Source organism: Sus scrofa, chromosome 15 (genome assembly GCF_054392235.1).
Source record: "Sus scrofa isolate SSC_HxYL_T2T_F1_AM1 chromosome 15, Sscrofa_HxYL_maternal_Yorkshire_Landrace_v2.0, whole genome shotgun sequence".
Taxonomy (NCBI): domain Eukaryota; kingdom Metazoa; phylum Chordata; class Mammalia; order Artiodactyla; family Suidae; genus Sus; species Sus scrofa.
The window spans coordinates 144,354,611-144,632,180 of NC_139397.1; the positions used below are offsets into that span (position 1 = coordinate 144,354,611).

The 277,570-nt window shown below is 40.5% G+C and overlaps 1 protein-coding gene and 3 long non-coding RNA genes across 4 annotated transcripts; 1 reads left to right on the forward strand and 3 right to left on the reverse strand.

Annotated features, from left to right (window-relative positions):
• Window positions 1–19,695: 19,695 nt before the first annotated feature.
• LOC146396179 (uncharacterized) lies at window positions 19,696–23,041 on the forward strand. The gene is made up of 2 exons (XR_014830399.1): window positions 19,696–19,932; window positions 22,847–23,041. It is a non-coding gene; the product is annotated as an uncharacterized LOC146396179 (long non-coding RNA).
• A 43,070-nt stretch (window positions 23,042–66,111) lies between these two features.
• Window positions 66,112–200,629, reverse strand: PID1 (phosphotyrosine interaction domain containing 1; the record flags this gene model as incomplete). Its single annotated transcript, NM_001173520.1, is given in 2 exon segments — window positions 66,112–66,588; window positions 200,477–200,629. Coding segments are annotated over 2 exon segments (630 nt in total), but the record flags the coding sequence as incomplete, so codon positions are not given.
• A 7,918-nt stretch (window positions 200,630–208,547) lies between these two features.
• LOC146396180 (uncharacterized) lies at window positions 208,548–214,511 on the reverse strand. The gene is made up of 2 exons (XR_014830225.1): window positions 211,268–214,511; window positions 208,548–210,958 (listed from the first exon to the last, which is right to left on the reverse strand). It is a non-coding gene; the product is annotated as an uncharacterized LOC146396180 (long non-coding RNA).
• Window positions 214,512–267,589: 53,078 nt separating this feature from the next.
• LOC146396181 (uncharacterized) lies at window positions 267,590–272,582 on the reverse strand. The gene is made up of 2 exons (XR_014830228.1): window positions 268,911–272,582; window positions 267,590–268,351 (listed from the first exon to the last, which is right to left on the reverse strand). It is a non-coding gene; the product is annotated as an uncharacterized LOC146396181 (long non-coding RNA).
• Window positions 272,583–277,570: the final 4,988 nt, after the last annotated feature.

Here is a 277,570-nt window from a genome sequence, read left to right on the forward strand (position 1 = left end):
AGAAGAATGTACTGAAATGCACAGCTGCTATAAAAGCACACAATCTGAGCATACCAGATACTCTGTCTGTAAGTCCATACAGATAGAGATACTGGCCAAATAAACAGCATTTTATTCTAAGTTCTAGTATTCATAACCAGCTTAGAAGTGCTGTCCTTCCCAATTCCACCTCCATTTTTTTGCCCTTACTAAAAAAATAGTCTCTAAGGAATATTTTAACTATATAAATAGAATGTTGCACTTCGAAGGTAAAAAAGATGGTTCAAGGTTATCAGCCTTGGTATGGTTTTAACAGAAAATGAAAAATTCTTATCCATCATAAACCATCACAGCATCAAGGCACAGGTACAAAGAGTTAAGAATACAAAAGAGAAACGTCCAGGCTCTTTTAAAAATTATTCTCGAGATGCTTATGTGTTCTAGATGTGTCCTTTGATAAGATGGTCCAGAGATATCAATTTAAAAAATGGACAATCCAAAAGAATGGCAAAGCTTCTGACACATTACCTATGAAAATGAGACAAAAGCAGTGGTTACCCCACTCAGTCTCCGTAACTATTGTCTTGTCTCTTCTGGCCTGATTTTCTCTCTACTCATTCATTTATTCTATAAACATTTATTGATTGTCTTCTATTTCTCAGACTTTTTCTAGGCACTTAGTATAATCAATGATCAAAGCAAAGATCCCCATTCTTGCTGAGTATTCACGATTGGGTCAGAGTGGAGTGAAGAAGTCATACAGTAAGCAAGAATATAATAGATAAGTCATGTGCTATTTGAGATGATCAGAAATGCTAGGTTAAAAAAAAGTGTTTGAAAAATGTAGGGGCTGGGAGCTAGTAGAAGTTTTTAATAGGATGCTTGTGATAGACTTTCTTGAGAAGGTGAAATCAGAACAAAGATTCCCAAGAGCCAGTAGGTATTCATGAAAAGATGTTCAACATTATTACTCATCAGGAAAATGAAAATCAAAACCAAGTAAGACACAGCTTCCTATTTACTAGGGTGGCTATAATAAAAGGACAGACAATTCCAAGTGTCAACAAAGATGGGAAGAAATCTGAAGCCTCATTTACTTCTGGTAGAAATGCTGCTTTCAAAAACAGTCTGTTAGTTCTTCAAAATTTAAACATGGATACCGTATGCCTCATCAATTTCATTCTTAGAGAAATGAAAACCCAAGATAAATGAAAACACATGTCCACCCAAAAACTTGTACATAAAGTGTTCATAGCCACATTATCCAAATAGCTAATAAATGGAAACAACACAAGTGTTTATCAACTGATAAGCAGATTAAAAAAAATGTGGTCTACAGTACAGTGGCATGTTATTCAGTAATGAGAAGTATTAACACTTCCTGTAACATGGATGAACCTTAAAAACACTACGCTGAGTGAAAGAAGCCACTCATAGAAAGCCATATATTACATGATTCTGCTCATATGAAATGCCCATAATAACAAATCCATAAAGATGTAAAGAATACTGGTAGTTCCCTAGGGTTAGGGGTAGGAGGGAATAAGGAGTGACTACTAGCAGTTATGAAATTTATTTTATTGTGATGGTTGCACAACTTTGTGAATATAAAACCAACGAACTATAGGCTGCAGATGAGTGGATTGTATGGTATGTGAATTACACATCTCAATAAAACTATATATATGCACACACATGAGCACACATATAAAAGAACATTTGTGATGACAAGAGTGCATTTCAGGCTGACAGAACATCTAGAGCAAAGATCTCAGTTAGACAGAAAAAAAGAAGTGGCCAGCATGCCTGGTGCAAAAGGAGTGGGAAAATAGAGGCCAGAGAGGGGGCAGGGAGCTGGGCCCTGTGCCCAGGTATGTTTTAGCAAACATATGGTTTTCACTCTGGATAAAATGGGAACATCGTACATTTTTGAGAAGTGGCGCACCATGATATAAATCATGTTTATAAAATGTTGTCCTTGATCTCCAAGAATAGGCTTTGGGAGAGCAAGGATAGGGTCAGAGAAACCTACTGGGAGGTTATGAAAAAGTCCAGATGAGAACATAGAGCCGGTAGGACCCACTGACGGGTTGTACATGAGGCCTGGCAGAGAGAAACCAAGGATGACTCCAAAGATTTTAGTCCAGGCAACTGGCAGGATGAAAGTACCAGCAACCTTACAAGGAAGGACATGGCTGGAGCAGGTGTGAGGGACATGAGTTTAGGGTATGTTGGGCTCCATTTGCTCATTAGGCATCCAAGCAGAGGCATGAAGTAAGCTGCTGTCGAATAAGGTTGAGCCTTAAATATGTCTTATCTTTTCAGTCACCTCAATGCCCAGAAATCCTAGTTCGAGATGTCTTTAATGATATTTAAACTTCCTCAGGAGTACAACCTAAATTGTGAGCGAAACAAAAACCCTGGGTAATCTGAAGGGAGGGGAAACATTTTCCTAGAGCCAGCATTGGTACCGACAATAAGAACAACCTTGATTTTTAAAGCACATGACATGTGCATTTCATTGACATCAGTCACGTCTAATTTATCCATCCCTCAGGAAAGTATTAAGATGCAGAAAACAAGTTCCTGATCTTGTCCAAAGACACAAAATTAAATGAGTGGTCAAGTCACGATGTTGAACACAAATCTGTGGAATGTTGTCCAAGGCCCCCAGCAGGACTGCAGTATAGCTTGAGAGGTCTGACTTCTAAGCCAGAATCTTCCAGCACTCACTTGAGAAGCCTTGGCCCCTTGAGTGATCTCTTAGGCTCTATAGTCTTTTTTTTTTTTTTGTATTTTTAGGGCCACACCTGAGGCATATGGAGGTTCCCAGGCTGGGGGTTGAATTGGAGCTGTAGCTGCCACAGCAACACAGGATCCGAGCCGCATCTGTGACTGACACCACAGGTCACAGCAATGCCAGATCCTTAACATGCTGAGCAAGGCCAGGGGTTGAACCTGCATCCTCATGGATGCTAGTGAGACTCATTTTGGCTGAGCCACGATAGGAACTCCTAGGCACTATAGTCTAAGCACTTTGTAATAGATTTAAAAACACTTTTTTAAATGGTTTTTCTGGAGACTCTATACATGAAAATGTAAGACAGTGCTTTGAGTTGCTTTTAGGGCTACACACATCCAAACTGCATTCGCTGAACTCATGGACCCACACAGTACTGCCCTGGGTGATGCCAGTGGCAAAATATTTCTCTAATGAAACACCTGCTCTGCTGCACAACAACTTTGTGTTGTAAAGAGCAGAAACTTGAGAATAGCCAGCTCCTTTTGCCTGATTGGCCAGAAAAGGGGATTTTTTTTTTTAAATATAGTGATTGATGAAGAATAAGAAATGGATAGAAACCAGGCAAAGTTTAGGGGAGAGGGAAAGCTTAACAGGAAGAACTGGCTGATTGAAGCATAAAATCAAGTGTAAAGTAATAACATATTTCAGGAAATACATATTTATCTTTCAAAGAAAATTTAAACCAAATTAGCCAAGGAAATGTTTATTCTACTAGCAATTCGAAAATTAAAGGAACTTGGAAACCCAGTGTAACATAATTGACATACTTTGTTCTACGACTTATGGTCAAGTATCCCGGAGCAAACTTAAATCCAGGAAACCAAGAAGCAGAAGGAAATTAAGAAAAGAAAAAGAGGGTTTTAGCTTTGAAAGGACCTTACAAAAATAGAAAAGAGAAAGGTGTTGAGTCAGGAAAGCATTTAAAAAAGACAAAATTAGAGCGGTAATTATGGGTATAAAAATGACTGCTCCCCAAAGCATGTGTGGTAGTTTAAAACACTACTTTAGGAGTTGCTATTGTGGCTCAGCAGGTTAGCAGCTAGGTACCATCTCCCTGAAGGTGCAGGTTGGATCTCTGGCCTCCCAGTGGATTAAGGATCCGGAACTGTGGTTAAGCTGAGGAGTAGGTCACAGATGTGGCTGAATCCAGTGTTGTCATGGCTGTGGCATAGGCCTGTAGCTGCAGCTCCAATTCACCCCTCCCCCAGGAATTTCTGTATATCCCAGGTGGGACCATGAATGGGAAAAGAATTACTTTAAATAATGATTTGGACAATTGCTTTTTAAAAAGCTCTTGGTGCTTGCTTATCTGGTGAGTCCCTTTGAAAGTACTCTGGGCAGACCCAGGGACCGTGGAAGACTGCCCTAGTTGCCAAATACATTTTCAGTGGGCCCTGGGCCTTTGGGTGTCTTTCAAAGAGGATTCACCTGACATTTTATTGTATGATCTTAACATTTATTCTTCACTAAGTAAAATGAAAACAAATCCTTTCTGGAGCATGACAGACCTCCTAGGATAAATTTAGTCCTTTTTCCACTTAATTGATTCAATTTGCCTTTGATTATTTGGCTGGCATTTTCACAGAAAACAAGTCTAATGCAGGGATGACCCAGTTCTAAAAAAAAAGCCTCATGGCATTTAATATAGAGCACGGTGACAGAAGCAATACTTATAAAACGCCCATATTATGGGAAAGTGGTAGCAAATCTAGAAAATCAGTTCTTGTTAGCTTCAAAAAATTATTTGATGATGATGGTGATCTTGCTTATATGTATTATGCCAAAACAACCCCTTCTGTCTCATCCAAAAATATGGTGTGCAACTGCTCTTTTCTGTTTACTCCTGGATGTAGTTAAATCTCAGTTATCTAGAGGCATCTCCATGAAACACAGGTTAAGTACAGCAGCCAATTAATTGTTTAACAATTCCATTGTTAAAAAAAAATAATAATAATAAAACAAAAAACAAAAAAACAGAAGTCAGCTCCGGTTAACATAGGCACAAAAATAAGTTATTGGAATCATCTCAGGGGTACTCCTTTAGTCAAATAGAAAGTTGTACCATTAGCTCTGGGAAAAACAGACCCCGCTGAGGGAGGCTCAGAAGGTCTACATTTCCAAGTCTGTTGGAAGAGGGTGTAAATGGCCAAAACTGGGTCATATGCACAAACCTGGGGGAGGGGAGATAGTCTTGAACGGTTGGTGGGAAAAACAACAGGGGGTGGTGCCCACTTCCGTTCCTGGAGCACTCGCATTTATCAATGACAAGGTCTGTTCTACCTCAACATCTTTATGATTTGTTGGTTTCTCTGTCTGGAATGCAGATGTTAGCTTGACTGATTGCATTGCATCATTTTAGGGTTCAGATAAATGTCTCCTGTACAGGGAGCTCTTCCCTAATTATCTGATCCCAAGTACCTCCACCCCTTTTATCCATTGCATTTATCAACACCAGACTCATTACATACTATTCTGGGATACCAGCTCCACAAGAGCAGGGATGGTCCTGAAAGTCTAGGGGGAATGAATGAACACATAAATGAACCCTCAAGGTCACTGGAATGTGTCATTACAGCTTTGTTGACTTCTCCACCTTTCCCCTGATGCTCCTACCCCTTCCCCAGAAAAGTTCTGAATCCCATTCTACATCTTCCTGCTCTGGAGACTGTTCAACATGGGCAAAGGTTGTGTCTGGAGGTCTTATGCCAAGAGTTCGATTCAGTGGAAATGGAGCTGATGCTGGGCCATGATGCGAAACCTGGGACCTGAGCTGTGGCTCTGCCTCCTGGTAAGTCCTCAAACTCTCCACAATACTTCTAAAAGGAAGCGCTCCAACTGGCCCAGTGGCTCTCAGCTAGGAAGCAGCAGAGGCCTCTGGGGAGCATTTTATGGCATATAATATCGCTTGCATCTGGAATCTAATATACAGCACAAATAAACCTTTCCACAGAAAAGAAACTCATGGACTTGGAGAACAGACTTATGGTTGCCAAGGGGGAGGAGGAGGGAGCGGGGAGGACTGGGAATCTGGGGTTAGTAGAAGCAAACCGTTGCCTTTGGAATGGATAAGCAATGAGATCCTTCTGCATAGCACTGGGAACTATATCTAGTCACTTATGATGGAGCAGGATGGAGGATACTGTGAGAAAAAGAAGGCATTTATGCATGTGTGACTGGGTCACCTTGCTGTACAATAGAAAATTGTCAGAACACTGTAACCAACTATAGTGGAAAAAATAAAAATCATTAAAAAAATAAATCTGTAGTATGTTTGTGTTTGGTTTGGTTTGGTTTTTGTTTTCTAATTGTTATGTATAGTTATTCCCAAGCAGTTATAGTTTGAAATATATAATACTGTGCATTAATTTCCAATGATAGCTACTTCAAAGTACAGTTAGAGTTGTGTATTCATGTTTGAAATTATGTTTGTATGCAGGTAGGTTACACTCTGTTATTTTAATTCAAGAGAGTAAGAGAATGTTCTCAAAACGTGTTTTTAAAATCAAGAGCTTTGGGACTAGTGGCGTCTCACCAGGTGACTTCCGTGCTGAAAACACACCTCCCCCTCCTCAAAGTCACCTCATTGTGGCTTCATGGCCTCATCAATTGTAAATTCTCAGAACAAACATACCCCATGTGCAAAAATAAATGCAAACACATCTTCCAAACACAGACACCGAGGGAACTTAACTTTAGGAATTGGTCCCAGCCTTTATGTAAGTTCCCAGGCAGCTCTGCAGAGACCCAGGGGCCATGGTTCCAGGAAAAAGAGGGGGAGGGTGACAGCAGGAAACGTTTGCCAGCTGGTTAGGAAATCCTAGGTGACATCATGACAGCCCTTCTCCAGTCTGGACCTCCATCACCCTTTCCCCAGCCCTCCTGGTCTACCACGGAAGTTTGCTCTGAACTTTAGCATCAGGATGCTTCCCGTCACCTTACATTTTCCGCTTTCAGACCCTTGGCTTATGCTCTAGATAGAGTCCAAGTTCTTGCTTCCCTCTGATGTATTCCTCACTCATGGCCAGAATGTTCTTTCTCAACTGAAAAATCTTATCTTACCACTTTTTCAAAACATTTTAAACACTCCCTGTAGCTGGGCTGAAGTCCATTTCCCTTAGACAGCAAAATCCGACCCCAACTACCTTTCTAGTCTTGACCCCCCACCCTCACCCCCCGGTGTAGAACTTGAAGTCAGGCAGAGTTTAAAGTCTGGAGTTGCTTATAGTCTGAAATATAGTCAACATGATTTTTTTTTTTTGGTGGGGAGGAGGTCAGGAAAAAGAGGTTGTTCTTATCTGCCTAGCTACCTTTTCTCTGATGGTAACATATCCTACAAAATCTCTGATCCAACTGAGACTTCACCCTCCTTGTGCTAACAAGCCAATGGTAATCACACAAACTAATCAGAGACTTGTTTTCCCTTTTGGCTCCCAGAGAGTGCTAATAAATAATGAAATCACCCAGGTGAAGGACCCTAAGAAAAGATAAAAACAAAGCACCTTAAGGATCTGCCTCACCTAAATGACCTGCCAAACTCTGATTACAAAGTCGACCCAGAACCTGGGACAGCTCTGAAATGGAATTATTGAATATCACTTGAAACAGTGTGCTTACAGCTGGGGCCTGGGCTTTGCTTGTCAGGTGGGATTTCCATTATCATTGTGTTAACTGTGCTATGATTTGATTTGTGCCATGTGTGAACAGGATTCTCAGGTAACGGGAATTGCTTGATAAAGCTCTGTTGGCTATTGACTGATGTGAAACAAATAAAGTGTCTCGTGCAGGATGATGCTCTTGCCCAAAGCATTCCCCAAGTGGGTGACACGCCCGAAACATCTTCAGTTACACCATTGATCACACATCGAATACCAAACTCACTTACAGAAAACAAAGAATAGGTGGAATAAGGCTCTTAGCCTTCATAAATGCCAAATATAGAGTTCAAGTGTATTAGTCTTTGCCTGGAATCTTTTCTTTGGGAGACTTGCCATCTCCCTGTTCCCATGGTCAGTCTCTTATCACAGGGTGGGTCCAAGACCCAGTCAGGCCTTTCCTATGATTTTGTTAGATAAATATGGAAAGATCTTCTCATTTTAATCTCAGACTACGTGTCAAAAATCTGACTGAGAATAAAGTGAACCAGGAGAAAAACAGAGTAGGAGAAAGAGAAATTGATGGCGTTATTTGACTTTTGCATGCTGGCCTTACTTGAAGCCAGTGGCCTTTTAAATTAGTTTGAGTTGAGCTTCTATCATTTGAGATGAGAAGTAAATATTAATTGATACATATGAATTAAATACTAATAATTACAGAGAAATAACATTTACCCTAAACCACTCTTATTTTCAGTCTTTCTTCTGTTGTGATAGGGAAATGTTCTTACCGTAAGAACAGGCACATAGCTACACATTTTTTTTTCTTTTTAGGGACACACCTGTGGCATATGGAAGTTCCCAGGGGAGGGGTCAAAGCAGAGCTGCAGCTGAGGCCTACGCCACAACCAGCGCAATACCAGATCCAAGCTGCTTCTGCAACCTATGCCACAGCTTGCTGTGACACCGAATCCTTAACTTGCTGAAGGAGGCTAGGGATCAAATCTGCAGCATCACGGACACTGTCTCAGGTGACCCACTGAGCCACAATGGGAACTCCCTCAGAGCTACGCATGTACTGTATCAGTTAATCTTGAACAGATGAAATGAATACTTCATCTCCCTTATTACCTGAGGCACAGAGATTTACCAAACTGCACAATCTCAGACCACTAGTCATTGTCAGAGCTGTGATTCCTTCTTGCTCTTCTTCATTATGCAAATTTGCCCTCCTGAAGGCTAACAAATGCTGACTTCAGTAGTCATTGCATCACTGTGCTGTGGTGGGAATTTTCCAACTCTTCTACGACCGTGTTCCACAAATGACTTCCTATAGTCATCACAAGAATGCACAACGAGGGCTTGCAATGTGGTCTCCAGAATTCATGAGATCGCATCAAGGATGAAATTCTAACTTGGCCTTCATTAACTGCATTTCTTGAACCCATGTTTCAAGTTCCTTTTCTGAAGCAAATGCTATGAGACTGCTACGTACCTCAAAGAGTGGTTGTGATATCTAAATGAGCTAAGACGTGTGAGGCATGTGCACCCAAGGACTGGCACACACTAGGTGAACAGCAAATACCACCATCAGGACAAGAGCATTTGGTCTCTTCAGTACAGTCCACCACACCTGCTCATATCTCTGATTCTGTTAGGAATTACTCTGGACCAGTGTAAAGCTACGCCTCCCTGAAGCTTGCTAGTCCGTTTTTCTCATCTCATTCATCCGTCACAAAAGCACTTCAGTCATTGTGATAGGATGGAGTAGGCACAGGTCGTTGTAGAAGTCCCAAGAAGGGACCATAGATAGAGAAGGAGACCTAGGGGACGCTGGGAGACCACTGTAAGCTAGTAACTGCTCAAGAAAGCCATCAGAACAAGGCTGGCTTGCTTGATTGGTGGAGGTGTGAGAATTGCCTCAGGTTATTGGGTGGCTGATGGGGCAGGGCCTGCATTCAGATTCAGACCAAGGGCAGGAGTTTGAAGGCTGCCCCTCTGCGGATTTGAATACACACCTTACCGGATACTAAGAAAGAGCCACTACTTGAAGAAAGAGGAAGAGGCGGTCTTTTCTGACCCCGCTCCCCTTGGATGATAAAACCGTAGCCCACCTAATCCTGGGGGAAGAGCCTCCTTGCCTGCCCACTTGCATCCCTCACATGCGTCCTATCTTCATAAACCTATTTCTTGCCTATCACTTTACCTCTTGCTGAATTCCCTCTGTGCAGAGGCATGAAGAACCTGAACCTCAGAAAGTCCAGATACTGGGTGAATGATTCTAAGTTAAAACTGTGGGTGTCGGCTGGGGTCAGGCTGTTAGTGCTGTCAGCTTCAATTGCATTGGCTAGAAGACTGCCCCAGAGCCTGCCCTCTGCATTCCTCAGCACCCATCCATGAATCCTCAGAGCTGCTAAAATGGAGGTTTCCCCTGGGGAGCCCATGTGGTTCCTCCCTCTGTGCTTATCATCAGAGACTCTTTCCATTTTGCCAACCACCTTATGTGATCCTATTTCAATAAGGATCATCTGACTCTGAAACATGCCAAAAGAGGTCCCAGAAACTAAATTCATGCAGCGAGTGGGATCTTACAAGGATTTCCCCAGCCTTCTCTCCATGCTGGCACAAAGTAAGGTAGGGCAGACCCCACCTGATCAGCCTTTCAAGTTTGGATTGTTGAAACTAGACCAGGCAATTTTTCTAATGCCACATAATGCCCTCATCTATGTTTGAAGTGCAGGACACTACAGTGGTAAGTTCCCAGGAGAAAGGAGTCAGACCCCCACCCCCCGAATGTGGCTGTTGACACTGGAGACCTGCTGTGGACATGGGACATGGGGACATCCCAGCACACGGTCTACACCCTCTCCCAGAATGTGGAGCAGCGATTAACCACCTACAAGGATTAACTGCCCTCTGTCACAGACTCCACCCCTTACCCCTCCCTTGACCTTCCCCTCCTCCTTCTTTGTCGTTCCTGCCACACGTTTCTGCCATGAACTCCAGCCACAGATTCCCACCACAGAGGTGTTATAAGCTTAGCACCTCCTCTCAGTCAGAGATGGTGCCCTCTTGAGCTCAGCCGTGCCCCTGGGATGCCTTCATAAATCTCTTTTGCTTTACCAACTAGGCCTTGTGCGTTTCTCCCTTGGCAAACCTAACAGAACGGAGAATTAAACCACAGACTAATTTACTCAGAATAAAAATAATACAACCTCAGCTGGATCTGTAACAGCATGCTAGACACACAAGGAAGGAACATCAGGTGTCAGCCTTCAATTTCCAGAGCTATAAGTCATTCTTGCCAACAACCGCCCACAGATCCCTCTTCCTCTCCTTCAGCCTGAGGTGTTTACAGTTCACTTAACTGTAAGCAGGGTCTTTGTTCACTTAACTCTCCTGTTCAATGCATCTTTGCAAAGGCATTAAATGACCGCTTCTGAGACCTCAGGGCACACCCGCTGTCAGAGCTCTAGCACCTCCAATGCTGTTACCGCAAATCTTGCCCCACCCACCCCCAGTGCCTTCTGGACCTGATGGCCCACCTCCCTTGCCTTCTGCTGTCTTCAATCCCTGGGACCATGCTGTGTGCTGAGGTTCAATAGACCGTATCCCACTCTGAGAGGTATTTATACTTTTTCCAATTCATGATAATACCTCTGTTGGGGAACCATTGATTGGAACTGCCCACCTTGGCCAGGCACAGTAATAGCGGTTTGCATGGGTTGTCTCACAGCAGAAGGCCCTGATAAGGAACACCAGTGCTGCCCCAAAGACTAACCAGGAGGATATAGGAGGGCCAATAGGAGGGAGGAGATGGCCAATCTCCCAGCACCAGATGGCCAATCTTCTGAGCCAGACCAAGTATGGGCAGAGCAAGATGACGGGCCAGAGACAACCCTGAAACTAACCCTATTCCCATAAAACCTGAGACTGTGGGCCACGTGGCAGAGCAGTTCTCCTAAGGTTCCCTTACCCTGCTGCTCTCCACCCAGGCCCCCCCTCCTAATAAAGACTTGTTTTATTTTCAGCACATGTGTCTCCTTGGGCAATTCATTTCCGAGTGTTAGGCAAGAGCCCGTGCTCAGGCCCTGAAAGTGGTACCTCTTCCGGCAACACCTCTAGAATCCGAAGACTATAATTTACATTAAATCTGTGAAGAATTCAGATTCAAACTAAAGGGACTGTGTTTCCAAAACATGATGTATCAATTTTATTATGTTAAAATATTGCATTAGATCATTACATATATTTACATAATGCATCTATATAATAATCATTGTATATGAATATAATAAAAATTAACATTATTATTTTATTATGTTTTATTTTTAAAATATATATTTTTCTCTTTTTTTCTTTCCTTTTTTTTTTTTAGGGCCGCACCTGAAGCAGATGGAAGTTCCTGGGCTAGGGGTCAAATCAGAGCCGTAGCTGCTCACCTACACCCCAGCCACAGCAAAGCTGGATCTGAGCTGCATTTTCAAGATACACTGAAGTTTGTGGCAATGCTGGATCCTTAACCCACTGAGGGAAGCCAAGAATCGAACCCACATCTTCATGGACACTATGTTGGGTTCTTAACCCACTGAGCCACAGCAAGAATTCCTAAAATATATTTTTCAAAGAACAGTTTTCTAAAATATACATGTGTATTGATATTTCTGAAAATACCTTACATCTTTTATTCCCTCCTTTCTATTACTTTCTATAATTGATACCAATGTCATTAACACATGTAAGAATTTTACTTCATTTTCCTCTGTACGTGCAAATGCTTTGAGTCCAGTCCAGCCACACACTTGGACACTATTGATGTTGATAATTTGAATAGTGTCAGTGTTGATTATGCTGACGAATTATTTATGTACTTGATGCTGAAAGATTTATGAATGTGAGTGCACGAGTTAACAAATGAACGGATGGTCAACTGAGTGGATAAGCAAATGAAAGAAGGTGGTCCCCTCTCAATGGCAGCCCAGGGGGTGTGTCAGTCCCTGCATCCATGACCTAACGTGGCTATGACCTCAATCCCTCCTCACATCAACTTTAGGAGGTGGGGAAATTTCACTGCGTCTCAATTTCAAACAAAAAGAAATGAGCCCGGCTCGTTTAAGTTCCTTGCAGAATGTCACAGCTAGAAAATGGACCTTATCCACAAGATTTATGTGACCGGAAAGTCCTTGTTTTTTCTACCACTTTAATGTCTTTCCTGGTATTGAACCACGATATAAATCCCCATGCCCTCACACACACACACACACAAACACACACACACACACACACACACACACACTCTAGTTCACACACCATGAGAGTGACAGTGTGTCTCAGAGGCACTAGGGCAACATCTTAGAGAAACCAATTTCAGGTTCAATTTCCTTTAAAACCTTATATCCGTGTAAATTTTTGCCTTGTATTTCAAAATGCAAACGCATTTCATTGTTATCAAGAGAATGCTGTTTCAGAGTTCCCTTTGTGGCTCAGCAGTTAACGAACCCAACTAGCATCCATGAGGACGTGGGTTCAACCCCTGGCCTTGCTCAGTGGGTTAAGGATCTGGCATTGCCATGAGCTGTGGAGTAGACTGTAGATGTGGCTCAGAGCTGGCGTTGCTGTGGCTGTGGTGTCAGCCAGCAGCTGTAGCTCCAGTCGACCCCTAGCCTGGTAATTTCCATACGCCACAGGTATGGCCCTAAAAAAACAAAAAGAGAGGGAGAGAATGCTGTTTTGCTGTTACTGTCATTATGTTTCCAGATATTCTAATAAAAATCATTGCCCGCACAGAAGAGCCACGTTTACACTGTGGTTCTACATAACCCTCTCTCACCAACCATACCAACCCAATACACTCCAGGTGAGAAGCACGCAGTGCACTTGACAGGCACATTTGGATAGGGAACCAAGGAATATGGTTTTTCAGGGATAACTGGCTCCTGGGGGCCACACTCAGGGGCTCTGTAGATCTAAGAAATAGGGCCCAATTGTCCTAAGATCCTAAAAAACATGAAAAAGCACAAAAACAGGTAGCGAACATAGCTAGTGTGAAGGGCAGGGTGAAAGGTGAAGGGCAGGGTTTTTTTGTTGTTTCTTTTTTTAGGGCCACACCAATGGCATAAGGAAGTTCCCAGGCTAGGAGTTGAATCAGCAGAGATGTAGCTGCCAGCCACAGCCACAGCCACAGCAACGCAGGATCCAAGCTGTCTGCAACCTTCACCACATCTCACGGCAGCACCAGGTCCCTAACCCATCGAGCGAGGCCAGGGATTGAACCCACATCAAGGGGGTAAGAGTGGGATGTATGAATGAAAAATGTTGCCAGCCACACCAGCAAACGAAGGATGCTGTGACCATCAAGCCATCAGGCACTCCCATGGCCCCCCCACAGCAAGCCTTGGGGAGCACGTGAGGACAGTTTGAATTCAGGAATCAGGAAATAACCATTCCCCAGCTGAAGCACATATGAGGTGATTGGACTCTTCCCGGGGAGGCAGACTGTCCTATGTCATAGAAAGAGAAGCCTAGGACCTAAGATGGTCACTACTGGGTTGAAATATGTTCCCCTAATATACACAGGTTGAAGTTCTAACCTCCAGTACCTCCTAATGGGACTTCACCTGGAAATAGGGTCTTTATATAAGTAATCGATTCAAATCGAGCCTTGTGAATGTCACTTCCATCATAGCAAATTTCTGAGCTTTGCAAGAAGGTAGCAATATTTCTAGTGTGCCCTGTGAGTATGTTTGTGTAAAGAGATGTCCGGCTAGACAAGATAAGTGCAGAGTGTCTAGAGTAACCTCCTGTTGAGAAAGTTCTCCCAATTCAGCTTAAGTTCACAGGTCCTCGAGCATGGCTGGTGACTGGCTTAAGCTAATAACAATTACAGAGAATCTAAAAACCAAGATTTTAGGTGCCTCGTTAGCGTACTATGTAGCACGTCGGTCTCATAAAAACCAAGATTTTGTCCTTTTACTCTCATGTTAGGTTTCAATTATTATTATTATTGTTATTAATATTTTTACTCTACCTGCAAGATGATTTAAGATTTCCACAGGAAATTAAGAACAAAAGAAAACATATTAAAGTTAGAGGCATCTAATATTGTCATTTTTAAATTGGGATATACTCTTTAAAAAATTTTAATATAGTTGATTTACAACATTCTGTCAATTTCTGCTATACAGCAAAGCAACCCAGTCATATACATATATATATACTTTCTTTTTCTCATATTATCTTCTATCATGTTCTATCACAAGTGATTGGATATAATTCCCTGTGCTATATGGTATGACCTCATTGCTTATCCATGTAATAGTTTGCATCTACCAACAGGAGCTCTTTGACAATCTCAGAGAGGCTGCACCCAGACATACTCTGGAATTAGGAATATAATGAGTGAAATTTTAGCCTTGGGTAGCAAAAGGCCTTAGGATTTGAGGTGCATAATACACTGGTCTCACCCATCCCCCAAATTTCCGGTGGTGGGTGAGGGGGGAATCTGCACCACCCCCAGAGTAACCAAACCAGGAATTGCTGTTGTAAAGGGGACTCCTGGACCAGCTCACTTTTCAGACCACACAGCACTAGGAGCAAGCCAGCCCTTCTAGATTGTGCAGAAGGCATTATTTGAAAAACCAGGAATGCATTCCATTAGAAGACTGCCTTGAGTGGCTCTCGTACTGGGTGACCATCTGATTAGACAGGCTTCTCTAACCCTCTCCACTAAACCATGACAACACTCTTTCCAGGAAGCCACATTGACTCTGTCACCCTCCTGCATGCACAGCAGCTGTTTAAATTCACTGCCCGTTTTTAAAGAAGAGTTATAAGACTCTCCAAGTTGCTTGTGATCGATAAAGGAGGAGATGAGCCACATCTCTGGAATGGATGTGCCCAGATTGAAACACACACCAAGAAACACATAAGAAATACCATTTAATGCAAAGTCAAGGGTCCCCACTACTCATTGAACACATTTTCCTCTGGTTACATGTGTTCGTCTCAAGGAGACATCCTGAAGTAACCTGGAGCTCTGCCTGCTAAAGACAAATGTTCTATTTGCCCTGGCTGACAAGGGGGAAAGTAACAAACCACCTTTTCACCTGAAGTGAAAAGGGACATAGAACTGTCCCTGGATCCAAATTTGGCTCAAACTGTTCAGCTGAGCTGCCAGGGACCCACATGAGATACTCATAAAAATTATTTGCCCCTGTACTGGCTCGCCCTCCATGGAAACGCCCAAAGCCAAATAGGTGTGCATTTCAACGAGCATTGCTCCCTATGCAGGTCAGAACAGACCTTGTGTCTCAAAAACACACAAAGTATGGATGTTTTTGTGTCTGAACAGTTGGCGGGGTTGAACATGGATGTAAGGAAAGATGGAAGAATACAAAGGGACCATTAGCTTTGAGCCAATTCAAACCCTTTAGCAGAATAAAGCAAATATATATGGAAATAAAAGTGGCCAAAGCAATTGCATTTCAAAAATGAGTCAGCAAAACCTGCAAGAATGAGGAAATTAAATATAACAATGTAAGAAAAAAAATAAATGGGGCAGGTAAATACACATTTGCTAGGAATTGTGATGGACATGCCAAGATGATTTTTCATCTGTGGTTCCAAAACCTGTCTGATCACCCAAAAAGAAACAAAATAATTATTTCATTGACCTTGAATCCTGGTCTGAATTTTCTTCCAATCAGTTTGATCATCTTACTGAGAGAAATCACTAAAAATTAAAAGGTTTGGTAAGTTGTCATTTTTCAAATATAATGAGAAAGATTAAAAAGCATTTAATCTGAATGTATTTTTGAATAAATTTTAATTAATAAATTAATAAAATTAATAAATTTTATAGTTGCACCCACAGCATATGGAAATTCCTGGGCCAGGAACTGAATCTGAGCCATAGCTGCAAACTATACAGCAGCTGCGGCAATGCTGGTTAATTTAACCCACTGTGCTGGGCCAAGGATTGAACCCACTACTCCGAATGAACAGTTTATTTTAAAAAAGAAATGCCTGGGATTTTTTAATTCAAGAAAGATAAATTTAGAAAATAAAAAAAGATTGAATAAAGTTATGGATATGTAAATAAACTATTTCAATATTCAACAATTAACATTGCCGTAAACTTCCATTTTTTCATGTGCATAGAAAAATCTATTATATATACTGTTAGCCGTAGAACATACATTATCATTTGAGTTTTTGCTTTTTACTTAGCATTACATCATTAGTATTTTTAATATCATCTTCCTAACCATTATTTTTAATAGCTACATAGCATCTTTTTCATAAATATGCTAAATTTCCCCCATGTCATACTCAATCGTTATTTTTCTTTCCTTATTGTTTTCCCACTAATACTAGTGCTACTCATAAGTTTAGTAATAGCAAACACATACTGTTAACCCTGAACAACATGGGTTTGAACTGCATGGGTCCACTTATACGTGAGTTTTTTTTTCGCCAAATACATACTATTGTACTACATAATCCACAGTTAGTTGAATCCACAGAGGGCCAACTGTGAAGTTATGTATGAATTTTCAACTGCCTGGAGAGTCATTCCCCCTCACCCCTAAGTTAGTTGTTCAAGGGTCAACTGCATACTGATTATTATGCAAGATGCACTTTACATGTATTAATTAATTTATTCCAAGAGAAGGGACCTTGTGAAGGAGGTGCTTTTTATCTCCACTTTACAGATGAAGAAACTGAGGTACAAGGCATTCACCCAGGTACTGTAGCAGAACAAGGTCGCTATTTATTATTGATTGATTGATTGACTGCTTTTTTTTTTTTTTTTTAACGGCCACACCTGAGGCATATGGACGTTCCCAGGCTAGGGGTTGAATCAGAGCTTCAGATGCCAGCCTATGCCACAGCCATATCAATGTGGGCTCTGAGCAGCATCTGCTCCCTACACCATAGCTCACAACAACCAGGTCCTTAACCCACTTAGCAAGGCCAGGGATGGAACCTATGGATACTGTCTGGGTTCTTAACCCACTGAGTCACAAGAGGAACTCCAAAACAAGGTTTCTAACTCAGATAATCTGGCCCTGGATCCATGCTCTTGATTGCTATTGTATACTGACTTTATAGAGATATATATATATATATATTTTTTTTTTTTTTTTTTTTTTTTTTTGCTATTTCTTGGGCCACTCCCGCGGCATATGGAGGTTCCCAGGCTAGGGGTCTAATCGGAGCTGTAGCCACCAGCCTATGCCAGAGCCACAGCAACGCAGGATCTGAGCCACGTCTGCAACCTACACCACAGCTCACGGCAACGCCGGATCGTTAACCCACTGAGCAAGGGCAGGGACCGAACCCGCAACCTCATGGTTCCTAGTCGGATTCGTTAACCACTGCGCCACTATGGGAACTCCGAGATATAATTTTTGTTTTCCTTTTATGTAGGATTGTTTTTCATAAGATAGATTTTTCTGAGAAGTAGAATAAGTAGACCAGAATGGATGAACATTTCAAAAGTTCTCAAAATACAATCGCTGAATTGCTTCCCCAACTTGAAAATATTGTACCGCTATTTTCTCCAAATCAACACATTTGTGAAACCATGTATTCAGCTCACAAAAATTCAAGACTATCCTATTATTCCTGTATTTTACTTCCATCAGTAGAAAATGATTCTCCAATTTTTCTATTAAACATTTTCCTAATAATTAACTATTCTCATCTAACTTTAATGCTATTAGGTTAGGGTTTTTTATCATTGTTGTTGTTATTTTGTGGGGGGTTTTTTTACAATTGCCTAGAGTATATTTGTCCAATCTTTTACTTTAATCCTCCATTGCCTTTTTATCTTTGATGCATCTCTTGTAAGCAATAAATTCAATTTTAAAATTCCAATTAATTCATATTGTTTTTCCACCACTTTCTATTACTATACCTCTGATGTCATTCAGGATATTTTGTGTATATATATATATATATATATATATATATATATAAAATACATATATAATTAACATTGATCTACAAATTGATTTATTTCTTTCTAATCTTGTCATTTTGGATTCCTGAGTCCCATGTACTTATTTTTTTTTTTGCTTTTAAAAAATTTATTAAAGTATAGTTGATTTAAAATGTGTCAATTTCTACTGTACAGCAAAGTGACTCAGTCATACATATGCATACATTTTTTTCATATTATTTCTCACTATGGTCTATGAACATTTCCTGCATTCTGGAAAAGTTTAAATGGCATGAAAGTGATCAACTCACTGAATATCTGAAAGAATTAAAAGTAAAACTTTCTAGACCCAGAGAAATTGAAGGAGAGAACACAGTTCTTTTTTATGACTTAATTTCTTTCAGTTACATTCAATTCAGATTTTAAAAATTCTTCTTGAAGCAACTTTACAAACATATATATATGTGTGTGTGTATGTATGTGTGTGTGTGTGTGTGTGTGTGTGTGTATATATATATATATATATATATATATATACTTTTTTTTTTTTATGGCAGTACCTGCAGCATTTGGAGGTTTCCAGGCTAGGGGTCAAATTGGAGCTGTAGCCACTGGCCTTCACCACAGTCACAGCAACATGGGATCTAAGCCATGTCTGCGACCTACACGACAGCTCATGGCAATGATGGATCCTTAACCCACTGATTGAGGCCAGGGATTGAACCCTTGTCCTTATGGATAGTAGTCAGATTTGTTTCATCTGAGTCATGACGGAAATTCCCTATAAACTTGTATTTTCAATAAATTATCCATTTAATTGAAATTCAAACATGCATTAAAATAAATGAATAATATTGAATAACCTCTACATTTCTGATTATATCTCTTTTTGAATTTCTAATGCAGTGTGTCTGTCTCTGGTTACTCATTTTACATCACAATTGTTAGCCCACTTTATTGGATTTTTCAGAGCACTGGGACTTGAAAAAGTTCATATATTTCAATATTCTTTGTCTTTTATTTATCTATACACTTAATTTGTTCTTTGATCTATGTTAATGCTTTTTTTTTCTTTCCCTAGGGAAATGTTACTGCTGCTTTTCTTAGCCTCTTGAATTGAAAACATTCTTTCCATTCCTTCCTTCTTTGTTCTTTCTGCTTAAATAATAAAGCTTTTGTTACATTCCACAAATATTGATGTGTGAGGTGATTATAATCATTGTTTTAAATAGTTTAACATGGTGATTTAAAATATGTTCACAAATTTTGTGACACTCTCTTCAAAAGGCAGAGCCTAATTTGCCTCCTGTTAGGTCTGGTCTTCTTCAGTGAGTCATTCAGAATTTCTAGGATAAAGTGGCAGAACAGGGGGTAACTTCTGAGATAGGTCATAAAAGCTTGCTTCTCTCTCTCAGATCACTCCCTCGGAGGGAAACCAGCAAGCCCAGTGGAGAAGCCCATGTGTCAAGAAACTAAGACCTCCTGCCAACAGCCATGTGGATGTGCCATCTTGGAAGTGAATTTTCCAGAAACAGTCAAGCCTCAGATGACAGCAACCTTGACACCCATCTTGATGGCAGCTTCATGAGAAACCTCCAACTGGAACCACCTAGGTAAGCTTCTTTTGAATTCTGACCCACAGAAACTTTGAAATAATAAGTGTTCATTGTTTTAAGTCTCTAAGTTTTGGACAAAATTTGTTAAATAGTATTAAGTAATATATCAAAAATCACAGTCTGTTGTTTCTTTTTTGACTCTAGATTTGAGTTTTTTGAACCATATGGCATTGGATATGTTTTTGTCATGGTCCTTGTTTTAAACCTTTGTCTAAGGCCTTTTTGATAAGAAAGTAAAGTTTATACGATTTTAGCCATTTACTATTCATTACCTTTTTTTGGTCATTTGCCTTTTAAAGCCATACCCTCAGCATATGGAGGTTCCCAGGCTCAGCGTTGATTCAGAGCTGTAGCTGCCAGCCTACACCACAGCCACAGCAACGCCAGATCCTTAACCTACTGCGTGAAGCTAGGGATCGAACCCATGTCTTCATGGATACTAGTCAGGTTTGTTAACCACTGAGCCATGACAGGAACTCTTCATTACATTTTTTATGGCTTATACATAATTGAATTTTGTAAATATTGCATGGATGCTGAAAAAAGTGGTGTGTATCTATGTTTATGGTATCAATCTGGTAAATTAATCTGAAAAGTATATTATTCAAACCCTATATTAACTCATTTATGTTTTGCTACATCAGCAACTGAGATTGCAGTGATAAAATCTCTTGTATGTATAATATTTCAGTCCATTCCATCTTGATTTTGAACAAATTTTTATCAAAGTAATGTTTTTTTAGAAAGTTTCTTAGTAGTTAAATCTTCATTTTAAATTGAATTAGTTAAAATTATAAGAGAAACTTTTGAAAATTTTCCTATTCCTTTTTATTATATTTACTGCCTTCTGTTTTTTTGGCCATGCCCATGACATACAGAAATTCCCGGGCCAGTGATCAAACCCACACCACAGCAGTGACCCAAGAACAGTGGTGATCCAAGCCATTGCAGTGACAACTTGCTGCATCACAGGAGAACTCCTGCATTCTTAAAATTAATAATATAGTACTGTATTTTACATTTTCCTGATATAACTTTCCTCATTTTTTTTTTCTTTTTTTTTTTTTTTTTTTCTTTTCAGGGCTGCACATGTAGCAAATGGAAGTTCCCAGGCTGGGGGTTGAATAGGAGCTGCAGCTGTCGGCTGGTGCCACAACCACACCACAACAACGTGAGATCCAAGCCTCGTCTGCGACCTTCACCACAGCTCACAGCAACACCAGATCCTTAACCCACTGAGCAAGGCCAGGGATAGAACCTTTGTCCTCATGGATACTAGTTGGATTTGTTTCCACTGAGCCACAACAGGAACTCCCACTTTCCTCATTTTTTATACTTAACTTTTCAGCCCCTGTTTTAAATAGTTTTCTTGTAAACAGCATTTAATTGCTATACTTTGATCTCAGAGCATTACTTTTCGTTGGATTTAATCAATTCACTTTTGTTTTTATCATCCTTTTGTTCTAAGCTTTCCTTGTTTCCTTTAATGGTTCATGGCTACCTCTTTTTTTTTTTCCTGTCTTTTAATATATGAATTATTTTTTGTTTTTGTTGTTAGTTGTTTTGCTTGAATTAATCAATGTTTTTGAAGGCCTATATGCTCGTAATAACCTGAAGAGTTCCTTTAAATTTTTCATAAGTACTCCTTAACTTACATTTATCTAAATATCAAAGACTGAAATGAAATGTTCACTTTTGGTCTCTTTCTGCGAGATCAATAGTGTAGTAGACTCTTCCTTTCCTTCATCTATTAATCTCTTTGAAGTTTTAGATCAAGAATATTATATTTGTTCCATGACATGGAATCTGACTGCACCATGAGATGAAGTTTTCAAGAGGGTTTTCTTCCATAATGAGTGTCGCTTCTTCTTACATTCTAACTTTTCATCTTAGACGTCTGAAAGTTGCTCCTTTTATTTCCCCCTATATCATCAGGAACAGTCTAAGAGAAATTAGGAAAATCAGCCTTAGAGACTGCTAGTGAGAGCCCATTTCCTGTTTTGAACTGGATATATCTGCTTATGACTCTTTCAGAACTCCTCTACTTTCTCTATCACATCTCCACTCATTTTTAGCAGATAAAACCTTCTATTGCATAAAGAAAGGTGAAATCATGAGACGGGAATGCTCACTATTTCCTGTGACCACATTAATCTTTTTGTTTCCTTACAGCTTTTTTTTTTAATTCTATCCTTGTAATAAAGTTATGTTTTGTTTGCCTTCATCTTCTGCCAAAAAAAAAAATTAAAAATGAATTCTTGTTATATATATATAAAACGTGTGTATATTACCTAGAACATAACTATGCATTTTAACATCCAGTCGCAAATAAAATAACTTTAATGTGCTTAGTACTTCGGACTTGGGTTTCTATAATCTCATTGTATTTAAAATGAAGAGTCAATCATTCCTCTCAAATGTGAACATTGCTTGGATATTAGATAAGGTTAAGGAAGGATAGTTTTTGGTAGGATTTTGATTTTGCATTTATGTTTGTCCTAAAAGTCTTTATCTTTTTAGGTGTGCATATGAAAGTACTTGTTAATAAAGTATATAGTCTTGGATTTTTTCCTAAATAACCTGGTACTGGGGGATGGGTGTTGGGGAGAGTGGGTTGGAATACAGGAAAAAACAAATTGGACTTACCCTGATAATTGCTGAAGTGAGTGATGGGCACATGTGAGTTCATTATGATATTTTTTCTTTATATATATATATATATACAGAAAATTTTCCATAATGAGGAGTTTAACATAATTACCTTAACAACCTATTAAACTATTATACCTCTACAATACATAAACGCATGTGAAATTGATATTGACAATCACTGCCAGTTCCTTGCTGTTACAAATTTTCTATTTTTTAACTATTTGGTGAACAAGTTCATCTCTTGGAAAATCTTTTTCAGGAATTACTTCAAGGAGTATGTTTTCAGAGAGGCTGAATATGAGCTGTTTATGAAAGCTAAATATGAAAACGTGTCTGTTGTTTTCACCATTCAAGCTGAATCTTCTTGAACCCAGGATCATTTTACACTGGCATCTGGCTTTTATTTATATAAAGTACTTGTGACTTAATAAAAAAATCTCCTTTTGATTTAGAAGTAATGTTTTTTCCCTGTGATGCCACTAAGACTTTTTTTTTTTCTGTTGACCCACACATCACAACACTTTAGTTGACTAATCCAACAGAAAACTTAGAACAGTATTGTAAGAAGCAGCATTACCAAACTAGACTTCATCTTATCCTATAAAATCTTAGACATGGTAAGGTGTTGATTTCCTCAATACCCTATATAAGTTTTGATTTTCTGAAGAATTACAGAGGTCCCAGCTGTGTGTGTATGTGTCTATTGTTGTTGGTGGCATTATAAGTTAATAAGAAAACACGTATTCAATCATACTGCATCCATACGTCCATTTATCCATTTATTTAATCAAACGAGGAGTTTACTGAGTGCTTATCTCATTCTAGGTAATGTGCTCAGCTTAATGGTAACCTCCATTCCTGTCTTTATGGAATCTCTATCCTAGTGCTAAAGGATCCTTCGAGGGAGGATAAGAGGAGAAACACCTGGACTGAGAGGTCAAGAAGAAGTTAGCATCTATTCCTCATATGTCCAGAGAGAGAAACCCAAGCTCTTCCCTCGCCACAGCTCCCTGCTTAGTAGGGCACATGCCTAAGACTAATCCTTTTTTTTTTTAGTTTTAGTTTTAGTTTTATTATAGTTGACTTATAATGTTGTGTTAGTTGCAGGTGCACAGCAAAGTAATTCAGTTTTCTATCTATCTATATAGATATAGATATAGATATAGATATAGATATAGATATAGATATAGATATATCCATTGTTTTCCAGGTTCTTTTCACATATAGGTCACTACAGAGTATTGAGTAGAGTTCCCTAGGGAATTCCTGGACCACTTATGAATCTTAGGAGGATCCATGTAGCCAGTTAGTGCCTTGAGTATTCTTGGGAGAAGATCTATTTGGTTTAGTAAGACAAGAATTTATAATCAGTCCTTCCTTAGCATGGCTCATTTTCTTCTGACATTTACAATTAGTTCTTAGAATTATTGATACTCACAGAATATGGAATTATGCTTATTTTTAAAAAAGCAAGAGGAGTTCCCTTGTGGTGCTGCAGGTTAAGGATTCAGCACTGTCAGTGCAGTAGCCCAGATCACTGCTGCGGTACAGGTTTGATCCCTGGCCTGGGAACTTTCACATGCTGCGGGCATGTTACTCCCCACCCTACCACCGCCCCCCAAGAAAAAGCATGAGAGAGTTCTTTTGTTAGAACTGTCCTGTCATAGTCTGAATTTAGTGCAAGGGTCCCAGATGATAACGGTTTAGGATTTTTCCCTTTTTAAGTTTAATACAGAATGTTTATTAGATACTTATTAAATTAATTAAATTTAGTTTCTTAAGCTTGGCTTGGCATCATACAAAGTATTCTTAATGTCATAGTGGAGGGAAAAAAAAGTTCCTTACGGGAGTTTCCGTCTTGGCTCAGCAGTTAATGAACCCAACTAGCATCCATGAGGATTCTGGTTCAATCCCTGGCCTCATTCAGTGGGTTAAGGATCTGGTGTTGCTGTGAGGTGTGTAGGTCGCAGACATGGCTCGGATGCCACGTTACTGTGGCTGTGGTGTAGGCTGGCGGCTACAGCTCTGATTTGACCCCTGGCCTGGGAATCTCCATATGCCTTGGGTGCAGCCCTAAAAAGACAGGGGAAAAAAAAAAAAGTCTTTACAAATTGAAATGTGATGCCCTAGTATTCAAATATTTGAATGGCCACAAATTTGCTTTTGAAGTAAACATTAAATTCATGTTTGATACTCTAAATTTTGCTTAATCTCAATACTACAAATAAGTAAACTATTTTATACAGATGTGGAAAAAGATCTAGTGAGTACAGAAATAATACTTTGCAACATACCAGCTTTATAATGTGAGACGCACATATTGATTTGGTAAACTTAGTTTTGAGTCCCCAAAGTACCTTTGACATATCATTGAATTACTACAAATAAAATCCTAGCATACAATTGAATTTTTTTGAAAATACCAGCTGCTTCGTGTTGGGTTATAACCAAACCATAAAATAAACATCCAGAAGTCCATACAGATGTAAATAAGTGTTGCATCAATAAATAAAAAAGGGGGAAGAGATAAATCTCCTATAGAGAAGAATTTCAAGTAATTTGTCTAGATACACTGCCATCGTGGAAGAGAGTATAACTCCCCACTCAGGTGTGGGCTCTGCATGGTGACTAGAGACTTCCCTCCAAAGACAGCTGTCTGCAAAAAGGGAAAACAAAAGAATGACTTTACAGTGGAGCAACCTGACCCTCCCCAAACCCCATAACCTCAGGCTAATCGTGAGAAAGTCATCAGACAAATCCCAGTTGAGTCAAAACCTGACCAGGACTCCTTAACACTATAAATGTCATCAAAATCAAGGCAAGTCTGAGAAATTTACAACCAAAAAAAAAATCTAAGGAAACATGACAACTAAAGGTAATGAGGTCTCCTGAATGGGATCCCATTTTACCCATGACACTGAGTAAAAACCAAGTGAATCTGAATAAAGTACAGATGGTTAAAACAATGCGTCAATTTCAATTCCTTCACTGTGACAATGGTACCATACCAATTTAATGTGTCAATAGGGGAAACTGGGTTCAGAGGATATGATATATTCTCAATTTTTCTATAAATTTAACACTGTTTAAAGTTTATTTTTTAAATGTCAAGCTGCCTAAATAATTTGGGTTAAAAATATAAAATAGAAAGTTGGATTATATACAAAACCAAGACATCCTCTTAGTCTCTAGCAGTACTTTCTGCAGAATCAACAAGGGCCTTTAATTTGCCAGCACTGTTACCTTCCCTCCAAATCTCTTCCAAAATATCAAACTGTTATTCCCCCAAAAAAGTTCATTTCAAATAAGATAAAAGGTTTTTTTATGACTATATAAAGACTTTATCTACCTTATATATAATTTCCTAAAATCTTTTAAAGCAGAGTCTAGACAGGAATTTCATAGCTGTGCTTACCAACCTCACATTGGATTTCGGGCACGGCTGCCAATCCAGCCAGCTCTGTTGGTGAGCCCCACTCTTCCACTTCCCAACCCCCGAACTGTTGACATTTATGTCAATGATGTGTCAGGTGTGTGTATCAAGTGATGAAACAGAGAAACATCCTGAAGAGCAACAAAACCCCTGCGTATAAATAATCATGGCACTGATATTAATAGCCACATTTCCAGATAGATTTTTCCAGAAAAAAACAGAGCAAGTAAGGAATTCTAATTGTTAACATCAAAAAGAACAAAAAAGAGGGGGGGAAATGAGTTCCCATTGTGGCGACCAGGTTAAGAACCTATTATCCGTGAGGATGCAGGTTCTATCCCTGACCTCACGCAGTGGGTTAAAGATCCTGCATTGTCACTAGCTGTGGGGTAGGTCACAGATGCATCTCCAGTTCGACCTCTAGCCCAGGAAATTCCATATGCCACAGGAGCAGCTCTAAAAAGAAAAGAATAAAAAAAAAAAAAAAAAAAAAGGCCCTAGGTGGAAGCAATCAAAATCCAAACCGAATACCATTACAAGACTTTCTGGACAGGGCCTTTACTAGTTCATTTAGAGGGGTTTGTTTTTTTTAAGAACATTTTATCCTTAGCTGGGCAACGACAGAGGGGGCAATGCTGTCATTCCTGAACGGCAACCTTCTAAGCGAAAAAATTCACTGCATTTTAGGATGCTTACAGATTTATATATGACTTCGTTTAAACCTAACTCTACTGCCTTCCTAATCTATGCTCAAATCTCATGGACGAGAACAGCTTTTGATACTCTTTCCACTCATTTGCTGGGAGATAGCAAATTCTTTTTAAAGAAACACAGAGGTCATTTTCATATGAGTTTGTTAGATCAGCATCCACTACTATTAATAACTTACTTCCTGTCACTTGCAAGCTTGGCTGTAGGAACTAGAGTTCTAATCTGAGTTTCTCTATTAGCAAATGTCGTGAAAGATCTGCTCACAAACATGATCAATTTGACCTCTTGTCACTCTAAGTCACTAAAGAGATGGTTATGTCATCTGTTGTTTATTTTACAAAAGTAACTTTAAAGATGCAATATTATTTCCTATTGAGAAAGGAATCTGCCTCTTCAACATATGGACTCATTAAGCGGAAATAAAATTTCATTTTCACAGGGAATGTGAGTTCTAGGAATCTATCAGGATATGAATTACTGGGTTCTCTGATTTACTTGGCTGAGCATCATTTCAAATTTCTTACCGTAAGAGAGAAAGAGACAGGGAAAAAGGAAGGAGTCAGAGGGAGGGAGAGAGGTGGGCAGGGGATCAGGAGGTAAATAAGAAAGTAAGGGAGGGGAAAAGGAGGATGATGCAGAGAGAAACAAGACAGGAGAAGCATAGAGTATGTATGGAAGGCAAGCTGATAGAGAGCCATCATTGTATAACCATTACAGGATAAACTTCTTTGCAAAGTTATTCAAACCAAAACCTGATGTCCTTGCTCATAGAATCAATGTATTTCAGGTTCATGAAGCAACATGGTAACCTTTATTCATATGGCATAAATAAGTTCATTAAAAATGATGAACTTGGGAGTTCCTGCTCTGGCACAGCAGGTTAAGAATCCAACTGCAGTGGCTTGGGTTACTGTGGAGGCACAGGTTCAAGTTGTGGCCTGGTGCTGTGGGTTTAAAAGATCCTTGGAGTTCCTGTCGTGGCTCAGGGGTTAGCGAATTCAACTAGCATCCATGAGGACTCAGGTTTGATCCCTGGCCTCACTCACTGGGTTAAGGATCCAGCATTGCCATGAGCTGTGGTGTAGGTCACAGACACGGCTCAGATCCCAGGTTGCTGTGGCTGTGGTGTAGGCCAGCAGCTACAGCTCCAGTTTGACTCCTAGCCTGGGAACCTCCATATGCCACGGGTGCGGCCCTTAAAAGACAAAAAGACCAAAAAAAAAAAAAAAAAATCCAACATTGCAGCAGCTGCAGTGCAGGTCACAGCTCTGGCTTGGATTCAATCCCTGGTCCAGGAACTTCCACATACCATGGGTGCAACTGTTAAAAAGAAAAAGAAAAAAAGAAAGATAAATTTGCCATAATCTGGACACAGACTTCAGATGTGATATTTTCAGATATCAAACACTCTAGCAGAGTCTGAATCCTTACTTAGTTTCTATTTGCAAATATATGGCTTCCACATCCTTTCTTAAAAAAATCACTACCCACTTCAACAGCATGAAATGTGGGTATGGTGCTGGTGATCCAGCTGCAAACATGAAGACTGGACCAACACCCTAGAGATGTAAACGTTAAGACAGAATCTAATTCCCTGGAAGAGGTTGGGGAGATGAGTTGCCTGATGGTACCGAGTTCCATTCATCTCAACTCTTACCTGACAGACAAATAACTTATTTGTGATAGTCTTTGCTACAATCGCTTAGTTTGCATTTTTACAATATTTTAACTTAGACACCGGATTTACTAGAATTATATGGGGCAGTTCATAAAATGATTAGAAATGTTCAAAAGTAAGCTTGGAAAAGAGTCAATGATCGAAAGATACAGGACGTGGCCAAAATCCTACCACAGGTAGCTGATGTCATCCCTTTCCGCTGAATGCCTGAGTCTGTGGCAGCTGACTGCAAGTGCTCCCTGAATATCCATAGCTTTTAAATCATTATTCTGTGATTCTAAGTCTAGATACAGGGCAGACGAACAAGGACAATATTCCCCACAGTCTGCCTTCGCACATGGCTACAGATCCTTTTCTTCATTCTTATGCTTAAAAAAAAAGTCTCCCAAGAAAATTTTGCTGATACTCATATAACTGAAAACATACTCATCTTCTTCCCAAGGAGAGGACCACACATCCTGCTCAAAGTCCAGCATCCTCTTCCCCTTCTTAGGTGATACCCATCCTCTTCTACTTATGAGACAATTTCATGATGATATCATGCAATATGAACAAAGCAGTAACATTATTCAAAAGTGAATCCAGGAGTTCCCATCGTGGCTCAGCAGGAAGAAATCTGACCAGTAAGTAACCTTGAGGACACAGGTTCCATCCCTAACCACGCTCAGTGGGTTAAGGATCCCGTGTTTCTGTGAGCTGTGGTGTAGGTCATAGATGTGGCTTGGATCTGGTGTTGCTGTGGCTGTGGTGTAGGCCAGAGGCTACAGCTCTATTCCACCCCTAGCCTGGGAACTTCCATATGCCAAGGGTACGGCCCAAAACAACAACAACAACAAAGTGAATCCAGTATTAACTGTAAGGAGGGAAGAGTCAAAATAAAAGGGAAATGAGTTGTAAATATCTATTCAACTAAGGAAGGAAATATGATTTGATGGTTCAGTCCTCATATCTGTAATAAGGCCACATTTGGTTATAAAAATTTCCAGTACCAGGATTTCCTGCTATGGCTCAGCAGGTTACAAACCCGACCTGTATCCATGAGGATGCAGGTTCAATCCCTGGCCTTGCTCAGTGGATTACAAATCTGGTGTTGCCATGAGCTGTGGAGTAATTTGCAGATGCAGCTTGGATCTAGAGTTGCTGTTGCTATGGATTAGGCTACCAGCTGCAGTTCTGATTTGACCCCTTGCCTGGGAATTTCCATAGGTTGCAAATGCAGCACTGAAAAGCAAAAAAAAAAAAAAAAAAAAATTCCAGTACCTATTCTATATTCCCATTCACCTGAAACACATTTCTAGCGGTCAAGATGCTTGCTTACCTGGGACAACACTCTGAGAGTTCTATAACCCCAAAGAAAGGTAGTCATCCCCACCGCTATCTCTGGATGCTGCTCTTTATCAACACAGAAAAAAAAAATCAATAGCTATATGCAGGTCCCAAGGGCTCTATTGATTTGTTCTAATAAGAAGACCACATATGGAGCAGTAGCTTTAATTGGTGTCATCCCCCTGATTGAATTTACAATTGCTAATGGGCTCTGCAAGACCAATCCATCTTCCCCACTGGTCCGGCTGGAAAGTTGAATGGACACATGGTTGCAATTACCACCCATGCGGCTTTCCGGTCTTGTGTCATGGGGCTTTTCCCTCTGCATTTTTCTCCTAAGACTTTTTCCCGTTGAAAATGTTTATTTTTCTTCCATGGTTGACATAATTTTGAATTTACATAAAGTTGCAAGAATAGGATTTCTCTCGTGGCTCAGTGGGTTAAGGATCTGGCATTGTCATTGCAGCAGCTCAAGTCACTGCTGTGGTTGAGAGTTCAATCCCTGGTCTGGGAATTTCCACATGTCATGGGAGCTGCCAAATAAAAAAAAATAAAATAAAAAAAAAAAGAATTGCAAAAATAGCACAAAAATCCTCTGCTGCTCTTCACTTAGGGTCATTTTATTCTTTTTTCTCCTTCTTTTCTTTCTCCATTTCCTTATTACTTTCTTTCGTTCTTATTTTTCTTAATTATTTCAGAGCAAATCACACACATGATGCCCACCTTACCCCTAAATACTGTGGCATATATCTTCTCAAAAGATGGAATTCCCTTAATTATCAAAATCAAGAAATTAACATGGATGATATATTATCTAATTCTATAGCCAACTCTACAATAACGTTCTTCATAGTAAAACACCACCACCAACAAAGCAGCAGAACAGATCAGGTATCTCATAGACTGTACCTCCATTTGTGTGAGTTTGATGGTTCTTTATGGTTAAATTCAAGTAAGACCTTATTGGCAGAAATGCAAGAGAAATGTGACTGTCTTCTTAGTGCCTACCAGCAAGAAACACCTGCTATTGATTAATCCAATTAACATTAATGTTAATTTTGACCCTTTGGTTATAACATATGATTTATCTTAGAGACTGTCCCATGTGTGCTTGGAAAGAATGTGTATTCTGCTGCTGTTGAATGAAATGTTCCTGTAAATATCAACTAAGGCGCCCACGTCTAATGTATAGTTTGTGACATCTGCTGGTTTGGTTAAGGTTTGTTTTGACTGTAAAGAAGGGCTTCCCCTTCCCCCACCATTTATTAGTTTGTCCCTGAAATTTTTTTTGTATTTATGATTCTTCATGTTTTGCACACATGACGACATTTACATTTTTAATGCCCTTAATCTGTATTTCCTTTTTTAATATTTACTCTTTTCTTTGTCATCATAATAATATCTTCAACTCCCACCTATTGATTGTAAAATAGTTGATGACTTCATTCAAGTTTTCTTTCCTTTAGTCTTGTCTTCCCAAATTTTAGTTGGTCTAATTCTATTTTGTTTCCCATATTTTATCTTAGGATTTACAGCATGTAACATATAGCACATATCATATAATGTAGTGTCATTTTCCCCTTTTCATCTTTATTCTAGTCTTATTTCAACAATTATTTACTTCAAGATCTACCATTTTTCAGAAGTTTTTAAAATCAGCTCTCTTAAAATTTGTGTGGCAGAAGTTGTAATTTCTCCTTTTTATTTCTAATTTTATTTATTTGAGTCCTCTTTTTTGTTTTGTTTTGTTTTGTTTTGTCTTTTTATCTTTTTATTTTTTTATTTTTTTTATTTATTTTTTTTATTTTCCCACTGTACTGCAAGGGGGTCAGGTTATCCTTACATGTATACATTACATTTTTCCCCCAGCCTTTCTTCTGTTGCAACATGAGTATCTAGACAAAGTTCTCAATGCTATTCAGCAGGATCTCCTTGTAAATCTATTCTAAGTTGTGTCTGATAAGCCCAAGCTCCCGATCCCTCCCACCCCCCACCCCCCATCAGGCAGCCACAAGTCTCTTCTCCAAGTCCATGATTTTCTTTTCTGAGGAGATGTTCATTTGTGCTGGATATTAGATTCCAGTTATAAGTGATATCATATGGTATTTGTCTTTGTCTTTCTGGCTCATTTCACTCAGGATGAGATTCTCTAGCTCCATCCACGTTGCTGCAAATGGCATTATGTCATTCTTTTTTATGGCTGAGTAGTATTCCATTGTGTATATATACCACCTCTTCCGAATCCAATCGTCTGCTAATGGACATTTGGGTTTTTTCCATGTCTTGGCTATTGTGAATAGTGCTGCAATGAACACGCGGGTGCACGTGTCTCTTTTAAGTAGAGTTTTGTCCGGAGAGATGCCCAAGAGTGGGATTGCAGGGTCATATGGAAGTTCTATGTATAGATTTCTAAGGTATCTCCAAACTGTTCTCCATAGTGGGTGTACCAGTTTACATTCCCACCAACAGTGCAGGAGGGTTCCCTTTTCTCCACAGCTTTTTGTCTTTTTAGGGCAGCACCTGCAGTATATGGAGAGTCCCAGGATAGGCATCAGGTTGGAGCTGTAGCCACCATCCTACGCCACAGCCACCATCCTATGCCACAGCCACAGTAATACCAGATCCAAGCCACATCTGCAGCCTACACCACAGATCACAGCAATGCCTGATCCTTAACCCACTAAGAGACACCAGGGATCAAACCCACAAGCTCGTGTTTCCTAGTCGGACTCATTTCTGCTGCGCTACAAAGAGAACTCCCTCTTTTTTTTTCTAAGTTTAGCTAGAAGTTTGTCAATTTATTTATCTTTTCAAAAAAAAAAAAAACCCAGCTTTTTGTTTCATTGATCTCTTCTATTGCCTTTTTAGTTTCTTTCCATTTCACTTATTTCTGCTCTGATCTTAGTATTTTCTTCCCTCTATGAACACTGGCCTTCATTTGCTTTTTTTCTAGTTCTTTAGTGTGTAGAGTTAGGTTGTTTACTTGAGCTCCTTCTTTTGTCTTAATGTAGATTATTGATTGCTAGAGAAATTTCCTCTGCTTTTCCTGCATCCTATAAGCTTTGATATGTTGTCTTTCCATTTTCATTGGGCTCAAGATTATTTTTCATTTCTTTTTTGATTTCTTCTTTGATCCATTGGTTATTCCAAAGCATCAGGTTTGTCTGTCTTTTTTGGGGGGAAGGGTTGATTTTGTTTTTTTTCTTTTTATGGTCACACCTGTGGCATGGAGCTTTTATGGAATTTCTCAGGCTAGGGATGGAATTGGAGCTACAGTTGTGGCCTACACCACAGCTATGGTAACATGGGACCCAAGATGCATTTGTGACCTATGCTGCAGCATGTGGCAATACTGGATCCTAAACTAACTGAGGGAAGCCAGGAATTGAACCCCCATCCTCACAGAGACTATATGAGGTCCTTAACACACTGGGCCAAAATGGCAACTCCAGTAGCATGTTCTTTAATCTCCATATGTTTCTGAATTTTCTAGTTTTATCCTTAAAATTGATTTCTAGTTTCATACCGTTGTGGTTAATAAAGATGCTTGATATGATTTCAATCTTGAATTTATTAAGACATGTTTTATAACCTAAAATATAATCTACCATGGAGAATTTCCCATATGCACTTGGGAAGAATGTATATTCTGTTGCCTTTAAATAGACTGTTCTTAAATGTCTGTTAAGTCTGTTCAATCTAATGTGTAAAGTCCAATGTTTTCTTATTGATTTTCTGTCTTAATGATCTGTCAATTGTTGAAAGTGGATATGGATGGCCCCTACTATTAATGCATTGTTTTCTATTTCTCCCTTGAGGTCTATTAATATCTGCTTTATAATTAGGTGCTTTTATGTTGAGTGCATAAATATTTACAAATATTAGATCCTCTTAGTGGGCTTATTTTTTTTAATGACTTCACCCATGGCATATGGAAGTCCCCAGACCAAGGACTGAATCTGAGCCACCTCACCAGGCTGGAGATCAAACCAGTGCCTCCACAGTGACCCAAGCCATTCCTGTCAGAGTCTTAACCCTCTGGGCCACAGCAGGAACTCTGACTCTTTTGTCATTTTATAATAAGCCTCTCTGCGCCATCATCATCTTTGGCTTGATTTCTATTTTGTCTGATGTTAGTAAAGCTATCCCTATTTTCTTCTGGTTATTTGTATGGAATATCTTTTTTCTATCCCTTTACTTTCTGTCTGTGTATTTCATTTAATTTATTGCAAATGAATGAAAGTGCATTATTTCTTTAAAATACTTACCTGGTAATTCTAAAATCTGGATCATCTCGAGTTTGGTCTCCACTGATTTTTTTGTTTTTCTCTTGAGAATAGATTTTATTTTCCTTGTTCTTTATATGTTAGATAATTATGGTTTGTATCCCGGATATTATTAATGTTAAGTTGAGGAGACTCTGGATTCATTTTTTTGGTAAGTATTAGATTTTATATTTTATTGATGTTTGCTTATTTATTAGCAAGTGTTTAACTTGGTGGGCCTTGAACTACAAATGCATTCCTGGGAAGTTAGTTCTAACCTTAAATAATAACTTTTGGGTTTTTTTTAGCTAAGCTATCTTGATATTGCTCTAATCATCCATGGTTCATAAATCATTTAGAGAGGGAGGAAGACATAAATCAAATATTTCCTCTCTGGCTTTTTCTTGTTTGGAAATACCTCTCCCTCCACTGGCTATGATTGTCCCAGTTTAAATCCTCCTCTGACTTCACCAGCCAAAAAGAATGTAGTTTTTCTACCACTACCTCTAACAATTGCATCTGCTCCAGGCTAAAAGAGAAAACAGACAAATCACACTATACACCTCCTACTTTCAAACTTGGACTCCGTAAAAACTTTCTGATTCTGTTCTCTCTCTAGTAACTGGCTTTTGTATGTTTTCAGAGATTGTCTGGTCGGAGCTTCCTTAAGCATTAATGAAAATGAAAATAACAAATTATACTTTTAAATTACTACTTCTATTCCACTGTTGTTGTTTTAAAATCTTCCTCAGAACTCCAATTATACATATGTTACATATTATTTGTTTGCCTTTCATTTCAACCATTTTCTTCCTGACACTTTTCACTGATTTCTCTAATTCCCATTGTTTTCTCTGTGTTTCTGTTTTCTTAAATGCCCCATACTATTTTAAATTTCAGTTATTCTTCCTATGGCAATTTAAACTTTAATGTTCTTCAATTTTCTAGTTCTGTAAACTCTTGCTTTATTGGAAGAATATTCATTAGTTGAATTATTCAGGTTTTAATTTTCCAGGCTTTTTAAGGTACTTATAGGTAGGTAGGTCAGTACGCAGACAGAGAGACTTTGTTTCTCTACAGTCTATGAGCAGGCTGGAGGTTGGGTGAGTTATGAGATTCCAGGTTCAAAAACATATCTTCAGTAGCAAAGAATAATTTCTGTACTGATTTGGGGAAAGGGGGATGTATGTGACAACAAAGTTATGAGAAGAAGTTTTGTATACCTGTTTATTTTGTTCTTTTTCAATCTTGAAAGATACCAAATTTTCTCACCTTGCTTATTTTGGCTTTTCTTCTCAGTTTCAAAAAGGCATCCTTCCATTCCATGTAAACCTTTTTTTGCTTGAAACAGTACTCTCCCAAGACTCACACTATGGGTCCGAATATACTTTTAAAATTTTCCCTGTGGGCAGTGCTCTGAAACAGTATACTATTTCAATATTTTTACATCTGTGGGGACTTTGTTTTGGGCATTGTTTTGGGCATTGTTTTTCAATCAATTTCAGGCTTTCCACAAACTCCCCTTCACTCTCTTTAATGCAGTTTTCCAGAACTGTCTTTGGGTTGCCCAAATTTTGTTCTAGGAAAAGTGGAAGACAGTTTGCTAGAATTTGGTATTTATTTTTCTGCTTACAAGTAATTTGAAGTTTGGATGTTCTCTGTTTTCCAGTTATAGTGTGGATATGGGTTTTACGTATTTTTTTCATTTGTCTGTTTATCTGAGAAGATGTTGTGTTTCTATGTGTCCACCACTGCTTCTACTACTCAGAGTTTTATATTTACTGTATTGGTAAGGACTGAGAGCCTTTGTTACAAATATCAGACTTACTCTCTGGATCAGTAAATGAGTGTGAGAATTCTCATTGTTGCTGACTATTGGTATATCTAGCAATTAAAAAATAACTTGAGGATGAGCTCAAAGGTAGATCTAATGTGAGTTAGACATGGGTTGAATTTCCATTTATCTCTTAACCCTTCAAATTCTGAATATGACAGAAGTTTCTTTCTGAGTCTCTCTGAGACTGTGATGAGAAACCCCAAACCTCTAACTATGACTTTGTTAAATGGCTGCAAGTCCCTTTTAAAAAGACCAAATAAAGATCCATAATATATGTGTGTGCTACAGTGAGGTCTCTCTTTATGGGACCTTAAGCATCCATTGTCCTAGGGCTTTGGATCCAGGAACTGGCTCATATCTAGGAATTGAATAAGGAGCTGTGACTTTCAAAGAGATCTCGATATTTTTCTTCATACATTGTTATGCAAACCAAGTACCTTCTTAGTAAGCCATCCTTAATTTCAGTCCCTGGGACTCCATGATCAAAAAGTTATCATCCAAACTCACTTTCAGAGTCAGGACATTTCATTCATGCCCTGACCAAAATGTATGAGTGCTTTTTCCACTGTGCTTCCAGCCACCAGGTGCTCGTTACTGATGTCAGGCAGTCTGTATACTTTCACAGCCTCGATATCAGAAAGCCCATTTCAACTGCATTGTCTTCCACTAGCATCAGAGAATACCATTAAAATATTTTTCAGAAATGTTAGTATTTCTCTTACACATGGCTTTTTTAAGGCCTTAGGAGGAGCACACCTTCTCTACCTTCCTAAGGATGAGAGAGAGAGAAGGTGAGTGGTGAAAAGATTACACACAATAAATCTACCCCAGCATGTTATACGGAGGAATTTATGATCTTCTCAAATTACAGCTAAAACCATTTCCACTGCTCTGGCATATTGAATCCAGAATTTCTTGTGCCTTCCAGATTTTAAAATGAATTAGTCTGAACACATTTATCCTCTTCCCTATTTGTTCTAGCATTCTTGGAATCCATTCCCATATACACAGCTTTTTTTTTTTTTTTTTTCTGATACAAATTAACAAAAAATTGCAACTTACTTTGTGTGAGAGACTCCCTCAAGCCCTTTAGACAGGCTGCAGTCTGACTCTACTTGTGGGCTTGGACAGAACAAGAGGTGAGAGAGAAGGGACTGGGGAAAATTTGAGGTCCTTGTCAAGCAGGCGAGGGAGATGAGGTGTCTTTCAGCCAATCTTAAACAGTCTCTTTAGACAAGGAAAATAAGTTTGTTTCAGGTGGCAGGGCAGCTCAGAAGCCTTAGGAGTCTTGAGGGGCTCCAGTTCTTCCAAATGCTAACATTCTGATTCCCAGGAGAACATTCTTTTTCAACCCAGGCCCTACAAGATTTGGAAAAATGGTGTTTTTAACCCATGTTGTAATTTGACCAAGCACAAAAATCTCCTCTGCATTTGCTTTCAGCTCATGGCCTCAGCACTGCAGGTATAAAATATATAAAACAGATTATTTTAGCAGTCATAGAAAGTTCTTGGTTTTAAGTTTGTGCCTTGAGGCAAGACTATAATTTGAGTTTATGCTTCTTTTTTAAAGTATCCAGTGCTGTTAGTGTAACCACCCCACCCTGCATTCTTTGGATAACACGTTTTTTATACTACCCTGTAGCAATGGCCACTTAGTGGCCTTTAGTGTATGCTCAATTCCAATTCGCAACAAGCAATAATCTAATAAATTATGTTATGACTCTATGTCATAGGCTGCAAGATCCCTGTCCTTTAATATACTGGAAAATACTCGATTTCCATTGTTTTCAGCTATACGTAAGCAAGGTAATAATCTGTAATGCCCCCAAACTCTATAAAGAAGTAAAATTCACTTTCTTCGTAATCTCTGCATTACAAATCTTTGCTTATATTTGTATACATGTATATATTCTTTATTGCAAAAAATAGAAGTAAACATTATTTAGGCAAAAAAAGACTTTGCCAAAAGTATACTAAGGAACTCATACGTAGTCAATTGCTTTAATGTCCTTAATTCTTCACCCTTCCTTGTTTACACACAGCCTTAGATTTTGCAGTACCTACTCTGTGACTTGGTATTTCCTTCCACAGAAAGCAGTGTATATTCTTCCACCTCACAGATGTTAGGCTTAACCATGTGACTTGTGTTGGCCAATGGGATTTTAGCAGGTATACTTTTTTTTTTTTTTAATTTTCCCACTGTACAGCAAGGGGGTCAGGTTATCCTTACATGTATACATTGCAATTACATTTTTCCCCCACCCTTTCTTCTGTTGCAACATGAGTATCTAGACAAAGTTCTCAATGCTACTCAGCAGGATCTCCTTGTAAATCTATTCTAAGTTGTGTCTGATAAGCCCAAGCTTCCGATCCCTCCCACTCCCTCCCCCTCCCATCAGGCAGCCACAAGTCTCTTCTCCAAGTCCATGATTTTCTTTTCTGAGGAGATGTTCATTTGTGCTGGATATTAGATTCCAGTTATAAGTGATATCATATGGTATTTGTCTTTGTCTTTCTGGCTCATTTCACTCAGGATGAGATTCTCTAGTTCCATCCATGTTGCTGCAAATGGCATTATGTCATTCTTTTTTATGGCTGAGTAGTATTCCATTATGTATATATACCACATCTTCCGAATCCAATCATCTGTCGATGGACATTTGGGTTGTTTCCATGTCCTGGCTATTGTGAATAGTGCTGCAATGAACATGCGGGTGCACGTGTCTCTTTTAAGTAGAGTTTTGTCCGGATAGATGCCCAAGAGTGGGATTGCGGGGTCATATGGAAGTTCTATGTATAGATTTCTAAGGTATCTCCAAACTGTTCTCCATAGTGGCTGTACCAGTTTACATTCCCACCAACAGTGCAGGAGGGTTCCCTTTTCTCCACAGCCCCTCCAGCACTTGTTATTTGTGGATTTATTAATGATGGCCATTCTGACTGGTGTGAGGTGGTATCTCATGGTAGTTTTGATTTGCATAGCAGGTATACTTTTGATGTGCTTGCTCAGTTGGGCCTGCTAGTTTGCATTCTTGCCCCTCACCATCAGGACATGCATCCCATAGCTACTGGTCAAGGGAAGATGAGGCAAATGTGAAGTAGACCAGCATTCAACCACAGCTTGGAGGCAAGTGCCTTTAAGCTCAGCCTATAAGGGCCAACCTCCTATCCATTTGCAATCATAGGAATTTGAAATAAATATTCATGTTAAATGCCACTGAGGTTTTTAAGGGTGGAGAATTGTCATGCAGAATTATTACAGATATAGCTGATAGATACATCACAGACCAATTAGAATGACTGGAGAACCAAACATGGGAATACAGACTAGAGCCAAAGGAAGCTAGGAATGACTAAGACTCCATTGCAAGAATGTATTCAGGTTCCATTACTACTGGAGACTGGTGACTTTCCTATCATATTCCACTTTCTTCAGGTACATACAGGAACTCCACTATACACATTCATTCATACTACAGCTCCAGAAAATTGTCTCTAGTGACCTCTGTTCTCATTCACCTCTCTCCCATATTAAAGACCCAATCTGGAGCATTTAGTCAGCCAGCCAAAGTTATATAGCTGCACTCTAATATCAAGAAATTGAGAGAAGAAATAGCTGCCTCCCTGTGGCTTGAACCAATCTTGTGATTCCTGCCAAATATTAAATACTGGTCAGCCAGGAAAAAAAAAAAAAAAAAGGACAAATATCTATTACATGTCTTTTTGCCCAAAGGGGAATGGAAACACAATGGAACCCAGAGTTCTATTTTCAAGCCAGACCATATATAAATACTACAGCAACAATAATAGCTAAGATGTATTAACTAGGTGCCAAATACAGTGCTAAAAGCATGATCCACACTTTTGCTATGGATAATGCATCTCGTCTATAGAAATGAGGAAAATGAGGTTTAAGAAGGTTTAAGAAGTCTAAGTAACTTGCTCAAATTCACACAGCTCATAAATATGGTAAAGCTAAGAGGAAAACCAGATTACAGAACCCTGACTCTTAAACTCTGCAGTGCTCTATTTCTCAAGTATTAAAGAATCATTTCCGAGACATAATGAGCTCTCTATTTTTTTAAGACCAAGAAAATCAGTGACTCCATTAGCATCATCAATATCCTAGGTCTTAATTCCACAGCTAATTATTAGTTTTTATTTGTATCCATGCTATGTTTTAAGCCAAGTTTTTTTTTTTCTTTCCTGCAGAGGAAATGGGAAGTAACTGGTTTTTCCCAAGTATCTGAAAACCTATTATTAAGCTTTCCATCTGCTTCTCTTATCCAGATTCTCACAACTTATCTGTCTTTAAATGAACATACTATTTTTCTTTATTTTACATGCTTTAATTAATTTTGAGGTGTTAGATCTACACAGTTTTTCTAAAGAGTAATTAACTTTCCATTTTCCCTAAATTTCTTGAGATTGGGTCTCGGTGTGTTTGTACTTATATACTTGTCTGCATGTCAATGGCATATACTATTGTTACTATTCCTTTTGTTATCTATAGAATTTCTGAGAGGTCTTATCATTAGTTAAAATGTTTTTTTTTTCTTTTCCTACTGCTGCATTAACAAACTACAAAAAAAGTGGCCATGATGGAGAGGAGGGTAAAGAAAACAGCCTAATGGACCAGATTATCATGGTTGAAATGCTTGTTTGGCCTTTAAGTAACTGTATCTCATTGGCAATGCATGCAAATTATCTGATCATTTATTCCATTGTTTGCATAGCAGGATAAAAAAGAAGTTATGCTATGTTTACAGCTCAAAGTCTAATGCAAGTGCATACTCAGTGGTAGAAACTATCATCAGGATTGCAGTTGTTTTGATATTATTGTTATTTTGAGTGTAATGGTGGTGAAAATAGCTATGGATCTTTCAAACGTACTCACTGGAACTCATTTCTAGAATTTCCTTTCCTGGACAAGAGCTAATAATAATACGAATAATAAAAAATAAGAATCACTTTTTTCTAGTAATGAAATTTTTACTGAAGAATTGCAGTAATACATATTCCTGAATTTTGAAACTCATTATCTTATCCTTCTCAGGAACACTTTAAGAATTAGATAGCTATTCATGTAAGCATTATTTGAGTTATTCATGCAGCAGTTCTGGTGTTACCATCAAATAACTAAATTGGTTATAACCGCTAGTAACCCTAACTGGGATCTAGGGAAAGCCAGGTCCAGGATTAACACATTTCTCACCATGCTCTCTCTACTTGCCTCATCTTACTTGTGATTCCTGCTCTTAAACTGGGAGTTCTATTTAGAAGAATGCTTTGTAATATAACCATTAAAATACAGCCCAGAAGAGGCAGACATGAGTTCAAAACATGGGCATTTGAAGGGAAGTCGGTGAGGAAACATGTGTGGACTGGAACTATTTTCACATGTATTATTTTCACTTTATTCAGCACCTGAAGCATAAAAAATATGCTGGTTTCAAGATTTGAGGCCAGTGTGTTTCCAACAACTCCATAAATTATCTTTCTGACACCCCATCGTACTAAATAATGGAATTACTGAGTAAATAAGGGTCCAGATGACTCAAAGTGTTTTATAGTTGGGGGACATCATGTCATATCATGGAGGTAGAGAAAGCTAACTTTATGTAAGTTTGGGATTTCTCCTCCTTAAGATATTACCTTACACTTCGACTGCCAAGTTGCAAAAAGGCAGGGAATTAGTGATGTCAGTTTGGAGAACTGGGGAATGATTTTCCTTTGAATTTCATGACCTCCTCATCAGCTGTATAAGCAGGAAATGAGATAATTTGTATTTGGAGACAGAATTCCACGTTATAGGCAAGGAGAAAAATGACTGTGGCCTGGTTTCACTAATAAAGCTGGAGCCCTTTTAGAAATAAGTAGGATACAGATCTTTAATATTTCAAGAAGCAAAGTGTTTTGGGTACCATAGCTAACAGACAAATCAGTAATAATACTAAAGTCATTGTGTGGGGTTGGGAGAAGGACAAAAATCCAATTTTATTATTGAATCAGAAATAAGTTAATAAGCTGAAGAACTTCAAGAGGGGCCTAGGGGATCTATGCTTAGGATCAAAAATAGTCAAGGAGAGAGAATAATAAATAAAAGTATTTTTCCTGGGTAACATTTTCACTTTGTATGTTACTATGTATCTTCTACTTTTATGTTTTGATAGAAAGTGATATACAGTAGAAAAGATGCTCTCAGATCCCATCTGTTTGTTTTCTTCTTCGATATAAGTAACAGAGCTGAATTTGTGCACCAAACAAAATAAAGTTGTTTTCTTCCAACACACATTCCATTAGGCATCTGGAAAACATTTGAGGTCACACTTCATGATCCTCAGATGAAAGAACTGATATGAATGAGAAATGATTGTGTTCCTCCAAGGAATGAAAAGATTTGAAAATGAGTTTTTATCTGCTTTCCTTGATGTCTTTTCCAGTCCTTATTGAAGGCCAACAAAATGGGCTCAGGACCCAAAAGCAGAGCCCACACATAAATGAGCTGGATTTGTGACTCTGCAGTCAATCAAATAACCATGCTTTACCAGATACTTCAAAAGACTATTATCAATTCTTACCTTACATCATTTTAATCCCAGTTCTTCTGTACAGCTTTGCCAGGAGGCAATTTTGGTACTTCCATCACCAGCTGGAATTAGAGGCCCAGCTGTCAAGGACCTAACAGCCCATTTGTTCTACTATGACGAGATATGTCAGTCAAGTTTTCCATCACATGTGGGGCAAGAGGAGACTGGAGTGGGATTGTCCAAGACTGCCCAAGGGGACTATTCCTTGCACACTCACTGATAAAGGATCCTCAACTCACAGTTGACCATGAATATAACTGACTTAATTTAAATGGCAAAAAAAAAATTGCCTCTATTATTTGCTAACTTCTATTTAAAACATAGCAATTCCTTCAATTTTATTTTCAACCTTCAAATATTGCTCTGGACATTTAAGAAAATGAACTGTTGTCTTCTACTCCATTGTGCTCTTATTCTCTCTTCTGCCTTCTCTTGTTTTCTCTTCATTTTTTAATCATATAGTTTCAGTCAAACTGAGCAAAGCCAGCCAGTTATGAATTCAGTTCTTTTTTTGCACTTTCCAAGACAATTGAAATTCCAAAGTTTCAGAGTCATGTTCATTTTTTAAAACTTTTGGTGTAAAGGGTCTTGTGGCTTAATTCAAATAAGAACATTATACCGTGGAATAGTCTTTGACTAAACTCTATCCAAATATTGATCAACACATAATTATAGACAGGAGGCACTGGAATGAATTGTAGGTCTTTACATCACCAATGTGATAACATGTGGCTGAACTGTTTCGTAGAAAAGGATGATTGAGCATAGAATTACCATACTTGGCTAGGTGCAGTGTACAAGAATCTGCAGAGAAAACTGATTATGCATTGTGGAGGAATGTATTTTAAAGACACTGCATAACATGTACGAATGTGCTAAAAATCTTTCTGAGAACAGATCAGTGGCCTTCTCTAGGCTCCCTAAAAGAATCCATGGAACAAAAATTAAGAATTTAATCTAAAATACTAAGAATTCCTGCTCTGAATCACACGTCGTGCTTTGTCCTGACATTTTCTCTAAGGAGATAATGGAAGTGCTGGGGAGGCCAATGAAAAATATACCCAAAGCAGGGCCAGCAGGGTAAGCACATGATCAGGGCATTCACAGGTGTATCCATCCATACCCCCAACCCGGTCCTGCTTTTTGAACACGAGGTACTACATTTAAAATAAATGTTTTACTTCAGAATAGTTTTATATTTGCAGAAAAATTATAAAGATGATACAGAAAGATCTCATATATTCATTGGCTAGTTAATGAGCAGTGGAGTTGGGATTTGAACCTGTGTGTATGAGGTCCCAAGACTCACAATTGTATAAATTAATGGAACCCTCATTTTCTTCCTGGCCAGGAGCATTGGGAGGGTATGGAATAGGCCCTCTAGTTGTCACTGAGTTTCCTATAACTCAGCTTCCTCTGCTACCTAAATCCCTTAATTCTGCCCTCTCTTCTTTCACTCACTCCTGCCTTTGTAGGTTTTATTTTGTGTTGTTTTCCATAGTTACCTTCATGGCAGCACAGGATTCCAGTATACACAGTGGCCAGGTCTCTAAAAATGTGATTAGCAGGTTTTGGATCTAAAGATGAGTGTTGACGTCTCTAATTCTACTTTTTGGAAATTCAGAAATGCCTCCAGTATGCCTCAGGGAAGGATTGTGGTAGGTCACTTGAAAGCAGGGACAGAGACTGTTCTAGCTCTAGGTGAACTCTTACAGAGAAATAATCCAGCAGATTCCTGCCAACATCTAACTCTCCCAATCAAACTGGTTTTCTCTGGCAGGACATCCTCCTTTTCCAGCCCTCCTAAGTGTTGAAACAAACATGTATTTTATTACCTATAGCAATGGTGTTGATCACTGTTCTCATTGTGACTAGTTGACATCTGTTCCAGATAAAAATTTAAATCCAAGAGTTTCCCATGGGCCTCAGTGGGTTAAGGATCCAGCATTGCCACAGCTGTGGGGCAGGCTGTAACTATGGCGTAGATTCCATCCCTGGCCAGGGAACTTTCATACGCTGCAGTTGCAGTCAAAAAAAAAAAAAAAAACTTAATTAAATCCAGTCTCATCTTAGTCAATAACCTCTCTTGATTGGGAGTAAGAAGCATGAACAAGCCTGTCCACAGAAGACTACCAACCCTGCCTGGCCTGTCCCCCTCAAGCTGGCAGGCCACCCCTCCCACTATGTGTCACTGCCACATGAAGAGAACAATAATTAAACATTATAATTGAAATACAGTTTGGCACTCATGTGCATCCAGGTTGGAAGGATAGGCATTAATCATGTTCTAGCTCTAGACTTGTTGGAGGAGAGTTTAAAAAGCAACCCTAAGTAGAGCAGTGGAAAATGTTCTGCTAGGTTAACTGTCCATTTTTCACCTGTTTCTATGGTTGAGTAAGGCTGACCTCTCTCACAGAAAAATAGCCGAGAGCTCAAGATGTGAATTTAAGCATTTCTTCTTGGGGGTTTGCTTTGAAGTTTTTCTAGCATTTCATTATCCTCCAGGGCTCTGAAATATCTTGTGTTTCTTGAAGCTGCGCTGAATCTGGAATCCATTACATATTCCTTTTTTTTTTTAAGTTTGGTGGAAAATCATTTAATAGCAGGTAGTATTCAAAATTAAAACCATGTTTTCTAAGTCTGAAACCCCAAAGAAAGGCAAAGGTGTATAATAGAGTGAAGCAATTTTGATTAAATACACTTCTCAAAAGCATCCAATTTTTCTTTTCCCTTTACAGGTTTCCAAATTATTTCTTTTCCATCTTCCATACATATCTGACTGGGAGAGACATAGCTGTGGTCAAATGAATGATGTGATTTCTTGGAAAGAAAAGGAGACACACAACATGGAACTTACACTTGGTAACCTTGGAGAATCCAGAGAAGTTCCCCAAAATGTGTTCTCCAGAAGAAAATCTTTGCTTTGAGGTGCTGTTTCCATAGGATACAAGTACCTTGTAGCTGAAAGTACCTAAGGTCATACAGTATCCTTAGTTCAGTTAGAAAATAGTATCCAGCCACAAGTAACATTTAATAATAAGGGAAAATCTTTATGTTACTCTTCCCCTATGGTTTCTGTCTTTTCAGAAGTTTAAACATATATTCAGAGCATTAAAAACAATCTAGTCCATGAGTTAACACAGAGTTTGTTAACATTAAAACATCATCGTAAACCCTAATCTTAGGGGTGGCGTAAAGATTTTTTTTGTTTGTTTGCTTCCAATTTTTTTCTTGAAAATGTCCCAAAAAAGGCAAGAAAAATGAGAGAATGAGTGATAATGTGAAAATTCAAAATCCATCCTTGATGAAGCTAGATAAAATTGGTAACTCTGAAACCTATTATGAGAAGTGTGGCCAGATTCAGTGCAGATCAAAGAGGACAAAGAGGTGTGGCTGGGTGAGGATCCTCATGGCACGAACCTTTGAGAAGCAGGAAAGGAGACATGAAGGAAGAATCACTTGTAAATCAAACAACTCCAAAGCCATCAACCAAGGAGGAAGGTGGAGGAGAGACAGGCCTTCACTGATGACAAGTTCTGCATCAGCTCATCTCAGCTGGCAAGGTGCAAAGGCTACAATAACTCAAATACATAACTTTGAACAAAGAGGAGAGTTCTCAATAGCTTATGGCAAGGGCTTTGCTCCTTTATTAATTAAATTTCAAGAGACAGCTGTTCAAGAATAATTGGGTCAAATTTTGTGATTATTAGTATTAGGAATCTCACAGTAACATACGTGGCTTATACTAGGTGCTAGGCATGCTACATGCATTCAATACCCACAACAATCCTATCATTAGGCACTCCTATGATCCTCATTTGACAGATAAAGAAACTGAAGCACAAAGAGGTTATGTAATCTAGTGGATTTAAGTCAGTTGCCCAGGGTCATATAACTAGAAAGAGATGGTCAGAATTTGGACACAGACAGCCCGGCCACAGAGTCTATGCTCTGAACCACTATACCCACTCATCTCCAATGTTTTGGTGTCAGGACCTCATCATGCTCTAAGAATTACTGAGGATCACAAAGAGCCTTGGTATTTTGTAATTCATTTAAAATTAGCAATAATAAACCCATTAGACATTAACTTGAATTTTAATGCAATATAACTATATTTTGCAAACCAAAAGAAAACAAATAGTGAGAAGAGTGGCATGGTTCTACATTCTTAAAAATTTTTAATGCCTGGCTTAATAGAAAAAAGCTGGATTTTAGTATCTGCTTCTGCACTTACTCTGATGAGACATTGTCGCTTCGGTTGACACATATGAAAAAATCTGGCTTTACACATTATGTAGTTGGAAAGGGAGCAGTATTTTAATATAAACCCTTTCAAATAATTATCAACATTCTTCTTTAACATTCCAAAACTTAAGAAGTTGTAGTTTCTTAAAGGGTAGTTTCACTGTGGAATATGAAACCATAACAATAAACTTTTCTTACTCTATTGCATTAAAATCCTTTGGTCTAACTTGCACTTTGAATGACTCTTACTCATGCATGATTTTGTAACATCAAGCTTTGATCATTTGGTTCATTGAGTAATGTAGCTCTTTTAAATATTGAATCATTTTATTGTGAAATATTGAGAAATCGCATTGTCAACATCACTACTAAACTCATCAAAAGTACTGGGATGCTGTCAAGCTCAGAATGGCGTGATAAGGCTTTTCCAAACTTCTTGTTTTAGCTTGAAAGTCTGATTTTGTTTTCCATTGGCAACAAGGATTATCTTCCTTGATGTGACAGTCTGACTTGATGTATTTTTGAAGGACATATCTGCCAAGTGCTCAAATCTGAATAATCTTGGTTTTTCTGTCAGTTATTCTTTCATGTAAAGACGGTAGTCCATGAAGAGGGAGCTCGTTTGCTTTGAGACAACCATCACACTTTCCTATTCCGCACAAGTGCTCTATGTGTAATTCACATTTCATTGCGCAAAATATTTTAAAGACATGTACTGAAAGGGCAAGATTTAATAGAATTAGCAATGATCTCTGCTTTGTTGAAAATACTCTCACAGAAAACTAAAACTGAGAATTATTTTTATTTTTTAAGGCCGCACCTGAAGGCACACGGAATTTCCTGGACTATGGGTCCAATAGGAACGGTAGGTGCTGGCCTACACCACAGTCACAGCAAGGTAGGATCCAAGCCACATCTGTGGCATACACCACAGCTCTTGGCAATGCCAGATCCTTAACCCACTGAGTGAGGCCAAGGATTGAACCCACATCCTCATGGACACTAGTCCAGTTCTTAACCACCGAGCCACAATGGAAACTCCTAAAACTGGGAATTTCTTTAAACTGTGAATTTATCACTGTGAAAACTACAGTGACTACCACTACATTTTGGTGCTGTTGCCTTAATTTATGCTAAGAACCAAGAGTTTCAGCCACCATTTCTTCACACCAGTGGTGCAAATGTCAAATAATGAAGAAAAAAAAAAAACACAAATGTTTTAGCATTGTTATCAAAATAGTTTGGACCTTGAAACAAACCTTAAAAATGTTTTCATGGACCACCAAGACTCCACAAATTACACTTTGAGAAATACTGAGATACATTATACTTCCTGTGAAGCTAAAAATGAGCGGGTACAGTATATATACAAAGATATTGCAAAAGAACATGTTATGAAATAAATGTTTAGGTCCTTTCAAACTGAGATGCTGAAGCCCTATTCCCCAAAGTGATGGTATTTGAAGATGGGTCCTTTGGTAGGCAATTAGTTTTAGAGGAGGGTGGAGCCTTCATGACAGGATCAGTGCCCTTATAAGAAAAGACACCAGAAAGCCATCTCTCTGTCTCTGTCTCTTTCTTTGCCATGTGAGGACACAGTGAGACATAGCTGTCTGCAAGCCATGCAGGGAGCTCTTACCAGAACTTGACCACATTAGCACCCTCATCTCAGATTCCCAGCCTCCAGAACTGTGAGAAAATACTTTTCTGTTGTTTAAGCCACCCAGTCTGTGGTATTTTATTATGACAATTTAGGCTGACCAATATAAAAAGCAACACAAAAAAAAATTGCAGATGAATATAGACTCACTAGAAGTATGTTGCTAAGCAGTAGATTAATATTAAAACTAAACATGTTATCATGAAATTAAAACAAAGAAAAACAAGCTATTGCCTCTATAGAACAGCATGTCAAAGCTGAGATAAAAGAGTTTAGGGAAAATGGGAAAATCAAACTGAAGAAAAAGAAGCAAAAGAAGAATGAAACTAACCCTAAGAAGAAGTCATTTCTAAAGCAATATAAGAGTTCCAGTTGTGGTTAAGTGGGTTAAGAATCTGATGAGTATCCATGTGGATACAGGTTCAGTGGCTGGACTCAGTGGGTTAAGGATCCAGCATTGTCATGAGCTGTGGAGACACAGCTTGAATCTGGCATTGTTGTGGCTGCAGCATTGGCTCCCAGCAGCTACAGCTCCGATTTAACCCCTAGCCTGGGAACTTCCATATGCCATTGGTGAAGCCCTAAAAAGTAAACAGAAAAAAAAAAAAAAAAGTAAATTAAATAAATAAATAAATAAATAAATAAAGGAAAACACAATAAAACAAAGACATAACTGAAAAAAAAGTAAACGAAATTAAGATGGAGACATATTTCCAAAGTTTAATTGATGCCATGAAAAGAAGAAAACCAAAAAGGTGAAAGAGAAGATAATGTTTAAAGATATATTCAAGGGAAATTTTCCCAAAATAAAAGAAATTATGTCTCCACATACACTATATCCTGGTAAACACTGGAATAGACAGTCAACATTTAGTTTAAGGATATTGAGTACAAATTATCTGTCTGCAATAAGAAACCTGAGGAAGAAAAAAAATCCAATGATCATTAGAGAAGAAATCGGGTTGGCCACCCTCCATCCTCTCATCTTACATCAGGTCTAGAAGAGAATCAGTGCAAGAAGCAGTTGAGTGCTCTCCACAAAGTCCTCAAGGAAAGAAAGCACTAAATGCAAATTTTGTACCAAGATATACTGCCATTCAAGAAGAAAGGTAGCAAAAATTCTGGACATGTTAGAACTCAGGAATAAAATTCTCTTACCTGCTCTTGAAGAAATTTCTTGATTAAAAATATCCTTGGGCAAATAATATATTTGAAGAGAAAAATAGTAGGAAAAAGTATTCAAAGTGAGCTTTGAATAAAGGACTTTGAATAAAGGACTTTGTCAAAAATAAATTGTGAGTGTATAAAACCTGTACACAATAAAGCTCAACAATACAGAATTAAAATGATTAGATAAAAGCCAAGAGAAGAAGTTGGAGAGAAGATGAGATGGAGGTTATATTAGTATGCTGCTACCTAATTAATTTATAGTGTGTGGTCAAAAAGAGCATTTTAAATCAAGAAGTCAAGTAATAGAGATAAAAGTGTATGTTTAAAGATATAAAAGTAAATCTGAGGAAAAATATATTCATTTAAAATTAGATAATTTTGAAGGGAAAGGAGGAAGAACCAAATTGACAAATTTCACTATCATTCAAATTATGGAATAAATCAATTATGTGTAATAAAATAGATGATTAAATGAGTTATTTAATATTATATGTAATAGAGCAAACAATAGAAAATAAACCTATCACAAAAAAAATGCAAAAAAAAAAAAAAAAAGAAATTGAACAAACTGGTATATCCGATAGCATTTCAAAACAGTAGGAAGGAACTAGATTTAGTGAGTCAACTAGTAGTCACATAGGAAAAAATTCAAACAAATCGCTACCTCATATCTTACACAAAAGTGAAATCTAATACCAAAAAAATTTATGTGTGAAAAATAATTGTCGTAAAAACAGAGTTTGGGGACTTCTTTCTTATTATTTTGGCTCAGGATGACCCTGCAGGGAAAAAAGCCAAGGGAATTAATACACTGAGATCACCCTCTCACATCCTCCAATCTTTGGCCAGTGTTCCCCATCAGCTAAAGCCAGATGCTGCCAGGGAGCAAGTGAGCAGATGCATGCAATCCTTCACTACAAACAAGGCTGGAGAGCAGGTCAGGAGGGGAAATGGTCTCAGACATAGTGCCAAGAATGCACAAGGGTCAAAGGATATTCTCTTCAACAGATGGTGTTGGTTAAACTCTATATCCTCATGCAAAAAGATGAAATTAAATCCTTATCTTATGCCATGCACTAAAATGGGCTCCAAGTAGATTAAAGACTTGAAGAACTGAAACTGTAAAACTCCTAGAAGAAAATCCAGGGGAAAATCTTCAACATTTCAGTCTTGTCAATGATTTCATGAATATTAAACTCAAAGTACAGACCACAGGTGGGACTACTAACTGGTACTACCAAACATCAAACTAAAAAAGAAAATAATCAACAGAGTAAAATTCAGCTTACAGACTGGCAGAAAATATTTTCAAACCATAAAACTGAAAAGGGCTTAATCTGAAAATATGCATAAGAAATTCCTATCATTCAATGGAGATACTTAAAAATAGTTCTTTCAATCCCTGTCTCAGATGGATGGAGGTTTCTAAGTGGTTTTTTTTAGTTGTTGTTTTTGTTGTTGTTGTTCTTCTTCCTCTTCTTCTCTTTTTTGTTTGTTTCTGGGGATTTTTTGCATTCACCACAAAGACTCCTAGAGCCAAGTATCAAGCTGATGTTTAGTCAAGTGTTTAAAAAAATTTTTGGCATTGAACTTATTCATCAATTTTCCTTTCCACTTATTATTCATATATTTTATATGTAGTATAGCATCTCCTCTATACGATACTTCAAAACCTTTTGGGAAAAGAGTAATATGTAAACAAAGAAATGTAAAAACTGAAATCTACTATGCACGTTTGTCTTTAAATTAAATCAGCACAAACCCTGCAGCTGGACTGCCCGGGTTCGAATCCTCACCCTTCCACTTAGGATCTGTGAGACCTTGGGTATGATAGGTAAGTTTTTTGGGTATCAGTCTCCCCATGTATAGACTAGGAGTAAATAAATATTAGTGTTTCCCCTTAGGTCAAGGTGGGAGTTAAATCACTGTATGTTACACAATTTAGCACGTACAGCATGCATAATAACAAATACAAGTACTACTTATGGTTAGTGTTGAATTTCCATATTATACTCTGCCATACAAGGCTTAGGTTTGGAAATGATATCCAAGGAATTGTAGTTTGGGAAGAGCAGAGGGTGGGTGTAGAAGAACCAATGATCTAACTTCAAACCTAGTTTATCTATTTTCTATCAAGTTCCATTCTTTTACATGTGGGCAATCAAAGCCTGATATCCCAAAAGGTTAAGTGCTTGCCAGGAGCACCCTTCTTCCAGGTGGCAGGGCAAGCCACCATATGTGTGGCGCGAGGCATATAAGCAACAGACTTGCTATCCTAAGAAGTGGGAATCTGGCCTGATGGAAAGAATGCTGGATTCCAGGCCTGGCCCAGAGATTGTGGGCAAATCACTAGACTTCTTTAGGTTCCCATCTGGGAGAAAAGCAATAAATTCTCTCCAAGGCCTTTCAGTGTCCGCACAAATGGCAATCCCCTCATTACGGTTCTCTTTAGGCACATGCCTGTAAGTAAACTGGAAATATTTGCAGTTTGGTAGAAACAGAACTTCAAAAAGTCAGAACAAAAGATTCAATGTTTCCTACATGCAGGCTTTGACCCTCCTCTGTGTTCTTGCCCAATCTTTCCCATGAAGAAATCTCTTTGAAGTTATTTTGACTGTTGATTAAGGAATCAGTTGTTCTAATCCCCAGATTTTGATCCCCACACAGCCCAGATAGTTTCAAACAGATGAAATCTCTGTCCCACAGTCACTGACCATGCTTGAATGTAGCCAGCAAAGCCTGCTGCCCTTCCAGCCAAGCCTCGTCTGCTTAATGAAACTTGCGGTGAACCTCAGCAAGGTAGTCCAAGGCCAAGTCATCCAACTCTATGGCCAAGTCACTAATTCATTCAGAAAGTATTTGTGGTTCTGCCTAAGTGGCAGGCATTGAGGTAGGTACTTAGGGAACTTACAATCTAGTGAGGAAGAGATAGCCATTATTCTGATTCAGGCCAATAAAACCATAGTTACAACCATGATGACTCCTAGGAAGAAAATGCACATGGCACTACACAAGTCTAGTGTAGTATGGGACTTTTAACCACTCCTTTGAAGGCTAAAGAAATACCTGTGTCCGAGGGGATGGGCTTACCTGGGGACTGAGGAGGTAGTGTTGCTACTCCAGGCAGCAGGAACTACCTGTGCAAAGGCTGTTGGTGTGGATGTATGAGGAACCAGGGCTGTGAGTCAGCTCGGTGTGGGTTTATTTAAGGATAACTCTATGAAACTGATTTCTCAGTTCTATTAATACTCAGAGCTCCCTCTGTCCCTCTTCCTGCATATTAACCAGCACATGGAGACAGCCACATGGTCTTGGTTCAGTCTCTCTTACTTTGAAATGCACGAAGCACTTGCCAGAAAAATTTAACCAAAGGCTATCCATAACAGTCCTTTACAAATGCTCTTCCATTTCCTACTAAAAAAAAAAAAAACAAAACACTACTTTGATGATGCAGTTACCATCATTGTTAACCTAGGATAACACAATCATACACACATTTCCACAAATTGTTTTATTCCAGATGGTATATTTTCCAGTAGAGATGATTTGTGTATTACCTGCTGTTAGTGAAATATCTCACACCATATTGTGCCTTCTGGGAAGAATTTTCACCAGGGAAACCAATAACTGTTATTTTTCCCCCAAAATCAGAGAATTAAAGAGCAACAGAAGTAATTCTTAAGTGAATCAGATATATGTATATATATAAATCATATATATGAAATATTTATATATAAATCATATGGATGAAATACATGTGTGTGTGTATATATATACATATACACATAAATATGTGTATGTATCCACACACATGAAGGGCATTACACGTTTACTAGCAAACAAGAGGAAAATTTTGGAAACAGCAATCATTCCCTAATCACATCAACATGAGAGATTTTTCCTTGACACAATGATATACTGAGTCTATTACTTCCTTTCTTCTCTGTTATAAGCAAGTCTTCTCAGATTATGAAGTGAAGTTATAGAAGAGAACACCACTAAATTAAGCCAGAACCCTAGTATCTCCCCTGGAAATAAAAATCTGGCCATAAATATCAGCATTCTCCTTGAAAATTGGGAAATCAAAGTTAAATCGAGAAGAGGAGATAATACTTAAAAATAAAAAACAGGAGGGCCTTCTCAGGCTGATTTGTACAAAAACACTGATGGCAGATTGAACTAATAGGTCATGAAAATTGTACAGTTTTAAAAACTGAGCAATACTTATGATACAATGACTCCCATTTTTAATGAGGTCATGAATATCAGTGTTCTACCATTCAGTATCATTGGAGTAAATGGTACGTTTGATTAAATGGTAGTGCGTGAAGAAACACATTTAAAATAGAGAGTGAGAAATAATCAAAAACCCAATCGTTAAGATCCAACTATACAATACAGATTCAGTACTTCTGATTATTTGGATCATAACACTGAATACTAGGGTCCTTAATTTACAATGGATTCTGCATTTCCCCTATTAAACTTCCTCAATGGGAAAAGAAATATTTTAAGGAAAAATTTTTTAAATGGTATGTATTATAGACAATCATAACCTCAACAATTTAGAGATAATCTTTTCCATCTTATAGAATATGCCCTCTGTACAAGGAATTGGAAAGTTGTCATCTGTACAAAAGGCTGAGTGTCAGTCTAGCTTTGTGTAAAGTAGGAGAAATCATTTACTCTCCCTAGGTCTGAAAAAAATTTAATACCAACTGGTATTAAAATAGGTGATATGTAAAGGTGACCAAGATATTGAAAAATCTTTCTTATCAATCTTCCATCCTTGAGGAATAAAACCTTTGAAGTGGGCTCGAAGGTATATATTACTTTACCAGGAAGAAAGTTGCTGGCCTGATAGAAGTGGCTGAGGAGAGAGCAAGCCTGAAGAAACATCTTTGTGACTTACTGAACTGAGGATCCCCTGTGGCAGGTCCTGAGCTAAGAGTTTTTGCTTCCCTGAGAGTCTGGATAAAACTCAGGAATCAGATCCCTTTCCCCAGAATGGTGACATTTAACAAATACCTCTGTAAACTTAACTTCCATCAACCGTAAAAAAAATAATAGTTCTCTCTGCATATGGGTATTGTGAGGCATAGCAATAGAAAATGACAGTAAAAAGTTAAATCTCAACATGTGGTAAGAAATCAATATATGTTCACTTCTGCTTTTATGTCATTTAAATCTCACGACTCAAATTTAAGGTTCAAATTCCCAATATGCTTAAAAGGAGAGGGGGGCTGAAATGTGTTTTCTAATTGGACCAGGAAAATACATGTGAGTGCCAGGGAGGGGATCAAAAAGAACCATTGGGTCACCCAGGGGAAATTAGGCATTTTGGTTTATGAAAAGTGGCCCTGTTGGTGACAAGCCATTGCAGAGGTTCACTGGTGGCACAGGTGTTCAAAGTCAGGAAGTGAGAAATCCCTGGGGACAGGAGCATCCATCAATAGCTGAAAAGCATTGATGATGCTCGTGGCACTCAGATCTGTTGGAAAAGTTTGTGGCTCAACCTGGGGGACCCAAAGTCCAGTTGGGTGGACTATTGCAGATGGAAGTGACTTGGCAGCATCCTTGGAGCATATAAGTAAATCATATATTTGAGAATCAGGGTGTCTTGAGCTCAGTCATAAATCTGCTTCCTAATAATGGGCTTTGGCCAAATTTATGAAGCATTTTCAAAATCAACTCTTCGTCCATAGGAAGGGAATGATAATTCTGACCACATGGGGTTCTATGAGGATTAAGACAGATGATATATTTAAAGTGTCTTATACCTTGTATATGCTCAAAAGTATTAGCTCCTATTATTTTAGTTCCTTCAAAACCCTCCTGTCTTTAAGATACACCCTCAGCCTTTGGTGGAGTCGTTGGAGCTACCAATGGACAGTGTTGAACCTGAATGAAATAACTCGTTAATCACCATCTCGCACCTAACTCTCCAGCAACATACTCAGAAAGAACCTGCAAACATACGTTTCTGTGTTTTCCTTTTCTAGGATATTCTGAGCCTAAAAGAGAAAGCCTGGAATATATTGCTTCAAATCCCATGTCCTCATGCTTAAATGTCTCCTAAGACAGCCACCAACTGAGACTAGCTTTATTATAGTGTCAGTTGGATCTGCTTAAAAGCAAAGAGAAACTTTAAGAGCTACTAAAACCATTAAGTTGAAAGGAATTGCAAGGCTCATTAATTTTTCAGAGAAAAGGAAAAAGAAAAATTTTCCCAAGTCCTCTGATGGTAGCCCATGGTGGAGAAAAAGGCAATGTCTAAAAAGGAAACTTTAATCATAACATAACAAAGTCTGACCTTTAAAAGAAAGAATTGAATAGTCAGTCTGGAAAATAAATTTTTAGTAACAAGTTACCCCAGTTGCACAGAAGTTCTTTGGTTGCTAGCCAGTGGAACACTGGTATGGGCTTATCTTAACGGAGTGGCATTGAAGCCACTTTTTAAATGCGAGGGAAAGATGTTCTACAATAAAGCTGAGGAATCTGATTTTTCTGGGTGGCCCAGAGCACACGCTTACAAGAAAAAGTAAGACACAACCACATGATCTGGAGCTGTAGACACAGAAACGCACCACAATTCCCGCATTATTGGCAAAGTCCAAATTCTGGCCTTCAAAGACTTCTTTTTTTGTGATGTGGGGATTTTAGTTGGATCATACTGAAGTGCCTGGAAAACACCAATTCCCAACTAAAAGTACAAGGGGCTCCATGAAAGCACTGCTTAGACCAAGTTGGCCTGGAAAACTTGGCCCTAAAAATTGGCTAATGTTGTCACACACAGAAAGGGCCATGCTGCCTGTTTCAAAGGCTTATTTTTTTTGTTGTTCTCAACCTGCCTTTCCCTCACAACCTCATTTCCCTGAGCATACAACTGAAACCAGTGATTACCAGTCACCAAAGCAATAATAGGAAACAATTACAATAGAGAAATAGAAGATGGGAAAGGGCAAATACAGGGAAATTTCATCTCCTGGAAAGGAATGTGTATTTAAGAACGATGTTAGCTTTATTTTATAAGGAAATTCAAAATATTTAAGTGAAAATATACGTCAAAGAACTTTCCACTCTAGCCTTGATAACCTAACCACAACTCTGGCAGGCCAAGAGAAACCAAGCCCAAGAGGGCGCCCCACAGGGGCAGGAGGAGAAAAACATTGCATTTAGCGCTCTTAGATGAAGCCCTGCTTTGGTCCTCTGAGCCGGGAACCCTGAGGCATGACTCAATGTTATAAACTGCCTTATCATTATGGGTTGATTTGCAAACTCCCTCCCCCCAAATTCATATGTTGAAATCATCATCCCTGGTATCTCAGAATGTGACCTTATTTGGAAATAGGGCCATTGCAGTTAAAGGGAAGCTGTAATCCAATATGACTGGTGTCCTTACAAAAGGGTGAAATTTGGAGACAGGCAGGTAGACACACACACACACGCGCACGCGCACACACACACACACACACACACACACACACACACAGGAAAAAGGCCATGTGAATATGAAGACACAGAGCAAGGCGATGCAGCAGTAGCCAAGAAATGCCAAAGATTGCCAGAAAACCACTGGAATTAGAGGAGATGCTTGGAACAGACTTTTTTTTTTTCCCTCATGGCCTCAGAAAAAGCCAACCCTGCCAACACCTTAATCCTGGCCTTCTAGCTTCCAGAACTATGAGGCCACAGTTGTTTAAGGTGCCCAGTTTGTGGTACTTTATAACAACAGCCTTTGCAAACAAATATACTAACATACCTGATGGAGTTGTCCATGTTCACCGTTTTGTTCACTAAACCAGCATTTGCAAGTCCCTCTATGTGTTAGCCACTGAGATGGGTTCTGTGGATACAAAGGGGATCAGGCCATCACCCTCACCCTCTCAGACTGTGTGGTCTCATACAGCAGCCCAGTCCTGTGTGGCTATTGAGCACTTGAGGTACTATTGAGTATAAAATATATATTAGATACCAAGGTTTTTATACAAGCATGTGAAATAGCTCATTCATGCATTTTATATTATGTGTTGAAATGATAATATTTTAGATATTGGGGTTAAGTAAATTATTTTATTAAAATTAATTTCTCCTGCTTATTTTCAATTTTTTAATTTGACTACTAAAACTTTTAACATTGCATACACTGCTGTCAGGATAGACCTATAGGACAGCAGTGTTCTAGGAGCTCCCAGATCAGGCAAAGTGAAGTTAGAAGCCCGTAATAACCTGTGTCAAGGCAGCTATGAAGGATCTTCACAAGTCTGTGGGAGTCTAAGGGAAGGAACAAAATCAGCAAAGAGCAAGGCATGCCAAGGCCCAGAAGCTGGCCCTTTGGGAGAATTTCAAAGAATTCTTGAGGCTAACAACGCCCCGTGGAAGAACAAGAGGTGAAAACGAAAACCCCCACACAGTAGTGTTAACTGAACACTCACAGGATGCCAGCACAGGGCTAAGGGCTTCACACCTAGTCACTAGTTTAACTCTCATTGCAGATCTATGAGTTAGGTACCTATAATTCCCATTTTACAGATGAAGAAACTGAGGCCTGAAAGGTTACTTTCTTTGTCCAGGGGAACGCAGAACAAAGATTTAAACATGAGCCTGGAATAGCAGGTAAGAGCCAGCTTATTTATCATACTAATCTATACAATTAAGAAAAGAGCACAGGAAGGAAAGAAGGCAGGGAAGATATTAATTAGTTTATCTTGGAGTCAGGGAGGAGGCCACAGAAAGATTTTATGCAAAAGGCTGGCATAATTGCATTCGAGTTTTCAAACAATAGAATGTCTGGAGACCGCAAAGCATGATGGGGCTGGAGATTCTGTGTTCAGGTAAGAAGCTGATTCTCTCTCCTTGCCCAGAAATAGAAGAGGAACCATAGAGCTTCCTGTTGCCATGGTCTTTGAGGGATGCAGTGGAGCACGTGGCAGACAGAAGGCAAGGTGATCTGAGAACGCAGAGCTGGTCTGACTGAAACCAAATTGCGGGTGACGAGGGGCTCTTTCCTCTTCTTCAGGAGCTTCGGTTCTTTGAAATCAGCCCACTCCCACCATGACACCTCGGGGTAGGCATGGGAACGGCTTGTGTCAAGGGTAGGATGGAGGTAACAGAAGAAACAAATAAGGTTTCTGTCTTAGAGCTCCACCACAGGATGAGAGTGATGCCAGGTTTTACCTTTCTCACATCCCTGGGGTCCCCCAGAATGTTTTTTTGGTTTTGTTTTGTTTTGTTTTTGCTTGTTTGTTTCCATCTTCCGAGGCTACCTAACATGTGGAATGAATCCCACCTTTCCTTCCAGATTAATAGAGAAGAAAGGGCTCCCAGGAAGCCACACGTTTAATTCTTTAAAACACAATTTTTTATCCAGTGGCACTTAGAATGTGATGACTCAACCTTCACCGCTGTTTTAATTCTGAGTTTAAAAGGTAAGCAACTTAGGTTGGATAGTCTTCTCTAAAACGGGATCTTGGAGTTTCTGTCATGGCTCAGTGGTTAACAGGTAAATAAACAAACAAATAAATAAAATGGGATCTTAAAAGTTATTGATGGTCCCTCAGGCTTGCATGCCCTCTTTTGTTTTGTGAAATAGGTGGTGTATGTGTCCAGTGTTTGGTATTTCATGTGTCTGAAAAAAATATGTTTAAGAACCAAGATCCAGGTGAAACTCAGAGCTGTTACTTTAAGGTGAACTGTGAAGAAAGTTTCCAACCTGATGGAAAAATCATCTACTTCTGAGAAGATGATTACACCAAGGCAAGTCTCTTGGCTGGTGGATTGTAAAAAGGTGCCTCTTGCTCTGAACTGACAGCACTCCCTGTGCCCAGGCAGACGCTCTGCTAGAGGGACATGGGCTGGTTTCCAGGGCTGCCTCTGGTTCTATCACACCTTCCACTCTGTGCTGCCACCCTCAGAAGCTCATACACATGGAGCATGATGATCAGAAACTTTGGTGGTGGACCACTCACTGCAAATCACAAACAGATCTGAAAAACTAAACATACCTGGTAATAACTGACTTTTTATATGATCTTGATGACTGAATGAGTTTCTTAAGGTGATTCACAAAGATTAACATCTTGATAATCTAAGAAAAAACCAGTAACGAAGAAAAAAATTACTAAAGCTGGGGATCAGAAAAGAACTTCAGTTGTTTGCATAGTAAAGTTTCTATAAGAAAGAACAGCTAGTCACTTTAGGGGTTTTGTTTTGTTTTTTGCTGTTTTTTAGGGAGGGTCATAGTTAATAAGACCAAATATTTATACTAACTGAAGGTAACAATGTATGTAAATGATGTGTCTTTATTGAAAAAGAGGGATTTTATTTCTGCCAAGGGCTCAGAATCTTAGAATTGCATTAACCATTTGTTGCTTTGTGGAGAACCCACTTTAATAAGTAGAAATGGATAGCTTGAAACTAGCATATCAAAAGCCTCACTATCAGTGGTACCAGCTTCTACTTATGCTGAAATTACACTGTGTCTAGTAAATTGTTATTTCAATGTGTGGGAGCAGTGTTTTCGCAAATAGGCAAACATTTCTATTAACAATGTTAATTTATCCTATTTATTTGCTTATTAAAAATAAGCATAAACTTGAGGTTCTCAAAGCCAAAACTACAAACTCCTAATTAGTTCTAGCTAAATTAATGATGTTTTACTATACTAACTTCTAAAAATGTGGTTCTAAATTCTAGGAAAAGCTATTACAATTAAAATAGAGAAAAGCAATAAGCTAATTTGGCAAAACGCTCAATTAAAGTTCTAATTCCATCCTAAGCGCCCAAATTAAAATGTTTTTATAAACATAATATCATCTACATGAAGGTATCCAATTATAAATATCATAAAACTTATTAGATTTTTTTTTTTTTGCTGTGCAAAATTGGTATCAGAATCATTACATTCAGATGTGTGATAAGCCTTGTTTTTAGTTGACTCCAAATTTACATTAAAAAGTGATCCTGGGGAGTTCCTGTGGTGGCTCCGCAGTTTAAGAACCCAACATAGTGTCCATGAGGAGGTGGGTTCAATCCCTGGCCTCACTCAGTGGGTTAAGGATCTGGCATTGCTGTGAGCTGCAGCATAGGTCACAGATGTGGCTCAGAACTAGTGTCACTGTGAATGTGGTGTAGACCAGCAGCTGCAGCTCCAATTAGATCCAGAACTTCCACATGCCACAGGTGCTGCCATAAAAAGAAAAAAAAAAAGTGACCCTGGAATGGAGTCAACTCTTGGCTCTTCCTTACAAGTAGATGTTTCCTTAAATTTTCTCTTCATTGTTACCCTCCAAGGACAGAGAACACAATGGCATGGAAACCAAACCACGTAATGACAGTTTGAAATCAGGCAGGTCCCGTGTAGTTCCAAGTCTTCTTTCACAAATATGATAATGTTTTCAAGTAACTCAACGCCGGTCTAATATGTACACTTAGATAACGGGATTAAACATTTTTATTAAGAAAATAGTTGTTAAATGAAGCTATAGGTATGAAAGTACACACAATTACTGGCAATTTTTATGGAGTTGAAAATATGCGTAATACTTCAGCGATTCCTCTTTCAGCCTGTATTAGCACCTTCTTGTAACAGCCTCTAAGCCAAGCTATTGAAAAGTAGGAATTTGAGAATGTTTTTAAGTGAAAGCCATTAAGTTTTCTAAGAAAAAAAAAAACTATTCTGATTCTGATTGAATGCCCAGTTTTGGGGTGTGTAAGCAAAACCCAATTTAATCGACTAGGACATTCCATAAGAAAATTTCCTGTATCTCTCAGTGAATGTCAGCTTAGAATGTCATGTCTTAGATTCATTTTCAACAAACAGAGTTTATTTGTAAATGTCCAAAATAAGACGGTTTAGCAATTCCTCTCAGCAATTTGCTTTACCCAACAGTTGTTTTTCTTTCTAAGCTTGGGTTTGTGCAACAAACACAGTTCTTTTCTGGTGACTATTATCTACTGGCACTTCCTCAGAAGGAGCAGCCAAAGTTCTTCAGTTGAACAATGCATCCCATAAAATCACTTGAAATCAGAATCTTGGCATTGAACCAAAAATTTTCTTGAAGCTCTATAAGAATGTGCCAGTTAAGGGAAACCTCCCCTTCGTATATTTAGTCTAGTGTATGTCTAGAAGACAGCATCTTTTAGGAATGCCTAAGAAACTGTAAGCTATGAAGAATTAAATTGTCATCATGTTCCACCCGACTGAAAAAATAAAATAAAATAAAGAAGCGCAATCTGGGATAATCTGCAGAGTTCAACGATCTTGTCATATTTTGCATCAATGGATCATGAACCAAAACATATTATCTCAGATTAAGAGCCTATATTCTCTGAAAATCAGAGATAGTCTGGGATGGTATTATGTGTACAAGGACATAGTTAAGGTCGAAAAGAAGGGAGGGGGAGGAGGAAACCAAAGCGGAAAATGCAGGAGAGAGGATAAGGGAAAAAGTGTTTCCTGTGGCATAAATTTGGGGGAAAAAATACAGTTAACTTCACATGCTTCACACTGTCATAAAATAAAAATGCCCTCCCCCATCTCTCTCTCTCTTTCTTTAGCAACAGAAATAAGCAATATCAAATGCATGGCAAGAATTTTGTAATATACTCAATGCAGGTGCCTTAAAATACATTAACTGTCTACTCCCTTGAGTTAACATTTGCTCTATTTCAGTCATACAGCTTACATAGAACATAATCCTCCTTTCTATAAGCAGCCACAAACTTGCTCTAGAATTAGGTAAGAAATGATATTTTCTGTCAGTAAAAGGCCATCCGCTCACCTTTGAATAAAGTAGGCAAGAGATTCTCTAGGATTTCAGGATTCCAAGATTCTGTGCTAGAACTTGCAAATCAAAGACTCACATAGTGATTTTTTTTCCCCTTCCATCTCTCTATCCCTCCCTCCATCCTGCTAACAGAAACCCACTGCATTCCTCCTTGGTGAAAGGTCCTGTGGCAGAAGCTGGAGATATAATGTGAACAAAACGGACAAAGTCTTCATCTTAAAACTTCCACCCCAGATGCTTAAAAAAGATACTCACATAATTATACAAATAAGTATGTAATTGAAAACTTCACTGAATGACATGAAGCAAAATGACAGGATGCTACAGAACCCTGTAATAGAAATATTTGATTCAAAGTTTTAGCAGGTCCTGAGAAAAACAAAACAAAACATGCATCTTGGTTCTCTAGGAGGAAAAAGAGCATTTTGTCCATTCACCACAGCCAATAAAATACTTAAGCAAATATCTCATATTATGTTATTTGTGCTCAAATAAACCATCCCAGGCCTTTGTTTGCTTTTTAAACTTTTTCAATTGCTATAAAAATACTTCAAAAATGAGTAGCAAAGGATGTTTATTTATAGTGGCTTAGTATGCTAATTTAAAATAAGCTAAAGAGATTTAAGAGGAAGGGAAATAAAATCTCCAAAACAGAGCAAGAGCCTTGGATCAGAAGTCAGAAGAGGTTAGTCCCCGTCAAGCAAATCCTAGCTGTGCTGCTTTGGCCAAGTTAGGCAGTGTCTCTGAACCTCAGTTTTCTCTGAAGTAAATGCTATACTCACCCGCTGGGCTTATCAGTTGATGTACACCAAATCACTTTGCAACCACAACCACCAGTATAGAAAGTATAGTATAGAAACGGAAAAAACCAAAACATTAGCAATAATAATAATAATGCAGTCTGGATCACTCCTCTGAGGGGAATTAGTATTGGCTGTCCCCAAAGACTTCATTAGCTCTTTAAAAGATGTCACTGTGTATTTATCTCTAAATTGCTTACTAATCACTAGGCAAAAGCTCATGACAATATTATCAGAGCCAATTACTTAGCAAGTCGCACGGAGACCCCTGAAAAAAATACCAGCAAGTGCTTTCTGCAATAAATAATCCTGTGTGCACCTGTGATCCAAACTGTACTGAGAGGGGAAAATGGCATCGTTTGGAAACATGCGCCGTCTGGGTTCTTTTTTTTTTTCTCCCCCTCTTCAGAGCATGTTCAAGGACAATGGAATGAACCTGAAAATGAGAGAAGTCAACGTGAAAGAAAATGCCATTTTCATTGGAGGAATGAGGTGGTAATTCTTACTTGAGTTTCTCTCTTAGCAGGCACCCGTATTTTTGCTTTTGAAGCCTTTCTATTTGTTACTGATTCCATGAAGGGCATGGCTCACCACACGCAGGCTCCACGGCCATCTGCCTTGCTTGATTAATGGGGCTGCTCTGAGAAATGATGGCCTGAAGGAGACATTTTTAACCCGTCTGTCAAAAGGAATCACTCCATGTTTACCTTCCTGATTTCAGTGCAGGTTCTCCAACGATGGACGTGAGACTTTATAAATAGCAATCATGTGCAAAATGTTCCAGAAGACTCTCCTTTGAAATAACTCCATCACACTAAATAACTGTTTCAATTGCTAACATGTTACCCTCTCAATTAAGAGGCAGCAATTCCATGTAAAAAGAGCATTAGAAAATGAAATGAGATTTTTTTTTCCTTGGCCGCACCCGAGGCATGCAGAATTTTCTGGGCCAGGGATAGAACCTGTGCCACAGCAGTGATCTGAGCCACAACAAAGACTATGCTGGATCTTTAACCCACGGAGCTGCTAGGGAATTCCTAAAAGAGGATTTTTAAAAAAAACACAATCGAAGAATTGGGTTACTGATGACCACGTTTTAATGTATTTCTAGTTAGATTTCCCTGTTTATTCAGTTTGATCAACTTAATCCTTCTCTTCACTTCAAAAAGGAATGACACGGGAGGCTGTGTGGCTCAACAGGTCAAGGATCCAGTGTTGTCACTGCTGTGGTTCCAGTTGCTGCTACGGCATGGGTTCCATCCCTGGCCTGGGAAATTCCACATGCTGCAGGTGTGGCCAAAACAAACAAACACAGGAATGACATATAAAATATGAAACACCTCAGCTTTATTAATGCAAACATATTTTTTATTAAAGAATGAATGCATTTATGCTAAAGAGTAGTTTACATTTGTTGTAAAGCAGCAAGCACATCTCCAAGAGGCGTGTTCCCCTCCTTATGACTCCATGCTTATTCTACATGCCTTAAGACTGGACCCGCACTTGGGGGCACACGTACACACACACAAAGGCATACACGGACACACAGGTAACACAGACCAAAAGGCTGACACCACTGCTCTCCGGATTCGGTAAATTCTCATTTAAGGCTTTTGTAAGGTGTCCCAGGGCCCCTAATATTATTACTGGGATTAAAAACAGACTTTCATAAAGGAGCAGCCTTGCCTGGAAAACGAGTATCTGCTTTTGGCCTTAAATGTATGTAATTTAACCAATACTTTCAATGTCCTTCCATGTTGACTCTTCACTTTTATGGTACTTAAAGATCCATAAAGAGAAAACTCAGGCTCTCTTAGTGAGACGCTCTCATTAGAAATAGTGAACAAATTGGCAACTCTGACCCTAAGATAACAACCCAACTGTAAGATAAAAAGGTCAGATTTCCCTTTAGATTCAAATGGACAGAGGTTCGCTAGATAAGTCTGCTTTCTAGGACTCATTCCCTGTTCAAGTGCAACGCTGAGTGACCAGGCAAGTCTTCCTTAGTGACACCAAATCGGATTTGAAGCTTGCCATGAAAGATGCATCAGGTAGGACCATCCAGTAAATAAGTTACCATAAATTGGGCTGGAAAAGAGGACAGCCTACGTGGAGCTTGTTCACCTGTTGATAACGCATTCCCTTTCTCCATTTTGGTGGTGGTGGTTTTAAATTCTGCTTTGTTTGCTTCTTTCCTCTGCTGGGTTCTTTTCTTCCCTTTTGGTGTCCTGCAGTGTAGGCCGAGTCCCCATCCCTGTAGAGATGGTGGAGCGGATTGGAAGGGCAAAGGGGGCGGATGGGGTGGGAGGAGGAAAGGTCCTATGAGTGGTTGCAGGTATTCTAGGAAAATAGATGAAGCAAATACAATACGAGAGACTACTGGATACGTGTATGCAATACAAAGCTTTATCTTTAACTGTGGATTAACTGCCAACTATCGGGTTGTTAGTTGTAAAGCTCAAGAAAGGCTGTGCTGACTTGCTTACTGAGGAGAGAATCTGAAACCAGGGGAGAGGAGCTCTCAGGATCAGCCTGAGGTGTCCCTTTATCCAGAGGGCACCTTCCCCCCACTCGCCAGCATCAGCACTCACCACCTCCCCCCACGGCTAGGGATCCTGTAGGTGCATTGAACATTCTCATTGGGTTTCATAAGGCAAGTTGGAACGGTCCATCGAATAACAGCCACGGAGCATTTGCCTGAGAGTGGTGAAAATCGGCATGGACATCTTCTACAGGGAGGCATTGGCAAATAAGGAAGAAAAAAGAAGAAGAGAATCTAGAACGTTCCTCCCCATCCACACCCCCACCCTCCTCATAGTCACAGCAGCAGATTTCAATGTAACATAATGACTTTAATAATAGATTTCTTTAGATTTAGATTTGCTCTTCTGAATTTAAAAAGCTGGGTCAGCCAATAATTTGGCAGTCTTGTCATCCCAAATTTGAATCATTGCTCATTCATTTATGGTCTTGAATTCCTTGACCCATGCTGCCTTTGCTGAAGCATCCCAAGTTCATTCAGCCATCATCAGATTCCAACTCCTGGGACACCTCTTCAGAGGAGCTGTTCCTGTGGATCCGGCCGTCACTCTTCATACTGTGGAAAGTCTTCTTGAAGGCCTCCATCATGGCGTGGGCCAGCTTCTTGGCCTCCAGCTTGCTCTCGCACTCAACAGCGTGGCAGTCCATCTGGTAGGACAGGTCATCATTAATCTCCCTGTAAACCCAGGCAAAGATGTTGGGGCTCACGTTGTGGTCAGCGGTGCAGTAGGCGATGCGAGCCACCTGGAAGGTATCCATGTGCACTGTGGCCTCACCTTTGTGGTCGAGGTGATGGAGCCACACTTGGAATGGCCGGATTTCCAGGAGGGCATTGGCTGGAAAGACATCTTCCCGGGCTAGTGTATGCTTCTTCCAGAGCTCAATGACTGGCTTTTCTGTGCAGCCTGACAAAAACTGCATGCCTGTAGTGGGGACTTTACCCAGATAGGTAACCTGCAGAAGGAAGAGAAGAAGAAAAAAGGGAGAAGTCAACACTAGGCTCTTGGTCCTAGTTGTTCACCGATGTTCTTAAACAGTCATGTATCATGCTGGAAGGATGGAGAGACATCATTCTGGCTCCCTAAAAGAATAACTATCATCTGGAGCTCCTGTTACGAGTCCGTTTGGGATCCATGAGGACATGGATTCAATCCCTGGCCTCGCTCAGTGCATTAAGGATCAGGTGTTGCCGTGAGCTGTGATGTAGGTTGCTGGCAAGGCTCAGCTCCTGCATTGCTGTGGCTGTGGTGTAGGCCGGCAGCTGCAGCTCCAATTCAACCCTAGCGTGGTAACTTCCATGTGCCGTGGGTACGGACCTAAGAAGATTTCTTAACAAAGAATAATTATCGTCAGAATTTATATTTTTTCTCCCTAACAAGGTGACCACTTGGCAAAGGTACTGCAGTTTTAAAAATAGGGTTAGAATTCAAAAATTTAATTTCTAGAGAACTGCTCTCCCTCTCCCACCCCCTTTTAAAATCAAATCAGAATAAATGCATACAATATTTTCCATAATTTGACATTTCCTTGAAATCATAAATCCACTTGAACCAAACACAGATAGAATTTAATGATAGGAAGGAGTCCAAAGGATGTTGCATCTGAAAAACCTTTATTAAACTTATCTCCTAGGAGTTCCTGTTGTGGTTCAGCAGTAATGAATCCAGCTAGTATCCATGAGGATGCAGCTTTGATCCTTCAGATTTGGCATGGCTGGGGCTGTGGTGTAGGCCAGCAGCTTGCAGCTCCAATTCAACCCCTAGCCTGGGAACCTCCCTATGCTCCTAGCACAGCCCTAAAAAGACAAAAAGGAAAAAAAAGAAAAGAAATCTGAGCTCCACACTTCGCCAGGTGGGTAGTTCTGGATAAACTACTAGCCCTTTGCACACGCACAGACACAATTGTGATGTGGAGCAGACATGAAAAGGGAAAACAAGGGTACCACCAAGGACCCGTAGCATTCCTGAAGAGAGTGATGGCAGCCCCCTTGTGAACACTTTCAGGAGGGGATTCAATGGATTTCAAGGTAGTGGGGCTTCCAAGTCCAGATAGAAACCCAGAAGGTCAGATGGTGAAGAAGAAGAAGGAGCAGGAAGGCAAGAGCTGCAGTGGGAAAAGATCTGCTTCCACACGAGGGGAACTTTGGCCTGAGCACGAGACAGCCCTAAAAAGAGACAGAAGTTCCATGACCACCAGGTAAATACAGGCTGAACTTTGAAAGCTGGCCTTACAGGCAGTCTGAGGAGCAGGGCCTTCTCTGCTCTTGGTAGAGGGCCCTTGAGGGTCTAGGGTGCAAAGGGTCCCTGAACCCAATGGAAGCTGTGGGTTTGGAAGATGTGACTGATGCCAGGGGAAAGCTGGATGAGCAGCTCTGCCTGGTGGCAGAAGGCTCAGGCAGGAAGTTGTCACAGCAGCACAACCAGGAGGCAAAGGTGGCCTGAATTCGGAGTGGAGGTGGTGGGAAAGCACAGGAGGAGACGGGTGGGAAGGATATTCAGAAATAAATCTGACCACACTCAGCAATACCCTCAAGAGGGGAATAACTCAGACAGACCCTGCAACTGCCTATACACTCCAAGGAGGCCTCTGGTTGAATAGCTCCTTGTCCACATAATAAGAATGGCTTCGTGAAGAAATGTACAAGATCAGGTTCTTGGCTTATAATACTTGCTAAAAATGTGCTTTTTTGCATATGGTACTTTCTGATATCTTAATTTTTTTAATAAACTGTTTTTAATTGAGGTGAAATTCACATCACATAATAGTAACCATTTCAAATGTACAATTCAGTGGCATTTGGTAGTCAAAATGTTACACAAGTACCAGCTCTGTCTAGCTCCAAAATATTTTCATCACCTGCAAAGGAGACCCAGAACCCATTAGGCAGATGCTCACCGCTGCTCCCATCCTCCAGCCCCTCCCCCCCACCCCAATCCAACCACCAATCTGCTTTCTGTCTCTATGGATTTATTATTCTGGATAGTTCATACAATTGGAATGACAAAATTTGTGACCCTTTCTGTCTGGCTTCTTTCACTTAGCATCATGTTTTCAAGGTTCATCCAAGATGTACCATGTATCAATACCTCATTCCTTTCTATGACATCTTTACTTTGGGAATTGGGAAAGCAGATGGAGGAAACCAGTTGCAGTGCTTGAAGGGAAAGTATTCTTTCTTACTGTCCCCTGAAACTAGAAATAACTATGTTTATATTGGTTACATTTGTTAGAAACATTCTTCAGAGGGAAGGAATCTCCTTTGATTTGCTTTAATCTCTTTCTCTCTCCTTCACACACACACACACACACACACACACACACACACACACACACACATGCTTGCCAAGAGGAAGGGAGTGGGATGGAGTGGGAGTTCAAGGTTAGTAGATGCAACCTATTCCATTTCAAATGGAAAGCAATGAGGTCCTGCTGTACAGCACAGGGAACTCTATCCATTCACTTGTGATAGAACATGATGGAAGATAATATGCGAAAAAGAATATACTGACTGGGTCACTTTGCTCTATAGCAGAAATTGATAGAACATTGTAAATCAACTAAATTAAAAAATTAAAAAATTTAAAAAAAGTATACAGTGACTTCCACCATGATATAATTAAAGAAGGAGTTTTTAAAACTTTATTAAAAATTTGAGGACTCCCTCCAACAGAAAACAATTTAATGATAGTAAAATTTTGACAACTAAGGCAGAAAATGTATTCCTCTCTTACAAATCTTTATTACTTAGAGATTATTTAAAACTAAAGACTTTAGGAGTTCCCATCGTGGTGCAGCAGAAACAAATCCAAGTAGGAACCATGAGGTTGGAGGTTCGATCTCTGGCCTTGCTCAGTGGGTTAAGGATCCGGTGATGCTGTGAGCTGTGGTGTAAGTCACAGATGCAGCTCAAATCTGGCATTGCTGTGGCCGTGGTATAGGCCAATCTAATAGCTCTGATTAGACCCCTAGCCTGGGAACCTCCATATGCCATGGGTGTGGCTCTAAAAAGACAAAAGACAAAAAAACATTAAAATAAAAATGAAGATTTTAAAGGAGATAAAGTTTAATATGGAAGTATGCTTGACAGAAAGATGGAGCAGAGACTAGTGGCTTCGTGAGGTTAATAAGTCAACAATGAAAGCTACTTAATAACATGCAGACATTTATAAAGCACAATTTTAACACACTAAGGTTCAATATAATGTGTAGATGTCATCTCTTGGTACTAAACTTGCTCTGAAAATAATCTTGACTGAGTGGCCCAGTTGCACTAGTATCACCTAAATAACACACTACACCCCACCGGTAAGGTCCCACATTGCCATTTATACATGTGCAGCCAACTCAAGTCACATACTAAACAGTAATAACTAATATTTGTATCTCACTTCAGGCAAAAAGCATTTTGTATCCACTAGATCCACTGACAACCCTGTAGGTGAGAACGGAATGTTATTATCACTAAGCTAAAGACAGGTGGCAGCACTAGGATATACGGTAGAAGCGACAAAAGGTTGGCATTTCAGCAACATTTTGATGATTTGTGAAGAAAACTGCCCAGAAAAGAGAGCCTAAAAAGACACCTGTTGAATTTCTGGTCACTTTGCTATTAGATGAGAGCCATTTCCATGGGGTTTCACTTTTGAAAAATTCATTTTTCCCATCTTTGGAGTGTAAGAGAAATTTTAGCTTTGTATGAGCATCTTAGATGCACGGAATCCTCCCCAAGAAAGAATGACATTCGACTGTCTGGCGTTTTTGGAAATGACACTCTTATCCGTGCCTAAGCATGTGTTCAAAATTTATTCTTGTTTTATAACTGTAGAAAGTAAGATTCAAGTCCTAAACTTCTCAGGTAAAATGGAACACAAAAAATAAGGTAATACATTCTATACTTAGATACTTTATAGAAATATATACTTTTCTACTTTATAGAAATATGTATTTCTATTTATATACTCAATAGAATACACATTTATATATTTTATATAAATGTATTTATGTACTTTATAGAAATATACATTTACATAGTAAAATATAAACATTTTTATGAAGTATGAATATGTAGATGGAAATGCTATAAAATTGGGATGTGATGATCTTTGTACGACTCTACATGTAATAAAATTCATTAAAAAATAAAAAATTCAGGGAGAAAAAATAAATATGTATTTACATATCCATATGCATTTATATGTATTTCCTATAAATATGTCTTTATAGACTTTGTAGAAATATATATTTATTATGTTTATAATAGGCATATTACCTGTTTTCTAAAATGAAAAAAAAAAGTATAACCTATGTACAATAAAATCAAAGAAAATAAAACTTCATCTAAAGAAATGCAGACTTTGGGCATTCTGTGAAAAGAGAGGCATGAACATGTTCTGCCAGCACTAATCCTGAATATTCCATTAGCTTCATCTTGCAAAGTGTCACTAAGCCTGCAGATGAAGGAGGGCTGAAAGAGTATTAGGCGATGATGCTTCTTGAATGCAATACTGACAAAGGCCAGTGGTGGCACTGACAGTCTGCTGGGCCACCACAACTTAGGTCTGCTCTCCATTGGGGTTTTCAATGGACAGACCTACCCCTGCTCTGAGCACAGACCCAGCATACATGTATGTGAAATACCAGAGAACCACTGCTTCTCCATTGGTGGCAGATCCAGCACTGCTGCTTGTTACTACCAATGTCTTGCCAAGGCTCTTGGTTGAGTCTTCTCTTTTACAAAAGAGTGCTAACCCCACCCAGACCTTCCTAAAGAGTCCTAGACATGACCTGCTCTCTGACCCCCATAATGTGTGGCCAACATGAAACATGAGGCTTGGGTCGAGTTTACCCCAATGGGTGGAGCTTGGGAAGTCAATGAATCTTTGGTCCGTTACCTTTGGGGAGTTGATAACCTGGTCTGAAATCCCATGAGGTTATATAAATACAAAAAAAAAAAAGTGTTAAGTTGGCACTTAAAGAAATAAAGGAAAAGAATGATCTGAACACAGAGTTTCCTTAGAAATGGAATAAGAAGAATTCTCTAAATAGAGTTTCCTGGTGTTCCCGTTGTGGCGCAGTGGTTAACGAATCTGACTAGGAACCATGAGGTTGCGGGTTCGATCCCTGGCCTTGCTCAGTGGGTTGGGGATCCGGTGTTGCCATGAGCTGTGGTGTAGGTCGCAGATGCGGTTCAGATCCCAAGTTGCTGTGGCTGTGGCACAGGCTGGCAGCTACAGCTCCGATTGGACCCCTAGCCTGGGAACCGCCATATGCCGTGGGAAGCAGCCTTAGAAAAGGCAAAAAGACAAAAAAAAAATTAAATAGAGTTTCCTTGAAAATGGAATGCAAAATCATAAAATGATGTACAAGACAGTGTCCCCTCAGAATGACCTATTTACATCAGCCCTGTTATCATCCTTTCTGGCTCGAGTTCTAGAATCTCCACTCTGGGTATTTTCCCTTAATAAGTCATTTATTTACAACCTGCCTGCAGATTTCCTCATTCTCCCATTAAGTTCTCCAGAGCCTGGCAATCACCCATAGTGTTGACTATAAGTCACTGAAAAAAACCATTCAGGCTTTACGAAAGTGAAATTCTCTCTTTAATTTTTTTATATATAGTTTAATAGCAATGTGCTTTAGGGAGAACTAGAGTACAAACTTTTTTTTGTTTTTATTAGCCATCTCAAAATACCAAAGATCCAGTTATGCTGCGCATGTAGCCATTCCTTCTGTGGATGTGGGACCACAGAGTATATGTATCTCAATAAATAGAAACCCTAAAGTACTGGGCATTTGCCATGTATCCTTTTATGACAACACTTGCAAGGATTTAACTCTAAATACATAGAGAGAGAGACGCTTTCTTGCCACCGTCTTCCTTGTGTGGGCAATTTTCCTTCACACTCCTCTGTGGGAACTTCCTCCCAGTGACTAAGAACACAGGACTCAGTGAGCAAGGCTGCCTGGGGGGGCTGGTTCCACCACCGACATGTGGACTCTGTGAATGAGAACCCTGTGATTTTGCCTGTCTGTGAAAGACGCACATGTTTTCTACATGAATAAGTCCCTTCTGAGCCTCATCCTTAAGAGCCGCAAAGGAGACGAGAAACAACGGAGTCCCAAAATTGTTCACTAAACGTCCACAACGATGCACAATTTTTTTTTTCAAGATGTCCCCTCCCAAGGTGCTGGAACAAAGGGACTTAGAAGATGACAAGAAGATGCTTCCGAAGGAGTAACAACCAGTTGGAAACATGCAATAAATACTGGCATCTTTTCCATGGTTGCAGAGACAGGCATGGGGCAAGAAACTTACTAGGAATGAATCACTCTGAGAGAAATAAACAAACAGAAAGAAAAAATGAAAAGTCTTTCCCCCTGTGTCATTCAATGGCATAAAACCGATGCCCAGACACAGAGGCTCATAATGCGTGTGAATGGGCTTTGCCCATTCCCAGCTGAAGAGGTATTTGCGAATATTCATGGCGTGTGAAAAGTACGGAAGCCAAGGAGCCAAGGGGCCCGCCAGAGTGTCTGCAGCATTCACAGCGTCAGATCAGGAGAGACCAGTGTCCTCAGAATCTCTCTTTCCCACCCTTCAGTTTTCCAACACCCCAGCCAGCTCTCCGTTCATGAATCACCATTCACTCTCAGCTGAGGCAACACAAACCCTAGTTGCCGGACAAGCATCCTTCTGGTCAAGCTGGCACTACTCGGCTCCTTCCTCTTGGTGGACAGTTCATCTTTCATTCTAGCCTGAAAAACCCTCACTGAGGACCCTGACCCATCTCACCTTAGACCGAAAGCCAGACGGAAAGGGTAACACAGGGGTCCCTAACGAAGGTGGGAGATGGAGTGGAGGATCACGTAAGAATCGTGGCACCGGTTTCCTGGGGTCTTTAACCTTCTGCAATGCATAAGCCCAGCCTTGCAACTTCAGAAGCCCAGCTGTGGCTCCGTTTAATGAGGCTTCTCTGGGATGACATGTCAAGAACAAAGATTCTCCAGAGGCCTTTCTGGGGATAGAAAAGATCTTGCCATTCCGTCATGGTCTGTAAGAAGACTTCCTTTCCCCAGGAGACATAAAATAACATGATATGAACACAGGATGGAGAAATCATAACTGGGAATCTTAATGGCCTTTGGTTTACAAGGCAGAAGATGAGAAAAAGAAGAGCTGCTCCTCTCCCCAGGCCAAAAAAACCAGAGTCACGTTCTTCTCCTCTCACATTAATCCCCATCTGTACATTTCAGAGAAAGGGGAAAGGACAAAATCCTGAGATTTATGTTCCTGGCTTGAGTCTACTCCTTCCTTGCTGGTCACACAGGAGCAAGAATTCACTAGGCACTTTGAAGAGTGGAGATGGATCCAACATGCCGGTGACCTAACTAACCATCGACTAACCAAAAACAGATGTAATGCACACCATGACCTTGAACCTGTATAACATGCTTTGAGCTATGAAGATGATATTAAAGAATAAATGCTGAGCGCAGTGAAATCTATGAAGTTGGGAAGCTTGAGCTTGGAAATTAAATTTCTTTACCTGTATGTTCATTTGGTCAATAGTCACGAGTATCTACTAGAAACCAGATTATTAGGGAACAAAACCAAGAACGACATTCCAACTACACAGAAGATGCTTACAACTGAGTTGACAGAACTCAGTGACATGTAGGCAAGGATGGCCTCAGGGAGAACAATATGCAAAGGGTTCTGAGAGTGATTCTGATGAATCGGAAGACATCTCTTGGGACCCAAACAGACCCCATTTAGAGTCTGTTCCTTGGATCAAGCTGTGTCCCATGAAGGCTTACTAGTCCTTACACTCATTGTGGTTTGGCTTCCTGAGGTGCTACGGAGGTAGAGGACCAGGCAGGCCAATGGCTATAGAAGAGTGTCGAGGAAGAGGGAACATGGGTGAGAGCTAGGAAGTCATAGAAATAAGAGACACAAGGCTGACCTTGCCTCCTAAACAACCTAGACCTTCAGCTAGAATGCCAGCAATAGACCACATTAGTCCTGATAACTGGACAGACAAGGTGTCTGGCCTCACTTGATACTTGTGTTTTCACTCTTCACATGTTCTGAGCACATCAAACTGACTTGCCTGCATTGACATCTCATAGTAAAATTATAAGCTTTTCGTCTGTTCAACATCTCTGCTGTGCCTTGGTCTTTTCCTTTATTTTGGAGATCCAAATAGTAGGTTTTCCCAGGGTTTAAACTCAAAGTACTGATCATTGTATTGTAATAAATTCCTAATGGTTCAAAGGAATATCATCAGCACTATGGACTTTTAAAGCTAAGTAGCAGCAGATGAAAGATCTGGTGTTGACACTGTTGTGGCTTGGGTCTCTGCTGTGGGGCAGGTTCAGTCCCTGGCCCAGAAACTTCCACACGCCACAAGCATGACCAAAGCTTGGGGGGGGGGGGACAAGAAAAAAAAAAACTAAATGGGGCTATTCAGACCAAGCTAACACCATGCCTTTGTTGTAGAGATGACAATTCTGATACTTGTCCTAAATCACATAGCTGGTCCCTGAAAGAGCAAGATGTGGGATGAAGGTCTCCATCTCAAGGCCAAGGTTCTTTCCACTGCTCCAATCCCTTCCCCTGAGGAGCATCTGGACCCCTTTTTAAATTCTTGTAGCATGTATTTCTCTATGGGCATTTCTTTAAGTGTCCACACTTAGACCAGTGTCTGGTCATGGACATGGAAAAGTGACAGACACGCCACCAGGGCTTGGTCAACATTCTAAAATGGGGTTGGAGTCAGAGTCAAACTGCCCTTAACCTGAGCTGTGCTTGCGTGGCTCACGAATTTAAATTAGGATGCTAGCATCCGTATTTGACAAAAGGAGACAAGAATGCACACCTAATATTCAGATAAAAGAACTTTGAAATGGTTCTTTACAAAGCAAACAATCACTATTTCAAAGAATAATTCTTTTTCATTATTTCAAAGAACAAATATTAAACATGTGTTAAGTTGGCCCCCACCCTGCTCTTTGTGGGTCATGTACCAACAGACCAGACATGTGATGCAGAATAGTTCTGGGAGCTAGACACCATGGTGAGCAGGACTTGGCACAGCCTTCAAACAAGGCAGTTGGGAGTTTCAAAAGGCCAGCCTGAGAGGCCTGGGCTCAGCTCAGGGCAGACCTGAGCATCCTTTTGGATTGCACCAGCCCCAAGGTCCTGCTCAGCCCTTCAGCCCTCTTTTAAGTCATCCTTAAGAAGCCTGGTTGATTGTGCATCAAAACTAGGGTTTTTCTGGAGTTCCTGCTGTGGCATAGGAGGTTAAGGATCCAGTGATGTCTCTGTGGCAGCACAGGTTCTATCCCAGCCCAGTACAGCAAGGATCCAGCATTGCCGCAGCTATGTCTTGGATCCCTGGCCCCGGAACTTCCATATTCTGCGGGCGTAGCCAAAAAAACAAACAGATAAAAAACCTAGGGTTTTCTTCCCCAGAGTAAGTCTTAGGCACCATTCTGGAGTCGATTTTTTGGCAGATCGACTGCAGCCTCACTAGGATAGGAGTGGACCTGTCCTATGGTGAGACAAGGATGAGGACCAATTGTTGCCATTCCCCATAAGGCCATCCTTCAAAACCTTTTGCCTTATGTCTGTTTGGCCAGGCTTGGTCAGCTGACCAAGAGGCAGAGGGTGAGCCTGGCTGCCTCGTATAAGCCTGCCTCTGACTATAACAGCACACTCTGGTTATCCCTAAAAGGGGTGGTGACCACCCAGACAGGCTTAGACTCACTCTCAATTTTTTTTTTCCATTAGTAGCAGCAATGCTGTCAGTAGAATGTATATTTTCTAAAATGCATATCCTCTGGAGCACATTTATGCATATGCCTTTTTTTAGCACTCTATTTATTTCGGTAACTTTACTAAGGTCATACATACTGAGAAATACTTTTTTATTGTTTAGTAGTCCTTCCCAAGTATGTACAGGGATTATGTTGATAGAATCTATAAAAATATTAATAAAAAAATTTACTGGGAGATATATTTCTTTTCTATTATTCAAATGTATATCATGAGGGAAAAGCAAATTTATTAAGACCTAATAACAAGAAATAAATATATGCTATTTTTGCACTCTACTAAAGAGAGGAACAGTGCTTCAGCTGTTAAATACAGGATGTGTCTCACAATTAGGTATTTAAGTGACAGATTTATTTCTGTTATTCATATTACAACTTAGTTCCAATGATGCAGAGTGATTTGAGATGCTCTGTCCCATCTTGCATTTATCAAGCAGTCCCAATGTGCAATTTGTCCTGTCAATTGCCTCTTGGATGTGTGAAGCTTGGAAATTTTGTCATTGTCACTGTCAAAGACAGAAGCAATTTATCTAGAAGGCACTGAAGTGTGCTTCAGAAGACAAAGTTACTTAATAAAAATGACACCACATTAAAACATATATCCCCTCATCTGGCCCCTTCTGGCGAGTTGGTCCAAGGCTGGTCAGAGCACTGTTCTTCTCAGTGGCACAAGAACAATTTATTTTGTGACACGTCTGATATCTCCCCTTCTGCTTTCTAATCAATTGAATGTACCAGAAAGGCAGAGAAATTCAAGAGCGTTCTCTAGGCCCTAAAATGTTCACAATGAGAAAATTCCTTAAGTGATAAATCAATATCAAAGTACACAGGCTGAGAATTATCCTGACAAATGGATTCAAAGGGCAAACACTGGTGGCAGGTGAAAAATGTCACCAATTTTTATCCTTGGAGCCCTTTATCAATTCATTTTCCTTAGCACACAACTTGTTAGGAATGGACCAGAAAAGCCACTAGACCTTTAGAAAGAATACTGTTGAGACAGTATTTGGTTGAAGGGAGTAAAATAAACACACCAAAAACTACTGGCTGCAAGTCAAGAGCTCTTAATAGAAGGCCAGTGGAGGTGCGAAGCAAGAGAGGTACCCTAAGGCTGGCTGAATAAGGAATTACCAAGTATTCCCAAAAAATGAAGACGTGCATGTTCAAACAAAAATCTTTATGTGAATGTTCACAGTAGCTTTATTTGAAATAGCCCCAAACTGGAATCAGTCCAGATGCCTTTCAACAGGTGAATGGCTGAGAAAACTGTGATACATCCACTCCATGGAAAAGCACTCCGTTAGAAAAAATAATGAACTATTGATACACAGAATAACTTGGATGAAGTGTCAGGGAATTCTGCTGAATGGGGAAAAAAATACCAAAAGGTTACCTGCTGTATGCTTCCATTTATGTACCATTTCTGAAATGATAGCAGTTTGGAAATAGAGAACAGATTAGTAGGAGTCCTCGCTGGGGCACAATGGGGTCAGTGGCATCTTGGGAGCACTGGGACGCAGGTTGGATCCCCAGCCCGGCACAGTGGGTTAAAGATCCAGTGTTGTTGCAGCTGCAGCTTGGGTCACAACTGTGACTTGGATCTGATCACTGGCCCGGGAGCTCCATGTGCTGCAGGGCAGCACCCCCCAAAAGAGAGAGAGAGCATATTAGAGGTTGGTGATAAGTGATGGAAGAAAGGGGGTGGGGTCATAAAAGGGAAGCATGAGTGGTTACTGTTGCGAGGGACTTGTTCAGTATCTTGACAGTGAGGATGGGTCCATGAAGCTACACATGATGGGTAATCACGTAGGACTAAATTCACATACATGAGTACAAGGAAGCCGGGGCCAATCTGAATAAGACTGGTGGATTGTATGAATGTGATATATTACAGTTCAATGTGTGATCACTGGGGAATATTGGGTAAAATGTGTATAGGACATCTCTGGATGATCTCTTACAGCTGCATGCAAATCCGTTCTCTCCATTTAGAAAGTCATCCATCATGCTGAGTTATTTTCCCAAGAAAACTAGGTTTTATTACATTTATCAAAATATGCACTATATTGATGATGTTCTCACCAATGGATAGGCATAACAATCGTAAGGATAACTCAATCCAGAGAAATATTTGAACTTAACCACATGTTACATTCAGAAAGTAAAATTTGAAAACGTCAATTGCGTATATGTATATGAATATTGCAGAGGCAATATGACAGAGAGGGAAATGAATAAACAGGAACTGAAATCCATTCTCTCCCTTTTTGGGAGAAAGGGAATTTGACCCTAGAAAAGAAAGAAATGGCCTGGTCTAATCTTGTCAACTTGTTAACAGCAGACCATCTGCTGTTTGCCGGCAGGCAAGTCCTTATCTATGGAATGCTTTTTGTAGGATGTACTTGCTTGTCTAGAATTGCTTGTGCTGGAGTCCAGGAAAATGTCTCCTAGGTCGTGCAACTAAGGATAAAATAGCAACATGTTGTGATTAAAAGGGCTCTCTACCATGTAAGTAAATATCACTACAAGTAGAATGAGGTATCGTCCATGTTAATTTGGGCTAGACCCTTTGTGAGGAAGTAAAAAAGGACTGAAAGAAACTCACAGATAGTCCCAGATCTCAGCTTGATTGGCTTGTGTCTTCTATTTTTCCCCTGAAATTACTGGTGAAGTTTGGTAAGGATGAGACTTCTGATTTGAATACCCAATTCTTTGTATAATCTCATAGGATAATATATAGATGATTTTCAAACATACACTTACTTATATTAGGATGACATTTTGTGGGAAATAGAAGGACTGGCTGTTAGAGACAGGAATGAAATGTTACAAAATTGATGACTGTTAAAGGAGAACTTCATGATATTTTTAAAAGAGGTGCTGGTTTGGTATTTAGATTATATTGACTACATTTACAAGCACCATGTGGCAATAGTATTTAAAATTAGAATATTTAAAATATGATGAAGATGAAATCTTTTGCAGCTACTTAAACGTATGGTAGAAGAATTTGCTATATGCTTGAAAATGTTTGGTTGAACAGAATACCTAAATATTTTGTAAAAAAACAAAAACAAAAACAAAAAAACCTATATGGAACTCTTAGGATGTATCTTCCATGTCTGATTATTATGTAAAAGATCTACCCATACTTAGAGACATGCAAACTAAAACTACACTGAGATGCCTTTCTCACCTACCAGAGTGGTGAAAATGAAAAAGCATGGCGCACATTATGCTGGCAAGTCTGTGAAGAAACAGACACTCTTATATATTTCTGTGTATGCAACAGACATTGATATTGATATAGAGGTGTGCTTGTGTGTAAATGCACACTCATACATTTGTTCATATTTCTCAGCAGTGACCACTGAGAATCTGCAAGCAGTGACATGCCAGTAGCAAGGCACACATCTGAAACCCAAATCCTGGCTTCTAAATACTGTTCTCCACTGAAGGCACCCAGCCTTCCTTAAAGAAATAGTTGACTTCAGAGCAGACACACCAAAAATATAAGATGATCTTGAAATATCATGCTGTTCTGGAAAGTACTCAAAGAATGACAGAAATATATCCAAAGGAAGGGGTGTCAGCTTTTAAAGGGGCTCCTGTTAGCCAAATCCAGGATCATTTGACCACCAAAATCAATAATGATATTAATGATGACAACCCACAAAATAAGAACCCATGAATCAATGCTGATATAAATAGGTAAATAAATAAGTTAGTGGGAAAAAAGATAAGTTCTTATAATACAAACCAATAAAGGTAGAGACGATGAGATTAGAAAACCCTCGCTTGGCAACCAGCATAGTAACAGATGTTTCAAGGAAGAAGTGTCAAAGAATGCTAAAACTAGGGCTTAAATGTTTGCTGAAATATTGGATATTTATATAGCTTCATTGTATCTCCCTACAAGTTACTTAGTTACTATAAACAGAGAGTCATCAATTTTCAGTAGAGAAACTTATATCTTATTACAGCCAAGTGACAAAATAATGTGCACTCTGAAGGTCACAGTATCATTTCTGACCCCCCCTACCAAACACCTAAGCCTCTTCATGTGGACATGTTGGACAAACCCAAATGGAGGGCACCACCTAGACTTTAAAAATAAACAGGCCAGAAAGACAGAGGAAAAAGGGGGACTCTACTCTAGATTCAAGGACACTAAAGAGACCAGTCATGTAATCCTGGATTAGATCCTGGATCATCATTTACTTTTCTTTTGATATAAAGTACTTTAGTTCACAATTGTCCACATAAGAAGAAGGTCTTTAAAGCACATAATAGTATTGCATAAATGTTAATTCTCTGATATGGGTAACTTATATGAGAGTAAACTTTTAAATAAATATATATGTATAGAAAGATATAAGGGCATATAAGAATGGTTATATAAGATCCTAATTTCTAGAAACTATACCCCCAAATATAGGGGTATCATATCTTATAATGAAGGAGAGGGAAGATGGGAAATGAATGACCAAGTAAATAAACATTTGAGAAAGGTACGTATAGAAATAATTTATGATAACTTTTCAACATTTTTGTGTCCATAATTATTTCATACTAATAAGTTAAAAAGGATATAAACGAGTACATTGGCCCTGGCTCAATGCTAATTGAAATGGGAGATAAAAAGACTTTTATGAGCATGTATTTGACGGAGTGATGTTCCAATCCTGCAGAGTAAATTTAGTTTTAAGATTCATCCATCCAAAGACCCATTTGCCATCAAAGTCCACCCCCTCGTGCTGACTGGATTAATCTATTTTAGTGCTATGTGACAATTTCTACTCTATTTGTTTTAGTGCACCTGAATCTGGGGATTTAAGTGGACGTATGATAGGTTAAATACCTTCCATAAGCAAGCAGCAGCTCTTATGAAATAATATCTTCGGCAATCAAATCTATAATGACTCAAGAACTTTAAATGTCATATTTGCCTTCTGTTTCCAAATAGAAACCAATGCATGATGTAAAGATAATTTTTAATCACTAGCATAATCACATTTTTTGATCCTTAGTTAAAAGTAATCTTGGAAACATAACTTTCCTGCTTTTTAACTCCTGAGCTCAGTCTAAGGAAATGCTGTGACCCTTTAATAATACTGTTGCTATTTTTCTCCACATCAAAATTATCACCTTAAAAAAATTCCTACAGGATTTTCCTACTGGATTTCTTTTTAAAGAGTGATACCAAATATTTACAACAAGAAAAACAAGTACTACTTGTAATATAGAGGCTTATATGTTGTAGCTTGGAAGGGTGTCTGGTTAAAGTTACTGCTGATAAGTACATGCTTGAGAGGAGAAAAAAAGAAGGAAATTTCTTTCTCTTTGGATGTTGGGAAAATAAGAATAAAGAATGAAGCAGACTTATAGGATCTTTTCTGAGATGAACGACCCCTTTGGCAAGTACATTTATTTTTAGTGAGAGTGCACTTGCAGCTGGACAAAGATTTCAAATCCTGATGGATTTAGGAAAAGCAAGAAGCTCTTCTGTTATTTTTCAAGAAGCACTGGCTCAGCGGTCAACTGAGTCTTATTTTCAGCCACAGTGGAGAAGTACTAGCAATGAAAAGGTGCAGTCATCACCCAGTAGACAGACCAAGGATCACTTCCCTCTGATTTGCTCAGCAGAAGCCAAGAGCCACGGAGGCCCGCAGCCCAGGTCAACAGAAAATCTCAGGTGGAGATGTCTGAAAAGCTTCAGAAGGGACATCTGTGCAGACAGCAAAAGAAGGCCAAGAACATCCTGTCTATAATTTTTGAAGCCCTTTGTAAGGTGATTGTCTGTCTCTCTAGACCCTGGAGACTTCATACACATAAAGCAAAGATACAGAAACCAGGACTTAAGGATTCAGTCCAGGAAAACAGGAAATGTTTTTTAAAAAGACCTTTCTTTGATTTTTTTCTTCTTATTTTTACGGCCGCACCTGTGACATATGGAAGCTCCTGGGCTAACGGTTGACTCATTGGAGCTGCTTCTGCAGGCCTACACCACAGCCACAACAACCCTGGATCCAAGCCATGTCTGCAACCTACACCACAGCTTTCGGCAACACGGGATCCTTAAGCCACTGAGTGAGGCCAGGGATTAAACCGCATGCTCATGGACACTATGTTGGGCTCTTAACCCCCTGACTCAAAACAGGAACTCCTGACTGTTTTAGTATCTCCTTATAAAGGTAAGTATTTTCCCTGTACATTCACTGGGTCTTACATGTGGGTCTTCGTATATTGACTTTTTCCAGCGGCTTCTGTGTACACTCATGTTCTCTCTCTCCATCACCAGCCTCACAGGGAGACTGAGATGCTTAATGTAAGATCTACAGGGACCTAATGGACAGTCCATGGACGTGCAGGAGTACAAAGCCATGCCACTGACGGAGCCGGTGCTGGTTCTGCCAGGAAGGTAGTGTGATGGATTATTTTCTACGCAACTGGGTCCTGGAGTGTCCAGGTTCTGGCTCAAAGGTTATTTTGGCTGTGTCTATGAGGGTGTTTCTGGAGGAGATTAACACTTGGATCCTTAGACTGAATAAAGTTGATTGTCTTCCCCCATGTCGTGGCTGCATAGAATAAAAGGTGGAATAAAGGAGAATTTTCTCTTTCTGGCTGACAGTCCTCAAGCTGGGACATCAGTCTTCTCCTGCCCTTGGACTTGAACTCAGGCTGGTACTACACCACAAGCTCTCCTGGGGCTCAGGTGCCAACTGCAATGCTTAGAAATTCTGAGCCTCCGGAGTTACAGAAGCCAATTCCTTAGACGAAATATTTTAATTATATGTACATAATACACAGAGGCTCCCCAACCTACGATGGTTCTGCTTACAATTTTTTTTTTGGCTTTATGATAGTGTGAAATCTATATACGTTCAGCAGAAACCATACTTTGAATTTTGAATTTTCCTCTTTTCCCAGATCACACAAAGTATGATCCTCTCTCGTAATATGGGGAGCAGCAGCCGCAGCTCCCAGTGGGCCACACAGTCACAGGGGTGAACAATCACACACACTTACAACCATTCTGGACACTGTCAGTACAGTATTCCATCAATTACAGGAAAGAGTCAACACTTCATCATAAAAGAGGCTTTGTGTTTAGATTTTGCCCAAGTGCAGGATTATGTCAATGCTCTGAGCATGGTTAAGGTAGGCTAAGCTATGATGTTTGGGTAGGTTAGGTGTATTAAATACTTTTTTTTACACAGATTATTCATGAAGTTTATTTCTGCTAAGTATTTATGCATATTTGATGAATATGAATTCATAAGGCCAAAGCCAAAAATTGCCCTGAATTATCTATATTTGTTATTCACAAACTGCTTTGTTTACACATTATCAAAAACTCTATTATAATATCCCTTTAAAATTTATCTTTTATTAAACTATAGTTGATTTACAAAGTTGTGCCAATTTCTGTTGTACAACAAAGTGACCCAGTCATATATATATATATGTATATATATACACATTCTTTTTCTCAGCCTATCTTCCATCATATTCTATCCCAAGAAATTAGATATAGTTCCCTGTTCTATACCTCATTGTTTATACACACTAAATGCATTTTTAACTTACAATATTTTCAATTTATGATGGATTTATCAGGATGTAACCCCACTATAAGTCAAGAAAGATCTGTATCTAAATAAGTCTATCTATTTATCTTTATCTGGTATGTTCCAGACAGAGACCAGCTGGGTCTTGGAGAGAAGACCAATATGACTGATTCTGGGGGACACTGGGAGGCACAGCGCAGTCTTCAGCTGCCACTGAGATAGACATTGTCATCAGAGCCTAGTCTACACACTCTTTCCATCCTTCCTGTGGATTCTTAGGTGGCAGTCCAAATCTTTCATGCCTTGAACAGTTTTGAAGAAGTAACTTGGATAGCAATAGGTAAATGTCTTATCCAAATGGAAAACAGTATGGAGATTCCTCAAAAAACTAAAAATAGAATTACCATTTGATCCAGCAATCCCACTCCTGGGCACCTATCCAGAGAACACCATGACTCGAAAAGATACATGTACTCCAATGTTCATGGCAGCACTATATACAATAGCCAAGACATGGAAGCAACACAAATGCACATTGACGGAAGAGTAGATAAAGAAGATGTGGTGTGTATGCACAATGGAATATTACTCAGCCATTAAAAAGAAAGAAATAATGGCATTTGCAGCACACAGATGAACGTAGAAATGATCATGCTAAGTGAAGTTTGTCAGACAGTGAGACACCAAGGTCATATGTTGTAACTTATACATGGAATCTAAAAAAAGGATACAATGAACTTCTTTGAAGAACATATACTGACTCACAGACTTTGAAAAACTTATGGTTTCCAAAGGAGACAGGTTGGGGGGGTGGGGGGATAAGCTGGGGATTTGGGATGGAAATGCTATAAAACTGGGTTGTGATGATCATTGCATAACTATAAATGTAATAAAATTCACCAAGTTAAAAAAAAAACAAAACAGATAAATATGCTCTCTCCAAGGGTCACATAAATAGAGACCATGTGATCTAGATTTAGATACATGTGTGCGCACACACACACGCAGAGTTTGGTCAGTGCTTTTCATGTGCTCAGAAGGTGATAAGTGAGCACAAGCACACCAGGGTGGGCTGTACAAGGAAACAAAAAGATGGAGACCAGAGTTTGGAGTGGAAGAGAGAGGGGCTGGGGAAGGCTTGCCTTTTTCTGAACACAGCTACGATGAAGAGTTTCAGGAAGTTGGCAGGAGGTTTCAAGTAAACCGCGAAGTCTCAAGTCCAAGCCAAGATGCCTGCCCTGTTCCCCAGCACATCAGTCCCAGTTTGAGAGTCTCACACCAAGAGCAGCAAACCGCGGCACTGTCACTTAACTTGCCCCGAATTTGTGCAATCACAGAATTGGCATTCAAGGCTCTTTCTGTGACAGGAAGCCCTCTACCACCCGCCTCAGGCGCCAGCAGCTTAAAACAAATGTCACGCATCTCTGTCCATAGCCATTTTGCTCGGCCCAGTGGCAACTCAATCTGGGGCTAAAGGGAAAAATTGGCTCTTGGAGCTTCTCACTGGTTCCATCAATGGACCTTCCCACCTCAACAGGAACTGCACTGCAGAAAGGCAATACTCCGCCCGCCTTTCTAAAATTAAAGTATAGTTGATTTACAATGCTGTGCCAATTTCTGCTGTACAGCAAAGTGACCCATCATACATATCTACACATTATGACTTTTCCTTCCACTGAACAAACAGCTTCAGTCAAAAAGTAAACAAGCTGGGAGTGGTGGTTTTCTCAACAGTCAAACCTTAGTTCTAATATGTAAACATACACCCTCCACCAACTTCCTAAAATTCTTTCCCTGCAAAGCTTTTTTTTTTTGAGCATGAATGAATGTGAAAAGAAACTTTATTGATTTTTATTTTTTAAATTGGCATACAGTTGATTTATGATATTATAAAAGTTTCAGGTATACAACAGAGCGATTCACATTATTTAAAGATTATACTCTGTTTATAGTTATTATAAAATGTTGGCTATATTCCCTGTGCTGTACAATACACCCTTAGAGCTTGTTTATTTTATACATAAGAATTTGTACCTCTTAATGCCTACCCCTAAGTTGTCCCTGTGGGCTCCTCTCTCCCCACTGGTAGCTGACAGTTTGTTCTCTGTATCCATAAGTCTGTTCCTTTTTTGTTATATTCACGACTTTGTTGTATTTCTTTTTAGATTGCACATCACGTCTATGTGGTAACATACAGTATTTGTCTGATTTATTTCACTTAGCTTAATGCCCTCAAGTCCACCCATGTTTTGCAAATGGCAAAATTTCATTTCTTTATGGCTGAGCAGTAAAAGAAACTTAGCATCACTTAATTAGAAACATGTAGGGTGTGTGCACATGTGTGTGCATAGGAAGGCACTTTGTGTGTGTGTGAGAGAGAGAGAGAAAGATAGAGAGGGAGAGACTGAGGAAATTCAGTTTGTGGCACAAGAAAACATGACTCAGTTTTTCTTCTTGTTGATGTATATAGTAGAAGAATTAGTAGGCCCGGCTAAATCGTATGGAGAGGAAATCTTAACTGCTTCTCCTTAATTTTTTTCAGAAAAAAAATGAGACAAAATATAATTTAAGTTCCAGATGATAAAAACTATCCCTAAACAAATTAATCCTACCACTACCCCCAATCATCCTCCCAAAGCTGAAGACAGAGGAGACTCTTATTTTCACCATCAAATGTATAATTCGATGGTGCCATCTTGCTTTCAAAACAGATAGGGAATCCACCAATTGAAACCTTCCATTTACAGTCCAATGTCTACAACCTCTCAGCTTCACATGAAACTTGAATCCCCCACGCCTCCCAAGCCCATGGTTGTACAAACACAAGCAGCTTCCTTACACCCCAATTAAAGTGGCAAGACCTCCTATTATCTTGATTGCTACAAAGTAGCTCCTAACAAAAGAATAGTCAGTACTTTGGGGGGGGGTCTCCCCAAGGAGAGGCTGCTTAAAGCTCCACGGTTCTGCAATCCACCACGTGGTCTCCCCACGTCCTTTCTCCCAATTCTGGCTTTCACCTGTTTCTATTTGCTGCCACCCAGGCCTTCAGAGCAGCTTCACGTCCACGAGGGGAACACCAATGTTCCCGCCAAGGGCATGGCCCAGCTTTCAACTGTGCAAGGTTAGAATCAGCCTGAGAAAAGGGCTCCCTTCCTACCTTGGGCCATTCTTGGTTGCTTAGACTGGCACCCAGAGTGATGCTGTTTTTCTTGGATCAATTGTTTTCTTTTTCACTTTTTTTGGCCACACCGAGGCTTTTCCAGCCAGGGATCAGATCCGAGCCACAACTGCCACCTATGCTGCAGCTGTGGTAACCCCAGATCCTTTAATCCACTGTGCTAGGCCAAGGATTGAACCAGGGACATTGCCAATTCCATTGTGCCACAGTGGGAACTCCAAGTCAGTCTTTTTATCTGGCCTTCACTCTTCTAGGAAAAGGAATTCAAACCCAGGCCAAAGGTGTCTGCTCTAGTTTGGCATCCACCATATGACTCTAGAAATGAAACGCAAATGTGATTGTACATCTACATTTTTCCAAGAGAGGAGTCATCACTTTAATGAGATTCTCAAAGGGATTAGCAACGCAAAAAAAGAAAAGACATACGGCCTATCATAAATTCCTAGAAGTAGAATGATGGCCGTGATGAATATGAATTTTTTTAAAGATTTTGATGTACATTTTTTAAATTGCCTCTCAGAAATATTGTGCCAACCTTTATTCCCAGTTGCCATGGATTAGACTCTTTCCACACACCAACTTTCAACAATGATGGCCATCATTTTTAGCATCTTTGCCAGTTTTACAGATGAAAAATGGTATCCTGTTATTTTTTGATTGTAAGATTAACTTTTTAGTATGTTTACTGGCAATCCTTATTTCTTTCTTGGTAAATGACACGTTCAATTTTTTTGCTCCTTCATGCTTCTACAGAGGGCGGCTTCAATATTTCTATCTCATCTTATTATACATCTCACTCCACTGGCCAAAACAATAGATAATACCAGTGACAATGGAAACCCTGGTTATTTATTTAAAATGTAAGTCAGGGAGTTCCCGTCATGGCTCAGTGGTTAACGAATCCAACTAGGAACCATGAGGTTGTGGGTTCGGTCCCTGGCTTTGCTCAGTGGGTTAAGGATCTGGTGTTGCCATGAGCTGTGGTGTAGGTTGCAGACATGGCTTGGATCCCACATTGCTGTGGCTCTGGCGTAGGCCGGCGGCTACAGCTCCGATTCGAACCCTAGCCTGGGAACCTCCACATGCCGCGGGAGCAGCCCAAGAAATGGCAAGAAGACCAAAAAAAAAAAAAAAAGAAGAAGTCAGAAGTCAGTTTCAGGATATCAGAAGTACACCCATGAACAAATATAAGCAGCCAAATGCATTTCAACAACTTCTGTCTTACCTAGTGAGTGATTATCAGTAGTTCAGATCCCTGATGACCAAGAGCTCACATAAGATGATACCAGAGGCATCCTCTGATGATTTCTTTCCCAAGTTTAACATCTCAGAAATCCTGAAATTAATTTTCTAGCACTAAAAAGACCATAAGAATCTCTCTGACTTTATGCATTCTGTTTTAAAATTCTATCAGAATAGGGGAAAACAGGAAAAGCCGCCTACAAAGAACACACATAACTCTGGGAACAATTTACTGTAGACAGGGACATGATGGGAAGAGCCTTTTCCCAGAAGCACCTAATTATCCAACAATCAATCTAACTTATCATAATCTTAGGAAACAATTGACACACTAAGATATATACATATGTACATATATAAGTATTTCTATATATATCTGTATCTACATGCACACATTATGTATCATTAAGCTTGTACGGCCAAAACCCTATCAGTGTTAATTATGGAAAAGGGGAAATATGAACAAATGCCAAAATGATCAGTCATTTGGCTACAGAACTTGGCCAAGATGACAGCTCCTGCTCCTTTAGGTTATTCCCCCTTTTGTTTTTTTCAATATAGGGTTTTATTTCATTTTTTCACTTAAAAATTTTATTACAGTTGATTTACAAGGTTCTGTCAATTTCTACTGCACAATGTTTGCAAATCTCAACAGAAGTGCCTTCCCTGAAGCAGGACAAGAGACTGTGGGGATCAGCCCCTCCCCACGGCCTCTGAAGGCTCTGCAGCCCCATTTGTGAAACCCCCCATTGGAGCACACAGCCACTACTGTCACATCTCCATCACATATTACCCTGAACACCGAGGGCCGTGACAGATGACAACCTCGGAGATTTCTCTAGCTGTCAAAAGTGCAGAGCCTCTCCAGCAGAGTTCTACAACGCATCGATCCTAACCTGGGAATGAAGAGCTCAGAACCGCTATGGCAGCAAATCCACTATTCTGAGGTGAGATGGACGGTATACATCTGGAGAATTTTTTAGGCTACGCTGCATCAAGTCATTGGTCCTCGATATTTACTTCCTAAAAAGTCAATCTTTCCAAATATTTCTGTGATAGGTATACTCTCAGGTGACAGCGTGGTAAGTACCAATAAGGGTAGGATTGGAAGAGTCCTGATAAGCCATGATCTTACTGCTGAAGTGCTGCGAGGATACTAGTGTGTGTACAGCATCCTTTTGCAGAGATGTACCTGTAGCATCATTACCCACCCAGCCCTTCAGTGTCCCATCTCAAACCACCAGTGAAGCTTCATATAAGTCACTGCAGGCTCTCTAGGAATAAGCCGTGACACCATGATAAGCTTGGCAGTGGTCTAAGGGTCATAACTAAAGACCCCCCCCCAAAAAAATCGCTTGTTTAAATGCCAGTCACTGCTCTTTAAATCATATTTTTTTTAACATCCCAATATTTTCTATGAAGAAACTAATCATCTGCTATGCATAACAGATTAAAAATCTGTCAGACCAGCAGTACTTACAATAGAAGAGAAAAGCTGGGACAGAAACTTGGCAGGTGCACCAACTGAAACAGAGGTCCAACTCCAGTGTCCCCGGGTTTCTAATATTCTTTTAGGGTTCTCTACAAACACTCTTATCAACACAATTCCTGGGCTCTGTAGGAACTCTAGTTCAATGTAATGACTATTTCTTGTGCAAACCCCTTTTCCTTTCCTTTTTCCTTCTGCTTGGGGGAAATAAGCTCAAATCATGTAAAATGTTATAAAAATAAAAGGAACAAAAAAGGAAACAAAGAAATCTAGATTCCATTTAAACAAAGCAACATGCCCCCAAAAAAGCAATAGTTTTTGCATCCTAAGATTTTTGAATCCTTTTTGCTTTCTGGATCCTGGATTGTACAGCTAGTAGTAGGGCTAATCAGCCGAGGCATGGGCTAAGGAAAGTGATCCAATCTTGGTTTCCTCATCTACAAAATGAGGATGTCTTTAGCAAATGTCTGCCTGTTTACACTTTGTCAGAGGCTGAGAACACAGCAATGAAAAATAAAGAGAAAAGTAAAGAGAATTGGAAATAATAGTCCTTTAGGTACTAAAAATAATAATACCACCAACAGTATAAGATGGTGACAGAGGGGAAGTTAAATTAGGTGGTGTGAATAAATGTGAAGTTTCACATTTAAAAAAAAAATTAAAAGAAAGCAAGGTGGGAGGAGGTTGGAGGTTGCCTCTGTGGTCATTACCGATGGATGCGGCTTAGCTTGCTGGTCCAGCCTGGACCCTCTCCAGTTCCCAAATCCTCTTTCTCGCTGCCTTTGAGGCCGTTTGGTAGGTTCTAGCTCCCTCCTGTAATATTGACCTAAATCCTCACCATGCTATCCACAGATAGACCTAGACTAAACAGCTTCCCTTAGAAACACTCGAGCTGGGGTTGTCTGGTGGCACAGCGGGTTAAGGATCTGGTGTTGTCACTGCAGTGGCTTGGGTCCCTGCTATGGTGCAGGTTAGATCCCTGGCCCAGGGAGCTTCTGCATGCAGGCAGCGTGACCAAAAAAAGAGCTCTAGCTGCCTAGTCACAGGGGCACCCCTTCCTCTCCAGCTGAATGGAAGGACAGAGGAATGAGTAGGTTCAGAGTCTCACAAAGTCTGGAATCTTCCTGGCTTGGGTTCCCATTGCTGACCACGTCTAGAGGACGCCGGTTAGTTCCTGCTCTGCACGGCCATTAGCAAAGGATACTTTTGCTAAAGCAAAGAAACAGTATTATGTCAAAATATTCAGTAACAAGAGTTAACCTAATGTATATGGGTTAATACTTGTGGCTCCAAAGGTCACAACGGCCCAGAAAAAGGTACAGACAGGAAATCATCTTCTGGAGGCTACTGGAAAAAAAATCACATAAACATACACATACATGTGTGTGCATTGTTCATGTATGAGCACTCCTGTCAAAGAAATTTTACATTTTCTTTTTTTTTAAAATAATGCTGGAGAGGGGGAGAAACTCTCCAGTGAAATGTTCTGTTTTAAAAAGAGTCCTGTTTTTAACTAACATGTTTGGCTGTAAGATTCCGTAATAAGTTGCTACGCCTCTGAAGAACTGATTGACCATTTCTCCTTGTTGCCAAGGGCCTCTTCGCCTAATTGCTGGGATCTGGCTTAGAGAGCCTCTTTTTCTCAACAAATGGCGATCAATAAAGCACTCGCTGCTTTGAAGACAGATTTATGTATTGAGCCATTTTCTCCTCCAGAAGCCCTCCTACATGAAATAAATTTACTAAGTTATCCATTGTCTAATTTGACCTGTGGGAAATGCTCATTTCAGCCAAGAAGAAAAAAAAAAAAAAATTGAACTGAAAACTACCTGGAGGTTACATGGCGTCTAGTTGACATGAGAGAAAAAGTCATCAATAATACTTCCAGGAGCTGGTACCGTAAAAATATGGATGGATAAGAAAAGGAGGAATAAGAAATTAGCAAAATTGTACCTTAAGTGATATGAAAGTGAAAGTTTTCTTTATAAGTAGGAATTGTATTTAACAAAGGGCCCCAAGACTAAAACACATCTTTGTCTCAAACAACTTTGACTCTAAGTGCCAAAAAATAATTATTGTGAAAACTGTCTTTAATAAATAAATCATTTTAAGTGAAATTTCAGTCAACTATGGTTTGGAGCAACAAAAACCTGTGCCCACCCCCACCCACACCAAATCTAATAGAACATTATAAACCTATGTGTAATATGACCATTTCTAAGAAGAAACAATTCCATCAATTAAAATACCTGTAAGTCATATAAATGTATAAAAATTGGTAATAGAAACATACCATATTTTAGCTCAAAGTGTATTACTTTCTCTTTTCTTTCTCGTAAAACTAGGATTTTTGTCTGAGTTTCTAAAGCTATTAAGGGGAAATGGTTTAATCTGAATATTACTAAAATAGGATTTTCAAAAACTGTAAATTCAGAAACTATAAATACATTACACTGATTTGAAAATGAAACACACGCATCTGTTCATTCAAAAACAAACATCTCTTGAGCATCTCAAATATGCCAGATGTAGGCATGTGGAGGCAGACATGAATAAGACAGACAAAACTCTCTGACTTCAGGAAGGAAGAGAAAAATCATCTGTTCTTCTCTGCTGTGGTCCAATCTAGAATCTGTCACTCCCCCATCAGCCCGAAAGGTAGGTCCTCCACTGAGCCTGGAGGGCATGACCTCAGGCACACCTGCTCATCATGCACAGGCTCCAGATGCACCTCATTTGATGCCAACCGAAGTCAACTTTGTACCTTCCAAATTAGACAACTGCTTTTGGACATTCCATAAAATATAATTTTGTGGTTGATAGTTACGGGAACAGTTGCTATAAACAGGCTTAATAATGAGTATTAAGTGACTGTCTGCTCCTAAGACATGTATTCTTTCTAAGATGAAATCAGTAGTGAAAACCTAAATAATCAGTCATGGGCAGACTCACGCCCAAGCTGTTGGGGGGAGGTTTTAGGAGTAAGACTCAGAAAAAGTCCATTGCATCTTAGGACAATTTCAAGAGATGAAAAATTCCTCCATCTCTCCCTACGCATTCAATTCTTGTTTTAATCATACACATGGCTGGTAATCAAGATCAGTCAGTATATAACTGTGGTTGTTAAACACTCATAAAAGCGCTAGGTCAAGGTGAGATGTGACCCCAAAAAAGTCTGCAATCAAGTTGGACTCCTCAAACACGAAGTGATCTCTGATAACACGAAACAACATACAATTAAGTGATGGATTGTTTGTTACAATCCATAGACTCAACATGGGTCATAAGAGACAAGGTTTAGCACAGATGATGTAAACTGGCCTTGAATAAAGAGTTGAAGAGGTTTAAGAGGATTGTACCAATTTACAATCCCACCAACAGTGTAACAGGGTTCCTTTTTCTCCACACCCTCTCCAGCAGTTATTGTTTCTAGACTTTTGGATGATGGCCATTCTGGCTGGTGTAAGGTGGTACCTCATAGTGGTTTTGATTTGCATTTCTCTAATAATGAGTGATGTTGGACATCTTTTCATGTGTTTTTTGGCCATCTGTATGTCTTCTTTGGAAAAAGGAGAGATTCTGCAGAAGGTTTGGCTGAGGAATTAAACACACACTTGTTTTTTTTGGTTTTTTTGGTTTTTGCCTTTTTTGTCTTTTCTAGGGCCACACTCATGGCATACAGAGGTTCCCAGGCTAGGGGTCGAGTAGGAGCTGTAGCCTGTGGCCTACACCATAGCCACAGCAACACGGGATCCTTAACCCACAGAGGCCAGGGATCGAACCGGCCACCTCATGGTTCCTAGTCGGATTCATTAACCACTGAGCCACAACTCCTAAACACGCACTTGTGAAGGGCAGAGGTTGTCTGACTAAAGTAAGGTTTCTGTTTTGGAAAAAAGCAGCACGCAATGCTGGAGATGTAAGAGATAATGAAAGGCCTTGATGACCAGTAAGAGTTCAGACTGTATGGAATCAATGGAAGCCAAGGAAAATTTGGCTAGGGCAAGTTAAAGGATGAAAGCAATGCTTATGGAAGTTTAATCTGATGGGGGGGCAGGGGCAAAGTCAACGGCAATGTGACCAGCCAGGCCTAGAGAAAAATGATGTGCCTCAGTGGAAAACTATGCTCAGTCTAGACTGGAGAGAACAGCCCAGCCCTCCGAGTTGCCAGATTCTGGTTCTCTGGAAGTATTTCACAACTCTATGTTGTAAGTAACCGATAGCAATGCAAAATAATTCTGTTTTTGTTGGGGTTTTTTGGGGATTTTTTTGCCTCGCCCAGGGAATGTGGACGTTCTGGGCCCAGGAATTGAACCTGCACCACAGCAGTGACCTGAGCTGCTGCAGTGACAATGCTGGATCCTTAACCGTTGGTGCCACAAGGGAACTCTTGAAAATAATTCATACGTAAAGATGTGAAAATTCTGTCCAGTCCAAACGTTGTTTGAGTAACTTCTATGCCCTCTGGGGGGTGGTGGTGGAGAAACAATTTTGTCTCCATTTGTACATTCATTTCAATATTCCCCATCTCTGGAGTTCCTGTCGTGGTGCAGTGGTTAAAAAATCCGACTAGGAACCATGAGGTTGCGGGTTCGGCCCCTGTCCTTGCCCAGTGGGTTAACCATCTGGCGTTGCTGTGAGCTGTGGTGTAGGTTGCAGACGCGGCTCAGATCCCGCGTTGCTGTGGCTCTGGCGTAGGCCGGTGGCTGCAGCTCTGATTCAACCTCTAGCCTGGGAACCTCCATATGCCGCGGGAGCAGCCCAAGAAATAGCAAAAAAAAAAAAAAAAAAAAAAAGACAAAAAAAAAAATATTCCCAATCTCTCAGTAAACCTGTGTTTCAAATTCTCCCTCAAGCTGGCTATAACTTCAGCCTGGTTCCTTCATTGATTGATGAGTATCACAAATTCTGAACACATTTACATTTTATGTCTGTATCAAAGTTAGGATTTTGCCTTTCTGGAAACTTATCTTGGAGGATAAAGTCATTGTGTAGGGCAGAGGCAAGTAGCAAAAGAGGAATGATGAGAATGAGAATGATAAAAATGAAGGAAACCAGACTCTTCAAAGAAAATGATGGACAAGACATGGCAACTGAATTGGTACCTTGAATAATTAATAACTCATCCTTATGGGTATTATTCATGATGGGTGCTCATGCCCACAAGATTTACAAAAGCTCCAGTAAATGGTGAGACCCTGCACAGGTGCCTGATGCTCAGAGAAGAGAGGCAAAACACTTCAAGCAACTTAGTTTCCTGACACACGCTACTTTTTGCAACCTCTCCCTGCTCTCATGAACAGCTGTCCTCCTGAGGTTGATTTCAAACACCAGGCCACCTCTGCTTCAACCTTCCCTGAGGAGGAAGAGGGAGAGATAAACAAGGGTAATTTAGGGAGTTTCTGTTATGGCTCAGTAGAAACGAACCCAATTAGTATCCACGAGGATGCAGGTTCAATCCCTGACCCCACTCACTGGGTTAAGGATCACGCATTGCCATGAGCTGTAGTGTAGGTCACAGACGCAGCTCAGATCTGGCATTGCTGTGGCTGTGGCATAGGCTGGCAGCTACAGCTTCAGATTCAACCCCTAGCCTGGGAATATGCTTCCATATGCTGTAGGTGTGACCCTAAAAAAAGCAAAAAAAAAAGAAAAAAGAAAAAAGGGGGGGAAAAGGTAATTTAACATGTTTAAAAGGCTCTCCTGTGTCCTGCAAAGCTAAAAATGAAAAGAGGGAATTGGAGTTCCTGTTGTGGCTCAGCAGAAATGAATTGACCAGCATCCATGAGGATGCAGTTTTGATCCCTGGCCTCCCTTGTGGGTTAAGGATCTGGCATTGCCGTGAGCTGTGGTGTAGGTCACAGACATGGCCCAGACCTGATGTTACTGTGGCATAGGCTGGCAGCCCAGCTCGGATTCGACCCTTAGCCTGGGAACATCCCTCCATATGCCAAGAGTGTGGCCATGATAAGAAAAAAACAATAGAGGGAATTAAAAAATAAGCAGGAGTTCCCATTGTGGCTCAGCAGAAATGAATCTGACTGGAATCCCTGAGGATGCAGGTTTGATCCCTGGCTTGCTCATTGGGTTAAGGATGCAGCACTGCCATGAGCTATGGTGTAGGCTGCAGATGCAGCTCAGATCCTGAATTGCTGTGGCTATGGTGTAGGCTGACAGCTACAGCTCCGATTTACCCCCTAGCTTGGGAACCTCCATATGCCACAGATGTGGCCCTAAAAAGACAAAAAATTAAAATTAGAAAATAAGCAGAGGAGGGTGGGAATAACATACACACTACTGTATAAACTAGATGTTAATGGATACTGTATAAAACAGTGTGTAGCACAGGAAAATCTACTTAATGGTTTGTAATGACCTATATGAGAATAAAGAATGGATATATTTAGATATATGACTGATTCACTCTGCTGCACACTTGAAACTAATACAACACTAAGTCAACTATACTCCAATAAAATTAAATTTAAAAAAATAAAATAAGCAGAGGAGAAAACATTGTCAGGAAAAAGAAAAAAAGGCAAACTTGCCTCAGAAATATCTCAATTTGATGAACCTAGGTGTGGATAATTAAAAATCCACTCTGACCATAACAATGGTTTCTCCTGCTCATAGAATCAAACCAGAAGAAAACCAAATGTTAGTGTCTTTTAAGTTATCTGTATACATAACTCATTAAGGACTGGAATTCAAACTGAGAAAAATCTCAAATTCCAGTGAACTCTTAATTAACCAGAAAAGGCAAGTTATCTGTGTTTTGCACACAATCTGGTTGTTTTGAGTGATGGAACATATGTGTTCATAAATACTTTTCCTCATTCTCAGTGAAATCTCAGTGGCTGCTTTTAGGAATTCTTTTCATAGTTCCTAAATCCAGATTAATCCAAGAATAAGAATATTATGGGAATATTATGGGACTATGAAAGTCACAGAGAAAGACCCATGCTTTGGGAGACTAACAGATTCATGCCCCCAACTAATAGCCAAACTCTTGGCTGTGTATGTCCACAATATTGCTGTTTAATCAGTCACTGAGTTTGGGGAAATTTGTTACACAGCAACATTGTGGCCATAGATAACTGATACATTCTGTCTTCTGTTACCTGTCTTTGACCTCTGAACATACCTCTCTTTTGGGGGTGGGGAGTAAATTGAATAATTAATTAACTTCTCTTTAGGAAACTGGATGCTGAAATATTAAGTGTAGCACATTAATAAGGCCTCAGCATAACACTGTATAAATGAATCTCCTTAAAAAAAAAAAAATCTTCTCTAACTAGAGCCCAGAATTAAATTCTTTTCACCTGATTTGCTTCTTCTTTTATTTTTTTCCTTCCCATCACAACCACCAAGCAATCTGATAGTCAAGACTCATGCACACCCTTCTTGCTCAAATCAACTTTCAAGGTAATAAATGGCACTGCTGGTGTGATTAAAATAAATTCACATCAAAGTGCATCCTCTTCTATACTTGAATATCAGAGACCATATTTCCTGCATGTTCATGACCTGAAGTGAAGGAAAAAGAAGCAGAAACACCTGCTTTCTAAATACAAAAAGAAAAGCTGCCTCTTCTTCTGTAGGAAAAAGAGGTAAACTTGTCTGTTTAGCCAAAGAATTGCCAACTTCACTGGTCCCAGTATTTTTCCAGGATGTTTCTTCCAAATGGAAAGTGGTACACACAACTTTAACATAACAGACAGAAATTATTATTTTTGCTGACCTCAAGATGTGCTGAATGCCACTGAGGCAGAACCAGAAACACACAAACAAAAACAACCCAGAAGAAGAGGAAAATTAATAAAAAGACGCATTTTTTAAATCTTCGGTTCTTCGGTCTAATGCTCACTCCTCCTGCAAAAAAGCCTTTGTTTTGTTTTGTTTTGCTTCATCAACATAAACACTGAAAACGGAATTAAGTCTAAGTGAGAAAATGTCCTACACCAGGATGACTAAAATTATCTACGAAAATATCAGGATTTGCCAAGTAAAATACCTAAACATGATGTTAGAAATACCATCGATGAATGAGAGTCTGATTAAAATGATTTTATAAACTCCCTTCGTTGGTAGAACTGGTCAGCCTTAAGAACTATCTGTGGGCTGAGAATTCACACACAGAAGAACACACCTTAAAAATACTGTTGCAAGAACAGACACAGAATTTTCTACCAGAATCCACTAAAAGATGAATAGGAGCAGAAGATATTTAAAAGCAGTAGTCAGTATGCATTGAAAATGGGACAGTGATATTTTGCTGACCTAAATGTTTACAAAAGAATTAAAAGGCAATTAGAAATGCGGGGCCTTTCTTCCTCTGAGGCAGGATGCAGTCTGCAAGGTCAGTTATGCCCTGATGACTGGCTGTGTGTCTCCTTAGTAAAAAAGTAACCAGAAAAACAAACAAAAACATACAATTCTCATGGGTTTGTAAGGGCTGCTTCTCTGCCTGGACACCTGAATACCAGAGAGATATTTCCCAGTCTTACTCCACATCTCATCATCTCGGGACAATTGCATGATAGATCATTGCTGGATATCTCCTTGGGAAAGCAATAAAAACCGATCCAGGAGTTCTCGTTGTGGTTCAAGTGGTAACGAACCTGACCACTATGCATGAGAATGTGGGTTCGATCCCTGGATTCGCTCAGTGGGTTAAGGATCCAGCATTCCCATGAGCTGTGGTGTAGGTTGCAGACGCGGCTCGGACCTAGTGTTACTGTGGCTGTGGCGTAAGCCGGCGGCTACAGCTCTGATTCAACCCCTAGCTTGGGAACATCCATATGCTACAGGTGTGGCCCTAAAAAAGGGAAAAAATAAAAATAAAAACCCATCCAGGATCTTTACCTACCCCCTTTAGATCGTTGCAATCCACTAATGAAAATACCACATTCTGAGAAAGAGGAAAAGGTGAGTTCACTGCAAGAACTCTTTATGGGCTTCCTCTGTTTGTTCATTTGTTTTGGTTCCTCGAAGTAGTTGTTCATTTTCCAGCAGAGAAGGGACCAAGCAGTATCACTAGTGATTGCAACACAGGTGAGGGCTGGTGGGAAGAAAAGGAAGACTCTTCTAATTCAGTGCACATTCATTTTTTTGGGGGGAGGGGGTCTTTTTAGGGCCGCACCTGCGGCATATGGAGGTTCCCAGGCTAGAGGTCCAGTCGGAGCTGTAGCCACCTGCCTACACCAGAGCCACAGCAATGTGGGATCCGAGCCTCCTCTTCAACCTACATCACAGCTCACCACAACGCCGGGTCCTTTACTCACTGAGTGAGGCCAGGGATGGAACCTGCATCCTCATGGATGCTAGTCAGGTTCATTAACCACTAAGTCACGATGGGAACTCCCAGTGAATGTTAAATTTATAAATTGGTGATCCCATGAAGAGGCCCAGATGTCAGACACCCCTGACACATATCCAGGAACTCTTCTGGTGGTCTTCCTGCATGCACCGTGTAGAACTACAGCTCTTTGCAAGCCACTCATTTTCATTCAACCTCAGTGTTGAATGAGAGACTGATAAAAACACCAAGTCGATAGATGTGCTTTTGATCACATTCATTAAGTTAATTAAATTAAGAGTACTTCTGGGGGTTTGTGGGGGTTTTTTGTGCTTTTTTATTTTTAGGGCTACTCCTGCAACACAGGGTGGTTCCCAGGCTAGGGGTAGAATCAGAGCTGTAGCCGCTGGCCTAGACCACAGCCACAGCAATGCAGGATCTGAGCTGCGATTGTGACCTATACCACAGCTCACGGCCACGCCAGATCCTTAACCCACTGAGCAAGGCCAGGGATCGAACCCACATCCTCATGGATACTAGTCGAATTTGTTTCTGCTGCACCACAATGGGAACTCCAAGAGTATGTTTTAAAATGGCATGAGAGGACCTCTGTGAGGGGAGAGGCTGAATCTGATTTTTTTCTGCCACTGATTGTATCACGTCCTTAAGATATATTTGTCAACCCTGACATATGCCTGTGGAGAAAAAAACTCCATTACCATAGCTTCAAAAATGCCTGAAAGTCCAAAGGACCAAAAAGTAATAACATTTCAAAAAGGGCCACATGTGAAATTGGCTGTAAGGACATAAAACACTAATGACTTTTGTCAGTATCAATATAATTTTTTAAATATAAATTTGAAGTTATTTCAAAATACCTTAGCCAAAAAAACAAAACAAAACAAAACCAACAGCACAAAGCTGACTTAGAAGCAGAGCTATTCCTTTTCTTGAGGCTAAACCCTGCATTTTCTATAGGATAAGATACAAAGGGAGAAATGAATGAGAAACAGTAGCATTGATGAAAAGAGCATGTGACGTGTGTGTGTGTGTGTGTTTGGTTAGGTTTGTTAAAGTTGTATTACTAGTTTTTAAAGTAAAAGGAGAACACTAAGACAGGAATGGACAACAATATCAAACACAATGACTTGAATTCATGCAATAAACACTGAAGTATCTTGACCAAAATGCACATCAGTATCTCTCAGCTCTCATTCATGATAATACATGAAACTAACATTTATTGAATGCCTACTATGTGCTGGGTGCCAAGTGCAGTTTCTTCACATAGGATCACACATGGAAACGTCAGGATCATTTCACCTCCAAGGAGGAACCTGAGCCTCAGCAAAGTCAGTTGATGTGTCCAGTCCCCCAGTCTCAGGGACACCACTGGGGCTTGAACCCGAGCACTTTCTGAATCCAGTTCAGTGTGCATTCACCCAAGCATGCTAAAGGATGTAAGAATCAAATCAAGTGATCTCAGTGAACAAGATTACTATGTAAGTGCCACGATCCCTTCAATTCACAGTAGGATACTAGCAAATACAATTTAATAAACCCATTGCAAGTTCTGCTGAACAACTTTCTTATTTCATCTTGTAACATCCCCCCAAAGTGGAACTTCCCTTCATTCAACAAATATTTACTGAGTGACTACCATGCACCAGGCATTTTCCTAGGTGCTGGGGATTTCAGAGGCAGTGGAATCCCTGGCTTCATGGAGCTTACAGTCAAGCGGATGATACAGAGACATAAACATACCCTTACAATCAGTGTGCTGGGGCTGTGTTTGGGGAAACCCTAGGTGCCATGAGGCTCAGAGGAGGACTCCACACCTAAACTCAGGGGAACAGGGAAGCACCCCAAAGGAAGAGATTTAAAGCTGAGACCAGAAGAACAGAAAGAGGCAGGAGGACATGTTGAGGCTGGAGAAGAAACGGGTATATAAGTGACATGAATAAGTTTGCACTGCATCTTGACCTCAAAGGCACGGCCATCCAAGAGTATCAAGCAGGCAGATGGCATTCACAGATCCTTTTATTTGAGAAGGATCATTTCAATTGCAAAGGGACAACTGGATTGGGGGACTGGTGGCAGGCAGGCAAGTGAAAAGGCTACTGCCATAGAGTAAAAGGCCATGGCATAAATTAGGGAGGTGGAGGTGAGAAGAAGTCAATGCAAAGTACAGTCAAGCTGATCATGGCTGACTCGATGCTGGTGATCACAGCAGCGATGATATTCAGTGAGTCATGCAGGGGGAGGGGTGCCACTCACAGAAGAAAAACAATTTGGGAAGAGAAATGACGAATCAAGTTCGGGATAAGTTGTGTTTGTATATCTACCAGGCAGTCCAGAGGAATGGGTATGGTCTGGGCTGCACATAAAGTATTATGCTTTTCAGGAAACTCTTTTGAATGACAGTTTACCTTGAACTTTCTTTCAGCTTCTTCAAAGCATAACTGTCTCAGGATTAATTCTCTAAATCTTTAAATGCTCCAATATTTGGACAAAGAAAAGTTGCCAGGCCAGAGAATGGGGGAAAAAAAGAGCTTACTGGTTTGGTGTTTCTAAAGAGCCATGCTGCACCACCCTACTACGCCTAATGGCTTAAAATTACTTAAACTGTGCCCATTCTCTGTGCCAAAGAGAAATTCTGGAAAGTCATGATCACAGGACACAATCTTATTAGAATCTTTTATACTCATCCTTTACTTCTGGGAGTAAAAACATAATTAAAGAGAAATAAAACCTACTTCACTCGGATGGTGATTCCAAAGAGAGCCTTATAATAATGTAAGCTTTCTAAAGCTGGCATCATGGAAAATGTGCGGGTGTCATGGAGTGGTGTGGCAATTCCGTGTAGTGAACAGATGGTGGCTATGAAAACTGTGAGATGTAATGAGCCTAGAGTAGCCTTTTAAGTGAGCCAGGCTCCAGAGAGCCATAACCAGATGCCAATCACTGGCCCCAGACTGATTGTTTGCATTTTACTTTTAACAGCCTGTGCAGATAAACAGCACATTCTCAAGTTGCTTAGAAAGAAAGACCTTGGCTGAGTGGCAAATAGCTAGAACTTTCAGAAACATTGCCTTCAATTTAAACTGCTCACTTGAGTACCTTGAGGAGAACTCGTCTGATCTCCAGCAAAACTCCAGGTTTTAGAGATGCCCTCTTTTGACAAATAGTGTTCTAGAACATTCTTCAGTGAAATAGGAAAAAAAGCCATTTTTTTTCCAAAGCAGAATAGATGCAATATACATGATAAGCAATGTTGGTGACTGTTTTTCCCACTTTTGGGTCCATTTAGGTCTTGCACAGACATTCTGTAAAAAGTAGAAATGGTTTGCTTTGCTGTGTCCTTGAGGTCTCTGCTATCATAAAGAACAGAACCTCCATTTGTGGAGTTTCCATTGTGGCTCAGTGGGTTATGAACCCAGCTAGTATCCACAAGGATGCAGGTTTAACCCCTGGCCTCGCTCAGTGGGTTAAGGATCTGGTGCTGTTATGAGCTGTGGTGTAGGATGCAGACTTGGCTCAGATTCTGCATGGCTGTGGCTGTGGCGCAGGCCAGCAGCTGCAGCCCCGATTCGACCCCTAGCCTGGGAACTCCCACATTTCCATATGGCAGCGCAGGTGAGGCCCTAAAAAAAAAGCTCCATTGGTGTTATAATGTCTTGAACCCCTCCTCACTTGACATCCCCTATGCAAGTAAAACACAAATACACACACACACACACACACACACACACACACACACACACATGCACACACACATGCACATCAATCCCTGAAAGAATTAAATCCATAAGGATACTTTTCCAAGGTTGATCAAGGTCATCGTCTCCTCTTGAGAAAAGATTATTTTTTTCATTGTCTGCCTTTTCAAACTAAAATTTCAAATGGGCCTTTAGTGGTTTAAAAAAACAAACAAACCAAAAAACCCAGAAGTTAGAAAAATCAGAGAATTTCGTGAAGCACTGACCTAGGTGACACATCCAGCAGACTGCAGCTACCGTCCTGGCCTCTCATAGCCTCTTCCAACACATTTCCAAGGATTCTGCTCCAGTGGTCACATGTATTCACTGGTGGTGGAGGAAAGTCATTTGTGTGCTTGACAGCAAGCTCTTAAGGTCAGCACTGGCCCCAACGAAAATAGTTCCTGAGTCCAGAATCAGCATCATTTGCACTTTTTCATGGAACCCAAGGAAATCGACCTGATGCACTGACCAACCTTACTGCCTCCAACTGCACTGCAGTTGAAGGGAACCAAGTGCATAGAACTAGGCTCTAAGCAGCACACACACACACGGAAAGGGAGGAAAAAAACACGCACAGAACTAAAATGTCCCAATGAGCGCATTCAGAGCTGGCATAGGGTAGAAACCAAGATTCCATGCCTTTACTCATTTACAGAATGCCAGGCACGAAGGGACGAGAGCACCAAACCTAAACAGCCCTGCCTTCAAAGACCTCATGGTCTATGGGGAAGACAGGGAAGTTCCACTTCCAATTTTCCAAGTGTTCTGTGATGTCTGCGAAGGATTTCAGTGGGACTAGAGGGGTCAAAGGAAGCCAATCAGAGGGCGTAACATCTGAGCCAGAATGTGAAGGATGCACAGAAGCCACCCAAGGACTCAGAACAGTCACTTCTCGTGTTGATATAAAAAAGAATGGACAAAAACAATGGCAAGATAACAGGGACCTTGGTAGCCTGGCTGAAGTCAGAGGCTGCTTCGTCATGCTGGGTCCATTTTCCCAAGTGTGAGGACACTTGGGCTGGATTTGAACATGGTCAGAATTTTCTGCCCTGGTCCTCTGGCCCTTCGGAGGCAGATGTTTCAAAAAGAACAAGTTTCTATTTGGGGGTCAACCACATGCATCCTGAAGACTCCTTTTTGAATATGAAACTATAATCCCCTCCCCATCAAGTAATCAAATGGCTACAGTTTTATCACGGCCAGCCCGTGGGAAAATCACTCTCTCAGTGCTCAGTGTGGTTGGCCTGACCCACCCACATAGGGCCCATTTATTCCCACTAATCTCTCCACAGGCTTTCTTCTGACTCCATGGGAACTGATTACAACAGAATTTTTAAATGTATGCCATAATTACCTTTACATAACTATTTTTTTAATTGGCTGCTCCCAAGGCATATGGATGTTCCCAGGCCAGGGATCAAATCTGAGCTGTAGCTGCCAGCCTATGCCATAGCTATGGCAATGCTGGATCCTTAACCCATTGCACTACAGCAGGAGCTCCTAAAGACGTCTTTTACCATTTTTGCTTTGTTTTGTTCAAAGTCACTGAGGGAATGTCGGGCTTGTAAAAGACCTGCAAGAGTTATAATTTGACGTGTCAGGTGGCAGGTGAGGCGGGATGGAGGGGAGGAATGTCAACTCATTTGTTCTTCATTTGTCAAGCTGAGGCCACCACCTTCCAGCTGCTGCAGCAGAAACAACTCTCTGAGCCCCCACTGCCCCACTCCAGGCCCTCAATGTCCCTCATAAAGAAGAGGGGCAATGGTTTGCTAACTGGTCACTAGTCCCTTTGCCTCCTTTCAACCCACCCACCTTCCCTCATCAATCCACCATGAAATCACCAGTGAGCGATTACAAATGCCTCCCTGTCTGGAGGATAAAATCTAAGCTCCCAGGCATGGTCAACCAGACCTTCCTTACCCATCCATGACCTGCATCCATCTCCTCTCCAAGTTGAGGTCTCTCCCTGGAAGCTGGGATGGTCCCCCACGCCTCCCATCCCCAGCCCGCTCACTGTACTGCATCCCATCCTCTGGGACTCGAATCACGCCGTTCCGTTTGCTGGAATGGCCTCCTCCACACTGTGCAACGGGCTCTCTCTAGTCACCCTTCTGAAACAAAGGTCAGCTCCAAAGCCTTCCCTGAAATCCCCAGTGGGACTCAGTTCTCTGTGCCCTGTAACTTCCCAGCTGGAACACTCCCTCCGCACGCAGCTCATTCTATGGACAGTCTCTGTTCAGAAGTGTTCCTCCTACATCTTCCTGGGAGCATTTAGATGTCAGGGTCCTGGGCCTTTGTCAACTGAGATGCTGCCCATCTCAGTGACCGTCATGTCTGGTGTGTTGATGGAGCCAAGCCGATTGCTGCCCCAGCATTGAGAAAGGGGGCAGTGCTGCAAAGGACTTCCAGGGAGCAATGTGTGACCAAGGGAGAGGGTGTGAAACATCAAGAGCCCTCCAGGTCTGGGTATGAGGCTTGTCTCCCCTCCCACTTTCACTCCCCAGAGCAGCATGCAGCAAAAACCAAGCATTTTACCAAACTATATCATCCAGCTGTAGGGACTACTCGGCACCTTGGCTTTGGCTCCATATGATTTCCTCTGAAAGACAGGCATCTTTTTAAAAAATTGACAATAATTTGGAAATTCCCTGTGTCTCAGTAGATTAAGGATGCAGTAATTTGGAAGTTCCCTGTGTCTCAGTAGATTAAGGATGCAGCATTGCTGCAACTGGGGCAAAAGTCGGAGCTGCAGCTCAGGGTCATTCCCTGGCTCAGGAACTTCCACATGCCACAGGTGCAGCCACAAAAAAAAAAAAAAAAAAAAATTGAGTAGTAATTAAATCAAGGTGTCAAGTTCCCCTTCTGCTATGCTCTTTTTTCAGTTTTAGGAATGTAGATACAATATGTGCTTTTGTTTTATCTTGTTTTTGGGGAAACTGATTAATAGAGCTTTCTGACTTGGTAGGTCAGAAGCATGTCTGGGTCTGAACGTGAGTCGTCACCCCATGAAGAGGTGAGAGCTGCTCTGTTCCCTGGACACAGGAACCTGCCTGGATGGAGGCATGTCTAACAGAAGGCTGAAAAGCAGGAGCTTTGAGGCACCATCCATTTTCCTCTTCACAGCATCCCTGCAGGTGGGATGGGTGTCTTGACTTTGCAGATGAAAAGAAAGAGACCTGCAGAGGCTGAGTCACCCGCCCACAGAAGGTCCTGCTGCCTTCAGGAAAACAAAGGCTGGGATTCTAACCCAGGCTTGACCATCTGGCTCCAAAACCTAAGCATCTTTTACGGTATGGGCAACCCTCTCAGAAATTCTACCTGGGGGAGTTCCCATCGCAGCTCAGTGATTAACAAAACCAACTAGTATCCATGAGGATGAAGGTTCAATCCCTGACTTCGCTCAGTGGGTTAAGGATCTGGTGCTGCCATGAGCTGTGGTGTAGGCTGGCAGCTGTAGCTCCAATTTGTCCCCTAGCCTGGGAACTTCCATATGCTGAGGGTGGGGCCCTCAAAAAAAAGAAAGAAAAGAGAAATTATACCTGGGAAGCCCACAGTATTCTGTCCTTTTTTCTCTTCAAGGGAAAACATCCATCCCCACCTCTAGTTTAAAAGTGTCTTTTTTGTTTGTTTGTTTTTAAAAATTGTTTATTTTGAATTAATTTCAGACAGAAAAGCAGCAAAAAACAGTATAAAGAGTTCCTGCATTTCTTCAGTTTCCCCAAATGTTAACATTTTATCATGTTTACTTTATTATTCTCTCTCTTTTAACTTGAATTATTTGAGATAAAGTTGCAGACACAAAGCCTGTTTCCAAAAAAACAGGACATTTTCTCACATAACCACAGAAGTATTATCAAAATCAGAATGTTAACATGAAAACAGTACTATTACCTAATTCACAGAGCATATTCAAATTTTGCCAATTGTCTGATTACTGTCCTTTGTAGAAAAGGAGACACCTCTTTATCTGGCCTAGGATCCAATCTGGCATCACACAGGGTATATTCTGCTGTCCTGTCCTGTCCCATCAGGCCCCTCTGAGGCCTGAGGCTTTCTAAAAATGTCTCTTAACTTTTACTCCCTCATAACCATAATCAATTTTCCTTGGGAGTTCCCTGGGGACCTAGTGGTTAAAGGTCTGCCATTGTCACTGCTGTGGCGCAGGTTCAATCCCTGACCCAGGAACTTCCACATGCCACGGTCACAGGGAAAAGCAAAATCTTTCCTTTCTGTAATGAGAGGGATTGAGATTTGGGAGCAGGAAACTAGGAGCAAGTAGAGAAATTACATTATCTTCTCCCCCGTTCCATCTTTTTAAAACCAAAGGATTTTCCAAGTAGGTTTACATAGAGTTCATTGAATGCACTTAAGGGATAGTAACTTTAGGGTTCCAATATCTCTTCTCTAAATAGTAAGGCAGAGTGGTGGCAGCATAGCAGAGGGTATGGCTATTGACGTGACCTTGAACTTACTACCTAAGAAATTCTAGGAAATGGAGAAAATAGTCCTACCTTACTGTCAGGACCTGAGTTGAGAGGCGTAAAGTCAATGGAACCTGAATCTATGCATTTAAGGTACAGTTTGACAGGTAATGGTAACAATTTAGCCAACATTACTGAGAACAATGCCCATGTATGAAGGTCCGCTAGTGCACTGGGTGATACAGAGTTCAATAAAAGATTGGCTTTGAATTCTTAGAACTCACACTCTGGTTGAGAAATCATACAGGTGTACAAAGAGGTGTATGTAATACAAGCTACCACGGAAGTGCCAAATGCGAAAATATCCTTACTTCTTCACCAGGCAAATGATATATTCCTTTAAGAATGTAATTTTTTCAAAAGTCTGCTCTATGATTCGACCTGATTTTTCTAAGAGCATTTCACCCACAAGCACAAATCAATGATTTGACAAGAGAAGTCGAGAGGAAAAAAAAAATACCCGAAGACAGAAAGCAATGAGATCTAAATGTTCGCAAATAATTCCACATCAAGCAACATTTGTGGGTGGTCTGCTAGGCTTAGGACTTGCATTTGCTTGAGGAGAAAAAAACCAATTAAGTCAGACCCTGCCCTCAGTGTAAGAGGATTTGCTTGAGATTACAATATGTACAGACTTTCAGATATGTGCTATTGTCTTTTTTTTGCCATTTTAAAATTTAATTTTATCAGAGTATAGTTGACGAACAATGTCGTATTAGTTTCAGAAGTATAAAAAGTGAACCAGTTATAAATATATACATATATACATATATATATATATATATATATATATATATCCATTCTCTTATCCCATACAGGTTATTATAAACTATTGAGTAGATTTTTCTGTGCTATGCAGTAGGTTCTCATTAATCTGTTTTATACAGTTTATATATGTTATTCCCACCCTCCCAATTCTTTCCTCCCCCCAAAGGGTTCATCAACAGAGGAATGGATAAAGAAGAATCAGTACATATATACAATGGAATATTATACAGCCATAAAAAGAATGAAATAATGCTCTTTGCAGCAACATGGATAAACCTAGAAGCTCTCATACTAAGTGAAGTAAGTCGCACAGAGAAAGACAAATATCATATGATATCACTTAGGTGTTGAATCTAATACAAAATGACATGAAAGAACTTGTTTATAAAATAGAAACAAACTCAAAGATTTCAAAACCAATCTTATGCTATTACCTTTTTAAATTATATGAGGACTAAAAACAGGAAGTGCAAGGATGGTTTTTCCAATAAAGTAATTTATAAAATTTGCACATTTGGTTTATCTGAAAGGGAAGACAACAGAGCTTCTGGTGCTGAACCCACTCTGTCTGGGTTCAAGTCACAGCTCATCCACTTAATAGTTAGGTGACACTGAGATTGTTATTTAATCTTCTTGTGCCTCAGTTTTGTCCCTGAAAATGGGATTAGGATCAAATGACTGTTACATGGATGAAAGGAGATAATTAGTCCTTATACAGACTTAAAATCTGTAGCAGAAGGAAATAACAGAATAATAATAAAGTCCTTCTGACAAGATTTAGAACCTACAAATCTCATAAAAAAATGCAGATAAGAATTTATATCCAAGATTGTTGTGGCCACTCTGCAGGGGGAGGATGGCTTCCACTCAAATTTGGTTAGTTTTTGGGATTGAAGATGTCACCCACACACCAAGAGGGAAGGAAAAGGCCTTGTGGAGAGGACAGAGCTGGCTTCAAAAGCAGCCCCAACGAAGGCTTGAGAAGGCAAGGAAAGGACCTTGGCTGGAGGTTTCTGTAGCCGTTGGGGGGTGAGTTCAGTGGGGAGGATTCTGAGTGTGGTTTCTCCCTGACACCAAAAGAGGGAGTACCTGAGCTTTCTTATCAGCTTACCCAGATGCAGAAGACTTTAAAGCTGTCAGCAGTCATGCAGCAAAAACTGGAGTCAGACACTTCATTACAGGTATATGCAAACCTTCTAGAGCACTCTATATATGGCCCCGTGAAAGGAATTCTTCACCCTGGGACATGCGCCAGACACTGTGATTTTCAGAAATTTACGTTTAGACTCATCTCTGCTATCAAGGGAAGTAAATAGATCTTAAGTTTTCATTTCCCTGGGTTCACTTCTTGGAAAACAAATAAATATTACTAACACTAAAGAACAGGAGAAAATTATGTTTTTGACATGCACCTTCATTAAGGTTAAAAGAAAAAAAAAAAAACTCACAGCAAGAGGTACCTCTGAATTAAAGAGTTTTATCCATGGGCTTCCAGATGGCTTGTCTCTGAACTGACAGGAAGGAAGTTACAATTCTCATCTGCAACAGCCTATTTTATCCCTTCAGAGTCTGTGAAGCGACATAACATTGAAACGGCAAAATCCCACTGGCTGCAAGTGAGTTGTTTCTCCTTGTTGAGGCTTTGTTGCTGTTTTTGGTGCTCTTATTGCAGATATAGTTCAGTGTTGCTTGAACACTTGTTCAATATCAGGCCCTCTGTTAATGACTTTGCATTCCTTAGTCATTTAATAACAATAGTGAGGTAGATGCTAGTATTATCCCATTTTACTGATGGGGAAAACTGAGAACAGATGGTGTCCAGCTGGCGATTCCTTTACAGCTTATATATAAAACCAGCGACATTTTATTTCATTTTTTTTTCGAACATCTTTCTGCCATACATGGATAGAAAGACATGTTAAGTTCTACTTCGTGTACTTAGTGTACAAAGTTAGTGTATAACTCTAACTTTGAAATAATAGAGCTAGAAAAGAAGAGGCTCTTGAGGAAAGGCCATGGTACAAGAAAACTCTTCAGCATCTCTTAATTTGTAACCATAGCCAATGTCTTTGAAACTATTAGAATCTATGGGTCAAAAGAAGTTACAGTGAAGAATAAGTAATGGTCCATTATAGCAAGTCCTTATTTTATTCCTAAACTTCATTTCTTCACAAGTGGAAACATTTTCCACACCATCCTTACAAAAGTAATATTTCTCTAACAGCCATAATGTAGACACACTTTATTTAATATTGTCCAACAGCTAGGATCACTCTTTATAGTTTCAAACACCCATGGCATCATATACAAATCTACATAAATAATAATCACCATCTTCTCCTGTCAGCGGAATGTCCATGTTCAAAGGCACAATCTGTCTGCGTCTATCACTCTAGCACTAGGAGTGTCAAGGAATCAAATAACTCATTATTTCATTATAAACCAAACGTCTTTCTAAACCTTTTATACATTTGTAAACAATAATAGGATAAGAGCAAATAATATATAATTGCAAATGGGAGTTTAAAAAATCTTATAAGTTGTACTATTATTATCTTAATATCCAGATGTCAACTAACTTTGTATAAAGCTACAAATGTTCAGCGCAAATCTAGGACGATGGATATTCAGGTTCACTGACATTTTAGCTGTAGCTTTAAAGGCACCACATTAAAAATATGTACTCTTATGGATTTGACAGTTGTGCTTCTGATGGTTTCAAGTCAATGCGCTCACCAAATTTGGTGTAGGTTTTGAAGATACCCTGGACACTGAGAAAAGAGTTTAACAGGGTGCAAAAAGATCTTCTGGGAAAACAAGGATCTTCTAAAAGGTATCAGAGTGCTGGCAAAACTGGAACCCAAGCTTAAAAGAGCTCTCCATCATGCCAGTGCTGTTATACAGACAGCATTACCCAGCAAGGCATTTAAACTAAATTGCAGGGCCTAAAATGGGGTTATCTTCGCAAATTGGAAAATTGGTGCCATCTTTAAGCTGGCATTTGACCAAATAACTATAGCTGGTTTAAAAGACAGTTCATTGCGAAACTAAGCTTTATCCAAAGATGAAAGGATTCGGTTGTGGTTTCACCCGCATTGCCCCGTCCTATATTGATGGGTTTGGAAGAAACCTGTCTTTTCACAAGGTCAATACCCTCCTGTCTTTAGTAAATTTAACACTGTTCCTTTATAGCAGGTACCTAACTTGCTCTGTCCTGACTTAATATTCAGTAGAAGTCTCGACATCACACAGTACAACAGAACTGGAATCACCTTTGAAAGAAATCCACACACAGTATCGCTGATCCAAACATGCTTCTGCTGGAATCAAGAGAAACTGAAGTTCACAGTAACTTCCCCCAAGTTGGTGAATAAGTTTTTATCATTTAAGGCACTTTTGATGAAAGCCAGAACATTTGGGTTCTTAAAGACTTTGCCTATTGGGACTAGAGTTGAAAGAATATAAAGTTTTATCAAAACAAGCCTTATTTTCTTGTTTTAGAGCCTGCAAAATAAGCCAGATGAATCAGTATGTGTCGGTTCATGTACACATGCACACCTATCATGGGGCTATATGTTCACCCTGCATCATGTAAATGAAATAAACTGTCCTTAAGTCTTCTCCAAAATGGACATCATTAAAGCACTAATCAATAGCTTATAGACTGACACACTAAGATTTACGTTTAGGTCTCATAGGGCTTGTAAATGGCACATTTGATGGGAAGACCTGTTCGTGAAAACTGTGTGAGGAACTTCAGCAAATGCTACAGTCTGTTCAGTCAGTGATGTTTAAGATACTTGATTTCTATCAAGAGCCACTCACTCCTCAAGGTCTTCTGGAACACAGCCCCATCTCTAAAAATCCAGTGCAAAGAGAAAAATATTACTTAAATAAAAAAGAAGGATGGGCGTTCCTGTTGTGGCTCAGTGGTTAATGAATCTGACTAGGAACCATGAGGTTGCGGGTTTGATCCCTGGCCTCACTGTGCTCAGTGGATTAAGGATCCGGCGTTGCCGTAAGCTGTGGTGTAGGTTGCAGACACGGCTTGGATCCCGTGCTGCTGTGGCTGTGGTATAGGCTGGCTATAGCTCCGATTAGACCCCTAGCTTGGGAACCTCCATATGCCATGGGTTTAGCCCTAGAAAAGACAAAAAAAAAAAAGGACCAAAAAAAAAAAAAAAAGAAGGATGGAGTGGCAGCAGTACAACAAATGTAGTATTGGAGACTAGTGGAAACCAGGAATGAGGAAGGTAGGGGAGGGAAAGAGAAAGAGAAGCATACAACACAAAATCAACATATGTAGGAGCTTTTCATAATATTTTTTTAGCATAGAATAGTTTATGAGTGAGAGTAACATGCAAAGAACTAATGAATTTAGGAGACAGTCATAATTTTCAACATTGAATACAATCTCATGTTGTTCATAATCCTTCAGTTAAGTGCCTAGATAGATATTAGGGGTTAGATGGCATTTACCTATTTTACATTATTCAGAATTTTATATATTCTACCCTATATCCTACGTTATTAGGGTAGAAGTGACTTGATTAGTCTGGTCTAAAATCTGCCCAAGTGGAGATCCCGTCATGGCTCAGTGGTTAACAAATCTGACTAGGAACTGTGAGGTTGCGGGTTCGATTCCTGGCCTCACTCAGTGGGTTAAGGATCCAGCGTTGCCATGAACTGTGGTGTAGGTGGCAGCAGTGGCTCAGATCTGGTGTTGCTGTGTCTGTGGTGTCGGCCAGCAGCTACAGCTCTGATTAGACCCCTAGCCTGGGAACCTCCATAAGCCACAGGTGCGGCCCTAGAAAAGACAAAAAAAAAAAAAAAAAAATACAAATAAAATCTGCCCAGGATATCAAATAGCTTTTAGAAATATGATTTGGAAGATAAACTGTGCTAATAAATTATGAAGAAAAAACCTAACAGCTACACTTTCTATAAATGACTTATAATATAGCCTGTAAGTAGATGTCAAAAGAAACAATGTGATTTCATGATAATATGAACTTGCTGTTGAGAAAATCTAAGACATGGACAAAACTAGTTCAATCACCACCATTTGTTATTTGATTTTTTTTCTCTCTGTGTAGCTAAAGGCATAGAATCTGTAATTACATTTTATATATACATATGTATATATATATATACACACACACATACATTGGGAGATTTTAGTCCATATAAGTATTCTAATAAAATATACTGGTATAATACTTAGTCACTTTCATATTTTTCATAAAAGCATGGCCCATTTGTCCTGCCACCACATATGAGTGAACACTGATGGATTTAGAGATGGAGGCTTTTATAAAAAAATAAATCCTATAATTTTAAATATTTGAATTTTAAAGCATAAGTGCAATGAAACACTTAAAAGCGACTTGAACCATGACAGCCAATGGCTGCGCAAAAAGTACAAAGAAAAAGTGTAAGTAAGTGTCTGCTACATAGAGATCAAGGTCACAAAAACAACAATCACAGGGAAGTAGGCCACCATTCACTGCACTTCCTTCATGCTCTTCTCCATTCACTGTCACTCAACTGGGCACCCAACCCTCACTAAAATCAGCTCAACTCCTAAGTCCTTCCTCTTTTCCCAAGACATAGCTTAAGGACATTGGTCTCATGCATGTCCCCGTCCCCCCTGGTATCTTCTTCCACCACTGATCCCTGCCTCTTGGTTTAAATCTAAATCCCTCCCCCAAGATTGTAGCTGCATCACCTTGCTGTTCCTTCTTCCCACCGTTTCATTTCCAAGAGCAGTGGGATACACTGGGGGCCCCTGCTGTAGTATTTCTCAGCAAGTGGTCTGCAGACCACCTACAATTCAGAATCAGGAGGGATGCTTAGGTAAAAATGCAGCTCTTGTAACCATACCAGACCTCCTGAATCAAAAGATAATTCCCAGGAACCTATACTTTAAACAAGCTTCCTAGACGTCTTAAGTAAAATTTCAGAACCACTGCTCTCTTTCCTTAGTAGCCCATCTGTCCTCGATCCTCCTAGGTATGTTTGGCTTCTATGCCTGAAATTCCTTTGGCTCTTTTCCTTAGTCCTCAATAACTTCTCCACAATCAAATTCCAAGGTTTGTTTGTTTGCTTGTTTGTTTTTTCCCATTCATTCTCCTGGGCCACCCTACTGCCCTTCATAAAATTCTTTCTTGTTCTCATTTTTGCAGATGACACCATCCCTGTTTCACTTCCCACCTCTCAGGACGTCCTCTTCTTGTTCTGCCTTTGGTTCCTCCCACAGTGGGTGGTCTTGGTGGCAGAATCCTGCTTTTTCTTCATCTCTCTCCCTTTATTCTTTGTCATCTAATCCTTCTCTCTGAAAGAATTCCTCCTCTCATGTCTTCCAAAATTTTCACATTGTCAACTCACAAATGTACATCTCTAAAACATGCATATCCTTCCCTTCAACCTAACCCAGATGCTGAATATCTATTTGACCTTTGTTTGTCCTTGTGTATCTGCTAGCCTCTCTGTACGATTAAAATATATTATAATTCCCTTCTTGTCCAAGCTACTTCCTCCTCCCTTGTAACTGAGAAATCTACATATGCAACTAATTCTAGGAAAACACATTTGTGAATTCCTCAAAGCAGGATCTCTGAATATCTGCTCCACACAGTACCTTGGCTGAGGGTACCAGTTACACAAAAAGCCTTAGCTCTTGCTCTTGAAGACCTAAGGTTAGAGAAGATAAGCTACAGATGGTGGTACCTATTCTAAGACTAGTACCCACATTATCCTAGGAGTTTCAGAGGCAAAGTAGATACAGAGCCAATCAAACCCATTCATGCAGTATAATATAAAACGTGTCAATACTGAACTTAAGCTTTTCCAGGGGTGTAAAGCTCAAAACTCCTTCTTATTAGGTGATTAACAAATTAAATGTGCACTGATATCACATTCAATAAAGAATTTTTACTCTTGTCCCCCAACTTTTTTTGCAAAGAACAAAACATCACTCAGCAGAGAATAATGAGGAAAACTGGGGTAAAATGCTGAGGTAAATGTAGTCTAAATAAAAATGCTTTTATAACATCGATTAGACAAAATAAGCAGCATTCAGTTTCCAAGACAGAATTGCTTGCAATATCAATTACCTGTGGGAACATCAATTTAAAATACAAAAGGGGAAACTAAATAGAAAATGACCAAGAGGAGTTTATTTTAAAAACCTATTTCTGTTTTTGTTTTTAAGTGACTGTAAATCAGAAACCAAATTTATAAATCAAAGCCCAAGATGAGCATGGGCCCAACTGACAGGGCAGGGGGGTAGGGTGGGTATGGGGGAGGTGGTGATAGGATTGGCTCTGGAATTATTTTTGCTCCTGAAAAGCCTTGTGGGGATATTTCTCATTTGCCATGATTGTTATAAGGTTTGTTTTATGCAAAATATTTATGCATTGTTTTTATTTTGCCTTATATAATAAGACTCTTCAAGAATGTGAGTGTATTTTTCTTTTCAATAAAAAAATATGTATTAAATAGTTTTCCAACTTGCCAAGAATATATCTTCCAAGGAACACAAAAATGAGGAAGTGCTAAAAAGCTTTCATGAAACCACTTCCTTTTAAGTCTCTTTCCTTCTGTTTCTGCGCTACCCATTGTTTTATCATCTCTAGTTCTAGTTTGGTTTTTATAATTTGTTCTCCCAAGTTCTCCATTCAAGCATCAGAACTTACTGAGAGCCTATGGAACACAAGACATGGGAAAGAAGGTTAAGTTTCAAATGCATCTTGTCCTTCTCTTGAGTTTAAGAGCTGGATTTTTAGCATTTCTAGTTGTTCCATTTGAGGAGATAAAGACTGGCATGTAAAAAATAGGGTGAGACAAACCTTTCTCTATGTTCTTTCAAGAATCAGTAAATCCAGAAGTGGAAAGAATGGAGCCCTGGACCAAGTGATTGGATCTATCAATATTCACTGTTCCCCAAATGTACTTGGGTGGGGAGAGGATTTTCTTGTGTGTGTCTTTTAGAGCCAAACCCACTGCATATAGAAGTTTCCAGGCTAGGGGTTGAATTGGAGCTGCAGCTGCTGGCCTACACCACAGCCACAGCAATACCCGATCCAAGCCACATCTATGACCAACACCACAGCTCATGGCAAACACCAGATCCTTTATCCCACTGAGCAAGAACAGGGATCAAACCCACATCCTCATGGATACGAGTTGGATTTGTTACCTCTGAGCCACAACGGGAATTCTGATTTTTAAGTGGAAACTGTATTAAATATTCCAGAACAGGACAGTGAGACTGAAGCCACAGGGAGGCAGGGAGGAAGGAGATGAGTAAGGAGCAGTCAGCATGGAAGCTGTGATGTGGAGAGCCAGCAGGCAGGATGCTGGCCTAGGATTCTACCAGCCACAGGGAGTGAGGGGCTGAGATCCAGGCAACTGCGCAGCCCAGCAACAGAGGAGGGCAAAGCAGGACCAGTCTTCTCCTGTCTCCACCTTGACCAGTCCATGCTGCATGGGGCACATGGCAGGGGCTCCACGGAGCACAAATGCCTCCAGGGGGCTGCCTGGCTGGTAGTAGACTCTAGAACATTCCCATCTTCCCACAGCTCATAAGAAAGAATAAAGAAAAGAAAGTGGAATACGAGTCTCATCATGTTACTTCCTGAAAACCCTTTCAAGGTTGCTCGTTGTCTACTGGGCAAAGTTCACAGCGTTTGAGGCTTTTTCAAATCTGGCTTCTGCCTACAATTTCAGCCTTATTTTCACCCCAGCTCTCAGGCCCTAACAAATTAGGCACGTGACACGACAGCACCACATGCTTTTACACACACCTCGAGGCTTTCATGCCTCCTGTGTTCCCATCTTGGAATGGCTCTCCCTAGTCCTATCTGTGGGGCTTGCTCTGTGAAAGCCCTCTCCTCCTAAGACACATTCAAAGACCACCTCCTCCAAGGGGCTTACCCAGCCTGCCCCTATCCCACCAGGAAGCATAAGGTGCTTTGACCTCTGTGGTCCTACTTCACACACTTCTCAACTAGAGCTCTCATCACTGAATTATCTAATCCACATCTTTCTCCAGGAACCCAGGGTCTTCTCAAGGCAAAAAGGCACATCTATTCATCTCGCATCTTGCAGTCATTAGCACAGTGCAGAAACATAGTAGGACTCAATAAGTACATTCTAAATAAATGGTTGATCAGTACATTCAAATCAGTTTAGCCAGTGTTTTCTGAGTATGTACCACATGGCAGATCTACGCAAACCCTGAAATTATAAAAGGAGGTAGGATGGGATTGCTATGCTTAAGAATCTTCCAGTCTTGCAGGGAAGACAAATATGTAAAGTGTAATTAAAATGCAACATAAGATGTACAGCACTAAGGTATATAATGGAGTCAGAAGTAGTACATGAGGAGTTCCTGTCGTGGCTCAATGGTTAACAAAACCGACTAGTATCCATGAGGATGCAGGTTCGATCCCTGGCCTTGCTCAGAGGGTTAAGGATCTGGCGTTGCCATGAGCTGTACTGTAGATCACAGACGCAGCTCGGATCCCGTGTTGCTGTGGCTGTGGTGTAGGCCGGTGGCTACAGCTCTGATTCAACCCCTAGCCTAGAAACCTCCATATGCTCTAGGTGTGGCCCTAAAAAAGACAAAAATAAAAAATAAAAAAAGGAGCAGTACATGAAAGAAAATATTGAAATATACCCTGAGTACAGCAGAGGCTTTAATCTGGAAAACTGGGAAAAATAAATGTGGTCAGGTGGTGCTGAGCTGATTTAGCAGCCAGTGGAGAGCCACTGAAGAGCCTGGGAGAGGAACGGCATGCTGATGAAAATGGTATTTCAAGAAGAACCATTTGGCAGCAGCATGATGAAATCACTTGAGCAGGGAGAGGGTGCAATATGAGATCCCCTAAGCTTCCTCGTCCTGAATTACAAAATAAGACTTTCTACCTTATAAAGCCACCTCAGCCCCTGCCATGTCGGGTGTTCATTTCATCAAAGGAAGTCAAGAAATGCTGCACAGAGCTAAAGGCTGGACAAACAGAAGGCGTGGTGTATGCAGAAGACGGCGTATGTTGGCATTTACTGGGCCGTGTAGCTAAAAGCACAAAACTGTGCCAAGCAGCTCGGGAAAAATACCATAGAATTCTCAAAGCCAGGAGTGTTTGGTGGGAGCGAAGTGGTTCAAGAAACACTTTCGGTCTGGTACTTCCAGCTGGTTGTGCAGAGAAATTATTTAATCTCAGCAATACTCAAGTCAAATGAGGAAAACACAAAATTATAAGCTCAACCTAACAAAAAATGCACGTGAAACCTCAGTATTCTTTACTACACCTCGAAATTATATTTCCAAGTCAAGGGCTGCCTGAGTCAAGACCAGGAGTTCCAAAAAGGTTGCCATGACACTCTGAGTAACTGCTTACATTTGTAAGAGATTCAGAGGCTCTTTTAGACTCTGGAAGCCAAGAGGATGAGGCTGCAATGGGGACTATGATGCTGAAAAGAAGGAATGCTATTGTGTATAAGAATGCACACTGCTGCCAAGGCATTAAAAAGAAAAAACCTTTCTCTGCAGTGAATCTGGTTTTTAAACCCCGCCCCCATCCCATGTGGTTAGCAGGATGCTAATTATAAGAAGAACCCACTGATTTCATTCCTTGGTGCAACTCCACAGATTATGTTATATTATAGGGCAGATGGGACTTTGCCAGTGTCATTAAGGTTATTTTTCAGTTGACCTTAAGAAAGAGAAATTATCCAGGTGGGTCTAATCACATGAACCCTTTAGCAGAGAATTTTCTCCCACTGCAGCAGAGGGGAAGTCAGAGAGATCTGAAGCTTGAAGAGGTTTCAACCCTGCTGCTGGTTTGAAGGTGGAGAGGGCGCCATGAAAAGGGATATAGGTGGCCTCTAGGAGCAGAGTGACCCCTGGATGATAGCCAGAATGGCAACAAGGACCTCAGTCCTACAACCACAAGGAACTGATTTTTTTTTTTTCTGCATCTGTGGCATGTGGATGTTCCTGAGTCAGGGATCAAACCCATGCCACAGCAGCGATCCAAGCTGCTACAGTGATAACCCCAGATCCTTAACCTGCTGTGCACAAGGGAACTCCAGGAACTGAATTTTCAATGGAATGACCTTGAAGTAGATTCTTCAAGTTTTCTGATGAAAATGCAGCTCAGTCGATATTTTGACTTCAGGTTGCTAGACCCTAAGCAGAAGGCCTAGCCAAGCCCACCAGAACTTCTAACCAACAGACTGTGAGATAACAAATGGGCATTGTTGGAAGTCACAAAGTCTGCAATGCTTTGTTACAGAAGCAGTAGAAAACTCACAGGTCCTGCCATCATTATCCTTCAATTGATACATATTAGTTGATGGACATGAAGGTCTTGAAACTGAATAGACACTTCATCTTAATGAGATTTCATAAAGCAGTGGTACAGAAAGCAAAAACCAGAAGGTAACAGAGGAGAAGAGCATTGAGGACAGCAAATTTGGAAAAGACACCCTGGAGGAAACATGGCCCCAATCTTGGTCCTGCGGTTTGGGGAACCCATTTCTTTCCGTCATCCAATTTGACACCTTATTTTCTGAAAACGTGGGCCCCATCCATTCAATCATTCATCCAGCCAGCATGCACCTGGCCAAATGATGGCGTGACCTCCATACCCATACCAGGAGTGCAAGGTCAAGGAAAGCTACTGGGAAACTATTCATCACCTCCTCTGCTGCGTCCAGAAAAAAGAGAGCCGATGTTCCCAGCAAACAGAAAGTTAAATTAGGTAAGGGAAAGGAATCTCACCATCTCTGTGGCAAAGGGAACCAACGTTTACAGAAAACACTAGTACAAAGGCAGAGAACTTGAGACAATCAAAATGAAAATGAAGAATGAAAGGTTTATTATTTTAAATGTAAGTGGAAAGCATGACATGAGCAAACAAACTTGGCTGATTCAGAGACTCCATCTCGCTAAGCAATCAAAACATGTGGTGTTTTTTTTTTTTTTTTGTCTTCATCCCTTGGTGATTGTCAGGAATAGTTCTCCTAGGAAAAGATCTCTCTTTCACCATGCAAGTGAAATTGACCCAGGGAAACTAATGGAACCTGAAGGCTATCTGTCCAGAGCTGACATGTTCATTTCAAGGACAACCACTGTTTAAGAACCCAAGCAGGCAGTCGGAGGTAATTCAGATTGCCACACGATTGGTCACGGGCATTAACTCAAAGAAGCTAGGGCCACATGCAACCCTCATGGCAGGAAAATGTGAGTGAAAGGTTGGCTGCATATTGAAGAAGTAGCCAACGAATTCAAGAGTGCCAGATTTTTACATTCTTTGTGTTACTTTAGCCAGACAGTGAAGTTCAGTATCCTATAACATGCTATCTGTATCATAGGAACCATTTACTTCACTGAAGGATTATAAACAGAAGGCTCTTGAAACAGCTCACAGCCAGTCGGACCCTTTAAATATTTACATTCTGCTGGCTGACACAGTCCCAGTGTTTATTACAGTGGTAGCTCCAAGCCAGCTCCAAACAAGATCTACATACAATAAGGGTAGCTGGCTTTCCTGGTTGTGCCACTGGCCATCTGGGGGTTAACAGGGCACAAGGCCAGACTTGAAGCCAAAGAATCCTTGTCTTCCTGCTGTTCGCCACCTACTGGGTTATTTCCTATCATTATTATTTATTCGCTGTCTACGTGGGCATCGCTGCATACAAAGTGGAAATATTTTCTTGGCATATCTCTATGGGACATTTTCACTGTTCCCCATGCCAATAAGTGGGGGAAAAAAATAAACCCTTTTCTTTCTAACTGGTAATGGTGTTGACAGTTCTCCATTTTGCCTCCAGGTTAACCTAAAATGATTGAGCTGGCAATAACGATTTGACTCAGCTGCTAGGTTTACAACCCTGTGAATTGGGACTGTCTCATCTTGGCCTGCCATGATAAATGATTTATTTTCCTTGCTCCGCACATAATTATGTTCCTGATTAATAACAAATGTGGAGACTCAGACTCAAGCCAGGCTAAGGCGATCGATGCCCAACCACCACCGCATTTGTTTTAGACCCGTTCAACAAAAGGTTCAGCAAAGTCAGAGCAAGAGACGGCAAACGTCTCGGGAACAGGGAGCGAGATGGGGGCTTTTCGGCAAACTCTAATATAACATTGCACGTTAGATGAAAGGCAGGGCATTAACTCTCAAGTCGCTTGAGAAAAACACATTCCCTCTCTAGTGCATTAAAACTGCATAATTCACAGCGAGCAAGCAGTTCATTTCAGCCCAAGAAAAATATTGCTTTATTTTCCTTAGTAGTTCAAAGGAGATGGTTGATGCCAGTAGGAAATCAAGTCACCTCTTTTTAAAAAGATGTTTTCATCTTCCACTTTCCTCTTTCCTTCCAGTTTCTGCATTCTGAATCTCTCCTTAAAGACCATAAAGCTCTCTACCTAATTAAAATGAAAAAAAGGTACCAAATATTCTCTATAAATAAACTATGATGATCTATTTCATTGTGATGACTTTAAGGATGCAGATAGCTAAGAAACACCATAATAATCCTACTGTAACCACATCTCTTTTGTCCTCATCCTATGACTCTCTCTGAAAAACAAAAAGCAAGGGCTGTCTTCATTCAAATGAGGGACACTTAACCATGTCATTTGGATGTGGCTTTCCTACTTCTTCAGGATGTTCCTGGACGTTCTCACAGATTGCTTCTGGATGTCTCTGACGGCCACGACAGCACAAGTCTTTAAAGTCAGCAAAGCTATCTCGTTCATCTTTGTATCCTTGCCATCAACCCATGCCTTGTGCTTCAAAGAGGTGTTTCATATAGGTGTGTGAGATTGAACTGAACAAAGAGAGACCTGACTGGCCAACTAGTAAGACATTCAGGTTATGGAACATTTGCAGGTTTGAGGAGGACGTGAATAACTATTGTGGAAACCTCAGCCAAAGGGTAGTTAGAAGACACCCGTGAAGAAACGCTGCTTACAAAAATGTGTGTTTGTGCCATCTTGATAACGCAAGGAACCAGTGACATAAACGGAAAAGCAAACCCCACCAATCAAGCAGGCTCCTGTGTCCTTCAGTTAGTCAATTAGATGCGCGGTTCATCAGACCAGAAAATTCATTTTAATTCCAGTTGATCTCCATTACACCAAATCCTGCTAATCCTCATGATAATTGTGAATCCAGCAAACTTGAAATTACTAGATGCATGGGGAGGCCTTCAAAAGAGAACCGATTAGAACTTCTGAAAAATCAATTTAGGAAAAAAAAATGCCTTTTATTTAAAAAATCATACAATTTTATTCAGATCAACAGTAAAAGTGAGTCCATATTCTACAGACTCTATAATCTACATAATTTTTTGAGCTGCTTAATTATATTTAAATGCTGGTCCTATTCAAAAATAGAGTGAAGGAGTTTCCATTATGGCTCAGTGGGTTAAGAACCTGACTTAGTGTATGTGATGATGCAGGTTTGATGCCTGGCCTCACTCAGTGCTTAAGGATCCAGCGTTGCTGCAAGCTTCAGTGTAGGTCACAGATGTGTCTTGGATCTAGTATTGCTGTGGCTATGGTGTAGGTAGCTCCAATTGGGCCTCTAGCCCGGAAACTTCCATATGCTGAAGGTACAGCTTTAAAAATAAAATTAAATTAAAAATTCAATTAATGATTTGGTATTTTAGGTTTCTGCATCTTAAGACCAAGGTGGAAGAAAAACACTTGACAGAAAGAAATAAAGCTTTCAATTCTCTAACAGTAAAATTCAAAGTATCACTGAGGTTTCCATGTCATAGTAGGTAAGCCTCTCTCAAATTAAAAATTAAAAAAAAAAGAGTGAACATGAAAAAAAATATATCTTTATTTGTAAAAGATAATTCATTTTGGATGATTTCTTTGTATTTTCCATAAGCTGACGTTTTTACCTTTTTAGTTTTGCAAAAGTAAAACAAGAGAATTTTTGTTGTTGTTGAAGTTTTTTGTTTTTTTTGTCTTTTTGCTATTTCTTGGGCCGCTCCCATGGCATATGGAGGTTCCCAGGCTAGGGGTCCAATCGGAGCTGTAGCCACCAGCCTACGCCAGAGCCACAGCAACGCGGGATCCGAGCCACGTCTGCAACCTACACCACAGCTCACGGCAATGCCAGATCCTTAACCCACTGAGCAAGGGCAGGGATCGAACCCACAACATCATGGTTCCTTGTCGGATTCGTTAACCACTGTACCACGACGGGAACTTCAAAACGAGAGAATTTAAATGACATAAATGCTAATGCAGCAGAAACTCAGATTTCACTTTTGTAACAAGCTTAGCTGAGGCCTTACTAGGAGAGAGACAGAAGTCTAGGTAACAGCTAGAGAAGATGCACTTGCTAAGACAGCAATTAAAGTCTCCTGGCCTGAGTGGTGAGACCAAGCCAGTGATTTATACATAATCCTTGTAAAAGTTTATTCTTTTAAACAGAAAAAGCATCTTTCAGGGCAGCAGAGATCACATGTGCAGAGCATATGTGTACATGCGATATTCTTTCCATCACAGCATCCTTACACTTGCACACACGTGTGTACTCACACACAAGCGCACACAGAGAAGGCAGCCAATGACTCTCACACAATTTCCAGCCACCAAGGGCTCTCTGTATGTTTATTCCATGTTAGCTTTTCAAATAACTAGAAGTAATACCAGATGACGTAAAACAGACAGCGGATGCATTTAAGGTTTCACAGACTGAGGCATCACATTGCACTCAGTGTTGATCCAATTCACTGAATAACTGCTTAGCAAATTATACTACGTGTTTTCTACCTTAGGAAACATCTAGTTATCACCCCAGATATTTGACACCAAAAAAAAAAAATCTATCACCATCTAGAGAACAAATGCACTCTTCAGAACTGGTGCAGGAGAACCCAGCATGATTTCAAGTCACCGTTAAGGATGCGATGCTAAATAAAGGAAACCAGACCTGAAAGCGGACTTGCTGTGTGGTTCCATGTACACGTAGTTCAAAACCAGGAACACCCACCCATGCTGTTAGAAATCAGGATTATGGAGTTCCCTCCATGGTCAGTGGTTAAAGAACCTAACTAGTATCCATGAGGATGCAGGATTGATCCCTGGCCTCGCTCAGCAGGTTAAGCATCCAGCATTGGCGTGAGCTGTGGTTTAGGTCTCAGACACAGCTCAGATCCCGCACTGCTGTGGCTGTGGTGTAGGCTGGTGGCTGCACCTCCAATTCAACCCCCAGGCTGGGAACCTCCCTATGCTGTGGGCTCAGCCCTAAAAAGCAAAAAAAGAAAAGAAAAGAAATCAGGATCATGCCCACCCTTGGGAGGTAGGGACCGGTAGTGACAAGAAAGAACACAAGATGGCAAAGGTTGTAACAGTCTGTTTCTTGAGCTCAGTGCTGGTTGCCTAGAGGTGTACCTTTTGTGAAAATCCATCAGGCTGAACACTTGAGATTTCCACACTTTTCAGTATGTATGTATGTATCAATACAACAATCCCAGAAAATAGTCACCTCCGCGAAATGAACTGTATTATCTCTCAAGTTTCCCTCTCTCCTTAAAGTACATACACACACACACACGGGGATGTCCTAGCTGAGCAAAGACTAGAGAAAGTGAACAGAAAGGAGTTTTGTCCTTTACACCCTGATTCTCAATTGGTCATGACCTTAAACCTTGGCAATGAAAACACATTCAAAAGCCAAGTGTTCCCTCCATATTTAAATTTTAAAAATACCCTAAGAGGCTAGGAACGTGGCCAAGGGGAGATGAAGTTGAGGGTCTCAGATATTCCTGACCTCAACGCCAGCCACCTGCTGTAGCATTTTCCCTAACAGCCCAGTGGAAGCATAGGATGAAGTCAACTCTTGCCCTGCAGGAGAGCTGCGGAGTTCTAAAGCTGTCAGTCTATTTTTCTCTGTACAGAAACCCCACAGTAGAAGCTACTGAGGGGTCCATGAGAACAGCCAAGAGCAGGAACAAACCGCCAGCTTCTTAACACAGTCCTGGGAGTTTCTAAACATCAGCTTTTCTGACGGCTATCAAGATTCTTAAGCAAACAGGTAGCTGGGTCGGCATGAGAGAAAAGGCAGCTGGGGAAAGCTGGCAATGATTTTTTCTCTTAAACACACCTTCATTTTGAAATGTTTCTTGAGCAACTACTCTGTGTTCGGCCCTGAGGGTCTGATGCAGGAGGCAATGCCCTGGCTGCAAGGAATTGTCCCTGGTAGGTGGAGTAAAGGAATGGGAGGGAATAAGACAACAGAGTATCAGGGATCAAATAACGAAGTGGGCAGAGTACATCCTCCTAGGAGAAATGGGAGCCCTAGAACGGGAAGAAGTGATCTTTGCTTCTCAACTCATTAGAGAAAGAAATGTGCTACCAGGAACCCAAAGTGGAGCCTGAATACATATAGCATCAGTAGATGAATTCACAGGAAGTTTTTTTTTTTTTTTTTGTCTTTTTAGGGCTGCACCTGAGGTATATGGAGGTTCCCAGGCTAGGAGTCGATCAGAGCTGCAGCTACCAGCCTACACCACAGCTACAGCAGCGCCAGATCTGAGCCTCGTCTGCGACCTACAGCATAACCCATGAAATGCCGGATCCTTAACCCATGGAGCGAGGCCAGGGTGAATCTGGATACTAGTCAGATTCGTTTCCACTGAGCCATCACGTGAACTCCTCAATTCATAGGAAATTGACCATAGTTTTCAAAATTACACTAAGCTCCTAATTCTAATTGTCTTCCACTGTCTACAACTACAAAAGGGGGGGGGGACCAACAAATACACTGGCACTCTGTGTTCCCACCCTCCTGAGTAATTACCAAAAGCCAGCTCACTATTTCCCATGAATATTGCCTGAGATTGTTTTCTTGTCTTTTTAGGAATTTATCCTTGTGTAGGTTCTCATCTGTTTATATTTATAAGCCACACGGTAGCTAATAACGTTAGAACCACCAAAATAGTTCTTTGGCCTTTAGGATCAAAGAATTGTTGGCAATGGCAACTCCTATAATTTTCACAGAAGACTCTTAATTATTCCTCTTGAAAGTTCATTTGATTTTTTTTTTTTTTTTTTTGGTCTTTTTAGGGCCGCACCCTCAGCATATGGAAGTTCCCAGGCTAGGGGTCGGGATCAGATCTGCAAGCTACCGGCCTACGCCGTAGCCACAGACACAGCCACAGCAACTGGGGATCGGAACCGCATCTGCGACCTACATCACAGCCCACGGCAACACCAGATCCTTAACCCACTGAGCAACGCCAGGGATCAAACCTGGGTCCTCATGGATGCTAGTCAGATTCACTTCTGCTGAGCCACAATGGGAATTCTGTTCAGTTCAGTTGCTATCTTAATTCTAACTTCAGATTGGCATATAGAAGACAGGAAAGAGAGTCTTTGTTTTTCATGGGTGAAGACATTCAAAAGTAAGACAAAAGAGTGCAGGAGAGAGAAAAGAGATTTCATAGTTGTTCATTCTTTTTTACTCCTTGAGTAACCATAGCTGGTCCTCAATGGCTCTTTCTCTGTTTGCCTACAGCCATCACTTGGCTCATATCAGTAGAGCTCAAGTTATTTAAGGATGGCTGAAAGCATTAGCTTAGTTATATACCCTTTGGGAAGCACCGAATAAAACATATTTTGGTATTTCCCGTTTCTCAAAATTACATTTAGTCCTCAATCATTTAAATCCTATGCGTTAATCTCTACTAAGATTTTAGTTGCATCAACCTTGAAAAGACTGAGCTCCTTTAGGAAGGAAAAGTACTAATCAAGCCAGTGGAATAATCTTGATCCCTAGACTCTGGCATTTCCCTCGAGTGAGCAATTCTTATTGTCACGCTAATTAAGTAAAAACATAAAGGCTTTCCCAGGGCTTTACACAAGGGAACTCTTCCGGCAGATTGTATTTTATGAAATCTGTAAAATGCCAGGAGGCATATTAATTAATAGCAGCAACGTTAAACATATATGGAATACATAATTAATTTCCAAATATGATGCACTTCATACTTGAAATGAGTCGACTGGCAGTAATATGTCCAGAAAAGGAGCTTTTGTTTCTAAAGAAAAGCAATACAGATTTAAGACAGTGATGGCAATTTCTGTTTTGCCAGCTGGAAAATGTCAGTTATCAGCAACTAAAAGGTATATTTCTGTGTGGCTTGCAGTAAAGCACTCCATGGCGGATAAATAGGGGCCAAGGGTGGAAAGAAGGGAAATAAGTGAGAGCAAGAAGCTAAAATCGAGATTGATTGTGGCCTGCGGTTCTTGAGGTAAGAAAAAGATCCTTTTGGCTGAAACAGTTTGCACCCCAAATATGCAACATACGTGGGCACTTCCTGCTGTTATTTCCTGGTCAAAGGTTATTATTTAATTTATCGCTGTTAAGTCTGATCTCAACTGTAATTGCCATGCAAAGCTTAAACTCAATCCAGATCCTTCAGTTCAAATCGCCCTAAAATAAATACAATGACCCCAAACACTTTTCTCATGATGTCCCCACTCAGAACACCTGAATATCAGCCTTCGGGTAATGTATTCCTTCTTGTTATTTTATGTCTAATGAAATTAGCTAATCAATTTAGCCATAAAAGAACAGGATCTATTAAAAAAAAATTTAAGACAAATCTGGAATGTTTAGAATAACAGATTAATTTAATTAAGCTCATTTTAGCCAACTTTTCTTGAATACTTGAATACATTCAAGGCACTGAGTCAGTTACCCATGAGAATTAGGTCCTTGCATTCTTTACACGTAGAAGGGAGATGGGTGGGCACAGAGGCAATTACGGTGTCAATGGCTTGTGGCTTCCAGCTTCCTGATCCTAGCTCAGTGCTCTTGAACTCAACAGTGCCAAGGGGCCTCCTGAATCCCACTCCTCCAACCCTTCCAGCAATTTTTTAGTACTCCATTTCCTGTATTAAGCCCCTTTCCACCCAAAATACTTAGTGCTTTTTGCTTTTTGTAAGTAATCCTAATTAATGCTCCAGTGCTGTATTTCTTTGATAAACCAAGGCTGAAACAGAAGCCAGGCAAGACATGGGAGAAAAGTCAGTGGATGAGCCGTCACTCTTCATTCATTCATGCATGCACTCATTCCATGATTCATCTGTACAAAAAAGCATCGAGCATGTACAAGGGATCACGCAGTATAGGGTTCAGCATCTTCTTTCTGCTCCGGTGCTGACTGGGGCTTCTGAGGTTGCACGTACTTCCTGCTGATGTATCCAGAGCTAACATGGAGCCCCACAGTGCTCCTGGAAACGCCCTGAAAACCGCATCACTCAGACTCATGCCTGAAAGTATCCTTGCATAAAATGAAAACAGACTATATTGCTCATGACACCATTTCTTTGGAGGCACTCTCTGGATATCTTTCTGAACCGCTTCTTTCCTTGCCAAACCCTGCGTAAGACCCGTCTACAAATCCTGTTTAAACTTCTTCACCGTGTGTTCACTCTCTTATAACCTGACTCCTACTCCAGTCTCAGTGCTCAAGTCCACTGCATCTGCTCTCTATCAAGGTTAAGAATGATGCCCAAGGAACAGGCCTTCTTCTCATTATCAGCCCCCTTCTCTCGGTATGTGATACCCTCTCTCCTCTGGTTCTCCTTTCTAAATCCTGTTCCTCCCTCTGCCTTTCCCGTCTTTCTTTTCCCTCCCATCCTGTATCAGTTTATTTTTGCTGTGTAACAAAAATGAAAGAAGGACTGCATCCTGCATGCATTTTGTATGCATCTATTCACGGGGGTTTAGCTGGAGGGTCTGTGGATCTGCAAGGCTTTCTCAGGCATCTGAGCACTGGCTGGCACCTGCTTCAGGCAGGCTTGACTAGAGCACCCTGGCTACTCTTTGTCTTGTTTATCTTCCCCTACATTCCAAAATGGGGACCAGTGGGCTACCTTGGTCCTGATGCTGGCAATCGTGTAGGAGGGCAAGGGGAGAGGCACACCCTCTTGAGGCTGAGGGGTGAACTGGCAGTCATCAACTCCATCCTATAGTGTGGACCTAAGCAAGTCACTCAGAGGAACCAGATGCAAAGGATAGGATAGGAAATTCTGTCTCTTCAGTAAGAGAAACTGTAAAACTACACAGCAGAGGGCATGTATATAGGAGATTGTGAAGAATTGGAGAGCAAGGTTATTAACAAAATCAATCCACTCTCCTTCCCAATAATTCGTGTGCGTGTATTTATGCATATGATTCATGTACATGCCCCTACACATACATATACTCATTCATGCACGCACACACACACACACAGCCCTGAGTCTCAACCCTGGAAGAGAAATTTTGGCCCCCTTCACCAGGGGACATCTGGCAGTATCTGGAGATGCCAGTCGTTGTCACAACATTGGGTAATGGTGGTGGAGTGTGCCACTGGCATCTAACGCATAGAGGCCAGGGATGCAGCTAACATCCTATAGTGCACAGGACAACCCTCCCAACAAAGAATGACCCAGGCCAAAATGTCTCCCATGCAAAGGTTGAGAAACCCTAAAATAAGCATGCACACACAAACTCACACTCAAAGAAAGAAAGGGAGAGTGAGAGCGGGATTCCTCTAAGACTTGCAGTGACTCTCAGCGACTCCTCCAGCCATCTCCATCACTGATCTGGAACCGCTCTCTGTGTTTGCATCCCTCAGAGCTGATCCAACTACCATTTTGCCAATTCCACCCAATGCTTCCTCAAATCTATGACAAAAATAAACCCTGTCTGAATGTACCTCCACACCCAAGTTCATGATCCTGGGGTTTTTTGTTTCTATGAGTGGCACCTTAACAGAGCCTCAGGAAAGTGCATGGTCTAGAGTCAGGGGATTCTAGATGCAATTCAGTGTCTATCAATTACCAGCCACATGTCTATCAGCCAAGCTTTCAGCCCTTCTCTGTCATCCATAACTCTACCTTTCCAAGGTTGGCATAAGCATTAAATCAACCGAAATGTATGAAATTAATTATATATTAGCTCCTTCTCCAACATGAAACCTTGGGCTCATCTTTGGTCCAATTAGTTACCATGCTTGAGAAAATCAAGAACTTTCACTCTTGATGTTTTCTCATCTTTCGGACACCCACTACCTGCTCACAGGAACCACTTGTTCTGCTCATCATTGGGATTATTTCATTGTACCTGCTCCATAAGACTACAGTAAGTATGAAATACAATGAGCCCTACCGACTTCCTGTTGTGGCTCAGTGGTAACAAACACAACTAGTATCCCTGATGATGAGGGTCCTATCCCCGGCCTTGCTCAGTGGGTTAAGGATCTGGCGTGGCTGTGGCTGTGGTGTAGGCCAGCAGCTGCAGCTCTGATCTGACTCCTAGCCTGGGAACTTCATATGCTGCAAGTGCAGTCCTTAAAATAAAAGTAATAATAAAATAAAAGAAATTGGTGCCTATACATACGGAAAGATTGCCCAACAGGGACCTGCTGTATAGCACAGGGAACTCTACCCAATACCCTGTGATAATCTATATGGGAAAAGGATCTGAAAAAGAATAGATGTGTGAATATGTATAACTGAATCACTTTGTTGTACAGTAGAACTTATCGCAACCTTGTAAATCAACTATACGTCAAGAAAATTTTTAAAAATGAAAAAAAAAATGGCACCTGTACATCTTTAACAAAGAGCCCAGTATGGAAAATAAGTGTAAGCTGCTATTATTTTTTAATTCCCATTATTATTACTTTTTGGTATGATGGAAAAAAGTCACCTTTGACTTCCAACTTTTTAAAGGACTGTCTTTTTAAAAAGATGCGAAGTCAGATTTATTACTGAGCAGGTGCTATACATTATGTTACCTTGAGCAGGTGCTGCCCTATATAGCATTATGGTACATGTATTATTTGATAAAATCTCCACCACACTCTGATGATGATAGCATTCTACAGATGAAGGCAATAATGAATGAGTCAGTAAGTCACATGACAAAGTCACACAGCTAGTGAGGCTCAGAGCTGTGATTCTCATTTCCCAATTTAAAGGACAGAGAAGCTGCACTTCCTGTGTCCTTCCCAAACTTCTAAACCATGCAAACCCAGAAAGACTCTGATTTTCCCTATTAGAGACAGAAAAATGGAGACCATTTAGAAATATTAAGATATTAATGATATGGTATATTATCATATCTTAGGTTTCTGTATCTCAAGGCCATGGTGGAAGAAAAATGCTCTACAGAAAGAAATAAAACTTTCAATTCTCTGACAGTAAAATTCAAATCATCATGGAGGTTCCATGTAATAGTAGGTAAGACTCTCAAATTATAATATTTAGGGAAAATTGCCCATTTTGCATTTTTGGAAAAGGGTTACATGTCTTCATTTTTTATTGCACAAAAACAAATTTGGAGTAATTTTTGATTAACGAATTCCTTTTAAATTGCTTTCTATGCATGTTCCTTCAGAAATCCAATTACAATTCCATTATTGGGAAGCATGAATTAGAAAGTGAAGAAATGCTTGCATAAAATTAACATACCAATGTTTTTCCTTGCATTGATAAGCAAATTTCTTTTCATATCAGAAACCATTCATACAAAGATGCTCATTATAGACATCAGGATCTGTCAGTACATCACCCCCAATCATGCTGCACCCAACATTTGCCCAATTCAAATAGACTCATTAGTTCTTTACTAAAAAAAAAAAAAAAAGCTTCTTCTGAATATGGGAACATTCATAAAATGTCTTTGATTTGTAACCACAAAGTTACAGCTCAACCTTAAATGTGTGATAACTACAGGATTTTTTCTGATCTCTGTGGTTCTGCCCAATTTGATTTCCAAGTTTTGAGGTGAAGAAGAAGATATCTTTGCGTCAGTCCAATATAAGAGAAAGTAAATTATAATTGCTTTAAGTTATGTGTGACTTTTGCAGAGGAAATATGTAAGCACATCAAATCCTGTTAGAGAACAGTTATAGTAGTAATAGAGAATTGTCTCAAAGTCAAGTTTATAATTTGGTCTGTAAGCAAAATGGTCCAATTGTCTATAAGCAAAGTAGCCATATTTGTATTAGAATTACCCTTACACATTTAAGCAGATATTCATTTAGAGGCTGAATCTAAGGAAATGTACTTTTCCTTCCTTTGCTTTTGGGGGAAAAAAAAAACCTGTCATTAATTTGAATTACGAAACGAAACCACAAGGTTAGCATTTGCTGATAGATTCCTTTATATGTTCATTTTATTGAGTAAAGGGGTAGGGAACTTTTTGGACAGTGTCAGCGTTAGTCTAAATAATTTGTTTTGGAGGCAATATTCCTGCTAAATGGAGTGGAGACAATTTGTTGTCTTTACTCAGAAGAAAGACTCTTCACTCAGCAATTTTCTCTTAACATATCATCAATAAAGACATCTCAATTTCACCCACTTGAGGTCCAATGTCATGGGGTAATTTCACTCAAAGTTGACCACATAACATAAAGAAGAGAGCTTGACGATTGCATATCTGACTCATGACTGCATTATAGCTCTTGGCTGAAGCTTAAGAAGTCTCTTTCCCACCTAGTGGTTCAACTGGAAGATAATGATGCTAGGCTCTCAAAAGAGAATCAGACAAATACAATCAAAAGCACTAGTACTCAAAGCTTTCAGAAATTCAAGTCTGGGTTATACCTCCATGGGAGGAAAAACATCACGCACATGTTGGGTCAGAAAAGAAAATAATTTCTGAACCGTGTCTCTTAACCCCTCACTAAGGATCCCTGCAATGTGCCTTTGTAGTAATGACCTCACGGTTGGATCTCAAGAAGAGGGTCCCGCTTACAAGAAGGCATTCCGATGTGTCATGAAAAATAAACAGGTCAAAAGTGGAGAGCAAAGTAAGAACATATGAAACACACCATAAACCTCCAGCACTTCGAACTCAGCTGTGAAAATAGCTTGTTAAAATCACTTTGTGTTTGATTAAAAAAATAAAACATTTCTACAAAAACACCCATGTTTGAAGTCCATCATGGCTACAAGATAAAATGCAGTCCTTAAGGAATTTTCAAGATAGAAATACATGAAGTGTTTAGGAAAACAAAATTCCTCATGTGTGAAATAAATTTGCCAGTCTATCCGTGCCTTTGTGAAAACCTCAACTTGAGGAAGTCTGATTTGGTGGGAAAGCGCCAGAGGAGAAACAAATGTCCCCTGTCTTATACAGGGTCTGACAGTCTCCATCACAAATGGGAATGCTGAGTTTTGAATGCACTGAAGAAAGTCAGAGGAGATATAAAAAGGGTCCAGAACATTTTGCCTAAAACCCTGAGCATATTAACTTGGGGTGCTATTGCTAACATAGTTGTCTCAGGTTGTTTTGGCAGTTATAAAGGAAAATATATGCCTTTAATTAGAAGTCACTAATTTTCTTTCTTTCCTAATTATCTCCATCTAAAACCTGAGAAACAGATAGTATATGAACCCTACAGCTTTTTTGCTTAAAAGTACTCATTTAGTTGGCAATGTCAAATATAGTTCTATTGAAAAGATAAAATAGCACCTTAACAAGGGAAGCATAATTAGGACTAGGTTGCGATAAATTGTTATAGCTACTTAGGCTATATCAAATCATTCTGTGGAAGCACCTGCTAATTGCATTTTCTCCTATAAGAAATATTTATAAATTCCTCTTTCTGTTCTTGACCTAACAAGCCTAAAGCTCTCCTCTCTATTTTTACAGAGCAAAATGGGACTTGTTAAAATCACAGAGGTCTAATTACAAAGAAGAGGGAAGTGACAGGAAGTCCTCAGAAGATGTGCTCTCGATAAGCAAACATGTGCTGCACTTTGGATGGAATATGAGATTTTTCTGAATCATTCTGAAATGAGAACTAGAAATTCTGTGAGGTCAAACTCTTGTTACACTGCCAGGGTTTCTTGGGTCTCTTGCCACGGGCATGAGCATGGGGTCCAACAAAAGTGCAAAACCACCCTTCAGGGGCTGATGGAAGTATGAGTCTACGCTGCATGGCATCCAGCAAATGCCTGCTGGAGGCCAGGACTCATTCGTCTTAGAGGCCAACAGCCAACAGGTATCGGGTTCTGTATAAAACACTGGGATTCTCATCTCCACTCAACCCTTGCAGAATCAGGAACCTTGGACAGTTTTATTTTCTTCTGTCCCATTTCTTCACTTGTAAAATGGAAGATATAAACAAGCATTCCTTCTAAATTTATTTCCCCAACCAATGCCTCTGTCAAAAGCAAAACCCAAAAGAAGAAAGGTCTATCATTGTTAAATAAATTTGAAAAATGTTGTAAAGGGGAACCATTTGTTTACGTCAGGACTTCTCAGAGCCTTTAAATAAAGTCTATTTGTCCAATGCACTCATATCTAACCCATGTTAAAACATTCTTAAGCAGCTTCTACTTGTTAAAGTTGAAGGTGCTTACTGAGTGTCCTGAAATTCTTTATTTCTCTCAGAAGGAACATCTTTGTGGTTAAAATATACAATGAATGCTGTTTTGGGGGATGGGTGGAGAAAAAAATGGGATGATAACATATTCCAAGTAAAATTTAACATGCAAGAGTGAAGTTCCCATCTCCATTCATTCTCTACTCCTACAGCCACCTCCTTGATCCCATAATTCTTCCCCTTTCTGATATCAAGTTCATGTGGCCCTTCCAAAGCTTGTACCTCCATTTTGTCTAAGAGCAGCCATTCTGCCCTTTGCCCCAGGTTTCCTATTCAAAGCAAGTTAGGACTTAACAGATAGTTCCTTTGGCAGCCTGGGGCAATTTGCCCTCACCGCGTGGAGGCTTTTTTCCCCAATTTTCTTGATTCTTTTTGCCGACTGAATCTCCATCACCATTATTTGGCTTTCTGCTCCACTGCATTTCTCTGATGCTGCAGGGATGCGGAAGACTTTCTTTCTGCCAGAGCAAACAGCAAGAGGACCTGTTCCTGCCCATTGAGTGCAGAGAGGACCAGTTCCTGCCCAGTGAGTGCACTGTGGCTGCACAGGGGAAGCTGGCTGATGCCTGGGAACTTTCAGGACTCACAACTCTTTCCCAACAATTTCTGCATCATCATTCAACCACGAGTACAGCTGAAAAGACCAACCTTCACCTCTCCAACTTCCACCTGACTCACTCCGCATATCATACACTGTATAATCAGTAGTTAGAGACCAAGTGAGGAATTCTTAAATGATGTCTCTACAAGAGGAGAAAATTTTAATTTATAAGAGAGGTAAGGAAACGGATGAGGTTAGGGTGAGAGTGAGGAGAGACAAAGAATTGGCTCCTAGTTTATTCCCTTCTTCCCCACATATTAGGCAGCAGATGTGGTTTATATTAACCACATTACATGGGCAGATTTTCACCCACTGGCTTTGTCACACCATTTTAAGGCAGGAAATTCAATACCAGGAGGCAGGACACCAATAGCCTAACATATTGCAGGATTCCATGCATGTTGAACTAACCATGCAGAAAGATAACATGAGAAATTCAGAGAAGTGAGAGTTCATTTGGTTAGAAACTTGGAGCAAGCACATTAATGTAAAATTCAAATCCTGCTGTAGAAAGGGATTTAGAAAGTCACTCTGATCGAACGCGACTCTCCACCTGTGAGTTAAAACTCAGCCCGAGAGGAAGTGACACGAAAAGGCACATCATTTGCTCAAAGATTGAAATCTGGATTCCTTTCTGGAAGACCTGCCTCTTGGTCAAGATAGCCCCTCTTTGCCTAAAAGGATCAAATTGAAAGAAGTAGAAAATGATTGGGTAAAAAGATTTCATTGATCTTTTCAGCATTTGAAGGTGCATAATTGCTCTCTTCTGTAAGTTTTTCTTCTTATATTGTAAAACTAGGACATCATATTCTTATAACTAGTTTATACTCCAGACTCAATTTCAAGAGGATTGCAATAGTTTACTGTAATATCACTATATGTTAAGTTTAATGAGATGCTTCTATGTGCTAGTTTACAATTTAAAATAGGTGCTTTTAATCACATCAAACAACATTTTGAGTAGAGGGAATCAGAAAACTACAAAGGAAGTGATGACTCCCCAGTGATCTAGTACATTTCTTTCAAAGGATAAAATCTAGGCTTCTCACATATAACAACAGCCCAACTCAGGTAAAAAAAATAAATTAAAAAAAAAAAAGTAATCATTGCCTCCTTCTTGCTTCTGGCACAGGTATCAATACTATTTAAGACACACCCAGGGAGTTCCCGTTGTGGCTCAGCGGGTTACAAACTCAACTAGTATCCATGAGGATGCGGGTTCAATCCCTGGCCTCGCTCAGTGGGTTAAGGACCTGGCGTTGCTGTGAGCTGTGCTGTAGGTTGCAGACTCAGCTTCAATCTTGAGTTGCTGTTGCTGGGGCATAAACTAGCAGCTACAACTCCAATTCAACCCCCTCGCCTGGGAATTTATATATGCCACAGGTGCATCCCTAAAAAGCAAAATAAATAAATAAATAAACAACACACAAACAGAAGATTCCTCCTCTTCATCAACTACTCCTATAGAGTGTGGAGAAATCACTCTCTATGTCTACTCATAAAAGGTAGATTCAAGATGGGTTAATCCACTAGAAGCCCTGGCGCTCAGATAAAATTGACCCTGACCTGCTTTGGTGATAGACATCTATTAAAATTGGAGGCAGAGTTGAGGCTTCTCTGCAAAGGATGCTCAGCAACAAAAGGTTCTCTGCTGGAAGCCCTTCTCTGCACTTTCCTGATCCTTGGCAAGCCGGATGCTCAGGAAGTCCAGCATCACAGAATAAGGTCCAGCAGCCAGATGGTCCATCAGACAGACCCACTGCGCTCTCCGCCCAACCCTCAAGTGGTCTGTTACCCAAAAGACAGTGTGTTTTTCACAATCCAAGCAGTCGGTGAAACTGATTGATAAGAGCTTCCTCCTCATGCAGAAACATGGGGAGGACGGAGAAGGGATCTCAGTTCTGGTGTGAACACTGGATACAGGACATGGGTGAAAAAAACCTCAATTCAGTGTCAGGTCAGGGTAGCAAACATAAACAGAGTTTCTACTTTTAAAAGGGCTTTCCTGCTCCCCTGTAACAAACCCAAAAATCAACCTTGTTGGAGTTCCCGCTGTGGTACAGTAGGTTAAGGATCCGACTGCAGTGGCTTGGGTTGCTGTGGAGGTGGGGGTTCATCTCTGGTCCAGCACAGAGTGGGTTAAGAATCTGGCATTGCTGCAGCTGTGGCATAGGTTGTAGCTGCAGCTCAGATTCAAGCCCTGACCCAGGAATTTCCACATGTCATGAGTGTGGCCATAGGCAAAAAAAAAAAAAAAAAAGCCTTTGCCTCCACACAGAGAATGCAAAAGCCAACACAGGTGTGTGCAGAAGCTGGCTGCACAGGACACAGCCATGCCCTGGAGGTCAGCAGTTATAATTCAATAATTACTAAAAGCTAGTCTAGTAGCTCTTAATAGGGCCCAAATGCTATGAAAAATATTTGTGTGTATTATCTCATTTAAAAGCAGCATGATTCTATGAAGGTAGTCCCAGTATCATACCCACTTAAAATTCAAGGAGCGGGAGGCACAGAGAGGCTGAAGTTCGCCCAAGGTCACAAAGGTAGGAACACAAAGCAAGAAATCCCAGACCTTCTGATTAGACTAGAGGCTGGGCTCTCCATCACCAGCTTCAGATGCCTCCTCTTGACCCCAAACTTGTTGTTGCTCTAAGACCATGAGGTTTTGTGGAGCCTGTGGCAGGTGGAATAATGGCCTCCCAAAGATAGCCATGTCTAGTTTTCTGGAACCTTTTATTCTATCTATTAACTCCCTTCTACCACATAATGTAACATATTGACAGTTTCTGGCTTCACAAGTTGCCAGGTGAGCCTACTGCAATCATAAGGATCCCTGAACATGGAAGAGGAAGGCAGAAGAGTGAGGGTAGAGTGAAGTACTACGAGAAAGACTCCCTGAACCAATGCTGGCCTGAAAGATGGAGGAAGAGGACACACACCCAGGGACACCTGTAGAAGCCAGGCTCTAGAAGCTGGAAAGGGCAAGAAAATGGGTTCCCTCCTAGATCCTCCAGAAAGGAACATCACCATGCAGACACCTTGATTTTAGCTGAGAACTATTTCAGACGTACGGAACGGTACCAGGATAAATGCGTTATATGAAGCAGTTAAGTATGTGGCAGCCATAGGAAAATAATATTGAGCCCAAGACTCGTCCATCAGAGTTTCAAAGGAAGAGGCTGATCAAGGTGAAGAACCACATGGGCCTCCAGGTGAGGAGGGTAATATTTGAGCAGAGATGGGTCCCCCCACAAACTAGTTCAGAGCCCCTGCCTTCTCTGATGCTCAGACTGGGCAATACCAGGTCCAGAGCATCCTAGGAGGATTCAGGCCAGTAAAACTAATTTCCATCTGCCATGCAGCCTGGAACACAGGACGGCTTCCAGTGCAACCCTTACTAAGGGACAGTAAAAATGCCATCTCTCAGGTACCAGAGGCTCTGGGTTCCTGGAAGTTGTAGCAGAGATGTTATCCCGTCTCTTTGCACCAAGGAACCCAACAAAGAGGAAGGTCACCCCAGTGTTTGGATCCGACAGGCAGGGAGAATGAACCTTGTTCATCATCTGTGTTAACGGAGTTTACTGTCTTTAGGGATAAAGTTCTTTACTCATAAAAGGATGCAGGGAGGGGCACATGCTCCAGAGACGGTCGACGTCTATTCTAAAAAGCCACTCTAGGAGAGACAGTGCCTATCGACATGAAGTCCCCTCTGGGACCTGAGCACTCTGCTAGGTGACAGTCACCAGCCCCCTGCAGCAAGCTATGTCCTGGTACTGATGTTGGTCATCTTCAGAAGGACACGCCGGGTCCACATTCCCTCTTCCTTTGTCTGCCAATCAGATGCAAACGATCCAGGGAAGGAAGTCAAGGACCCTGGGTGTGGCGAGTGGAGTGACCAGATGGCAAGAGGGGAAGCCCTGGGCCCTGGAGAAGAGCCTCTCAGGGTCCCACATAGGACTTTGCTGGTGCAAGAAACAAAGACTCATTGTGTTAGGCTACTAGGGTTTCAAGGCCATTGGTTACAGAAGTAGTCTGGACTCATGGGCTGGACTTCACAAACCTAGGATTTGTACATCTAATAGGCTGGATTTTACAGACCTCCCAGACTGATGATTCCGCAATCACTTAAAAAAAAAAACAAAACAAAAACAAACACCACCAACAACTAAAAAAACACTGCCCACTCTTGCATCACCAAAGACAGCAACATGCTCTCCTGGGACTGACCAATACTCCTTATTAGGCTTGTTACCTCCGTGGACGAGGAACTCTACCTGCACTGGCTTATTTATCGTTTCTATCTTTTCTGTAGGGTTCTGAATTCCTCAAGGCAGCCATCTAATTATCCTTCCTCTTGCTCCTCTGAAGCAATGTCACCAGAGGAGTGGGACTCAGTGTGTGATGAATGAATGAAAGAACTTGCGTCTCCTGTCCCCGTCCCTCCCTTATTTGGTTCAGCCTCCCTTACAGGACCACCTGTCAGCTGAACTGCCCCTGAATGGCCTCTGCCTGCGCTGCTGCAGGACAGCCATTCATCAGCCCGACAACACAACCCCGTCGATGTGAATGTTTTCAAGACGTGTGTAATGGGAGCCGCCTATGAGACGATGTAACTCAGATTAGACTAAGAATCGACTTCGTGGTCGAAAATGTAGACGCTGATGAAGCTGTGAGTAGCCAACTCTATGTTTCCTGTGATTTTTCAAATGCAGACACAAATTAGTCTAAATTCATACAGCAATTACTGACTGTGTCACCCATTAGGAGTTAATCACACACTGTCTTACGCCATCTCCCCTGTTGCTTTGAACGCTTAGTAAATCGTTAATTAACCCAACGAACTTCCAACTTATAAAAACCCAATGTAGGCAGCGCTCACTCAGAAACGGCCTGCTGAGCTTCCGAGGGTTTCATTTTGTCTCTCTTGCTTCCTAGATACAGAACCTGGGAGAAGTGATTTTCTTTTCTGAGTTGACCCTCTTACCTACACAATGGGTATATGGTTCGTGCTTAACTTGAAACCATGTACCAGACCCTAAATCTTTGTGTTTTGAAGTAAAAGACCTTTTCTTTAGCTTCCCAGGCCTCCTCTCCATCTCAAAGGCTGACTCCAGAGTACGTGACTAGGAAATGCGGTTACAGCTAAAAACTAGTTAAAGCCATCTCCATGATGTTACGACCTGCCTTCGCCCACTCACTCATCACCAAAGTTTACCTTCCAGTTAGAGTGCTATTGCACCTAGCATCTGGCTGTTCACAAAGGATCTCTTCCTTGATTAACTGCTTTCTTTCACCCATGGTAATTTTCCAGTTAGAGTTTTATTGCACCTAGTGTTTTCTTTTGTAATTGAGGCACTCCCTACCACCCCCTCCCTGGGAGCAATCTTCATTCCAGAGAGAAGGTCAAGGAAGGACAATTCTGAAGACAATCAAAAACCATCACCGGACCCACTGACACCAGATGTGAAGACTCCGAAGTGATCTGTGGATGAGGACTCATGTAGGGACTTTCCTCCGTAACCCTGTCTTCTGAGCTCAACCTGTAAAACCCCTTGCTCTCCCCTCTCAAGTCAGGACAGAGTTCTGAGGCGTGAGCCTGCTATGTCCTCCTTTGTCTGGCAAAGCAATAAAGTCGTTCTTTCTCTTCCTCAAAACTCTGTGTCCCAGACTGAATGGGTGCCGGTGTACAGAGGCCACATTTTCAGCTACAAACTCATAAGGATGGGATGAAATAAGATCACCTACAGGAAGCATTTCATACCCCACCTGGCTAAGGAGGACATACACAAATGCCAGCTCTAGGTGTCATGGGTGCAAGGTTTGAGGTGGGTCCCCAGTTCTCTATAAACCTGAATTTCTTCACCTAGAAAAATAAAGCGAGGCACAGACCCAAATCTCTCACTGGCATCACAAAACCAAGTGCACCGCTCTGACCAAGTTCCCAGACAGTAAACAGAATTTGTGGTAAACCAGTCACGTGATCTCCTGGATCCATAGGACGTCATGGGTTCACTTGTTTTTTTTTTTTTTTTAATAGGTCAACAAGCTTTTGAAACAGCTTTTTGCCAGGAAGTCCACAATGTTGTAACATGTTAATGTTTCATTTATCTCAGTTTTAGAATAATAAGAAGGAATTTCTGTAAACCAGGGAGATGGGGGCACTTCCTTTAGCCTGGACTCCAATCTGATCTGGGCCCACTTTACTTAAACAGCCCCCTACCCCTCCCCAGGGGAGATTCCATCAGCAGCAAAGGGCTTCCTTCCGGCTCAGCCTATTAAGAGCTGAATAACCCATTCAGCCACACTAAATCCAGTCTCTCCCCTCAGGACAGAAGGAAATAGTCCATTTGAACATCATTAGGCCAAGTCTCTTGAGATATAATTTATGGAAAGGAAAAGAGAGTTCTTACAGAAACGTGTGCGAGAGAGGAAGGGCCCAAGAGTGTGGACCCTGGTAAGTGTGTGCTCACCAGCTATTGCTATTGTTCAGCTGCCACTGGTGACTTAAACTGCTACAAGGATCGAATTGCTGGTTCCCCGAGTCACCCAGAACCACAATGTCCTGTGCTCAGCAGAATGCCTGGGAAGGAGGCCAGACCCTGAGCTAAATGCTTTATATCCATTCCTGATATCAGTCCTTACAAAGCCCAGCCATGTGCATACTAAGAAAAAAAGCCCGGCCACATATATATCATCCCAGTTACAGATAAGGAAACCGAGACCCAGAGCCTTCTAGGAAATGGAACACTGCACTTACATCCAGCGAAAATAATTACTTCTAAAAACATGCTTGGTCCATTAACCGAGAGAGTGCTTCATATATATTAGTTTCAGAAAAAAAAAAATGCACCTCCTTTCAAGAAAAAGACAGGAGTAGCTAGAATCAAAGGAAAGACTGCTTAGGTTCTTAGCATCTGTCCAGAAGGGGATTCCATTGACGGCTGCCTACCCTCCCTACCTGGACATTATTTTTTCTTTTTAGGGCCACACCTGTAGCATATAGATGTTCCCTGGCTAGGTGTTGAATTGGAGTTGCAGCTGCAGGCCTACGCCACCGCCACTGTCACAGATCCGAGCTGCATCTACAACCTATGCCACAGCTAGCGGCAATACCGTATCTTTAACCCACATCAAGGAGGCCAGGGATCAAATCTGTATCCTCCTGGACACTACGCTGGGTTCTTAACCTGCTGAGCCACAGTGGGACCTCCTGACATAATTATTAAGAACTAAAAGTTCTTCCCTTCCTGTGACACTTATATTTTACAATACATTTCAAGTATCATATGTGATTTTTACAAGTTTTTTGATGATTAAGAACTATTTATTATTTTTTAATTAAAGTATAGTTGAGTTACACTGTTGTGCCTATTTCTGCTGTACAGCAAAGTGACCCAGTCATACACACACACACACACACACACACACACACACACACACACACACATTCCCTTTTATTATCTTCAATCATCGTCCATCCCAAGAGACTAGATAGAGTTCCCTGTGCTATACAGTATGGGGAACGTATCCATTTTTAAATGCAGTAGTTTGCATATGTGATTTTTATCAGTCACATTGCTACAGCCAATAGCATCATCCGTTTTGTGAGCAGAGGAAAGTGATTTGCCCCAGACACTGGTCTGACTCTTGGTCTGTGCGTTAGAATCAGCTGGGAGCTCTGCACTTACACCCAGACCAGGGCAGTACCTCAGACCAAGTCAATCGGAATCCTTAGGGGTGACAGCCAGAAACAGCTAAAGTAATATTATCATCATAATAATTTTGATCACACGTTGAAAGAAGAATTATTCTGGAGTTCCCATTGTGGCTCAGAGGTAAACGAACCCAACTAGGATCCATGAGGACTTGGGTTCAATTCCTGGCCTTGCTCAGTGAGTAAGAATCCAGTGTCACCGTGAGCTGTGGTGTAGGCTGCAGATGTGGCCTGGATCTGGCATTATTGTGGCTGTGGTGTAGGCTGGCAGCTGCAGCTCTGATTCGACTGCTAGCCTGGGAACTTCCATATGCTGCGGATGCAGCCCTAAAAAGAGAAAGAAAAAGAAAAGAAATATTCTGAATATGCTAAATTATATTTTTAAAAAAACTTTATTAAAATTATTTTCACCTGTTTATTTTTCACTTTTCAATGAGCCTTTCAGAATTTTAAATTACTGCTGTGGTTCCTACTATATTTCTGTTGGATGGAGCTGCCTTAGGGCAAGTCTGTGCTTACTCTAGTTAACCAAGTTGCACGCATTTCTTTAGTTAACCACCCCATCCACCCATACATGGAGACTCTAAATAGCCCCAGGTGACAGATGACATAACTGAGGCACAGAGCGTGGAAGTACTTTGCCCAAAACCACAGAGGTGGTGAGAAGAGGGGCCTGGCTGTGCTTCAGGCAGACAGAGCCCAGCTGACTCTAAAACCCCACACTGTACATTGCATCCTCCCTTTAGCCTGTGATGAAATTTGTGTGGGGTGGATAGACAAGGAAGAACCTAAAGAAATAAGTGGCCGTCCATTATTTTGCTGAAGGATCTACTATCTACACATAAACTCAAATTCATATGGTAGGACCAAAATAATCTGAAAACCCAAAGCAGCACATTTTTCTGGCGATGGACTATTTTGATGGCAGTAAGTCTGGCATGTGATACGTATTTTCTTCTTTAAAGGCAGCCACTTAAAATCATTTGATTCTGGCTTAGCTTTCATTGTCCACCAGTGAGCAGACTGTCTATTCCTTTCTGTGGATACAATTAGAGTCTTGGAATCCTGTCTGTGCCATGATATTGATTTCTGGAAAATTTGATTTTAACTGATTCCAGATCCTGAAATGAAACCTAAAATAAAATAGCGAAATCTTGTGGCATGGTTCAGGGCCAACTGGGGCTCAGTATACTAAGACACATGAACCATCCTAGAAAGCACTAAGCACCTTGCCCTCCACGTATCTTTCAGCAACTATTTGTGAATAGCCTTTGTTCAGAAAGATGAGGATGAATTCCTTACTAGCTAATGGCAAATAGCCAAACAATTCATTTGCATCTTCAAAAGACTTGGGAGAAATTATACAATTAAGAATTTATTTCAGGAGTTCCCATCGTGGCACAGTGGTTAACGAACCTGAGTAGGAACCATGAGGTAGCGGGTTCGATCCCTGGCCTTGATCAGTGTGTTAAGCATCCAGCGTTGTGGTGAGCTATGGTGTAGGTCACAGACATGGCTCAGATCTGGTGTTGCTGTGGCTCTGGCGTAGGCCAGCGGCTACGGCTCCAATTAGACCCCTAGCCTGGGAACCTCCATATGCTTCAGGCGTGGCCCTAGAAAAGACAAAAAGACAAAAAGACAAAAAAAAAAAAAAAAAAGAATGTATTTTAGGAGTTCCCTGGTGGCCTAGGGGTTAAGGACTCAGCACTGTCACTGCTGTGGCTCTTGTCACTGCTGTGGTTCCAGTCACTGCTGTGGCACAGGTTTAAACCTGGCCTGGGAACTTCTGCATCCCATGTGGGTGCAGCAAAATTTTTTTAAATTTTAAAATTAAAAAAATAATTTATTTTCTATCCACCATCTTGTTCCCTATAAGACTAGTTGGCCAAGGCAATAGATGGTGAAATATGAACCTTACTTTACACAAGGAGACTAATATATCCTGCTTTCCCTAACCAGCTAGCAACTGACAATCTGTGTAAATAATGAATTTTGGATCGAATGGATGATTTTTCAACTACCTTAGAAATACTTTACTTTCATATTAATCTGCATTGGCTTCTAAATTCTTATTATTAAGAAATTAATGAATGACAAATTGAGACTTACAGGCCCTAGTAATCCATATTCTTGAAAAATGTCTTAGGTGTTTTCTGGAATGAGATGGAGTAAAACTAACTGGATATATTAATAGACAGCTGGCTGGACAGCTAGGTGGCTTAGTCAATGGATAGTCCGAAAGGGAGAAGAAAAGATAAATTAAAAAGCTGGAACAGAAGTAAAGAAATAGATTTTTAAAAGGAAAAAAGAGGGAGAAATAAGTAAATAAACAAGCCAATTATCTAAAATAAAGCTTACAAACAAAGGACTCAACTGCAATAGCATTCAATATCAGGTATCTCATAGTTGCGAAGATTAAATGAAAATTTTTAAAAAGTTTTTTGTACAGGCTCTGCCACATATAAAAATGTAATACCTGCTCATCTCTGTTTCTTTAATCACCGTTACCATTCCTTGGGGGGATGACACTCTGGCACTGGCATCTTCCCAACCCCCTCCTCTGACTCAAAAACTTGCACAAAATAGGGTGTTTGCATGCGTGATTGTCTTGCACCAACCACACATCTTGATTCCACCACGGATTCAAGAAACTAGGATGCAGGGCATTGAACAATATCTCCCCAAAAGATAAGTCCAAGTCCCAAGCCCTAGGACGTATGGACCTGACTTTATCTGGAAATAGGGTCTTTGCAGATGTCTTCATAATCTAAGGACATCCTGGATTCAGGGTGTGTCCAAAATCCACTGACGGGCGACCTCAGAGGAGACACATAGGGAGAGTCCAAGTGAAGGTGGAGGCAAAGACTGGAGCGATGCACCACCAGCTGAGGAATTCTAGGAGCCCCCAGAATCTCAAAGGGGCAAAGAAGGAGTCTCCCTGAAGCCTTTGCAGGGAACATGGCCTGATGGCCCTTCAACACCTTGATTTTGACTTCTGACTGCCAGGACTGTGAGAGAATAAACTTTTATGTTTCATGCCACCAAGTCCGTGGTACTTTGTTAGGGCAGCCCTAGAAAACTAATGCACAGGGGGTTTCTGGAACCCATGGAAAGGCTTCCTAATGTCTGGATACAAGGATATTCTCCTACAGAGATATTCTCAGTAGGAAAGAGAGGCAATACCCTGGTTTGGGGAAAGGGACAAATGACCAGCTACCTCTTAGTAAAATTTTAGTAGAGAGAATGGTTGGATATGCCCATTTTACTCTAAACTTGCCCACCAGGAAAAAGGGCTGAAGTCATCAGAAAGCTGGATATCTCATTGATGTGAGATGAGCTTGCCTAGACTCCAAAATATCCTGTCTCAGCCCAGAAAGGCAATAATATGGGTTTTGCTCAGGTTTCTTAGAATCTGATCATCTGCAGCTGCTTTTTTATTTGGGCACTTTGAAACAGAAGGCAATGATTTTGCCTTAAAAGTCTCACCAGATGAAAATACTGAGACATCATCTGAAGGCTACTGCCTCGTCCTCTAAATGTGGCACAGGGGCTGGTGGCATGGATGTCCCCAGGAGCTTATGACAAATGCACAACAGCAGGCCCCTTGCTGGACCTACTGAGTCAGAATCTGCTTTCTTAACAAGAGCCTCAGGTGTTTGGCTGGCACATTAAAATTTAAGACGCCCTCCACTGGAATTTTTGTTTTTTGTTTTTTGGGTTTTTTTTTCCCCCATGCCCATGGCATGCGGAAGTTCCTGGGTCAGGGATTGAACCTGAGCCACAGTGATGGCAACACTGGATTCTTAACCCACTAGGCCACCAGGGAAACCCTCTACTGGAGTATTTACTTGACAACTTTTTCAATGGCCAGGATATTATGCCATCTTAAAACAAGAATGGCCAAAAACACATTAAGCATGCATGCGCGTGCGCGTGTGCGCACACACACACGCAAACACACATGCACACACACACACACACACACGCACACACACGCTTTACCCTTCTCAGCTCTTTTGACTTTTGACTCTGGCAAGAGAACAGTACACAGCCTTGAATTTTTTTTGAAAGGAAAAGAAAGGAAAAAATGAAAAAGAATATTTTATGTGTCTCACTGTATTTATTGAATGTAATATTTTCTAACTGGGTTAGGCTCCTAGGAAAAAGTTAGACCCAGAAATCCAAGGGATCAGAAAGAGCACATTTTTTAATTATCTTTTCAGCTGTGGCTTTGATGTATTATTAACTCGGTTTATTAGAAGAGCCCAGTGCTTCCATGACAGCTCAGCTGGTGATCACCCTCCCGGAGCCACCACTTACGAGCACACTGCACTGGGTGACAGATGACACTGTGGCACTGGTGACAAACAATGAACCCACTCTGCACAGGGCAGGGGAGACAAGGACAAGGTCAGTCTCAGCACGGTGCTATCGTAGAGGGAAGCCCCAAGTGCCAAAGGACCCGCTTCGGGGGCGGGAGGTGGTGGTGCAGGGAACACTTGCTGGAGAAAGTGGTGTCTACATAGAGTCTTAAAGAATGAGTCTGAGGAGTCTCGACAAAGAAGGTAGGGAAAGACAGTGTGGAGGAGGGAACAGCATACACAAAGGCACAGAGGCATGAATCTGGGGTCAGGTAACCATGGAGCACAAAGCAGGAATCAGAGAGAGATGGAGATGAAGCCGGAGGGGCAGGTAGGGGCCAGTCCATGGGGAGAACTGTGTGGTCCATGCTATGGAGCCAGGACATCACCATATGAGTGATAAGTGGTCCATCTTCCTGCTACTGACAGTGGGACAGAAAAAGCCTGAACTTTCATTTCTGGAAAATCTCACAAGTCAGACTCAACAATGGAACTAATGAAACGACGAGTATCCTTATTGTAATATTAGAAAAAAATGGGGACAGCTCGAAAAGGAACACTTCTACCCATTAAATTTTATGATGACAAAGTATATAGGAAACGTTTAGGTCATATCACATGGTTAATTCAGTATAATAATATTAATAATAATTCAGTGTAATAAAATGTTATGAGAAGAGGCTCGCTAATACCAAGATTGTAGGTCTTAGTGATTAAATAGGGATAAATGCACATAATGGATTTCAATACTTAACATTATTTTCTGCTAAAAAATCATCACAAAGGTCATTGTGGTAATTCAGCAGTCACATCACCTATGTGAGGAGATTTTCTGAACGGTCGTTAAGATAAGGCAGTGGAAGACTTTGGGGGCACAGGCAAGCTCGGTTCTTCAGGCTGCAGAAGCCCCCAAGTTCTAATAGACTCTGTATTTGTGTGTTCATGGTAAAGAGTCAGAAAAATAACATGGAATTTTCCAGGCAGTTAGGGACGTAGAAAAGCCTGTGTGTCAGCCACACACTGGTTGGCATGTTAATGTCTGGAAGGCAGTGGTGCTGAATCCCATATGGGCACAAACAGCAACATTACCTCCCGCCAGGGATCCTGCAAATGTCCCCATCACAGGAGGCATCAGGCCAGAGATGACAGCTGATCTAGGACCTCTGTTCATATCATCCCCAAAATCACATCCCTGTGGGTAAGTTACTGAGGGTGTTTCAGCAGCAGCATCCTTGCAAACAAAGAAATGAAGTGGGATCTGTTTTTATGCTTATTTGACATAATCACATTTTATATTTAATTGGAGCACATGTTTCCAAAGGACACAGATGCAATACCTGGAATCGACGGCACCCCAGCCGGGCTTGGCGTCCTGCGGGGGTTAAGGGACGAGGAAAGCAAATCCAGCTGATCTGTATCTGGTGAATAAACAGCAGCTGCATAGACTGTCTCGCCAGGACTGCAGTGCATCGGGAAAAGCAGATTCGGTCACTGCAGCTGCCCTAAGATATAAACCGATTTCTTTCCTTTAGATACTCAAGACGTTTAAGGTCCTCCACCTCGTCATACGAAACATGTTAACAAGGACTCCAATTGGTTGCCTGATAATTGGAGGAGTTGTTTTACCTACTTGTGTTCCCTGGAAGGCTCTGGGGGGCATGTCTGTCTCATCCACTAGGTAGACACCGGGCTGGTCATCCTACAGGACAAGCTCAGACCCCAGCACCTTTGGAAAAACAGCAACACTTTCAGGTCGATGTTAAAGGCTCTACAGCAGCAGCTGCAAGACCCTTTGGTTTTATGTGCTCTATGTCCTTGTCCCTTGTCCTACGGCAGCTGCCACTGGCGTGTCAGCACCTTCCTATCCAGGAGGGTGGATCAGGCCTCAGCTGGGCTGGAGATCCTGGAGCCCAGGTAGCCATGGTCCTCCCACTACTGGGAAAGATGAGCCACGAGAACCCAACTCGGGAGAGGTTAAGACAAGGATGGGAGTCCCACTTAGTTCCATCTAAGTGGAAGGGTCTGTGCAAGATTAAGTGAGGCGGGGGGTGGTGGAGACAGGAGAGGGTCCCTGAGGAAATGGGAGGTGGGGCCAAGGAGCAGATCCCAGGCTACCACAGCGGCTACGGACATTCCCATGGGGTCAGAGACGGGAAGGGAGAGTTCTGCCATTAGAGCAGAAAGAGCCAGAAGAATTGAAATCAAAGCTGCAAAACATCTCTAAAACCAAATTTTCAGAACTTATTTAAAAAAAAAAGTTTTAAGGAAACTTTTTTCCCCAAGTTTTAAAACATTTTTTTAAACCTTTATTTCCTGACAACAGGAAAAAAAAAATCATTAACTGTGTGGATAACTAAGGAGACGTACATCTCTGAATGAAGCTGACTCTGTAATAAATATTAGAAACAAAATACTATGATCTATAATATCTATAGAGAAATAAGGTGACCCATAATCTCTGTATAGGTTGAACTTTCAACTTGAAAAAAAATATCATTAACTACTCTGCCTTATTAATGTTCCTTTGGAATTGAAATAAACAAACCCTAAAATACACTCTAGCCTATCACATGTGGGGAATGGTCTAGTCCCTGCTGGGGTGTGAGAGTGGGGCAGTGAGGATGTGTGGTCCAAGGGCTGGGTCTCCTCCTCCTCCTCCTCTCTGCATCCCCTGAGTCCTTCTTCCCTCCCCGACTCACCTGGACAGTCAAGAGGGAGCCTGACACAGCGAGAAAAGATGGTGGAACAGCAGGTGCCGGCCATGGGGGCGGGACCACCCCTTCCAGATATCAACACAGTAGGAGCTCAAGGGGAGGAAAAGTTTCAAATAAAACTTCCGAGGCATCTCCCCTGGATCTCCATTACAGAATTGACATTGAATTAGACAGATTTTATTGTCTCAAATTAAATCATAAGAAGATACAGTGATAGAACGATTCTTTTTCTGACCCAGAAAATCTTCAAAAGTGTTGTATATTTATTTGAAAACCGCCTTTTAAAAACATAAAAAGGATGGAGGAGAGATGTGATTAAGGCGAAAGAATTTAAACTGGGCCACTTTGACTCTCATATCCCAACTTGAGGAAAAGAATAAATTCTTTTTCTTAGCTTTTTCTTCTGCACAGATTGAATACTCCAGGTCGATGAAGCAGCAGAAACGGTATTCCGAAATGAGACAGAGGATCAAAACTTTAATGGACTTATTTTAAATCCTTTTAAGACTTTTCATAAGGAATATATTGATTGAGAAGTAGAACAGATTTAAAATAGTCTGTACAAAGGCGGCAGTGAGCCTGAAGTCCTGATTATTTGATAAATTAAATCACATCAAAATAAGAATGAAAGTATTTGAAATAACTTGGAAATGATCTTTTAAAAAATTGTCTCAAAGTGTCAGAGAAAAAATTCTGGAGAGCTTAGCAAGAAAGGAGAAAAGCCAGCCAAAGGTTTCAAAGATGAATATCATGCTTGCATTGCTGTGAGTGACGGAGAAGATTAGAGTTTGAAGATCCTAAAATTTTTAGATCTGTATGACAGTAAACTGTACCTTGCTCCAGCCATGGGAGCCTTGTGGTAACTAATTCAAAAATGTCCACCAGCCCCGTTAAGACCTTCTCACTTATTACTTCAATGCTAAAACTATTTCATCTACTCAAAGCTCTCAGCCCACTCTGGTCCACATATACATTTTGCAAAACAAAATTAAACAAAATCTCACCCTCGACAGGTAGGAAAAAACAAAATAGCTTTGAGTCTCTTAGACATTTTCCTACGTTCTCTGCCAACAAGAAAACATTTCTCATGATTAATTTTTCTTTTTTCTTCTTTTTTCCTTTTTTCTTTTTTGTTGTTATTATTTTTTAGTAGTTATTTACCCAACACAATTTTTTTCTGCAGTACAGCATGGTGACCCAGTTACACATACATGTACACGTTCTTTTTTATCACATTATCATGCTCCGTCATAAGTGACTAGACATAGTTCCTGTGCTACACAGAAGGATCTCATTGCTAATCCATTCCAAAGGCAATAGTGTGCATTCATCAACCCCAAGCTCCCCATCCATCCCACTCCCTCCCCCTCCCCCTTGGCAACCACAAGTCTGTTCTCCAAGTCCATGATTTTCTTTTCTGTGGAAAGGTTCCTTTGTGCCATATATTAGATTCCAGATATAAGTGATATCATATGATATTTGTCTTTCTCTTTCTGACTTCCTTCACTCAGGATGAGAGTCTCTAGTTCCATCCATGTTGCTGCAAATGGCATTATTTTGCTCCTTTTTATGGCTGAGTAGTATTCAGTTGTGTATATACACCACATCTTCCTAATCCAATCATCTGTCAATGGACATTTGGGTTGTTTCCATGTCTTGGCTATTGTGAATAGAGCTGCAATGAATATGTGGGTGCATGTGTCTGTTTCAAGGAAAGTTTTGTCCAGATAGATGCCCAAGAGTGGGATTGCTGGGCCATACGGTAGTTCTATGTATAGATTTCTAAGGTATCTCCAGACTGTTCTCCATAGTGCTTGTACCAGCTTACATTCCCACCAATAGTGCAGGAGGGGTCCCTTTTCTCCACACCCCCTCCAGCACTTGTTATTTGTGGACCTATTGATCATGGCCATTCTGACTGGTGTGAGGTGGTACCTCATGGTAGTTTTGATTTGCATTTCTCTAATAATCAGTGATGTCGAGCATTTTTTTCATGTGCTCGTTGGCCATCTGTATATCATCCTTGGAAAAATGTCTATTCAGGTGTTTTGCCCATTTTTCCATTGGGTTGTTGGCTTTTTTGCTGTTGAGTTGTATAAGTTGCTTATATATTCTAGAGATTAAGCCCTTGTCAGTTGCATCATTTGAAACTATTTTCTCCATTCTATAAGTTGTCTTTTTGTTTTCTTTTTGGTTTCCTTTGCTGTGAAAAAAACTTGTCAGTTTGGTTAGGTCCCATTGGTTTATTTTTGTTCTTATTTCTGTGGCTTTGGGAGACTGACCTGAGAAAATATTCATAAGGTTGATGTCAGAGAATGTTCTGCCTGTGTTCTCTTCCAGGAGTTTGATGGCGTCTTGTCTTATATTTAAGTCTTTAAGCCATTTTGAGTATATTTTGGTGCATGGTGTGAGGGTGTGTTCTAGTTTCATTGATTTGCATGCAGCTGTCCAGGTTTCCCAGTGATTCTTGCTAAATAGACTGTCTTCTTCCCATTTTATATTCTTGCCTCCTTTGTCAAAGGTTAATTGACCATAGGTGTCTGGGTTTATTTCTGGGTTCTATTTTCTGTTCCATTGGTCTGTCTGTCTTGATGACTGTGGCTTTGTAATAGTGCCTGAAGTCTGGGAGAGTTATGCCTCCTACTTGGTTTTTGTTTCTCAGTATTGCTTTGGCAATTCTGGGTCTTTTGCTGCTCCATATAAATTTTTGGATTGTTTGTTCTAGTTCTGTGAAAAACATCATGGGTAATTTGATAGAGATTGCATTGAATCTGTAGATTGCTTTGGGGAGTATGGCCATTTTTATAATACTAATTTTTCCAACCCAGGAGCATGGAATATCTTTCCATTTCTTTACTTCTTCTTTAATTTCCTTGATTAATGTTTTATAGTTCTCAGCATATAAGTCATTTACTTCCTTGGTCAGGTGTATTCCCAGGTGTTTGATTTTTTGGGGTGCAATTTTAAAAGGTATTGTATTTTTGCATTCCTTTTCTAATATTTCATTGGTAGTATACAGAAATGTGACTGATTTCTGAATGTTAATCTTACTTCCTGCTACTTTGCTGAAATTGTTGATCAGTTCAAGTAGCTTTTGGGTTGAGTCCTTACGGTTTTCTATATATAATATCATGTCATCTGCATATAGCGACAGTTTTACCTCTTCTCTTCCTATTTGGATACCTTTTATTTCTTTTGTTTGTCTGATTTCTGTGGCTAGGACTTCCAGTACTATGTTGAATAACAGTGGTGAGAGTGGGCATTCTTGTCTTGTTCCAGATTTTAGTGGGAAGGCTTTCAGCTTTTCTCCATTGAGTATTATATTTGCTGTGGGTTTGACATAAATGGCTTTAATTATGTTAAGGTATGTTGCCTCTATACCCACTTTGGTAAGAGTTTTTTACTATAAATGGATGTTGGGCTTTGTCAAATGCTTTTCTGCATCTTTTGAGATGACCATGTGGTTTTTGACTTTTCTTTTGTTAATGTGGTGTATGATGTTGATTGATTTGTGTATGTTGAGCCATCCTTGTGCACCTGGGATGAAACCCACCTGGTTGTGGTGTATGACCTTGACCTTTTTGATATGTTGTTGGATTCGGATGACTAAAATTTTATTGATAATTTTTGCATCTGTATTCATCAAAGATATTGGCCTATAGTTTTCTCTTTTGGTGGTATCTTTGCCTGGTTTTGGAATTAGGGTGGTGGTGGCATCATAGAATGTCTTTGGGAGTGTTCCTTCTTCAACTTTTTGGAAAAGTATAAGGAGGATGGGTATCAGCTCCTCTTTGTATGCTTGGTAGAATTCACCTGTGAAGCCATCTGATCCTGGACTTTTATTTGTAGGGAGTGTTTTTATGACATATTCAATTTCATTTCTAGTGATCAGTCTGTTAAGTTGGTTGATCTATTTCTTCTTTTTTTTTTTTTTTTTTTTTTTTTTGTCTTTTTTTTTGCTATTTCTGGGGCCGCTCCTGCGGCATATGGAGGTTCCCAGGCTAGGGGTTGAATCGGAGCTGTAGCCAGCGGCCTACGCCAGAGCCACAGCAACGCAGGATCCGAGCCGCCTCTGTGACCTACACCACAGCTCACGGCAACGCCGGATCGTTAACCCACTGAGCAAGGGCAGGGACCGAACCCGCAACCTCATGGTTCCTAGTCAGATTCGTTAACCACTGCGCCATGACGGGAACTCCGATCTATTTCTTCTTTATTCAGTTTGGGCAGGCTGTGAGTCTCTAGAAAGTTGTTCATTTCTTCTAGGTTGACAAATTTGTTGGCATACAATTGTTCATAGTATGCTCTCATGGTTTTTTGTATTTCTGTAGTATCCATTGTGACTTCTTTTTCATTTCTTATTTTGTTGATTTGGGTTTTTTCTCTCCTCTTCTTGGTGAGTCTAGCCAGAGGTTTGTCAATTTTGTTTACCTTTTCAAAGAACTAGCTCCTGGTTTTATTGATTTCCTTAATTGTTTTTTAATCTCTATTTTATTGATTTCCTCTTTGATCGTTAGGATTTCCTTCCTTCTTCTGACTTTAGGTTTTGTTTGATCTTTTTCTAATTTATTTAGGTGTTGGGTTAAGCTGTTGATTTGAGATTTTTCTTCTTTTTTGAGGAAGGCCTGTATTGCTATGAATTTCCCTCTGAGCACAATTTTTGCAGCATTCCATAGATTTTGAGTGGATGTGTCTTCATTATCATTTGTCTCAAGGTATTTTTTAATTTCCTTCTTGATTTCCTCATTGACCCATTGGATTTTTAGTAGCATGTTGTTTAGTCTCCATGTAGTCGGTTTTTTCTCATTTCTTTTCCTGTGGTTGATTTCTAGGTTAAATATTTGAAATAATTTCTATATTCTTAAATTTGTTGAGGTTAGCTTTGTGCCTCAGTATGTGATCAATTCTTGAGAATGTTCCATGTGCACTTGAGAAGAACATATATTCTGAGTTTTTTGGATGTAATGTCCTGAAAATGTTGATTAAGTCTATTGTGTCCTTTAGGATATCTGTTGCCTTATTGATTTTCTGTCTAGAGGATCTGTCCATTGTTGTGAGTGGGGTGTTAAAGTCTCCTACTATGATTGTATTCTCATCAGTTTCTCCTTTTATGTCTTTTAGTATTTGTTGAAGGTATCTGGGTGCTCCTATATTAGGGGCATATATATTGACGATTGTAATATCCTCTTTTTGAAAGTATCCTTTAACCACTACATAGTGTCCTTCTTTGTCTCTCTTAATGGCCTTTGTTTTTAAAGTCTATTTTGTCTTATATGAGTATTGCAACTCCTGCTTTCCTGTCTTGTCCATTGGCATGAAATATCTTTTCCCATCCCCTCACTTTCAATCTATATGTGTCCTTTGCTTTAACGTGAGTTTCTCATAGGCAGCAGATTTAAGATTAGGGTTTATCACTAAAAACATCTAAACTTCCCTAGCAATACACAGCTCTGAATATGCACTTCACATCTAGAAATGACCCTCTTAAACAGGCGTAAAGTGTTTCTAACATTTTTTTTTAAATGAGCTGTTCCATCTATCTCCAAAAGCCTCACACCTGGAAGGGAGCAACAGGAGCCAAAATCAGCTCACCAATGCCACCGCTGCACAGGGGCAAACCTTCTTCCTCAGAATAGGTTGATTCAACCTTCTGGCATGAATGTTTCACTTTGGGGCTGCAGAAGATTCCTCTCCATAGCAAGGATCTCTACTCCACAAAAATCCAATACTGTATGCTAATATTTAACTTCCCACCAGAACCTAGCTGAGCAGTCATTTAAAGTAGAACTTTCTAGCATGTTTCAAACACAACTTAAGCTACTGAAATTTGACTTAGCACACCTTAGCAGAACAGTGCTCCCACAGCATGGCATCCTGAAATTATAGCAATAGAATAACCTCTTTGTACAGATTCAGAAAGTCTCCCTACCTCCTCATCCATTATACAAATGCACGGATGGAGATACCAAAACGACCTTGTAGATCTAAAGTTCTAGCCTCTCAAAATGACTTAAGCAACTTCTGTTCTTAACTTTGCAGCAAAGAAAGAATAATAGCATCCTGTTTAGAGTTAGAATGGATCTTGGAAAGTGTCTAGTCCATGTCATAATTTTATATGTGAGGAAGCTGGCAGAGGACCCATGAATTGAATGTAATTTGCAAAAGATCACCTAAGCCTTTAGTTACTGTAACATTTAATTTGATGTGTCAATTTGGCAGGGCCATGGTACCCAGATACTTGGTCAAACAGTATTCTGGATGTTTCTATGCAGGTATTTTTTAGATGAAATTAAAATCTAGGTCACTAGACTTTGAGTAAAGCAGATTACCTTCCACATTGGGGATAGACTTCATTCAATTCATTGACCAGAAAAGGGCTGACCTTGATGAGCAGGAAGGGATCCTGCCTGGAGATGGCCTTTGGACTCAAACTCACAACATCACCCCATCACTGGCTACCCACCCTACACACTTTAGACTTGCCAGCCTCCGCAATTATATCAGCTAATTCCTTTATGTAAACTTCTTTCTCATCTCTAGAGAATGCTACAACCAATTCGAATTTATAACCCAGATCTTTGTTTTTCACTCCTTTAGGGATGCTTCTGAAAGGTGCAGCCATATTTTCACTGCTCATTTCTCTTGTACTGCACCTGGACCATGGCAAGAGCATCTTTTTGGGTCTCCCTGACTCCAGATCTGCTCCCAAACTCTAACCACAGAGCACCTCCCGTAATGCATACGTTATGGCCTCACCTGTAGCCTATGGCCATTCCCGGGCTAGGGGTTGAATCAGAGCTGCAGCTGCAGGCCTATGCCACAGCCATGGCAGCACCAAACCTGAGCCACATCTTCAAACTATGCCAAGGCTTGCGGCAATGCCAGATCCTTATCCCACTGACTGAGGCCAGGGCTCAAACCTGCATCCTCACAGACACTATGGGTTCTTAACCCACTGAGCCACAGCAGGAACTCCTTGAAATTCTTCACTGGCTTCTTAAATTGGCTTGCAGGTCCTTCCCAACCTGGGCTCTCTATACCTTGACATCCTCCTCCATCCCCCTAGATGCAAATTCATGCTACACATGGCAATGACCCCTGCCTCCAGATCTCTACTCTTCACACTGCTATTCAATGTGACTTGGCTCACACTGGGTTTTATTTTTTAATTTTTATTTTTTGGTCTTTTTGCCATTTTTTGGGCCACTCCCACGGCATATGGAGGTTCCCAGGCTAGGGGTCGAATTGGAGCTGTAGCTGCCGGCCTACGCCAGAGCCACAGCAACGCGGGATCCGAGCCGCATCTGCAACCTACACCACAGCTCACGGCAACGCCGGATCGTTAACCCACTGAGCAAGGGCAGGGATCGAATCCACAACCTCATGGTTCCTAGTCGGATTCGTTAACCACTGCGCCATAACGGGAACTCCACACTGGGTTTTTTTGGGGGGGATTTTGGGGGGGTTTTTTTTAGGGCTATAACCACGGCATATGGAGGTTCCCAGGTTAGGGGTTGAATCGGAGCTATAGCTGTCAGTCTACACCACAGCCACAGCAACGCAGGATCCGAGCCACGTCTGTGACCTACATCACAGCTCATGGCAGTGCCAGATCCTTAACCCACTGAGCAAGGCCAGGGATTGAACCGGCAACCTCATGGTTCCTAGTCAGATTCAGTTCTGCAGCACCACAATGGGAACTCTGGCTCACACTGTTCCATCCTTTGAGAATTCTTCCCATGTTCTTCTCTCTGAGTTCCTAAAACACATCTTTGTAAAAGAAATGACCTCCTTGTTGTATAATTATTTGTATTGACTGATTGAAATGTGAAGTCCCTGAAATCAGGACCTGTGTCTTAAGAATTTCTAAGAATTCGCACAACCTATTCTCCAGACATTTTTGTTGGAGCTGTAAAAACCAAGTCTCCTGACTCTTAGTCCATGACAGACCTGATTTAACTTGAAAGGTAGAATTTAATTATTTCCTTCTGTGTTATTTTTCATGTGTTATTATTGCAAGATGAAAAATATCAGGGTTTAGAGTTGCACTCACCTTAATTTTCTAAAAGAATAGGAGAATATTTGCAATTTATATCCAATCCAGTCTCTTATTTTACACTGCTCTTTTATGTGAAGAACTCAGTCAATCAACCAAAAACAAGCAACTACACTCTTCAGCTGTGCAGTCCTTAAGATTAGAGGAGGTTCTATAAAACCAAGCCAAAATTTGAGCATTTTCAAAAATTTACCATCAGCTACACATTTCAAAGTAGGATTTAAGGAGAGGAAATATATAATATGAATTCTTTGAGTAATATCATTTCCTAATCGGTATTAAAAAAATCTTTCACCTAAATCTTGTTTTTCAGTCTGTTCTTTCCACAGGTAGGACTCAAAAATCTATCAGGAAACTATGGGAATGTTAGCTCACCATAATGAGACATCAGATATGCCCCACTTCATCTAGTCATACTAGAAAGGTGATTTTCAAGATTTTACTTTGCCAAGGCCTTCAACTTAACAACTCAAAATAGCATTTATAAAAATTACTGTGTGGATTTTTTTGCTGGCCCCAAATCCAGAGGTGAGTCCACTGAGTTCAGTTTTTAATTGCTTCATGTGTTTCATTCTACCTTCCAACTGGCTTCCAAGTGAAACTCAAAAAAATAAATCATTTTGGAGTTCCCCTGCGGAACAGCAAAGTTAAGGATCTAGCATTGTCAATGCAGTGGCTCGGGCAGCTGCTGTGGTTCAGGTTCAATCCCTGGCCCAGGAACTTCTGCATGCCACAGGTGCAGCCAAAAAGTAAATTTTTTTAAAAAAATAAATCTTTCTTTTTATTTTTGGGGCCACACCTGTGGTATATGGAAGTTCCCAGGCTAGGGGCTCAACTGGAGCTATAGCTACCTACCTACACCACAACCACAGCAGCGGCATCACTGGGTCTGAGCCGCACCTGTGACTTACACCGCAGCTTGTGGCAACCAGATTCTTAACCCACTGTCAGAGGCCAGGGATTGAACCCGAGTCCTCATGGATACTACATCGAGTTGCACTGAGTCACAATGGGAACACGCCAAAGAAGAAATCATTTCAATTACTAAAGTCTTTAGGAGAGGGAATTCTACATAGCTTATAAATGAGCCATTGAGATATGAGAGGAAAAAAAATCAGATCCTGAGACTTTATACTTTGATGCTTAATTCATTGAGGTGGGTTGTCCACTTTTCAAAGGGTACCACATTGTCCCCCTGCCCTCAGCAGCATCTCACACATCTTCCTTTGCCTTCTACAACATCACATTCTCCTGGCTTTTCTCTTGCCACCCAGCTTGCTTGTTCTCAGTTTTCTCTGTGAGGTTCTTCTCCTGATCTCTAAATAGCACCTGCAACTCTGACACACCAGCCCTAACCCTTACCAGATAAGACTTCCTATAATGCACATCCTAAAAGACCAAGCAACCGTTCCTTGGAGGATGACCCTGGGCCCTCTTCTTTTCTCATCTGGCTTTTCTCTCTGATGACCTCATTCTCCTACCTGGTTTTATATATCTACTAAGTGGACAGCACAGCTATGTACATTTTCAGTCTAATTCTCTACTCTGAGCCCTGATTCAATACAGCCAAGACTAATGTCTGTTTCAGTGACTCACATATCAAACTTAATTGATCCAAAAGATAACTCATGTTGCTGCTCCCTCAAAGAAAAAAAAAATAATTCTAGTCATCCTTTTATCAGTGGATGGAATCATGTCATACCCCCCACCCCCAGTCTTTCATGCCCCCATCCAAGGTGTCATCAATGAAATCTTCCTTTCCTTCAGGCCTTACCTGCCTTCAGATCAATCACACCTCTCCCCATGGCCACATCCCCAGTCAAAGCCACCATTGCTGCTTCCCTGGATTACTGCCGAAGTCTTCTAACAGGTTCCCATGTGGCCCTGCCTTTCCCCATCCTTCATTTCTCTGCAGCCAGAGTGGTGATGCCCCATCTGCTCAGAGATTTTTAATAACTTCCACTGCTCTACAACAGAGTTCAAAACCTTCTGCATCATCATCCTGCATCAGAATCTTCCAAGACCAAGACCAACAATGGTCAGTGGCTCTTACCTGCTTATCTGTCATTTCCCTCCACTTGCTCTCTCTCTTCAACTTCTCTGTGTCTCAAATATGCTAAGATTCTTGCTGCCCCAGGACCTTTGTTCATGCTCTTGTCTTTGCCTGGACTCTTTCCATCTCTGCCATCAAGCCTCCACCAACTGCCTCCCTCCTCACAGATTTCTAGTCTTAGCTAAGGGCACTTCTTCACAAGACTTCCCAAACTCCTATGCTCCATTGAGATGTCTTGTTATGGGGGTTGTAGTAACCTGTATTTTCCTTTCAAGCATTTATGATCATTGCAGTCACAGTTATTGAGTGGTTAATGATCCACTCCCTGCCTGCCTCTCTCAACAGATTGGAAGTTCCTGTTTTCTTTTCCCTGTATCTTCAGTGACTGAAACAGAGCCTGGCACATAGCAAGCACACAAAAAATACTTGATGAGAAAATTAACACATGGATAAGTCAATGGGAAGGGAATGAGTTTGGTTCAACTTCTTTTTCTGCTTCCTTCTGCATTCATATCACCCATCTCTTTTAGTCCTTACCAATGTGGACACAGGTTAAAAAAAGAAAAAAAAATTGGTGACTCATTTGAAAAGATTTCCCCACTCAGGATCAGTGGCAATAAACAATATTAGTTTAGAGGAGCACTAGAATATTATTCTCCAGGCTGAACAAGGGATTCTCATTTTTACTTATTCACATGCATGTGTATCAGATTGCCAAGAGGTGGTCATTAGCATTATAACAGGGAAGAGAAAAAAGATCCTAGCTCTGTCACTTGCCAGCTCTGAGACTAAGTCATTTAATAGCTCCACACCCCACTCTTCCTTCTATGAAGGGGAAAGGCAATCCTACTGATCCCATATTTTGAGATGCTGTGATGGCAGTACTTTGGAACAGCACAAGGAACAGAGAAGAGAAGCCACTAGATTTTCCCCACACAAATGAGAAAGCCATCAAAAGCTACCTATGCGTTTGCCAGACTATTCAAACAATGCTATTTTTTAAAGTATTAAACTTAAAGAATTTAAAGCAAGATATATCCAAAAGGCAAAATATGTTAATCCTACTCAGAAGGGCAGGATCTCTGCCATGAAAACCCTTTTTTTTTTTCTTTCTTCCTTTCTTTTTTAACTACACCCATAGCATGCAAAAGTTCCCAGGCCAGGGATTGAACGGGCACCACAGTAGTGACCCAGGTCACCGCAGTGACAATGCTGGATCCTTAACCCACTGAGCCACCAGGGAACTCTGAAATGCTGCTTTTTCAAGTCAGTGAAAAAACCAAGATCTTGGCTAGTGTAAATACAAAAAGAAATCTTGTATATTTCAGCAACAAATGAGTCTTGAACACAGATATTTAGCCAATTTTACGAAACTCCACTTATCTGCTCAAAAAAATCCAATCGGGGTAGATTATTTTCCAAGTTGCTTTCTAGCTTATTGCACATAATTTGTTTTCTTCACCTGGACCACTTTCTCACTCCAGGGGAATATCATTTTCAGAATGTCAGCTACTAAGGAGTAAAGGCTTTGGACAGGAAGCTTGGGGAATTCATGCAGTCATTTTCTAAAGAAATAAAACTACCACAACCGTGTGTGCTGTGACAAAGGTGATATTATTTGCATGGAGTGTTCTATAAAAAGGCTTTTACATATATCACCTCATTTATTTCTCATTACCCCATAGAGTAAGTACATTTTTTTTTCTATTTTACAATCAAGAAACTATAGCTTATGAGTTCCCCTGTGGCTCAGCTGATTAAGGATCCGTGTTGTCACTGCAGGGGCTTGGATCACTGTGTGGCAGGGGTTCAAGCCCTGGCCAGGGAATGTTCACATATGCTGGGTATAGCAAAGAAAGAGAGAGAGAGGGAGAGAGGAAGGAAGGAAGGAAGGAAGGAAGGAAGGAAGGAAGGGGAAAGGGAGGCTTAAATAAATCAATTAATTTGTCTAAAATTATATTGTTAGTGTCTGGCGGGGCCAAGATGCTCAGTAAAGTCAATACACCTCCTACTACACCACTCATGTCTACAAAGGAACATACTACTTTAACAGGATGGTGTCTGAAGAGCTAAGCACCCTAAAATAGTTAACACCCTTAAACAGTAGTAGCCAGTGGACAAAAATAATTCTAATGCTTACCCTTGTGTTACTTTTTATTTAAAGCCATCACTGATGTGAAGCCACTCTTGCTTCCCTTTCTCCTTTGATTTAGCAAGATACCTAGAGAGGCCACATGACAGCATGACGAGGTAGCAAAGGAACAGCAGATACAAGTCAGTGACCTTGAACTCATTGGGACAAAGTAGGAATACAGAGCTCTGTCTCCCTACCCCTATGAATCGCTGAGTACCACACAGGGGAAGGGGTCTCAGTCAGTTATTGTGTACTCTCAAAGGAGCAAGATTCCTCAGCTGACGTCCAGATTGCAATCAAAATACAGTATTATCCTCTTGGTGAGCAAATCTTAGAAGGGCTAAACATTCCAATGTAACTCAAGTGTTTTTCTATACATTCTGACTTTAAGAAAGTGCACCTAGGACTCACCTCCTCTGAGGTACAGTCTTTGTTCTGTCACTCCTTTGAGACAAAGGAAATATGCCTTCACCACTCGGACCCTCAGTCACCCATCAGGAAAGAAAGTTGAATAAGAAGGTCCTTCCAAAATTCTACTTTCCTTCTACTTTGTTGGCATAATCCTAGGTTTCTGGAAGCTGGGTAATACGTAGTTACGATTGAGAAATGGGTGCATCCATTCATTACACACTCTCTTCTCAAACTATATTTTGAGGAGAAAGAGTGTGTGAGTGTGGTACTTGTTTACACATAAAATAAATATTTGGTGAGTACTTATGAGAAGCCAGACATTGACCAAGTTGCTAGGGAGAGAGAAGCAAAAAGATGAACAGGATCCTGCCTTAATGAGACTTACATTCTATGGGAGATAAACAATATAGAAATAAATAGAGTAGAAAATGGAGTGATTATGGCTGCACAGAAAAGAAAGGAGGACAAAGGAATAGAGACCCCACGTTTGGGGACAGGTGATCAGGAGAGGAGACTGCAAAAGCTCCCATCTAGAAAAAGCCTAGATGAAGCTGGAATATGACCTGGACAAAGAGCTGGGCTGTCATTTCTAATAAAAATGCGGTTTTCATAAACCTCTGAGACAATCAGGATTTGCTTTCCTTAGAGTTGACAGTAAATTCTCACTGAGGCAAGAGTATCTACGGAATGACTGGCCAATCAGGACCTGCTGTATAGCACAGGGAACGCCACCTAATATTCTGTGATACTCTACATGGGAAAAAAATCTGAAAGAGAACAGATGTGTGTACATGTATTACTGACTCACTGTGTTGCACAGCAGAAATGATCAAACATTGTAAATCAACGATACTTCAACACGACTGTTTAAAAAAGAGTTGCTGTAGCTGAAAAGTTAATGAAAAATTTTATATAGTTTACAACCATCCGGGTCTCTTTTGCATAAAGTGTCAGAGAGGTGGTTTCTCCACAATTATCATGGAATTAATTCAACAAAACTTAACTATGTGCCTACAATGTTTAAAGAAATGTAGCCCATACGGTCAATATTAGCCTTCATGGCTTCAACAGTCATATCCACGGAGCCTCTGCTTAAGCGGGGTCCAGCAGCATCACATAGAGAGCACAGCGGCACACAGCCATGGCTGAATGGTTTTCCACTGGGATCTCAAGCAGAAAGTGACTCTTCCCTCTGAAAGCGTTCGGCGACTACTTTCCCTAAGGCCACCATGCCTGGGAAAGTCTGATTGATCACTGGAGTGTGGGCCATCCTACCGTGAAACCAAGACCCAGAACGAAGGCGCTCAGAGTAGATAAAGCTCTAGATAGTTCCAACATCACACAGCCTGTTGTGTATACTGGCAAAGCAGGCAGCCAGCTTTCAAGAGCATATTGAAGTACAGCAGGTCTGCCACAATCACTACTAGAAATCCAGTCAGGGCTTTTGTACCATATTCCAAACAAGTTCATTAGCAAATACTAGGAACTTTTAGCCAGCGGCATATGGAGGTTCCCAGGCTAGGGGTCAAATCAGAGCTGTAGCTGCTGGCCTACACCACAGCCACACTAATGCCAGATCTGAGCCGAGTCTGTGACCTACACCACAGCTCATGGCAACACCAGATCCTTAACCCACTGAGCACAGCCAGGGCTTGAACCTGCATCCTCATGGATCTTAGTCAGATTCGTTTCCGCTGAGCCACAATGGGAATTCTAGCCTTCTGTCTTAAAGCAAAATGCAAGATATCTCAGTGTGAGTGGCATGAAATGCAAGTAGGGAGAGGCGCTGAGACGTGATTGTTGGAACAGTTAAGAGCAGGCGACTTAGAACCAGAACTTGGAACCCACCATACAGCATTATAAACTACGGAGCCAGCAGACCCTCCCAGGCAGGGTTATATTTCAGTGTTGGAACCGAGTGACATGTACCTTACTTAAAAAAAAAGAGAACCACTTTATTGAGATACAATTCACATAACACAATTCACGTGTTGCAAATATACAGCTCCATTTGCTTTTCTGCTGCAGAATATTTTATAAATATAATACAGTCATTTATTCATTTTTCTGAAAAAAGAAAGAAAATGTACAGCTCAATAATTTTTAGCATAGTCACTGTGACCATCACTGCAGTCTAATTTTAGAATGTTTTCATCACCCCAAAAAAGAAACCCCGTACCTATGAGCAGCCACTCTCCACTCTCCACCAACCCCTTATCCAGCCCCAGGCAAACGATGACTAATCTACTATCTGTCTCTGTAGATTTGCCCATTAGAATATTTCATAGAGATGAAATGTTTTAATCGCTGGTCTTTTGTGACTGGTTTCTTTCCCTTGGCATGAGGTTTTCTAGGTTTATCCATTTTATCCAGCAGGTATTAGTGCTTCATTTCTTTGCGTTGTCAAAAAATTTTCCATTTAATGAGTATACCACATTTTGTTTATCCATTCATCAGCTGAGCTGTTTATATTTTTTGGCTGCCTATTGTGAATAATGCTACAAAGAATATGTGTGTCCAAGTTTTCATGGGACATACACTGCATTTCTTTTGGGATACTTTCTCTTGGGTCGTTTTTCCTAAGAATGGGATTGCTGAAAGATAAAATAAGTGACTTTTTAAGGTGATAAAATTAACTCTAATTTTTAAGGAAGAGCCAGTGTGCTCTCTGAAGCGGCTGTACCATTTTATATTCATACCGGCAGCACATAAGGGTTTCACTTTCCCTAAAGCCCCACCAACACTTGGTATTACCTGTCTTTTGATTCTAGACATCCTAGTGGGTGTGAGAGTTTTGCTTGGTATTTCCCTAGTGCTGAAAAACTTTGGGCATCTTTTCACATGCATTTTGACCATTTGTATATCTATTCAGGAGAAACGGCCTTTTAAATCATCTGCTCATTTTTAAGATTTGAGTATTTGTCCCTTTGATGAGAGTGTAACATTTCTATATATTCTGGATACAAATCCCTTATTGGCTATGTGATTTGCAAATATTTTCTTTAAGATGCTCATGGACCCGTCATTACCAATGCCAGGGAATGAACTTCCCTTAGGGGACGCTGCCTTGGCAAGTTGTATTTCTGTCAGGCTCTCCTGCATGATCCATAAAACACAGAAAGACTTGAGGATAGCATGAGAGACTTGTGTGTGTGTTTGTTAAATGAAAACTTGGAGCAAAGACAAAATAAAATGAAATGTTTACTCTTCAGGCATCATGCTGAATCAATTTTATCATTTTCTTTTTTGACCTAATGAGGCGTTTCAACAGAGAAGTCTGGAGTTTTGTTTTTGTTGGTGGCTGCAGTAGATGGATATTAGGCAATCTATTTTCCTATCATAATCTATCCATCTGTCCTGGGATGGCTCCATTTTATTGCCATGGTGTTCCTTTAGATTTCTGCCAAGCAACCAGCATTGTACTTATTTTGGGCAAAGAAAGATTTCTTTTAATTGCAGCAAAAGAAGGAAAAGGAAAAAAACTGTCAAGAGATTATCCTAACACTGTAAACAGTTATGGACAAGAACTGATGTTACAGCTGGCAGTAAATTCTGATAACATCACCTTTAATTCTCTACAATTACATGTAAAAATTTTGTCCTCATGCTTCATATTTGCTTCTAGTCTGTTCAGCAGATCCTGAGAACAGGATCCACGACATGACTATGTCTCACATCTGTGGGTATATTTCTCACTGACATTTGACCTGTCATTTAGAAAAAGAAAACTTTGAAGAAAAATAAAAATTTAGACTGAGCTACATGGACTTTATTTTTTTTTAATTAGATGACAAAATTAGGTGTTCGCAGTACAGAAATTATACTGGACTAGTTCAAAACTTGAGTCTAAGGTAGAGGACTAGACCCTAAAGCAAAATGATTTTCCACCACCTGTTGACTAAAGATATGTATAACAGAATACTACCCAGCCATAAAAAGGAAGGAAATCTTGCCATTTGCAGCAACATGGATAAGCTGGAAATGCATTATGCTAAGGGAAATAAGTCAGACAGAGAAAGACAAATATTGTATGATATCACTTATATGTGGAATCTAAAAAATAGAACAAACTAGTGTGTGTGTGTATATATATATACATATATATATATATATATATATAAAACCAATATGGAGAACAAACTAATAGTTACCAGTGGGAGAGGGAAGGGGGAGGGGTAATAGGGGGCAGGGGATTAGAAGGTACAAACCATTAGGTATAAAATAAGCTACAAGGATATATTGTGCAACACAGGGAATAGAGCCAATATTTTATAATAACCATAAATGGCGTATAACTTAAAATTGTGAATCACTACACTGTACACCTATAACATATAATATTGTACAGAAACTATACTTCAATTAAAAAAAATTCTTGGAGTTCCATTGTGGTGCAGCAGAAGCAAATCCAACTAGCATACATGAGGACTCAGGTTTGATCTCTGGCCTCGCTCAGTGGGTGGGGGACCTGGTGTTGCCATGAGTTGTGGTGTAGGTTGAAGATGCAGCTCGGATCTGGCTGTGGGCGAGGTGTATGCCGGCAGCTGTAGCTCCGATTCAACCCCTAGTCTGGGACCTTCCATATGCCACAGGTGCAGCCCTAAAAAGAAAAAAAAAAAAAAATTCTTGAGTTGGAAGAAGAATCTAACTCTTTGTGGCATCTCCTATTCTGAGCAATATTTATAAAACTGCCCCTAATGAGACTCTTTCATTCTGCCTTGGGGGCCAGTTTCATAATTGGGCTTAAGGTCAAAAGTCTGCATTTGGGAATGTATGTCTGTTGGGGTGGGACAATGAAGAAAATACTACTATTTACTGCTATCCAGGTTTGTTTCTGGTATTCAGGCCAATCCAGTTCCCTGTCTCTCTGAGGTTAACTTTGGCTATGAGATTTGCTCTGGCCAATAAAATTGAGCAAAAGTGATGTGTGTCTCTTTTTTGCTGAAGCACTGAAGAACCTTGTGTGGTCCTCCGGTCTCTGTAGCCTGTTACTGAGACCTGTGAAATTCCGTAGGCAGGGGCCTCCGTAGCTGGGATCTCAAAGATGACATGAATCAGAGCCCTCCACCAGTGAGTGTGCTGTAAGTAAGAAATAAACGTGCATTGTTTTGGTTACTGACCCTTGGGAAGTGTTTGTTATCACAGCATAACATTCCATCCTGACTAATACAGGCAACAACAACAGAAAAAGAGCTGTTTTCATTTGCGGCCCAGTTCTTCTGCACACTTAAAAATGTCTATCAATCATCGTGGCAACTGACAAATGAATCAAACTTGATCTGACCAGGTTGGGGAACCTGAGGAAAACGGTAAGAAAAAATGCCAAGAAGAGAGGTTGTACTACACTGAATCACGTAAGCAGTTGCGGCTTTACTTCTCCTCCCATGCCCTTGGCACAGACATTGGAGCCTCATATCCAGGAAAATAAAATACAAAATGAGAATAGACAATGCTGCTGAGACGCATCCCATTCCTGAAATATTTAAATATGAGACATCGGGCGTTTACCATACTTGCTATGTACACGCCAAGTTCACTTCCCCATGTGCACTGCATGCCGAGGGGAGACTGGTCTTCACAAAGGCAGCTGGTGTACCGAGGAAGGGTTTTTCCATCGAAGTATATGGAGCAGATTGAGCAAAATTTGAACCTTCTGTCTCTCAGCAACAGAGTTCCTGCTAGGTTCCGAAATGGCTGTGGGCTGCACATTCTTTGGGTGCTATTTAGGGAGCAATGGAGGATAATCCAACACTAATGTGTTTACCAGGTCAATTTCCTGCACAGTTACAAAGCCTAATTCCTCCTTCCAGCCATCCCACAAAGATCTTAAAATGTGACTACATCATGAGCTTGAAAGACTCAAAGAGCCCACCACCTGCCAGATGCAACAGCAAATCTCTCTCTCAAAAAAAACAAAAAAAACAAAACCCAGAAAACAAAGTTTTCATAAAGAGATGCTCCTGCTCAAAGTTTCTATGAAATAGTGATGATGCAGCCCCAAAGGATGTAGGATTTTGGAGAGAAAAAAATTAAAAGAAAAATGCATTTGAAGCCAAAGCACTGAGTTTTTCCCATCGTGCTACATAAAAACGATGGGTCTGGAGGCAATTTAACAAGTTTAAATTACAACTTGGAAAGTAATAAGCTTTGGCTCCTTAGATGCACAACCAACTGGGAATGGTCTGGAAAAAAAAAAAAAAAAACACTTTGTATTCCACATTTCCGAGCTAAATCCCAGACTCACATGCAACACTTAGCATTTAGGAGATAATATGAGAGTTGATGAATCTTCAAGCAGGATTTAGGAACCTGAAATCACTAAAATGACAGCCTGAGATCTAAATAAGCTCTCAACCATTGTGTAAAATACAGATAAGGAAGTCTTCATGGATACTTTGATTTTAAAACATGACTCAGAAGAGAGCCTTAAAATATAAACACCAGCATCTTCAGAAATGTCTTCACGCTGGGTTGAGGTGAATTTCCCCCTGTAGCCCCAGAAAGATGGCTACTAGCCAAATGTCCCCTCATGTTTTCACTTGCCTATTTCACTGTTTTATTGGTCAGAGCAGGCTAAGAACTTCTAGAACCAACACTTGAGAGGTTAAAAACAATAGAGGTTTAGTTTTTGCTCAAGCAGCCCTCTGGGACGGAGACTCTTGGTCAGATCACTGTCTTCCAAAAGCAGGTCAAGAACCACGTCCCCCTTAGCCTGTGGTTCCATCCTCTTCGTGGAACTTGGAGCCTCTCCACCGGGATGGCAGGAGGAGGCGAATGGAGGACCATTTGCACACTGCATGGGCCAGACTGGGACAAGGACTATCTCACGTCTGCCCACATTTCAGTGCTCAGGACTCAGTCCTATGGGACACCTACCTGCTTATTTTTCTACCTCCATTTCCCCCCGAGGGATCCAAAACCAACCGGACTCAGAACCAACTTGAATGTAAGAAACTCAGAAATGAACAACATGGCCAGCTTATTTCTACTGGAGGCTGGAACTTAGCAGTCACCAGCTAGGATACCCCTGTGAGGGACTGAATGTTTGTGCTCCCCCAAAACTCATAGGTTGAAGTCGTCCCCAAAATGATGGTATGTAGAAGAGGGACATCTTGGAGGGCATGAGGTCACGAGTTTGGAGCCCTCATGAATAGGACTAGTGCCCGTATAAGAAGAAGCCAGAAAGCGAGCTCACTCTTTCCACCAGGTGAGGATGCAGTCAGAAGGCAGCCACTTGCAACCAGGAAGAGACTGCTCCTCAGATACCAAAGTGACTGGCATCTTGACCTTGGATTTCTCAGCCTTCAAAACAGTAAGAGATACATTTCTATTGTGGATAAACCACCCCATTTATGGTATATTGTTAGAGCAGGGCAAGCTCAGACAATGCTTTTCTTGGGTCAAGGTGTCTAAAGAGCAAAATAAGCCTCATCAGGTGACATTCTGAGCAGGGGTTAGCGGAAAGATATGGGCCAGCGTGAAGATGTTTTTTTTTTGTTTTTTTTTTTTTTCCTACACCAGTTATTTTTCAGCCTGGCACTGAAGGCCTTTGAGGCTGGACAGTTCTTTGTGGGGAGCTGTCCCACACTCTGGAGGGTGCTGGGCAGCATCTCTGGCTTCTGCTCACTAGATTGACTAAAATCAAAATCGACTCTAAACATGGCCAAACGTCCCCAGGCCTTAGCTTTGAGAACCTCTGTTCTATATCATAAAAAAGCATAATAATGAACACAGCCCACCATAGGTCTGGAAAACTCCTATTTGCCAGAGACAGTACCTGTCTGTCTATCTCCCTGTCCATCTGTCTTTCTGCCTCTCTCTTTCTATCTCTGGGAAAACACTGCCACACACCTCCTCTTTGGCTCCCTGTCGTCTAGGCTCTGGGCAGTTCATCCTCCTCAAAGGACACACGCTTCCTTCAGATGTGTGGGTGCCGTGGGTGAAACCACACGTCTCTCCTCTACAATGAGAGCTGTTGGGGGCCTTATGGGTGTATTCCTTCCCCCCAAGACATCAACATTACACATTTTGTTGGGGATTCAATTACTCAACAAACTTCCAACCATAGGTAAATGTATTGGGACCTTTACACCAGATTCTGCCCACACACACCCCCACCCCCCCGCCCCCTGCCCAGTGTCACTCACTTATTGAAACAGCTGAAAGTGTTTTCAAGGAGGGAATGAAGAGACTCAACATTTACATAGGGCACTTATTCAAAGCAAAATACAGGTTAGCGAAATGCATTCCCTTCAATTTCTACTAAAAACTCAGAAATTTTTTTTTTTAGAGCTGCAACTGCAGCAAGTGGAAGTTCCTGTGCCAGGGGGTAAATCCAAGCTGCAGCTGCTGGCCTATGTCACAGCCACAGCAACACCAAATCAGAACCACGTCTGTGGCCTATGCTGCAGCTTGTGGCAAAGCCAGATCCTTAATCTGCTGAGTGAGGCCAGGAATAGTACCTGCATCCTCACGGATACTGTGTCAGATTCTTAATGCTGAGCACAGCAGGAACTTTGGAAAAATATTTTAAAATCCTGGTCCAAAGAGTGACACCATCTTGTCTCCCTTCAACTAGCTGTTGCATCTCAGCAACCAGAAAAAGACTCTCTGATGCTGGTATAACTGCACAAAGTTCCAAGTGTTTTAAGTTGAAATGTGCAAAGGGACTTATTTATTACTTTCATTGTTCAAAGGAATCTTTGATAAGGAAAGAAAAATGTTCAAAGACCAAGAATGCTTCTATTTGAATACAGTGGACTTAATCTAGGATGACAATGCTTAGCCAATCCAAGCTATTTAATGACTATTACACCAACACTGTAATAAAGAACTCTGAGCTTTCCTTCATTTCCACTAATTTTTAAACTAAAATCTAATAACAATAATAATAACGCCCATGCAGTGAGTATCTATCATTTCCCAGACCACTTATGTTCACTCTTTCTAATGCTACAAACACCCTGTAGATAGGTACTTATGTCATATTTTTAAAAGACAAACACAGGCTTGGAGAAGGCGAGTGATTTGCCCAGTAATGCACAGCTTCATAAATACAGAACTGAAACTTAAGACAAGCCCCTTAACTGCAAAGCACTCCAGGTCTATGCTAGTTTCACCAAGCTCCGATGGCTCAATAGGAAGTTAACTTGTTGAAAATTCCACATTGGCCATCCCAGGCATGTCTACACACCAGCACTGAAACATCACCATGGTAATAGATATTTTAACTTTCATTTCCTTGGCCAGAAGTTCTCTTCACCTGGATCCCATATTGGGTTCTGTATAAGTAAATTAAATCAAGTCCCAGTTTTTTAGAAAATGTTCTTTCACTACTACTCTCTTGAAAGAGTCAACGGTATTATTAAGAAGCACATTTCTACCAACAGTCGGATTTGTCTGCATCCCCCAAGTTAGTCGTTGGTCTCTTCTTTAAGAGCATAAGCAGAGGGAAAGAAGCAGAATGCTTTTTCTCATCTTCCTTCCCCCTCTATCCATCCTCCCTACCCCACCCCACCCCCACACCCCCACGGTGCAGTGACCTCAAGCGCTAATGAGGGAGGTGGCTCCTCAGAAGAGCAGCACCCATGGCTAGGCTGTGATGTTCACACTAATTACAATGCAGATCTGTCCCGCTGCCCAGTGGGCTCAAGTCACCATGGCAACCTACCAGCAACATCACTCACACAAATTACAGCAAAGAAACGACGACAGGCTCCACCCAGAAACTGAAACACAAAGAAGGGAATATTTCTCAAGGACATCTTGCTCTGAAGTAGCCATTGGCCGTGCTGCATCTGTTCAGCTTTATCACCAAAGTAAATGTCAGTTCCCTTTTACTGACTGGTGTTAGTGGTCCTTAACCAAAATACACTTGAACCTTAGTTAGGACTGAACTGTTTATTGAAGCTCTGAATAACCACGTCATGGGGAACAGGATAAGGAGTCGTCTCAATCACTTTACAGCCTGCAGACCGTCTGGAAGGCTGCAGGCACACATGTGCCCTCAAGGTCCCAGGGCTCAGTCCCCACTGATTGTGCAGGTCCCAGCGACATGCCTGGGAGAGGAGGAGCATGGAGTCACAGGGAAAGGGGTGGAGTGATGCCTATGTGATTTTGAGGCAAGAAAAGGAAACTCAGTCTTTTTGGACAAGTCCTGTTTTCTTCTTTAAATTATAAACATATTTATATTTAAATTATATATAAATTATATATATTTAGTTTCTTTTAAATTATATATGTATGTGTGTATAGAGAGAGAGAAAGAAAGAGAATGAGAGAGAGAGGGAGAGCTAGAGTCTTTAAAAATTTCATCTTTAAGAAACATCACGAGTGGCAGCAAAAAGTCCTTTTCCACTGGAGGACAGTGGACATGAGATGAGGACAGTGGCAAATGAATGGTCACTATGGAATGTGGTTGAGTTAAGTCAATTAGGGAACTAGAAGGTTCTCAGGCAATTCCAAGAGTCCATTCACGTTGGTGACTTAGAGAGACAGCAAACTTCTCACTTCCTTTCTGTCCACCTCTTTCATGAGACTGGGTTCCTGGGAGGCTTAATTCCTTCTGTTTATAGGCACCAAGCTCAGCTTTTGGCACAAAGTAAATGCTCCTAAGAGGCAGCGGAACCCAACTAGAAATGGCAACGTCCCTAATGTCTGAGGCATTCGTTTCCTGGGGCCACCATAATGAAGTACCACAAACTGAGTGGCTTGCAAAATAGAAGTTCACTGTTCTGCTGCTCAGAAGACCAGAAGTCTGACAGGCTGTCAGCAGGGTCCTTGCCAGGGATGGGTCTGTCCCAGGTCTCTTGCCCAGCTTGTGGAATTTCCTGGGCTTTTCCATGGTGCATGTCTTCTTCCCCTGTGCAGGTCTGAGCCTGAATTCCCCCCCTTTATAAGGACAGCTGCCACATTTGATAAAAGGACCTCCCTACTCCCACCTAACCTAACTTGAACTAATTATACTTAACACTGATCCTATTTCTAAATAAGGAAAATAGGACTTCTACCTATTAATTCTGAAAGGACACAATTCAACCCATAACATCAGAGCATAAGTAAACTTTAAATAAAATACTAGATTAAGTCTATGCAAAACAAAATATGGAAAGAGTGAGGAATCACCATTCACACACAGAAATAACGATGACAGCCAGTCTTTAGGAGTGATTTATTTCCTGTAAGACCACAGCTCAGGCAAAATGTCCATGTTCCCAAGAGGCATCACAAAATACTGATGCCAGACATGACTTCTACTCATTAATCCTATTTAGCAATTAAAAACCGAGGTTTCAGGAGTCAGCATAGTTCTGAATAGATCACAAAGATCAATCAATCATGCAAAACTCAGTTCTCAAAGGGGTTTCCCATTTTCTGAAAGAGGAAACAAGACTCAGCCTCGGTTGAGAGGAGTACGAAATCTTTTCCTAACTGAGAATCGATCACTGCTGAGCAATTTCAACGAGAGAGGGAGGAGATGGCTAGTTATGATGTAGTAACATCATCTGAAGTCTGAGAGCAAACCCTCTCGAGAGGGGCATTTAAGCGATCTTAGAAAATACAACACAGACACTGATACCTGTATTGTTCTTGGATCAAAATGCTGAATATTCACTTCTCTGTGTCCCAGGACCACAGAGGGTGGCCTGTTTTTCATCTATTTAACGGCGCTTGGTAAGATCACCTCCTTTTAAAGGTGTACACACTGCTCACTTCCAGAAGGGGGAAGGCTTAAAATTGGCTAAAGGAACTGAAGGATACATTGCTCTTGGAGAGAAAAGTGTTGGAAGACATACAAGGTCCTTTCTCATCTTAAGTTACATCTCCAGTGACCTTCTGAGGACCACCAGTTCCCATTTCCAAGTGACATCAGGTGAGAGAGTACCCTTCACACTCTAGCTCCTCCCAGCTCAGGTGACAGGCAGTCACCATCCCAGAGAAAGCAGGTGCACAGTCAGTGTTATAAAACTGGCTTTCAAACCTTCCAGTCAAGATATATACATAAACACAAAACCTCCAGCTTTGGATGGTCATTATCACTGTCTGCTTTTCTGGACTTAAAACTTCTCACAAATGCTCAGGTTTACTATCAGCATATACTGTTAAAATTTTGTAACAAAATGCTAGAAATCCTTAGTGTCCCTCCGATACATACCATTTTGAATTGGGTATGAATGTGTTCTAGATTCAGGTTACAAATTAATTCAAACTCATTAAGTAATTAAATGTTTGATTAGGAGCAAGAATTAACATATTACACAGAAGCACATAATTTTATGAGACAAACCTAGTTAATTTCAATAAAGAGATTCACCATGGTAACAAATTATCTTACCCATCCAATTTGACATATAATTCAAAATAATTTTTCACGTTATCTAAAAACGTAGTTATTAAAGAGATATATCAAAATGTATGCACTACATATATTTTGATATATCTCTTTAATATATAGAATCAAAGATATATATCATGTAATTCTACATTCTGTAGAATTTTTTAAATTACATGGGTGAAAGATGAGATTTTAAATGTATATCTAAAAAAGACAAAGTATAAAGCTCAAAGCTGAAATTCGGGGGGTAAAAGGATGACAAATTTTGCAGCAAACACCATGTGCTTTTAATTTTTTTTTAAAACTTGATGCTAGTTAGAAATGTTGCATTTAATACATGTTTTAATCTCTCTGGTTATCTTGGTAAAAAGGAACTGGCTGGTAGCATTCAAACTGGAGATGAATTTATAACAAATCCACTGCCAGCTACAATCTCTATTAATCAATCTGAGGTCTTCAAGTACAACTTTGTTTGCTACCTGGGGGAGCTGGATGGCATACAACTGCTCACAGCTGTTTCTAATTACACCTTGATCCAATAATAACTAAATATTATTTAACATTCTGGCAATAACTACTTAAGAAGATGCACCTCAGATCAATAATTGAACCTAACACTCTCAGGCATCAACCTGCATACATTAGAACCTGTAGAAAAATGAACACAATTCAGTAGGTGGCACTGTTCCCTCAGTCAGAACCACCTTCATTAGGCATGACTTGAGTGCTCTCTATATGGCAGTTCCCTTTATTTCTCTTGTCCATGCAACTCTGTGACCTAAATCAGCATCAACATGCTAACATCGAAGAGATTTCCTGGTTCTTCTCTTTGGGGTACAGAGTCCAGTTTAAAAAAAGCATCGTGCAGACAGCAGGTGTAAGAGAAAACAGATTTCATCTCAAGTCCTTAGACAACTAGATCAGCAGAGTCTTAAGTGAAAGTAAATTAATTGTTCATACCCACTAAATGCTACCAAGTGTTGACCTTTTCCATGGATATTATCCAATGAGCTAGTCTGAAATATTGAAACTAGCCAATGAGCAGGTTTCTCATCTTCAGCACTATGGACATGAGAACTGGTGATGAGGTGGGGGAGGGCACCCTGTACATTTTAGAATGTTTAGCCATGTCCCTGACCTCTCCTGACTAGACGCCTATAGCACCTCTCCAGTGGTGCAACCAAAAATGTCTCCAGGACTCCCCATCATGGCTCAGGGGTTAAAGAACCTGACTAGCATTCATGAGGATGTGGGTTCGATCCCTGGCCTTGCTCAGTGGGTTAAGGATCTGGCACTGTCATGAGCTGTGGTATAGGTTGCAGATGTGGCTTGGATCCCACGTTGCTGTGGCTGCGGTGTAGGCTGGCAGCTCAGCTCCGATTCGACCTCTAGCCTGGGAACCTCCATATGCCATAGGTGCAGCCCCAAAAGACAAAAAAAAGTCTCCAGATATTGTCAGAGGGCCCTGGGGTCAAAGTCATCCCACCTGAAAGCCATCATTCAATGCGTTTTCTTCCTTCACACTAAAGACACATCTCTGGAGTCATTCCCAAGGATTGAGCTAATCCACTAGCACACTTTCGATAATAATGTTTATTGTTCTTTTTTAATCTGATTCCAAAGATTGATGCATAGGCTTCGCTGAAAATTTTGAAAATAGGGTAAGCACAAAGAGGAAAACAAAAAGCACCAGGAATCGCCCCACACTATGAAAATGGTTGTTTCAACTGTATCACCTTAATTTTTTCTGCATGAAGATGCCCATAGATTATGTATAATAGGTATTTGCTTTGTTAGAATATGAAGAGCACAGAGAAATACTAGTTTGTTTTAAAAAGATCTTTTATTTCTAAACCTATAATCTGTCAGGAAACCCTCAAGGATGATTTTTCATAGCTATAGAATATTCTTTTCAAGAAATTGTGATCATTTTTTTTTAACCAAGCTCTTGCACTGTACTTTTTTTTCTGATCCCATAGATTCATGTAAATTACTTTTACTCTGCTCTAGTGATAAATTTCCACAAATAGAAATGTTTAGTACTAACCTATTTTAGCTCTACTTTTACACAAAGAGAACAAAAGAGGGAAATAAAGAAAAAAGAAGGGAAACATGATGGGGGGGGACTAAAGCAGGATAGGGAGAAAGAGAGAGTGAGAAGGGGGAAAGGGAGTAGGGGAGGGAAGAAAGGGGTCAAGAAGAGCAAGAAGAGGGAGAGATGGAGGGAGTGGGGTGTAAAGAGGAAGAAAGCAGTTTCAAGGGAAGCTGTGGCCAGGGAACAAGCCCAAGTTAACCAGCTGGATAACATCCCTGACTATGGCCTTACACCCGCATGAGCCCAGTGAGTTAACTAGACAAACACCACCCAAATATTGATTCAGGACAAGAGGAAAAGCCCCTATCCCATCTGCCTCATTGAGCTATCTCATTTCAAAGGTGGCACTAGGTCTCAGGAGAAAAAGAAACAGGATGGAAACACAGAAAGTATAATTCTCCTCTTTCCACAACCATGTCATGAGCAAAAAGTAAAGCCATAATCTCCCACATCTTCCAAATGAGACATGCTAAACCAAATGAACTAACTAGGTCACTGAGGCTAGGAAGGGATCTCATGAAAAAAAAAATGTTTTACATACCTACAACTGACTTCAGGAATCATAGTTTTTCCAGCTTTCCAGGGATGTAATTGACATATAACATTGTGTAAGTCTAAGGTATACACTGTAGCAATTTGATACACACACACACACATTTATATGCACACACACATATTGTGAAATGTTTATACCGCAATAAGGTGAGTTAACATATCCTTCATCTCACATAATTACCACCCCGTGGTGGTGGTTGTGATAAGAACATTTAACATCTCTTCTCACAGCAACTTTCAAGAATAAACACAGTGTTGTTAACTCTACTCACCATGCTTTACATTATATCCCTGGAATTTACTCATCTTATAGCTGAAAGTTTGTACCCTTTGGCCAACTCCTCACCATTTCTTCCACCCTCCAGCCCTCTGGTAACCATCAGTCTGCTGTTTGTTTCTACGATTTTGATGTTTTTGGATTCACGTATCAGAGAGAACATACAGTATTTGTCTTTCTCTGTCTGATGTATTTCATGTAGCCTAAGGCTCTCCGGGTCTAGCCATGTTATCACAAAAGGAGAATTTCCTTCTTTTTGCTGGCTAAATAATATTCCGTTACAGGTGCGTGTATACCACATTTTATGTTTTCATCTTTCTGTGAACACTTAAGTTGTTTCCGTATCTTGGCTATCATGAATAATGCTGCCGTGAGCATATGGAAGTGTGGATATCTCTGAGGTAATGAAGAAATCACATTCTCTCCTGATGCTTATAGCCAAACAAACAGACAAGAATGGTTGATAATCAAAACATGCTATAAAATTGGGTCGTGATGATCGTTGTGCAAGTATAAATGTATTAAAATTCATTAAAAGTCACTGAGTCATATGATGTATAAATAAAACTTAGTACTTACACGTAAAAAAAAACACACCTCATACACAGAACTTTCGTTAACATTTCATGAACATTTCATTAGCTCACCAAGAGTTAATTGTCAATTTTTTTGTCCTTTCTAAACTGAAAAAGAAGTCGGGTTAATGCTTCCAGTAGTGACTAACTTGTTATATATACACCAATATCACTTCTCATGATCTGGACAGGGCTTGCCACAACCAATGTGGTTGCTGTGGGGTTTGGTCAATCCTAAAATACTGGCACCTCCCCCTAACCCTGATAGAGATGGTAGAAGCTCCCCTTTCAGAAAAACCCTGGTGCAGCTTCAGACTGTGAAGCTCTGTGGTCTGCAAATTTATCCCTCAAAAGACTATATCTTATGAAGAGGTGACATCTTTCTTGGTGGCACCTGATGCAAGATAACTGTACAAAAATCTTACTATATAATAACAGCAAAACCTAGAACTGCAGATAGACCTGCTTCTAGCAGATCCAGCTTTTCAAAGCAACACTGAACAGGAGTGGGAGTCAGGGGAGTGGTACAGAGAATGAACACATGGCATTGGATCAAGAAGGAACCTCTGCTGCAAAGCTACAATGTTGTTTTGTTTTTTCTAACTCCAAAATGTTGCAATTCAATGAGTTACTGTTCAGAAAATAAAAGAAGGAAACAGAGCAGCAAAGAAGACCTGAAGCTCAGGATGAGCATTTTGAAGCACAGAAAACAGAAATGAACTCAGATCACTAGAGAGTAAACAACCACCTCAATTTATGCTTGTTGACTAATTAATGGAATAAAGTCTGAAGAGATGGCCCACAAATGAAGTAGTAGATTCTGAAATGGTGCCCAGCAATCCTTCCTTCCTACTCTTCATGCCACTGTATAATCCCCTCCCCTTGAGTGTGGACCAGATCTTGTGACTGGCTCCTAAGATGCCACTTCCAAGTTGAAGTTACCAAAAAAACTCTGTCTTACATCGTGTCTTGCTCACCCTGTGCCCCCACCCCAACCCAGATCTCTCACTTGCTTATTCTGATGGAAGCCAGCAGCCATGGTGGAGAGCCAACCTATGAAGATGCTCTCACAACAGGACATAAGGAGGTCTCTGTACATGCCCTTAGTCCAGCCACCTGTAAGGAACTGAGTACTGAATCCACAGAGCAACCACCAGAGTGAGCTTGGAAATGGACCCTCTCTCAGTTGAGCTTTGAGATGAGACTGCAGCCCCACTGATGGCAGCCCCAGAAGACACCCCGAGACAGAGCAGCCAGCCTCGTGGCACTCAGATTCCTGAACCTCAGAAACACAGATAATAAACATTGATGCTTTGGAGTTCCCGTCGTGGCTCAGTGGTTAACAAATCTGACTAGGAACCATGATGTTGCAGGCTCGATCCCTGGCCTCGCTCAGTGGGTTAAGGACCCGGCGTTGCCGTGAGCTGTGGTATAGGTTGCAGACGTGGCTCAGATCCCACATTGCTGTGGCTCTGGTGTAGGCCAGGGACTACAGCTCCAATTAGACCCCTAGCCTGGGAACCTCCATATGCTGTGATCGTGGCCCTAGAAAAGACAAAAAAAAAAATGATGCTTTAAAGCCACGAATTTGGATGTAATTTTTAAGTAGCAAAGGGTCCCTAGTACAACAGAGCTTTCTGATATTTCACTGGTTAGTACAAAGAATCATTTCGTAAATTTAATATCCCTCCCTCCCGGATTTGGCCATATAAAAATGCCCCCAAACTTATTTCCTGCGTATGAGAATAGCTACTTCTTCCTCTTATGTGAATTAATGATAATGGACTGTTTACTTTCCACTAAAAAATCGATTAAGTATTTGCACTTATTCTTTGATTTAAATCTACTGGCTGGTTGTCCTGAACTTCAGGGACATAAACTGATTAAGGAAATTGTTAGCACTGTTTGACCCCTGAGAAAATTGGGATAAATACTCCCTCAAAATTCTCAGTCCTACCTGAACTGAAACTTATACACTGCAGTCATGCAGTAATGGAAACCAGTAAGTAGAAGGTTCATACATCCTCTTTCAGAGCTTATCACATATCTTTATGGTAAACATGCTTTTCTTAGAGAAATGAGCCATAAACTAAAGTCCATGCAGCAGAAAAATTCAACCCCCATAAGACAAATGGTTATTTCCTACCACTAAGCTTTGCTCATAACGGTGAAGGAAAAATGCCAGTGGAAGATGAGGAATTTTTTTTATATTTAAAAGCTTTAATAAGTTCACAATCTTTTTCTTTAATCATGAACCTTTGCATATGTCATCAATTTCAAGGAAAATAAACCGCACAAGGCAATGCCCTTTTCTGATTCCTCATAAGCAGTTGTTCTATTTAGTACATTTGGGGACAGCTCAGGAACAAAAGAGTAGAGGGAATGAAATGGTTTCTGTCAAACATGCCATGCATATTTGTATGGCTAAGGAGCTTAATTGTGACATATGTGCTTTAATAAAAAGAACTGGGGGCCCTGGGAGAGGGAAAAAAAAAAGCATCATCATTTATCCTGTTATCATTTTTTACCATAAAACATGTTTAAGTTAATTTCTAACTGTAAAGATGATATTTATCTCTTACTAGAGAACTGATTTTCAAATCAAGGACACTAAATTCAGCCTGATGTTTGCAATTAGATGTTAACAGCTTAAATATAATATTTCCTGAGTGAAGGCAGAGAAATGAACAAAGCCTTGAACTCAATACACTGTAAAGTAAATCAATCTCCAGGTGCTGAAAGGCAGAAATAAAGAGAGTAACAGGAAAGACACTTGGATATTTCCATGCAGGATGAGGGGAATAGGTGAACTTAGGTCTAATGCCTCTGCATCAATTACGGAGGTAACTGAAGCTCCATTAAACCGGCACCAAGAGTCACTCTTTCTAAAAACAAAGCCCTTTGCTTGGCTTATTCATAAATACATACACATCAAGGCCACTGAAAGCTGCACAGAATGGGCTCCTCGCTGTTCTGTTTGAGAAACCAGAATAAAGCAAAGGAGAGACATTGATGGAGCCACATAAACACATCAGCCATTCTCCACATTCAGCAGACAGAGCTCTTCCTATGTGCAGACCTCTAAAGAGGGCCAGACGCAAACAAGAGGGCACGGGGCTCTCTCACATTGCATCCTGCAGACAGCACTGCACCCTCAGCCGGCAGAAATGAGAAGCCGTGTGCCTGGACAAAGGCAAACAAATTTTGGGGCACCTAGAGGATCACTGACAGCAAATGGCCTTTTGCCTCCATTGTCAAATCAGAGCAGAGGGCGGCCCCCTCCATTCTCCTGGACCCTCGGAAGGAAGCAGGAAACAGTGGTGATGCTCATGTCACTGGGGCCAGAATTAGAGCCGCTGGTATACAAACCATCTTCTAAAAATCCTCAGCTCTTATAAAGACATGTGAAACATTTTTTAACTTTATTGGGGTATAACTGAAATTTGCATACGTTTCTACAAATGAAAATTGTATATATTTAAGGTGTCCACCCTATGCTCTGATAGATGTATCCAATGTGAAATGGGCAGCACAACAAAGCTAATTCACAGTCATCACTGCAGGTGGGTTATCTTTTTTCTGGGTAGGGAGAATACTTCAGGTCTACTCTCTAAGCGAATTTCAAGCATACAGTAAAATATTGTTCACCATAGTTAACCGCCCTGTCCATTAGCTCTCCAGAACATACTCATCTTGCCAAAGCGAAACTTTGTACCCTTTGACCCACATCTCCTCATTTCCCCACTGCTCTGGGGACCCTGGCAACCACCACTACATTCTTCGCTTTGATGCGTTTGACTCCTTTAGATTTTCCCTTGGGAGGTCGTTGCAGTAGTGGTTTTTTTGTGTCTGACTCTTGCCACTTAACATGATGTCCTCCAGGCTCATTGACGGTGTCCCAAATTTGTCAGGATTTCTCAGGTAGTTTTTCACCCCTATCTGTCCATCCCCCAAACTCAGTCAAAAGCCCTACTCTTCAAAATGGGTTCCAAGAGCCTCTCTCTTGCAGAGTTCCCCGCATTTTACCTCTGCATTCACTAAAATACTCATTTGACTACTGGGTGAGTGCTGAACCAAAACTGGAGCAGAAACAAGACACCCTGTAGTCTAAGATGGAATGGTCTGCATGACTGAGGAATGATGTATAAAGGATGCTATTTTCTCGAGACACACTTTTGTTGTTCCCTAGTGTCCATTTCCTCTTTCTACAGTCCCAACACATCTGCTTTCTCTTTGGCAGTCCACGGAGTCTGAGTAAGCTCCACCACAGAAGAAACTCTCCAGCCTAGGACCTTCCATCCCTGAACCAAAGTGACTTGTTTGGGCTGAGAAGGTAACGGGAACCTATCGAACCAGAGTCCCTGTAGTGCTTTTTCTAGACAGATGTGATCCAGGGTGTAGGATTAGGATTAAGAAAGGAAGCGAGAAGGGGGATAGTGGGAAAAAAAGGAAGAAAAATGTAGGGAAAAAAAGGGACTGAAAGAAAGGGTGAAATAAAGAGAGAAGGACAAGAAAAAGATGGAAAAGGAACAAAGACCACTTCCTTTTACCAAACACTCCCTCAGATACACATATTCCTTTTCTTTTCTTTTAACTTGTAGGGCTGCACCTGTGGCATATGGAAGTTCCTGGGCTAGGAGTAGAATCAGAGCTGCCAGCCTACACCACAGCCACAGCCACAGCAGACCCGAGCCAAATGTGCAACCTACACTGCAGCTTGCTGCAAACACCGGATCCTTAACCCAGTGATTGAGGCCAGGATCAAACCCACAACTTCATGAATACTAGTTGGGTTCTTAACACACTGAGCAACAATGGGAACTCCTGGATACAATTTTTTTTTTTTTTTTTTTTTAGGGCTGTACCCATGCCATACGGAGATTCCCAGGCTAGGGGTCAAATCGGAGCTATTGCTGCTAGCCTACACCACAACCATAATGACGTCTGATCCAAGCTGAGTCTGTGACCTACACCACAGCTCACGGCAACACTGGATCCTTAACCCACTGAGCGAGGCCAGGGATCGAACCTGGGTCTTCATGGATGCTAGTCAGATTCATTTCCACTGAGCCACAATGGGAACTCCTGGGTACATATATTCTTAATCTTGCTTCAACATCATTTATCAAGGCACTTAAAACTTATCTTTATTTATACCTAAAAGAAAAAGAATACAAAGTCCCAAATACCACCTTATTCACCTTGACAGTATAATCATTAGTTAATGAGTCAAACAATGAAGCCTAAAGACAAACCACTATGGATTAATGAACTAGGTGAAGACTCCATTTATCCTGCACATACAGTGAAAATCACACTCTGCTTCTTTCACAGACTCTTGAATTTTCCATATTTCAGATGGTGCTGATCTGAGCATCCTTCTATGCCAAAAACCTGTGTTGTGCCCTACTGAACAAGAAAAATAAAAAACTCCCGAGTCTAAATACCCCAGCATTGAGAAATTCTCTTCTACGTCCTGCAAAGACAGGCTGATCCACACATGTGGCGTCTGCCCTGGCTAAAGCACCATCTTGACTTTAACTGGCTGCCAGCCGTCAATCAATTTCAGAGCTTGGCCACACCTAGAGGAGTTACATTTCATCTGATGTTTTAACATCCACACATGTGATTATGATTTCTTTCCTTATCTCTCCCTCGATAATATAAAGGGGAGCAGTGTCCCCAGAGGACTGGTCAAAAAAGAAGAAAAGGAAGTGGTAATTCTGATTTTTCCATCACTTTGTTCAAAACATCACTCAGCATGACAGGTCTTGACTTTCTCACCTGCTGCATGGGTCCCAAGAAGGACTCTGGTCTCAAAGTAAATATCTGATACCAGCCTATTACTTCTTCCTCCTGAAAGAACAGCAGGTACCAATGAATGATCCTGGCAAACTCTTCTGCAGAGCCAAAAAGCAGCCTCAAGGTCTTTACCATTGTACACCAGGCAAAGAACCTGGTACACCTCCAAAGAACACCCAAGGAGGGAGGCAATAGAATCCTCTAGGTTAAGGATAGAAGGTGTTAGAATTTCTACTTACAGTTATTTCTATCTTCAAAAATGTTAGGTTGGGAGTTCCCATTGTGGCTCAGAAATAATGAACCCCACTAACATCCATGATGACCTAGGTTCAATCCCTGGCCTCGCTCAGTGGGTTAAGGATCCGGCATTGCCATGAGCTATGGTATAGGTCTCAGACACAGCTTGGATCCTGAGTTTCTGTGGCTATGGTATAGGCTGGCGGCTACAGCTCTGATTTGACCCCTAGCCTGGGAACTTCCATACGCTGCACCCTCGGCCCTAAAAAGACCCAAAAAAAAAGTTAAGTAAATTCAATATAACTCATGCTTAATGTACAGACTAACACTGGAACCCTCAGCCAGTCCATAGGTCAGCTGACCAGTGTCACATATGGAACTAGAGGTCTCCAGGGGTGGGGTTTTATGGAGGAAAGGAGTTGACAGGTCTGCCTCACTCTCACGATCACTCACATTACAGTTCACGTCACTCTTCTCAAGGGATTTCAGATTATGGGCTTCATAAATGTGGTTTTTAACAAAGCCCATCTGAGTTTCCCGGCAATAAGCAATAGATTTAAGATCATGAAAAGAATGCGCACAGAACCAGATGACAACAACAACAACGACAACCAGAAAGAGCAGAGCTGATGCATTTCCTTCTGGCAGGAAAGGAAATGCATCAGCTACCTCATTCTGGGGTGGAAGCTGATGATCGGATTGCATGTGAAAGATTAGCCGAATGATACCTGAAATCATCAACCCCATTGGAAATTTGTTTTTACATCTATGATTAAAGAAGAACTTTGCCTAAACTGGTGGTAATATGAAGCCATTGCAATTAACAAGATATCCATACAATATCATTTCTTTCAGATTTAGCTCATTCTTCTAAAACTTCCACTTTATAAATTTTTTAAATATACATGATATATTAGTAGCCAGACATAGATTTATCTCATACAGTCATAGCTATTGGTGGTGAATATTTATTTTGTTTGAAATGATGTGTAATTGAAAGGAAAAATCTGTAAACTCCCTGGGAAGAAATTTCAGGGACAAATTATTCTATTTAGTGAATGAACAAATTATTTTTTCTTTGCCCTAAAAGTTCCTTAAAGCCCCTTCCTTTGACTCTCTTTTTCTCAGAATGACGCTTGTATACACACGGCAGGACGAGTTCTCTCCCTCTCTGCTCTTCCTCTTTTCTAAGAGGTGAACCTTGCCAAGAAGGAGAAATGAAATGACGATTCCATTGGCATAATAACTATGCATGAAGCATGTTCGGGCTATAGAAAAGAGTTAGTTTTTATCATCAAGTTACAAGTCTGTTCGTCCAGTGGCAGACTTATGCTACGGGCCATGAAGCCCCCTGTAGCTCTCCCCTAACCCCCAAACCAAATGCTCCTGGCAGGCCAGGCCCCTTTGGGGATGGGGCTATAAGGAAGGAAGAAGGGGTAAAAGGATTTAGGAAATCTTTGGAATAAGAATGAGGCAGGGAGTGCAGATGAGAAAGGATTTTTGGACACACTCAGAATGGGCTCTGAATGAACAGGTGAGGTATCTAAGGAGAAAAGTAAATACCAGTTTTGCACATCTTACTAATAGTAATATGTCTTTGCGATCAGGGACGGTACCTTTCCCACCCTAACAAATATCACAGATGTCACCTCTAGATGGTGACAAGTGAGAACTCTAACACTGCCCATAAGTGTTACAAAAACACGTTTTAAGGAGAATGGATTAATCTATCAACAAGGGAGGGAAAAAAAACCTAACTTCAGTAGGATCATTAGCTCACAAGGTAGCTTTCCTGTTTCCCAGGATGATAAACTCCATTTATCCCCATTACTTCCTGAGTAAATTATTTTATAATTCCTGAATTTGGCTTATGAAGATGACTGGTGACTCATAAACGCCAATCTGACTAATGTCTCATTTGGAGAACTCAGTATGCATGGAAGCCCAGACATCATTTCTCCTGCCAAGAAATGAATGTAAAATATTTTCAGTAAAAACAAAGAAATGAACAACCCAGCACACCAAGGATCACATCTGCACCTGTTGTCATGATGGTTTTTATAATTTACTTGCTGGTAGTCAGGAGTTGAACTACTCAGAGATGTAATAATAGCTGTTCCTATTTAAGAGAGCAGTTTATGACCTTTTTATGATCTGGGTTATTTATTGCCACTTTAATGTCTATATCTCATTTGCCACCATTTTGTCTATAGTTCACTGACCTTTCCATTCAAACCAAGGGGAGCTATATTTGAATAACAACAGCGCTTTATTTATATAGCTTTGCTCTTGGGAAAAGTTCAAAGTACTTTATAAACAGCTCTTTAAACTTGAAAGTAAGTAACATTTCCATATTAGATAAAGGTATAAAACAAGGAAAGTTCAGACAGCTAAAATTAGTAATTTAGAGAAGGTGTAACAGTTTGGAGAGGATTTCTAGATAAAGATGGCAAGTTGACCTTAAATATTTATCTCTTCTCTAGACCCTACTAAATTGAACATAATGGAATATTTTTAAGCACAAAAAGACAAAATGAATGGGGGAGGACATAGTTACAAACTAGAGGTTCCAACAAAGATTTAAAAGCTTTAGAAAACCAGTGAGTCAGACTTCCTGTTGTGGCTCAGTGGGATAAGAGCAACATAGTGTCTGTGAGGATGTAGCTTTGATCCCTGGCCTCGCTCAGTGGCTCAGTGGGTTAAGGACGTGGCATTGCTGCAAGCTGCAGTGTAGGTCACAGATTAGGCTCATTCATATCTATTGTTGCCATGACTGTGACACAGATCTGCAGCTGCGGCTCCCATTCAACCCCCAGCCCAGGAACTTCCAGGTACATCAATTAAAAAAAAGAGAGAGAAAAAAACAAAAGAAAACCAGTGAGACTACACATCTAAGCCACATACTCCAAAGCAAGTTTTACAAAACTGATACTTGTATCTAAACTATCTATATTGTTTCTTATTTCTCAAACATTTCCAAAATTAGGAGCAGGGAGTAGAAATTTTACTTAAGGTTCCCAAAAAATGTCAAGAAATAAAAGTCCCTGAATTGAAAAGACCCATTACCTTCCAATTAAATGAGTCAGAAGAAAGGTGGAAAATTCACACCAAGACACACAAGACACAGAAATCAACAAGTGGGGCCTTCACAATATTAAGCACAAATGATTTCTCACATATTTCTATACCCAGCCAAACTTTCCAAAAAGGTAAGGGCAGAATTAATAAATTTTCAAACCTACAAGGCACAAAATTTTTTAACTTAATATGTCCTCAAAACAAGGAGTAGATTTTTTTTTTTTTTTTAGGGCTGCACCCAACATACGTAGGTTGCCCGGCCAGGGGTCAAATCGGAGCTGTAGCCACCAGCCTACACCACAGTTCACAGCAAGGCCAGACCCTTAGCCCAATGAACAAGGCCAGGGATTGAACCTGAATCATCATGGCTACCAGCTGGATTCATTTCTGCTGAGCCACGATGGGAAGGAGAAGATTTTTAAAAGAGGAAGAAATCAGAGGAGTATACCCCCTACCAGAAGAGAAAAGTCCTAGAGTTACAGCCGTGAAGACTGGCTAGAAACAAAGGGTCTAGTCTGGTGCCAGAGGACAAAGGCTTCTGGGTGAAAGAGCCCTGGAGGAGATTAAAAAGACTCAAAAGAATGTCTAAAATTGAAGCATCAAGTAACGTATTGATAAGCATAAGCCAAACCTGACATAGTATAAATGTATCTCAAGCGATTCTAACTCTAAACTTCATGAATTGTTAATTCAAAGAAAAGTGAACAAAAAAGAAATACAATCAGGGTATGGTGATGGACCTTTTAGGTATTGTGCACATATTAACTAAAATCTCAGAAGGTATCACATTAGGAAGAGGGAGGAAGGAAAGTGGAGAGTTAGTGTAGATTTAAATCTTCATCTACCAAAATATCCAGAAAATGTCTAAAATGGATAAAAACATGGTATTTACAAATGAAAGTAAATATAAGGAGAAACTGTTGAAATACACAGCATTTTCCCTTCAAGAAGATCTAGGGTGTGAGGGGGGGATAAAGAGGGCAGCTAAAACTATTTTATGTTTCATTTTTCATTATTATTTAAAGTTTGCTTTGATAAAAAAAAAATTTAAGGCAAAAAAGTCACTTGCAAAGAAAGCTCATGTATGAGACTATATCCAGTCTATGCTGTCTAATGCTACCTTATTTAATGCTCTTTTTTCCATTTAACAAACAGTAACTTAAACTAGCCCTAGAGTAGCAAGCACATTGTCACTCTAACATTTAATGCCCTCATTATGGATGCAACTAATATAAAAGGTAAACAGAAACACTGGGGGAAAATGATTTAACAAAGAATGATAAGTAGAAAAAACATATATAAAGTTGAGAAAGTCTTTTAAACATTAACTACTTATATTTAAGCATTATATTTGCATAAACCAGATTTTAGTTTTAAAGTTATTGTAACCTTGTAACCATCTATAACAAGCGGTATAATCTCTGCGGGAAACCAACCATAAAGCATAGATTATTAATCAGCTATTGCCAACTTAATTGGTTTTCTGTGTGGTGTTTCTGTAGGTTGCCTGACAAATGAAGCCTACCACTGAGGAACTATATTTTACCCACAGAATTAATCCAGGAAAACACGTAGAATAATTAAAATGTTTTCTAAATAAATGAGCCCTAGATTCAGATAATGATTAAACTAAATTTTCAGAACTAAACCAACAAATTGTTTCAAAGACAAACTGTCTAATCAGGAAATCATGAGGGGAAAATAACTTTATAACAAAGTACTTCTTTCAGACACACACATTATCCTCATGATAGTCTCCAATCACTTTCAAAATTATCCTCAAAGCGTTGTTGGGAGGGGAGGGAGAACATTCTCGGTCCCTGTGACAGAATTGCGGATTTTCTTCCCCACAAACATTGTTTAATACGCTTACTACACTGAACCATAATGAATCACAAATGCTCACAACTTGGTGAAAGAAATCTAATTCCATTAAAAATTTTAAGATAGCACTTCTTTTCTCAGAAATATTGATAAGGAATAAAGAAGATAAAGAAACATAGGAGCAAAATAATTCCACCGGCCAAGTTTCTATACTTTTAAGCAGTTGTCTGAATTCCAATGCAAGATTTTTCGTAGGCTGAAGAAACGGTAAAGGAACATAAACTATTGATTAACAAGGAGCGTTATATTTTTGCCCGCAAGTTCTAACACTTCTAGAATTCCTCCTTTAAAAAAGCAGAAACTGGGAGTTCCTGTTGTGGTGCAGAGGAAAATGAATCCAGCGAGTATCCACGGGGATGCAGGTTCAATCCCTCAGTGGGTTAGGGATCTGGCATTGCCACAGGCTTCGGTGTAGATCTCGGATGCAGCTTGGATCTGGCACCGCTGTGGCTGTGGTGTAAGCTGGCAGCTGTAGCTCTGATTCAGCCCCTAGCCTGGGAACTTCCATATGCCAAGGGTGCGGCTCTAAAATAAATTTTAAAAATAAATAAATAAATAAAAAGCAGAAACTCTTAGTAGGTAAAATCATGGTTACCCAAAGACATTAGGTCCTAATCCCTGGAACTGTAAATGTCACCTTATATGGAAAAAGAGTCTGCAGATCTGAATAAATTAAGGATCTTCAGATGAGGGGACTAGCCCGGAGTGACTTGTGGGCTTTAACTTCGACCGCACATGTGATTTTAAGGGAGAGGCAGAGGGAGGCCTGGTACAGGCAGAAGAGAAGGCAGTATGGCGTGATGAGGGAGAGACTGGCGTGATGTGGCCACGGCCACGAGCCACACAAGGCCTGCCACTGCCATCATCTAGAAGAAGCAGGGAGCAGATTCTCCCCAGAGCCTCCAGAGGGCATGGAATTGCTGACCTCATGATTTCTGCCCAGTGAGACTGTGGACTTCTGGCCTCCAGATCCATGAGAGAATAAACTTCTCTTGTTTTAAGCACTAAGGTTGCCACCACCAAGCAGTTCTGTGGAAAACAGCACCCTATCCTGGCAAATGCTTGTGAGCAGGATGGCAGTGATTAGGCTGAACACACCAGCCTAGTCTGCCACCAGCCCAGTCGCAAGTGAGATGGAAAGATGTCACTTTCCCTGAAGCTATGGAAATTTTGATGTAGGCAAAGAGAAGAAACAAATGTCTAGGTTGGTGACTTAGAGGGAGCTGTCTTCCAAATGCAACGTGGAGAACAGAGTTTCATTCTTCTACTTTTCTCTCTCTCTTTTTCCTTTTTATGGCCACATCTGTGAAATATGGAAGTTCCCAGGCTAGGAGTCAAATTGGAGCTGCAACTGCCAGCCTACACCACGGCTTGCTGACAACACTGGATCCTAAACCCAATAAGGAAGACCAGGGATCAAACCCACATCTTCAGGACACTATGACAGGTCCTTAACCTGCTGAGTCACAATGTAAATTTCTGGAGTTTGTTAGAGATAACTTCCCAGACAAACTTCTCATCCAAATAATTTTTTCTTTAATAATTTTTTTTATATATAATGATTTTTATTTTTTTCCATTATAGCTGGTTTATGGTGTTCTGCCAATTTTCTACTGTACAGCATGGTGACCCAGTTACACATACATGTATACATTCTTTTTCTTACATTATCATGCTCCGTCATAAGTGACTAGACATAGTTCCTGTGCTACACAGCAGGATTGCATTGCTAATCCATTCCAAAGGCAATAGTGTGCATTCATCAACCCCAAGCTCCCCATCCATCCCACTCCCTCCCTCTTGGCAACCACAAGTCTGTTCTCCAAGTCCATGATTTTCTTTTCTGTGGAAAGGTTCCTTTGTGCCATATATTAGATTCCAGATATAAGTGATATCATATGATATTTGTCTTTCTCTTTCTGACTTCCTTCACTCAGGATGAGAGTCTCTAGTTCCATCCATGTGGCTGCAATGGCATTATTTTGTTCCCTTTTTATGGCTGAGTAGTATTCCATTGTGTATATATACCACATCTTCCTAATCCAATCGTCTGTCAATGGACATTTGGGTTGTTTCCATGTCTTGGCTATTGTGAATAGAGCTGCAATGAATATGTGGGTGCATGTGTCTTTTTCAAGGAAAGTTTTGTCTGGATATATGCCCAAGAGTGGGGTTGCTGGGCCATATGGTAGTTCTATGTATAGTTTTCTGAGGTACCTCCAAGCTGTTCTCCATAGTGGTTGTACCAGCTTACATTCCCTCCAATAGTGCAAGAGAGTTCCCTTTTCTCCACACCCCCTCCAGCACTTGCTATTTGTGGACTTATTGATGATGGCCATTCTGACTGGTGTGAGGTGGTATCTTATGGTAGTTTTTATTTGCATTTCTCTAATAATCAGTGATATTGAGCATTTTTTCATATGAATAATTATTTTTTAAAAACTAGTTACAAGAGTAATATTTGTTCATTGTTGAAAATTTATAAAAATCCAAAGCAAAAAAAAAAAGAAAAATCATAAGTTTTACCTATCATTTGACTATCCTGGGATCATTTCTGCTCATGTTTTAGTGTGAACCTTCTATTATGAATATTTCCAGATATTTTATTTTGCAAAAATAGGATCTAATAACACTTTGCAACCAATTTTTTATTCATATAAAACATTATGAACATTTTCCTCATCACTGTAATTTCTACAACATGTTTAATGCCTGCATGTTTTCCCATAGTAATGTAGAGTAAAAAAATTATTTCTTTTAGACATTATTGAGATTTTTCCCCATTTTTCACTAACAAATCTTTATTGATCTCCCAGGAATTTTTAAAGACAAGAAGTAGGTAGAGTTATTGCTGTGGCTCAGTGGTAACAAAACCAACTTGTATCCATTAGAATGCAAGTTCAATCCCTGGCCTTGCTTAGTGAGTTAAGGATCCAGCATTACCATAAGCTGTGGTGTAGGTCACAGATGCATCTCAGATCTGTTGTGGCTGTGGCCGTGGTGTAGGCTGGCAACTGGAGCCATGATTCAAAACCTAGCCTGGGAACTTCCATATGTCACACATGTGGCCCTAAAAGAGCAAAAAAAAAAAAAAAAAAAAAGAAGAAGTAAAGTAGACAAATCTGGACTCGCAGGAAGAAATCATCTTTGGAATTGTACAAAGGTTAAGCTTTAATGCCAAATCTGGTTCCCTAGAGTCAAATGATCATTTTCAGCCACACCTCCCCAAGCATGTGCGGTAGCAGGAAATACATAGTTTGAAGCTATCAGAGATCCCTAGAGCATCTCTCAACGGGGCAGATCAATCACGGGGAAGAGTGACCTCACAAAGGAGTCCACCATCCTATTCAACAAGCATTCAGGAGTAATGATAATCTACAATCAAAATACTTTTGTCAGCCGAAATGAAGACATTTCCCAAGGTAAAAAGATTCTAGTCATCATATAACAAATGCGAGCTCATGAAGGATAAAGAACTTTGTTGAAGCCACCACACCTGTGAGTAGGAAGACCAAAGCACAGAATTCAAAGTCATAAGTTGGGACTCATGGCCAAAGTTTACATTAAAATCATAAATAAAAGATCCCTCTTTTTATGGCTGAATAGTATTCCATTGTATATATGTACCACATCTTAATCCATTCATCTGACAATGGACATTTGGGTGCATATATCTTTTTGAATTAAAATTTTGTCTGGATACTTGCCCAAGAGTGGGAATCCTGGATCAAAATAATGCCATTTGTAGCAACATGGATGGAGACTCTCACACCAAGTGAAGTAAGTCAGAAAGAGAAGACAAATACCATATGATATCACTTATATGTGGAATCTAAAATATGGCACAAATGATTTTACCTACAAAACAGAAACAGATCATGGATATAGAGAGCAGACTTGTGTTTGCCAGGGGGGTGGGGGGAGAGAAAGGGATGGATGGGGAGTTTAAGGTTGGTAGATGCAAACTATTACATGCAGAACAGATCAGTAATTGGGTCATGCTGTACAGCACAGGGAACTGTGTCCAGTCTCCTGGGTTAGAACATCATGGAAGATAGTATCGGAGAAAAAAAAAAAAGGAATGTATGTATATGTGAGGCTGGGCTGGGTCACTTTTCTATAAAGCAGAAATTGAAGGAACACTGTAAATCAACTATACTTTAATAAAATGTTTAAAAAAAAAAAAAAAAAAAAGATCCCTCCATGCCAGGTACCACAGCAACAGCCTAAGTAGTCAGTATCTCAAACATGCAAACAGAGACCAATCCGGAAACAACATACAGGGGCTTCAACTGTCCCTGGAGTTACATCCACTTTTCCCCCTGGTGCTTTTGAGACTTGCAAAGAGTGGTGAGGACAGTGGGTTCTGTGTATGGTAAGATGAAGAGAGAGAAACAAGGCTGAGAAGAGATTCAGTACCTGGTAGGGAGGAGAGCTTCCTCTGGTTTTCCTAAGGCTCCTACCCCAGTGAGTCGTCTCTCTAGCATCCTTAAAATGAGAAGCAGGTGTGTGACTACATATGTAGGTTTGTGCATGTGCATATCTTTCTCACCTCTTTCTCCTCTCCTGGGTCCCATTCACCTTGAGGGACCAGACATCCACAAAGCTCTAAATCCGTCTTTTAAAATGCCCTTTGGGTATTGCCATTGGTGTTTTCACAAACACCACAGATTCCATTGGCTTGAACTCATCTCTTCCGAAACCCTGTCTCTCTTTCACTATTCTAACCTTGAATAATGGGCTGCCAAATTAGAAACCTGGACCAAAAAGCTGAAAAAAAATGAGGGCAGGTGGGGGCCCAGCCTTTCTCCAGTGAATGAAAACACCTTCCCCACCCATAAGATGAAAGCCCTTCAATGTACGTGGCCAAACCACGTAGCAACTGATGGCCATTCATGACTGCCTGCAAGAAGGGGCTCAAGAGAGTAGCCTTGTACTCAAACTCAGGTTCATCCCATCCACACAGAAACATCCTCTATAAGGATTCAAGGGAGTGGGCTGGGCTATAACATGGAAGGAGAAGCAGCCCTTGCTCAGCAACCTAAGGACATTGCATTTCCCTCAACCTCCATTGTTCTTTCTGCAAGGTATATGTGTCTCCCTTCAAGCCTTAGACCACTCCTTGTAGCGGGCACTTTTGTTCCTTCTCTGGCATCTCCTGCCCTCTTACCTCCTACTGGAATTTGCAGATTCAAAAGCAAATACATTTTAATGATTTGAGTCAATGTGAATAAGGTTTCCTGCTATTTCAACCCAAAGCATCCAAAGCCATTGTTTATCCATGTGTCCTTATTAATACCTGGAACATTTTGCGAGTATGCAGTATATTCTTGTGGATGAAGAAAGAAATGAAACTAGAAAATCAGGAAGGAGAATGTATATACGTGTATGACTGGGTCACTTTGCTGTACGGCAGAAAATGGCACAGCGTTGTCAATCAACTGTTCTTTCTTTAAAAAAAAGAAAATGAAAATCAGGAAGGAAGGGAGGAGGGAAAGAGGAAGGGAAGGAAAAGGTCAAAAAATTTATAAATCAACAAAGAGTCAAAATTGCAGGAAAATAAAAACCTGTCTCTTAAACAACAGACATTAGCTCTTATCAACTTTTATCCCCTGTATTTGAGCAGATGAGCAGACGTGACTGCTTTGTTTACAGGAAAGTTTGAGAAGGAATGAAGAGAAAATAGCTTAAAATTTGATATCATCTACTCTGAATTTAGAGGAAAACAACCCATAAAGACCATGGGCCTGAATCTTACTTCATTTACCACTATTCCTTGTATTCTGTCTTCATATCTAAATCAGAAACGTATGTTGCGAGGAGAAGGTCTCTATAATTGGCATCACGGGTCCAAAATGACCTATACCAAGAAAGGGCCGCAAAATGCATTTGATGAGAATGACAATATAATCAAATGTTTCTCCCTTCTGTTAATGTGTAACAACAATGGGCCTATAGCTAAAATGAGAAAACAAGACTATGTCTAATTAAATATATAACTGATGAAATAAACCCAAGATGTAGTGTAGAAAATAGACACAGATGACGCTAATGTTAAATATACTTAAAGTCAAATGAGGAGGGCTTATAAAATAAGTGGGATTTGCCGGAATCCACTTCTAAGATGGGCCATTCACTTCAGAAACTCTCCTCTCTCTGTCCCATGAAACTGTCAGTCATCCACATCCTTCCTGAGGGACCACCACTGGCACTCCTAAATACAAGGAATCTCAAAGAGTAAAGTGAAAATTGTCCTGATTTATGAATCGTTAACTCCTCCCTTAGAAACTAGTCCGTTGGATGGTTTCTGCACTCACCATCGGAAACAAGACAGCAAGGGTCTTAGGTGGGGCTTCTTAGGATGTCAGGTCAAGTGCCTCACTCAGGAGGAGATGAGATTTGGGAACTGGAGCATCACTTGAGGAGCAGATCCAGGTGAGATGCTGGTGGGGCCAGTGGTGAAGGGTGAAGGGACAGAGGTGGCTGGACAGCACCCAAGTGGCAGATTGAGGAAGACAAGCAAAAACATAAATAATTGGCTAAAACCTTAAATAAGGGAGGAAAGGGAGGGGACTGGAAAGGAACCATCACCTGCTTAACTAGCCCTATGCACCAGCAACTCCCAAAGGCTGCCTGGTGGCCAAGAGAACCATCAGCTCTGGAGAGCACCCCTCGAGACCTAGCTCAGGAGCATAGGTCCATGCAGTGATGCTGAGAGGATGCAGAGGAAGACAATAAGGCCAACCCAGAAAAAAGGCAGAGAGGTCCAGACCCAGACAGGAGCCCTGTGCAGATAACTTCCAATGGTCCTGCTTCTCCTCCCTGTGTCTTTCCCCACGCAGCTTCCCTTAGTATTTCTCTGCCTTTCACTTGACTGAAATCCTTACACTCAGGAAAGACCACCAATCACAAAATTTATAAAACGTTTTAAATAAAAAATAAGTGTTATAAGGTTTGCCAGCCTTACTAAACCCCCTTCCCCCTTATGTGTCAGTTTATTTGTTATAGCACAGCTCCTATTTGGCTTTAAAACTGAAAGCACCAGGTAGCCAGGGACTGTCTCTGTGGAATGAATGTCATATGGGGTCCACGTGGTTGTATAGGAACTCACTGGATGCTTCAGTTTATTCCATAGGTTTTTTCTGTTTTTTTTTTTTTTAATTTTTTTCTCTTTTTAGAGCCGCACCTGTGACTTGTAGAAGTTCCAGGCTAGGAGTCGAATTGGAGCTGCAGCTGCCGACGTACACCACAGCCACAGCAACGAGGGATCTGAGCCAGGTCTGCAACCTACACCACAGCTCACGTCAATGCCGGATGCTTAGCGCACTGAGCAAGGCCAGGGATCAAACCCACATCCTTACAGACATTCTGTCGAGTTCTTACCCAATAAGCCACAATGGGAACTCTGTTTTTTCTTTTTTAAAAAAATTATAGTTGTACAACTCTGCTGTGCCAATTTTTGCCGTACAGCAAAGTGACTCAGTCACACAAGTACACGCATTCTTCTTTTATATTTTCTTTTCCGTCATGGTCTGTCCTAGGAGACTGGATACGAAACACACTTGCAGTTGATCTGGGTACTCCCCTTATTCCTTCTCTTTGACTCTATTTGCTTTACTCATAAGACCGGCTTTGATTCCTTTCTCCGCAATTCCATATACACAGTAGCTTCTCAATGACTAGTAATTAAATAAATGTTTGCTAACAAGCCAAGCACCACCTAGGATGCCATTGTGTTAGGCAGGGGAAGACAGGCAAGACAAGCCATTGTCTCTGCTGCAAAATCAGACACAGCATCTGATACTGCGAACAGCTCCAACCAGCATCCTAATAGTATGCAGTGGATTGTACAGTTAAATAACGCCACTCAAAAAAAAAAAAAAAAAAAGTGGCAGAGTAGAGGAGAATACACAAAGACCCAGCTGCCCACAACATGAATAGCCTGGCCAGGGCCATCCCACCAAGACCCACAGAGAATACAGATCAGAGGGAACTGGGAAATTCGAGAGGAGCCAGGGCCTCAACCTCTGTTAACCACGATCCAGTTTCAACTCCCCTCTCCTTTGCTTCCTCCTGCCTCTCTCCCTCCCCAAACCTAAAGTTCTGGGAGCACAACTTGAGAGCTGTTAGGCAAAAAAAGAACCAGCACTGTGTGGTGTCGGAGGGTCCCCAGGCTGGCTCTGCAGCTGGGCCCCGGGCTACATTGTGCTCATTATTCCTGGCAGGCCCGGGCCCCAGAGAGTGCCTTCTGCAGCTGGCATTTTGTGAGCTAAGTTACTCCCAAGAATCCAAGAGGAAACACTGCACTTTGTTCCTGAGGATGATGTGAAAAAAAAAAATATATAGGGGAGGTCTCAAGATTTTAAACAGAAATTTCAAGGCTCAAACACCTAACTTTGTTTTGTTGTTTTTGAACCAAAGCACATGACTCTGAACACCAGTGTGACGTCATCTTAGAAAATTAAAGGCTGCAACTCCAGTACGCATGCAGTTAAAATTTAAATATGTAAAGTCATTTAAATATGTAAAGTCATTAAATATGTAAAGTCATTCAAGTACACAACTGGAAGAATGATGCAGTAGAGGTTTTTTCCCTTGAAACAGAATCTTAAAGCGGGAAAGTATCTCGAGAGGTGTTGGCCCAGATTTCTCATTCCAGGATTACGATTATCTGGGCCTGGAATCTGCTCTTCAAGATTTCTAGGGCTGGAATGTTCATATATTTTTTATAGCCCAGGGGAATATGTTTTTTCACCTTGAATGCAGAAGTTTCTTCCTGTATCCAGCAAAAATCTCTGCTGATTTCTCTTTGTACAACTAGCCCCACAGACCAATGCCAGGGCAATGCTCTTCTGAATTCCTTCTATTTTTTTTCAACAACATCCTTCTAGAAGTAAAATAAATGAACATGACCTAAAGCAGAACACACAAAAAATTTACTCTGTGAGTCCTGAACCCTATATTGCTTGTCAGAAATATTATGGCTTTTGTTCTTCCAGCAAATATTTCTCCTTCTCTCTCCGCTGTCTCCATTTCCATCTCTCTCTCTCTTTCTCTACACACACACACACACACACACACACACACACACACACACACACACACATCTCGTTCATATCCGATTGCCTCGCCAGGTCTTTTTGTTCTGGAACTGCATTTTTCCCTCCCACTTAAACATGCTCTGTAGACTTTATCAAACTACACTCTTCTCCTTAGACTTGTCCCTACTGACTTGATCTTGCTTTTGAGGGGCCAGTTTCCCCAACAGGAACAGAATTTGAAATGACTTTAGGAAATCTCTAAAGGAACCATAACCCAGTTTCTTCTCTTATCACTTTCAAATTTAATGAGTCTTTTTACAAGTCCTTTGTATCATCACGTCACCAAAAAAGCATTGCTTGCAACAGGACTAAAGGCGGTTCGGTGGGTCCACTCTCTCCCATCAAAGTTGAGCCATTGAGAACTGCTTTTTGAAATTTGGGAGCTCCGCTAAGCAGAGTTAGCATCTAAACTCACTTTTTCAAATGGAGTCATTCGCCCCACTTGCCTAAATCCCTGTGATATTTCCCTATAGGGATGAAAACAAAATCTAAACTCCGTGCCATGGCATCGAAGCTCCTTATACGTGGATGCCCTATAGGGCACCACTATTAACCACAACTTTCTCACCTCTCCAGATTCACTGGCCCCTTATTTTCCATCCATAACACACGAAACCATGTCCTCTACAGGGAGCTGGCCTTCCCGCTCCTGCTGCCTGACAGATTCCACCTCGAGTTCTTCACAGACTGGCTTTCTCATCAGCCAAGGCTTGTTAATCTGTATTTTTTTCCCCTCTCTTCCTCCAGCTAACAGTTAAACCCCATAAAGACGCTGGGGGGGGGGGGGTCTTGTTCACGGCGTCTCCAGTGCTGGGCAGACAGTGAGCACCCAGTGAACATGTGTGGAATGAATGGGCGTGTGTGGGGTTTTCTGCACACACACCATCACTGATGGCTGTAAGCGCCAACCTGACCACAGCTATGCAAGAACTGGGAAGTGGACGGAAGACTCTGGCCAGAAAGATCAATGGATCTTTGCTTCCCCAACCTGGAAAGCAATAAGACAAGGAGTGTATCTCTAAGGTTGTAAAAGAAATCCACGGGCAGACATGCATTTTCCTGCCCCTTAATTTACTTGCACTACTCAAAACAAATTTCTGATGATGAAATATGCATAAGACATATTTTCTTTGTTACCTCTAAACCAATGACTATATTCATCAACATATGTGAAAAAGAACATTGTATGAGAAAGAACCCCAAAGCTTACCAAAATCATGCATTTCATTTCCAATTTTCTTTCCATGTCAGCATTACAGTTTACATAAATGAAAAACGTTGTTTAAACGGATTCTGAGGCATGAATATTAGCATAAATTTTGAGAGCTGAAGCAAAACAAAAATGTAAAATAACCCCCAAAGGATCCAGAGAGTACAACTACTGAGAAATTTCTTTCACTTTTCAGTCTTGAAGATAGTTTATTCAGATTGCAAATACAAAGGGAGGAATTCTCATTAAGAACAGAACTTCTCTTACCAAGCCCAAAGTTCCATAGGGGCTAGCAAAAATACGGCAAATTACTATTTCATTCACACACACTTAAATGTATGTCTTTGATGTGTACCCCAACGTGATGCTCTATATCACATCTGTATATCTACATCTGCATCATTTTTCTATATTGCTAAGAAAAATAAAGTAAGGTATAGGTTCATACTACCGTCACTCAGTGAGCTTATTCTACTAGTCACGCGATATATTCATTCTTTAAAAAAAAAAAAATCCCCTTGAAACAAGTACCTTGAGGTGACACATTCTTTTGTCTGTCCCACCTCAAGGGACCCTGCTGGCCACAGGCCCCCTACCTTGCATCCACTGTGAGTCTTGGTCTTCATCAGGGGTGTGGTGGTGCACAGCTCAATGGCCTCAGGCTCATGGAAGATGACGGCTGGCAGAGGTTCCTTTTTCAGTGTTAGGACATTCAACTTAGACTTCAGCATGGTCTGAAAGTGCTGAAAAGCAGAAAAAGAAAAAAAAAAAAGGAAGCCAGAGTTAAGTCATTTGGAATTGTACATGATGCAATTGTACAGCACACCCAGCAGCAAAATCTTTGTTCTATTAATTCATTTTACTAGGGCAGGTCAAAAGGTACCCAGTAAAACAGAAGGAAAAAGCTACCAAAATGAAACTGTGGGCGACAATCCACACCTCAGCAGATGCCGTTAAAACTTGGGGCAGTGGTAGCGTCACCAGGACCTTGACCTGAGAGGTTCTTCCAAGGTCATGTGCACAGAAGAGATTCTAGACACGAGATCCATGCTGAATTCAGCAAAATAAGTAAAGATGTTGAGAAGAGGATGTTATAGGAGATACTCAGGAGAAAGTCTAAAGATAATAAAAAAAAGGAGAACTGATGAAAAACACACAGGCACACAACATCCATTCTCTGACTGCCCTAGTGGCTGCAGAACTTGAGAAAATTCACTACTTCTCAATGGACTTTTCTATCCACTGCCTCAGGCCAGGACTCTAAGTAGATACCCATTCTATATGCAACTCCTGTTGACACTCGTTTTGAAATATGCCCGGAATCCAACCACATTTAATCACCACTATGTATCTATACACCCAGTTCAGGTTCCATCTTTGTTTGATCTATTATAGCAGCTTCCACACTAGTCTTGCCACTTCCAACCTCACCACACAGCAGCAGGAAGGAATCCTTCTAAAATCTAACCATGGCTGTCCTCCTTCTGTCAAAGGGATGCCACTGGGAAAATGGTGCCTATAGACTTGCTCAATGCAGGGTTGCCACAAACCTTCAATTGGTTAAATAAAAGCAGTTTCTCCCTCCTGAGTCTTCCTGTCTTCTCACAGAAACATTCTAAGTCCTTACATTGGCCTTCAAGCCCATGCATGGCATGATTCAGGGTCCCAAAGTCTCTTAAATCTCATCTCTCACCATCATTCCCTCACTTACTCAGGCCCAGCCTCAGTGGCCTCCTTACTCGCTGAGAATGAGCCAAAGACACATGGAACCTCTGAACATGTACTCTTGCCCTCAGTATCTGAAACATTGCTTCTTCGCCTTCTTGAAGAACCGGATTAAACGACATCTTATGAGACAGTCTTTCTTTATTAACATTCATCTAAAATAGCCACCCGCCCACATACACACACACAGAGCATGCATCCTGTGCAATCAATCACACAGGGCCCTATACTCAGGGGGGCTCCATGCTTGGTATAATTCTCTTGGTTTAATGTTACCATCTTGAAATTCTTAATAACTTTATTTTTGAACTTGAGTTTTGTAAGTCTGATGGGACGGCACAGCACATGTGTGAGTAGATAGTCACAAAATGTGTATTCACCTCCAATGGACAGGAATTCAGTAAGATGGAAACTGAGCCCAGGCATTTTATTGTTCCCTGCTCTATTGTACTTTGCAGATACCGCATTTTTTTTTTTTACACAAATTGAAGGTCTGTGGCAACCCTGCATTGAACAAGTCTATCAGCACCTTTTTGCCCAGCAGCATTTTCTCACTTTGTGCCTCTGTATCACAATGTGGTATTTCTTGAGATATTTCAAACTTTTTTCATTCTTACTATGTTTGTTCTGATGATCCATGATCCGTGGTCTTTGATGGTACTGTTGCAAAAAGACCAAGACTCACTGAAGGCTCAGATGATGGTTGGCACTCTTTAGCAATAAAATATTTGTAATTAAGGTATGTACATTGTTTTCTTAGGCCAAATGCTATTGCACACTTAATAGAGCATAGCATAAACATAATTTTTATATGCATTGGGGAAAAAATTTTGCTGTATCTCGCAATTTGCCTTATTTCAGTGGTCTGGAACCAAATCCAGTCTCTCTGAGGTCTGCCTGAAAAAGTAAGGATGTTAAGTCTATGACTCAGTTTTCCAAAAGGACATGCTTTCTTTAGAATTACAATTTGCTTCCAATGCAGAAAAAAGTCACTCTAATAAGAAGTACAAATGATCAAGGAGCCCTATCCTATCCTTTTTGTTTGTACGACTCTCTGTATTAGGCAACCACTAATACTGAAAACGATGACACAGAAGGGTCATCAGAACTCCTCCTCTTTCCGGGCCTCTTACTCAGGAGTAAATCAAAGGAGAATGTGCATGTTTGAGAAACGAAATAAACACATGCAAGTTCATTCTTTGCTCTGTGTCCTCTGTTCCACTAAGATCAAAATTCAGTTGCATATATGAACTACGAAATGCCAACTGGGTAATTTCAATGATTCCACACATATTTCTATTTAAAGTGGGCACTGAACAATATAATCATGAATGATAAATTCATGTTAATCATCTAAAGTTTTGCTTTTTCTTTACTTAGAACAGCACTAAATAGCATTTAAAAAGAAAAAGAAAAAGAAAACTACCATAATGATTGCAGAAAGAGATTCATGGCAGGAAAAAAAAAAGATTTATTTTTAGTTTGTTTTTTTTGTTGTTGTTGTTTTTTAGTTTGTTTTTTTTTTTGTTGTTGTTGTTGTTGTTTTTTGTCTTCTTCTGTCTTTTTAGGGCCACACCCATGGCATATGGAAGTTCTCAGGCTAGGAGTCCAATTGGAGCTGTAGCTGCCAGCCTACACCACAGCTCACAGCAATGCCGGATCCTTAACCCACTGAGCCAGGCCAGGGACTGAACCTGCATTCTCATGGATCCTAGTCAGATTCATTAACACTGAGCCACAATGGGAACTCCTAATTTCAGTACTTTTAATGGCACTATTTTTTCTATTTTTTGAATAGAGGACATTGATTTTTATTTTACACAGGCCTCTGCAAACTATACGGCTAAGCTGGATACACATAAATGCCCCTTGTTGTCTGTTCCCTTCTCTCGTTTTATTATTCTTATCACTACTTATTGCCACTTTGAAATGTGTTTTATTGTCTCTTCCCATTCACTGGAATATAAGTGCCATATAAACAGAAACGGCTTTAATCCACGAAGTCTCCCAAGGACCTAAAACATCATCTGAAACATCATAGACGTTCAATGAACATTTGTGGAAGGTAATGCAGGTAATGAAATGAAAGAAAAACACACAGTACAAATATAAAAATAATGATTTTTAGACCAGGGTTCATGGAGTATACCTGCTCACTACTTCATCCAACTTGACTTTTCTGGACAAACGCAGGACTGAAGAAATGAATGATGACATATGTACACAAGGCCATTCACCTAGATATAAGCTTCCAAAAATAATTCCCATACCAATTCAGTATAAAGGCAGCAAAGGTTTTGGAATTTATATCCGAACAAGGTCTGCATTTCACAAGTCCACACAGAATCTTCTAGAACTCCAAATGACCACTCTGATGATCAGATTTACATGACAACCTGACTAGGCTGCCAGGCTCACTTATCCAATCAAATGCTCATCTAGGTGCCGCCATGAAGGTATTTTGTGAATGTGATTCAAGTCCATATCAGTTGAATTAAAGGAAGGGAGATCATTCTAGATAATCTGAGCGGGCCTGATTAGACCAATTCAAAGATTTTAATAGGTGAGCTGAGGATTCCTTGAAAAAGAACTTCTAGCTATGAACAGCAATTTCACTCTATGAAATCGCCCACCCTTCCTCGCAGCCTTCCCTAAGGATCTCACCCTTGCTTAGACAGCCTCCACAACTGCATAAGCCAATGCCTTGAATAAATCACTTTATATATATCACCTTATAGTCTTATCTCTTACTTAACCCTGATAAAGCCCCTTTTTAGAATGCAAAGGTGGCATCTTTGATATTTTCTCAAATGGGAGACTTGTATTTAAGTATCCCAAGAAGTATTGACTTGTATTTTGGTTTTTTTCTTTTTCAGCAGCACCCATGGCATAAGGAAGTTCCCAGACAGGGGAGTGAATTCGAGCCACAGCTGGCAACCTGTGCCATAGCTGCAGCAATACCAGATCCTTAACCTGCTGCACTAGGCTAGGGATAAAACCTGTGCTAATTCACAGACAACTCCAGACCTTACTACTGTGCCACAGCAGGGACTCCCAAATTATATTTTTTTTAATAAAAGAAAGTTTTCATATTAATTGCATAAATGAAAGTTTTCGCATCCATCTGGACATTTCTGTCTTGGCTTATAATTGATTCCCATCCAAGGAGGGTGCTGGTTTGGGGTTGCAAAGTGGTCTGTGAGGAGCAACACAGATCAGTGGAAGTGACAGCTGAGGTTGGTTTGCCTCTGTGGAAAAAAAAACTGGAGCCACAGAGTGAAGAGGATAAAGGCAGAGGGGCTCAGAAGATGAGGTAATGAACAAGTGAGGACACTTCCCAGGCTGCCATTTTGCTGAGGCTCTAAGTGAGGTACATGAAGCTGCAGCTCCCCTCGGCCTGACTCCCGTAAACACAGGAAGTTCCTAAAGATGGCAATTGAGATGACCCTATTCTCATGGGGCTGGACAACCACACTGCCCAGAAGTTCAGTCTTCTGGTCTTCATCGTCATTATTGTCAGAAAGAAAAGGTTCAACCACTAGGCACACAGAGAGACTGGGAGTTACAGATGAGCCCTTGATTACTGGCCTGAGAGCCAAGTAAAAGAAATAATTTTTTTTTTTTTTTTGCTTGTTAGGGCCATACCCATGGCATATGGAGGTTCCCAGGCTAGGGGTCAAATCAGAGCTGTAGCTGCTGGCCTACACCACAACCACAGCAATGCAGGATCCAAGCCATGTCTATGACCTACACCACAGTTCATGGCAACGCCAGATCCCCAACCCACCGAGCAAGGCCAGGGATTGAACCAGCATCCTCATGGAGGCTAGTCAGACTCATTAACCACTGAGCCATGATGGGAACTCCCAAGAAATAAGTATTTTTAAAAAAAACTTTAAGCTGGGGATAGGAAAATCCTGGAGTTCAAATTTCAATTTCAACATGATGTGTTGAGTAATTTCAACTCCATAATTCTTCAGAGGTTGGGCATCTCCAGCCAGGCAGGTAGTGCCCTGTAATCACTCACCAGTCTCATCACAAACCTTTATCCCCATGTAGCCAGCACTGTGAGAGGCACAGCTGGGACAGAAATAAAATACGAGGCTCTGCTGGAAGGTTTCTCATGTCAGTAGAGACTGATACATCAAATGACAATTGCAATTTTACATAAGAAATTCATTAGAAGAGTTAAACAAAAAGGCTAAGACAATATTTGTAAGTGAAATAGAGAAAATGCGTCCTTTTTTTTTAAGTGTTTTGTTTTTCATTAATAGTTGCATCCTTTTTGTCCACTGGGAAAGGATGAAGGTAAAGAGGGAATAAAATGTAGATTATGTGATGAATCATTAAGTCTGCAACCATACATGCTTTTATAGAAAATTAATATTTTTGGAGTTCCTGTAGTGGCTCAGTGGTTAACAAACCCAACTAGCATCCATGAGGATGCAAGTTTGATCCCTGGCCTCACTCAGTGGGTTAAGGATCCCGTATTGTCGTGAGCTGTGGTACAGGTTGTGGAGACGGCTCGCATCCAGGGTTGCTGTGGCTGTGGTGTAGGCTGGCAGCTACAGCTCTGATTAGACCCCTAGCCTGGGAACTTCCATACGCCATGGGTGTGGCCCTAAAAAGACAAAAAAAAAAAATTAACATTTTCGTGTAACTCTGAGTCACTCTTATAAACCTTCAGTGGTAGGGCTGTGATAGCTAGGTCTGTTTCTGTTAAGAATACTCTTCTACCCTCTTCCTTGGGGAAAACTTCTCAACTACTATATACTGCTTTATGAAATGGGGCTGCTGGTCACAATTCCCAACCCCCTAATATAGGTAAAGACTATGTGACACAGGCTGACTAAGTACCCCACATCCTGGCCAGAGGCATTGATTCAGAGGAAACTCAAGACTGGCTGAAGAGAATCTTCTGGGAGGCTGATAGGTAGGGATGCTAAACTGGGGGGAAGACTCCAGAGCTGCTGCAGACCTTCTTCCATGCCCCGTAAGGTCAGTCTGGGAATGATAATACCACAGAGAGACAAGAAGAGCTGAGAAATGGAGAGTCACGCACTTGGCAATGCTGAGCTCCTGGTTCCAGCTGCATCTATCTCAGATCTAACCGCAGATTTACGGACAGTATGAACCAATACGCTGCCTTTTATGCTTACGTGAGCTTGAGTTTGGTGTCTGCTCCTTGGAACTCAAAGAGTCTCATCAATACAAATTATTCTTTAATTTTAAAAAATCTGTAAAAATAACATGGGAGAGCTCCTGTTGGGGCTCAGTGGTATTGAACCCAGCTGGTATCCATAAGGATGTGGGTTTGATCCCTGGCCCCACTCAGTGGGTTAAGGATCCGGCATTGCCGTGAACTGTGGTATAGGTTTCAGAGACAGCTCGCATCCAGCGTTGCTGTGGCTGTAGCGTAGGCCAGAAGCTATAGCTCTGATTCGACCCCTTGCCAGAAACCTCCATATACCACACATGCAGCCCTAAAAAGAAAAAGATAAAAATAAAAAATAAAAATAAAATGGAGCCACTCACAAAAATAAAAGGACTTCGTAAACGTTAAACTTTGGAAATGAGTAGCAGCATTATCTTCTAAAAAAAAAAAAAATTGTGAATCTTGCACTTAGTTATTTGAATAGGCTGAACCTCAATGATCAAGTCCCAGATAATAATCTAAAGAAGGTGTAAGAATCCCCAGGTTATTCATATCTAAGATAAAGCCCTCTGAGCTACTGCCAAAATAAGATGAATAGCAAGTCTCAAGAGACAGCCAAATACAATACAGGACACCCAATTCTTGCTGAAGAGCCAAGACCCATTTGCTCTAAACAGCTCTGTCAGAATTGCATGGCCTTGTACTCCCTGAGCCTTGGTTTTCTCCCATGTCCACTTTCAAAGGCATGCTATGATAAGTCAAAAATGATGCCACTTGCTCTTTGCATAGATGAACAAGTGCAATAAAGATAATGCAACCTCGAATAACATCATCCAGTAGCATTATGAGAAGGCATCACAAGAGACATCTAAGAGAGTAGCTTGGAAAAGCTACCGTTCCCAAAAGAAGGATGCACAGGGATTCCGTAAAGAAAATGTGTTATTCATTCTTGAAGAAGGGAAGTGAATAGTATTTGTAGAAAATGAGGGCACTGCCCCGGACAAATTAAACAAAGCTTGGCTTTCTACAGTTGGTGCTTTATGTGTGATCCTAAAATAGAGCCTCTAAATCAAGCCCCATTATGCAGATGGGTAATCTCCATGCCCTGTATAATTTTACAGTTGGTGCTTCCTACTCCTATTCAGACATTAATCTCTGACAGTATAGGAGGAAAGGATTTACATATTTTACCAATTCAAATCCAGTGTATCTCACCTTTGTATTGAGTCTGTATCCAAAATACAACACTTCTTTGGAAGGCAGATTCTGCTTCCTCTTTTTCTCAGATAACTGGAACACTGTCTTCACTCAAATGAGAAGGAAGGTATTAAAGGTTTTCCTCCCTGGTTCATCTCTGCCTTTTGAAGGCTGACGACAATGGTCAGTTTTAACTTGCAAATTACTGATTCAGTAAGGCCCTAATCAAGCTTCAAAAATATAGCAAATGTTCTCAAGAGAACCACAAGGAACAAGTGGGTGAATTGAATTAATGGAAAAACTCGGTGCTCCAAACAAATGTTAATTTGTACAAGTGTGGAAAAATCAGTAGGGCTTTGGCATTCCACTCATCATCACGTTGTATTTTATTACTTTGGGGTTCTGCAAGAATAATGGAACTCAATTTTAATTTCCATACTTTGTATACCACTTGTCTTTTTTTTTTTTTTTTTTTTTTTTTTTTTGGTGTATTCAGGCCCTACATGTGAGAAAAGAAACAAGTACGATACTCTTTTGTGTCCTTTAATAGGATTAATAATTTTTCCTTATTTTTAATGTAACTTCGTAGATTTTTGCTTTTAAATATGTATTCTAGCATTTTCAGCCCAAAAAAAACAACATTAAAGTGAGAAAAATATTTTGTTAAATAAACAGCAAATGTGTTACATGATTAATTATATGAATGAATAAAAGAAAATTTTAGTTACTTCAACGTTCATTTAAACACATTTTAGCACAAAGATTTTATCTGTCTGTTAGTTTTCGTCCTCTTAAAAATAGGGTTGGATAATCTCCCCAAATCTAGCAGACACATACTATTTTATTTCAAGAATTAACTTTTAATGAAATGTATGTTGATCTGGTATTTCAAGAGAAGAAAGACCTACACCAATTTGGCATAAACCTTCTCACCACAAATTATCCTAGTAACTGCCATATTCAAAAAAGTTACAGCTTAATTTTAAAGGCCTACATCTAGATACTCATAAATTTAAAAGGCTGTCTATATCTATTAAAGTGATAGCTATTATTAAACCAACTGAAAATACTCATGTTCACATACCCATATTTATTCATGCAGTTTTAATTATGGAAGCTTTTTTTTGAATATCACAGATTCTATCAAGAGATTATGTGGGAGAAGCATAAAATAACTGCATGCCCACAGAATATGCAAAAAGCCCCCAAAGCTGAAAGGCTCACTTAGGGGAGTGTGTGTGTGTGTGCATTCTGTTATTTATTTTTTGATACTGATCTGAAATACTTACATACAAATACACACACACACACACAAATACATATGTGCTGTATACCTCGCATAAGTAGTTTCTGTAATTTTTCTAAACCATATTTCTATATGTTAACAATTTATCATTGAAAGAGATTGCAGGCTCACAATCTGAAGGCATATTTGGCTTAGAAATAAGCTGTCCTGGATTCACAGACAGCTTTATGATTAAAATTTGAAGTGGTATTCAAAAATTGAGATTATATATAATTGAAATCTGCATTTCCACTTCTCTTGAAAGATCAGAAGATCTACAAAAAGTAATTTGCATTCCCTTAGGGCAATAATTAGCTCCAGCTGTTTGTCACAACTGTCCTCATTCGCTTAGGACAATTCACCATGGTCCCTTCTCCCCCCATGCCAGCTTTCTCTTCAGTACCAAACATCAGTGACTACTTACATCATTTGCTGCCTTACCAACTTCATTCCTACACATGACTTGCTAACCTTATAGGCACTTGAATTTGCAACACCTGATGTAAAATGACAAAGAGTAGGAGCACAGAAGAAAAATTTTATCCACTCGTGAACAAAACTCAAGTTCAGCTGAATTAGCTCAAACCTGTATTTAAATGATGAATATTTAACTAAGAGAATGTGAGTGAGTGAATGATAGAAAGAAGTAATAACATACACAAGCCAAGTTGTCCAGATAATGTGGACTGGACAGGAATAAGCCTCTAGAAATCTATTCTTCTCTAAGTTATTCTGATATGCCCCTGCTGATGTATCTTATTGCGCTGAATACAATTAAGCTGTTAAAGATCAACATTTCAACTTCATTTTCAGTTGAGATGGAGTGATAAAAAATAAACAGACCCGCCACTTAAAACAACCAAATAAACTGGGAAATATTATGAAACAATAGTTGGAGAGACACTAGATATAAGGCAATGAAGGACAGTGATCTCTGAAAGATGTAACACAAATGAGGTAAGCTACACAACTGCCCAGCTTACTACCTTGAAAGAGTTTTCAGGCTGCTGTGCAAGGAGGAGAAAAATAGGGCTCAGTAGAGTCCCTGAGCTAAGGAAGCAGAAATGAAAGCCCAGGGAGACAAAAAAGAAGAGAAATCTTCGCAGAGATAGAACTCTGGACATCGTCGGAGGATCCCATTAAATATTCATCTGAGTATTAATCAGAATAACCAACAGTGGAAAAGAACCACTGGACAGAATTAGAGGTTAATGTGCTGATGCTCAGAGAGGGCCAGCAATATTGTTTCCACCAATGAATGGAAAAATCCCTGAGTCATAGGGCACCATGTAGAATACTCAATGTCTAGTCTCTGTGGCACAAAATAATTAACACTGGATTAAATGCCACTCTGATTCCACCTGCACATCTGTAAAAGACAATCCAAAATGATCAAAGTGCTCCAGAGTAATTTGACTAAATTCTACAAAAACAGTTAAAAAATATTTATAGGAATACAAAAATATCCAGCAACCAACAAGGTAAAATCAAAATCTCTAACATCCAATGAAAAATCACCAGGCATGCAAAAAGGCAGGAAAATAAAATCTGTAATAGAGACAAATCAACTAGTCAAAACCTACCCAGAACTGACAATGTTATCATGACAAGGTAATGCACTGAAACTGTATTTCATGTATTCCAAACGGTAAGTGGAGATAGTGAAGACATCTATCCAAATCCAAAAGATCCAAATCTAACTTTTAAAAATAAAAACTACAGGGAGTTCCCGTCGTGGCGCAGTGGTTAACGAATCCGACTAGGAACCATGAGGTTGCGGGTTCGGTCCCTGCCCTTGCTCAGTGGGTTAACGATCCGGCGTTGCCGTGAGCTGTGGTGTAGGTTGCAGACATGGCTCGGATCCCGCGTTGCTGTGGCTCTGGCGTAGGCCGGTGGCTGCAGCTCCGATTAGACCCCTAGCCTGGGAGCCTCCATATGCCGCGGGGAAGCGGCCCAAAGAAATAGCAAAAAAAAAAAAAAAGACAAAAAAATAAAATAAAATAAAATAAAAATAAAAATAAAAACTACAATGTTAAATGGGAAAAGGATACTGGATGCTATTAATCAGATTCCATAATAGAAAAAAAATTGATGAACTTGAAGACATAAAAACAGAAACTATTCGAAATAAAACCGAGAGAGACGTGGGAAAACATATATATCAAGGAGCTAAGGAACAAAAATCCTGATATATTGGAGTTCCCATTGTGGCTCAGCAGGAATGAACCCATCTAGTATCCATGAGGATGCAAGTTCAATCCCTGGCCCCACTCAGTGGTTTAAAGGATCTGGTGCTGCTGTGAGCTGCAGTGAAGGTCACAGACATGGCTCAGATCTGGTATTGCTGTGGCTGTGGCACAGGGCAGCAGCTGCAGCTCCAATTCGACCCCTAGCCTGGAAACTTCCATGTGCCCTGGGTGCAGCCCTAAAAAAAAAAAAAAAATCTGAGGAAATAGTAGCCAGAAATCTTCTAAATTTGAGAAAATTATAAATCCACAAATACAAGAATCCCAATAAGCCCCAAACACAAGAAATACAAGAAAATTACACCACCATACATAATAATCAAATTCCATAATCATAATCAAAAGAACAAAGATGATAGCTGATTTCTTACTGAAAATAGTACAGTAAGTGAGAAGACAGTAAAATAACAGCTTTAAAGTACTAAAATTTAAAATGTGGAATTTTAAACCTAGAATTCTTTCCCCTGAATAAATGTTGTTCTTTTTACTTAAAAGTCATTCAAAGAGAACTGACTATTTAAAAATTATTAAAAATAACAGTTTTATGGGATTTTAGCATATATAAAAGTAAGACATATTGCCACACTAGTACAAAGGGCAGAAATGGTAAAAATGGCGGTACACTATTGTAAGGATCTAACAGTATGTGTGACATGGTTTAATATCATTTGAAGGTAGGCTGTGATAAATTAAAGGTATATACTATAAATCATAAAGCAATAACAAAAATAACAAACCAAATAGCTATGTATAATAATAAAGAAAAGAAAATAGAATTATAAAAAAGGGAGAAATAGAAGAAAAAAGATAATGCGAATACAAAACAAATAAGGTGATAGATTTAAAATTAATATAGCATCAATTATATAAAACATAAATGGCCTAAATATCTCAAATTAAAGAAAAATATAGTGAGAGTAAACAAAAAAACAAAACTCTGCTCTATGTTGCCTATAAGATATTCATTCTAAATATAAAGAAGCAAGTAAAAATGAGAGACCACAAGAATAAACAGACAAAACCCACAAATATGGGTGGCAATTTCAATACTTTTTTCTCCAAAATTGATAGAATAAGTAGACAGAAAGTCTCTAAGGATGCAGAAGATTTGACTAACACCATCAACCAACCTGATATGATTGATAATTATAAACTACTTCACCAAAAAATCAATAGAATTCAAGTATACATAAAACATTTGCTAAGACAAAGCTCTGAGCCATGAAAAAAATTCAATAAATTCTGAATTGAGTTATACAAAGTAGTAACAGAAAAATCCCTGTAAATTTTCCAAATATATGGAAACTAAATAGCACACTTCTAAATAACCCATGGATGAAAGAATAAATCTAAAGGTAAAACAGAAATTATTTGGGAGAATTCCCATTGTGGCTCAGCAGGTTACAAACCCCACTAGTAACCATGAGGTTGCAGGTTCGATCCCTGGCCTCACTCAGTGGGTTGAGGATCCAGCATTGCTGAGAGCTGTGGTGTTAGGTAACAGACATGGCTCAGATGCCATATCTCTGTGGCTGTGGCATATGCTAGAAGCTGCCACTCTGATTCAGCCCCTATCCTGAGAGCTTCCACATGCTGCAGGTGTGGCCCTAAAAAGCAAGAAAAACAAAAGAAGAGATTATTTTGAACCAAATGGAAATGGAATATATCAAAAATTCTGAGATGCCAATAAAACAGTACTTTAAGGGAAATTTTACAGCACAAATGCCAATATTAGAAATATTAGAATAGATTAGAAATACAGAAGAAAGTTCTCTATTCAATAAACTCAGCTTCAACCTTAAGAAAAAGAAAAGGAAGAATAAAGGAAACCTAAAAGCAAGCAAAAGAAACCAAATGATAAAGCCTGGAGGAGAAAACAGTGAAATATAATAGAAAAGCAACACAATGACCTATCTTCAAGTTCACTTATTCTTCCTTTGACTGTGTGGAGTCTACTGATGAGCTCATTAAAAGCTGTCTTTATCTCTGTTATTCTATTGCTGTTTTTGTTCTTGTTCTTGTTTCCCCAGCAGTTTCATTTGATTCTTTCTTACAGTTTCTCTTTGCTGAAGTTCACCATATGTTCATGCATTCCCTCCACTTTTTTCACTAGAGCCTTTAATATGCTTATCGCAGTTATTTTTAACTCCATACTCGAGTCATTCCTGAGTCTGGTTTGTTAATGGCTTTGTCTCCTCACAATGGAGGAGACAAGTGGTTTCTCCTTATGATTTTTTTGTATGGTATGTCATATTTTTTACCAAATTCTAAACAGCATGTCTGTTGCATGTGTGGTAAAGAGCATTTATAGCTGAAATGGTCCACATTCTTTCTTTGCTTAGTAAGCATCAGTGTGGTGTGTCACGTCAGTCTAGCCTGGAATGGGCTGGGTTTGGGTTTTATTGCTGTGCTACAGATTTAAGGCATTACTTTGCCTTCAGGGTGGGGTCTGGTTTTCAGCAGGTTGTGTCTCAATAGCCCTACTCCACCCTCAGCTTTCAGGCTCCTCTGTACACCTGGGACTCTGAGACAGTCTCTCTTGACACTTTTTCCCTGCCCCTAAAAGTTGGCTATCATTGCTTCATACCGAGTGCCTTTTAGGGCATGTCCTGTGTCCTTGTGTCTTGGAAGTCATGCTTTCGATGATCTTGACTTTGCTGCAAGGGATGTCTGTAGCCCTGGATTTAGAGTGGTTTCCCACCTTTCCCCCAGATGTAGAGGGTGTTTCTTTTTTTTCCTCTCCACAAGTTACAGTGGGTCTTCTCCTCTGTGCCCTGCGAACGACAGGAGTTGCACCCTACCTCAGCTGTGAAATCTTACGTTTTTTAGAGAGAAGAGTCCAGGTGAGGCTCTGAACATGATAATGCCACCATCAAAGGCGGCTTGCTCTGGCCTCTAGCCTGGTTCTCAATCCCCCTCCTAAGCCCCAGGGGCAGTTTGTTTAGAAGAGCCTGTAAGATGGTGTGAATCCTTCATGGGTATACAGCTGCCATGGCTTCTCTACCCTGATGCTAGGCCACAACTGACCTTCAGAAAATTGTTAACTATTTTAGCTGAATTTTTCTTCCCTTATTTATTTATTTATTTATTTATTTATTTATTTATTTATTGTCTTTTTAGGACCATACCTGCAGCATTTGGAAGTTTCCAGGCTAAGGGTCGAATCAAGAGCTACAGCCACCAGCCTATAGCACAACCACAGCAATACCAGATCTGAACCATATCAGCAACCTACACCACAGCTCATGGCATTGCCAGATCCTTAACCCACTGAGCAAGGCCAGGGATCAAACCCATATCCTCATGGATACTAGTCAGCTTCATTACCGTTGAGTCACAACAGGAACTCCTTTCTTACCTACTATTCCAAGACATCTTCTACCCACCCTCTGGCACAAGTGAGCCATAACTCACATGTGGTCTCTTCTTAAAGGCCTTCATAGTCTACATATTTCAAGCTGTTTGAATGTACTATATCCCTGGGTCCTTGCTGAGTTCAAAAGAAGCTATCTATGATTTTGTAAATTTTCTCGCTTTTTTTTTTGTTTACAAGATGAAAGTGATGCCATTTCTAGCTATCTGCATCCTAGGCAAAAGCATGTCAACTCATATTTTTTTATCCATTAAAAACCAAGTCCACTGAAGAATGCTTTGTGTTGGGAAGATATACATAAAATGTTATGAAGTACATATCAGCATTATCTATCATTTCCACAGGTCCTTTCCTCCAGACTCTGTTTCTTTCCAGCTCAGATTTTTCTGGTTTTGCCAAGGCCAGCTACTATCTGATTGTGGTTAGTTTCCTATCTCTCTTCTCAGACACCTCTTCCTACAGGCATATCGGTCCTATCCTCCCTCATAAATCAATGTGGAGCCATGAGCCACGAAACTCTGCGGGATAAACTAGCCAGGAATACAGACTATGCTTTCCAGATGAACTAGACCAACTCTCTCACTTCACAAATGCAAAAAGCAAAGCCCAGAGAAGTGAAGCGACTTGTCCTAGGTCCCCCCAAACTACAGGCTTCAAAGACAATGGATGCAGAAGCCCAGTCATCTGACGACTGCTTCAGTTCTCAGCCCAGCATGCTACCCCTGCACCTCTGTCTAGAGCTGATAAGGTCACTACTATATCATCCTGCACAATGGACTTGATTTTGTAATGAACAGTATAAGGCACACAGGGAAATGGAAGGCTGCAGAATCAGAAAATCCTTGGTTCAATCATGATTCTAAACATATGAGGAGTTCCCACTGTGGCTCAGTGGAAACAAATCTGACTAGCATCCATGAGGATGCAAGTTTGTTCCCTGGCCATGCTCAGTGGGTTAAGGATCCTGCATTGCTATGAGCTGTGCTATAGGTTGCAGACATGGCTCAGATCTGGTGTTGCTGTGGCTGTGGTGTAGAACAGCTCCTATTGGACCCCTAGCCAGGGACAAAAGACAAAAAAAAAAAATGCATGATTCTAAACATATGACTCAAATTATCTTTATACTTTCCCTCTTTATTTTCTTCCATTTAGATTTAGACCACTAATTTGAAATATCTGGAAGCACATACACCAAAGTGTTAACAGTACCCATCTTTAGGTCGGTGAATTGCATGTCATTTTTTTCCCCTTTCCTTTGCTCTTTCTCTTAATTTGTAATTTCTACCATTTAAAAAAGCCAGTGTGTATTAATTTGATATATCTATCGTAAATTATTGGTAATTAAATAGGAGGTGAGGCACAGAGCAAGTGGCCGCTTATCTGTGTCACTGTCTGACACACATGTGTTAGTGAAGGAAACACAAGGCAGCCTTTACAATTCTGACAGAAGCAAGTGCACAGCCAGAAATACCCCTTAGAGCTTATCTTCCTCCCAAGCAATAAACAAAGGCACAGAGCAGAGAATAAAAACAAAACAGCATAAACACACTTTTAAAAGAATGAAAAGAAGTCAGACAAAACAACCTAAGATTTGGAAACCAAACCAAATGTTTTAGGAGTCCAGAGACTGTTTTTCATATTCCCTCATAGGACTTCATTCAGGCCCCAGAGACACCTGCACTTTTGCATTTGAAATATTTGGCTTTGAGTTCCCGGTGTGGTGCAGCAGGTTAAGGATCTGGTGTTGCCTCTGCCATGGCGTGGGTTCAATCACCCGAGGCAGAGACGGGGGTCCAATGTCAAGAAGCCAACACTGTCTCTGTGAGAATGCGGGTTCAATGCCTGACCTTGCTCAGTGGTTTGAGAATCCGGTATTGCTGCAGGCTGCGGCATAGGTCTCAGATGCAGCTTAGATCTGGTGTTGCTGTGGCTGTGGTTCAAGGTTCAGCTGCAGCTCCAGTTGGACCCCTAGCCTGGGAACTTCCATATACCACAAGTGTGGCCATGAAAAGAAAAAAAAAAAAAAACTGCTTGGCTTTACACTGTCAGTGAATACTCTCCTCTTTGGGACAGAACAGATAAATGTTCTGAATGTAGACTTTTATACCCACACACACTGGGTTTTATTTTCACTTCCTTTTTGTTAGGCAAAATTCCTCTGTAGAACAATGTTTTGGTTGATGCAGGATTGAACATCATCTTGGCAGGTTAGAAGTAAACTAAAAATAATTTTGTCCCCAGGCTTTAAAATGGTCATGAAGGTGACATGCCAGAGCTTTGGCAAGCCAGAGTTCCCTTTGATCAGGGCACAGTGAGCACTGTGCTGCAAAGTCATCTACAGAGGACACAGAATTCATTTGCTATACATGATACCTTTAGAAGAGTTTAATTTTTCTTCTTTCTTTTTAAGAGCAAAAATTAACCCTTGTCAAGGGAAATAGCAACTCTAGTTTGTTGACCGTCCTCTCAAGAATGATGACATCTTTATATGCTTTTTAGAAATGCTCCTCCTCCCAGCTCAGGTAGAGGTAACCTCTTTGTCTGCTTTAGGACTGACCCATACCTTGAACAATAGTCAGCATTTTCACACCACCCAGAACACCTGAATGTACTGTTTATAATGTTGCCCCTTCTTTATAACCCTTTATATCCCTTGCAAAGCACCTGACACAGAGCTGTCACAAAATGAATGTTTCATATAGAAACAAATGATTAAGAGAATAAAGGAAAACAACATTACTGGAATTAATCAATGCCATCAAATTACCCACACGCCCAAGTTGCCCTGTTCTCATCTTACTTCACCCTGTCCCATTTCTTGGCTCCACACCACAACCCACTTCCGTCAACTAGAGTGCTACATTCTGAAAATCACCTTGGCAATGATCTCTGGTCCATGTCCATGACCAGACACTAGTAGGATGCTGACAACACTCAGCCATGGCACCCAGGACTAATGGCCATACTCAGTCCACTTTTGAAATCACAGGAATTTCCTTGGAAATGAAGGGCTCCATGCCCGCAGCCCCTCAAGAAGCACGTATAGGAGATACAGGTCATCTCCTAGGCCAGTCTCACCAAACTACAACAGCAGAAAAGGCTCATCCCCACCCAGTCCTGGCAGGGATAGTAAACAATTTCAATGAGGAAGATGGCTCCCTTGTGAATAACAGCCAAGGGGTCCAAACATCTGAAGGAGGGCTTCTCTGCTGTCCTCCAAATGGTCTAAGCATGAAATGTCCTTCCTTACTGAAGAAACCCACTAGCAAATGTACACTATCAACCAATGCACCACGTGTAAGAAAACAAGCAAAGAGTAGGACGAAGAGAGGGAGGGAGAGGACAATTATTTAGAAAATCTTTAGGCAAAAGAAAGGGAAAAAAAAGTGTACTCCTTCTCTAAGGCTGACATAATCAAGTACCAAAAACTGGGCGACCTGAAACAACAGAAATTTATTGTCCGATAGTTCTAGAGTCTACAAGTCCAAATTCAAGGTGTCAGCAGAGCTATGGTCTCTTTGGCAGCTGGAAGGGAGAATCCTTCCTTGCCTCTTCTAGCTTCTGGTGTTTGCTGGTGAGCCTTGGCATGCCTTGGCTTGGAGATGCATGATTCCAGACACATGGCTGTCTTCTCTCTGGGTGTTGTCACACCATGTTCCCTTTGTAAATGTCTGTCTCTGGGTCCAAATTTCTCCTTTCTGCAAGGACGTCGTATTGGATTAAGTCCCATCCTAATGACCTCATTTTACCTTGATTACCTCTGCAGAGACCCTATTACTAAAGAAGGTCACCATCTGAGGCAATAGGGATTAGGACTTCTTCCTATATTTTTAAGGGAGTTTGGGGCACAATTTAGCCCATAACAGAAAGAGAAGGTACTCAGCACGTGGACTCTCCATGGTTCCAAACTTAGCTGAACACAGATATTTCACTGCCCACTGCCAGGCAACATTGCTTGTTTTCAGGGCACTAGACGAAGGACTAGATGAAGAAAGTGGGTAGGACCTAGCCTGGGCGTGTCTGAGTTCAGTGGATTTGAATAACTCCAAGTTGCACAGTCACAAAAATGCCAAAGTTTCAATAAGCAGCCCTGGCCACCACCAGAAACAATTCTACCCTGTGGTTAGTCTGTTTTCTAAGAGTCCTTGACACTTGTCAGCTTTCATTATCACCGTGTGCCTCACCTTCTCTGGCCTCCCTGGAATTGAAACACAGTAAAAAAACACATCTCTTAAACCCTGGAGCTGGTTTATTCCACCATTTATTCATGAAACCTCTCATTTGTTGAATCGGGGTCTCTGCTGGGTTTACAGTGGTGAATAAGACAGGCGTGTTTCCTGTCTTCATGGAACTGACGTTATCCAGGGAAACTGACATTGAGAAAGTCTGTCTTTGACATTGAGTTCCCCCATTCCAAACAAAAACGACCCATCACCTTTCTTCCTACTATTTCAGTCACAAAGTGCTAAGAAAGCCTACAACTGACACTACCAGGTGCCCTGCCTTTAGCCCCTAGCCCTTCCCATGTCTGGGGCCCTGTGACTTCACTGTTGGTGTCTGTTCTCTCCACCTGAGCTTTTCCCAAAGCCACAGAAGCAACTGCAGTGGATGAAGATCCCCGAGAACCCTTCGCCAGTGAATGATGGAGAGTACAAATACCCCAGCGCCCCATCCTTACATGAGTTGTGGGTACTGTTTTGTTTCAGCTTCATTTCAGGTTTGGTGTCTTACATTTCTGAGAATTTCCCGCAGGATTCAGCTCTGTTCACATGTGGTGCCTGGCTTGATGGCACAGTTCACAGCCTCCTCACCTTCCCTGTCCCACTTCCCCACTCCCCATCGATGGTTCCTGAACTTTCCAAAAAGCTACTTGCACTTAAATCTCAGGGTCTATTTCTAGAAGAACCCAAACTGTCATAAAACCTAATTTCCCCTTTGTCTTGTTTTATGCAATTCACTAAATTGGTTGGGACATGATATTACGCATCAAAGAAGTTCACAGGTAAAGGAGAAAAAGCTTAAATATAACCAGCTTAAATATATTGCAGACATACAAATGAAGCCCTATAAGCATATGAAAACGGAAGAATTGGGTTTGCTGGAATTGGGTTAGGCTAGGCTTCATGGAAGAAAAGGTAAAAGATCTGAGCTAAAGGAGTGTTTCTCAAAGTGTTTTACATAATCCCCTGCCTAAAGATCTTTTTTACTTTTTTTCTCCAATTGCCTCTCTCACCCCCATGAAAATTTAATACCACAGATATATTGTGCATATGTTCTGCAGTATAGATTTTCCCATTATAAGGTTTTTCACCTTCCAAGAATCAATTTTTGCCTCCATTAAAAATGCATGCAAAAAAAAAAGGGGGGGGGAGGAGAGGAAAATACAGGTAAAGAAATACCTGGAGAAATGCCAAGAGATATGAATGTCAATAGCTTATAGAGGCAGAAGTAAGCAGTCCAGTTTAGTCTGAGATAAATTAAATATGGCGGCAAATTCCCTGACACTCCTCACCTCACGAGAAAGGGTCTACATCCCTTCTGGTTCAATCTTTAAGAGGCTGCCAGTCTCTTTCAACGGTAGGTCTTGGAATTCAGCCACAAGGAGAGGAAACAGCCCACCCCACCTCTGCTCCCCATTGACAACCAGCATCAATTTGCAGGCGGTATGAATGAGCCATCTTGAAGTGGATCCGTTAGTCTCAGTTGAGCTGCCTCGGCAGACCCCACAAAGCTCTGTCTAAATGGCAGGTTTCTGAGAAAAATAATTGTTCATTACTGCTTTACACAGTTAACTTTGTAAACGATACGCAGCAACACATAACTGGAACATGATGTTTGTAAACACTACGCAAAGCAACCAAATCGCACAGCAAAGTCACCACAAACTCACACACCACAGTCTTGACCAGGCTTTATATTCACTGCTTCTGACTAAGCTGCATCCTGAGAAACTCAGAGCAAACGCTGGATAAACAAGTTGGGTAAACACGCTTAAGTGACTGACTCATTAATACGGTTATAGGCGTACTTTGCTTGTCAAATATGTGTATATATTTTTTATTTTAAAAAAGGCTGTTCTTGTTTATGAGTCAATTAGCTTGTCAATAAAAACTATCACAAGGCTCTGTGAACAACAACACTCTGTACTTCCAAAAACCAGGAAGATAATAACTACCTTCAAGTAATAAAGAAAATAAACCTCCATCCCTAAAAGAGTCGTTCAGAACAAGACAGAATCAAGTGGAAAATATTTTCAATTACACCGTTGCCACTCTCATCCTAGAGGACAACAGAATGAGGTAAAGGAAAGGAAAAGAAGTAAATAAATGATTCTAATACACTTTCACCCTTGTCCTATGCTAATTCCTCTCTGGGGTCTGCTGGTCTTATGTTATCTTCCGATCTAAAACAAGTAAAACCATTTCTTCTCATCACTACCATGAGCCACCTTCAATCAAATACTGTCCTAAACATGGGCCCCTCGAAATCATGATTCAGAGTCACTAGAAAAGGCATTTTTACAGGACTGACATGAATAATCATGATATCACAACTGCATGATATAAATGACACACATTTCATTCATTTCCTCTCTTGGGAAACAGACCCAAGTGGGCTTTTCTGTTTTTTGCAGCCGAAAGGTGAGTTTGCAAAAAGCTGGATATGATTTTTCCCATAAGATCTCCTGATAATGCCAACTGGACTTTCAAGGGGCAACGGGAATTCTGTAATTGCTTAAGATGGCTTTTACTGCCCCCATGGCCACTGCCTTCCACCACCCACCTCAAGTACAACCCAGCTCCCTGCCCTTATCCCCAAAAATAATCTATCGAAGCTACAAATTCAAGGCAGGTGCCTCTTCCACATACGAATTTAGAATAACACTGTATTTCCTTAGTTGCGTTCAGCCTGCTCATAACATCTGGATTTTTGCAGTTTAGTCCAAAGTTCCTACAACTTTTTTGTTTTTAAAAGACAATTAGCAAATTCAATGATAAACAAGAAAGAAAGAAACTTGACTCCCACCAGTGAACAGACTTGGTAAACAACTTAGGTCCACATCCAAGCAGACATTAATTGGTTCCATTTGGCTCAGAGCTCCTCTTAGCTCATAGTCACATGAATTTGGCCTGGGAACACATGATTTTTAGTTCCTGGATTCAGCACACATTCCCAATACAGCTTGTGCTATATGTTGTTTCTATTAGGTAACCAGGCCCCCCAATTCAAAAGCCTACATGCCCACAAGTTTCAAAAACCTTGTTGGCCCTGATCGCTCTGACAAAACTTACTAATACAAGATCTTTGCCTGTAACACATATTCTGCAGATTATCCATGGCTCAATTCAGTAATTTCCAAAGGCTAGCAACATCTAGTATGTCATCTATTAATGTTTTACTCTACCCTACATAAAAGGGAAGAAAACTATAGAAGCCCTAAGTACCTAAACATGTCTTTCATACGACAGACATTCTCACGTCCTCTCTTCCTAATCATGCAATTAAGAAAAGGAGGCAAAATAACCAGGTGTGGGCCAGGAAGAATGTGCCAGTAGGTCAAGAAAGCATTTAAGAAGCTTCACTTGAATTTGAATGCTGGTTCCACCTCTTACTGGATTTATGAACTTGGGAGCTCACATAACCTCCCAAGCTGCGGTTGCTCATCTATAGATGGGGACATTTATAATTCCTACTCTTCATAGGGCACAGGTCCTGACTCGGAGCAGGAGCTGGGAAGTCAGCCATAATTGTAATGCAAATCGCTACGTGGCATTCACAGATTACTAGGATTATTTTCTTCTTCCCTTCCTTTGGTTTTGGTTTGGTTTTGGGCTTTGGTTTCTGCTTTTCTCATTCTCTCAATTCTTCATCACATTACTTTTCCTTCCCTCCTTATTACACTGATTTCAACATTTCTTCTTTTCATCTCTCTGAAATACCAAGTGACCTGTTTCCATTAATGACCTATGTACTGATGAATGAATTCTGCAGATGGCGGTTTTTGACTTCTGATAAAGAAAAGATTAAAATGAAAAGATGTGGATCAGACAGGTCCTGGGAATGATGACTCAGTTAAAGCCCTGACATCTGCCTACAACCCTCTGAAGCAGAAATGCTGCTTAAACCCGCTTTGCAGAGCTCACGACTGAGGAACAAAGAGGTTCAAAAACTTAGCCTACATCGAGCCCAAAGTCACAAAACCCCAACCTGGGCCATTTGTCTTCTCCAGGAGGAAACTCCTCTTCTTTCCAGAGTGCCTGTCTCAGCTTCAACATCAACAAAGAGGTCAAAGTCAGACATTAGGGCTGCTTTTGTACTTCTCTCTTTCCTTCTTTTTTTAATTTAAATTTTTATACTATTTTAAATGGCTCCTTTCCAATTACAGTTATTATGAGATAATTGGCTATATTCCTTGTGTTGTACAATACATCCTTGAGCCAATCTTACACCCAGTAATTTGTACCTGCCCCTCCCCCAACACTGGTAACCACTAGTTTGTTCTCTACATCTCTCAGTCTGCTTCTTTTTTACTACATTCACTAGTTTGTTGTATTTTTTAGATTCCAATATAGGTGATATCATATAGTATTTGTTTATCTCTGACTTATTTTCTTTTTTTATAATGATTTTTATTTTTTCCACTATAGCTGGTTTGCAGTGTTCTGTCAGTTTTCTAATGTATAGCAAGGTGACCCCGTCATACATACATGTACGCATTCTTTTTCCCACATTATCATGCTCCATCATAAGTGACTAGATCCCAGTGCTATACAGCAGGATCTCATTGCTTATCCATCCCAAAGGCAATAGTTTGCATCTATTAACCCCAAATTCCCAGTCCCTCCCCTTCCCCTTTGGCAACCACAAGTCTGTTCTCCATGTCCATCAGTTTCTTTCCTGTGGAAAGGTTCATTTGCGCCATACATTAGATTCCAGATATAAGTGATACCATATGGTGTTTGTCTTTCTCTTTATAACTTACTTCACTTAGTATGAGAGCCTCTAGTTCCATCCATGTGGCTGCAAATGGCATTATTTTGTTCTTTTTTATGGCTGAGTAGTATTCCATTGTGTACATATACCACATCTTCTTAATCTAATCATCTGTCCAAGGACATTTAGGTTGTTTCCATGTCTTGGCTACTGTGAATAATGCTGCAATGAATACACAGGTGCATGTGTCTTTTTCAAGGAAATTTTTGTCTGGATATATGCCAGAGTGGGGTTGCTGGGTCATATGGTAGTTCTATATGTAGTTTTCTAAGGTACCTCCATACTGTTTTTCCATAGCGGTTTTACCAATTTACATTCCCACCAACAGTGCAGGAGTGTTCCCTTTTCTCAGGTATTTGATTTTTGGGGGTGAAATTTTAAAAGGTATTGTATTTTTGTATTCCTTTTCTAATATTTCATTGTTAGTATATAGAAATGCGAATGATTTCTGAATGTTAATCTTGTATCTTGCTACTTTGCTGAATTTGTTGATCAGTTGGAGTAGTTTCTGGGTTGAGTCCTTAGGGTTTTCTATATATAGTATCATACCATCTGCATAGAGGGGCAATTTTACTTCTTCTCTTCCAATGTGGATACCTTTTATTTCTTTTGTTTGTCTAGATCTGACCTATTTCACTTAACACCCTCCAAGTCCATTCATGTTGCTGCAAAGGGCAAAATTTTGTTCTTTTTTATGGCTGAGTATTATTCCATTGTATAAGTATACAGCATCTTCTTCATCCATTCATCTCATGACAGCCACTTAGGCTGCTTCCATATCTTGGCAATTATAAAGTATGCTGCTATGAACATTGAGGTGCATGTATCTTTTCAACTTCTCTCTCTTTCTTAAATTTCATATCCACTGAATCAAAATATTCAGCCAGTTATTTTTATCAAATTTCTCCACAGCTATGTTTTTGTCAGAAGCTAAGGGGGAAAAGCAGAATATTCCCTATTTTAGGTGATCTTGAGTTTACAAAATTGTGATTTTCCCCTCAGATTTTCTAACCTCAGGAGGGTGACCACAACAGAAGCACATCCCAGTAGGGAAGGCCAGGTGTGCAGCTGCTCACAACAGGCTATCTCCTGCATCCTGCCCCCGCCAGCAGCCATCAGTCCCTGTCCAGCCTAGCCAGTGACCTGTGATCTCCAAAGGCATCTAGATTTAACAGTGGTATACAAAGGTTTGAGCAGATTTGCTTCAATTCATTTTTTAAGAAAAAAATAAAAGTACTAATTCTTTTATTGGTGATGATTCTATTTTTACATCTTGAGTTTTTATCATTTACCCTTCTTTCTCAGTTACTGAAATCCTCCTTGAAGCCATGCCCTAAACTTGATAGTTCACTTTCTTCTTTTCTTTTTTTTTTATGTCCATGCCTTGGCAGGTGGACGTTCCCAGGCCAGAAATCAAACCCACACCTCAGCAGGAACCTGAGCCACAGCAGTGACAATGCAGATCTCCACATGGTTCATTTGCTATAACTGGCAAATGAAAAACATTGCATTCATTCTGTGTATATGTTTATTAATTATTCTCAAGTAAATGTATTTTGAATGCCCAAATGGAAATTAATTTTGACCACTTCAGTTTCAAACAGACAGAGCCAAACAATGTGATGGAGGCTATGCATGCACTAAAAATTCAGAGGAGGGAAGGCTCTCTTATGGTCTGCAGGCATCAGAGAGAGACATGGAAGAGAAACGGGTCCATCCCTGTGCAGTGGACATGAGTCTGGAGGGGGAGGGCCAGGAAACACATGCACGGACCACATGAAGAGCCAAGCCAGCTCAGTGAGGCTCAATTAGCCTTTACAGAGACTGAGGCCCCCAACCAGAAGCCAGACTCTCTGTAAAGGTCAGTTGCAAAAACTCTGTCCAAAGAAAGTGCATGTAATCTCTTTAACCACTGGCTCATTCACACACTCACCCCTCTGGTTTGCACATGTTTGGAAAGAGAGGGTGAAAATTCACTCCCCACTCAGTTTCAGGACCTTCAGCAACTCTTGCCACCCCTGAGCTCGGTTCTGCCTCTCTTCAGCCTAAGGATCTGTGCCCCCACCTTACTCACCCTGGGAAGGAATGCTAATTCTGGGTTTTCCACAAGCAAAACAAGAGTGCATGGGGTGGGGGGGGGCATGGGGAGGTGTGCGGAGTGGAACACTGACCAAGGAACAGTTAGTCCTTGAAGGCAGAGCCTTAAAACTGGGGACCCTTACAGCTCTAATCAGAGAAACAGAACTAACTCACGCTGCTATTCTTCTGTCCCATTAGGAAATTGCTTCTCATTTAAAGCTATGAAGTCAAATTGTTTGAATAGAAAGATGAAGAGGAAACATCAAAGAGAAGTCAAGGGAGGTGCCGGGCGGGGGGCGGGGGGAAAGAAATGACTATAAGGGAAGTTGAAAGTAAAAGACACCTCTACATTTTCATACCACTTATACACAGATGATATGATCCTTGAAAAAAACAGAACCATTTTCCTTCCCAATCTATTAAAATGATACTTTCCTTTTAATGCAACACTATGCTAAAACTCAATCATGCAAGATTCCCAGCTTCTTTAAAAAAGAAACAGATAAACAAGCTCTCCTAAAAGCAAAAGTTGCTAGATACAAAACAAATGCCAGATTTTATCTGGCCGTAGGAAAACACAGTCTGTTGAGCTGATTTAAGCAAAGGCAGCTGCGTGTGGGTCATTTGTTTGTCCTGGACTTAGCCCTGAAAGGAGCAGCACAAGGCTGCAAGAGAGGCTGACCCCTTCTTGCCCATGAGGACGTTTGCTCAGAAACAGCCCAATCTGTCCAGACTCACCTTGCCCCTCTGCTCCTCCAGAGAGCCTCTTACAAGATACATCCCTCCCAGCACAAGCCCAAATCTGCACCAAACACAAGAGCTAGGTCAAAAGGTCTGGCTAAATCTCTTATAGTTCCAATAAATGCCATAATTACATCCACACGCACTTAGTATACAAGTTCCAAATCTGAAGTCTCCTTTCTCTTTAAAATCTCCGCTTTATCAGCATTTGCACAAAGTTCAAATGACCTAATCTTTTTTCTAGAGTACCATCCAATTATGATGGACGTTTATAATGATACACCTTAGGCAACTGAACAGAGGTACTGGTTGATTCATCCAAGACTAAATTATGTTCAACATAATGTCAATCATTGTAAATCTTGTGATTTGGGAATGAGTCATCTATCCAACACGTGTGATCTAATGCATATAGATCTGTGTGCATTAGAGAAATAATTACTGCTCAATAACTATGTGCTAATATCATGCCTGCAATGTGATAAAACTGTCAACGTAACTAAGAAGACTTTAAACCTTTAGCTCGGTGGTCCTCAAAGTGTAGATTCCAGACTCACAGCATGGGTTTCACTTGCAACTCATTGGAATTGCAGGATCTCAGGCTCCAGCTCTGCGGATGGAGCTGGGTAATTTGTCTTCTAGCAACTTCTCCACATGAGACCGACAGGTTCTTACATTTGCAAATCACAAGACTCGAGGGAAGCCTGATTAAAGAGACATTCTCTGATCAGGGCCTGGAAGGTCAGATGGGATAACAGGATGTTAACAGACCTAAGGACAAGACAAGGAAGAACCCAGAGGAGGGAAGGAAATCTTGTGTTTAGGAACCAGCAGGGGGTCTAGTTTGGCTGAAATATGCAGTTCAAAAAGGTAGACAGCAGAAGAGGATGGGTCAGGTGAGGAAAGACTTGACTATATTCTGCCATCCAAGAGGAGTTGATGAGAATCTCTTGGGAGGGTCTAACAAGATCAAAGCTATACATTAGTAATTCGTCAGATTTGCTACCACAACATAAAATAACAGAAGATGAGAGTGAAGCCAAGAACTTACACTGATGCCTTATCTCCAAATATTCCTGCAAGGAAGGATTCCAATTCATAACCTGCAATATCTTTAGCATCTTTTTACCTTTAGAAATCCCGAACCATTGAACTGCAAGAGATCAGAAATGACATTCGGCTTTATTTCTCTTTGTAGACATTACCAGAGGTATTTCTTCATCATTCCTAAATGATGAAGACAAGAAATACAGCATCACCTGTATGAACTGTATCTTTCCAAAGATATGCTCAACCCCTGGAAGCTGTGGCTGTGACCTCATTTGCAAATAAAGCCTTTCCATATATTTACCAAACTAAAGTGGGGTTATTCTGGATTAGACTAAGTCTTAACCCAGTGACTGGTGTCCTTCTAAGAAATGGGAAATGACACAGGCACACATGGGACTATGTTATGTGGCCATGAAAGCAGAGTCTGGAGTGCTGTATCTGCAAGCAGAACACCAAGGGCCACCAGCAACTACCCAAAGCCAGAGAAGGAAGAGGCCTGGAGCAGGCACTCCCTCAGGACCACCAGAAAGAACTAACTATGCTAACACTGGGATTTCAGACTTACAGCCTCCAGAATGGTGGGAGAATACATTTCTACTGTTTTAAGCCTCTGTGGTGGTTAATTTCAAGTGTCATTTGACTGGGCCATGAGATGCCCAGGCATTTGGTCTGACAATATTCTGGATGTTTCTGTAAGGGTGTCCCCTGAGTGAGATGAACATTTAAAGCAGTAGACTTAGTGAAGCAGATTGGTTGCCACATGGATGGCCAGCATCCAATCAGGTGACGGCCTGAATAGAACAAAAAGGCCGACCCTCCCTCCAGTAGGGAGATTCCTCCTGTCTGACTGTCTTGAGTTAACTCTTCCTGAATTTGGATTCAAACTGAAATATCAGCGCTTCATGTGTCTTGCACTTTCCAGCTTTCAGACTGGAACTTGCACCCTCAGTTCTGCTGGTTCTCAGACCTTCGGACTCAGATTGGAGCTAGCCTGTGGGTTCTTCTGGGTCTGCTGCATGCTTCCTGCATTTCTTGGGACTTCTCAGCCTCCGTAATTGTATGAGCCAACTCCTTACAATAAATACCTTTCTGGGAGTTCCCTTTGTGGCTCAGTGGTTAATGAACCAGACTAGGATCCATGAGGAGGAGGGTTCTATCCCCGGCCTTGCTCAATGGGTTAAGGATCCAGCATTGCTGTGAGCTGTATGTCGCAGATGCAGCTCAGATCCCACACTGCTATGACTGTGGTGTAGGCCAGCAGCTACAGCTCCAATTCAACCCCTAGCCTGGGAACTTCCATACGCCATGGGAGCAGCCCTCAAAAACACACACACACACAAAAAAAAAAATCCCTTTCTATATCGATACATATGCTATTGGTTCTGTTTCCCTGGAGGACCCTGACTAGCACGGCCACCTAGTTTGTGGTACCCTGCTTCAGTAACTCTGGGAAACTAATACACTTCCTAGATCTCTGAGAAGTTAATGCACGGAGAAGAGAGCATCTCTAAGCATCTGTCCTGTGATACCCTGCCCTGACTCATGTTGCCACAGATACCCCGCCTACTCCTAGGTACTGCTTGCTAATTGGTCCACATACTCCCTGATCCCATCCCCTCCTGTCTACCCAGATGTATCAGTCCAGTGACTCTCCTCCCCTTACATCATTCACATTCCCCTCTCTACGGGATCATTTTCATAAACAGAAAGTGTGCTATAACTTCCTCCAGTTTAAAAAAAAATCTTTGAACCTATCCCCCCAACCCCAACTCTTACTTCTTTCGTCCAATCTACAGAAACGATGAGTCTTACCCTCTTCTCCATTTCCCCTCCTTCCACTCTCTCTTAAACCCACTCAAATCAGCCTTTTGCCACATCGCTCCAATAAGCTGTCTCAACAAATATTTTCCCAATGACAAACTGGGACCGTTCTATCACTGAGAATATTCTTACCCTTCACGTTCCTAATCCTATTATTCCTATTGGCTTTTAAAACCATCGTTACCTCATACACAGTACACATTACATGTGTCCACACACGTAGGATCACAGCCCACAAGCAGTGTGCCTGAAATAAGTCATTCGTTCTCTCCAGGCTTCTCCATCTTTAAGAGAGAGATGCTAGGCATTGACTCTGAACTCTTCCTGACTTGACTTTCTCTGAAGGGTTTCCACACATTTCATGATGGTGACTGTGGTCTTCCAGTGCCTCAACTATGAGGAAAACTCTTCCATGACTGGAGACTTGGGGGTGCGTGCACTTTCTCCCCTGAAGGAAAGGGGAGAGAGGAGAAGAAGTGGCAAGGGGTGAGAGGAGAGGAAGGAGTAAAGAAGGGAAGGAAGGCAGCACCACTCAACACTCTTCTGTTAAAGAAATACTCATTTTGATATCCTTATCCTAAAACAAGAGATGATCATATGAACTAATTGCGCCCAAATCTCTTTAGTAAGCATGCTTTTAAATATGTATGCAAAATCTATTTTTCTTCTACATTCAATTTCTCTCAATGGCAATTACAGGTCACGTCACAGGTGCTCCTTAGAACAAAGAGAATCCATCTAAGGCACACATGACAAGATCGAGCTTCTCTGCTTACCCATAGAACTTGCAAAAAAAAAAAAATCCTCTATTTATCTATTAACTTGAATGTCCCTTACCTTTGCACAGAGCAGCTGAGTGTGGCTATGTGAGTTATCCTTGCACAAGAACAGCCCTCAGCCAAGGGTGGGTGGAGGTGGAAATCCATTCAAAGCTCTGTTCACCAAGCACACGCCCAGGCAGCTGGACCCAACCCTACTTCACATACACTTGACCTACGGACTACTACCCACGGCCATGCACCATCAGAGAGGACATATCTTCATTCAATCACACAAGTGACAGAAAAACACAGAGCTGCTGCTCTGTGGGCACCAACCATGGTGCTTGGCACTAAGAACACAAAGGGAAATAAGAATAAATAGCCTCAAGTGGTTCTAGTTGACTGCTGATGACACTGCATAGGGCAGATGGTCAAGGAGCAGAAAAGGGAAAAGCACAAAATATCCTGGGATTAGCCTAACCAGTGTTTCCGAAATGGAGGAGAGATCCCTGGGGTCCATGGATGAGATGATTTTAGGTAATACAGATACAGCATTCGGCCACCTTGTGAGACAGTTATGCCCACTTCAATTCTCTCTCTTTCAGACAATATCAGGGAGAAAGTCTGGGTTTGGTGCCAGTGTATCTCGAACACCTTTTTTTCCACAATGATCTTCCTTTTTAGCCCAAAGGGCACCAGCTCCAAGCTCAGAGGCTTCAGAAGCAAGAACAGCTCATGAATTTTTCCCACTTTATTTTTATCATCCCCATGTATTTATGGCATTGCTATTGAGTTCCCATGGAAGGCAGTGACATAAATCTTCCTTTGAAAATAAACATATCCCCTAAACAAGGTATGTCAATTTAGTGACAAAAGAAAGAAAGTATACATTTCAGTTAGTATCGGGTTATGTAAAAATCATGGGCACAGCATGAGGTAGCAAAATGCTGTTGACTGTATTATGCCAGTGACAATAGTTGGATGAGCACAGGTTCCAGCCCAGGCTGCTGGAGCAGTCGGTCCATGCCATCTGCCCCCCCTGGTACTCCCAGCACTTGGCACACTCCAAGACATCTGACAGATGTCACTAAGCACCACCATGATGAACCAAGCAAAGCAGAGATGTTCACTCACCACTCAATTACAGAGAGATGGGCCCAGAGAGTGGGGTTCCTATCTGTAGACTGCTTGTGTGGAGGGAAAATTGGGGGCTTTTTTGCCCACTTTGAGATGGGAAAAGATAAAGTGAGGCTCTATCTGGGCTCCCCTCTACAATTCATAGCTGACTAGATGATACCACATTGAGCTGAAATTTTGCTTCTACGCATTCCCATTAATTTCCAAGGCATAATGGCTTTTTGGTTTTTTTTTTTTGGGGGGGGTTGGTTTGGTATGGTTTTGTTTAGTTTGGTCTGGTTCTGCCTTTTCCAAGAATTAATTGTGAACTAATTAATTGTTTATAAGCTTCTCACTTCCCAAGGGGATCCACTGGGCCATGCATTCTTAACGAGGCCATGTTGTTTTTCATGTATAAAGCACAGATGGAATCACATTATACAAACCACTATATACTATGGTATATTAAAATTCATTGAGGAGGGTACTATGAGGGAAAAAAAAAGTCTAAAAAGCCACTATAAGGAAAATAATGAAAAATAGGGTTAAGAAAGCCTACCCCACTTTCTCATCCTCGGCACTATTGCTCTGTGGGCCACATAATTCTTTGATGTGGGAGCTGCCCCAGAGTTGTTGGGTGTTTAGCAGAATACCTGGCCCTTACCCACTAGATAATTGTTGCATCTCCCCATTGTTTTTATTTTATTTTATTTTACTTGTCTTTTGTCTTTTTAGGGCAGCACCTGTGGCATATGGAGGTTCCCAGGCTAGGGGTTGAATGAGAGCTGTAGCTACCAGCCTATGCCAGAACCACAGCAACACAGTATCCAAGGTGTGTCTGCGACCTACACCACAGTTCACACCAAGGCTGGGTCCTTAACCCACTGAGCGAGGCCAGGGATCGAACCCACATCCTCATAGATACTAGTCGGGTACGTTAACCACTGAGCCACGATGGAAACTCTTACCCATTGTTTTTAGACATTGCCAAATATCTCCCAGGAGGGGGGAAAAATTGCCCTCATTACAGAACAGCTAGCTGGGCTAGAGGAACTTGTCAACAGCTATCAAATGCAGGTAGCCAGCACTCAGCCACCTGGCCCAGGGCTCTGAGAAGATGGATCACACAAGGATGCAAATGTCCTCAAATGTCCTCTCTCAAGAGAACGGAAAGAGATTCTTGGAGTTCCCCCCATGGTACAACGAGATCTACTTCTCTGCAGTGCTGGGATGCAGGTTCAATCCCTGGATCCCTGGCCAGCCAGCACAGTGGGTTAAGGATCCAGCATTGCCACAGCTGCCATGTAGGCTGCAACTGCAGCTCAGATCTGATCCCTGGCCCAGGAATTCCATATGCTGCAGAAAGGCAAAAAAAAAAAAGAGAGAGAGAGAGATTCTTATATATCCAGGTACCTTACCCAGGGTTCATTGGGCATGGTGAAGAGTCCAGTATTCCCTACTAAATCACCCAAAACGGTACAACCATCAGTGCCTCAAACAGCTCTTCTCCATGAATAAATGTGGCTCCAACAGCTAACACACGCCCTGCAGCTAAGGCCTAAAAGGGTTAGGGATATTTTTCAAACTACTCAGCAAGTTCATTCATGAGCTTAGATTTAGACATTCTTTATACTTCAACCAAAATTAATATGTTCAGAGGACCAGGGAGCTGTGCAATATGTAAATAAGCACTCTTAAACTGGATTAAGATTTTTAAAAGAATTGGTAAATCAAATGTAAATAAAATAAATCTAGTCAATTAAAAACCAGGCTTGTGAGAGATAGTGAAGCAGAGTATATGTCAGAAACAAGGATTTAGAAGATGATTCAAAATCCAGTTCCACTTTTTATTGGCCAGTGGCTTTGGAAAGCCAGAACAATCTAAAAAATTTGAAAGTTAACTGTTTCAAATTTAAACCCGAGATAGCTAGTAGCACGGCGCTAGCACCTCGCAGAATGGCTGACAAATTAATGTTACTCAATGACTATTAATGGTCTTCCTCCCTTTCTCCCTCCCTTTCTCCCTCCCTCCTTCCCTCCCTGTCTCCCTTCCTTCCTTCCTTCTTTCAATAAGCACAAAATACAATCTCTTTATAAGTATCAAACAAAAAAATTATTAGAAGAAACTAGGAGACAAAAACAGGAAAAAAATATGTAGGGGTAATTTATATTTTACTAAGAATTAAGATGAAGACATAGTTCTTCTATACACAAGACAGTTCACCAATTGTCACTGAAATACTTTTTTGACCCTCTCTGCCAAGATCCATTTCTATGGACTATGTATGTGGCAAACTGCTATGGCCTGTATGTTTCCACTTGTAGAGTATACCCCACACTTTCAAGTGTGACTTCCTCACAATAAGACTAAAATCCAAAAGAGGAACCTTTTGACATTTCTAGTTCTTTCTATTGTCCCAATACATAAAAGCATTGGGATAAATGGCACTGAAGACTCTTGCAATCTCCTTAGGTAACTGATTTTTACTCTACAACTATGAAATTTCTTTTGGTACAATAAAAAAGAAATTCTGTAATGCTTACAAATAGGAAACCAAAACACAAGCAATGATTCAAAGAATCTTTGAAAACTCAAGGTTAAAAATATATATATACTTTATGGAACATATGTGAGCAGTTTCCTGATTTCTCTAAGCCTGTTTTCCCATCCATAAACTGGTATTAATAATACAGACACTAGTCAGGTTTGTTACTGCTGAGCCACCGCAGGAACTCCCCTCTTCTTTTATATCTAAAAAAAATATCAAGTTCAAAGACACCCATCAATTTGCTCATCATTACACAGGTTGTGAGTAGCAAAACCAGAACTTAGATACATGTCCCAGGCCTTTCCACATTGCTTCTTCAATAGGTTATTTACTCACCAAATTCAAACTGCATTTAAGAGACTAGTGGACATAGTCTATTCTGGTTATCTTTTGTCACATAAAAAATCACTCCAAAATTTAGTGGCTTAAAGTAACCTCCTTTTTTTCACTATATCCCATAATTTGGTTGAATAGGAATTTGGGCAGGGTTCAGACGGGTGAGTTTTTGCTCCCACAATGCTGACAGTGATGGCTCAGTGATCCCCAGCTGGTGGACAAGTTGGCTGGAAAGGCTTCACCCACTTGTCTAATGCTTTTTCAGGTATGGTAGAAGGCTGGGTTTAAGGGGGACTGTTGGCAAGAACATGTCTTCTCCAGGATGAACTCCAGGTAGTCAGACTTCTTAGCTGGTGACTCAGAGCTCCCAGAGAGCATCTTTCGAAGCCCTGGGTAGAAGCTGCTGCTGCAAGACTTCTGACCCAGCTTCGAACATCTCCGAAAGTGACTTCTGCCACATTCTGTTGATGAAGTCACCAAAACCAACTCAGATTCAAGGAGGGTGGACCTAGACTCCACCTCTCCATCTCCCAAGGGGAGAGAGAGCAGCCAGTGTGAGTCTACCACACAGCCCCCATGTAAACACAAAGGATAATACTACTGCTCTTGTGCGTCAGGTCTCTGGACTATTACAGACAAGGGCTTTGCCTTGCTATGTCTCGCGTCATGTGTGACTCTGTGCGTATGTGTGTGAAGAACTTAACATGTCATAAATAAATAAAATGCACTTCATAAAATTATATTGTAGCCTTATTGGAAAATGACCTTTCAGAGGAGTTTTTCCAGAAATGAAAACAAGTAAAATTGATGTCAAGTACGATTTGCTCCAAATTAAACACTGGGTTCACGAAATGAAAGGGAAGCCATATGTTATTTTCAAAATGGCCTCCCAAGAGGGCAGGCAGGATTGTGACGCGGCCCTGAAGTTGCGAAATGGAAAGAGACTGTCAAAGGGGACTTATTACCTCTGCGCATAACGAGAATAATCTCCGGTCCCTTGCCACTGAGCTATGGTCCAGAAAACTTAATGAAAATTCTAAGAGGGGATTAAATTTAATTTGTTGTTCTGGCTTTTGAAAAGACCCATAGCTATTCCAAGGCTATATTGAACTTTGTGAGTTTTCAAAAAATAATTTTGAAAAGGCTAATCTCAAGGTCAGAAGAAGTTACAAAAAAAAAAAAAAAAAAGACACACACATGCACAAAGTAATTGAATTATTAAAGCCACAGAAGACCTAAGATTTATTACTTACTCAATCTTTACGCTATATAAAATATTTAATGGTATATAAGGCTTTCTTCTTTATAAATTTTAGTTGCATAACACACACAATTTTAATATAATGCTAATATTTAAAGAAAAATTGAAATGTAATAGAGAATACTAAATAGTAAAGATGAAAGCCATACAAAATGGGATAAAGTATAGAATAAATTTCCTATTTGTCTCAGTATATTTTCCATTCCACTTCTCCAGAGGGAATCAATTAATCTGTTTCTTAAGATCCATGATATAATAATCTGTGTGAATGTAATTGTGTTTAAATATATGTATCTTATTATGTAAAAAAATAAAATAAGGAAAAAAAGAAAAAAAAACAATCTTTATGAATGTAGGCATTTCCTTTTAAAAAAAAGAAGAAACCCATACAACACCTTTGAAAGATAGCTTAGAACAAGAGAAAGAGAATGTCATTCTAAAAATTTAGATGAAGAGGCAGGCTTTCACATACTGCTTACTATAGATATGATTAAAATTTTAGAAAACTGTTTTGAAAGTTCAATATATAAAATGATATAAGAGGGCCTCATATCTAAGAAACAGAGAATATAAAAACTAAGAAAAATACGAAATTTGAAATGAAAATAGGATTACATTAAATACAAGATATTTCCAATTCAAATTTAGGATTATAAGGTTTACATTTATACATTTCTTGGAATATATATTTATTAAAATCTTGGTTCCTTAGTGGCATAAACATAATCACTAATTTGGTTTATTTCATGATGTTTATTTTATCTTACTATCTGCATGTTAGCTTACGTGAGTGTGAGTGTACGAGCATCCAGGATAGAATAAATGAGTAATGAAGTATAGGATATTATGTGATACGATATGTTAGAAAAAAATGACTTTACATGTATTATGAATACATGCATAAACATATATACATCCTAAAAATACATGTATGCATAATACATACATACATATACATATGTACATAGAATCAGCTCAGAATAACAGTGCCAATATCATTACTGAAAAAAGATCAGTAGAACAAATGATTAACACATGTATTTAATATATCTCTACAGGTTTCTTTCATCGTTTTTAGGTTATATCTCATTAGTAATGGACAGACAGATGAAAATGTTTTACAGTCATTTAAAATAATTCTTCTCCATGAAGTTAAATCAGATGAAAATGGACAGACAGATGAAAATGGACAGACAGATGAAAATGTTTTACAGTCATTTAAAGTAATTCTTCTCCATGAAGTTAAATCACCAACTTGACATGGTTATCTTCATTGTTAAATTTTGCCTTCAGGTTTTAAAGAATACACATTTTACTCTGCTTTAATTTTATCTATAATTATGTAAAATATTTATATAGTTCTGCAAAATTTGTCTATATTTAGAAAATTCTAGTTTCTGTCCCTGGCCCCTCTGCACCCTGTCCTCTCTCCTTCTTCTATAGCAACCGCATTTATTTTAGTTCCATATATATATATATTTACACACACACAACACACACACATATATAAAAAACATATTATATAAACACACACATACTACATATACATATACACATATATATTCAAATTTATTAATTCCTTACTTAAGTAATACAATATACATAATCTTCCATACATTTTTTTAGCTTAAGAATATGTCCTAGAGATAATTCTTAATTTCTTTTCATAATTAAACAGTACTCAGAGCATGGGCATTCCATAGTTTATTAAACTGGTCTCCTTTTTATAGATTCTGAGATATTTCCAGGCTTTTGCTAATAAAGAATTGCAAAGAATAGCTCTGGAATTATGTCTTTTTCTTTTTAGTAATATAGAATTGGTATACATTTAGTAATATAGAGTAATATAGAATTTTGATAAAAACAATGAAGAGTCCACTCAACAGGTACTCCATATAGATTGCAAATGTTTAGAATACATTTCACCTACATTTCTTCTTATAAGCACACTTCTTGTCCTATAAATGTACTGAAAGATGCAAACTGAGAGAAGCACCAAAATTAAGAATCCAGGGATAGTAAAGGTGTGATATAAGAAGACTGATCACTAAAACATTTAAACATCAAGGTGAATCCACAAAGTTATTAATGTATTGATACAACACTGAAGGTAAAAGTCAAAATTACCTCTAGAATTAAGATGAATAATGGAAAAAAATAAGAATTTAATAATAATAGCTTAGGTATAAAACCCTTAGGTTACATTTTCAAAGACTGAAAAGTAGAGGTGGAGAAGAAAACGAAAGTTTGCTGAATTCCGTTTTATACTTAGAGGGAGTAAAAACATACAATTTCATTATTAGCTCTGATAAGGAAGTAAATGTAGGTTAAGCTTTTCAAAAATATTCTTCAAAGATAACTATAGGACCTATACTTTCGAAGATAAAAATTATCTTTAATTTCCAAATCACTAGAGAGCACAAAGTTAAACGTAATTAATTAAAACATGCACTAAAAGGAATCATGTAAAAAACAAAGCCCCAATAAAGTGATTAAAAATGGTTGTGAGTACACCAGTTACAACAATAAAGGTAAATGAGTTAAATGATCTTGTTCAAGTTCCTCAGACTGGGCTACACACAGCTCAACGTCATACTGCTTACAAAACTCCTGTACAGACAACAGGACGGACTTTTAGGTCAGACAGACCTGGTTTAAAATGCCAGCTCTACCATTATTAATATTTAACCCTTTGCAAGTCATATTAATGCTTTAGATTTCACTTCCTTTACCCATATAATGGACTACATATCTCCCAAATTTCTTGTGAGATTTATAAATGCTTTCTTAAAGTCATCATAGATCTTTTACTGAATCCTTACTATGAGAACATTATATTAAGCAACACTGATATACCCTTGTACAATTAAGTTAAAAATAGGAGGGGAAGAGTTCCCCTGGTGGCACAGTGGGTTATGGATGTGGCATTGTTACTACAGTGGCTCAGGTCACTGTTGTGGCACGAGTTCTTCCCTGGCCCAGAGCTTCTGTATGCTAAGGGTACGGCCAAAAAGAAAAAAAAAAAAAAAAAAAAAAAAAAAAAGAGGATGGGAAATAGACAAAAAGAAAGACAATATAAGCTGTAGAATACAAGACAAAACTATTATTGTACATTGACAAAGAGCACAGTTTCAATTAAACGGTAATGATCATATATCTTGATGTGTCAAGTAATACACAATCAAAAGATATGACACATTAGAATGCAAAATAAAAAGACAAGTAATACTGAGGCATTAATCAACCACTTTAAGAAACAGAAGAATCAAAGCAGAAAAAAAGCGCATAAAGAATTATAATTATAAAAGTAATAATGTTGATTTAAATGATATAAATCAAAGTTGGTAGCTTTTGGTGGTACATGAAAACTCTGTTAAAAAATAATAAAATTATTAAGGAAAGGAAAAACTTGGAAGACAGTATTTTTTGTTTTAAATCCCCCTAGAAATTACACCCACTATCCAGTGAAAAGTCATTAGGCATTAATATATTAATCCCACTCTAACAAAATAAGATACATTATAAGAATGTGGCACTATTAACAATAGTAATTCGGAGTTATGCTTTAACCTACCTTATGTAATTATACTATAAATCATATTTTTAAGGCACAGATGAAACAAAATTTGCTGTTATATGTCAAATACAATATAATTAAAATTATAGAAAAATACACATTTAATGTTCAGTATATTTTGTTGGATGGTAAATAATTACACCATGGTACTATGACAAAGTAAAAATTTCCCACCATAACAGAGTACAGCTAATATAATGCATCTTGCTTTTGTTTCTGAGATTTACAAAGTAGGAAGAGGAGGATACCAGTGTCTTGCCTACAGCCTAAGCTGTACATTTTCTTCATAATTCTTCAAATCGTGATATTTATTGAATCGCCATTTTTCCTTTATGACTGTTTTATTACCATTTAAAATCGCTGAAAAAAAAACTCAATCAACTCAACATCTAGCATTTTGGCTCAAAATTCAAGATTATTAAGTGGCGGTAGCACTGAATAGCTGAAACGAAATTTTTCTGAGTTCTTGTTGCAAATCCAACCAATTACAAATAAAAATCCTAATGGCTTTCAGGTTTAAAGTAACAGGAGGTTATAAAATGTTGGCACACTAAGAAAGGAATCTCAGCTTTTCAAACAAATATTTCTTAGAAACTATTTGCACAAATCCTTTCCAAATTTATTGTCCTTCCCATTGTACTAGGAAGATACAGCATAAAACACATGATGTTTCTTTCATGAAATTTTCCTAATTTCTAAGGGAATTATGTATGCAGCATAAGTAGCTTTCAAATATTCACAAAATGTAAGGCAATCATCTGTTCTCAGCATCTGTCCTCCTCAGCTGATACGATAGTACAGCATTTCAGGGTCTAGGACAGCAAAAGCCAGCAGAGAAGCTCTGTCCTCAGACTATCTCACTGCTCACATTTTCTCCTGGGTAATCCCACTCTGCTCTATAGTTTTAAATCCCGGCTATATTCCAATAACTCTCAAACATATACGCCTAGACAAGACCTCTCCCCTGTGATCTAGATTTGCATATACACTTGCCTTCTCAGTATCTTTGGGGTCTGAACCAGTGTCTCAAAATGTACAGACAAACCCCAACAGAATACACAGTTCTTCCTCCAAAGAGGAATTTGCCCCCATCTCTTCTCTGCCTTTGCAGCAAATACACCTCTTTGTTTAAGTTAAAACCCTAAGGGACACTCCTGATTCCTTTCTTTCTCTGAGAGTCTGCTCCCTATCTCTTGATAATTCTATTGTATTTATACCCAAAATAGATCCCAAATCCAACCACTGCTCACCATGCCCCCCGATAGAGCTTCATCTCTTCCCTAGACTTAGTACAACAGCCTCATACCTGGCCTCCCTGCCTCCACTTCTGTTTGCTACAACCCATCCTCCAAAATAACAGCCACACATCCTCTTTCTGCATGAATAGATTATACATCAACTCTCTGTTTAAGGTCCAGAAGCAGTTTCCCATCACTCACAGAATGAAATTTCAAACTCCCCACCAGAGCAACCAAATCGAACTCCAGGCTATTTCTGCAACCTCACTGTCCTCTTCTGTCCTGTTTCCTTACAATGTTCTAGACACTGTGACCAAGGCTGTTCCCATCCTAAAGCCCTTGCAGGTGCTGTTCCTTTCACCTGCAACGTACTTCCCCAAATACGCATGAGACCACCGCCTTTTCAGATCACCTGTCTCTTCCTGAGCTAATGCTGGCTCCCAGCAAGCATCACACCACCCCTATTTTATCTTCTACCCAGTCTCAGCACTGCCTGATGCTAGCTTCTACTATATCATTGTACTATGTTGTTTCATATTTTAATTTTTTATTGGTATGTGTTCTGTGTATCTCCCACCATGGGAATAGCAGCCCCTAGAAAACAAGAACCCTCTTGCTTTCCAACACGATTATATCAGTACCATTGTTCTGGTATCTAAAGCAGTGCCTCGCTCCTAGAAAATTTTAATAAATATGCATTTCTGTGGTTGACTATAATAAAATAATGAAATTAATTTTTTCAGACAATGAAGACACAGATAATAAAGTACACTTGAGGTTAATTCAGTATGCTTCTTTAAATAGGGAAGTTTGGGATTTATGAAATCTATAAACTGTCTCCATGACTGTTTAAAAGAAACTGCTTAATGTTCCATGGAACATCAGATGAATGGGAAGTCTTAAGTTTTAAAAAATGTTTAAATAAGGATATCTTTCTATCAAAGCCAGCCAATTCTAAAGGTATTCCAACAGTATTTCTGTATTTTGCAAGTCAGAGCTTGCCTGTGTAAGGAAACACATATCCTCAACAAAGAAATTTAACTCTGAAATGAAACAGCAAAATATCCCTACATATGCTGCACACACACACACACACAAATATAATTTCCAAGAGGAAGTCAACTCGAAGCTCATTCCCACTTCTCCTCATTCTGGCAGGTGGTACAGATTCCACCACCAGGGAGAACTTGGAGAAGGGAATTTGATTCATTTGTCAAGCTATTTAACTGCGTGGTGATTCTGCTGGTTCACTTCCCCAACTCATGCTGGGTTCAGTGGGAAGAGAGGCATGGCCACCTATGAAGCTATTGGAATTCCTTCTCAGGTAAGCAAACCAGCCTGCACCTCCCTTCTGTACTGGGCCAAATAATCGAGTGAATACATATGGAGAGCTGTTTATGGAACGTGAATCCCAAGGGTTTGATTTTTTTTTTCTTTTTACCCAAAAGTCTCTGAGAAAACAGTAGGTGGCTGAACTAACATTAACCTTGTAACTATTGAGTGTTATCTGCTGAGAAACTGGTTCAAATTTCTGTGTTGTATGTCTCACTGCAGCATGATTGTGAATGACTGTATCTGCCTCCCCTACTCCACCAACAGCTCCTCTGAGAAAAGAAAGAGGTCTTTTCAACCCAGTAAGACCAGAAACCAGCACACATTTTAGCACATGGTAGGCACTCAAGAGATGCTTGCGGAGTGAATAAACAATTCAGAACCAGACTCTGACGAGCTGAGCATCTAAGAACACAAGCCTTCCGCTGGAAGTTCTGCTGGCTTCAAACATTTTTTTTCTATTTTGTTTACCAGTGGCCACTGCCCGAGCACCAGTGCCCACCACGAAGCTCCTGGCTGTTTGGACCTTCAACCACATTGCTTTTTCCTTTAAGGACTTAATTAATTTACCTCCTACATGAGAATGACATGGTGTTCACTGACTCATCTAACAATCTCTTATATTTCTTCCCGGCCATTAAAAATACAAATAGAAAATTTATATTATCATGGAATTATGTCAAATGACACATAATAAGCCAAATGAGCTACAGAAAAGAACACACCACCTGTTTCCTGTTTCATAAGCCTAAACATGGACCTATAGAACATGGAACATAGCATAGATGACAAAGCATTAGTAGCAGAGTCTAAAGGAATTTTGCTTTCTTTTCCATGCCTTTCTACACCATGAAATAAATCTCTTACTATGAAAATACCATTGTTATCAAACCAAAAAAAAAAAAAATCCCACCAAAAACAAACAATTTAGACTTTTTCAATCATTTGGACAAAAAGACATCTTTAATCAGGTAGAACCATCAGGTTCAAAGGGAGGCAGAAATAAATCTGGTTTTGAGCTCTCCTCCATCCCTCACACCTTAGCTGACACACTGCATGGAGGGACACTGAACAAGTATGTGTGAAATAAATGGCCAACTATTCCCCTATGTTGACTGCTCACTGAGGCATCTTCATCAACAGCCCTCAGCCTGATCCGAATCTCTGCACTTTGCATTTTCATTAAAAGGAAAACAAATGTATATATGTATATGCATAGATATGTGTGTATATTTCTGTACAACAGATATTAACTAATACGACATTGTAAATCAATTGCACTTTCATTCAAAAATAATTCTTTTAACAAAGGCCATAAGAGACAGCTAAGAAAGGTATTTTTAATTATGTGAAAATATCTTTAAACCATTTTCTTCTTTTTCCAATTTTTATTGTAGTAAAATACACATAGTGACACAAAGTGTACCATCACAACCACACCGAAGTGTACAGTTCAGTGGTATTAAGTACACTCCTGTTGTGCCACCATCACTACCACCCATCTCCAGAACTATCGCTGTCTTGCAAACTGAAACTCTGTAACCATTAAACAATAACTCCCTCCTTTTCCCCCTCCCCAGCCTCTAGCAACCCCATTTCTACTCTCATTCTCTATGATTTCAGCTACTCCAAGTACCTCTTGTAAGTGGAATCATACAGTATTTGTGTGTGTGTGTGTGTGTGACTGTCTGACTTGACTTAACAGAATGTCCTCAAGGCCCATCCATGTCATACCATGTGTCAGAGTCTCCTTCCTTTGTAAGGTTGAATTCCATATGCATATGTCATATTTTGTTTATCCTCTCATCCACTGATGAACACTTGGGTTGCTTCCACATTTTAGATATTGTAAACTATACTGCAATAAAAACAGGTGCACAAATATCTTTTCAAGAATTTCCTCTCAATTCTTTTGAGTATGAACCCAGAAGAGGAATTTTTGGATACAAGGGCACTCCTATTTTTAATTTTTTAATAATTTTGTTAGGGTACAGTTGATTTACAACGTCGTATTAGCATCATGTTTACAGCAAAGTGGATCAGTTTTATATATACATGTATCCATTCTCCCTCCCCATAGATTATTCTAGAACGTTAAATCTCCCTGTGCTATAAAATGGGTCCTTGTCAGTTACCTATTTTACATATAGTAGTGTGTGTATATTAATCCCATTCTCTCAATTTATTCCCCACCACCACCACAGTTTCCCCTCGGGCAATCCTAAAATTAATTTTGAAATGTTTGAGTTGGTTTCTATTTTATAAAAAAATTCTTTCGTGTCATTTTTATTACATTTCACATATAAGTGATATCATATTCGTCTTCCTGTATCAGGCTTACTTCATTTCACATGATAATCTCTAGGTCTATCCATGTTGCTACAAATGTCATTGTTTCATTCTTTATTATGGCTGAATAGCATTTTTAATTTTTGAGGAACTGCCACTCTGTCATCCACAGCAGCTGTATCATTTTATATTCCCACAAACTGTGCACAAGTGTTCCAGGTTTTCCGCATCCTTGCCAACGCTTGTTCTTTTCTTTGTGATGGTACCCACCCTAATGGGTGTGAGGTGGTAGGTATCTCAGTTTCTATTTGCATTTCCCTAATGATAAATCATACCCATTTTTGCTTCAATAGCATTTTTTTCTGACTCTGAAGATGAAAGATCTTTCCTGCCTTAACCAGCCGAAGCCACATCACCGCAGCTCCCACAATATTTTTAGGGCTGTGTTTCCTCCTTGCCACCTGCTATTATGTGAAGAGACAAAGAAGGGAAGCTGGTAGTTAAATTATTTGTATCTTCACTCACAGAGAGTACCCTGACAATTCCAGGGAACCACTGTCAATATTTCTTAAAGAGAAAAGTGTACCAAATCCATAAAGAAAAATTACCTATTAATTTGACTGTCTGGAAGCATAGAAAACATGTCTGAAGACTGTGAGGTTCTTATCATCCCTCTGCAAAAAAAGTCCTTAATACCAAGTAGTTTTAGAGAACTGATGGAGCTATGAATCCAGGGCAGGCATCAATCTGGCTTTTATTCACTTTTCTCTTTGAGCCTCAAAGTGGAATTTTTCTTGGGATTCAAGTCAATTGCTTTGATAACGTGATTATTTCATCTATACTAACACTATGTCTGCTCTGAGTTATTAATGCCTTTTCAACATTCTATCCTACAAAAATGAATGGGATATTTGGCATGAGCTCAAAACTTCCAGGGAGTATTGGGATGGGATGGTTAATTGGCTGAAGGGGTTTTCAGGTAGCCTGTTATACTAAAAGAACATCAGGTGCCTTCACAGTCCATCACACCGGGCTCAGGTAAGTTACAAGCAATGTACTTCCACATCGATAACATCAGCCTAATCTTTCTGTACCTGTCACCTGGTCATCAACTACTATTACATCTTAAGTCCTACTGACAAAGTCCATAGAATCCTATTCCAAAAGGAGTACTTTTTCATTTTTGAAAGTAAAAATGGGTTATTCTAATAGTTTTCCAATTACAACCTGATTTCATCACACCGCCTATAAATTCAATGCATTTAACTTCCAAGCTCAAAAGGTAACAGGTGTGAGGTTACAATTAATGTCCTTCATTTCAGTTACAAAAACAATGGCTTGCAAAGTCTTTTGGGATTTCAGACCCCTTTGAAAATCTAAACAAAACTTTGGATCTTGTCACCAGAAAAATGACTGAGTCCAAATTTAGAAAACAGTTTCAGAGCTTTGTTGATCATTCCTCTATAACGTCCATGAACAGAGCCCATACTGCATCAGCATCCTTTGGGGTGCTGGTGACAATAAGAGATTTTTGAGTAGAAGAAAGCCATCTCTGTTTTTAACAAAAGCCCCTGGTGATTTTAATGAACACAAGTCCTTGAGGGTTAATGTCCTAGAGGATGACAGACCTTGAGGTTGATAGAGACAGGTGGAAAATTCCTGATACAGAAGATAGAGCTACAAAGTAATGGGATGGGTTTGTAGCTCCCTGTAGAATGAAGCTTATTATAATCACATCTGTGAAAGAGATGGAGGAATGAAATCTTAAATCTAAGATATAAGAATATATGAAAAATAAATCATGGAGTCCTCGTCGTGGCTCAGCGGTTAATGAATCCGACTAGGAACCATGAGATTGCAGGTTCGATCCCTGGCCTTGCTCAGTGGGTTAAGGATCCAGCGTTGCCATGAGCAGTGGTGTAAGTCTCAGACGCGGCTTGGATCCTGCGTTGCTATGGCTCTGGTGTAGGCCAGCATCAACAGTTCCAATTAGACCCCTAGCCTGGGAACATCCATATGTCATGGGAGCAGCTCTAGAAAAGATGAAAAAATAAAAAATAAATAAATAAATCATAAAAATATATATGCTTTCTATGCCAGAGAGACTATATGCTATACTACCATTTTTTTGCATTTCTGATGGAGATTTCTTCCCTTGAAATGGTTAACATGCTAACATCCAATGCACACAAACGTGAGCAGTAGAACATGAAGGAGCCTGCACATAGGTGAATCGTGATCCCAGTCTACGCGTGGATGGATGTACCCAGTTCCATGAGCATCTGGCCCAGGCCTCATTCTTCTTCTCATCCTCAAGTGTGGAAAATAATGCCCTACTTACCATGGCTGCTCAACATGTGCCCTTTGGATTCAACTTTAATATGTCTCTGCTAACAATTCCATTTCAAAGCCAACTGTGTGTCCAATGATAATAGCATTGAGGTCCATCTCTACCTTAAATGGAATTTAACAAAGCTGAAAATCTGAGAAACCAAACGTGTTCTTCTCTTAATTCTGGAAGAGCCCTGATCAAACCACCCTCACCTATACTTAGTCCCTTCTGAGATGATAAATGTTACAACAGCCAGAAGAGGTCAAGGCCATGCGTCTGTTTCTGATTGCCAAAGCTGCCAGTTAGGGGTGGAGTGTTATCCACATAGAATATAAAGTACTAGAGAGGAGTGAGAGAAACTTCTAGGTGAGGACTTAGGAAGATCAGTTTCTTAACTTCAGAACCATGTTGACTATAACAACAACAACAAAAATGATGATGATGAAAAACAGTGCATGTTCATTCACTCCAGGGTAATCAGACAGGTACCAAGTGAATGACTTACTATAAGGAAAAGGGGTCTTTTGAGAGATTCTTTGAAGAATCAGATAAAACCCCAGGGGCACAAGATTTACACAAAATGTTCACCTTGTGTCAAGGAATTCTCTGGTCCCTGGAAGCCCATCTGTGCCCACATTTTGTTTCAAAAGTATTTGATAAGTTCACCCACCTAGACAGTCATGACAGCAACACAGACGGGAGAGAAGGACACGAGGGGAGAGGTGACACAGGCTTTGGTCGTGTGATTTTGCACAACAGAAAGAACATGAGATCTGGACTCAAATAATTCTGACTTGAGGCTTGACTCTGTGGTTTTATAACCACAGAACAGACAGGACTGCTGAGCGGATTAGTCATTATGGTGCTCTCTGGCTAGTAAACACGGACGTCACTTTCACTAAACAAATACTATACATTTTTTATGACTTAGGAGCCTAGACATTAATATCCTTTAGGTCATATTTGTGGCATGAAACTTTCCAGACTGCAATTAGAAGTTTATATGAAGTTACCTTGGTATTTAAGTTCTTAAGACCCTGTGAACATAAGTCAAGAAAAATTTGACTCTCCTAGTTCTATCCCAAAGCAAAAAAGAAGAAATTAATCTTTTTCACATAAACAGAATGACAGTTATGTTTAAATTTCTTCTTAAGGGAAAGCCAACATCATCATTCATAAAAAGGTAGATGTTTAAAAAGTAGCTAACACACATCATTAAATTATACCATAAACTTTTGCACCTCAAGCCACACATATACTCATCACGCACACACACACACACACACATATTTTTATAGCAGTCTATGTATGTGTATGAATCACTATATAATCTCAATTTATTTGTTATTTTCCAAACTCTACCTGACAATTACTGACTTTCATCAACCAACTAAAATCTACTGCAAATCCAGGACTTCCACATGCTTTTCAAAACAGAACACATAATCTGGTGATGGGGTGGAGGGGGGTGGAGAGATTTTGTTCAGTGAGAGATTTAATCAAATCATTATTTTCTCCCAATAGTTCATCAGAAATAAATTATATTCAATCCGAAAAAGATATTCTTTCTCCCCACTATATCCAGAAAATTTAGAGTTACAAGATCAGCACTAGCAAGCACAGAATTGTTAAGGTAAATGCCACCATTTCAAATCCCAAAGTCAATTCACAGTGGTAACTTAAGAGATGCAAAAGGCCTGGCAGGAGTATTTATTTCCTCCAAGAATCCTCTGCAAGCAAACTGTCCATTCAGCAATTCTGCAGGCTACTGTTTCACCATGCGACAGGCCCACTTATTCATAAACAAATCATTAACATTCTTGACATAAATCCATAGTGGACCATTAATCCCAGCTATGATAATGTTTTAGTACATTTGCTCTGCTCATCATGAATGGGAGCGTTGTTTCCCAGAACCCATCCCTGACAAATAAGAGACAAATTATGCCCCGTGAGAAACCTTGGAGAATGAACGGCTTACACACCAATTACTGTCTCATTATCAGGCTCATGCCGAAATAGATCCTGTGTGCTTTGGGTGAAATGTAGATTTTTCTTATTCAGACCAAAAAAATACAAGCATATACAAAACTATTCACCAAGATGACTTTTATTGATGCAAGCCACAGTCTGGGGACATTCCTCTTAAAAATTAAATATTATTGCTTAAGGAAATAATTATTGCTTATAAGTTACTGCTCGTATAACTAGCAAAGTATACCAAAGATCCCAACAACTATAATAAGCAATGATTAATATGGCCTTTTATTTTATTTTATTTTACATGGCCTTTTAGCATTTCAATGTTCATTATGTTCTGCCAAAGAGTTATCAGGAAAGAGACGGAAGTAATAGAGAAACAGTAATCAGGGCATTAAAAACTTATTTCAGTTAAATAGACTCTATGTCCTGACAAGTATCTCAAATTCAGTTTATACATTTTCCCATCAGAACTTCAACAAGAAACCTCTTCCTGATCAAAACCACTGGATACACACTCAAACATAAGAAGCACTCTGCCGTATGTTCTTATGTTCCGAGCTACACAGATCCCATTCCAGCTCTTTAACCCGGACATTATAAGTTAAATAAATATGCTGACATCTCTACAGAAGCCACAAAACAAACATTTTATTTTCTGTATTGGTACCCTTAGTTCTACCTACAGTCCATCTCCTGGGCTTAACCCCAGGCTTCTGCTCTGGCAAGCATCACCTGTCACATTTGTATTGTCAGAGACCTGATGACAAGCCTGTTCGTTTCTCCATAAGATATCTGGTTTCCAACAATTGTCCAGTACTTCTCAAGCTTTATGTACATAGGCAGCACCTGGAAATTTTGTTACAGTGCAGATGCTGGGTTAATACGTGAGGGGTAGGACCTAATAATAGTCTGCATTTCTATCAAGCTCCCAGATGATGCTGATACTGCATCCTTGGCCCATCCTTGGAGAAACAAGTGGGAGATGACCGTGTTTTGATTATGGCTTGGGAGATTAATAGCTTGGTTCTCTTTAGGCATGAGATGGAAAGTCTTCTGTTTAATTTTGCTTTTCCTATTAGCCCATATAATTATTAACTTACATTAATAGATATACATATAAATTTTTAAATCATGTTTTATGTGATTTACATGATTCAATTTTAAAATATAGAAACATGCTTGTATAGCGTGAGTGTAGGGCCACCCTACTGATGACCTGAATTTCAAGTTTATTCCACTCTTCCATCAAAAAAAGCCCATGAAGCCATAAAGGTGGCACTGAACTTTTCATGGCTTCTGTATCCTGATCCACAGAATGGGAATGGAAAACACCCACCTTGCAGAATAAAAACGTGAATACCTCTTAAGCACGGGAGATACTCAACAATATGTTTCTCTCTCTCTCTCTCTCTCTCTCTCATTTTTTTTTTTTTTTTTTTGCTGTCTGATTATCATCAGACATTATCAAGCATATCAAACAGTTTAAGCCTGGCTCCAGGAGATGAACTCAATCTGGAATAAAAGATGCAACTGGCTTTGGACCTGGATCTGCCATTTATTAGTATTCATCTTTAGGCAAATCGCTTCATTCAGCGATTCTTGGATGTGGACTGTCTAGATTGTCAGCTCCATACCAAGTTGGCTGTATAAGAACTGCTTGATAAAAATTCAGAGCCCTTTGCCTGCCGGCTAGGCAGAACTGCATTCATGAACATTGAGATAAAACCTTGGAATCTGTATTATTAAATAATTCTGTAGTGATCCTATAGTGAGGAGCCTCCGATACCTTGATTACGATGCCCGACCACATGTCTCTGGGGCTTTTAAAACAGGGCTTACTTAGTAAACAGCAAGCTGCTATGGGGTGTGAGACTCTGCCATTACCACCCTCATAGATAGGCTCAGAGGATGAACTCACGGCAACTCCCCTTAGCTGGGAGTACGGCTTCCCTGAATGTGCACTCACTCATGTCACTGCTCCAGCCATAGCTGGATCAAAAGCAATTGCAAACTTCAGCTCCTGGTGTTTTTCTCTTCTAATCACAGCCACATACTGCATCGTGATGGAGATGGCTTTGCTGAGTCTTTCTCCTGTGAGTTCAATGAGTAAGTCCCCCACGCCCCACCCCCAACCACATGACCTTGGCTTTCTCTAATGCTTCTTTGCAAAGTAAAAGGACCCACTCCCCATCACTAACCCAGTCACTCTCAGCTCTAGGGCAGCAGCCTCATAGATCCCCATGAAGAGCCTGTTCAGTCAGAAGGGAAGGATTTTCTCTTAGCTCCCTGCTATGCCTTTTCTCTTTTACCACTTCCCATCTGTGCCTATAATTGGCCCTAGTAACAACTGCCACAAAAAGAAACATATTGCTCCACTCTAGCTTTAGAGGATGAAGATCCCATTTCCAATTACAAGTCTTAGATAGAGTAGAATAAAGCTTAGAAAACATATTTATGCAGAATGCAGCTAAGTTTTTATGCAGAGACTTAGAAGGTTTTTTTTTCCAAATCATAGAGTGCATTCCCTTTACTGTTTCCCTGACTTCGCCCCCTCCCTCTCCAGCTCCATTTCATCTTTCCTCTCAATGGCATTTGCAGGTCTGTAACTCACTGAAACCTTTCCTTATACCAAGCAGAATATTATTTCTTAGACCTTTCTAAGTTAGAGTTAGTATCTTCTATAATCCATCTGGTATAATGAGAGAGATAGAGAAATAGAGATGGATGATAGATGGATAGATAGATAAACACACAGACAGACAGACACAGACAGGGAGACAAAGAGAGATGAAGAGACAGAGACAAATAGGTGATAGAAGAAAGATAGAGATCAGGCTATGAATCTGTGTTCTGGTTTCCAATCCTGGAGTCATGAAGGAATTACAGAAGCTGACCTGGTATAAGATAATAAGTGGCAATTGACACTTGGCTTTCTTGGGGAATGACAGGGAGTGGCCAGAACTGCGGCAAACAAAAGAACACATGCCCACTCTAAAGGTAGAGCTCCCCTCTCAACTCCAGACAAGAATGAAGCAAAAATATAAGGTAAATACATTTATATAAAATCTCCTGATCTTTTGCTCTAGACAACAAGTTAAAACTCTGATAAGCACTGTGTTAGCCAAAGGAAATACAGCAGCAAGGCGGGGTGGGGGTGGGGGTGTAGATGGGAGCTTGCTGGCCAGTTACTTACCAACCTTCACCTAGATAGTCTCTGTGGCAGAGATGCTGGCTGATCACCAGAATCTGTTTCCCTAGCTTCCTGGGCACCCAGCTGGACCATGTTTCTCCACCTTCCTCAGAATTAGGAATGACCTGATGACTGAGTTCTAAGCAATAGAATGTGAGTAGAAAGGATACCTGCTCCGTATGAGCAAAGACTACAAAGAAGCAGCTGTGCCTCCTCCTGCTATATTTCTATTTCTACAAAAAACCACAAGACCAAAGGGCAGCAGAGCCAAACCAGGGAAGAGGCATGGGTCCCTGAGTCACCACATGGAAGAGAGCCACCAACTGTCCAGGAACACAGCTTTGGATTGTGAGTTGCTGGAAAAACAAATGTCTATGGTGTTTTATGCATTTTCTATGTTAGGGCTTCTTAGTTATTGCAACCTAGCCTGATTGATTGATTTAATAAATTTTATAGGAGTACAGCAAAGTAAATCAGTTATACATATACATGTATCCATTCCTTTTCAGATTCTTTTTCCACAGAGGTTATTACATGGTATTGAATAGATTACCCAGTGCTATATAGCAGGTCCTTGCTACCTATCTATTTTATATATAATAGGGTGTATATGTGAATCCCAACCCCGTAATTTATTCCCCCACACCATGTTTCCCCTTTGGTAACCAGAAATTTGGCTACAAAATCTTTGCATCTAGGCCAACAAGTACATTTAAAAATGCTCAAAATTATTAATTATTAGAGAAAAGCAAATCAAAACTACTGTGAGATACCACCTCACACCTGTCAGAATGACCATCATTAATAAGTCCAGAAATAACAAATGCTGGAGAGAGGGTGTGGAGAAAAGGGAACACTCCTACACTGTTGGTGGGAATGTAAATTGGTACAACTACTATGAAAAAAAAAGTATAGAGGTACCTTAGAAAACTTAATATAGAATTACCATATGACCAAGCAATCCCACTCTAGGACATATATCTGGACAAAACTTTCCTTGAGAAAGACACATGTACCCATATGTTCATTGCATCACTTTTCACAATAGCCAAGACATGGAAACAACCTAAATGTCCATTGACAGATGATTGGATTTAGAAGATGTGGTATATATACACAATGGGATACTACTTAGCCATAAAAAAGAACAAAATCATGCCATTTGTAGACACATGGATGGAACGAGAGACTCTCACACTAAGTGAAGTAAGTCAGAAAGATGAAAACAAATACCATATGATATCACTTATATCTGGAATCTAATATATGGCACAAATGAACCTTTCCACAGAAAAGAAACTCATGGACTTGGAAAACAGACCTGTGGTTGCCAAGGGTGGGGGGAGTGAGTGGGATGGACTGGGAATCTGGGGTTCTCAGATGCAAACGACTGTATTTGGAATGGATAAGCAAAGAGATCCTGCTCTACAGCCCTGGGAACTATATCTAGTCACTTGTGATGGAGCATGATGGAGGTTAATGTGAGAAAAAGAATGTACACATACATGTATGTGTGATTGGCTCACTTTGTTGTACAGTAGAAAATTGACAGAACACTGAAAACCAACTATAATGGAAAAAATAAAAATCATTAAAAATAATAATAAAGACAAAATCTTTGAGTCTGTTTCTGTTTTATAGGTTCTTTTATATCATTTTTATTAGATTCTACATATTAGCGATCTCATATGGTAAGTGTCTTTCTCTGACTTCACTTAGTATGATAATTTCTAGGTCCATCCATGTCGCTGCCAATTAGCCTGATGTATTTAACACTATTTCTAGGATCCCTTGCCTTTTACTTGGAGAAATAGTGGTCCTTCCTCCTCTTTGAGATATCCTTACTGCAAATGTAAGTGGAATGCTTTCATTTTTCTCTCCTAGACATATTTCTCTTTAATTCTGTTTATAATAAGTCCTCCATGACTATTCAGATAAGTTCAGCCTTTATCAATTGCTTAAAGGCAGAAATGAGGATTTTCCAGAGCTCTCAGAATCAGGTCAGATTCAGAAAGAGGGTCATCATGACATTTCTTAGGGTCAGATTCGGAAACAGGATTGTCATGATATTTCTATTAAGGAAAGGTTACTACAGGGGAAAATGTATCAACATCTTGAAATCATCTTTTCATATCAATACCTTTTTTCAAACCACAAAATAGCTCCCTAGAACAAAGTGATTACTTTTCATAGAGTCCCCTTCTCTAAATTTTTGTTTATTGTCCTTTCTTTCGATTGAGATACCCCCTCCATGAAAGTTTAGAATCAGAAAGGGAAGAAATAAGCCTTTTAAAAATGGTTAAAATATGGAAGACATTGGGAAGTTGGCCATTCTAGTTTGGCAAAGGAAGAGTGTGCCAAAAAAAACCAAAAACCCTCAGAATGGGAAGTCAGGTGGCTTCAAGGCACTTTTTCCAATACATATTGCTACCTCGGTAAAAATAAAATTCAAAGAATGCAGTTTTCTGTCTTAGAATTTTATTTCTTTACTTGTAGATAATTTGTTGAAAAAGTAAAAAATACAGGCTGAATGCCATGTGCCAACATGGCGTTAGATGCCAACACTGAATGATGGCCGGTAGGAAAATAAGATCCATCCCTCCAGACAGACTTTGTATCTGGCAGGCACTCCCCTCTCCAACCCCTGTCACTAGGCAGGGCACCTAAACGCTTGGCAAAAACAGTTAAAAAGGGTTAATAACTTTTTCCATTTACTTTCTGCCAATAGGATTTAATTAAGTATATTTTAATTAAAATTTAATCACACTCTTTGTGGCTGCAGACAGCCTCTGCAAAATTTCATTAACTAGTATTTTCTAAAACCCTTTCCAAATAAAACTGCCTAGTAAGGAAGAAAAATTTATTGTGGCGATGTTGTATTCTCTCCTCAAAAAAATGTGGGAAAGAGAGGAAGGCAGGGGGCAGTGACATGTAAAAGAGATTATATAATAAAACATGTGAACAAATATAGGAGGCTTGTTTGGGAGGAAAAAGTTATCCATAAATCAGAGGCTTCAGCAAAGGAGCATTTGCTAGATTCAATATGACAGGAATACTTCATCCACTCAAGTCCTGAGAAATGTGGTTTCTGCATAATCTAATGTCTATATTCCTTCTGCCCCTCACTCATTATTCATTCAATGCATTCATGGGTGGGAACTGTTCTGAGGACATGGTCCAAATACCAAGCTGCTGTCTCCAAGTGCCAAATCTTCAGATGACTGTGATCAACCAACACACTTTATCTGCACACTTGTGACTGTCTTAAGTGCCTGACTAAAACAGAGTGGCTTATTGATCAAGTTTACTTCTGCTATGGACATAAATTATACTACTCAGCTTAAGTAGAGACAGGCTCTCATGGGCCACTGAGAAATGCACGAGTCTGTGTTCCGAAGCCACATGGTACCACATTCTATTTTCAACATATACATGTATAAGCTATCACTCCCAAGGGGTATGATGCATGGGCTTTGCGGCATGAGATCCATGGGGCTTTCTCACATGCTTCTGGCCAGACCCCAGTAGTATCCAGAAGGAATGAGGTTGTCGGAAAAGCAACTTTGTAAGAAAGAGAGCATCACAATGTAGTTTTATACACACCTTCCAACAGCACTGTAATAAAATATGTGACACTGTTACCACATTTTGGTCAATCAAAATTTTAAGAAAATTACACATTTGAACTAAATGAATATCACAGGAGACTTGAGGTTCTACACAGATCTGAAAATAACTGAAGTGTTCTCAAATGAATTAGAAACTTTGTGGGTTCAAGATCACTCTTTGGAAATCAATTTTAATGTTACAGTTTCTCAAATATAAAAGGTATCTGACTAGCTCAGTGTGCAACAACCCCAGATCCACTAAGTCTATGTTTTAAAGCCAGGCCTTTATCATGGTCTCTTTTTCTTAGAATGTGCATTTTCTAGTGGGAAAAAAAAAATAGAAAGCAAGGAAGAAAACCCTGGTTAAGAGTTCTACCTATTTGGTTCCTTTTTTCACCTACCAGGGTGTTTTCTAAGTTATGTTTAATATAGATTTGTTCTCAATGTCCTTGCATCAGGTGTCCAAAATTTCTTCTGGAAAAATTTACAATGCCCTTTCAAAGGCCAACTTTTTGAAGTTCATCTAGAGATTAAGCAGTAAGCCCTCACAGAGAGATGTTTTAGAGCTGTCACATGTTACAGCCCAGGTTCCCATTGGGCAGAAAGAGGAAATTCCTATGAAAATGTCACTGAGAATTGGAGACAAGCCTCCAGCTCTCTATGATCTACCTACAGCTGGAAAGGGGGCTAAATTTGGAGACGTATACTTTCCAACGAGCTATTTTAAGTCTATTTCCCTGCAGAGATGATCTTGTAAAAGTGCTAATGGGAACAGGTCATAAAGATATTCCAGAAGGTCTCTCTTCCAGGGGCCGGACCTCATGATTACTGCTGCCACTGGAAGTTTATTAAGAAGAGGGGGGCCAGGGAGTTCCCGTCGTGGCGCAGTGGTTAATGAATCCGACCAAGAACCATGAGGTTGTGGGTTCGATCCCTGGCCTTGCTCAGTGGCTTAAGGATCTGGCGTTGCCATGAGCTGTGGTGTAGGTCACAGACTACGGCTTGGATCCTGCGTTGCTGTGGCTCTGGCGTAGGCTGGTGGCTACAGCTCCAATTCGACCCCTAGCCTGGGAACCTCCATATGCCGCGAGAGTGGCCCAAGAAAATGGCAAAAAGACAGGAAAAAAAAAAGAGTGGGGCCAGGAGTTCCCTTCATGGCTCAGCAGAAACAAATCTGACTAGCATCCATGAGGACACAGGTTCAATCCCTGGCCTCGCTCAGTGGGTTAAGGATCCGGCATTGCTGTGAGCTGTAATGTAGATCACAGATGTGGCTCAGATCTGGCATTGCTGTGGCTGTGGTGTAGGCCAGCAGCTACAGCTGAGATTCAACCCCTAGCCTGGGAAACTGGGAATCTCCATATGCTGTGGGTGCAGCCCTAAAAAGACCAAAAGGGGGGGGGGAGCAGAGTAGGGGCAAACATTCGGCATTGAGGGGCATTTTTTAGGCTTTTGACATTTACCCTTTTTTTTAGGGCTGCACCTGCAGCATATAGAATTCCCAGGCTAGGGATTGAATTGGAGCTGCAGTTGCCAGCCTACATCATAGCCACAGCAACTTTGGATCTGAGCTGTGTCTGCAATTTATGCTACAACTTGAGCCAATTCCAGATCCGTAACCCCCTGAGTGAGGCCAGGGCTCACACCCACAACCTCATGGATACTAGCCAGGTTTGTAACTTGCTGAGCCAAAACAGGATCTCCCAACATTTTCTTTTCATATAAACCCTGCTAGACAGGTAACATAATTTCTTTTTATACATGAGAAAACTGAGACTTGGTTACTTACCCAAAGCCCAACAGGGCAAGAGAGACAGGATCAGAGGCAGGGTATTTAACCCAGTAATCTGGGGTCACCCAGATCACTGTCATCCTCCTCTCTGTGCTTCCCAGCTGAGCCACCAGTAAGTGCACACACGCACACACACACTCACACACACACACCCCACTGTCCCATGACCCTGAGCTCCTTTTCCAAACCCACTCTCAAGTCTAATCCCTTTGTAACCAGTAACACAAAGTAATGATGCCGGGAAAGAGGTGAAGTCCCTATTCTGTGGTTCTTGAAATAAAGCAAAACTAACCAAGGAGACCAAAGGGAGAGAGGAAAAAACATACACGTTACAGAGCAAGTAAAACCTGGACTCCATTCAATCCAGGCTCTGTGACTTTCCAACTTTGTAACTCGGGGCACATAAGCTAACCCTCTAAGCCTCCCCTCTTTGTGGGTAAAACACCAAGCTTCCAGGGCATCCGTGAGAATGGAGTGAGAGGGATAAGTAAGCTGGGGGGCTGGGAACACAGGGGGCAGCCCTCCTCTCCATCCTCATCGCACGACCCGACCACAGCTCTCATCCAACTGGTCAGGCTCCCCAGCCATTTCGAGTGTCATATCTTTCAAAGGACACGTCTGTCCACACCATCCGTCCATCTCAAGGTTGGCTGTTTTCAGTTAGGGAAATTAAAATCAGAGGATATGAGCCAAGCACAAAGGCAAAATGTAGAATCCAAAAAAAGTAGAGAAAGGGTGGATTCAGGGAAAGGTGATTTCTCATCTTAAGCTGGGGGGGGGGGCTTGAAAGAATAACAAATTGCTTACAATCTTCCTCTAACCCCCTTTGTAGTCAATTACATGTTGAGTGACATAGTCCATTTTATGGGCAGCCCCTCCCCCCAATTCCACAAATCACAGCCCCCCCCAAAAAACGCACACACACACACCTCTCAAAGGTAGACATTACATCTTCTTTCCATTCTGGGCTCTCAGCACAACAAATTCTTCACACTACTAGGTACAGAACATATATGATTTTTATCAATGGAAAAAAAAACACAAATCATGTCATGTACCGTCCATCACTTAGCTGGCCAAAGTCCCTGGATCAAAAAATCAAGCCAGTAAATTTACTATCAAACACCGCAACAACCATATAAAACACCCAAGCTGTGTAAGACTTAATGAGTATCCCAAACATGCAAATATTAAATATCAATTTTTGAACTGGAAGAGGTGTTCCATTTTACCCCTGTCCATTATGAAGTTAAGAAAAGAGAAATATAGAGGCGAGGTGAACATGCCTATAAACAGACAATGAAAGAATAATAACTCATGTGATTAAGACTATGTTCTAAGTATTTTGTAAGTCGCATGTCATTCACATAAGCTGTCATTCATATAACCCAGTTCAGTTGGTATTAGTAATAGCCCCATCTGAGAGAAGCAGAACATAGAGGCTAGGTCATATGCCCTATGGAATATCTCTAGCAGCTGGCGGAGGCAAATCAAACCCAACTCAGGGGACACGGCATCCACTTTCTTGACCATTGCTCTTGACTAAAAACCCACGGCGTGGATTCCCCCACCAGGGAAGGAGCCAGTTGTTCTCACTCTCCACTAATCCTGCTACAAAGAGTCCAGGGAGCTGTCAAAATAAGTCAGTCAAAACACAATCCCTTCTTAAGAAGTAAGTATATGTGGGAGTTCCCTTGTGGATTAGCAGGTTAAGGATCCAGCATTGTCACTGCAGCAGGTGCTATGGTGTGGGTTTAATCCCTGGCCCAGGAACTTCCACATAAAGTGTGGCCAAAAAGAAGAAGAAGTATATCTGAAGTCTATGGAAGCCTTGGTTAATTACAAAGAAATCTATAAGCATTTAGATTCTTAAAAAAAAAATAGAATTCTAGAACCAAATATGGGAAGGATTAGGGCATTATTAGAGAATGACTAGGAGTTCCCACTGTGGAGCAATGGGATCAGTGGCATCCCTGCAGCTCCAGGAAGCAGGTTCGATCCCTGACCTGGCACAGTGTGTTAAAGGTTCTGGCATAGCTGCAGCTGTGGTGTAGACTGCAACTGCAGAACAGATCTGATCCTTGGCCTTGCATCTCCATATGCCATGGGGTGGCCAAAAAAGGAAAAAAAAAAAAAAAGACTGACTGAAATACAGGGATTTTTTTTAATGTTAGTTTTTCCTGTTACTAAATATTCCCATGATCGGTATAAGAGAAAGTGAATTGACACAGAAGGGCAGATAGTGAAATATGAAAGACCCTTGCTCATGCTCTGAATTTCAATGCCAAATCCCAACGTCAATCACTACCAGCAGGGTCTTTATTATTGTTTTACTTTGTTATCTCTTTTCAGAAATGTTCAAAGCAGTTTTACGCATAAGAAGATTTTTCTTTTGTTTCCTTTTTTTAATATAAATGTAATAATACGATATTACTATTGCATAGCTTGCTTTTTTCCTCTTACTATATAGTGAACATTTTCCCCTAACAGCAACACGCAGCAGTTCTCATCACTCTGCCATTCTTGCCCTCTCTCCCTCCCTCGTCTCCTTCCCCTCCCCCGTCTCCTTCCCCCCTTCCCTCCCCCCTCACTCATTTCTCTAAGCTCTATAGTGTTCCATTAAGTCGTGGCATCATTCGCTAACCATATATGGATATTATTTAGGTTCTTTCTTGCAGTTTGCATACATCATTGTTACTATTACAAACAATACAGAAATATACACATACTTGGGGCAACTGTGAAATAAATTTATAGAAGGGACACCTCTGCTGTCAAAGACATTTTCTGGACACATCACCCAAACTCTCCCCCAGAAAAGATCACCGGGCAACAGCACAGTTTACAAAGAACAATGAGGTTCAAAAGTGACTATTACCTCTTTATCTTACTTTGTAACCACTACCTACTAACACTTGGGGGGCTGGGGGATGTGGGTGGGGGAAAGACTCTGACTCTTGCTACACTGCCGGGTTCTTTAACTGAATCAGGCTGACCAGCTTCTTCAATGTTTATTGGAAATGATACTTTCTTTCTGTGACCCTATTTAGTTAAGTCTTTTGCCCATTTTTCTGTTGGACTGCTTGTCTTTTCCTTACTGATTGTGAAAGCACTTTGAACCGTACAAAAGAGACCATCAGGCAAATGTTTTTCACTCCATTTTCCCCAATGAGCTATTTGGCTTTTGGTGGTGTTTCTGCTTTTGAGTCTGAAATGCGGATTTAATCAGACACTAGATTACAACATGTCTCTTTATTCTCACAAAACCACTTGACCATGAGCCGAGCATGGACCAGGCAGGGGCACCTGGGCCCCCCTGGTGTGCAACTTAGCACTCAGTCTTGCCACTGTCAGGTGTTCTTATGACAAGGTCATGTGTGAGGATGGGGGCAGGCTTGAATTCCAAAACCAACTGTGTAGAACTAATTTCTAACCAGGGACACACTTTATCCTAAGTCCACATATGTACACGGACATGACAGGAGACATTTTACTACAGCATCAGAAAAAAAAAAAAAAAACATGAAATTAAAAAATTGAAAGTCCTGCAGTCTCCAATTAACATAGTGGTGGTCTCCAATCTATTAAAATGTCACCTGTAACACAGCCGAGCCTTTGTATTGCCTTGGTACTATGGATTCTAGGCAGTGAAAATACAACCTGAATTGCCTCTGCTCTATGTCATTTGGAAATCACTGACCATCAGGAAAAAGCTAGCAAAATATCCCTTTTCCTGTGGAAGAGGATGTGCCATTCCACAACCAGTCTTTGCTCAGTTTTCACAGCCAAGTTCGTGTGGCTTTAAGAAGAATTCTCAGGGAGTTTCTGCTGTGGCACAGTGGGTTAAGAATCAGACTGTGGCCTCTGAGACCACTGCAGAGGCTCGGGGTCAATCTCTGGCCAGCGCATTGGGTTAAAGGATCTGGTGGCGCCGCAGCTATGGAATAAGTTGGATTCAATCCCTGACCCAGGAATTTCCATATGTCAAGGGTGTGGCCATTAAAAAAATAAATAGATAAAAAGGCTCTCAGAAGGAGAAATCTTTAAATCTTGGTCTTGTGACCCTGCTTGCAGGATCCTCGGCAGCAGAACAAAATAGCAAGATAACTTGAAAAAATGGCTAAATGTGCTACCTGTGATGGGGTCTCACACCCAGGGGCCATGCACCTGTGTAGGAGCAGCAAACACTCATCTTTCACCTGATGGTTTTGCCTCCAAGATCAAAGCATGATACTGCCCCTCTGCCTCTCAACCCCAACATCCAGCTTCCTTGTCCCTTGTGGGTTCTTGTGGCTTTAGCTCCAAAGTGACAGGGTGAGAAAGCAACATGGGGCACTTAGAAAGGAGACTATCCTACCACCAAATGACCAGCATCTACATAATCACATGACCCAGAGAAAAGATCAGAAAACTGATGGAGATGCTGAGAATAAAAGATGAAGGTCTTCAATTTTGCTTTTTTGAAAAATGGGTAAGTATCCCCAAGTTTCTAAGTTCTTAAACAATAGCTAGAACTATTGCTACTGTGACATCTTAATTTATTCTTTTTAACAAAGGATTTATTAAATATTATTCCACAATGGAGGAAGAACAAACCAGAAACAAGGCCAAGAAGTAAAACCAAACACCTAGCATGTCACAATTCAAAGGAGGAAACTGATACACAAATAAATAGAAGAAACTGACCCAAAGCCACAAATGACACTCTTACTGTCATGGGCCTTTGATTTTCAAGGTTCTTTCCTGAAAAAGGCACCTCAAATTTCTTATTTTTAAAAAATAAGGTTTTTAAAAAATAAAGATACCTTTTTTCTTCACTTAGAAGTTGTCTTGAGGTATAATTTACATACAGTGAAATGTACAGATCTCTAGTACAAAGAGATCGAACTTTTTTGGGGGTTTTTTGGTTTGTTTTTTTGGATAGGTAAGAAATAGATTTATCACAGGAGATAGGCAGAGTGTTGGCCATCTCAGAAGGTGAGAGGCCCTGAAACATAGGATTTGGAGGTTTTCTGGGCTGGGTAATTTCATCGACTTAACAAGTGGGAGCATTATTCCACCTGTTTGGGGGGAAGGGCGAGGATTTCCAGGAATTGGGCCACCATCCACTTTTTGGCCTTTTATACTGGGCCTCAGAACTGTCATGGTGCCTGTGGGCATGTCATTTAGCTGCTAACACATTACAATGATCATATAATGAGGCTCAGGGTTCACAGGAAATCAAACCATCCACCGTCTCAGACATAGTTGGTTCTAACCAGTTTTTGTCATATCCTCAAGGGCTGTCATTCTTTTAAAAGTTGTGTCCTGCCCCCTTCCCTCCTGTGTCCTTCCGCCTTCAGAGATCTGCTCTCATGTTCTTATGGGAAGCAGAGGGGTGACAGTCCATTTTCTGCGACTGCTTCAAGCTGAGTAGGGGCATCGCTGACCCCGCCTATTGGGGAGTAAAGTCTCCGGATGTCTGATCTAAAAGCCCCCAGAGGCAGGACAGCTTCTTGTTTTAAGTCAGCAGGAGCCAGAATCTGTGCTTAGCTACCACTTTTTTTTTTTTTTTTACAATTTTAAATTGTAGTCGATTTAAAATGTTCTGTCAATTTCTGCTGTACAGCAAAGTGACCCAGTTATACAGATACATACATATATATATATATATATATATATATATATATATTCTTCTCACATTATCCTCCATCATGTTCCATCACAAGTGATTAGATATTGTTCCCTGTGTTATACAGCAGGATCTCATTGCTTATCCATTCCAAAGGCAATAGTCTGCATCTATTAACCCCAAGTTCCCAATCCATCCCACTCCCTCCCCTTCCCCCTTGGCAACCACAAGCCTATTCTCCAAGTCCATGAGTTTCTTTTCTATGGAAAGGTTCATTTGTGCCATATATTAGATTCCAGATATAAGTGATATCATATGGTATTTGTCTTTCTCTTTCTGACTTACATCACTTAGTGTGAGAGTCTCTCGTTCCATCCATGTGGCTGCAAATGATGTTGTTATTTTTTATGGCTGAGTAGTATTCCATTGTGTACATATACCACATCTTCCTAATCCAATCATCTGTCAATGGACATTTAGGATGTTTCCATGTCTTGACTATTGTGATTAGTGCTGCAATGAACATGTGGGTGCTTAGCTACCATCTTAATGTAGAAGTGTTGTAACTGCTTCTATAGCCTTCCTATGAATTTTCTTGATGCAAAATAGATTGAACAGATGAAAAACAGACAAAGAAATAAAACCACTCTACAATCACAGCCTAGAGATCCATATCCCAGTCTCTTGGGACAGGCTGGCCAGAGTGTCTTTCCCTTTCCACTAGCCTGGAGCAGCTGGGCTGAAGCAGCCTTCCAGGGACAAAGACCCTTTCTATACAGGATCTGCAGAGTGAGCAACTTCTCAGAGCTCTGAAATGACTCCAGAAAACTCTGTTCTAGTCAGTTATGCAAAACATGGAACACTCTAACAAAATGAACGTCTGCACTAGGTAAGCTCCAAATTTAATTTATTTTATGCTGATGCAGTTTATGGATGGATCTTTGAAAACAGGAAGCTCAGCTGTTTAGGACTTGCTTTTGTTTGTTTTGCTCTAATTAATGATAGTGCCTTTCTGGAGAGAAAACCAGCACCCAGAAGAAATACAGTCAGAATTGATCTATTCGAAGCCTCTCTTTGGCCTAGGCTTTGAAGGGAATGAAATTCGTTGATCTCCCTGGAAGTCAGAGAAGTGGGGAAGGAGGCAATAGGTGGCTCCACCTGGAGGCAGGGAGGCTGCCAGAGAAAAGATGGAACCCAGCCTGAGCGCCAGGCCAGTAGGAGAAGGTGAGGGCGTGGTTGGTGGTTTTGGGAGAGGCACCAGGATGACCATGACCTGGTCTCATCAATGAGACTTCCAAAAAGCTTCAAATCATACAGAAGTACCCAACATGAAGCTGTAAATAGTTATTTCCCAAGATCCTCAAGTTAAATCTCATCAGTTTATACTTAACTCATTCAGATGCTACAATAATTCCCATCACCACCCAACAGTCTCCTTAAACCAGCATTGCAAGGCAATTCTAAACCTGGCCCAGCTCTGTCTCACAGCTTCACTGTCTACTTCTTCTCACAAACCCTCCAATCATCCTAAATCAGTCAATTTTCTAAGCACGCCAGGCATCCTTCACTCTTCTAAGCTTCTGGCTATATTGTGTCCTCCCCCTGGATGTCCCTCAAGATTGAGCCTAAATGTCACTCGCTCTGGGAATATTCCCCAAGCCACACAGCAGACAGCTAGCCATCTCCTCTGCTGTGCACCCCAAAACTTTACAACATACCTGCACAATAGCTCTTTATTTTCACTACCCAATTGTTAGTCTCTCTTCCACTAAAGTACTAATTCCTTTTCCATGACCCAACAGGGGCCTGAGACAGTGCCTGGAATATAGCAGATGCTTGAAAAACTAATGATTAAAGATGAATTAATGCAAGAGTGCATGGCATACACTTGTATAGATGGTCCTCTGAATTGCTTATTCTTTCAGTAAACTTCACACTTTTGTTTCCAGGGCTCGGGGGGCAGGTGGAGGGGAAGAGTGGGGGAGGGAATCATGACAATGAAAGAAATATAAAAAAGAAACCTCACTGACAATCTTTTCATGTTTTACTTCCTTCTGTTTCCATTCATCCCATGTCCACCCATGATCCCGTTGCACGAGTTATAATCACAAGATAACTCCTGCTGCACCAACCAAGAAATCAATCATGGAAGCAAGCTGAAGCTCAGGCAGTGACAGAACAAGGTGGAATAGAGGCCAAGAGCAGGGGCAGTAACAACCCGGAGTGCAGAAATGTTACCCAAAGGTGGGATAGTGCAGACAGGTCTTAGAGGACAGGTGAGCAGGCAGACTGGACATCCAGGATTGGGGAAAGAGTGGATGGGACCCATCTGAAGCTGCTTCCAGACTTGAAGCCCTGAGGCTCAGGAGAGAAGAGAAGAGTGGACAGCTGGACAAGGTCCAGAGCTACAGGGGCCAGATTCAGAATTGGGAGAGAAGGAGCTACCGCAACAGATAGAAAAATGGGTAGCAGGGATGCAGGTAAAAAGCCCAAATTTGCCCAATTTATCGATTTGCTGAATAGAAGCTCTCTGTACAGATCTTCCTAGAGTTTGATTAACTTATCTGATCCACACACCCTTCTTTGTAGCCTTCTTAAAGGCTTTTTCCCTTGATTAAATTCTCGTTTTCAAATGTCAGGATGTATTAAACCAAAACCTTCTCTAGAAGTCAGTTTCTTAAATCACCACATAAACACACAATTATTCATCTCAGTCCAAGTTTCAAACAACACTAAGAAAAATGGATTAATTTGGGAACTGGACAGGACTCTAGAGATCATCTGGTTCAGACTTTTTCTTTTTCTTTTTTTTTTTTTTCTTTTTAGATTAAAAAAAATGTGGGTGAAAGAATTGTCCAAGGTCATGTAGTTAATAAGTGATTGGGACATAACCACTAATGATAATTAGTGCAGGCACTGTGCTGATCACCCAATACACATGATCAACTATAAACCACCCCCAAGCATCTTGAAACCTCTTTTTCAGAGAAGCCTCAGTGGGTGATTTGTACAGACCTAGCAAGCAGCCAGGATCCAGGTGAAAGAGCCCCAGACAGTCATCTTGGATTCACAAACCTTGTATTTAATGCCAATAGAAAGATTGTACAAGGAATGAGGAAAGGCATCACGGAGAACCAGAAGTTGTCTCCAAGCCCAAAGGGCCTGGAAGCCAGGAGTCCAACAACCCACCCTCTCCAGTGAACCAACAGGCAGTGAGGTTGGGGAGCTGGACCAGGTGTCTGCAACCCTAACACCCAGGAGGTGGTGGCAGGCAGGGCCAGCCTAGGAAAAATGGTCCCATGTGCACTGCCAGCTCCACTAGATGACTTGGGTCTTTTCTAGGACTGAGGGGTTATTAGCACTCTGTCTTTAAACTCAGTTCTTTCTCTTATCCAATAGCACACCACTTTCCCATTAATGCAAATTAATGAAGTGTGGTTATAGGTTTGTTTTTTTTTTATTCCCCTCGGTGTAAAATTAAAACTGAATAAATAACACAGTAATTGGAAAACTTAAATGAAAAAGCCATTTAGTGTAAAACTATCAATGTTTACACCAGTGCTTTGCTTTTTATGGATGTATTGTGCCCCTCTGACTTGATTTTTTTAACTAAAAATTGAAAAGAACAACAGCTTATTTTCCCCCAAGTTTCACCAGATTGCTTCAACCCAAAAATATTTTCAAAAATAATCCCAAACTCTCCATCCCACTAAATTGGCAGCTTGGTTTAGTTCTGTTCCCTTGTGTTGCTACTTAATTGCATTATGTATATACATCTGGTATCCGGGTTCAGCTTTACTCGCTCTTAGAGAACAGATAGTTAAGCTTACACAATTTTATATAAATTGAGTACCCAACTTGTCCCGGGTAGCCCAGAACATTCCTTATTGGGGCACTGAAAGTTCTGCATCCTGCTCCAAGTCCCAGGCAAATGCTAACTCTGAGCCCTTTCAAGTCTTGCGTTCTTTAGACTCATGTATCTACCGCATCACTTTGGTTTAGTTCTCACCTCTCATCCATCTGGGTTCTGCCTCGCTCCTTCCCCTTCCATGATCCACTGTCACCTGTACAGCCAATGCCCAGTAACCTAACCAAACGCCTCCAAGGAGGCTTCTGCCTCTGGACCCGCAGCTCCACCATCCACTCGCTCCTTCTTGAGACTCTACCTCCGTTCCGTTTCCACGCGTACCTCCAACTGCTCCTTCTCCAACTGCTTCATCCATTCCTCTTTCCATCCATCTCTGGACCTCAGACCTCCCCAGGGTTCTGCCCTCAGCCATCCCCTTTTCTCCTGAGATAAAGGCTCCCTGGACATCCTCCACTCATTCAACTGCGACGCTGCCCACAAGCCAATGTGCCCAATTTCCACAGCCAATATTTCCCTCGCTCCCGAGGACAAGACCTGTATTCCCACCATCTACAGAAAGCACTGCAGGACACCTCAGGATGACCGTGCTCCCAACACCTTCAAAAGGGAGTCAGCATCGTGCCACTCTTCCCACTCTGCCTACAAGCATCCTATCCACGCTAAGAAGGCAGTATCCTCTCTCCCTCCTTCTCTCCTCTCTCCCACATGCCCACGTCTGAGCACTTGACAGATGCTCTCAGGAGCTCCCTCCACTCCTTTCCATCCCCACCTGGTTTCACCTAATTGAGACTCTCATTACCACCTGCCCAGGCTACAAAAAGTTTCCTATGTGCCTCCCTCCCACTCTGAAGCTCTTAGTGCTGTCAAGTTTCCCAACCACGGATTTAATTATGATATTTTCAATGGTTCTCCAACACCTCCAAGGACAAAGTTCAAACTCTTTATGACAGTATCTGAGCTTTCCCCAGCTTGGCTTCAACTTACCTACTCAGCCTGATTTGGGAACACGCCCCTTCATACACCCAGAACTCTACGCACCAGTGCCATAAATACCTCACCTGTCCACAGGTCTCAGATGAGCCTCTAACCTCTCCATCACATTACAGCCCTTATTTTTATTTTTCTGTATTTACTCTCACTGCTAACCCCTCTATGGATTTTATTGCAGTCAAAGGCACAGAATAAATATTTTTTCATTCCTTTTTCAATGAACATCATTAGTACTCTTATATTACTGTATTGCTTCCAGAATTAATTTGATGACTATACACACCCATAATTTACTTAATTTCTTCCCTGTTTGGAGAGCTTTAGATGGCTTCTAATTTTTTGCTAGTATAAACATTACTGCAATGACTATTTTTTTTTTTACACATGGCTTTCATTGTCTTTGTAATAATTGTCTCAAGATAAACTCCCAAGAGTGGGATTGCTGGGTCAAAGGGTGTGGAAATTTTATGATTCTTTATAATTGTTGCCAAATTGCTTTTTCAAAGAGAACATACAAATCCCACAGCCACTACACCACCAATGACCTCAGAATTTCCCTAGCTTTGGTCTCAAAAAACAAAAACAAAAACTAAACAAAAACTATTATTTATTTGAATGATGTAAATGACCATCTCATTATTGCTTTAATTTGCATTTTTTATTATTAATAAGATTTTTGCAAATTTGTTTAATAAGCACATTCAATGTGCTAATTCCAATTCATAACATTTATCTGCATGGTATTTTTTAGGCACCAGTTAAAATATTTGTTATAAAATATAACCCTTGGGAGTTCCCGTCATGGCTCAGCAGTTAATGAACCTGACTAGCGTCCATGAGGAGGCAGGTTCGATCCCTGGCCTTGTTCAGCGGGTTAAGGATCTGGTGTTGCTGTGGCTATGGTGTGGACCAGAGGCTACAGCTCCGATTGGACCTCTAGCCTGGGAACCTCCATATGCTGTGAGTGCGGCCCTAAAAATGACAAAAAATAAAAAATATATATAACCCTTGGACTGTCATATTTGATGCAAATATTTTCCTTGTTGGTTTCACTATTTGCTTGCAGCTACATTATTGTTCATTTCATGGAACTCCAACAGGTTCTTTAGGAAAGAACTTGCTAATTCCTTCCTTAATGGTGTCCTAATGTCAGCACACAGGTGATCCTAAGACCTCAGTGTGGTTACCTGCACTGAATCTGGAGTCAGAACCATGAAGTCTCTGGGCTCCAATACTATCTGCCATGGGCCACAGGCAAGTTTCTGGGCCTGGGTTTTCTCACCTGTGAAGTGGGAAGTAAGTTTAAAGCCCCTCCACTGCACCTGGCATGCAGTAAGCATAACACCCAACAGCAAAATCACCACCACTACATCATCTCCTGGTCATCACTCCATGCATTAACCATTTATAGCAAACTCTGGAGCCTATCAGGGAATTAATTCTAGTATTTAATACAGCATATATATTTCTTTTAATTTTTATTTATTTATTTATTTATTTTTGTATTTTTAGGGCCACACCCTTGGCATACGGAATTTCCCAAGTGAGGGGTTGAATCTCAGCTGTAGCTGCGGGCCTATACCACAGCCACAGCAACGCCAGATCCGAGCCATGTCTGTAACCTACACCACAGCCACAGCAATGCAGGATCCTTAACCCTCTGAGCAAGGCCAGGGATTGAACCTGTGTCCTCACAAATACTAGTCAGATTCATTTCTGCTGAGCCATGACGAGCACTCCAGCATATACATTTAAAATATTTTTTAGAAATTGCTCCTCATTTATGCAAATCTGATTTTCCTTCCTCTTGTTTTTGATTCACTTTTACAATGGGCCATGACGGCCTGTGGGCTTTTCAACATGCACAAAATGGAGACTCACATCAGAGATATTAATCAGAATGTCTGTATAACATGTTTTTGGTTTGGTTTGGTTTAATGTAACTGTCCTGTTTCCGGCCCCTCCTAATTAGCAATGCCATAGACTTGCCTCACCAATGAATTTGGAATCAAAAAACCTGAGATACAGTGTCAGGATCTGAGCTACTGTTCTGCAGCAAGTCATCTGGCCTGAACCTTTGCTACTTTTCCTTTGCAGAGTGAGGACAACAATGCCCAATCTTTTAAACTCCCAAGAATATTGTGAAGGTCAAGTGCAACGACGTCTGGAGATATAAGGAAGGGATATTCTTCCCACTTGCACCTGTTCCCGTAAGATGTGGTTTCCACGTTTTTTCACCTTCCAAAACATCTCCACAGCCCCTCTCACAGCACAGAAGTTGAGCGCTTGCATTCTGGACTTGGTCATTAACCAACTGTCGGATGTGGTGAAGTTCACATCATGCCCCTGAGCTTTTAGTCTTCTCACTAGTACAGTGGGGACTGGAGGGCTGGGGTTGGCTCATGTGTGTGCAAGTATTTAGCAGCTTGGACACACACAGCAGCACTGGATACATTACTTTATCACATGTTGCTTATTCTTGTTGACCCTGAAGAGCCTCTCTCCACCCCTGTGGTTGTGTTCTTCACGGGTCCTCAGCTTCTGAGAGGCACCAGGCGAAGGGCAGCAGAGGAAGGAAATGAGAAGCAGTTGAAGCAAGATACAGTGTATTATTCATTTTTTCGCTCTTCCTCCAGGGCCAGGGCTCCCATTCAGCAGCCCTTCTCCTGAGGCCAACGCTCCACAGGGCCCTTTTCAGGCCTCAAGGCCATAACAGCATCCCACTGAGGCTGGTCTCTGATGCTTCATTATCTCCCCTGTATCCCCTTAACCCTGACCACCCTTCTGTAGCCAGTCGGTCCTTCAAGTGGCCACAGTCAGTCCTTTGAGGACTTCATCTTTTTTGTCAGCCAGGACACTGATAAAAATCTTGGTCCTCATTTGAACTGATAAGCAAACCTGGAATCCTTCAAACCCGGTAGGTCTGACCCTATGCAGCAACATCCACGTACATCCCAGTGAGGTGCGTGGGCCCAGTCAAAAAAGCAAGAACTTATCACACATCATACTTTCTAGAATTACTTTAATAGCTGCTTTAAGGGTATCGAGTTTCACATCAGAGAACATCATCATTTTGTCCTGAATATCACCGAAAGCAAAGGATGCACTGTTGCTGAACCTAAAAGGCATGCGAACACTCTAACCTAGAGGCTAAGCTGCTGATCACATCTCCCCACAAGACTCAGCCTGGGATGACATGGCCCCAGTCCATGGGATCCACCCAAGATTCTAGACCTCTGAGCTCCAGCGATGTTTCCCATTAGCACATCTTAGGTTTCTACATCTTGGACATGTTCACCCCATCACGGCCTTGGCCAAGAGCACTGCCAGAAGGTCCACCAACACCCACATGTACAAGGAAATCAGAGTGGAGACTCTCAATACTGAAAACTCCCTGCTCTTCTCCAATATTTCTTTCTCATGAAACGTGCCAGGAATAAAATTAAATCTAAAATAAATTCACACATTCCAGAAGCTGGGACCATTTCATGGGATGGATAATACATGTACAGGCTCTACCTCAGCAGGCAGCAAGGAGCTGAACTGTGAGAACGAGCTCCTTTGAGGATTACTTTGTTCCACTGGGACTTCCATAGTGCTGATGTGGATAAAAATGGGGTGTTTAGATTTTTTTTTTAATTTGCAATGGTGTTGCAGGTTTTAACAATAAAAAGCAATCTTCAGAATATAAATTTTCTTAAAAAAAAAAAATCTGTGCATGGTCAGAGAAACTGATCTTTGGGCTAACCTTATGAATCAAAAATAAAGACAAATTAAAGACAGGCACATGCAGAAGCAACCATCTTGCACTGGTAATTTTATAAAATCACACTTAACCACAAAAGGGCTTGATCTTTCAAAGGTCAGCATTGCCTCTCAAAATTTTTCAAATAGGTTTAATGAACAAGTCGGGTTACCTATAAGGCAGCCACTAGCCTAGCCACGTGTGACTATTTACATTTATGAGAGTTCAATACAATTTAAAAGCCATTCTCTTCACCAGGATAGCCACATTTCAAGTACTCAACAGCCACAGGTGGCCAAAAGTCATACCCTGAGAAGTTCTACCATATAGCATTGAGTCAAACCACTTCATTCTACGCACTGTATACAGCTACATTTTCACTGACAGCAGAAGAGTAGCAGCAATTACAGTTTATTGAAGTTTCTATTAGTGGTGGCAATTATCCATTCTCTTTATCTCAGCCTTCCTCTTCAGAGACTAGAAACACTGAATAGGCTTGGTATGCTTATGATACAATGCCAGCCAATAAGATGCAAACAGAAGTCTACTGGGGACTCCTTGGAAAACTTTTATTCTCCTGATAAAGGAACTGCACCTTGCTCCTCCTTCATCTTTGGACATAAATAAGATGACTGGCGACATAGCAGCCATCTAGCAACCAAAAGGCAAATGCATAAGGATGACGGTCAATCCACCAACTTCAATGGAATGGGGAGAGAGGAAGAACCTGCAATTGTGACGGCGTAGTCGAGGAGCTAATCACACCAGGACCACCTATCAATCAATTCATCTCTATGTGTGTTGCATGAGGAATCATATCCCTACTTGTTTAAGCTACTGTTAGAAGCATTTCTTGGGTTATGCTGATTGTTGTACAACTATAAATGTAATCAAATTCATTGAGTTAAATAAATAAATAAATAAATAAACAAAGGAAGCCTTTCTACCAGACACAGCCATAACCATGTTACAATCATCAGTCTATAATGGTGAGGTTCTAGAAACTAAGTACCCTGAGATCTAAAATCATCCAAGTCACTGGAATGACTAGACCCAAAACAATCCAACTGCTAAAACAATTTGTGTTTATATTGACTTTCATGTTAAGGCTTATATAGTTTTAAGCAGATAACATAATCACAAAAAGTTTGACTAAATGCTACACTTACCATTTAAAATATGCATGAGAAATAACAGATCAAATAGCAATACCCTGAAGAGTTTTAACAAATATCTTTGAGTGCAAATATATGGATAAGTTTTATGCTTTAAAAATGTTCTTTAGTGAACACTCACTCCCTTTGTATGTATATATGTGCAAATTGCAAACACCTAGAAAACACGTGTGGTTAGAGATTTTCATACTCTTTCATATCTAAACAAAAAGGTACCTGTTAAAACCATGTTGGTAGTGTTTTCCTGAAATGACCTTAGAGATTAATGGAAAGATCCTCTTATAAACAGAAATACAATGCATTGGTGCCTTAAATCTCATCATCATTAATTCTTTGGCTTAAGAAAAACAGGAATTTGGAAGCCTGTTAAAAGTAAAATTTTCCCTTAGGGGAGGAATATCCCCTGTTGGCTGTTTGGATTACTTGGTGTAGAAACACCTGCTATCTCAAAGGAACACCGGGACATTGCTCTGGGGGCCAGGGCTTGGAGTCTCATCAGAGTGGAATGGTGGAGAAATGGTTGGCTGAATTTCCTTGTCAACCTAGTCCCAGTGTAATCCGGTATAGCCATCACTATACTAGTGTCATCTAGGGCCATCACTAAGCATCTGTGTGTAGCATAACTGCAACTCACATGTGGGAGCTGAGTAATGATTGGTGAGTGAATGAATGAATGAATGACCAGCAATAAAACCTACTCTTTGGAGTTCCTGCTGTGGCACAATGGGATCAGAGGCACCTCTGCAGCACCAGGACACAGGCTCAATCCCAAGTCCAGGCAGTGGGTTAAAGGATCTGGAGCCACTGCCTGCAGCATAGGTTGCAACTGTGGCTCAGATCTGAACCTTGGCATGGGACCTCCATATGTTGCCGGGGAGGGGGGGGAAGGCAAAAAAGAAAAACAAACAAAAGCTTACTCTTTGCTCTGGAACACAAAATCTCTCTAACAATACCCTTCATCTCAGCAGTCTGCCAGCAAACTAACCTTGAAGGCACCGTGGTCTCCTAAACTTCACATTGCATTTTCTGCAGCTATGCATCAGATTGTTTTTCACCCCAACTTGCAAGGTGATGGTGGCAAGTTGATATCTTTCCATTGTCCTAACCAAAAGAAATGTTTCAAAGCCATGTTATGGCCAATTTAGGGTGATAAATAATTGACTATAAAATTTCCCTCATATCAAAGTGTTCCACCATACAGACAAGTCAAAGATAGGATATCCACAGATTTTCAGGTGGGCATCTCTTATCTTCCACCTGCCTTCTCCCACATGTGCCTTCTTTCCTGGCAGAGCTCCATTCGACCTTCAAAATTTCAACAGTTAAGAAGCCCTCTTTGGTTCAGGCATCCTTTGTATTGACATGCTGATTCTCCAAAGAGCACATCTGAACTTGGCTTAAAGCAGATGTCCTATGCCATAACTTAACCCAGGTGATGTCTGAAGTTTTATTTAGTTTTTCTCTTTACACATATGGTACATATTAAGAAAGACACAGGGCATGCTGGGAAAAGGCCCTACTTGGACTTTAAGGAAGTAAAATAACCCAACCATTTGATAGTTTTCTGACACTTTAAGTCATTGCTTATACACTTCCCTGAGTAACGGCAGTGTTTAATCTTGACCTTGGAAAAGGTACCACCAATCTAAAAGAGAGGAATCACTTCTGACACACAGTAAAGGGGTTCTAGATGTACCTGCAGGTAAACTAAGGTGTTTGGAATTGTAATTTGGTGCAAAAGGCAGGTATTCTGCTGCACTCAACCCTCAGAAAGAAAGGAGAGAGAGAAAAAGAGAGAGGAGGCGGGGCAGGGAGAAAGAAAGACAGAAGTAATAAGCCTTGGTCAGTGAAGCAGAGCCCACTGGAGTTTTAAAGTGCTGAAATTCTTTAGAAAGTCCTCTGTTTTGCAACCCAAACCCTCTTGGCCTTCACTGCCCACTCCAATTAAATACCACTCGGATGCAAAGCTTGTTTATCTCTTTTACAATTGGAAGTTTTTCTGTGAATAACTTCCATAAGCCCCTTTGGTATAAAGCCCCCTTAAGTCATTGCTTTGTCAGCTGTAAGATTTCAACATTTGTTTCACAAGCTTGGACTCTAATGGGATTTAAATCAACAAGAGGAATTTATTGCTGCCTTTGGGGCTTTTGTAATATTTGCTTGTCAAGGCTTGTGTGAGTTCCTGGGGATGAAAAAAGTTAATTTTTTCATTTCATATATCAACTCACAGTCTACTCTTCAAAATACAACACACTACAATTTCCAAAGGGATATATTTTACATGCACCAACATATACACTCTAGAAACATAAATAAATACATATACGCAGGCCCTCTTGTGCATATATACATATGTATAATATGTTATCAATCTCTTGATTTGTTTCTCTTTGTTTCACGTAACACTTATCAATGTTTATTAAGCCAGAAATTCTTATGAGTACCTCTTCATAAGGCAACTGTGGAAATGAGTAAACTCCTTTATCTTTTTAACTATGAGGGCTGCCTGGCAAAGAGGGGACCACAGCCAGGTCAAACACCGTGTTCTCACTCCAACCAGAGTTCCTGCAGAAACCCAACCCCCAAGTGTCAAGAACAGCACAGGACATCCACATCTCAGTTCACCTGTCTGGCTAGAGAGCAGAATACAGGGCTTTGGAGGTCAATGGCAGACTCTCACAGGCCATGGGCAGCTGATGAGGCCAAACTATGAGCAGACCAGGTCATATCAAAGTGCATACACAGCCTCGAACCCCATAAACAGATCCAAGCTGTCCCTTTGGTCCGTAGGGAACAGCTCGCCAAGCCCCATATCTGGCATTCTTCTGTAATTTTCACATTCTGATGGCCCCACCTTCCTTGCAGCAAATCCCTTTGCGCAATAAGTGGTCCTGGGATTATATCATCATTCAAACGTGACAAATCAGCCTTCAACTCAAAACGATGTCTGCCAATTACTTATCACCCACCATATAGCAGAGATGTAATCGGCAGGATTTCTAACCCTTTAAGACAAGCAGCCTCGTTGTACAGGTGAAGGGAATAGTGCTCAAACACTAAAAATTTCCCCTCGGCAGATCAATAGCAGAGCCGGAAATGAGCCCAAATGCCTGTGGCTCCAAAGCCGCACACTGTCAGCTGTGTCCGTTCTCTCCCAAAATTGTCACAGAGGAAGAACAGGACTAATACCATGTTGGAGCAGCCTCCCTCCTCCTTTAGCTTATGTTCTCTATTGCTCTAGACCTTCACAGAGAGAGTTAAATGTTAGAGAAATGTTGCTTGTCCCCAAATAGCTCATTAAGTTCCCTGAAGAAAGTTCCATCCCACAGTTCCAAGCCAATTTTGGCTACTTCTTGTTATGGTTAAGTTTGCTTTTATCCCAGAAGCCTCACTAATAAGCAGAGATAAGAATGGTAGAGTAAAAATAACTGCTAACAATGTGAAGGTTTTGCCAGAAATTTGGGGTCCAACCTGCATGAGCAAGCAGAGGAATAAAGAAATGTTTGAAGGCCAGGTGGCTCCAAGAAGTCTGTACTCTGCTTTTAGCCTTTAATCTTGAACCCTCCTTTCCCTTAACATAGAAGAAGCCTGAATTTTATTCTAAGTTAAGATGGTTCTTTAGGACGCTAGTCCGCCATCTTCTGGGTTTGCTGGCTTCAAATAAGGGTGCTACAACCTGCCGCAACACCTCGTCTGTCAACTCATTGGCCTATCCTGTGGTGAGCAATGCAAGCTCGGACTTGGCAATGCACTCATGTTTTCATAATGTGAGTTGTCACCAACGCATCTCAGTGTCCCCAATGTGTCATTTTACATAACTCACCTCCCGTACCTCTTCTTTAACCTCCTATAACCGTGTGCATGGGGATTACAGTCAAAACTTAGTCCCTCCCACCCTCTCCCACCCACACACAACCTCACCCATCTACTCTCAACCAGAAATATGTAAACATGCATATACATATTTATGTATATACATGCATACACATATGCATATGCATCATCTCACACACATGTTGAAAGGAAAGAAACTGCTAGGAAAAGTACATGAAATGTGAAATGCAAACTAAAGCAGCAGAAAATCACTCTGAAGCAAGACTGGAAGATATGTTTATTAAGTCCACTTTTTAATAGCATCATATGGCCACTCAAACAAATGTGTGCTCTATTTATCAATAAAGCTGAGATGTAGGAGTTCAGAGGAGAAACTCCAAGACACTCTTATGAACAAGAAGGGCAAGAGGGGACAATGGAATTTTTCACAAACCACAATCCCTAGTTCATATTATTAAAATAAAATTTTTGTTACAAAACAAAACCAGAATAGTTAAAAAGGTCTATAAGTTTTTAATAACATACTACGAATTATTCTAAACTGATTATTCATTCAAAGCTGGAATGAGAGATTTCAGATGTGCAGGAAGAGAGAGAGGATGAGAACAATACATGTGTAATATGGGAACATTCAGAAGGGGACAAGCCAGACAGCGAACAAGGGTTTGTGAATCACTTAACTGGTTCTAAGTTTACATGGGCAGGGTGGGTGTGGGAGTAATGAGGATGGGGACCAAGCTAAGAAAGAGTTAGAGAAATGGAAGGTCCTAAGGTCCTGGCAACCAAAAGTACCCCTGGCTGAGATGTTTGATGGCTACTATGCAACAAAGAAACCTCTACCCAAGCATATGTCTCAATTGTTTCTATAGAATCCCTTTCAGTTAGTCAACCAGCAAGCATGCATTCAGTATTAACTGTGGCACATCGTATTGGAAGATCCAAGGCTATGTCTCTGCTCTCAAGATGTATATACCTTGGAGGGCTAAGATACATGCAAGAAATATCCAGAAAATAATGCATGATGCCTAATTAATAAGGTGAATACTGTACATCAAGACTGTCAATGCTATGGGGAGAAATCAGCACATTGCCCAGAGTTGCCAGAGCTTCAGGAAAAAGTGTGACTTGAATTTAACTTTGAAAGATGAGAAAAAATTTGAGACACTGAGACAAGACAGGTAATCCTATAGGTAATCAAGAGAACAGAGCAAGGGCACACAGCCTTGAGGGCACTAAAATAAATAAAACAAGGAGATTGGCTAGACTACAGGGACAGAATCCAAAGTTAGGTGAGCTCTGACTGCAAGATTCTGAAGCTGAGCTTTGGAGCTGGCAAAAGGGATGAAAGAGAACCACTGCAGTCCTTGGGCAAAAGGGGATGGAATAAAAAAAAAATACTCAGAAAGATGCATCTAGCGACATTGTGTGCGTTGATTC